A 231,380-nucleotide genomic window follows, 5' to 3' on the forward strand; every position below is an offset into this window, starting at 1 on the left:
TTATAAACCACTAAATAGTTTGGATTTGAACACTAGAAAAATTGACTGGGAGTGGGATGTGAACCAATGACCTCCGGATTACATACCAGCGCTCTACCAACTAAGCTATCCAGCCCTATAGATGTTGGTGGTCTCAGTAGTAGTAATGAAAATGAAAAACAACACTTTTTAGGACTCCAAATGTTGGCCTGGTGACCTTTCCATGAATTACTTTACAAATAACTGCAATTACTTGAGTAATTATCAGTAATTACTGTGTCTGCTCAAGATCAAGTTCGCCCATTAGGTTTCCCCCACCTCATCCTAACATACTAATTAAGATGCATTGGTTTGTTGTATGCCAAGTCTTAGATCAGCATTGCTCTATCTTGCAAACTCATCTTCTACAACATTAATATCAGAGAAGAAACTAACTGTGATCACATAGCGAAAATCTGTTTTAATGTTTTACAGCATTTACTGTGACATATTTCTTAGATCTTGGAAGTATGTTTGTAACATGTACTAAGTACACGAGTGCAATTTTGAGATCTGACCCATCCCCCTTGGTGAAGGGGGTGAGGGGGAGTCCCCCACCCTGCCACTTTTGGTTATTACAGGACACAGTAGATATTGTACCCAGGGCCTTAATACCAACTCAACAGAGGGGGGGGGGGGGGGGGGCTAGGTGAAGGGGCTGAGGGGGAGTCCCCCACCCTGCCACTTTTGGTTATTACAGGACACAGTAGATATTGTACCCAGGGCCTTAATACCAACTCAAGAGGGGGGGGGGGGCTAGGTGAAGGGGGTGAGGGGAGTCCCCCACCCTGCCACTTTTAGTTATTACAGGACACAGTAGATATTGTACCCAGGGCCTTAATACCAACTCAACAGAGGGGGGGGGGCTAGGTGAAGGGGCTGAGGGGGAGTCCCCCACCCTGCCACTTTTGGTTATTACAGGACACAGTAGATATTGTACCCAGGGCCTTAATACCAACTCAAGAGGGGGGGGGGCTAGGTGAAGGGGGTGAGGGGGAGTCCCCCACCCTGCCACTTTTGGTTATTACAGGACACAGTAGATATTGTACCCAGGGCCTTAATACCAACTCAAGAGGGGGGGGGGCTAGGTGAAGGGGGTGAGGGGAGTCCCCCACCCTGCCACCTTTGGGTGGGGGGGGGGGGCTAGGTGAAGGGGCTGAGGGGGAGTCCCCCACCCTGCCACCTCTGGTTAATACAGGACACAGTAGGTATTGTACTCCCAGCCTTAATACCATAATTCAATGAGCTGCATGAAGGGAAACTACTTCATTGGTTTCAGGAAGAGCTCATTAATTCCCCATCCTCTAGTTTAGATTTCACTATACACACCCAACAACCAAGCTATGAAAACTTCATTATATTCTTTGATCATTTTGAGAGCGTGGGGATGGGGTATGTTTTGTTACTTGGTATTGGACCTTATTTCAATCTGCAGCGATCAAATCAAACAGTGATTGGTGGGGTCTTTCATGCATTTGTTGGTACTAAAATACGCATACTTGAGGTCCACACTCAATACTCAAATGATAAGAATCTCAGTGTAGATGTAGACTAGTACTTAATGCTTGAATACTAGTACTTGTACTCCTAAGTACGAGTACTATTTTGTTGGTACTTGTGCTCGGCCAGCAAAATACTCATACATGAGGTCCATATATACTCTTACTAAAATGAAAATAATCCGTACACAAAGTATGTACTCGATTAAGAACAAATAAAACAATCACTTGGTACTCCGAACTCGTCAGTCAGAATACTCATTACTCAGAGAGAGCTAATTGTACATAACAGTCACAAGTACCCGTTCTCAAGTACTACTACAGTCACCCAGTCCCAAGTTCTTGATTCTGAACTAAACAGCTACACCACCTGAACACAAATAGTACTCTTGAGGATTGGTAGATTTATGATGTCAAGTCAATTCTCTTTCCCATCGAACCTAATAAATTTTACCTGATTAGTTAAATTGAAACTCTATTAATCTTGTCATGTGTGTGCAGAAGTTCACTCAATTAGCTCAAAATATAGGGTTACCAGACAAAATAATGTCATTCTAACCATAGAGTCAGGATTGTGGTAGTAATAATACTCAGTGCTTCTGTAATACTCAGTGGTGGTAGTGACTGGTTCCCTCCTTTCTTTTGCTTTATACAATAATTATGCCGAACAACAGTTGTTGATGTCCATGGCTTTGGTCTTAAGTTAATTTGTTATAAACCATTGTTTAAAATAATGTTAACTGTTAAAAGTATGACAATGCTTACTGACATTATGTGCAACAATTATACTCACATTTTACATCCTGGCTCATTGGAGGCCTTACGTGCGGTGCAGTGTCGAAAACCAAACGAGTCTGGCTCCAGGTCGACAAGGTTCGGCCGTGCCACGCCCTCGTGATTTCAGCATGGAGAAATGTCTCTCCAAGGTTGAACAACAGTAGTCATCCACTTTGTTGGCTTCGATAATTGTTATAACATCACTTTCATATACATATAATATATTTACACAGTTCCGTAATCTTTCATTCTGGCTTTGAAAGAGGTACGGTTGCATTTTCAGCATTTTGTTTTATTTGGAGGACGGACCGGATTCTTGTAATCACATTCTGGCACCGCATTTAATTTTCTGACTATTTGTGTGTCGTTCTCGACACAGGAAACAACTTGGGCACTGAAAAGTGGACGAGGTTGACCGTGACGTCACTGAACAGTATTGGGGCAGACATTTTTTGATTGATATCGTCGTAGTCAAGACGTGCTCAGGCCGTTTCGTATGACCAATGTTAAGTTGTAGGCCTTACTTTTTTTTCTGGTATAAATTCAGAGAAAAACACAGTAACCGACAGTTGCATTAATCTTTCTTTGCTGACATTTCGGAATGTTCTGTCATTTGCTTCAGTATAAACAGTGCCGAAACTTGGCATTCGAGAAGGGCACAATTATGACCAGAAAATTAACATGGGGGTGTGCCATTTTTTTCTAATTAAATCTTTACTTTTTTTCTGAAACGCCTATTTCAGCACTAGGCCAATAGCTGTTATGCCATTTTACTATTTTCATAAGATAATCTGACATGCAAGCAAAATAAAAGCATTGTCTCTATAGGCAAATATACCTTTACAGTGAAACTATCTAACTTGAAGGCTTTAAAATGTAACATTTTACTCTGGAATTTTTAAATCTCAAATGACGAGATGAGGGCGTTGCAACCATTTAATCAATTTAATCAATTAAAGCAAATTCCTTTTCCAATAAATTAATCTGAAAAATCGACGAAGGGATTAATTGGTTGTTTGTTGTTTGTTTATAAAGAAAGGAAATGTTACCAGGAGGCCCTCGATGCTGCTCATTTCAGTGTGGTCACGAAGCAAGTTCTAACTTCTACCCCCCCCCCCCCCCCCCCCCAATGTTAACCTGCCTGCGGGCCCGGTTCATCATGAGACGGAAGCTTATTTTGCTTAATTGGTACATTTATTACTAACTTGCCATTAAGTAGATTTTGGGCAGTTTTTTACTTAAAAAGATCGTTAGAGGACGACTTTTGTCAATTTCATTAATTTCCTGTTTTCTTGAGTATGAAATCCAGACAAAACGATTTCGCGTGATGTTGTCCAAACGCATCTTTCATGCCCGTGGTTTTGTTTCTTGGCAAAGTATGTTGAATAATTAAATTTTTATATGAAACACATTTTTTAACAAGGATTAACGTAATTGCTAAATGATCGAAAAAATTACATGCGAATACTGATGACATGTTAAATAGCACAACTGTCAGCTACCATTTGGGTATACATTTCATAAAGTCGCATTTACATACAAATGCCCTTTTCGTAATGGCGGGTTTTGAACTCATCGTAACCTCAAGAAGTGCGGACGTGGTTACGGGTATGATTTATGGACTAACTAAGATTTAAGAGTATAGCCCGTGTTTTCCAGAGACGTCGGACACAGTGCCTGGAGGCAAAAACAAGATGGCGCTGTACTCGTGTAGTGACGTCATGTGCTATCAAAATATTTCTCGTCAAAAACAAGGTAAGTCGTACACGACCTTTTCGGACTGAAAAGGTAACTGCAAATCGTAAAACTTTTGTAACGCAAAAAAAACATGAAGAACAACTTCAATAATTGTTTTTCTCTCTGATGTTTGAGTGTTCTATGTACTTAGATCTGTGAATATCTAATGAGCCAGAAATGATTTGGACACGATATTTCCATTAACACACATCTTTGATTAATCGGTAGCAGAGTTTTTAATATCTTTCATAAGCGATTTAATTTTCTAATAACAAACCCAGATTCTTGAGTTGAACTGTTGGATTCAATCATAATAAATACATCAATAATTAAGGTTGACATTTCTGATAAGATTATTGCGTGTTTTATATAATGCAACAGAACTTTCGTTTTCAATTCGGAGAAAAAAAATTATAGACAGGTGTTTTGATTTAACTGCTTTCATGCTCACATCACTTTCTGGGAGTGGCCAATCAAAGTGGTTTAATCCTCACACATCAGTCGCCCATGTGAGGATGTCTACATGGTCCACACTCTCATCTCAAGTAGCTTTTGATCGCGATTCATTACAATTGTCTTGGAACAAAAGACACAGACACGTCCGGTGTGTCATCAAAGATTTTATCTCCTCGAAGATCTCAGACAAAATGACCCCGAGGTGGCGTGAAACAAAAGCAATAGTAAGAGGGGATGACAAATCGAAAAGAAGTTGCCAGGTTCTTTTCCTCTTTCTTCCTTTTTGTTGTAGTGCGAGAGACAAGGGATCTGTGATCGGAGCACAAAGCCTGCTCTTCCGGTCCGTGACAAGTGAGCGCAACATGGGAATGACGTTAGCACAAAGCCACGGTCTTTCTCTACTATAAGGAAGGCGGCTGGGGCCCCATGGTCTATGTGGGTCTAGTCTGGTATACGGAACGAGTCATCGAGTGACTAGGGACGCGGACACACCCTGACCAAACCTCATCCCTTTAAGCTGCTAGGGTTTGACGATCTGTACTGACAGAAACAAAGCAGAGGCTTGGGCAAGATAGCGCCCAAAATAAATAACTGTAGGCCTAGGTCGGTCGATCTACTGTCGCAGGAGTTCTGCAGGTGTTCAAGTGTCTCGCACTTTTCAAGGGCGCGGTTCCAAAGGGGCTATGCAACTCATGTTCAATCAAAAACGCCCTCTATAGACGGCAAGAAACGATAACGTACCTTGCATGAACATCTCAGTGAATGTTGCTGAGCTGTTCTATCTGTACGTTGTAGCTTACCTTGATGGCGGAAATAGTTCACAGCCTGAACCAAACGGGTTGCCTTGGCTGAAAACATCAATTCCGATTTCGGATGTATCATCCAATGTGTTAAAAATATAGGTGTGAAACTGTTTTGACTGCCCATAATCAGAATCAGCTCCTGCCCCCTTCTAAGGGTTAAAGAGGGGGCAATGTGACCCAGTCGGATGAGGATTTCATTAATAAAGAAGGGTGTCGAGACGATCCGGGACCGATCCGGACCGGGAAACTTGAAGGAAAAAATGCCCTTCCAGACCAGCCATCTTTTTTTATGCTCTCGATTTTCAATACTACAAAACTCCTTGTAATAAGCAACAACATCAAAGCAGACTTGGGGTGGGGGTGGGGGAGAGCAGAACCCTAAACTTAACTGCTTTGCTGTAGTATCTTGTGAATAACCGTCTTTGGGATTATACTACAGACACCTCATTGGTCGTCGAAACTGATTCATAATGCTTTTATTGAAAGTCATAGCTAATTCGGTCAGGAAGTGATTTTTCTGGGAAATTGATGGACGCTCATAATTAAACGATACATAAATATTGCATACAAAGTCTGGGCTGTGAGGACCAGGATGATACGCTACCAGAGACAATGGGCCTATAGTGGCGTACTCAGAGGGGTATTAGGGGGTAGCAAGGAGCGGTGCCCCCCCCCCCTTCCCCGAGCCCTAGCCCCTAGCCCAACTTGAGATCCAAAAACTGCACGGATGATTTTATGTCTTTGACCCATAATGTCTTTCGAGATGTGCCAAATTGCAGGTGTTTACACAACCTTACGAGTAGGGTAGGCCTATACGGGTTCCTGCTATGTTCCTTTTTCTAAGGGACGTCCTTGTGGGTCCAAATTGAACAAAGCATACCTTGTGGGTAATTCTGCCCCATTAGGGGACAAGAGCTAGGGAAGGGCTGTTGGATTTGGGATTTAGGGAACTTGTATCTCTTAAGATTATAGGTGAATGAAAGGCGTCAACCGGCCAAGACAACGAATGGAGTGTCGCATGAAACGGACACGAAGCAGACAATAAATTCCTGTCGGTAAAACTCGACTATCACTCAAGACAATGATTCTCTAAATCAGTTGCTGATTGATAAACTAAATAATGGAGCTGACTCCAACCCTCCCCCCCTCCCCTTATAGGTCCCTATCTCTTCGATCAGCTGGTGCGCCAGCACTTTGTTTCTCTTCACACGCCCTTTCCAATTCACACCCTTCTGTCCCAACTTAAAGACACTGATGCACAGGGTCTTCACACTTAAAAAAGAAAAAGAGAAACAAAGGCTACTCACTAACATCTCCAGGTCAAAGTTGACCAGGATTCTAGGTCCCAGTGGTCCTGAACTATTTCTGGGTCAGGTTGACCCGGAGCTGGTTAAAAATCTGGCTTTTGTGTCAGTTTGGCACACTATTATTCCGGGTCAAAGGAAATTACCAAGATATGGGTACAGACCAAGACTCCTGTAAATTCTGATCAAGGAGTTTTTAGAGTAACCAAGTAAATGTTTCCATTTGGTTTAAATTCTTGAAAAACGCCCTACTTTGCTGTGATCTTTGATTGTTTACATATTTTCTTCTGAATGTTTGAACTGCAAATGTTCAGATCGGATGTTGTGTTTCTTGCATTGAAGGCAAGAGAACAGACTATAAACTCCGAAGATGATTCCTCGAGCGACATTTTCAATGAAATTTCTAAGATTTGGTTTTTAAACTAGGCCGATTCAAATGAATTTACTCAAGTTTACCAAAAATCGTTGTTATGCCAATCCATTTTTGAATATAACGAAACTGAGTTAGTAAAAAGTATAAAAATAAAATGAAGGAACTCGTTTCTTTAATTGACGAATTCCTCTTCATGAGTTGATTTTACAACTAATAATGAGCATCCTCCAATCAAACGATCAACCTAATTATGTTAAACCAATAACTTCTTCCCACGTGTGCTCCCAGGATACATTTATAATAACCATCAATATTCATTTAATAATAAATTCTCAGGTGGGTATTTAGGAAAACTGGGTCGCATCGAAATTAAGGAAACATTTTTTTAATGTAAAATCAAGTAAGACGGGTTTAATGTAAGAGCTTTGAACCTGCATCTGTAATTTATACGACCAATAAATGATAGGAGACTGTATGTTCAATATATGGGTAGGAATTAACCCGGATTCAGGGTCCCATGGGTGGCCCTATAAGTCGATTTCAGGGTCAGACTGACCCAGAAGTTGATAACGTAGGGGATTTTGACCCGGCATTGACCCACAAATGCTTCAGACACAAATTGGCCCCAGATTTGACCATGGATTTTTGGAGTGTACTGCACAAAATAGGAAATGTGGTAAAGTTCAGTTTATTCACATTTTAAAAACTCTCGGTAACTAGTGGTCATCTTACTTCTTAACTGAAGGTCAAGACAGAATTGTACCTCCATCTTATTCTTATACAAATAGAACAGTTTGTTTTCAACCCTGTTCTTTCGTTACACCCAACCCTCACCCTAAGCCCCACCCCAGCCTCAAATGGGGGAGAACATGTGGACAAAAACAAGGCTGTTGTCTTGGGCAGCGATCGAGCAGCTTTCTTGGGCAAAGTCTTAGCTGGTGACTGATGCGGGAAAAGCCAAGACTTTGAGATCAAAGCAAATTAAGCCAAGAAAACTTGAACCTAGTGGTGGAATGGGAAAGGGCGGGTAGTTACTAGCGGCCATTTGGCGGCATTATTCGAAACAGGTGTCGATCTAAAGTGACTGAAACTGAACAGGCGTTGTCTAGAAACTAAGGTGATTCTGCATAAAATAGGTCGAGTTTCTTGACAAGGAGCTCGGTATCTCGTGCAGTCACGGACAGTCTGAATCGAATGGATTATAATGCGGTTATCTTCTTTTGAGGTTTAGTAGTGTGCTCAGTAAATAATGGTCGTTAAGTTATTTTTGAATTTTCCTTCCAAGAAGGCGAAGATTTTCCGTGATTTTGCATAAAGTAAGAAGCTCGAGAATTCGTGTTATACTTTTTATTTCTTTTCTTTTGGGTTGTGGATGCCTCATGATCTTATAACAACCAAACACACCAGCGACTAGCTTTTAAATAATAGCCCTTGATTCTCTATGCGGATTTATAACAAAACATAAATATTATTGTAAGTTTTACACAACATGTCATAAGGAACTGAAGCAGTTCTGCATAAAATAATTATTTTCGGTGTTGTGCGGAACTGACTTTTTTACAGTAACAGACGCTTCACTGATTCCAATTCTTAAATAAACGTCGTGTGTCTATTTATAAGTTCCGGAATGGTTTTGATAACCTTTTCGTACGTAAGTTGTGACCTTTAAATCATTATTGTGCATCGAACGCTTCCTTTTAAAATACAGATCATTGTGGCTTTAAACAATAATAAACATATCAACTGGAAACCAATTGTCTTCAACTTCCACAACAATGCAGGCCTATTGTCACTTAAAGACAATTACCACTATTGGTAATTGTCGAAGACCAGTCTTCTCACTTGGTGCATCTCAACATATGCGTAAAATAACAAACATGTGAAAATTCGAGCTCAATTGGTCATCGAACTTGCGAGATGATAATGAAAGAAAAAACACCCTTGTCTAGAAATCAAATTCGTGGAAAATTACTTCTTTCTCGAATCTACGTTACTTCAAAGGGAGCAGGGAGCCGTTTCTCACAATGTTTTGTTCTATCAATAGCTCTCCATTGCTTGTTACCAAGTAAGGTTTTATGCTAACAAATATTTTGAGTAATAACCAATAGTGTCCACTAAAGGTGTATGGAGTCAGGATTCTAAACAAATACGCAAACACCTCGGGCGAATGGTGGCTCTTTGATTAGGGGGTGGGGTGGGGGGGGGGGTAAGTTGCCCAAAATGTTGCCCAAACTGTGGGTGGTCGGTATGGCGTGATGGTATCTTTTCTCACTTTCCACATCTAGGACCCTGGTTCGATTCACGCCAGAGGCACAATGTGGATTGGGTTTTCCCTGGAATTATTCTGCGTGGGTTTTGCCTGGAATAATTCTGTGGTTATTCCTCCCACATCGAAAACTGAAACTTCCTTCCTTAGTGTCTTGGTTCTTGGCTAGTACAGTCATTAAGTTCGATTTTCTGTGAGTCCTTGGCTTCACAGCCAGAACCCAATTTCTAATACCAGTTAGAAAATCTTGTTGCTTTCTCTCTCAAGTTGCTGTGCCTGAATCCACAACCGTTTCGCACGCTTTTGGAAGCAGTGCAGTTGCCCTCCCTGCACCCCTTGGTCTTTAGGGCCTAAACCTATGTTTTAGAAGCGCTTCGTAATTATTACAGCCACAAATAGAACCATGACATTGCCCGCTTTCGATGATCAGAACGTTTTTAATACAACTGTCATGCAATTTGTCTGGATCATCAATGTATGCCAAATCGCAACCATCACAGAAATCTCACTGCAGAAATTCATACACAAGGTACGAACTTTAATTACGGTTGTATTGTGCGTAAGCTCGTTTGAATGATGGTTTTTTTTTTCAATTGTTTGTTTGTTGTTTGTTGTTTATTGCTAAGTTGTTTGTATCTCCTATATAGCAACCAGTTGCCCCCATGTCCCCACCCTAGCCATCGAGGGGAAATCCAATTCTTAGGGAGTGACCCTCGGCCCCAAAACCTTATCATTGTTCCCCAACAAGTCTGGAGGCGACGCCCAAACATCTCCCTCCAAAAAAGGACTGTGTCGCTCAAGATAAAGCCCGTACATCTTACGGGTTAGTCCCAGGGGTGGGCCACCACGTTAACTCCTATTGCTGGAGTCGGCCGTCAATGATGCCAGCCTGTGGAGACCATCAACCAGTGTTCCCACGTACAACTCAAATTGAAATATCACTCTAATAGATTGTGACATCGGAGTGAGTTTCAGATCGAATCCTAGAGTGACTTGTCCAACATTTTGACAGGAGAGACATGAATAAGCTTCGGTCGAAAAACAGATGCGGTTGTTGGCAATGATTCAACGTTCTGGTCCTTTCTGCCGACCGGGGTATTATGTTATTGTAAGCTTGACAAAGGAAACTTGACAACGCTTAAAGCGCATAGAGTGTGGCATTATCAATGAAAAGTTTCTCTTGTGTGTATGAAATATTGCCAGGCAACTGAACACAATTTAACGAAGTCCTCACAAAATAAATTTAAAAAATCTGTGGACAAAACAAACCTGAAGCACTTTTACAAACAAGGATTCGAAGAGAATTGGCTCCAAATGGCCTACCTTGTTTGAAAGTTTCCTGTAAGTTACAGTGTGTTTAAGTTCACTTATGAGGCATCCTTGGTTTCAATTACCAGAAATAGGTGTATTTTATTTTTTTCCATGGTAAAAATAAACAGTGCTACACCATACCTTTAACTTTCTCCCTTGAATCAAAGCAATAATGTATAGCCCTCAACAAGCAGTATTGCCAACCCTAACAAATTGAAGACCATAACTTTAACAGCAAGCATCCTGAACAGGGCTAAATTCGTGCACAGGAAAGGCTGGAGCAGTTAACAGGTGTAATGAATTGCATATCAGATGAACAATGTTAGTGATGCAATTAAATTAAATGGCATCTCCTGTTCATATGAAATAATCAATAGGTGTGCACCATTTCTAAAAATGGCTGCGACTGAACATATGTTGCTTGTTAAACTCCATCTTTTGGGGTTGAACAAAGAAATATGACCAGAGTGGGAGTTGGACCTGGGACCTCCGGATTGACTGCCGGACCAACTGAGCTATCAAGCAGTATGTTAATTGTTTTTGTTCAGGGTGCCATTCAACCTGTAAGCAATATAAACCAAGTGCTTTCCCAAGATATAGAGGGTGGGATTCAAACCCCCTACACCCTGTATTCTAGAGCAGCCGTCCTTACCACTAGACCACCCTAGTCCGGTGATGAGAAGTGAGCATGTCCGTTGAAACCTGCAACTAGCAGAAGATTCAGCATAAATATAAATTGATGTGAATGTTTCCTTGTGTAATACTATCCATGGAGACAATGTACTCTAATATCTACACAGGAAATTATAATATGTCAAGGGGTTTCCCCTAGGATACAAAACTAAATAAATAATTCTGACTATACAATTTTTTTCTGTATTCCAACAGATTTCTTTTCTCTTTCTGCTTAAATCACATATTTACATTTCTACATAATGTACATTTTTCACTCTATTTGTACAAAAGAATTCAACGTTATTGATAAACTTGGTGTGTTATACAATTGTATCTCCTGTAAGAAAGTTATAAACAGTAGATATGAAGACTGTACATTTCTGTAACTCGGTGAATCATTAAGTTCACAACCTTAAAGAGGAGTAATATTTCTCCAAATTGAAAATTCCAAGTTGAAACCCGGTCAATGCAACACTACTATGGCAAATTATGCGCATCCCCCCCCCCCACCCAATGTTGAGTAATACCACTACATTAAAACTATTTTGGGAAAGGCATAATATGAAGACAATAAATTCATGATAACAATATCGAGTGAGGTAAGTAAACAATTAATTCTGAGCAACACAATTGAAAGTTGACACAATTTCAACTTTGACCCTGGCAAAAACTTTTATAGTAGCAAAGCACACAAAAAAGTTTTACAGAATAAGGTTACCAGCCAAAATACCATGTCACATGTACAATCTGTGACTGGTACCAGTTTATTTTTGCTGCAGAGAAAATCTTTGTTTTTTGCTGCAGAGAAAAAATTGTTGAAACAATATTTTCTGCTAAAGTAGCTCTATAAAGTTAGGCACTGGGCTGCTTAAGCAGAAAATACTGCTCAACGATAACCATAATCTGGTAAGCATAATATTGTTGTGCTTAGCTGCTTTCTTGTGCTGAAGCAGCTCAATGGAACCGAGCCCTGGTGCTTTCTGCTTGTAAGTTGTAGGAAGTGGCTGAAACATTTCCTGTAATCTAAATAACCCATTTCCACCAATTGGCTTCACTCGATAAGGATTTACTCTCAGTGTAAAGTGAACGGTTGAATGATGGATGTCACTCTGGGAGCAATATCTAATACAATGGGGCACCTGGGCCCAGTAGACCCCCTCAGACAGGCCACTCACTTGAGGTCTGTGTAAGACATTCTCATTTGCTGACAGTTCTTTGCAGGACTGGTTCCCTGTCATCTTGTGCTAGCCAAAAATATTCTTGATTCAATACTTTTTGGCCAAACAACGTCATGACAACCTGATTGACTCTGAGAGGTGAAGATGGTCGGGTTTAACCCGTCAAATGGGAAGGGGCACTCCTCCCAGCATTGGTGGATGCAAGAGAGGAGACAATTATGCAATTATTCACCCAAGACAGAAGCCAATGAAAGAAACACAAGACTTGGTCATGAACAATTAACCTCTAAATGTCCCTCGGAATTAACCATCAAGGCAAGTAAAACAGTGGGGTCTGGTTTGCTATCAAAAACAAAACAAAAACGAACAAAAGACCCTACGATGGTTTTCATTTATAGACATCTCAATCAGCTCTTGACATCCTCCAAGGAATTAAAGAACCGATTACTGAACATGTCCTAAACTTGGACCTGTCTTTCCTTCAGCAAATCCCCACGCTCAACGTGCCAGGTCTGATTAAAATCAGCAAAAGCCCAAAGTTTCATTTCCAGCCCTGATATGTTCGGGATTTCAAAAACAGGGAGACAAAAAATAAATCACAAAGAATCAATGACTAATACTAAATCTGCTATCAATGAATTCAATAAAAAAAAAAGGGGAATGGAGGAAACAAAGAAGTAGAAGAATACGAGCAACGCCTTGGCTAGAAGCTGTTATCTTAATCACTGTCAGATCCACCAATCGCTGATGACTTCTTCCTTTTCTTAGCTGGTTTTGGTTTGTTGCTCAACATGTCTTCATCCTGGAAGTAAATTAGAAAGGAACGAGGGGTTGGGATTGAGTTAAGAAACCCAAGAACTCTTCAAATTGATGGAATCTGACGTCTTTGCCTTTGCAGAAAGACTTAAAAGACCGAGTTCCTATTGTATGATGACAGCTTGTTTAGTTTCGATGCATGAAGGGTTTTTGATTTAGTTGTATTTGTAATAAATTTTGGGAGTCTAAAATGCAAAAATAGAAATTATCGTAAGCGTGTTGACGCCACATCGCTGTAATACTTATTGCTAGCTTCTTGATGCCAGATCACTGTAATAATTATTGTAAGCTCATTGATGCCACCGCGATGTAAACATTTTGGATATCACATCGCCTAAAATGCACATTCTGCTGTAAAACACACGAGGACACTAAAATTCTAAAATGGCGCCACTAAGATAAATACTAAGTATAATAATGATGCCAGATGAATTGGGCCATTTGTCCCAAATTTTGCTGCAGTTTAATTGACTGACTGTCTGGTTGCAATTGTCTAAAGTGAAACATTGATGGAATTAGGGCTTCCACATCCTTCTTAATTGCTGCTTTTTAATTGTGAAATTCGCTGAGAAGGGAGCAATAACTGTTCACAAACGGATGTGTGAAAGGAGCTTCATGTACAGTGAACCACAGCTACACAAACAGATGAAAGATTTTATTATTGTTGCATCTTATCCAGCTTTTGAAAATGTTTATCTGTTAGCAGATGAATTATATTACCAATAGTGTGCACGGCCTTTAATCCAATTAAAGAAAAAGATAAATCAAATCCATTAAATTTGCATTAATCAAATTTGTGTATATTGGTAAGGAAAGGCTTCATGGCAGCTACTATGATGACAGACAGCTGTTATGAATCTAGGACTCTGGATCTTAGATCTTGATCAGCAATTACAGCGGCTGGATCGGGAAGTCCTGCTCGGCCAGAGTCTGTAATAAGCAGCAGGCTATTGGCTAGAGGTGTGGGTGTTTACGGCCATTCAACCCCCCCCTAACCCCCCCCCCCAAACGACAGGATGTCGGGGAAAAGAAAGAGGGGAAAGGCTCAAGATGGGAGTTGGCGAGCAGTTCTGCAATTCATGCTTTGCAAGTATGTGACTCCTTTCCGTAGAGCCAGGCCTCAAAGTCTCGCTTGGAGGTAATTGAGCATTCAAAAACCTCAAGCCAGTTGTGTGGTTTGGAATTGTTCAGTTGACTCAATCATGAGAGGAGGTTTAAAAAAATATGGGTGCCTTTGGCGTTATTACAGACAAATGATAATGACCTATTCTACTCCCACTATCGCCCTCTGTGTTCTTTGGGCACTACAACAAACAACTGATATTGCCCTACTTATACCACTACTCTGGGTTTATACTCTGGGTTTCTTGGGCATTATCACAGACAACTTGAGCCTTATTCAACTTCTACTAATGCCCTCTTGGTGCCTTGGGTATTATTACAGAAAGTTGCTAATGCCCTACTTCACCCCTACTAAAGCCCCGCTACATAGTCCATACCTGATCAGACTCGGAGGATGACTCTACATCATTTTGGACTGTCTTCCTATTCTTAGGACTCGATGACCCTGGTGACCTTCTGGTGACCCGGCTACGAGTCGTTCTTGAAGACATATCATCAAGGTCCTCCGTCAGACCAAAGAGGTCACTGAATCTGTGTAAGGCCACAAAATAAATGGATATGTTTATTACACATCATTCTGGAATGCATTCAACTAGAAAAACTAGAAAAAGAAAAAAACATTCTGAGAAATGGGAGGCAGTCCTGGTCCTCTCTATCTTTAGGGTAAAAACCCACAAGGTCTCCTGAGCATTGATTTCAGAGGGCTCTACAGAAGCTACCCAAAGAACTACAAATATGGCAGATGGTCTGGATCTCCCTGAATTGCCAAATGATATTTGGCCCTGGAAAAAAGCTTGGCCTAGTTTATGGTATTGGCTTTTATTAACTTGTTTGGCTGATTAGTAACAATTTACTGCCAGTAGGACAAATATTATGCCTGATATGAGATTCTCCAGTAAGGTTTACGGAGACTCCGTGCAATAAATCTCTTTATAAGCTGTGGTGATTCTAAAGCAATGGTTCTTCTCAGAAGCCCCACAACTAATGAAAAGATTTATTACATGGCGTCTCCGCACACCTCAATGTTTCAAATACTACTGATTAAAGAATAATCTTAATCTTTAGACTAAAGTAACGTTAGTTTGTGTAGCAAGTAGCCATACTTTCCAAGATAATTAGTTTTGTGGGGTAATAGCGACACTATTACACACGGTTATGGGGTAAGCTTGGTGTTTTGTAGATAATCATTATGGTTATGGGGTCAAGTGGGCATGCTGTATGAAGTATCATTATGGTTTATAGGGTAGGATGGGTGTAGTGCAAATATTCTCATCGTGGTTAATGGGGGAGTCTGGGTATACTACTGATGTTATCAATATCAGCGTGGTTATAGGGTAAGCTGTGTGTACTGCAGATGTTTTCATTATACATGTAGTTTATGGAGTAGTCTGGGTTGTACTAGTGGTTATGGGGTAAGCTGTGTGTACTGCAGATGTTTTCATTATACATGTAGTTTATGGAGTAGTCTGGGTTGTACTAGTGGTTATAGGGTAAGCTGTGTGTACTGCAGATGTTTTCATTATACATGTAGTTTATGGAGTAGTCTGGGTTGTACTAGTGGTTATGGGGTAAGCTGTGTGTACTGCAGATGTTTTCATTATACATGTAGTTTATGGAGTAGTCTGGGTTGTACTAGTGGTTATGGGGTAAGCTGGGTGCATTGCCTTAGGGCACAGGGTGAACTGGGTTTACTGCCGATACAATATCCTCATGGCTATGGGATTAACTGGTCACACTGTCTACATTTATGGTTAATGGTAAACACTCAGTATGTTTGGTATTACTACCATGCATATGGGCTAAACTGGGCATACTGTTTATGATGCCATTATAGTTGCAGGATAAACTAGGTGCCATGTTTCTTTTCATTTCAATGAAACCCACATCCCATCAACACACCCAAACAACAGGGACTTACTTTCTTTTCTGGGAATCTGTACAGGCATTCTGCACCGTCTGTAAACCCTGAAGAACAGCCTCTTGACTGAAAACTAAAAACACACAACAGGGAAAAATAAAATCAACTCAAACAGAAATGGATTATCAAAGAAATATAAAGAGGAATGTGACACAAGGGCTGAACAACTTTGAGATTAAAGGGGACATAGGTAAAGAACAGTTCCAGCCTTTTAAAAAGTGTACAAGCAATATTGACAATCACAAAAACTAATTTATAGCACCATGTTCGGAAACAACCTTAATTTCTTCCATTTAAAGGGTCTAGTTCCTGACTTATGTGCCAAACTCATTGCACGATCTTAGTGATGTGCAACTTGACGCCATGTTCCGTTCTCTGTGTGCAAGTAGTGTGTACTGTTTAGAAATTAAATGCAGAGTCTAGGTTTGTACAGCACCGAGCCACCAAAAAAGAAGCAGAACAGGGAAACGTTTACATGCCTCCATGCAGGAATTGTATCAAGTTATTGACTTACACATTGTTTGTTTAATTGCGCAAGTTTGCCTGAGTGCCTCAAGATGGCCAAGGATCTGATCTGGAGACGGGATGTTGGAAGGTTTACTGGCTTGCCTGAAAATAATTGAAGATTATACAATGTGTAGTTAACATAATTGTTGCACAAAGATAAAGTACTAGTTGCACAAAGGTAAGGTACTAGTTGCACAAAGATAAAGTACTAGTTACACAAAGATAAAGTACTAGCTACATAAATATTAACGTTAAACCTAATGTTATTATTGATAATAATAATGAATTATAATATTATAAAGGCATACATGTATATATGACGCCTTGTGTAAAAGACCCCAAAGCACCTCACAATAAAAACTATACCACCTACGCAATAAAAAATACCTAAAAATTAAATAAACAAATTACTTTTAATGAACATATAACAGTTTATGCAATTAAATACAGAAGCAAACTGAACTTAAAGTAGGTTAACAATAATATATATATAATGCCAAAACACTAAAAGCATTGAACAAGATAAGTTTAAAAAAAAGTAGTTTTGCAAAACAAAATAATTCAATGATTATTCAAATATATAAAGTACAACAAAAACCAATGAAAGACACAAGCACAAAGTTTAAAAATACAATTTTATAAAAGAGGTTTTAAAACACTAGCATTCATAATGATGTTGAATCGGTAATGTATACAAAGATTTGAACCCACAAGAACACCCACACTCATGAGCAGACATCATGAAAATCACCGAGTGTGTTCAAATCCTGTGAGCTGTGGGTACTGCTAACAGTTTGAATTGATGCAATAATTGCACCGGAACAAAGAACCATTGTTATGATGGTACATTAGAGAAATTTTGCATCGGTCAAAATTGTTGGTTACATTTCTTTGAAATTTCTTCATCTATATGTAATTTAGCCAAAAGTGCATTCTAGCTACTTTTGAATGTAATTTGTGTATTGCTCAAGAGCGAGATTTGAACCCGAGACCTCTGGATTAACGTGATGGTGCTCTACCAACTGAGGTCTCCCTTTTTGTCAGTTTTGGGGCTAGATAGCTCAGTTGGTAGAGAACCAGAACGTTAATCTGTCCGGAGGTCGCAGGTTTAAATCCCACTTTTGTCATATTTTCTTTTTTTAACCCAAGTCTATTTCGGAATTTACCCAGTCAGTTTTCTTTGTGGTTTATTACTTGATAATTATTTGGGTTGCACTTTGCAAATTTCTCCCAAAACCTTCACGATGCCCAATTCAAGGTAATGTTTATTTAAAACCAAACCTCTGTGTAACCATATATAAACCCTAAACCAAAGTGTCTTTTTACCTTTGTCTTAACCTCTTGGCTGATGTTGTTGCTCTGACTAGTAAAGTCTTAATGAGGTCAGCAAGATGCTGCTCATCCTGTACAGCCCAGTAACTCAATATAGATGAGGTAAACCTGTCTCCGTATTTAAACGGCCGAGACATTAAAGGCTTCAACAACTCCAAGGATATTCTGAAATCAAAAAGGAAACACAAGAAGTTCTCACAATATAGAATTGACTGTCTTGAGGCTTGGCTCCCCACAGACAAAGACTGAATGTAATAAGACCATCGAGTAATCACATCGAGTACAAGTGCTAAACTCCTTTGACAGGTTTTAAACAAATCAAAGTAGTTTAAAAATAAGAGCAATATCATGTCTGCAAACGTTAATCTCACATTAAATTTAGGTTCACACATATCAAACTTCCTGTCCCCCACCCACCCTACCATAATATCAACCCTTACTTCAAGCCCTTCTCTTCCAGATTTACCCCCTGCTCTTACTCCTTTGTTTTACCACTTCCCACCCCCCCCCCCCCCCCCCCTAGATTACACTCGGTCAACGTCCGCAGCTACCACACACAGTATCTGGCAACACTGTGGGAAAACACCCAGCGCACAAGCCTAATAAATCACACATATAGGAAATCATCTAAATTGCTTGTCTACACTTTCAGCCTGTAGTGCGGTCACGGTCCTCGACTCTAATCAATTAACACTTAAAGGGGTGCTCCAGACAAATGGGTCCAGGGTCCCGGATTTCATTTAGCTGCTTATGATATTTCTGCTTATCAAAGCTTAACAGGGAACCAGTCAAATATGGTTTTTGTTATGGTCGTTTTGGTTGGCAAAAATGTTTTGTGCTTAGCTACTTTTTGTACTGTCAGTAAAAAAAACACCTGCTAGTTCCAGACAAATCCTACTTAGCAGAAATACCTTGCTAAACATGCTGATTACTTCTTTAAGTTGAGTGATTTGTTGTTCAGCTGAGCTCAACAACTCAATAAAAAGGGGTACATTATTTTGAAAACCTATTACTTAGCATCAGCATTGGGTTACCGGCTAAAACGACTGTAGAGTGTACACTGTCCGGGTTTGTCCTTAGCTGTTAATTTTTAGCTGGCTCATTGGTTTATTATAGTTTACCAACATTGTAAGCAGTTCCTACGTCACTTACTGCAGTTTCACTGAGAGTTAAGGTTGCTAAGCATCAGGTGATTTCACAACACAGCGCTCAATTTTTCTTTTTTCTTTTTTTTTTTTTTGGGGGGGGGGGAAATCAACAAGACCACAGTACTTGTATCTCAACTATTTCACTAGTGGACCAGCTTTGTTTTAAAAGACCAGAATTAAACCGAGAAATAGGTTGGTTTTTGTTAACACGCATTAAGGGAAAACGATAATTGCCTAATGGATAAGTGTACTTCAATACTCAACAGAATTGAAAGATATTTATCAGACTCGAACTCAATATTTGAACCTCTTCTGAAAAAAACTATTTTAACATATTACGTGACATTTAGGCATAACTATTTAATTGAAAAAATCACAAGACTGCCAGATTTGTCCAGTCATAAGTCGACATGTCCGACTTTGGTCTAGTGGTCAAGTGTAAATTTGGAGTCCTGCTACATAAATCACTATTTAACGATACTGACAAGTCATCTTAAGCAATGTCTGAATTAACAGAAGGTTCAGCTTTGGTTGCAGCTTGATTGTCACGTCACATTTGTTAAAGGGAAGTTTATGTTTGGTAAACACTCTTAAAATAAATGGCAATCGGAACTATTAGTTACAGCATATTTTGGTAGTATAAAGCATTTTGAGAAACATTTCACTTCAAAGTAATGTGGTTTTTATTACCCAAAATTTGAATCTGAGAAGCGTTACAAATAAACAAAAGACTGAGGATAAATAATCTGACCAAGAATTCTGAAAAACTGAAGAATATGTAGAATTAAAAGTACAAAAACAAACAGCAGCCTCTGGACTGCCTAAAAGCAAACTAAACCACTTTCTAAAAGAGCTTTAAAGTGGCATTCCTCTTTAAAGCAACAACCTGGTGGTTTATGGCTGCATCTGATTCCTATTGAATTAGTGCCTAAGGTGGCTAAACATTACACCTTAATGTCACGTCTCCAATACAGACCTCTAATAGGAATCTCATGGCCTGAAACCAATAGCGGACTTCCTGGGCGTACTAATGAAAGAAGTAGTTTAAGTGGAATTTATAGTTTTTTAGGCACAGTTTGACGTTGAATTGCCCTCCCTTCTGACAGACTTGACTTATAACCAGAAGAGGAGGGTCTGGAGTCTGTAATGAAATAACTTTAGTGCAGACGTTTGGAAGTTTAAGAGGGCTGTTGAAGTCATACACAAGGGGGGGGGGGGTTAAGGGTCTTGTTGCACAACTCATCAACTTAAGGATCACTCTTAATAAATCGTCTCTTAGACTGTACTGTTAGTATAAACTGCTTTTTATTTTGGAATGAGTGTGGTTTTTGTTCTTACCTTTCTATTTTTAACATGAGTAACAAACTAGCCATGGCCTCTGGGTGATCTGAGTAAAAAGGAACAACGAGAACGAGTAAAAATGGATGAGATTGGATTAATGTGAAACTCCTGATAAATGTCTTGTGGGTATAGGTTCCCTTTATTCTAACCAGGATCCTCACAGATGTTTCGATTCAGGAGGTTTACAGACGCTTTGCAAAGAACCATCTTATTTTCTAATTGTGTGATGCTACTTTCACTGCTTGTTGGTTGTTTACTAAAGACAAGCTTACAATTAATGTGTATTTGGATTGGTAGCCAATGAAGGTGGCGTAACAACATAGCGCTCAGATGGTCAACTATTACCTTTATAAGTGAGTTTAGGGACAACTGAGATGAACTGATCAACTTCAACATCATGTGCCAGAAGAAGCTGCCAGACACAATACTGCTCAAATGTCTCCCAATTCAACGTTGCTTCTAAAATGACAATAGATAAATTAGAAATAATTCAGTTTGTAAAATAAACCATAAGAAACCAAACTATAAAGGGTCCCAATCTTCAGGACATGCACAGTCTATTATTTTGAGAGTAGTGAGTATACAGTTTTAAACAGTGGTGTAACTCACATGCTTCATCACAAAGTAAACTGTTAATGGTTATCACAGGATGTTTTCAGGAAAATTTTGCTGCTTTCACTGAATTGTGACATGACCACTTCCATATAATGAGATTCTCACATGTCAGTTGTTAGGTCTGTTTATTTAATGTTCACTAGAGGATGACAATTCTCACATGTCAGTTGTTAGGTCTGTTTATTTAATGTTCACTAGAGGATGACAATTAAATTATTTTGATTTATTTATCTTTCTCTTTATCAGTTGATGATACTGCATGCCTATCAAATCATTTTTGTAGAGGGCAAGGATGTTTTTAAAGGAATGTTAAATTTGGGGGACACAGATTGTTATTTGGAATTACCCTTACTCTTGCTTGGTACCTTTTTCTAAAGACCTGCGTGAACGAATATGTCAAGTCATGAAATTTTCTGTTTCATTTAAAATGTTTTCAATTAACAAGGAAATTGAGTTATACAACTATAAATGGATTTTAATTGCCCAACACATCATTCTTGTAAAGGGCAAGGATGTTTTTAAGGGATGTTAAACAGTTACTTGAGCTGAATGTTTTTAATGGAAATGCTATTTTAACTTGTTTATAATACGTTTGTTCACCATTTAAATGTAATTTTGATATTGTGTACACTTCTGAATTTTGTGTAATTATCAACTAAAAAATCAGGCCCCAGCCTCAAAAACTAAAAACGCTTCTTCTGACAGCGCACGTCAAACTGTCAATGCTTTGAAGTCATGTCTGCGAGTTGCTTTGTTTAACCTCCACGCTGCAACAATCAATCAATCAATCAATCAATCAATCAATCAATGAATCAATCAATGAGTCAATCAAACAAAGCCGCTATACAAGTTGGAGCTCCCAACTATGACATAACATGAGTGATTACGTAACAAAGCTTTTCGCAAATCTTTCAGTAAAGTGCTGGATAAGGGTTTTTAAAATGATTGGTTTTTTTTACACAATTAAAATCTACTTATAGTCATATGACTCGATTTCCTTATTGATTGAGAACATATTAAATGGAATTCAGCAGAGCTCACAACTTGACATTTTGGTTCAAGCAGGTCTTTAAATTTATATCGGGATACAGATTATTATTTGGTTTTACCCTAAACCTTTAATTTTACCTTTTTCTTAAGCACTGTATACTCAGTGCTTTCTCCCGAGTCTTGTAAAAACAATCCACAGTAATATTAATCGGGTTGGATTTGAACCCACAACCTTTTGCAACTCTAGAGTCGATGTCTTACCAACTAAACCAACGAGATGCTACCTAGAGGCAGTTTAAATCCCATATTTTAACAGCTGATACCACAACAATTTAATAGAATAGATGCTTAATTGGCATCGGGGGTAAATTTCTGTCTAGGAACAGCAGGCATCCAGCTACATTCAGACAGTATGGTTTAGTTTAGTTATAACCTGGATTGATAGGGATAGAGTCAACTAACTTGGTTTACTTACCTAATACTTTTGCTATATTGTCTTTCTTGAACATGACTAGGTTTCCTTGCATGACATCACAGATTAAATCTTGTAGCTGTGAGAATGTCAGACAATATTGTATAAAAATCACTAAATGTTGCAGCCAAGAAAATATACAAAATGCATCAGTAATAAGATCTTTGCTTTTTGTACAGACATGGTAAAACACACCCTTCCTCTAGTTTTGCCCGAGTCAATGCATACCAAGCTTTGTAATACTGTAAGGGTTTTACTTGTCGTTTTTTGGCACAGCTGAGAAACCAAAAGAGGAAATCAACTGATTAACTGAAGAACAAAAATTATGTATCAATGAAATAAATGTGAAATACTAAAAAAAAATCAAACTAATTCCACGATGAGATACAAACAGGCATGATTGAAGACACATAGATAGTTTTCTTGAGAGGTAAACTTGCTGATAATAACAATCTCACCTGTGACGAGTCCACACAGGATACTATGGTCAGTAATAAATCATTACTTGCTAAAGCAGCATCGCAAAACTGTAAAGAAAAGAAAAGAAATATTAATAAAAATGGACACAGTTGTCGTAAGCCCTAGCAGTGTCATTGGACACTTACTATTATCATTGTTTTATATGTCTGGTAATGAAACCAAGGATGTGCATAAGTGACCTTCATTACAGGAAAATGAGACCTTCATTACAGCATATGAGCAAGGGAAAATGCCACATAGGGGGAAAAATACACTAAACCAGGTAGGAATTGAAAATATGGAGCAAAATAGAGAAACTAAACTCCATACTCGTTGGGACACAAAGTATGGGTCCAAGTGCATACAATCATTATTGTATACAACCAATGAAAACACCAAAAGACAATAACTGGAGATTTACTTCTAAACACACCAAAGTAACTGGAGATCTGATAGGTCTAGCTCCTAGACTTACCATTGTATAAACTGGTGCCACAAGATAACACATCAGCTTCACATCTTCTTCTGCACAACTCTACACAGAGACAATCAAATATAAAAAAACATCATTCAAGTAAACCGATTTAAAGGTAGGCTAACAGACATTTAAATAGTGAACTACCGTATCCAACTATCGTCAACTAGATAGAGTTCAAGCTAACGTAGTCAAACGATAGTCAGCCTCAGCCTTTGCAAATCCTGCAGTTGTAGCATGACCTTTTCAGCCAAAAGGTCATCGACCTATGGAACAGTTTAGCAGCTATTATGGTAAATGCCAACTCACTCAGCATATTCAAGTACAGATTGGACGCATACATGAATATGAGATAGACACTGAGGTTTCAGCTAAACCAATTATCCATAAAGGGAGACTGTCGTTATAATCATGGCAGCCTTGTGACTGTTCATAGAAGGATGGGAGACTGTCGTTATAATCATGGCAGCCTTGTGACTGTTCATAGAATGATGGGAGACTCGTTATGATCATGGCAGCCTTGTGACTGTTCATAGAATGATGAACTCTGACCCACGCACTGCACATACAGCGCTGTGTTGTGTACACTCTGTGGACATTCCTTTCATCTGTGCACTTTGTTTCTGAAAAAACATATTCTTAAACACTGTCAAAAAGATTGTGTGGACGTGTGTAAGTCCACATAGTGTTTCAAGCCCCTACGTTATGTGGCCCTCTTTCGTTCTCAGATTTACACTTTGTATGTAGTGCTTTCCCATGCGCTGGCCATCACATCACATTGTATGGTGCCCTTTGTGATGTGCTAGCATGCACTGCCAGCAGTAACTGGGTTAGAGTTCATATTTCCATGAAGAGCCACTAGCCTACTATGATCATGTCCCCCTTTAGGTAGTTAAAGACACTGAATACTATTGGTAATTGTCAAAGACCAGTCTTCTCATTTGCTGTATTTCAACATAATGCATAAAATAACAAACCTGTGAAAATTTGAGCTTGATTGGCCGTCGAAGTTGCGAGATAATAATGAAAGAAAAAACACCCCTGTCATGCGAAGTTGTGTGCGTTTAGATTTTGAGACCTCAAGTTCTAAATCTCAGGTCGCGAAATCAAATTCGTTGAAAATTACTTATCTCTCGAAAACTACATCACTTCAGAGGGAGCCGTTTCTCAGAATATTTTATACTATCAACCTCTCCCCATTACTCGTCACCAAGTGAGGTTTTATGCTAATAATTATTTTGAGTAATTACCAATAGTGTCCACTGCCTTTAAAAGTAGATTGCCACTATCAGGAATAAGCCTCTTATGAACAGAGCAGCCAACATTTTCATCTTGCAATCAAGGAGATATTTAGAACTATTGTTAACACAAGAAGGGAAAAGGTTTTCACAATCAGGCAGATATTCAAATCTGTTCATCGGAACATGGAAAGATTGCTTGATTTTCAGGGAACTTTCTGCAGAATCAAGGAGAGTTGCCAGTTCTGCAATATCCCTGACCGAATATTTACCTTGAAATCCCTGACTAGGCACGATGTCAGCTCTCCAATTTCAGTATTTTTACAGACCTCTTCGTACATGTGGAGTCTCCTCTCACCCTGCTTGCTGCTACTAAAAAACCACAAGAACAAGTCTCAAATTACCAAAAGATCCTTACACACAACGCTTGATAAACACATTTGCATCATGATCATTTGCCGAGGCTAGTAGAAAAGCAGTTCATAACATGTCATCATTGAAAACAAAAAGTATGGGTCATTACAACACATAGAGAACTTTTGTATGCAAGTTGAAAGGTCAAATCTAAACCCCCACTCTGCAAGCAATGAATGTTTAATGTGTGTGCACATTCATAATTATTTTAAAGCCTTCTTTTTTATGTTGAACTATTTGTGTATGCTCAAAACTTTCAGTCAATCCAGACCCTATCTCATTTGGCCCCTACCCACGTTTAATGCTGACTCTCATTGTACGGTCTGTGCTTAACAACAGCTGGGGTTAACAACATTGACAAGCGGAATGGGGGAGGGTATGTTTAGTTTCACATGGCCCAAGCAAATTGGCCTGGATTGTAGCTACTGGAAAATGAGCGCTTCACAAAAACTAAATATGACCCTAGAGCCCCTCTTTAAGATCAAAGTCAGGCCTAAATGGGATTACCCAAAGGAGAGCAGTACAAAGTCTTTTCAAGATTCTGCAATATCTATCCTTGAGTTTTTAACTGTCTGTGATGGATATGTTGAATGTGTATGAATGATGGACTAGTAACTAGTATCGGACTCTATGGACTGACCTTGCATGTAGGAAGTACAGAAGATTGTAACCAATCTGAGCTTGTTTCTCATACATCATACAGACTAGCGTGAGGAGCTGCAACGGACATGAATCTTGCTCTGCGTCTGCACTCAGATTCCTGCAAGAAAAAGGGATTCCAATTCTTTAGTTTTGTTGTTGCTCCTAATAGCTACATTATTTATTTATTTATTCTGGTTGTAATGCTTAGGATTCTCAGAGAAGTAAACTGTACTAGACAAGAACCCAAAGGAGGCAAGACAAAGAAAGAGGTTTCAGTTTTAGATGTTGGATGAAAGCCCCAGAGAATAATTCCAGGGAAAACCCACACAGTCAGGGACTGAAACCCGATCCATGAAATGCCCCCGGTGTGATTAGAACCAGAGTCCTAGAAGTGGATATCAATAAGTTTAGAACTCTGTGATAAACAGCCCTATCAATATTGAACCAGCCGATCAGCTAAATAGTGGATATCAATAAGTATAGAACTCTGCGGTAAGCAGCCCTATCAATATTGAACCAGCCGATCAGCTAAATAGTGGATATCAATAAGCATAGAACTCTGCGGTAAGCAGCCCTTTCAATATTGAACCAGCCGATCAGCTAAATAGTGGATATCAATAAGCATAGAACTCTGCGGTAAGCAGCCCTATCAATATTGAACCAGCCGATCAGCTAAATAGTGGATATCAATAAGCATAGAACTCTGCGGTAAGCAGCCCTTTCAATATTGAACCAGCCGATTAGCTAAATAGTGGATATCAATAAGTATAGAACTCTGCGGTAAGCAGCCCTATCAATATTGAACCAGCCGATCAGCTAAATAGTGGATATCAATAAGCATAGAACTCTGCGGTAGGCAGCCCTTTCAATATTGAACCAGCCGATCAGCTAAATAGTTGCATCCTGTCTGTCACTAAATGCATAGCTTGTAAAGAACTTTTGAAAAGAGAAAATAGGAGATGAACTACTCACCTGAATATAACAAATATAGGTTTTCCCAGAGAATCCTCCATGGTTCTGATAATTAGAAACAATAAATATTTAAAGCATTCAATTATTAAAGGGATTTTAACTACTTGTTTGGCAATGTTGAAACACTAAGTGGCAGCACACAAATATAACTGCGGGAATCTAGTTTCAGCAATTGAGTTCCCAAACACACACTGCCATGCTTCTGTCATTCAAACAAATGTATACAAAACTTGGTGGTATGAGAAATAATCTGGTTCCTTTTTGTACAATGAATATAGCCTTGATAACTGCTATTAGATACAAGGAACGTGACCAAGATGTTGGTAGCATGGTGCGACCATGTTGATTTTCCTACTGAAATAAATGTAACCAAACTGAGGCTCGAAGTGAAAAACACTTTGGGTCTTTTCTGTAGGATGAATATTATCATTCACTTCTGCTATTAGATACAAGGAACTTGACCAAGATAGTGGTAGCATGGTAATGGTTTAAAGACGTGGTCAGCAGTCGGTCCTACTTACTCATCTGTAATTTCATCTGGCAAGGATTCACCGGTGATGTCATTCTTATATAAGCTGCAGAGGAACATGGCTAGGGGACCAGCTACATCACTGTCAAAATCATCCTGGAAATAAACACAAGTTTTATCAACTTTGCGTCTTATAAAAGACGGACATTAATTCATACTTGATTTCAAAGTTTGTCTAACAACATTTTACATCATTTACTAGTTCTAAGAATGCTTGGCCAAAATTGTACCCTGACAAGACCTCAGCTACCATCTAGCTTCTTGAACCAGTATGACAGTAAGAAGCCGCAGCCAGCTGCAGTGGTTCAAGGGTTTGCAGCCAGCTGCAGTGGCTAAAGAGTTTGCAGCATTTGCTTTTGCTTATCCTCTTTTGGGGTTATGCCAGTTCGCCCCAAACAAGATTTAAAGCCACCTTTGTTAACAGGCTACAAGAGAAAAACATTCTCCCATAACAGCTGCCACGAGCTAGCCTCCAGTTAGAACAGCTGGCTACAGTGACTCTGATGGGCAAGTCAACAATGTGAATTCCTGCGAACTTCTGAGATGAAAGGAAAATGTTTCTTACCATTTCTAGAATGACACTACAAAGATTTTCCATCGTTTCACACTGCGTCTCTATGTCGGAATCTCTGTAAGGCAAGACACAAATTGATATTAATAAAAACGAAGATGCTCACCGGAACTATTGGTTCCCCTAGTTTACCAATGCATTGTGGGTTGTGGCTTGATTTGTGCAGTTTGTTTTGTCTTTTCTAAGTTGTTGTTTTGTTTAATTTATTCTCAGCCTTATAGCCAGAGCCAGTCACATCACAACGGTTCGTCATGGATGAGCAGTAAAGCACACCAAGCTTGACAACTGTGTCCTTAAGAAAGATATTAAACCATGATGCTTTGTCCTTCGGATGGAACTTAAAGCCATACGCCCCATGTGTTGTGTGATGAAAATAAAAGAGCCCAGTACAAAGAGAAACTGTTTTCTGGTATGGTTGGCAAGAGATTGCGCCACAGCACTCTCGTTAACCACTAGTTCTTTTCAAAAGAGATATTCACATGGTGTAACCGCAAACCTCTCTTAATTGTTACTATTACAGGATTATTATAAGATGTGTTACCTCTGACTGTGCAATATTGAGCACATCTCTTTAATCTCTCCATCTAGTTGATCCAAATACAACTCTAGGTCAACCTCCTCTTCCTGCTTAATGGGACGAAACATTGCAGTATCTTGAAGACGATGCCTCAAGGCTGAAGAAAGGAACAAAGAAGAGTAACAGGGAGATAGTCAAGCACAAACAACATCATTTCCTAATTGTTTTCCAGTTTTGTGGGATTTGAAGCCTAAGAAGACATTGGTGTAGATAATTAGATTAATAAATGTTCAATTTTAGACTTGAGAGGAAAAATCCCAAAATAATAGGAAAAACCAATGTGGTCAAAGGTGAGGCTCAGGTCCAAAGCAGGATTTGAACCAGGGGTGATTGGTTTGAATAACATGTACATTGTATTGACCTGATTCACCTAGTTTATCATCCATGATCAATCTTGCTTACTGCCGCACTAAGAGTCAGTATCTCTCTTACTGTGCAGAGCACATTTAAATTGACACGTGGGCAGCTAGACGCATACCGTATCTTGATATGAAATTTGACTTCTAGACGCATACCGTATCTTGATATGAAATTTGACTTCTAGACGCATACCGTATCTTGATATGAAATTTGACTTCTAGACGCATACCGTATCTTGATATGAAATTTGACTTCTAGACGCATACCATATCTTGATATGAAATTTGACTTCTAGACGCATACCGTATCTTGATATGAAATTTGACTCCTAAACAGGTACAGTTTTTGGTCATTGGAAAGAACTCACTTTTTGTAAAAACAAACATTTTCATTATAACTTACATCTATCTTCTTCTTCTTCATCACTGAATGTTGCGTCTTCAGACGGTAATCTCTGGAGTGGGGGTCCGTGATCGTTGTTAGAAGATTCTATCTCTCCTTTACCATCAACTACAAATATGGGATTGACAAAGCAAAACAAACATACAAATGTTTTATATGTTTTTACTATTGTTCTGACAAATCACATGCCTGTAATAAATTGTTTTGAAGTTAACACGTTATCGGAATGAGAGTTATTCTGTGAAGATTTCATGATGAAGCAAGGTACTTACCTTCTGGTGGTGTGGGTAACGTAGGCGTAGTTGGCGTGGTGGGTGTTGAAGGAGCACAGAACTCTGCGAAGGTATCCCTGATCATCGCTCTGAGCTCCCTGTCTAGCTTACCACTGTCAAACAGTGGCGCTAGAGATCTATAAATCATAAAAATCATTTGTTAATTTTTAAATCAAAAGATTCACGTATTGGTTGTAATAAAGCACTAAGTTACCGAAAGATACAGGGCGCTAAAAAGGACAGACAAGGAACAGCTACAGTTGCAGCTACAGTTTTATAGAAAACAGGTGGGTCTTGAGGGCCTTTTCTGATGGGTTTCATAGGCTGATCAATAACTGAGGAGTAACCATATAAAAAGCCTTGTCATCCACCTATTTGCATGACTTGTTACGACATCAAAGTATAAATCTATACTCTTTGTGCTTTAGTAGATTCTGAAAATTGGGCCACAGTCAAATAAATTCCTGAAACCATTTTCACTACTAGTTTACAGAACTTTCTAACTGTTTAATATTTCCTTGTACCTAACTGCCAAGTTGTGATACAAACTTGAATTACCTGATTCGCTATTTAATCATCTTAATAACTTACGGTAAGACTCTCTTCTCCAGGAGAAATCTTAGAGATGACATCACGCCTTGCCTTATTTGTTGCTCTAACGGAGGATGGAAGTTTGGAATTACCTGTAAGACAAGACAAATGAACACGCACTTGTTAGTAGAAATGCAGACGCACTGTGATCATCTTGTACTTTTTTCTACAAAGAATGACACAAATAAAAACTTAAAAGGTGGTAACTCAAAGTTAGTTAGCCTCAAGGTTTGTTTTAGGTTTTCCCAGAGTCAAACATAAATCATCGCTCAAACATGAATCATCGCTCAATTCTACATCTTCCGAGTGTCAAGATAGGGACAAGACAAGAGTTAGAGTCCGGTGAACTTGACTACTCGGCCATGGCGCACCGTAGTGATTTGTGTGATGCTTCAAATGCTACTCCCACAACTTTGATATCATTTCAAATGTAACTATTTCTTTTGAGGACTGGCACTGGTGTGGACCTTATGACCAGTGAGCTCTTAGGTTGAAACTAATCTAATTTGTTTTTGATATTTGCTAATCATAACAAAGTATTTGAAAGTGACTTACTCTGCAAAGGAAGTCTAGCAAGGTTGCCGTTATGGCAGGATGAGACCTCATGGAATGATGCATAACAAGAATTGCTGGCTCTGTCAACAAAGAATATAATCAAATTATTATTAAATATTTAGGCAGCACACAAACAACACATGTATACAACAAACTCAAAATATAAATAAGACTTGTGAAAACAAGCATGAGGATACCTAAAAAGCTAAAGTAATCACTAGCTGACTTTTGAATTTATGTGGAGTATCTTGCCTGCCAGAAAGGCCTTATAATGTACAAGGTAAACCATTATTTGATGGACTAAAGAGAGATTATTTTCTTTGATTATTTCAGAACTTACCTATGTCCATAATATTGCCCCTAGATGGGTTAAAGAGAAGCCAGTCGTAGAATAACGCCAACTTGGCACAGGAAGCTGCTGCATTAGACTGCAAAATAAAAAAAACATTCAGTCGATTAGAACTTATCAATAAATTTAGATGTCAGTCACATTGTACATTTGCCACTTTCTGTACTTTTTTAACTAATTATTTATTTATTTATTATTATTTTTTGGGGGGGCAAGCCAAACCAGTGAAATTTATTGGTTTTCAAGAGGCTTTGATTCAGTTTTTTGTAGGGCTCTGAGAAGAACTATTTGGTTTTTTGAAATCCAGAATCGGTATGAGGTACGAAGTGTCTTGTAAGAAGGTATGAAGTGTCCAGGGTCACTTCATACCTTCCAAAAGGTACCAAGTGTCCAGGGTACTGAGTGGTTAAGGTACGAAATGACCTGACACAAAAAAATTCCAGCAGACCTACAATTTTAAATAGCCAATCTATATGAGAATGCTTCTTTAGAACTTACAGTACACGTCGTTAGAAGCCAACCAATCACAGCCCAGCGTTGAATGATGTCAGAACACAGAACCTCATTTGAAGGATGGACCGTACAGCAGATGTAGCGAATCAGATCGCAACGTAATGACTGACTTTCTGGGGTTGAGAGGTACTGGGTAGAGAAAGGTGTCCAGTTATTACAAGTAGTACGTCTTGGAAAACATGAAATTGGGAGAGGCTGCCTTCCAGAAAAGTGTGGTTAGTTTTAATAACTTAAAGTACATTGGCCATAGACTTACTTGCTTCTGAAACCAATCTTGGTATCTTTTTTGCTGACCAAACCGGACCTGTCAAGAAAAAAAAGAAAATCATAACTTAAAAGAAATTACAAAAACATTTAAAGGTAGGTTCAAATATTGGTAAATACTATAAAAATTATAGATTATAAATTAATGATCATTGGACATGTACAAACACGCTCAATGTGTCTAATCCAGCCCATAGTAATGGACATCAATTCCTAAAACACATTGATTTTAGATAATTCACAATCCCATACAAACCTTCGATGTGAGAAATATGACTTTCTTCTCCATATCTGGTGTGAGTCTGCAAGCGAGATACTTTGGAGATGTTCTCTGACCCATCAGTTGAGAGACACCTGCAAAACAAAAAAGTTCCTTTAAAATTCTGTACTCAATATTTGTTATTCTGATTGTGAAGCTAAGGATTCTCTGAGTCAAACTTAACCACTAGCCAAGAATCCAATGGAGAGAAGACAAGGAAGTCACAGTTGTAGATGAGGAAGGAAAACCCCAGAGAGTTATTCCTGGGAAAACCTGAACAGTTTTACAAAAAGGCAAATAAAAGTTGATCGCTTGATTCTTTGGAATAGGAATTTTGGTTCTGCATGGAAAAAGGGACTGCAAAACCCCAAAGCGACGACAAAACAAGTATAATGCTTTGTTGTAGACTAGGCCAATCTTGAACAATTGTTTTAAGCATACCTGTAAATTGCGAGTTTAAAGACTGTGGCCTGTGAATGATGTCTTTCCAAAGATTCTCAAACTCTGGTATTCTTGCGACGGTTTGAAGAAGTCTCAGGAGATCTCTGCCTATTCTGATGCATTCCATGAACTGGGAAACAATAAGAAGATAATAGCACTTTAAAAACCATGCGATAACTTTTAGAGCGTCAGCAAAATAAAACTGTCATTTATGGTCCGAGGGTCCAATTTTGTAGAGCTGCTTCTCTTATTGGCTGGAAACAGTGCAAGTATAAAACTGGGGAAAAAATCTCAGTCTGAGTGCTAAAGGTAGAGTCATTGTTTGTTTTTTTTCATCATGATGTGATTTATAGCAACTATAAAGAAAACTGAATTAAAGTCACCTGTGAAAGTTTCAGCTAAAAAAATGCCAAGAAAACAGTAAAAAAAATATCACGCTATTTCCATCAAGGGCATTGAATCCACCCTTATAGATCGATTAAGCTTTTATCAAATAAAATTTACATAATTTCTTTTTTGGGTCATTACCAAAGTATGACTCTACCATTCACAATACATCTTGGGAATGACTAACTAACCTTTGACCTGAGAAGCCCGATACAGAAGTCCACTTCCTTCTGCCTGAGACTCGCTAACATCGGTGAGCTGTGATCCTCTATGATTCGTAGGTAAGTGTACAGCACCATTGCCATTAATACTGGATACTTGTCTAACCACGATCTAGAAAAGAATTATTAAGTAAAAGTAATTAAGTCAAGTAATAAACCATTTAAGGGAAAGGAAGTTCAGTTGGTGGAGTGCCAGCATGTTAATCTGGAGGTCATTGGACAGCAAAAAACAAGGGTCTGTACATTCCAAAGAGGAATTTCCGCGCGAGTCTTAAGCTCAAATTCAATGCAATTTCGATTGAATATCATCTGAGTTCAGGAATGAACTGAAAATGGTCTGTACAAAAATGAACAGACTATGTGTTCGATATGTGACATCGTTAAATAGTTTTGTATTTTGACGAAAATTACATTTGAGGGTATCAACCACTTTGGAAATTTACGCCTTTTTAGAGTGAGGTAAGAGACTTGTAGTTTTTTTTTATAAGGATTCTATTATTTGGAAAAAGAGTAGATCACAACACTGAACTTAAACTTAGAGCCACTTTTTAAAAGTTTAATTCACATAGTTGTTGCTAGATTTACACCAATGGAAAAACCAAAGTCTTATTTAAATTAACACTTACTTGTTTTCAGTGAATAAATCCAGCAGCGCTTCAGCGAGCCACACATTCTTTGGACTAATATCTCCACCTGGTATATAGTCATAAAGAGTATCAAATAAAACTTACAATCCTACAATCTAGACTAAAGGAATATAATTTCCTCCCTTTAGCTCCTCTTAGTTATTTCTCACATTTAATGTCTTTTTCTTCTTGCAGCCAAAGAGATCATTTTAGCTTTGTTTGGGGCAAACTTCATAAATAAATAAAACTTAAAAAAATCAGTGGTTTCAATGAATTTCACCTCTGTGAATTTTCCTCCCATATCTAAAACTGAACATTTCTTCTCATTTCCTTTTCATCCTGCCATTAGCAGCTGTTATGTGTAATCAATGAATAAATGGAATCTTTCTACCAGAAGGCCAAATATCTTAAGATGGAAACGAGAGCAATAGCTTCAAAGCACCTAGGCCCATTTTGACAGAGCTGCTTACGCACAAAAAGTAGCTAAGCACAGCAACATTATGAACTTCATAATTAGTGATTCTTCCTCAAAGACACTGAGGTTAAAATGAGCTACAAATAAAATTATAACATCAAGTATGATATTCCTACCTGCTATTTGTTTGATGAGAGATGAACAGACATTGACGATTCCGGTCACAGAGTTTTTCACCATCTCCTTTGTGACCCAAACAAGCTGTAACCAAAGCAACAGAAATGCATTAAAGTCTCTTACTTGTGAACAAATAGAAAAGAGCCACAAAGCAAGGACAAACAGGACAAACAAGGAAAAACAATTTGTAAATAAAGAAAACATCAAATGAACATTTAAAAAATCTGGTTCAGCCTTTATTAATAAATGAATTTTTAATTAATAAAATGTATAATAGATTTTTTTCTTCAAATGCAGATTCATGATCAAACTCACAAACTTCGTTGTAAAAACAATTCCCTGTCAATTTCCCTTGTGGCTTAATATTTGATATAAAATTTACACCAAAATTTGTTGTTGTTTTTATTTATTAAAAAAATTAAGTTTGCGCACTAGAGCATTTGAAACCAAACACAAACCATTAAGTCTGAGAACATGTAGGTCCTGAGTGCCTAAAAATAAATTTAAAAACTGCTATGGAGAACCCTGTCCTGCCCTCCAGTGATTTATAAGACGTTCTGTCTCACCTGCTTTCTTACACCTTCCTGCAGCTTGGTGTACTTGTCAACAACAATCTGGTTGAGTTTGGCCCAAGCAACGGCGAGACCATCTCTTGATATCAATGCAAGGTCTCTATACGTCTACACAGGGACAAGAAAAATCATTAGTTTCAATTCAATTCAATGTCCCCTGTTTTATAGCTTGATCAATTGACAAACGCTAATTAAAAATTAAAAATGTGTCTGTACCTTAGGCGCTGTGGCTGGATTTGTGAGAATGCTGTACAGAAGACCAAGTGTTATCTCCTCATGTTCCTTCATTCCTTTACACACCTGTTTACAAAAATAACAAGTCCAATTATTATTATAATCTGGTAATGAAACCAAGGATGTTTCATAAGTGAAGTTAATCACTGCAGCTTACAAGCCTGAGGAAAATGTCACTCCAGTGGGATTCAAACTAACAACTTTTACCATGCTATAGCAGTGCAGATGCTTTAGAACTAGACCAACGAGCTAGCCTGGTCTAGTGCTTTACCACTAGACCAACGAGCTAGCCTGGTCTAGTGCTTTACCACTAGACCAATGAGCTAGCCTGGTCTAGTGCTTTACCACTCGACCAACGAACTAGCCTGGTCTAGTGCTTTACCACTAGACCAACAAGCTAGCCTGGTCTAGTGCTTTACCACTAGACCAACAAGCTAGCCTGGTCTAGTGCTTTACCACTAGACCAACGAGCTAGCCTAGACCAACGAGCTAGCCTGGTCTAGTGCTTTACCACTAAGACCAACGAGCTAGCCTGGTCTAGTGCTTTACCACTAGACCAACAAGCTAGCCTGGTCTAGTGCTTTACCACTAGACCAACGAGCTAGCCTAGACCAACGAGCTAGCCTGGTCTAGTGCTTTACCACTAAGACCAACGAGCTAGCCTGGTCTAGTGCTTTACCACTAGACCAACAAGCTAGCCTGGTCTAGTGCTTTACCACTAGACCAACGAGCTAGCCTAGACCAACGAGCTAGCCTAGTCTAGTGCTTTACCACTAAGACCACCGAGCTAGGCCTGGGCGAATTATTCGAATATCCGGTTAATGGCGGATAGGTTTTCCTATCCGTAACCGCGAATGCCTTTTTTTCTTAACCGGATATCCGCATAGGGCGCGAATACCTATTTACAAACCGGTTAATTCTGTAATTACAACCAAGTAACCGGATATTCTTTAACTATCCGAATATTCACGGACGTCGGGCGACAACTGATATGAATGTTTTGTCTGAATCCTTATGAAACTTCTATTAAGACAGCATAAAACAGCATAAATTAAGTATTTAACTATGCTCACCTCCGTGAAGAGTTAAAACAATGACATTTCTGAAGTAATTTGTTCAAAGATTACAAAAGTTTTCCTTCACGTAGAGTCAATCACGATCAAAAGAAAAAGCAAATCGCCATCTTTAAATTAGATCCGGTCATTTTTATGAATGAACCGAGTGACACTATCTAAAACTAATATCAATCCGCCCATAAGATCTCATTCACAAACGAACAGCGCCCTCTAGTGGCAAAAAAAAAAAGCTAGCCTGGTCTAGTGCTTTAGCACTAGACCAACGAGCTAGCCTGGTCTAGTGCTTTACCACTAGACCACCGAGCTAGCCTGGTCTAGTGCTTTACCACTAGACCACCGAGCTAGCCTGGTCTAGTGCTTTACCACTAGACCAACGAGCTAGCCTGGTCTAGTGCTTTACCACTAAGAGCAACGAGCTAGCTTGGTCTAGTGCTTTACCACTAGACCACCGAGCTAGCCTGGTCTAGTGCTTCGTCTCGGTAAAATTATCAAGAACCAGGCCTCGTTGGGATTAAACCACTAGTTGAAAACCTCTTCACCACACATTAATTCCCTTATTTATCAGCTACATGTATTTGTCATACTTGATTGAGTTGCTCAGATCCAAGCCTAAAATACAAGTATTTTGACCATGAATTTGCCATAGGAGTTTAAGATTAAAGACACTTTATGGACCCTGAGCAAACTGTATCCAACTCACCACAGCAACCAGAGAGTCATGAGCTTCTCTCTCTGACGAACTTCCCATCACCTTCGTCAGAATCTCACAACCTTTCTCCATTTTCTGCGCAAAAGGAAAAAATAATCAGTGATTTTGTTAGTCAGAAAACTTATGAATAATTTAGAAACCGCTTTACTCTCAGTAATATCTAGTGAGTTGACCCTGGACACCACTCCACTGCAAAAGTTATGATAGCAGAAGTGTCCATGTAGCTGGAGCAGATAATTTGTTACAATACCAGAATCATTTCACATTTGAGCTGTTTTTGGAACAAGCTCAGTATAATAAAAATAATAATAACAATTCATTTATACTGCGCCAATTCCAGGCAAACCTGTTCAAAGGCGCATGACAATGAACGATAAATACATTAAACCATTAAACCATCTAGGAAGTAAACAATAAAATATAAAAATACACAGTGTTTAAAATGCAGTAAGACTAAGAGAGTATTTTATTTGATTTTTCTTATGGGTTATAATTATTTCAATATTTCAATACCTAAAGGAATTGAAAGAAGTTTGTATTTATCAGTTTAAATTAAAAATGCAGTGAGGTGTTATTTTTCAAAAGACATCAGCCGGACTTGTCCAGTCAATAGTTTTCTGGCCTATCGCTAAAATCATTTGGCCCAGGTCTGCATTCCAGTGTTAATTTTGAGCCCTGATGTACATGAACACCCATGTCAAACAGGTACCAGGTTTGACTCAAGTCAGACTTTCAACTCTCGTCTCAATCTTTGTTTCAGTGTTACGCAACTTATTTTCGGTATCACGCTGTTGTGCACCATCTTCATGTACCGGTACCATTCCAGGAGTTTACTGTTAAAATCTGTTTTTGAAAGGGTTGCAAAATTTACCCTTACATCCCAAATCCTTATGCCAAAGTGTATGATTCAGAAGGACTGGGGCCAGTAGGCCCAAATAACAAGTGCTTATCATGGGATGTAGTGACATACGATAGGAGGATATTGCAGGAATGGGGCCACACTCTACCTAAACAGTCTCGTCTGTAAGGGTTCACTTGAACCAAGTCACACCCCATCTCACAAATCGAGGGTAAGAAGCTAACGTAACAGCCTGCGCCTCAATGACTGGAATGACTGGACTGGTTAAATAGGATGATCATAACAATTGACAACCAACTTATCTTCCCCAAAATGTTCTTATCCGCATTTTTTCAGTCTAATTCATGTCTGTCTAAAAGTGTAAACTTATGTGCAACTGTCAGCTTGATTAGAAATTAATTAGGCCTATGCAAAAAACTGCAAAGTGTGTAGCTAATTGAGTCTATATTTTCATAACTTTATTAAATAAAGTGAACAAATTAGTATTATTATCTAAACTAGCCTACTATTACTAATCTATACTGGATGGATCAATAAAATGTTACTTTTTGCATTTGGATAAAAGTATATTATTAAATAATATTCAATTTCTTATTATCATTGTCTGTATGAAATTTGAAAAACAAAAGTGAAATCCTTTTTTACTTTTGTCATTTCAAAAAACAAAACAAAAAAAATACCACAATTGCAAGAAGAGATCCAAGATTAACTTGAAGTAAAAGTTTCTGTATGGCGCCACCACTTTTTCTTTCGATAGGCCAATAATTTACCTCAATGAGAATGAGATACCCCCTTTTTGTAAAAATGTGTGAGAAAGTGGTTGCGCCATACGGATAGTTATCTTGGAAAAGTTTCCGTATGCGCCACCACTTTTTCATTCGATATGAAATAAGTATCTAATTTACCTCAAATGAGATATCCCTTTTTGGAAAAATGTGTGAAAAAGTGGTGGCTCCATACGGAAAGTTATCCTCATTTTTAAGGAACATGCATGGTAAAAATAATGAATGCATTTGGTGCACCCTGGCCGGTCACGAAGCATGAGCAGCAAGGAGGCCGGCCAGACTGCAGTCAGTGCTAAAACTGTTGTGCTGGCTGTGCAAGAACCGTTCACTTTAGAAAGGGTAACAGCAGAAGAATCAACAGCCATAAGTTCACTGCACACAAAGTCATGGAGATTTGCTGCCAACATTTGCCATAACAAATATAAGGAATAACGACCCAAATATTACCTCTTCGAGATCATCCTTCAGCTCAAGTGGCGAAGATATGAAAAGCTTTGACTTCTTGTTTTCGTCCATGATGACAAGGTTGTTAAATTACCAATGATTTGTCCTTAAAAGTTGGCAAAATGTCGACAGCGAGAGACGTAGGGTTCATCTCGTGTTGGCGTCCATTTTCCCTAAAGCGCGCCCTCTCTTGAATGGTTGAACCAATTAAAATTAGTTGGTTTGTTGCCGTTCGTATTCCAGAGCCATTCAATAGGTAATTGCAAGTCTGATTATAAAAGCAGAAGAAATCGAAACTAATTTTTCTACTATTAAAATATATAGGTATACAACTAATATTATGTTTATAATAATAAACAGAGTAACTGTAAGAATGCACTCGAAATTGATTTTTTTCCCCCTGTACTTTTACCTTTTGTTGCCGCGAGCGATAACTCTTTTTAGCTTCAGAAAAAACGGCACAAGTAAAAGTAGTAAGATATTTACTTAAAATGGTGAAAAATCATTCACATTTCAAAAAATGTAAATAACGCATAGCTCAAATCAAATGAAGATGCAGTAGTGAGAATAAAGCATCAAATTGAGCTGGAAAATTCGGCCGCAAACTGGTTATTATTTTTTGTTATATTGCGGGATTGGTGTAAAAAACGGGCTAAAACTGATGACTTTTTATTGAAATTTACCCAGGTTTGGAAAAGAGATATAATTTTTGGGAAACATGACATTAATTTTGCAAGTCAAAAGAAACATAAATGCATCATTAAGGATGACTTATACGGCGAGTAAAGCTTACAATCAATCAATTTTTTTTATTTTTTATTTTATTTTTTTTTTTGGGGGGGGGAGTGGTAGCCCAAGTCCAGGATTTTAATCATTATTGTGGATTTTTTTTCAAAGTGAGATTTTAAACTTTAAAATGATGCAGTAGGCACTACTGATATTACTTTTAGTGACCCAGGATTCTTACCATATTGTGGGAAATATTATAAATACTTTTCTGTTGGGGGGGGGGGTAATATGTTGCCAAATTCCTAAATATTTTGAAAGATATGAAATGATGCAATGTCAAATCAAATGCAATCGCATCAGTTTAAAATAAAACTAGTTGAAAAAATATCTAACACGTAAGTCCAGTAATTTTATCAAATCTGGGCCAAGTATGGAAAAGCAGCTTTAGTGCTGAAAAGCAATGAGGTCTTTTTGTTGAACTTGACCAAATATAACTGCTGAATTTTGGGAAAAGGTTTTAAATGTAAGGCTTTGTGTTTAACCCATCTTAATCTTCACTATACACAAGACTTTCAACATCAGTTTTTGCACAAGACATTTGTTCTTAATTAAACTTATTTAAGTACATTGACAAGCAAACATTTTTTACGCTCAAAACACATTTAATTTGATCATTAAAGGCAGTCAATATTTACATATTATATCCAATTTGATCTATGAAAATTAACAAATATATACAATTTAAAAACTCTTTCAAGGTATGTATTTTATCGGGTTGTAGTATTAAAATAGTTACACTGGAAGTACCATTCAAGGGCATTAAATTTCTGGACTTTGGAAATAAAGCGGTATCATAAAATTTTTACAATAAAAGACAAAGGGAAATATACAGGGCACTTTTGCAGTTTGAGTTTTAAAAACATCTTGCAAAATACATTACAAAGAGTAAAATAGATACCCTGGTAACAGTGTATGTAATTGAGCAGGTTTCTTAATCAATTTTAACTCATCAATCGGATATATGCAGTGCCTTAAAGGCAGTGGACACTATTGGTAATTACTCAAAATAATTATTAGCATAAAACCTTTTCTTGGTGACGAGTAATGGGGAGAGGTTGATGGTATAAACTATTTTGAGATACGGCTCCCTCTGAAGTGACATAGTTTTTGAGAAAGAAGTAATTTTCCACGAATTTGATTTCGAGACCTCAGATTTAATTAAGAGTGTGAGGTCTCGAAATCAAGCATCTGAAAGCACACAACTTTGTGTGACAGGGGTGTTTTTCTTTCCTTATTATCTCGCAACTTTGATGACCGATTGAGCTCAAATTTTCACAGGTTTGTTATTTTGTGCATATGTTGAGATACACCAAGTGAGAAGACCGATCTTTGACAATTATCAATAGTGTGCAGTGTCATCACTTCAGAGGGAGCCGTTTCTCACAATGTTTTATACTATCAACCTCACCCCCTATTACTCGTTCCCCAGTAAGGTTTTATGCTAAAAATTTATTTGAGTAAATACCAAATAAGGGGCGAATTCAAAATTAAACAATCGGTAACTCGGGGTAAATCTTCATTTTCCCTCGGGGTTTTACAAGGCAAAAGGAAGTCGGACCATAATGAGCTCATTATCTACAGGTCAATGAACATTGCTCTTGGGGCCACAGAGAGCCAAGTTTACTTCATTGATATCGCCGCCGGTCGCCCCGCGGTTTGGCAGTGGCTCGGTTAATCCGTAATTGATACTGTTCAACAATAGACCAGCGGAGTTTGCGGTCTATTGGTTTCTTTAGAACCATTGAGTACCTGAATGGATCAGAAGAACATTTATTGGAGCAGCCAGGCATCTGTCACTAATCCGACAATCCCTTGCTGACGTAATCCCAAGCGCAAATCTTGCCTTTTGTTAAATTGCTCTTTGTATCCGTGGTCACCCAACCACGACCAAGTTGACCCAGCATGTGCAGACGGATATTCATGACTCTATTGTTCGTATGCAAGGCTGTAAATACCCTGTATTACCTCGGGGGATTCTGAAAAAGCCCCCGAGTTACCGCTTGTTTAATTTTGAATTCGTCCCTAATGTCCACTGCCTTTAAAAATGGGATAGACATGGCTCCTGCCCCCCCCCCCCCTTGATCAGAGGCAATGCCCCTCCTCACTCAAATTAACTTGGGTGTACACAAAAAGGCACGGAGATGCAATTTTGCACAGATCATCTTTGCGCAAGATGTGATGTTGTTGCATAATTGAGATGCACTGATGCATATTTATGTAGAGCCTTACATCTAAGTAAAACATAAAACACATCGTACATAAATAATGTAGAAACTTGAAACACATCAAGGCTTTCTGCTAATGATTTGTTCCAATCCACATCATAAATTAAGGCAAGAAAAAAAATACCACATCAACAAGACAACCACTGCAAGAAAGCTCAATTAAAAATGCCACAACTTAGAAAATGGAATTAGCTGTTGCAAACTGCTTACTAACCAAAAGGACCTAAGGTATAAAAGCAACAAAACAGTTAAAGGTCTGACGTTTCAACCCTAGCAGAATTTAACTTGAAGGCTAAATGACAACACAACACAACACAACACATCTAAACAGGTATACATGGGTGGATTTCACAAAGAGTTAAGACTGGTCTTATCTCGAGTTAACTCGTCCTAACTTAGGACTAGCCATACGTTTTTCATATCTCCTAGGAAGTCCTAAGTTAGGACTAGTCCTAACTCTTTGTGAAATCAACCCCTGGTGTCACAAAAGCAATCAAGTAGTGGTTAATGAAAAAGAGAGAGAAAGTGTTTTTCTGCTCCGAAATATCAGGCCATTAATTATTTGTGCAACTTAGCAATACAATAGATTCAGTAACTGAAAGTATAAATCATGACCCAATTTAATGACCCTGCTGAGTCAGGAATTGTGCAGTTGCATAAGAGAGTAAGCGCAAAACTTCTGCGCTAGCAACGAGTCAGTAGTAATGTGGTGTCCATGTGTACACAAACAAAAAATTACATTCAGCGTATACTCAATAGTTGCGAAATGTGGCATGCGTTTAGTAACTGCTCAAAGAAGCACATGATGGGCTTGAGTGGCAGAGAGTGTTTAAATTTGCAAAATTTGTTTACACAAAGAGTTAAACTGTTTCAAGATGCGAGTTAAAGAAACAAATTGTGGTTTTAACCCTGGCACCATCAAATGTATAGAATATCCCCCCCCCCTTGAGGTAAAAGGAGCAGCTTTGTTACAGGCCTGGAATTTCATCTTAGAGAGGGCAAGGTCATTTTCATTTTGCAAAGGGCACTTCTAATGCCAGGACAAGGGCAGCAGAGACCATGGTCTTTATGTAATTCTAGGTCTGTCTTTCAGGCACCTCAGGCAACAGAACACAGGCAGCAAGTTCTTAAACTGAGCTCATGGATTCTACAGGTAGACAGTGCAGGCTCTTAAAGATTGGTGTCACATGATCAGACATCTTAGCACAGACTGCCTGATGAGCTGCCGGTGTTGAACTCTTTGAAGCTTCAGTAGCTACTTATTGTGTAGACCAGGCAGACCACATAGACTATGGATTAATCAACGGTGATTATAATTCCTGGCTTTACTGGGTGACTTTCTCTGGGTGCTGGTAGCTAGTGGTGTGCTTGTAGGTATGTACATGCTGAAAATCATTGAGATCAAAAGGTTAGTTAACAATATGGATGCTGTGCAAAAAGCAAGCTAGGTTTGAAATGTCAGGCCATGTACTATTTGTTTGCAAGTAGTTTTCGTCACTAAATGTTTGCTGCCAGGTTCCTGGTCATAAGTGCCTCAAGTCACTTACCTTGTTTTCATTCTACTAGCGCCCTCTTGTGACATAATGCTGAAATCTGGTTCTTCCCTGGAAATAAATAAAGTAAAACAAATTTTTTGTTTTTAAGTCTGTTGAAAACAAACAATCTCCTGGTAAGCATAATTTTGTTTTGCTCAGGTACTTGTTGTGTTTAAGCAGCTCTTGGGCAGAAGTTGGGCCCTGGAGGCAGCTCTTGGGCAGAAGTTGGGTCCTGGAGGCAGCTCTTGGGCAGAAGTTGGGCCCTGGAGGCAGCTCTTGGGCAGAAGTTGGGCCCTGTGGAGGCTGCAATGCAAAAGCTTGCCCTAAACCATATAGCAACACTGAATTTTAGCTGAAGGAATTCAAATTGGGCTTTCACTTGTGACCAAACAAAGCATTCACATCTAACTCACAAATGATTGGTTTTATTTTGCTCACATAAAAACACACCAATAAAAAATAATGATCTCTTTTTCCGAAAGGATCAATGCTTCTATGAAATTCGAAATTTGACTCAGCTCTTATAAGTGTCATAGCTTCCCTCAAACTAATATCAACTGGACCTTGACTTTTATATCTACCTGAGAGGTACAAATTCCTCGTTGTAGCTCCTGCCTGTCTCATATAAAGGTTGCAGCCTCCCGAAGGTTCTCTCTGGCAATCGAGACGACTCAACAGGGGTTCTTATGAAGTTTGAATCTCTCTCTGCAATCTACAAAAAGAGAGATGAAAGACTGTCACTGTAAGGAATGTATGAATAGAGGATTGTCTGAAACTACAACCTGCTGAAGCGAGATGAAGGCAGAATGAACAGAGACATTCTACAATTAACTTTTATTTGGTCTAGAACATAGAAACAGAATGATGAGAATAGTGTTTGTGTGTAATTTGATGAATAGAAGCTGGCAGGGATCAAGCTGACTCAATGGTCTCTTCCATGCTTTCAACCTTTGTGAATTCCACCACGGATGGATGCCATGTATGTGGATTGGGTTTTCAGTCTCCCACTCATCCTGTGGTTTTTGGGTTTACCTCCCTTTCTAGCTCTGTTTGTTCCTCCTCCCCAACCCTGATTTGGGGTTTTCCTTCCACATCTAAATCAGAACATGCCTCCATAGTCTTTCACTTGAATGGTACTACTCATAACTTATTGGGGCATGCTCTGTTGGATGTGTAATAAGATCTTAAGAAACTACGCACCTCTTCATCTGGGTACTCCCTCCTGCAGGCTGCGGTGAGTTCCTCCTTCAAAGTGATGATGTGCTGTTTATGAGATGTAATTTCTGTTTCGAGGGCCGTAAGACGAGACAATGAAGTCTGCACTGCATCCACAAATGACGCAATGAGATTCTATTATTTAAAAAAGAAAAAATGGTAAATGGAAAATAAAAAAGGGAGGGGAGAATCCACAGTGTGTTAGTAACATCCAAACATAGTCGCACTGAATTTCAAATATCCCACTTCTTCCTACCCATGGTGTGGTCCAGAGCTGTATATTGAGAAAGTTGCCACAAGTTTTGTTTCAACAAAAATGCATTGGCAAATACAGAGTGCCAGAGTAGTCTGCCCACTGGGTTGTGCTACATTTGGACTCAAAATGGCATTCAGTAACCACGTGACAGAAGAAAACTGGTCCCTCTATGTCGTAACTCCTCCAATACACAGCTCTAATGTGGTCTTATAACGACGCAACTGACCTTGATTGCAATGACCTCTAAACCAATGCCTTCAACACCATGCCTCTCCGGTTGGATTAACACCTGCAACAACAAAAAACATTTTAAGATGTATCTACTTTTTTTTGCTTGTGCAAGTTTGCCCCAAACAAGGCCAAAGCCAGTCTTAGTATAAAGGGGTTACGGGAGATGATATTTCTCACCTGTCTGAGTGCTGCATCGATGGTTCTGTTGTCCGATCGACCAATCAGCTGTCTCTTAGTCTCTTCTACAGCCGCTTGAATGGATCGTAAATAAGCCGCTAGTTTGTCTTTCTCTCTGTTCATCAAAAATAAAGATGAAGATAAATGGTAGCTTCCATAATTTTCGCTTTTGGTTTTTATTGTTAGGCGCATTGAGGATGATGTGATTCATAATGCTTCTTATAAATGTATTATTGATTAAAATATACTGAATAGACTGAAACACAGCCATCCAAATTGGCGCACAGGTTGCTAATCACCCAATTTAACAATCTGTACCCTCGCAGGTAGCCATTTATTCCTAGGTGATGAATACATACAAGGACACAGGTGGTAACATACAATTTTGCTCACAAATTTTATGCTTACCAAAAATTAGCAGAATACCAGTCATAAATGGTGCATGTCATATGGTATTATGGCTGGTAATCTTCTGGTAATGATGATTTTGTTGAGCTTAAAGCTGCTCTAAATTTGTACACAAACCCTAAAGACTAAGCCGCCAAAATTTGGTTTCAATAACCAAGGACCACTTGGCCACATTACAATTACACCCGGGTGAATTGAACATCCATCCTCTACAAATGTGAACCTACTTGTGAGTGGAGCGCAAAAAATCTTGAACGTCTTGAACACCATCCTTGAGAGATCGTTTCTCTTCTTCAAGATGTGATAACTGTTTGCTGAGTTGACGGATGGATTGATCCTTACGTCGTAACTCCATCTTGGCTTCAGACAAACCCTAATAGTTGAAATAAATCATTTAGCAATATGAAAATCAATAAAAGGAAAGGTGAAAAACATACAAAACATTGTTACTTTTACAGGTAGTAATCATGACTGATAGCGACTGAAAAAACTTCAAAATATATTTTCAGTCTATTGTTTAAGGTTTTTGTAAAAGGTCTTCCCGTCAAGAACTCCCACAAACTCCCACAAGGAGATATATACACCAAGCTGGCAACAATCTCTCTCATACAAACATTGGTTGATTGTCTATGATTATGAATTGCACTAATCAATAAATGGTGATCCAGTAACTAGACGACAATGCTTATTCTAGTCATTGTAAAGTCAGTGGTTAACTTGGGGGACTTTAATCCAAAGCCATGTGATTGCAAGTTGTGCGGTTCAACCACTAGACCACAGTGACCAAATTGTGCATGTTAACACGCCTTCAAATCTAAAACAGTTGAACTTCTAGTTTGAAGTGCTTCCACCTAGGAGCAGGAGATAGTAAACAAGTTAGTGTTTGTGAAATCTTTACCTTGACTGCTTCTGTGATGGTTGCATCTTTCTCTATTTCTTCCGTAGTGTAAAGATTCAACCTCATTCCAAGCTCCTCAAGCTGACTGCTCTGCTCATTCAGTAACTCTTGAGCTTGCTGTTCCCGTGACAATGCTTTACTCAATTCTTGGCAGATACTGTCAAATTTCTCTTTCTTGATCATGTGTTGGCTCTGAAAGGAAGAAGAAAGGAACTGTGTACTTGGCTTCTATTTTTAGCATTAGTACTTAATGGTATAAGAAGAAAGTGTTTGTAGTTACTTATAGTGAATGAAACTCCTGTTGGTAGGTAGATATGGGTGAAGATGACCTATGATGGATTCGGATAATTAAAAGCAAACACTTGTGGATTCTTTGTTACTTTTGTACGACAAGAAGACTTACATTGTCTCTGAGTTGTATGATCTCACTCTCCATGCCCTGAGTTCGGTCAGTCTCCAGTCGTAGCTGGTTGTTTTCTTGTCTGAGCTTAGTTGCCTCCACCCTCAGGGACCTTCTCTCTATCTCAGCAGTTTGAAGACGCTGAGTAAAACAGATGATGTTGCGCTGTAAGCAGCCCATTATCTGCTGTAAATCGATAACAAAAGAGCATAAATTGGTGCCGAAATTCCTCTTTGGAATGTACAGACCCATTTTTTGTTGGTGCCAGATGACGCCCTGTTTCAAATTTAGCTCTGAAGGTGTGTCAAACAAAATGATATTTATTAAAGTGAGGTAGAGACTTTTTCCACACTTTCATGAGGACTGTACTTATTAGAAAATTAATTTGACAAAACTCAATTTGACCTTAGAGCCCCTCATTAAACATAATGTTTATACCTGTGATGACACCATGGTGTTCTTTCCATCTATGCTTGAGTGAGCGATTCCTTGACTTAAACCATATCCAAGGAGTCTAATTAGCATCCCTTTATCTCGGCTCCCGTAGGAACTTCTAGAAGGCTGAAGGGGAGATGTCTGGAAGATGGGAGTCAACTTGGAGATGAGTTTGACGAAGCAAGACCTGGCGGAGTTGGTGATGACGTGAGGTTGAGAGTGGACGGACGGATCTAGACAAAAAGAAAATTACAACAATTTAAACAGTTACTATTACAATTAGACTTTTTGAGATATGGTAGATAGTACAGGAGTGGTGACACTGTGTGGTAGTGTAACCCAAACCTAACAGTCTCATAGTAATACTGTCCAGCTATAATATCAAATGGCAAATGGAAAAAGAGATCTTGCCACAGTATAAGGCAATGTCGTTTTTCCTTTTTGTTTTATAAGTAGTTATTTTTTCATAATAAAATTAAAGGCAAACAGAGATCTATGAAAAAGCATTAAAAAAATGTTAACAATTCATTGCCCTCAAAATAGTTTAGAAATCTATTTTAAAACGCCCACAACAAAACAACAAACGCAAACCTGAGATGTCTTACCTAGTACCTCCTGCAGCTCTGCACAGGAATCTACAACGGCAGAGAGTAGCAACTTGCCAGAAAACCATTTTGATAAATTTCTCTCAGTGTAGCTTCTGTGGTTCTGATTGTCTTGAGTTGAGCTCAAACCTGTATAAGATAAATACGCACTCATGAATATTCATAAGTGTAAGGTCATCTCCTAGTCTTACTTGACACAATTTCTTACAATTAAGTTTGCAGAAAACACTTCAGCTCAAATAAATGCAGCTCAAACCTTCATTATCGCCATAAATGTTGTGATTATTTTTCAAGGTGTTTGTAAAATCTCCATCAATACACAAAAGACTGAAAGTTGTTATTATTTTCTTCTTACCGGCAAACTGTCTCTGAGATGGTTTGGGATCACCAAGACATACAGGAATAGCATGAATACCAGATGGGTTATCTACTGCAGTGAAGAGACGACAACTACAACGACCTAAATGACTCAATCTAAACCAAAGAATAAACAAGAACATAATTATGATGCTCAATACATGGGAGTGATGACTTATTTGTCAAAAATATAGCGTCAAGTTTTAATCTACCATCTTAATCATTGTAAAGATGGACAATTTGGCGAATGTTAACATTTGAAGGAGATTGTGTTTAATTGTTATTTGAGACAGGCCGTCGATTTCACAAAACTCTTCTTAACTTAAGACTTAGGACGAGTCCCAACCCTGCACTGTAGCATGCAGGCCTTAAGATTAATCCTAAGTTAGAAAGAGTTACTCGTCCTAACTCGAGATAAGACGAGTCCTAACTCTTTGTGAAATTGACGGCTGCCACTTTGAAAACCCTGGACATTGAAATTTTATTTAAGATTTAAATCTAATAGCATCTTTAAGTCATAATCATTTAAAATCTATTGAACTGGAGAGTTTGAAAACTCTGGGTCTCTTTTTGGCAGTGATATTTCAAGGGAAAGGGATTACTCAAGAAGCTCCAAAAGAAATAAACAATACCATAGGTGGGCACAGACAACTGTTCAGAATACTTAATAAATAAACAAAAATACTTACCTGTTAGCTGCCATTACTGCAATGGCTGCTTTTCTAAACAACATGACAGGGTTTCTGAGGTTTGTTTTACGATTCCCTGGTTCTTTCTTCAGGTCTTCCACCTCCATAGACAGTGTAGTAGCTAGCTCGGCTGCTTGCTGTCTGAAATATAAACCAAATAAAAGAGAAGATATATTAAACTCTTCATTTAAACCACACATAAACAAATTCTTTTGACAAAACCACTGGTGCTCACATTCATTTTCATTCATAAGCTCACTAATGAATTCCTCTAGGAAAAAGTTTATCAAAAAAGTTGAGTCACAGGAAAAACAGGAAGTTGAGGGGCAGGGATATATGAAAGGCATGATATTTATTTGGTCCTTGAAAAAAAGTAGGAATATTTTTTTATCAAGAACAAAGCCTGACCTACAGACACATGGTGTAAGCTTTAAGAATGTCATGCCTAATATGAAGAGCACCCTCTAGAGGTGTATTTATGCCAATCTCACCTCATTGCCTCCAGTTGATTAACTTGACCCTCTAACGAGCTCCTCTGAGCAGCGAGCTGGTTGACTCTTGAGAACATCGGTAGGAGAGAACCGGCAAGAAGTGAGCAGGCCAAGATGAGAGATGAGCGCTCATGCTGAGCCTTAGAGAGTTTGGCTTGAAGCTCGGCACATTCTGCTTCAAGACCTTGCTTCACTGTCCCAGTCAAACGAGCCTTCTCCCAGGCCTGGTCGGCAAGTGTTTGAGTTTTCTGAAACAGCGATGAGAATACATGATGTTTACATTCACTGAGAAATAAATTATAAACCATTTTAAAACTTTGTAATTGTCATGGCTTAGCTGTTTGAAGGACTCGAGCTCTGGTGTTTGTGATCAGCAAAGTGGGTTCAACTTGGGTCTTGATACTTGTGTCCTTGAGCAAGATAATTTACTATAATTGCTTTGTCCTATGTACTAGGATTGGTAATGCACGCAAAAGAACACAAAACACTTCAACAGTAGGGGTAAACTTAGTGTTTCTGGTTTACAGTTTTCTACAGCCTTGCAAGCTGCAGTAATTAAATTCCCTTATGAGGCATCCTTGGTTTCATTACCACAAAAAAAGTACATTCAAGAGACACCCTACCTGTGATTTGACTTGCAGATCTGCAAGTTGTTGACTAAACTGTTGCTCTAGCTCCGATCTCTGCCTCTGCCATTCCCTATCTCGTTCTCGTTGTGCATCTGCAAGTCTCTCCAAGCTCTCCTCATGGGAGTGTTGTACCTCTCTAAGAAGCTCATCCTTGTTATGTATCACTGTCTCAAAATGAGATACCTACAAGATGAGAATCACACTCAAAGGTAAAAACGAAATATAGAATCTTACTTAATACTTCATCACTGATGAACAGACTTGTTGATGTTTACTAAGAGGTTAACCCTGGTTAACCTTCCTTGAGGAGTATTTAGGAGTATCAAGTAAAGAGATAAAATTAACTCTGAAGAGGTCAACTTAAATTATGACAACTCAGATGCCTGTGGAACTCTTAAGAAAATATAGAGGATCATTAAATTCTGCAATAGACCCCTTGCCTAATCTGTTATAACTGAGAACAAACAATGGAGACCAACATGTGTGTACGCAACTCTCAGCTAATTAGACAAAATTCAGGAGCCCAGTAAACCAGCCAACTTATACTCTTTAATGCCCACTTCAGCCCAATCATTAAACAAACTTACCCTCTCATTAGCTCATTTGAGCCTAGTAATTAAGCCAACTTACCACTCTTATTCCCACTTCAGCCCAATACAAACTTACCCTTTCATTAGCCCAGTTGAGCCCAGTCATGAAACCAGCTTATCCCCCCTTACACCCACTTTAGCCTAATCAGCAAATAAACTTACCCTCTCATTAGCCCGGTTGAGCCCAGTCATCAAGCCAACTTCCCACTCTTATTCCCACTTCAGCCCAATACAAACTTACCCTTTCATTAGCCCGGTTGAGCCCACTCATCAAGCCAACCACCTGGTCCTGAACAGCAATGCTGAGTTCCTCCCATGTGAAGCTACTTATTATTGGTTCCTTTGGATCTAAGACAACGCGTCCAGCCATGATACGTTGATATAAACTATGGAGGTAAATCCGCCGTTTCTGTTGGTTAAAAAGAGTACTTCGATAATCAAATCTAAACCTCTTGGCATATAGTAGGTGGCAACGTGCCTCTGGTTGATTTGGGACGATAGCCCAAATCAGTCAAGTATAGCCCTCACCTTGAAGTGGCCGTTCAGCTATATTATGATGTAAGGCGATCTATCATGAGAAAAAAAACCTACTAAGATTCATCATAAGATGTCAATTATCACCATAGTGATTTGTATTGTGACATTCAGCTTTGTCAGGCATATTCAACCATTTTTAGGACCACTTTAGCCCCATGTACATTGCTTCAGTGTGTAAAGGAAACAAATTCATTAAGATGGATATACACTCTTAAGATCAATCTTAGCTCAAATACACTTTGCTTAGCAATTAAGATGGATATACACTCTTAAGATCAATCTTAGCTCAAATACACTTTGCTTAGCAATTAAGATGGATATACACTCTTAAGATCAATCTTAGCTCAAATACACTTTGCTTAGCAATTAAGATGGATATACACTCTTAAGATCAATCTTAGCTCAAATACACTTTGCTTAGCAGTTAAGATGGATATACACTCTTAAGATCAATCTTAGCTCAAATACACTTTGCTTAGCAATTAAGATGGATATGCACTCTTAAGATCAATCTTAGCTCAAATACACTTTGCTTAGCAATTAAGATGGATATACACTCTTATGATAAATCTTAGCTCAAATACACTTTGCTTAGCAATTAAGATGGATATACACTCTTAAGATCAATCTTAGCTCTTTGTTAATTCTCTAACCTCTTCTTCATCTTTGTTCTCCTTAACCCGTCTCCCAAACTCCTCCATCATCTCAGCCGTACGAGACTTCTCTGTCTCTTCCTCATGGGCTGCTCTCTGGACCTCCATCCTAAGAGTCGTTACTTGAGACTGACTCTCACTCAGCTGATGACGAAGCTGTTCTAACTCCTTACAGCTAGTAGTAAACTTCTTTTGAAGATCCTAAAAGGTATCATATAGAATCATATTGGCAATATCATATTGGTAGACTGGTAAATACTCCAACAGTGACACAAAGAAACTTGCTTAGTGAGAAGCACTGCAGCTGTTGATAGTTAAACTTTTGTGAGAAGAACCCCTTTCAAAGTATTATGGTTTGGATAAATTTACACCCAAAACATTTGAACTTGAGAAACCATTTAGTTTCAGCACCTTGAAAGGAGCACCTTGTAAACTTTTACAAAGTGTCTTGCTTAAAGACACAAGTGTCATGATCCGGACTGGAACCCACACTGCTTAAAGACACAAGTGTCATGATCCGGACTGGAACCCACACTGCTTAAAGACACAAGTGTCATGATCCTGACTGGAACCCACACTGCTTAAAGACACAAGTGCATGATCCGGACTGGAACCCACACTGCTTAAAGACACAAGTGTCATGATCCGGACTGGAACCCACACTGCTTAAAGACACAAGTGTCATGACCCGGACTGGAACCCACACTGTTTAAGAGAGAAACACCAGAGCCCCAGTCCAGTGCTCTTATCCGCTCTGCCACAACTGCCAACATAATGACCATTTAATCTTACTTGGTGAGACACACTGCAATCTAACAGTCCTTAATTATTCTAACCTACATACCTGGGCTGTCTTGCTTCTTGTCCACGTCACCTCTTTATACGTCTCACATTCACTCGTCATCTTCTCACATCTAGACTTCATTCTGGACAGCTGGTTGGAAAAAAACACAAACCAAAATCAATTTGGCCAGTAATGAAAAATAATATCCATAACCTTTCTGATTTATCTTAGCTTCAAATCCAGTTCTATATTTTTTGCTGAAATTTAAATTGAAGAGGGTATTTATTAAAAGAGAGTAGTTAAACAAATTAAAAAGTCTAATCAACTCAAACATTGCTTCAGTGTAGGCCTGCATGTCTATTCACAAGTTGAAAAACTTTGGGGTGGTTTCAGGTTTCAGGTACTTATAAACAAATTATAACTGTCGGATACTTGCTACTGTGATGGTAGAAAAGTGGTCCCATTTATTGTGCTTCTTGTCTTAGAACATTGGCCAAACTGTACCTCCTGTGAGGTACTATCCACTCTGTTCTGGTAATCTTTCAATGTGTGACGCAACGTCTCTAGTACGAGCATCGGTGACAACTTCTCATCCTTCTGAGTTGCTGTTTTCTTACTCCTCCCCTTCTTGGTCGTGTTGGTCTCTCCATTAATTTGGAAGTTATGAAGGAGTAATTCTAATTCTCTCATGCTGCCCCCGTATGTTTCCTCCATGTACAGTTGACGCTTCTTGGCCTGAAGTTAAGAATAATATGAAAAATGGAGAATTTTAACTACACCAGTTTTGTTGTTGTTGCTTGTTTTAACATGGATGTTGTTATTGGGAAAGCAGTCTCTTTGTCAAAACAGCCCCGTTCTTGAATAATAGATTAATGTATACAGTTTTAAAGGCAGTGTGTACTTTGGGTAAATAATTAATTCTAAAGTTAACGAGTATGTTCCCTGGCTACACAGCAGTTAACAGTTGATGGTTTCTGACTAGAACCCGAGAATATGGATATTGACAAAAAGGAAAACTGCCAACAAAGAGCTAGAAAGCTCAGTTGGTAGAGCGTTCGTTTAAATCAAGTCAATTTTCTCCCTTCAACAATTACAAAAAAAAATTAAATATGTACCCTGATCTGCTGCCACCAAGCCACTCACAGACCTACCCCCTTTAATCAAAGGGTGATATTTATTTACCTTGGCAAGTTCCTCTTTGAGTTCATCAAAGTTTTTCTGGTGAATCTCTAGCTGGGTGGAGAGGTTTGAGATAATCGTCCTCTTGCTGTCAATCTCAGCGCTCAATTGTTGCTTGATCAAATCATTCTCTCTGCTCAGACTGTAATTCATAAACTCAGACCGTTACAACTTGAACATTCTTGTGTTGAGGTCAGTGCAGTGCGAGCAACATGACTTTCATTTGTCTGAGCTAAATTTCACAAAGCACTAAGATTCAACTTGAAGCCTGTGGTTAACCTTGGTTGTTGCGAAGACCATTTGCACTTTTATGTGACCTAACAAAATAAGAAACCTTTGACAATTTAATTTCTATCAGTCATCGGAGTCACACAAAAATAGTTTGAGAAAGAGTCCGCTTGGCTTGAATTGTCAGGCCATTCACTATTTGTTTGCATTTATACCATGAGCCCTTTGGTTGGTAAACAAATTGCAACAGCTTATTTCATTATAATTTCTTATTAAACAAAATCACAAAATCCTGATAGCTTTTAGCAAAACTAAGACCAACCTGTTGACTTGCTGCTTGTAATTACTCGCAGATTTCGTTTCTTCCTCAAGTCCTGATTCAAGATCCCTAAAGAAAGAGAAACAAATAACAAATTTCCAGTGCAATCCTGACAAGTTGATGAATCTCAATCAGAAGCTAGGCACCTGCCACACTTACCTCAACTGCTTCGTCATAATCTCCACATTATGTTCTACTTCTGAGTGAGCTGATTGCTTTACCTCTAGAGCACCTTGCAGATCTCTTACTCTAAGCTGTAATAACATTTAAATCCTACTGTCAATTAAAGCTTTCCCAAGCAGAATTTTGTATAGAGCTAAAATTAACATAATAATTGACGTTTTTTATCTAGGATTAGATTTGATGAATGTGGAAATTCTTGACAAATAGCTTGTGGACCTAGGTCCCCCGTTTATTCTAGACCAAGAAACACAAAGAAAGAAACACAAAAAAAGAAATGTATCATACCTGGACAAGCTCTGAGTTGAATTTAGACTCTAGATGAGCAGCTCTCTCAGCCTCCACTGTTTCCTCAAGAGTCTTTATCCTACCAATGGCCACCTGTTAAGACATATCAGTGACAAGCATGAGAGATAAGATTAGACAACAATTTTAAAACTACAAAAGTTCAGAACAATTTTCAGTCAACAAGTGTATATCTGGTACCTCAACTTCTTTCTTGAGCCTGTCTTCCCTCTCTGCAACATTCTGAAGATCTCTAAGCTGCTGCCTGACTGTGTTTGTCTGTGTATCTCTCTCTGATTGTAACTCACTTAACTTCTCTCTTGTATCTGCATAAATGCTGTTAACAAAAACATCAATATACAAATTCCATAAAGCTGTTAAGCACAACAAGTTTTATTGGGAGAGAAGTATTGCTTAGCAGAAACAGGTTACCTGCCAAAGGCCTGGGTCCACAACAAACCATGCCACATGTACAATTTCAGACTGGTATTCTGCTTATATATTTTTTAAACAAAAACCTTGTCAGCAATTTTGTCTGCCAAATGAAATTGGGCCCTAGCAGACTTAGAAATTTATTTTTGAGAGGGCAAGGCCATTCTCATTTTGCAAAGGACACTTCCATTTCAAAATCTAAAAGTCCAAGGGGAAGTTTTATAAGGGCACTACAGCCAAGACGATTGCAACAGATGCCAATGCCTGTTTAATATTTCACTTGACACATTGTGAAATCTTCAATTATATTCTGGCTGACTTGAAACTCAAGACATTCCCTTTTTGGCCCCCTTTCATTGTGAAAACATCATTGGAAAAAGAATTAAACCTACTTCTCTTGTTCATTGAAGACTTGTTGGAGTTGATCTTTCTCTGCTTGGATGACATCTCGTCCAGCAATCACCATTTGCAGTTCTTTCTCCTTGGCTTCTAGTAGGCCCTGATGCCTAATCTCTGCTTGCTCACCAAATCGTCGCTGACTCTGCAGTCCAGACTGAAGGTCTTCAACCTTGGAGGTCAGCTCATTGATCTTGTCTGGTGGAAACAAAAGTTCAGTACTCTTTTCAGAACCAACACTACTCAAAGAAAATTTTCAAATGGTGTTACTGCAAACCTCTCTCAGTGGTTTTAATTTATCTACAAGTTTAGGTTTTACTTATTTATTTATTTCCCTTTATTGTTTATCCTTACCTCATCTGTTATTTTTACTTATTTATTTATTTTTAATTTAATTTATTTTTTATTCTTAATATATATTTATCATTTTCTATTGGTTTTTAATTTTCTGCTTTTATTATTGCTTTGTGTACTATATTATGTTAAATCTATATTAATTTTATTGTGTACCCCAGATGTGGGGCAACAGATCTACGGATCATAGTATGTATTTGCTTTTGTTGTCCCTTGCCCATCTCGGGGTATATTGTCAATGTATTTTGTTTTGTACTGTTATGGCGAATAAAATAATAATAATAATAATAATAATAATAATTAAGATTTTAATCTGAAGTATGACCTTTTCTATGTCTGCCTGAAAAACAAATATCCAAACTTATATTTTCTGTATATTTGTTTTGCGGTAACACCATGTGTATATCTACTTGCCAGGTAGAGTTTGTTCAGAACTGTCTTGCTATATATTCTACTATCGCGGAGTAGATTTATCGGATTGTTCGGAAGACTTCTCAGTTCTGAAAAGAACTGCATATATATTTTCAGCATACATACAAAATTCATGCTCTTTGATCCGACCAGAAATCAGGCTAAGGTAGGAAGAATATCATGCCAGCTCTTTTGAACTCACAGGAATGGTCTATAGGAAATTGTTGTTACTGAATTTGAGGATAAACAGGCCTTAAACTTTGCTTTTGAAAGGGTATAGCAATTTTCCATTTGGTTAAGGGCATTACTATGGGGAAAATGTAAAATTGTATTGGTTTCTTGCAAAGAGCCCAACAGCAAAAGCACAGGGCACCACAGCAATTGCTGCCAGTGTCATGGGTTATTTTGAGGCTTGTGAATAATGAATATAAATCACCTCTTTGTTTTTCAATAATTGCATTGAGGCTTTCTTCTCGTTCCGCTGCATTGTTCTTCTCTTGTGATATTCCTCTCTTAGCCACGACGACCTCATAGTCCAGCTGCTGCCTCAACGCTTCACTCTTCTCTAACTGAGCACGAAGTTTAGCCAACTGAGTCTGTTGCTGATTCAGCTGGATGGGAATACAAAGTACAATGAAAACAGGTTGATAGTTCCAGACCAACTCAACTTAAAATATTTGGTGTACGGATAAAACAAAATAATGTTCTATATCCAAAATGTAAATTCAAATTGAACATCTATTAAACTGCTGCTAATAGGATTCAAACTTCCTCAGGCTACTGGGCATTCTCAGTTGGTCTAGTGGTAAGATTTCCGCTCTACAATGGCAGAACTTGTTGGCTCTAGTCCTAACCACTTTTTCACAGTCTAACCCCTGACCACATTGACAGCAACTCTATAACATACACCCCTAGAATCAACACATTATTGGTTTGATTTGAAACGTAACACTGAGAGCCGTTAGAAACGTACCTCTGCATTTGAGTTTGCTGTGATATTCAGCTTCTCATTCTCGAGATTAGAAACTCGCTTTCTCAACTCATTATTTGAATCTGGAAAAAACAAAACACATCAAAGGTTTTAATTTTGAAAAATTCATTTGTTAATTAACGCTATCTTTAAAGAATTCTAAGCATTTTCAACACTGCGAATGCACCATTTTAAAGTTCAAGTAAACAAGCAAAGAAGCCTCAGAAAATGGCACGTTGTGAAGTTTAATTAAAATGAACGCTTTGGAGATATGAGCTCTCTAACTTCTCTTTTGCTGCTGATTGGGCAGTTGCACTGTACACTCAAGAGGGCGCTGTTTAGAACTTACCAGTTTCTGCCTGGTTCTCATTTTGCAAACGTCCAATCTTTAGTCTCAATTGGCGTAGCTCTTCTGTTGCTTCTAAGTCTTGAAGAAATGGAGATGATGTACGGTGGTTGTCAGCATCAGTGAACGATCGATTCGTTGCCATTTCTATTCCTTAAAAATTAAACGTTGAAAGGTCCTTTAAATAAATGTTTTTATAAAAAAAAATCAATTTAAGGCGCCTTGTCAAAGCCTCCCGTGCGTTCCTCTGCTGACAGTCTGGGGACTGGACAGCAAATACCGCCGTTGCTAAGGACCTCAGACAGTCCGCGGAAGAACGGCCATGTGCGTTGAAGCGCGGCGAAGTTAATGAGCTATCCTTGCCGGGCGCTGTTGTTAGTATAACAATAAGTCTCATGAATAAACAAGTTGTATTTTCAGGTCATGAATATCAGCGGCTTGGACGCGGACCGGCCGTGCTCTTCCAGAACAATACATTTTCTACTCACGAATACCATCTCCTGGAAGCGGACAGGCCGCACCGACAAGACAATTACACCATCCAGCCCATGTGATAATCAGGGAACGATTTCGCCTGTATCACGTCGCAATTTGTGATGCAATTTTGATGATTTGCTATGCAATTGTAAAAAGTGCATCGCAAATGTTGCGATCCAATTTGCGAAGCATAATGTGCAACATTTATGCTTGATACAAAAATATCGATTTTTAACTTGAAACCATTCACATTTAATCAATTTTCCCGCAAGAAAAACGATGCTTAATTGATAAGAAATCACCGCCGCCGCGACTACTAAACGTTTTCTTCCATGATGTTGAATACGATATATGCTGCTCTGGCAGTAGGGCAAAATCGACCAATGAAAACATTTGTTACGCTCTATATGGAAATTCAACAGCCAATAGAAACACCGGTCTCTGAAACTGTGGCTTCCTCGCCCTCAGACATTGGACAAACCAGACTATCTGGTTGTTTTGACATGGAGACACACTCGCACAGGTGTGTAGATTTGTTTATTGGTGACGGTGACTTGGGATTTTATAAAATAAGAAACTAATGTTTTCCGCTTGGAAAGTAAGAACGAACAGTTAAAATTGTCCCCTGGATACTCTGACCCTCTTGGAACGGAGTTTGCACGTAGCCTGGAACTTTTGTCAGTCGAAGCTGGGAATAAAGACAACCATTTTTAAAGTTCATGTTTTGGTTATGTAGGCCCAACCAAGTCTTAAAAATCACACATTGGAGGAAATGGATTTTAGTTACACATCCACCCTTACTTTGCTTTTTAATCTGCAAAGGTAAAACCATTGTTAACCACCTACGTTCCTCCGCGGTTCCGCCGGTCGAACGTAGGCTGGACCTTACAATGGCCGACCGGTCTCTCCGCGGAGCCCCCGGAATATTCATGTTTATTGACATGTAAATGAGCCGTCGTGGCCGTGGACATGCCCGGTTGCTACGGGTTCTTTTGTTACAAAAATCCGCGGACTCCCGCAGAATGCACGCGGAATGGAACAGCTTGGGCGTTTTGACAAGGCGCCTAATGCAGAAGTAATTACTAACCTCTTCAATTCCCCATACTCACACACATGCACACACAGTCCACACACTACTTCTAGAAACTATAATTATAATTTTTTTTATAAGGCTCCTCATGGGGAGCCTTAGAGTTTCTAAAAGTACACACACACATGCAAGTGTGTAAACACCTGCAACATGGACCCTCCTTTGTTCCAACTCTTTGTGATAGCAACCATTATTGTATTCCATTGTGACTGATACTAAAGTGATAGAAACCGTGGACCCATTCATTATCATTGTCCCTTCTGTTAATACATTGTAATAGGTGCCTGCCTGGTTTGAATGTGGATACAAACCCACAGGATACACAGACTTGGAATGGGATGGGATGGAGCGGATCATCATGCATGGACAGAGTCTGACAACAATTGAACAAAGTCAAAATTGAATGAATCTTGATTGAAAAATGAAACTGGTAAAACCCTTCTTTTTTTTTTTTCAGAACACACCAGCACCAGTGACGGCACCCAGTGACAATAATAATGACATAGAATTTGTACATGAGAAGAGTATGCAACATTAAAACATAACATCATATCAACAACAAACTGCTGACAAACACAACCAACCCCCATAATTGTTGTCACACTGCACTAGTTGTTTGTTATTAGCTGTTCCGACCTGTTGTTTGATTGAACTTCATTCATTCAACAATCAATTTGAAGATAAACAACTTTTTGTTAACCGCTTTTGGGAGGAGGATCAGTAAGACTCACCATGAAAAGGGTGCCAGGTATGCCCCGTGTCATTTGTACTAATCCATCACTTCATAAACATCACAACTTCATCAAATATGTCAAAATTCCAAGTAAAATTTTTGACTTTTCCGCCAAATAAACGGTTAGCGACTGCAGCCAGTGTGACTAGTCGGGTTCTCTCTGTAGTGTAGTTAGCAATTAGCTAACAATCAACAAGGAACTAGACTACACCAAAAAGTAGGGCGCCCTCTTTAGATCGTGTATGACCACTTACTTGCAGTTATATTATTTCAGTTATTGTTTGGGATCCTTTGTATCCTTTGTATCCCAATTGATATTCCTTATTTTGTATATGTTTCTTTTTACTTTATTACTCAATGAAAGCAAATAAATTTCCGGAAAAAGAGAGAGAGAACAAACAAAAAGTAATTTATAATGTATCCTCCCATACATTTATAAATTCCCCCTTATTCCGAAAATTTAATAGCTATAAGCCAAAATTTTTAGATGAATATCTACGGCGCTCTATGATTTTTGACGGAGAGAAAATCTGACTCTGAAAAGCCCAACCAAAACTATTTTATTTAAATCTTTAAGAAGATTTACACTAGCAAAGATTTGTTATACTTCTATGGAGTAATTGAAACAACAAATTGAGTACTTTAATTGGAAATGAGGCTGGCAGTTCATTAAAATTTTGTTCTTTTTGCGGCTTGAAAATAAAAAGTTCGTCAAGTTTGAGGTCACAACATAGACTGGTACCCGCTACCCAGTGAATAATAAAGATACACAGCAGAAGGCAACCAGTGTAATACCAAACGCATTACGTATGTAAATAGTTATTGCGGTCGACACGACCTTTGACATCAATGATAATGACATGGTGGAAAACTGACGGGCGGCAGGACACGCAACCCGGAAATTTTGATTTCTTCTGACTGATTTAGTGAGTAAATTTTAATGAAAGTGTTTGGAAGTTGACGAACTGATTGAGGAGCACAGTTTCAATAAAAAAAATGAGTGATGGTGGAAGTCTAATTGACGTAACCGACCCAAATTTCTACCGGAGTTTCAAGACTCCTGTTTTCAAAGCGGCACAAGAGGGCGACCTTCAAAGAATTCAGGAATGTCTCCGGTCGTTCAGCGAAGACGAGGTAAAATGGCTTGTTTCTCAAACTGTAGAAAAAACAACTCCACTGATTGTGGCAAGTCGAAATGGCCACCTGAATATCGTGAACTATTTTTTAGAGAAGTGTAAAGCGAGCGTTGAACAAGTCGGGTCGGTGACGTTCGACGGAGAGACGATAGATGGGGCTCCGCCCCTTTGGTGTGCGGCAGCCGCGGGCCACTTCTCAACGGTACAGAGTTTGATGAGACACGGTGCAAGAGTCAACCAGACGACATTTTCAAACTCTACGCCTCTACGAGCTGCTTGTTTTGACGGCCATTTTAACATCGTCAAGCACCTCATTCAACATGGAGCGGATATCGAGCTAGCAAACCGCCATGGCCACACTTGTCTGATGATTTCCTGCTATAAAGGACACTTTGACATCGCCCAGTTTTTGCTTTCCCTTAATGCAGATGTCAACCGCAAAAGCATCCGAGGAAACACCGCATTACATGATTGTGCCGAATCGGGCAGTCTTGACATCATGAAGCTGTTGCTGAAACACAACGCACTGATGGACGTCGATGCCTACAACATGACACCACTCAAAGCTGCTGCCGTTGCTGGCCATAATAACATTGTTGACTACTTAGTTACACGTTCAAATATACCAAAGGCTGAAAAGGTTGATGCCTTAGAATTGGCTGGTGCAACTGCAGTAGACAAGAAACGGGATATGCATCAAGCACTGAGGTACTGGCAGCGGGCCTTAGATGAAAGGAACTGTGACCCCGCAAATGTTATTAAAAAGCCGCCAACAAAAGCAATACCAGCATATGAATGCTCGATTGAGGTGAATTGTGCAAAAGATTTAGAAAACATGGTTGGAGATCCGGATGAAATGCGCATGCAAGCATTACTGATTCGGGAACGCATCCTGGGACCCACGCATCCTGACACTACTTATTATATAAGATACAGAGGAGCAGTGTACGCCGATTCAGGTAGCTTTGAACGCTGCATTCTACTTTGGATGTACGCCCTAGACATGCAGCAAAAAGCGCTTGAACCCTTGAACCCCATGACGCAAAGCAGCTTGCTGTCTTTTGCAGAACTCTTTGCGTACATGCTGTCAGATCGTAATGGGGAGCGAGTCTGTAACAATCTAGAGTATAACACAGTGTCTGTAGTTTACCTGAAAGGTATCTCTGAGATCAAACGAGGCATGGAGGCAGCAGTTATCGGTCCAATGGCAGAGAAAGAGGCAGTGAACTTCAACCGTGCCCTTCTCATTATGATGCATCTAATGTGCCTCATCGCTAAACTCCAAGGGTCAGAGGACGAAGAGGAAGAAGTCCGACAAGCAACTTACAGATTTCTCAAACTCAAACCAACGGGAAGTAAAGGCGCAACACCCTTACATTTCGCTGTTGAGGAAACCACCTCGTCAGTTGGACGTTATCCAGTATGCAAATTCCCTGACAAGAGAGTACTGCGGTTGCTGCTCAAGTGCGGTGCTGAAGTGAACGCCGTTGATGCGCATGGGAACGCATCCCTGCACGTCGCTGCAAGGAGCTCCCTGGACAGTCTTGTCAAGCATGATCGGGGAGAAATAATGAGGTTGCTTCTGAACCATGGGGCTCATATTGATTCTCGGAATCAAGATGGGAAAACTTTCCTTGATCTAATGGGAGATGATCTGTGTGATGTTTCACAAATCAACTATACAACGCTGCAATGTTTAGCTGCAAGAACAATTATGAAGCACAAGATACGATTTACGGGCATCATACCCCAACGATTGGAAGAATTTGTCAAAGTTCACTAACTTTTCTGTATTTTTTATAGAAAGAAATTGCAAAAGATTCACAACAATTACCCCAAACCTTAAATTTTCTCCAGATGTAATATACTGACTGTTGAATATATACTAACACCAACAATTTTTGAAAACAAAGTTATATTAAAACAAATTTTCATCCCAGAAAATGTTGCACAAATTGTTAATGACTGTAGAGTTAAGAGAAGACCCAGTTGTTTAGTCAAACAGTATGCTTGGTAAATCGTCAAGAGAAACCACATTGTGCACTTCATTTAATATGTGGTGTCACAGTTAACCATTATCAAAAACGACCTTAAAGGGTCTATGTAACTTTTGTAGGACAAAAAACACAATGTCCACAGATTTACACTAAACTTACACAGTTTGAAGATAATGATAGTAGAAAGCTTCCCCGAAAATACTACGTGCTGAGGTGCTGTAGTTTTGGGAAAATCAGTAGAACAATGTCATGAAAATAATTTTGGTTTTATGAGACGAAAATTATTTTAATCATATACAAACGTATTTTCATGACATTGTTTTACTTATTTCTCAAAAACTACAGCACCTCAGTACGTAAGATTTGAAGGAAAGCTTTCCACTGTCATTATCTTCAAACCCTGTAAGTTTAATGTAAATCTATGGACATTTTGGAAAAGTACCCAAATCCTTTAAGTAGTCTGTTATTATCCAAACAGATACAATCCCATATTGTATACATGTATAGCATATTCCGAAATGACTTGAGTTAATTCTAGGTTAACATTTAAAAGTCTTAATGGAACTCTGAAAACAGTTCTGACTGTGATGAAACTTCACTTTGACCCCCCCCCCCCCCCACCGGACATCCCTTCTTCCAAATTAGTATAATTGTTTCATTTGCACAGATGAAGATTTTCTTGTTAACGACTTCCTCATGTACCAAGCATGAGACTTCATGGGGGCAACAGTTGAAATTCAAAATTCATATATAGTGTTACCCTTCATTACTGTAGGAAAATTGCCTTACCCTTGTTCAGACTGAACATTTTATTTGGTTTGATGTGAAACGATACTTGAGTTTTCACATCTTACTCGTTCAATCTAGGGTCAGGCCGATATCAAGAATAGTCCTAATCGAGAATTGCATGCTGATGATAAATGCACATTTCAGCCAATATGAAAAAAAAATAAAAAATCACCAAAATCATCAAGATAACACCATTTAGAATTCTCCCATGTTGCATGGTAGGGCTTTTAAAATCAACATAAACACAAAGTAGAAAACATTTCAAAGGCCCTGTTTCAATTCAGTATTCTTTAGCCAAACTTCTGAAATTTTGTGAAGAGGGCAAACAAATTCAAGAATGCACCACAGTTTGGGAAAAATCCTGTGAAGAACCCTGACTTAATGTTTTGCCCTTAAATGTTTTTAGAAAGTTTTAGTGGTGCGTCGGGATAAAAACAGAGATAATTTGACACAGTTTTGTGTGACTGTTAACTTATTATTTAAATGGCTGGATTGCTGCAGTACATTATATATTTAAACTTTCTAAGACTAGATTTGTTGGTAATTATATTTTGTTGCAGTCCTCTATTTTATGATTGGATATATTCTTGATATATCTGTACAATAAATTGTCATTTATATTGTAGCCCTAAGTAGTTGAGTATTATCCACTGTGGTCTCCACATAATTCCAGGCCTGGCGTCTATATCACATATTGACCTCATTGGAAATGGGCTGCAGAAGCGCTATATTTGTCCGTATTCCAATTGGGAATAACTAAAACAGTTGTTCTTTTTAAACCATGCCTTAATGCTCTAGGCCAAATATAGATTTGAGCAGAAATTTTAGTTTCACAAAATTCTATGTGAGGAAAAAACATTAGCTGCAAACCAGTCATGTATTATAAATTGTATTTTGAAAGGTTAGCATTAATTGTTGGTCAACACTTGCTAAGCTAAACACAACTCCTTAAAGGAACATTACAGAATTGGTTTTTGCTAACAAAACAGTTGCTGGCAGTGTAAGCACTAATATGTAATCCACCATTACATAAACTGACAAACCTGTGTAAGTTTGAGATCGATCGGCCATCTGGGTCACGAGAGAATAGCGAAAAACCGATTACAAATTTTGCATTGCATCGATTATTTATTTCTCATCAAATATGATATTTCAGACAGGAAAGGGATGTTTTCTACTATCATCATTAGACCATGTAAGTTTTATGTAAATCTGTGATCTTCACGATTTTTGTTTCTTACCAATTCTGTAACGTTCCTTTCGAAGCAGTGTCATAATTGCATTAGTTATAAAGAATAATATTTTTGGTTTTTACCCTGACAACTATAATTTACAAGTAATTTGCTGCCCTTAGTAACTACTTGATTGAATAAGAGCTTGATTCAAAGACTACGGTCTTCACTTAAGTTTGAAATGGGTCAATAACTTACTGAAAGGATAGCGAATTTAAAGTAGTGTGCTTTCAGTGTCCGCACAATTTGACAATGGCAGAAACAATTTAGCAAAAGATTATTTCCTGTGTACATGTGATGCATGTAGATTTCTCGAATATCAAATCAATTGAACTGTATGAGATTTAAATGTGAATAATAGTGCATTGCCTTCTTCAGCATATTTTCAGATAGCTGTGTTTGTCGGTTAGATTTTGATAATCAGAGAATTCTTGTAAAATTTGTACCCAAATGTACATAATATTCAGACACATGTACTTTGTTTAATAACATTTATGAGTAAACTTCCCAAAAGTTAAAAAAAGTTCAACTTCCACTTGAGATTGCTACAATGGGACCCAATCCACAACTCCCTCATCGGGGGTGTCACCTCTGTACTATTGTCCCTTTGTGTGGCCTGTTTTTAACTGAGAGTAAATTACTCAAATCTAGAGAGAAGTTTAAAATTGTATTTGGGTGCATAGTTGAAAAGCAAGTTATGCTTACAATTACTGGAATGTTGCTTCAAATAAAAGCATTAAATATCTTATGAACATGACTCATTTTCCTCTTTACTCTTCACCCTAACCCTTCTTGGTTTTATGTTTTAACACAGACCTTCCCTCCTTGTTGGTTGAGTACATACATGTAGATCAAACCATCAAAGGTCACGCCATCAAAGATCACACTATAAAGATGAAATACTGCCCTCTCTTGATGATTCTACACACAGTTGAGAATGCTTTATGATGGAAAACTCTAGAGACTTGTCAACCATAATATTCAATTTGGTTCCAATAGTGAAAAAAATGGATGTGTCTTTGAATTGAAGTGCTAATTATTCAAAAGATATTAAGAGTCAGTTCAGGTAAATAGTTGACATACTTGCTCACGGTCAAAAAATGAATTTTTTTTATACTTTGTGGGTTGAAGGGCCTTGGGGTGCAAGTAAACAAAATTGCATTTTCAATTCTATATATAGCCCGTTGCCATGGTTACGGCTCATTTTGTTTTTTGGCCATTTTAGGCCGATTTTGGGGTCTGAAAAACTGGTTTTAGCTCATATTTACAACTCCACCCAACCAAAATGCAACATTATTTCAAAAAACCTTTAATATCACTACAAAGTATCATCCTTGGCCTTCCTTGAGAAAATGTTTTATTGCTTTAAATAACACCCTTGTGCTATTTTTGCATTATGCATTACAGTATGTTTTTAGAACTTGCAAAATCAACATTTTTACCCTATTTTTGGACCCCAAAATGTCAACTTACCAGGGGTCTCAGAAAGTTTCCCTTTCGGCTGTGATTAGGGCCAACAGTGGTCTTTCAATATCTGGTGTCAAAAACTTGGGCAATTGTATCCTGTTGTGACAGTACTGCCTCAAAACTAGACTTTTTTCCCAAAAACATGAAAAATGCCTTCTAAAGGGTCTTTTCACATAATATCGAAATACGTGTCCACGGTAAAAAAAAAAAAGAATATTTTTCATTTTTTTGTGGATGGTAGGATGGTAGGGACTTGGGGTCCAAATAAACAACATTTACATTTCAAATCATAATATAACACGTTGCCATGGTAACAGTTCATGTGTGTTTAGGCCACTTTGGGCCGATATTGGGGAATGAAAAACTGTTTTTTTAGTTAATATTTACAACTCCACCCCACCAAAAAACAAAATTATTTCATAAAACCTTTTACATCACTACAAAGTATCATCCTTAAAATGCATTTTGAATTGTTTTTTCTTCATATTGAATTTCTAACATTAAAAAGTTATAATTCTATCAATCTTGCAGCTTTTCCTTAGCACTAGTGGATTACCCAACATTGATCAGGAACTGTTGATGACCTTAATTTTACAATTTGCCCGGCCCAGCCCCAATCATATTTCTTGACATTGCATAAAACAATGTTTTGTGAATAGCGCCTCTTTTTGTGAAAGTGTTCCCTTTCGGTTGTTATTGGTGTTCAAGGAAGGCCAAGGATGATACTTTGTAGTGATATAAAAGTTTTTTTGAATTAATATTGCATTTTGGTGGGGTGGAGTTGTAAATATGAGCTAAAAACCAGTTTTTCAGACCCCAAAATCGACCTAAAATGGCAAAAAAATAAAATGAGCCGTAACCATGGCAACGGGCTATATATAGAATTGAAAATGTAATTTTGTTTACTTGCACCCCAAGGCCCTTCCACCCACAAAGTATAAAAAAAATTCATTTTTTGACCGTGAGCAACTATGTCAACTATTTACCTGAATTGACTCTTAATTTACTATGGACTAAGGTGAAGAGAAAATGAAGCCCAGAGACAAAAGGAATCTGTCTCCACAGGGAATTTTCAACAGGGGGGATCATGGGATGTTGCACAAAGAAATTTGTGTACAAAGTCTGTGGGGATGGTGTTTAGTTCAAGGACAAAGTTAACTTCACTGAAATGTCCAAATTTGTTTAGGTTGCTTTCTAAGGAAACATGGTAGTTTAAAATGCAAACAAACTAAGGTCGTTAGCTCAGTGCTACAAGGGCATTAGTGAAAAATGTGCACAAATTTGAAAGGTATCATCACTGAACTATCTAGCCGGATCACTTGGAGAGAATTTGGACTGGTCCCCAGTTGTTAAAACTATAAGCATTTGGCCAGCGTACCACTGTTATTGGAGAACACTGGTGTAGATCACACTAGGGGGCTATCGGGATCGGGATGTCGAAACAGAGCAGTCACCTATGCACACCTTGATCCATAATATTACAGTCAACTTCTTCATCAAGGTTTCACTTTATAGGCAATCTTTATCATAGACATTTAAATTGTGGGGAGGGGCAGGGCAGGGAATTTGATGTGGTGATAATTATCAAATTGATGGCTTTTCAGAAGTTGATTTCCCATAAACCAGGGAGAACAGAAATATCAGAGACAATCGGGGCAAAAAATTGAACACGCTAAAGTCCATCATTTAGCTTACATTTAGGCATTTTTAATGATTTCATCATTTTAATGCTACACACATTTGCTTTGATACAACTTAACAATGACAACTTGCCAAATTTTAAAACAAATCCGCCTAATTGTGCAACATGTATTGATCATACAAGCCCATAATATACAGTGTTGTGAGGGTGTCTGACAATATTCCATTCCGCTAAGCTGTAACCATCAGACAAGGCAAGATTAATAGCCATTCAGAGATTTTTGAACTGGGCACAATTTCAGACTTAAAGCTATTTAGCAAAATATACTGCTCAGCTAGTTTTTTTAGCCACGCAAAACATGAGTGGAGTACCAGTTGCAACATTGCAAACTTTGTGGCATTTTTGCTGGTAAAGTTTCTGTTAAGAATTATTTTTCTGCGCTTAGCAATTTTTTTGTGCTTACAGTCTTTACAAAATTTGGCCACTGGGCAGCTAAGCAGCTAAACGATTCTGCTTCTGCTTATCGCTGCATTTAGCTCTACTGGTATTTTGTAACTACTTTGCAACTGGGCCATTGCCGAATTTAACGCTCGATGTGGAAGTAGAGATTCTTGTAACACATCTATATAATAAAGGGTTGTGGGTTCGAATCCCACCCAAGTAAATATGGCCTTGATATGTTTTTCACAGGACTCGGGAAAGTACTGAGTATACAATGCTTACACACATCATTGTATGGGTAAAAACCAAAAATTAATATATGATATACAAAAACTAGTAACCTGTGAATAACTTCTGCTTAATATAAGCAACAATTCATCATTTTAGGATTGAAAAGAGTGGTGAAACTGGTGTTTGATTTTTATGATCTTTATTTCTTCATAATTTTATCAGAACACTTTCTTTATGCCAATTCCAACAAACAGGAATAAAAAATGTGGAAAAATAATTTGATCATAAATATTGGATGGTGCCCATTTTTACAAAGTGCTGTGGTGCAATCTTCAGCGAAACATGCCAGAAAACACCAGGACAAACTCCTACTCTTAATTATAAGAAGTGTACTAGACTTTGCATTATTTTTAACACACGGAACCAACAACTTGATGTCTCATCCCAAAGGACAAAGCACAATTGGTTAAGTGTCTTGCTCAAGGACACAAGTGTCAAGACGGGGACTTGAACCCACACTCTGCTAGGCCCAGACACACAATATGTTATGTTGAATTTACACTCCATATAGGTTGGATTTACAGTATTTTCAGTTCTACATTTAAAGACAGGGTATACTTTTTGAAGATCATTAAAAAATTGTGGTATAGAGCGCTGGAGAGCCGTTGATATTATAACACATTGTTAGAAACGACCCCCTTTGAGGTAATGAAGTTTAAGAAATTGTTCACCCCAAAATCTGAATGTGAGAAAGGCTTTCTCATTTTAGGAATCTGAAAACAATTCTATAGTGGTTTTTTCTTTCATTATTTTCTTGCAACTTCGATTACCAATTGAACCAAAATGTTCACAGGTTATTTAACGCATGATGGGATACACCAAATGAAGATAATTGTAAAAGAATACCTGCCTTTAAATTGGAAAATTATTTTGTTCTTCAACCTAAAACTGGAACACTTTTTGACAAGCCTCTTCATTTAAGTAAGACAACATTTTGTACTTTTTCTAATCAGACAATACTGCGTTTTGTCAAAGATTAAAGAAAAACAACATACAATAAGTTCACCAACTAAATAATTTTCATAAAAAAAATAAAACGTTGTTTGAAATTGTTTAAATTATGCACAAAATGTACACTTTTTGTTCCAATAAATACTAGTAATAAACTGAAAGCCCGTTAGAAGTTTTGTTTTGTTTAGTAAAGCTGGAGAGATGATATAAAATATTATTAAACATGGAAAACAAATTTACTTCCTCTTGAATCTGCACTTGAGAAAAAAAAACAAGTTTAGAAAGAAGTGCATAGAAAAACATCTTTATATTAAAAGAGAAAACTTGTTGATTTATGATGACTGAATAAAGGCACATAAAAAATACGTAAGTATTTACATAAGTAAAATTAAAACAATTGATAAAATTGTGTAAAATCTGCACCATTTAATACCGGTAAGCCTCGGTGAAAGCTTTAAAAAATTATTTTTGAAAAAAGGGAAACCAGTGCTGAATATTAAGCAACTTTTCATCTTAAATTTTATTAAATTTGGTTACGACATCTTGATTTTAAACTATTAATCACAAAGTGCGAAAAACTTGAACTTCATATTTTTATATATAAATTTTCTTTGACAGACATATTGCAATAAATTCTACAAAGACTTCAAACATTACAATAAATAAATGGGTTTCGTGAATAACAATGTGGTGGCTTTATAATTCGCTTTAAAAACAATATACTTTATTTAAAATAATTGTTCTCTGTTCTTCCCAAGAGGCCCTTCTGGCCACCTGGAACAAGCTTGTTTAAGTTTTGATTCAGCCGCGTCGAATAAGCATTCCCAACAAAACCAAAACCGTGATTTGGTTAGGCTAGGTTTCTGCAGATTTTACAAACTACCTAAGTGTCTACAGAATTCAATTGAAACTGTCAAATGTTGCAGCTTACCAATCCAACAAGTTTATAAAGTTTTAGTAACAGGAAATTATCAACTTGGAAGTAAATAAAGGCTGTATAGGTGGAGAAAATTGATTTTTCAAGATAACTATTTAGTTTAAAAAAATTTTGATTACCAATCCGTTTTGGCATAGCCCTCTGAAATTATTTCAGTCAGTGGATTTTTCTGTCAGAAAGATGTTTGTGGTCTGGGTTGCTAAAACAAAACCCTCTTATAAACCTAAGAAACAGCACACCTTTGTTTCTTGTTCTTATAAACCTAAGAAACAGCTCACCTTTGTTTCTTGTTCTGCTTTGCTTCAAGAGAAGCCAAAGACCCTAAATAACCATCCCAATTGACTTGAATTTCTTTTGAAATTATGGCTGGCCGTGCCTTTTTTAATGTTTGTTTGCTTTTACCCAGTATTTGTTTTTATAAGTCAAAGTGTCTTGTATACTTTTACTATTTGTGTTTTTTATAAATCCAAATATTATTCACAGCAAGTAGATTCCGTGAGTAGTTTTCAATGCTGTACCCTCTTCTTAATTGTTCTTGTTTATCTCCTTGGTGATCGTGAGCGTAGTGATTTTATGGAGTAGATTCAGTGATCGTGAAGGTAGCGACTTCATGAAGCCTTACTGCATAGTTCCTCAGCCATACCGGTCCTTTCAGTAGTCTCTGTTGGTCCAAGCTTTCTTTCCACAATCCCTGCGGTAGGTAAATGTCTCTTTCTAAAGCATGTTTCTTCAAGACTGGCGCCACGAGGAACGTATCACCAATAAGGAACTCTGAGTCGATGGAAAGAGCCGTCTCATCTGAAGGGGCGATCCACCAGAGGGGCCTGATGATGGGATAGCCTAAATGTAACGATAAGAAATATATTTTTAATCAATGATTTATTGTTCCTATTTGATGTGCACACTTACTTCTACCCTCCCCCTAAAAACAAATATATAATTCTGTTTACAATATCAACCCTAGTAATAGTAATATACAGGGCTCAGCGGCTACAAAATGTTACTACATCAGCATTTTCTAAACAAACCAGAATTAAAATGAGAAAATAATTTCTACACAATTTACAGAAATTTAGCAAGAAGATTGATCTCATTTGCCTTGTTTTTATAATCAACAGAATCAAAAACTACACTTTAACACTTGACAATATATGAACAGATGGTAGATGTGAAACCTGGTGTATATAAGTAAAATAGTATTTGGTCACGAAAACAAACATTATTTAGTTGAGAAACACACTGCTTAAAATTGTATTCTTAATATAAGAAAAAAATCTTATTTCGAAAAACCTTTCGTGTGACACTCCCAAAAACAATTTTCTAGGGTGTGCAGTTTTTTGCAGTGTGCCAGACCAGGTGCCAGACCAGGCCTGGCCTCAGGCCTGAGATCCCTGTAAATGCAGTTTTTTATTTTTATTTTATCATGATGGTATAAATGTTCTGCTTAGCAAAGGGTAAGCAGGATACACGTCACATTGCACTTGTGACATGCTATGTTGGCTTGTAACCTTAATCTTGTAAGCATAATTTTGTTGGTGCTTAGTTATATTGTAGCAGATAGCAGCTATGAAATTGGGTTGGGTATTGAGCCTTAAACGCTGGACAAGGGGCAACAGACGCTACGGCCTATATTCAGTCTTAGTCTGTTTAATACTGTAAGCAAAACTCACCTTTTGTTATTGCATCAGCCAACAGAGGGCGCACCAACTTGTTGTACACTTCCTCATGAATTCGCACCATTTCTCTTGAGATGTTGACAACTTCTTCATCATACTGCCAGGGCGCTATAGAAAACTGCATCGCAGGCAAGTAAGCAGTTAGCTCCATCCATCGGATGTACAGTTCTCTCTCAGGTTTGTTTATATTATGGAAGTCATTGTCTGTGAAGCCGCTATCACCGATCATGTAGGGTAGAATAAAGGGGTACCCTAAGACACCCATCAAGAGGGCTGTAGGGATCATTGTTAACAGCCCATTGTTATAATTCCATGTTGGATCCTTGTCCATCATTCGTACAAAAATGGGTTGATGTTGAGTTTGATGGGCACAGCGGACCTCAACCTGCCGATTGATCTTAGCAACAGTCTCAACGAACTTAGTACAGTACAAGTTTGGATCATGGAATGAAACAGACGCGTTGTAGCAGCGTGGGACGTAAGAGACTTCCCCTCCGTCAAACTTGAAGGAGTCAACGCCATATTCACGTTGCATCTCCCTCGAGCGGTTGATAAACCATTCAGTCGCTTGTTCATTGGAGACATCCAAAATGGCGGCAACACCATTCCACCATTTCATTAAGGCAGGAACACGCTCGCCAGGTCCGTTCATCCAATAGTTGTTTTTCACACCTTCGTGGAATGTCGGTGAGTCAATATTAGCAAAGGGATTGGACCACACCGTGACACGGAATCCCATGGTATGCAGCTCCCGGATCATCTGCGTGGCATTTGGGAATTTCGCTCGCGCAAAATCTGCCTCGCCGTGAAAAGACATGTACATATCACCAATTTCTATCTGGCTGTTCGGAAATCCGTATTTCTGAATCTCCTGAGCGTATTTTAGGACAGCCGACTGGTTAACGTTCTTTTTGTATCTCGCCCACGTTGACCATATTGGATATCTAAACATTCGTTCATCTGGCTCGTACGGTGGTTTCTTAAAATAATTCTGGAGAACGTAGTCATGTACTTTTTTAACATTCTGCCCAGTGCACACGGTGTAGTGTAGAGGAGCATATGCATACTTCCTATTGGGATGTCTATATGGTGAATTGGTATACTCTCCTTTTAAGCACACCTCGTTCTTCATCTGTTTTTGGTTGATGGACACATGTAGAGGAGTGTCTTTATCAACGACGACTGCTACACCGCGGGATGATAACCAGTACCGCTCCAGGACCGAACCAAAAGCATCCTTCTCCACACTGATGTCCCTTGAAACGTATGGCTGCATGGGAATGCGTAAATTCTCCAGCAACCAGTGTTGGTAGTAGACCTCGCTTCCCCCGTACCAGTGTGAATCATTCAGTATGAAACAATCCTGCGGACTGAAATCAAGTCTCAAAGCAGTCCATTCTACATTGACACACTTAATATCATTTGATTGGGACACATATTCGATGACCATCTCCACGACCGGCGTCTCATCATGCAGCGTTACGTTCATCCATTGTATACACACGGTATTCACATCTTTGTTTTCCCTCATGCAATCCACTGGCTTCACTCCTAATGGCAAGCCTATCCCTAACTTATCCTTGAAAATGATATTGTCTTCAGCATCTCTAAGCTGGAGCTTCGACCCGATCGGATCAAAGTACATCGGTCCGATAGACACCACAGACATGCGTCCATGTTGGGTGACATAGTACCAGGCGAGCAGTGCAAACGTCAGTACTGCCATGGAAAAAACCATGAACCCATGTCGTGTTTTCTTACTGAGGTAAAACGTCCGTTTGCTGGGTTCGTGTTGATAAGTGATAATATCCTTCCGACTGATTGGAGTTCTTGCACTGCTCATAGGAGGGGGGGAGTCATCGTATCTGTACTTACTATGCATTTATGCAAATTTATGCGTCCCACTCAAAAATTGAAAACTTCTTCTGATGGCTGAACTTGTTGATAACTTTCTTAATGGTGTGAAAAATTTGTCCCAGCTGCTATCGGATAATTAATGTTTCTGCTTGTCAAGATTGCTTTCGTTCCAACTCATTAACTTCTCCTTTCCTTAAATTACGGTTCACTTGGAAAGCCCATGATCTGTCACAAGCTAACAAAGATCTAACCAAGACCTTGTCTGGATGTACTCTTAATGTTTGTATCTTGTCTTCTTCTGCTGACTGGAATGTCCAATGAGACAACTTTGAATTCTAAGACAGACTTCGGGAAGCTGGGAATGTCTTTGCAATTGGAAGATGAGATTATTCTTCTTCAACCCAACCCCTCCCTCTGGTGGCCTCTCCTACTCCTTATTCTGAAAATGAGGATAGTTGCACATCGGTTGAGGAGTGACTAGATGACACGCAAGTCACCAAGTCAATAAACAATTCCTGTGGAAGAGACAAAAACAACACCACCATAGCAGATTAGGACTACATACCCTCATCTTGTTTATTTGAGTTTTCTATAAAATAAAAAAAAGAAACTGCTACTGTGTAGAGAATCAAATGTTGTAAAAGAAATTCAAGGTAAAACGTGCTCGGCTGTAATCGTTTGATCTGCCCCGCAATTCTCAGCTGTCCTTTTCAACATGTACTTTGCTGAGGAATCAATTCAATATTCACAGGGCAAGAATGAAAATGTTGTCGTTCTTAAAATCACAAAAGAGACTAAAAACAGGTCATGCTTGGAATTTGATTCTTGTAGAAGGGAAACCAACGTTCCTTTTAAAGGGACACTTCCTTAAGAAAATCACATGATTAAGGAAACAGGGGGTACCAAAAAGCCACAACCAAAGCAATATAATTAAATCATCACTGTGTCTGGGAGTCAGTGTCAGGGGTTGTCCTGGGGCCAACTTCTGCAGCAGTGACTGGGGGTAATTTAAAGGGCTATCCAGGGGTCAATTTTAGGGCTATCCAGGGGCCAATTGTAGGGCTATCCAGGGGCCAATTATAGGGCTATCCAGGGGTCAATTTTAGGGGCTGTCCAGTGGCAAATTTAAGGGCTATCCAGGGGCCAATTTTAGGGGCTATCCAGGGGCCAATTATAGGGCTATCCAGGGGTCAATTTTAGGGGCTGTCCAGTGGCAAATTTAAGGGCTATCCAGGGGCCAATTTTAGGGGCTATCCAGGGGCCAATTATAGGGCTATCCAGGGGTCAATTTTAGGGGCTGTCCAGTGGTAAATTTAAGGGCTATCCAGGGGCCAATTTTAGGGGCTATCCAGGGGCCAATTATAGGGCTATCCAGGGGTCAATTTTAGGGGCTGTCCAGGGGCAAATTTTAGGGGCTAAATTTCAGGTCTATCCGGGGGCCAATTTTAGGCGCTGTGGATTGTCCCTTTTAGTTATATTTCTCGGTTTTAATAACACTACAAAAACACATCTGCAGTGTATAAACACCAGCACTCAGAGACCCCCTATTGTCCCTCTTTTGTTTCTACAGAATGCTTCAACCCCGTAAACAGCCTGATGAAAATTTTCCCCCAGCCTGACAGGTTAGTTTTATAACTTCCTAGTCTGTGTAACCGGCTTCATTGAGATGCTTCTATTGATCTGAGATCCATCTTTCTTAGTTCGAGGTCAGAGAAGGTTAAATATATTCAGCCCCTATTGATTTCTTTGATGGCATGGTCGGTCAATATCTGCCTACTAGTGTTGCAGGTATACTGTACTTCACATTCAGAGTTAAGTTGAAATTCAAAAAGAGAGTTAAAGGGAAAGTTTTTGAGATCGTTGCGTTTATGTTTTTCTTTTGACTATTTCAATAACAGACATTTCCCTAAAATTGGTTTCAAGTTTTCAAGAAAACAAACAGAATCCACAATGGACTGGCAATAAGGTCACTATAGAGCCTGTCTATCCCCCTAATAGACTGTGAGTGACCACAAGAGGGACCTAGTCTTCTCTTTACCACTCTCAGCACAAGGCCAACATTAATACTCGTCAAACATGTCAAAGACCAGTTTCCACACTTGTTACTCCTGTGGACATAAAGCAGAGTCACAAGAACAATGATTAACAACTCCCATAGTTGTTTTCAAACATCATAGTCAGACTTGTGGATCAAAACTAATTGGTTTACTCTTTTCATCAAAACACAGCATTTCATTTATATAGAAATATTTCCAGCATGCCTGGTCACCCTACCCAGACTCCGAACCCATGGTCACTTGGTGGGGCACAGAGCTCCCCGGGGTCTCATAAAAGTCTCCCTTTTGAGTTCCCTCAAACTCTGTTTTAAAGAATCTATGTAACTTTTGTGGGACAAAAAACACAATGTCCACAGATTTACACTAAACTTACACAGTTTGAAGATAATGACAGCAGAAAGCTTCCCTGAAAATATTACGCGATGAGGTGCTGTAGTTTTTGGGAAATGAGTAAAACAGTGTCATGAAAATAGTTTTCGTCTCATGAGACGTAAATTATTTTAATCAATTACAAACGTATTTTCATGACAATCTTTTACTCATTTTTCAAAAACTACAGCACCTCAGTTAGTAATATTTGAAGGGAAGCTTTCCATTATCATTATCTTCAAACCCTGTAAGTTTAATGTAAATCTATGGACATTTTGAAAAAGTACCCAAATTTTCCAAGGAGGGCTATCCTCCAAGGCAAGGGTCCAACTTAAGGTATAAGTTGTGAACGCTTACTGATGTATCCACACACCCTTTAAAATCAAACGCGCTGATGCAGGACTAATTTTTCAGGTCTGATGCTGTCTTTTCCATCTTTTCCCCCTGCCCACATGGTCATCAGAACATTCTTAGAAAGAGTTAACGACGGCCTGTCTGACGTGTGTCTAATGATTGCCCAGGCTGGATTTATCGATCACCGTCTTGTGACTAGATTGTGATGAGTCTGTTTGTGCAGACGACCCAAAAACCATCCTACGCAGAGAGTCATTGGGATGAATGAATACTGTCTGTCTTGCAAACACACTTGATGAAGAGAAGGAAAATAAATATAGAAATCAACAAATGACAGAAAGTGCAGCTGCTCTTCCAGACATCTTGCTAGACAGATGTTCAGTCTTGGTTTAGCCATGTCGTTTTGATTGAAATAGTATCATACATGTTAAGAAGTTAAGAAGAAGTTTTGAAATGAACTAAAACTCTCAGCAAAACAAAAGGTACTGACTATGTATTTGACATGTAGCGTCATCAAAATTGTTTGTATTTGAAATGAAAATTGTACTTTTATGGTATCTAATACAGTGGCATTTTACACCATTTTAGCGCGAGGTTAGAGACTTGTAACTTTTTTCTACATTTTCATAGAGACTCTATCTATTGGAAATGAGTACATCCCAAACCCACACCCCGTTTTGTCCTTGGAGCCCCTCTTTAAGAAAGACTCACTAGCACCAAGTCTGAAGTTATATGAAGGCCCATCAGTGCCTCATGAAAAATGTCTCATCAGGATTTCAATTTCCCAACGGAAAAATCATTGAGTCTTATCCCTGTAAGAATGAGTTACCAAGACAACCATAAAGATGTGTCCCATCAAAGACCAAGAATTGTCTAATCTTCCTGTTTGACAATGTATGCTTTTTAGCATAATAAATGCACATGAAATAAACTGTCGCTATAGTTACTAAATCATACATTTTTGATGAACATTTGAAAACATGACGGATTACTGTGGTGTCTGTGGGACCCACTTTCACACCTGCTATATATATATATATATTAACAGGGTAAGGATTAGGAAAGCCTGTTTGACAACACCTATATGTCAGACAAACATTCAACCACTCCCTGGGGATCCCCGCATCGGCGCGCCAAACCGCAGTAGTACATTGTAAAGCCATTGTCAGTACACGCAAGTAAACATCAAACTTGGACATTACGCTTGTCTACCTCCATTGCCTGACATGTTGTACGAGTTACTGAGCTTCTACTTTTAGTATTTGTGCAAAGCGCTATACTTTGTGGCAGATAACACTAAAAATATAGCAGTGTTAGTCGGACAGCTAAAACAAGTAAGATAGTGATAGCGCTTAACGACTAATTAATAACATAAACAACTACTCCATCTGATGCAAGTGCTACCACTACCTTCCTTGTCATACTTAGTGGTAACACCATGTGACTTGCTGTCTAGAAGATTTTTGTAGAAACTTGTTTTACTGTATTCTACTAAGCGACCAATTAATTACATAAACAACTACTCCATCTGTTGCAAGTGCTACCCCTACCTTCCTTGTTTTATACTTTGTGGTAACACCATGTGACTTGCTGTCTAGAAGATTCTTGTAGAAACTTGTTTTACTATCAACTACCACGGAACAAGTTTTGGAATACGAGGGGATTCTTAATCTAAAAATAACTTTTTCGTTTGACTACTAGACTGATGAGCTTAGATGATCAGGAGATGGAAGTGGAAATAAAAGTCAAACCAGGGCTTAAGAGCAAGGTACTATACTATTTAAGGGTTTAACTTGGTATTAAAATCGTGTTAAAAGCCTGTGCGGCAACCTTTTCACTCTACAAAACAGAAGAAAAAAATCCATAAAAGGCTATAAAACTACCTGCTCATGGTTATGCAATGGCTTCACATAATACTTCTATTCAAAATTAAGTATTAAAATGTCATTAAAGATTTTATTTGAAGAAAAAAAATACTTAAGTAATAAAATAGGCCATCAAAAGTATTTCCAATTATGAGCACTAAGCCTTTTCGTTAAAATGCACTTTATTACTGCACTGACTTAGCCTGCTTCAGAGCATCGTACTGCTGGCGTCATGGTACCATATCTCTGAACCCTAAACCCTAACCATAAACCCTTATTAATAATAAACTAAGTGTATTTTACAATAACATCTCAATGCGCTTTACATTAATGCTCTGGTCATTGGGCCAACAACATTCCTTTAATCTTTCTCAGCTCCCTGAAAACTACATAGCCAGAGCTGCCGTGTGCTCAGAAAGCTATTCCAGACACATTATCAACCGCTACACTCGCAGGTACTTATTTAAAGGTTGGAGAGAATCATGTACATGTATTCAAGCAGTAAAGTATCTTGCTCAAGACCCACATGTCATGACGAGGTTTGAACCCACACTCCGATGACTTAACCACCAGAAATTGCATTTGATGCTCTTAACCTAGAAGCCAACTCTAAACCATATCTAGCATACATTTGTATTAGCAAGGGCTGTGGAAACATAGTGGTGTCACAACAGAGAACAGTCACAGACCCTGTACATGTACTGTGCATCAGGACTGTATGCGATATTAAAGAATGCCATGATTCACAAATTAAATTCACCATGTTTTAAACTGTATGAACGAGACATCCTTCGCATGCAGTGTAAGCAACTCCTACTCTAAATGTTGTAGTACGTATATTGAGATGACCATACTTCCCCTTGCAAAAAATTGCCCATTTAGAAAAAGGGAAACTTAATATTTGCTGGCCAAGTTTAATCCCCTGTGGTTTAAATTGATAGGTACTACTTATCTAGGATTCCGCCGTTAATCTGCAGGGATTTAGCTTGTTTATCGGGTGCAAAGAAATAACATTCTGATCAGCTCGTAAGTGCCTTGAGAGGATCTAAAGGTGTCATGCAAGAAGAAGGCTAGAGGAATCTTTAAGACTTTCTTAAGACTTCCTCTCAAACTGAGCCCTAAAGGCGCTGTCTGATTTGTGGGAGAAACATCACCTCTTCTTCCCCTTGAAGAGTTGTTTTGAGACTATTTTTGAGTGATATGACATCTTAGGGACGGCATGCGCATGATTGGACAATTTGAGCGCTTGAAACATAACTGGGAAGCATGGTTGTAGGTCTGAAAGGGAGGGGGTGGGGGCATGAGTCGACTATTGGTGTTATAAACATTTTCAAATCACTACTGATAGAAAAAAAGTAAAAAAGTTTGGCAAAATAAAGCTTAAAATTTCATGTTAATTGAATCTGTTATGAATAATTAGAGAAATTTGCCACTCGCACCAGAGAATTTGTACAGCCAAAATCAAAATAATAAATTAAATTAGTAACATTTTTAACAGTTTTTTTTTTCTTCTTCAAGAAATCAATTTGTTAAGCATGAAATGTCCTCCAAGTTGTTTCCGTTTTCAAGAAGGGAAGTTGAATGTGCTTTACAACCAAAATTCTGTGTTTTGAGAGAAAATCATGTTTGAAGTTGAACTATTTTTCAAACTGATTTCCATTTTCTTTTTGATAACAATTTAAATCAAATTGTCAATAGGTAATGTTTGGACTGTCTCTTTAAACTATTTAGTTTATATTGTAAACCATAACATGGTGCTTTGTAAAGGAATACACGTAGGTCGCAGACTTCAAAATGTAGTTCTGCAGTCCTTGCAGGATAAATACTGTAGCACTTAGAAACGTAGTACCATGGGTATTACTAATGTTAAGTACTATTATGGAATTACTTCATGCATAACACTTACAGCCTAATACTGTAGGACCAAAGTAATGTTAATTTACAGACGTTTATCAGTCATTGTCAATGTACAATAACCACACAACAGATCCATCAAGCTTCTGCATTTACACCAAAGACATGGTGGGGTAATTGATTTAAGTGTAGTACAAGACCATCTTGCCCTTTGGAAATGGCTGAGTCAATTGATTAGGCTTTGAGAGAGTCTTAATTAAACTGGTATCACATTATCAAATATATTGATTGCTTGTCCAATAAGGAAACCAACAAATGACATAAGATAAACAAGATGGGAACGAGTGGACCAATGATTAGGATGACGTTTGCAAGCCTTCATTCTAAACCATCTGGGTTTTTCAGTTATTGTTCCACGGAGTTACTCATAGCGTTCTCGATTGACGTATGTTGTGTTGCAAACAATATTTGTCATCCATTGTTCCAATAAAGCAAGCTGCAAACAACAAAGGACACAGATTGACAATTCTTCTTCTTATTATTGTTATTACCAACGAATAAACCACAAACGAAACTGACTGTGTAAATTTAAAATTAAACTTTGTGGTGAACACAGACAAAAAGACTTTGAATAATGGCTGGTGCTCTACCAACTGAACTAAGCTCCAATGTTGACAGTCTCCCCGTATTGTATATTTTCCTTGGTGGGAGGTGCCAGTCAACCTTAAACTGCTGTACAACGTGCCATTAATTTCACCAAACCCAGTCTAACTTAGGATTAATCTTAGGACTTAGGCCGAGTTAAGTTCCGTATTCCTAGATGTTGGATGCATTGAACCCATTCTAAAATAGGACATGTTACTCAAGATAGGATTAATCCTAGCTTGATGCTTGATGAATAACCACCTAGAAAGCTAACAGCTGTTTGGGAAATCGGCTGCCAGGGTCACAGGCCATTAACTATTTTTATACCAGCGGTCCTATTGGTTGGTAAATTGTTTGCAACAGGTAATTCTGTTTTCTCAAAAAAATTTGTCAGGATTAATGGTTTTTGTAAAACTACAATTGGGTAATAAAATAATAAAAAAAAACTGTGGGAAAAAAGAACAATTCACTGGCTCAGGACTATTAAGAGTCAGTTCAGGTAAATAGTTGACATACTTGCTCACGGTCAAAAAATGAATTTTTTTTTATACTTTGTAGGTGGAAGGGCCTTGGGGTGCAAGTAAACAAAATTGCATTTTCAATTCTATATATAGCCCGTTGCCATGGTTACGGCTCATTTTAATTTTTTGCCATTTTAGGTCGATTTTGGGGTCTGAAAAACTGCTTTTTAGCTCATATTTACAACTCCACCCCACCAAAATGCAATATTAATTCAAAAAACCTTTTATATCACTACAAAGTATCATCCTTGGCCTTCCTTGAGAAAACAAATTATTGCTTTAAATATCACCCTTGTGCTATTTTTGCATCATGCATTACAGTATGTTTTTAGAACTTGCAAAATCGACATTTTTACCCTATTTTTGGACCCCAAAATGTCAACTTGCCAGGGGTCTCAGAAAATTTCCCTTTCGTCTGTGATTAGGACCAACATTGGTCTTTCCATATCTGGTGTCAAAAACTTGGGCAATTGTATCCTGTTGGGCCAGTACTGCCTCAAAACTAGACTTTTTTCCCCAAAACATGAAAAATGCCTTTTTAAGGGTCTTTTCACATAATATCGACATACGTGTCCATGGTAAAAGAAAAGGAATATTTTTTTTTATACTTTGTGGATGGTAGGGACTTGGGGTGCAAATAAACAACATTAACATTTCAAATCATAATATAACACGTTGCCATGGTAACAGTTCATTTGTGTTTAGGCCACTTTGGGCCGATATTGGGGAATGAAAAACTGTTTTTTAAAGTTAATATTTACAACTCCACCCCACCAAAAAACAAAAATATTTCATAAAACCTTTTACATCACTACAAAGTATCATCCTTGGCTTTACTTGAGACAAAAAAATATTGCTATAAATTTCACCCTTGTGCTATTTTAAGAACGTGCATTACAGTATGTTTTTAGAGCTTGCAAAATCAACATTTTTACCATATTTTTTGCCCTCAAAATTCCATTTTTTCAGGGGTCTCAGAATATTTTCCTTTCGGTTTTGATCAGGGCCATAATTTGTCTTTTTATTTCTGGTAAGAAAAACTCGGGCAATTGTATCCTGATGTAACAGAACTGTCTCAAAAATAGACCCTTTTCCCCGAAAACATAGAGAAATGCATTTTGAAATATTTGCTTCATTTTGAATTTATAACATGAAGAAGTTAGCTATAATTCCATCAATCTGGCAGCTTTTTATAAGCACTTTGTAGGTTTAGTGCATTACCAAACATGGATCAGGACTTGTTGATGACCTAAATCTTATAATTTGCCCCACTCCGGCCCTGGCCCAATCATGTTTCTTGACATTGCATAAAATAAAATAACAGTTTTGTGAACAGCGCCTCTTTTTTGAAAGTCACATTTTTTAATTCCCTTTGCACATTAAGAAAGTTTGTACTGTCTTTAATGTTTTATTGGTTCTCAGAATATTTCCCTTTTTGTTTTGATTGGGCTATCAATCATTATGGTTTGCATGTCTACTGGGGAGAAACACTTTGGTTTATTGTATCCTGTTGTGACACTTCTGCCTCAAAAATGGTAATTTTTCCAAAAACAATAAAAATGCATTTTGAAGTTATCCCTTAGTTTGAATTGATAAAAAACAAAAATGAGCATGCTTGTTAAAAGAATATGGCACTGTTTCCATGCTCTTTAAGCCACTGAGTTCTTGTTTTGTCATAACTACTTTACCTAGTTGTACAGGTATGATTCACATTTCAAGAAGAGAAGTAGTGCGATGAGCATTCTTTACTGTTCTTGTCTTTACATGGCCTTATAACAGTCTTCTTGGTCCCCTGCCCGCTACCAAACTAAACATTTTCATCCCAATCAGAACAAAGAGGCTCTAAAAGTGAGCAAGTACTGTATCCAAAGTATCTAACCATTTAGCCGATGTACCGCCCAGCCGCATTATAGCGATACACTGTATGCGGTACGAGGAAACCTCGCTAGCTTGTGTTTGTAGAAAAAAAAAGGAACATCAAAAGAAAACTCGATAGTCATTAGTAGGTCTACGCATTTGTTAATATATCTAGTTGTTATAGATCGTTATTAATTCTCCCTTCACAGTTGACTTGTTGAAGCTAATGATGATGAAATAATTTAGCTCTTACGAAAAATAAAATGCTCATTAGGAAACTGTTCATCATTTATGATATTGTCAAAAATTAACGCCTTCGCATTTAATCAGTATGAGCATTGAGCCTTGAAAAGCTATTGTGTTCATTTTATCCGTGCACAAAAATATTCGCCATAAAAATTACCGTAGTCGTTTAATGAGAGGCATTTATTGTTCCCATGAGAACTTTTATACAAATATTACAGAAAGGGTAAAAAATTGTGCATACACATTAAGCCATGGCTATCTTTTAAAATTTGAACTATGATTCCAGTAATTTACTGCAAGCTCGGGCGGTGCAGGGACTAAAGGGCTAAATGGCCATTCACCTGCTTTGGCCTTCTGTAAGCAGTTCCCCCATCTATGGTGGGGTTCCTTTCAATTGTACTGTTGCAAACAATAAAAGAGTTGGTTTATTTAACGTGATAAACAATTCAATGTTTTTTGTTGATCATTCTCAGAGACATATATAATAATTATGAATTAGTAAGATAGTGAATGGAAAAAATATCAAACTAGCCTGAATAGACTTTTGTCACTGCAAATGCATCTTACTTATTTATGTTCAGCAGGTGCAAGTTTTTACAACTTCTTTCAATGTTGTTTCATTAAAGGAACACGTTGCCTTGGATCGGTCGAGTTGGTATTTGAAAAGCGTTTGTAAACGTTTATTAAAAAATGCATATGATTAGAAAGATATTTTAAAAGTAGAATATAATGATCCACACAAGTATCACTCAAAACATCTTTCTAACCATGCATTCTCAAACAAACCGTTACAAACGCATTTCAAAGACCAACTTAACCGATCCCAGGCAACGTGTTCCTTTTAAATAATCTCTTACGCTCATCTTGCAAATCGTTAGTATCATTGTTTTTAATAAGATCTTGGCAAACTTTTCCAACACTTTTAAGCGGGCTTTTTAATTTCCCACGTTTGTGTTGGACATGATTGGATGCTCCAAACCATCTGCCGCAAGCACAGAAACTACATTGTTTATGATCTCTATCTCTAAGAAAAGTTTTACATTTGGTAGCAGGCAGGGACCAAGGAGAGTAGGCCCTGTATTAAAGAGAACTTGTAAAGAATGCTCATCGCACTCTACTTGCAATGGGAATCATACCTGTACAATAGGTAAAGTAGCCAAATCAAGAACTCTCAGTGGCAAAGCATTGGTTATGGTTTGGTTGGATACTATTATGTTTAAATAAAAACTTTGTATTCATTACTCAAAGGGCATGGAAACAGTGCCAGATTTTTAACAAGCATGCATTGTTTTTGGAAAAATTACTATACTTAAGGCATGATCAGTCACAACAGGATACAATAAACACAGTGTTTCTACCCAGAAGACATGAAAACACCAATAACAACCGAAAGGGAACACTTTCACAAAAAGAGGCGCTATTCACAAAACATTGTTTTATGCAATGTCAAGAAATATGATTGGGGCTGGGCCGGGCAAATTGTAAAATTAAGGTCATCAACAGTTCCTGATCAATGTTGGGTAATCCACTAAGTGCTAAGGAAAAGCTGCAAGATTGATAGAATTATTACTTTTTAATGTTAGAAATTCAATATGAAGAAAAAACAATTCAAAATGCATTTTTCTGTTTAAGGAAAAAAGTCTATTTTTGAGACAGTACTGTAAACATCAGGATACACTTGCCAAGTTTTTCTTACCAGAAATAAAAAAGACAAATTTTGGCCCCGATTAAAACCGAAAGGAAAATATTCTAAGACCCCTGAAAAAAATGAAATTTTGGCAAAAAATAGGGTAAAAATGTTGATTTTGCAGGTTCTAAAAACATACTGTTATGCACGTTCTAAAAATAGCACAAGGGTGAAATTTATAGCAATATTTTGTTGTCTCAAGTAAAGCCAAGGATGTTACTTTGTAGTGATGTAAAAGGTTTTATGAAATAATTTTGTTTTTTGGTGGGGTGGAGTTGTAAATATTAACTTAAAAAAACAGTTTTTCATACCCCAAGATCAGCCTCAAGTGGCCTAAAAACACATGAACTGTTACCATGGCAACGTGTTATATTATGATTTGAAATGTAAATGTTGTTTATTTGGACCCCAAGTCCCTACCATCCTACCATCCACACAAAAATGAAAAATATTCTTTTTTTTTTTACCGTGGACACGTTTTTCGATATTATGTGAAAAGACCCTTAAGAAGGCATTTTTCATGTTTTGGGGAAAAAAGTCTAGTTTTGAGGCAGTACTGTCACAACAGGATACAATTGCCCAAGTTTTTGACACCAGATATTGAAAGACCACTGTTGGCCCTAATCACAGCCGAAAGGGAAATTTTCTGAGACCCCTGGCAAGTTGACATTTTGGGGTCCAAAAATAGGGTAAAAATGTCGATTTTGCAAGTTCTAAAAACATACTGTAATGCATAATGCAAAAATAGCACAAGGGTGTTATTTAAAGCAATAAATTTTTTCCTCAAGGAAGGCCAAGGATGATACTTTGTAGTGATATAAAAGGTTATTTGAAATAATGTTGCATTTTGGTTGGGTGTAGTTGTAAATATGAGCTAAAAACCAGTTTTTCAGACCCCAAAATCGGCCTAAAATGGCCAAAAAACAAAATGAGCCGTAACCATGGCAACGGGCTATATATAGAATTGAAAATGCAATTTTGTTTACTTGCACCCCAAGGCCCTTCCACAAACAAAGTATAAAAAAAAATCAAGTTTAATGGTTTTCATAAAACTGCTTTTGTATATTTCGGAGCTCCTCGTAAATAGATTATTGATCAAGAGTGGTCTCCAAAGTAATTGTTGGCAAAAAGAAACATTTTCTGTTGATTTTGATTATTTCATTTCTTTGATATTTTTAAAACCCATCTCAAAACAATTCTTTTTAAAAGGCATTATCTTTGACTTTTTACATTTTTTTTATTGCCTTTTCTGTGGTGTTATATTATTGATTCTCTCTTGAGATTTTTTTTAATGTAAGACGCTATATTAAAAATAAATTATTATTATTATTATTTTTTATTTAACAACCTTTTGATTATTATGAGTATGAAATTGCAAATATTGAATGAATGACCATATAGCATCGAGACAATGTATTACTGTGTACTGGTTTTATCCTATCAAATACTGCCTTCACTTCATGCAGACAAACAACAATAGCAACTGCACTATTTGTAATCCTACAGGGCCTGTTGAGATCAAGGAATAAATTCATCAAAGATTTAATATCAAAAAGTGCAGTCAATCTCAGCATAAATGGATAAGGGGATAATTTGATAAAAATTGTCACTGTTGTATTTGTCAGTGATTTGCTCTCCAGTTCGCACTTTGTCTACTCTTTTTTCTATTTATTATAATTATTTCATTGTAATATTTCAAATCACAAGACAGAGGAAAATACACTTTTGCACGCAGTCCTGGTATTTCACAGAGGCAACAGAGGCAATTGCCTCCATGCCCCTGGTCACTGCCTTGGGCACCCCTTGCAATGTTCTAGACCCAGTAAAAATGTAAATTTCCCGCATCATGGATTGTATACTATCTTGCCTTGAGCCAGTATCATGTCTTGATCACAAATTATCACCAAAAGACATCTTCTTCCACAAGGTTAAAACATGACAAAAACTTGAAACAAGTTCTCACAGCATCCCCAGGACAAAATTCCAGTTGAACCTAGTTAACTGGGGTCAACTGGTTCAACTGGATAGTGACCAAACTCGTCAATTTTCCATATTAACCAACTGGTTTGGATTAGGTTTAACTGCACTGTTATTCTGCTGTGTAAAAAAACGTTGTGTAAAATCTTTTTTAAACAACTTGTGTAATTTGTACACAACGTTGTGTACTCATTTCCAAGTTGTGTACAATGCAAGTTGTGTAATTATTATAAATCGATAAAACCTCCAAAACTGAATTTACACAACTATTGTGTAAACTTTGAAGCACGTGATCAAAAAGCAACCAATCACGAAGTACTTTTGCTTGGCAAACAAAACGAACAAAACAAAATGGCTGACGTACTTTGCCGCTACTGTCGACGTCAAAAGCAGCGAGGATTCGAAGATTTTGTTCATTGTGGCGGTAAGTAAATAACAATTCACTGGTTTGAACGAAGAGTACCGTAATAAGGACCATTTTGTGTGGGTATCTGTCAGTTGGCTTTCGGTAAATTAGCATAAAATTAAATTATAAGTTTTTACCTCGTCGATGACAACGGGTTACGCGGATCGTAAAGGCCATTGTTACAACGCTGCCACTGTGCAGCGAAAATTTAGAGTTTGCATGTAGGCCTAACTATAAGATTTTTAACCCTCCGTAGTCAGATCAATGGGCCCAAGAGAGACGTCAACCCATGAGAAGTTTGGTCATTCAATGCAGACACTTTTAAAAATAAGTTTGACAGTTTTAACGTTAGTTATTCAAGTCAGTGTTGCTGTATTTTCCGACTAGTTCTATCATTCAATCATGTCTATTTCGTCAACTCGACCTATCTCCAACTCAGAGTACATGTATAAAAATATTGATTTTTAGTCCCCTCGTGCACCACGCACACAGCCAAACCGCGTGTGTTTTGGGGTGCTCCATGGTCTCACATGCACAGCAGTGTGTGAAGGCTTGAACATTTTTCATTGACATTTGTATATCTTCTGACGATTAGGGCTTGAAATTTTTTATTCGGTATAATGGAATTATTTGGTATGATGCAAAGAAATTTTAACTGCAAAACATTGCTGGGAATTTTAGACTCGTACGTACATTGTGAAAAAAATGCAAAGCAACTGGAAGAAAAACAATTATGCCCATCAGCACTAACCTAAAGTCGTGCTGGTGGGACTAACTAGTGGCCCCTCATGTTTTTTTTGTAGGCCTACTCTCAGCTACTTGATTCTGTGTTTTAAGTATCTGTTCATTCAGACTATTTCAAAGTTGTCTTTCATTTTTAAACAGGGTGACACGTAACAGATATCCAACACTACATAATCAGCATTCCTGTATTGAAGCACCAGCCACTGCCATTCATCCTTCTCACTTGGTGGAACTTGCTACAGCACAAACTAGTTAAGGATGAGTACTAGTTGGATTCTGAACGTCAAGCTATGGAGATTATTATGTGCTGGATGTGGAACAATCATGAACTATCAGCCACACTGTTCAATACACGCCTGTACTGTTAGGAAATGCAAGAAGAATAGCAAAAACCAGCTCCCTGGAACTACCAACATGACTATCTGGATGGACCGAGTAGATGAACTTGTTTCATTGGAGAGTTTAAAATGTACAATTGACTGCAAAACAGTATTTACAAGGGGAAGCTGGATGTTTGAAAAGTGGACAGTTTGTTTGCCATGTTGCATTCCTTTTTGTGTCATTTTATAACTAAATTACAGTTTGTCTGAGTGACACGACACAGCGTGTTGCTCTTGAAATTCACAGTTTTTCTATAAAAAAAACATGTTTAACAAGCAATATTTAAAACCTGCTATTGCGCAAAGCATTTTGGCCTTGGCCAAGTTCTCTCTTGGACCATTTTGTCAACATGAGGTCGATATTGGCTGGTGACCAACACATTTTTATTGTCATTTGTGATGAATGAATGTATGATTGGTGCAGTTTTGACCAATAAAATTCATTTAAATATCGTTAAAAACAAGTTGCTGAATTATTTTCTCATTATGTGTCTACACTTTGCTTAAAAATGGGCGTTCCACAACTAATATTAATACATTGTGAACAACTATAATTGTGGAAACAAATTAACTGATTGTTATGTAAACAGTTTGCACAATAATAGCTAATTTGGTACTTTACACATGATTTTGTAGAATTTAATCTTACAAAATGATGTGTAATTAAGTATACCCAATTATTGTGTAAACTGTTTACACAGCTACTTGGTTAAAAATCTTTTACACATAATTGTGTACACTTATCACACAACTGTTGTTTAAAAACTACACAACTGGGGTTGTGTAAACCATTTACACAACAGTTGCTAGGTTCATATAGTAAACAGGGGTTGTGTAAAATTTTACACAAGTTGTGTAATATTTTTAACCAATTAATGTGTAAACCGTTTACACAACTAGTTGTGTAAAAAACTTTTACACATAATTGTGTACAATTATCACACAACTGTTGTTTAAAAACTACACAACTGGGGTTGTGTAAACCGTTTACACAACAGTTGCTAGGTTCATATAGTAAACAGGGGTTGTGTAAAATTTTACACAAGTTGTGTAAGATTTAACACAACCGAAATAACAGTGTGTGTTCAACTAGGTTGAAATTATATACCAGTTGGTCTCTGTCCATTTTCCATATTAAACCAACTGGTTTTAACTGTGTTTAACTAGTTTATCAACTGGTTTCAACTAGTTCCAGTTAAACCCAGTTTACCTAGGTTCAACTGGAATTTTGACCTGGGTCCTAAGCCATCCTTCTTACCCCCCCCCACCACCAACCTTCCAGGGTTTCAGTAAAAGGGGTGTCAATGTATGCTGGGAAGTTAATCCTTTACAGTACATTAACGTTGGTTATCTTTCCAGCTTGTCTGACGTTTAATGCGATAAATTTACAAAACAGATCATTTCACCGTACCTTTTTACAGGTTACTTTACACTGCGGTCGTGATTACACAATAAGACTAGTATTTGAAGAGTCCGTCTCTGCAGTTAAATGGAGACCCTTCAATTTGTTAAATGGATTTGATCTTTGCACAGGCCACTCCTAATGTAGGTGTGGACATGCACTTCTGCCTTGATCAATCAATGCAATACAATCTTGTCCAACTGAACTTTGGATGCCTTACATGATGATACTTGAAACATACGCGTACATTCGTATTGTACATAATGTACGTCCGCTTACTATGATAGAGAGCTTATGTTCAAAACAAGACAAGTATATTTGCAATAAGGGTGGGGCAGGGAGACTAAGAGGTCAAGTAGAACACAATGCCTATCTATCAGGAAGTATTTATTTTATATTCGTGTGAAACAAAGAGATAGATGAAACAGAAACCTGAAATCTCTCAAAAGATACAATTTAAGAGCTAGAGCACACTTATGTGCTCAGCAGCCCATGGCAGCAAGCTGTGATTGTAGTACTCAAAACATGATCTCAAAATAAGAAGGAACAAACCAAAAGCAGTGCACTTGTTTATTTTGTTTAAATCCAAATTTCTAAACCATCATTTTTGGCAATTAAGACACCCAAAGGCCAGAACAAAATGGATCCAATTGGTCAGTCAGTCAGTCTGCAAATTGCAAATGTTCTCTTAAAAGTAGACTTTTAAAACAACCTTTTGATTAATTTTAGATTGAACAAGTCAGTCAATTTTGCAACAAAAATTCTTTCAATATTATGTCACACCGGAAGATCTGTAAATAAAACAGATAGAACAAAACTTTGTGAAGAGATACATGTAGGTACAAACATTGACCATTAACCTTAATTTTTTTTTCTTCAAAACTTGTAAAAAAAACCAAAAAAAAACAGTCATTTGCAAGCATTGTTTACTTTCTAAAATCAAAGGTATTGTTTGGAAGGACTGAGATAAACAACAGATATGCAACATCAGCAAACTTTCAAATATTTTCAAAATTTACAAAAATGATAATAACTTACAGATGGTTATTGTTGAGATACAATGGATTCACATGAACTTCACAGCAGAATGTCTAAGTTGAGCCTTGAACAACAACAGCCCTGACGATGAACTGCTCTTACACAAACTGACTTCATTTACTAGTTGCTGGATTCAGAGTGGAACTGTGCAGCAACCTGACATTAGTGCTGCTCAATTTCCAGCGGGTAGAAAAGCCACCAAAGCACATGTAATTAATCTGCATGGCCACATCACCAGCTGGAATGGGAACGGCCACTACATCACCATCGGTGATTCCATTTTAATCTGTAGGTAGAAAGTGAAAAACACCCAGGAGAACTTTGTCAAAACCACTTAGTAAAAATATCGAAGAATTCGCATACAATTCTGTAAACACGCCATAAAAGGGTTTCAAATGGAATATGTAAAGTCAGCGCAATACAAAGATAGAGATCAAAATAGCTGGCTTTGTGAGCTCTGGATTATCATAAAAGCATCCAACATCTTCATGTAAAATAAACCTTGCCTCGTTCATTAGTAGGGGTATCTTCTTTGTTTTGTTGTGCATTAAAATTCAGAGATGAAAACCACTTATGAGAAGTTTTCTTTAAGCTCATACTATCTAAAAGCATCTAGCACCTTTGAGAGAGCGTTATCTTCTTTGTTTTTTTGTGCACAACTTGTTTCCACACAATGCAGTAAAAAACAGCCGCACTAAATTATCTAAATTTTTAAAAACACTGAAAATTTTAATAGCAGGAAGTACATGTATTCTCAAAGTCGGACTATTCGTGGGAGAATCCTTTCTTATGCTTCTTGTAAAGGAGTTGTTTTAGTTTATTTCATTATTTGTTTCAGACATCCACCTAACACTATGTTTGTAAGAAGGTGTCTTGAAGACAATGAATATGTGTCTCAGCGAGAAGTATTCTCAAAGGCTGGTTAGCTTGGTTTATTCTCTAGAGCATCTTGTCTCCTCAGTGAGTTTTTTCCACAATCTATTTTCCAAGAGACGCAGATAAACCCAGACAATGAAGCAATCTATTGAACACATTTACATGTAAGCTTGGCCCATCTCAAAGTACCCCATTCACAATGTTCCTCTTTAGTTTCATCGGCTTAATTTTGTTATTGACAATTTATATTTTGCATTTTTAGCATGATGTACTTTAAACGGCAGAAATGCACAGAGTAATGTTTTATTGAATTATATAATAATCAAGTATATAAATAGTTGGGAAATTTTCTAAAAATACACATTCTTAAAATGATTATGTTAGACCAAAGATGTGCATATTCATCCTAAGTCTGTAGGCTTGAAAGCTTTTATAAAATAAATTCTTGAAGTATTGTGTGAGTCTCATTGTCTGTTTGTACATTTGAGATGCAATTTAAGTAAAGTGCTCCAAAATACATATGTGGACACCAATTTTAACAGGTTTACTTAAAGCCATTGAACCCTTTCGATAAACAGTATTGTCGAAGGCATCACAATACATCGTGTATCACAACTTCTATATCAAATAACAAACTTGTGAAAATTTAGGCTCAATCGGTCATCGGAGTCAGGAGAAAATAACGGGGAAACCCACCCTTGTATCCGCGCGTTTCGCCGTGTCATGACCTTTGTGTAAAATAAATCCGTAATTCTCGCTATTGAGAATTAATATTGTTTTACTGTTTTTTCGAAAAGTAAAGCATTTCATGGAATAATATTTCAAGAGAAGTCTTTCACCACTACCTTCTGTTAACCCTGTAAGTTATTTGTAAATCTGTGAACTTGTTTTTTTTTTTCTGTACCGAAAGGGTCCAATGGCTTTAATTCTACAATCAGAACAAAACATGTTGTTGTTTTTGTTATTGTTGTTGTTGGGGAAGGTTATGTTATTTGTTCACTTGATTGAACACAAATTTTCCTACATGGATCAACCTATGAACAAGAAACATTGCAAAACACGCTGCTAGTCCAATGAGAAATCTCTCATTGTTCAGCAATCCATTGGTGTTAACATGATAGGCAATTCGCTTGAATTTTTACCTGTTAATTAAAAGGTTAGTTTGAAATAAATGAGTAAAAAAAGAATTGACAATTTGAAAAGCAAAGTTTCAATGCAAAATAGCTGTGCCTCAAGTCTGTAAAAACTGTGTAATTCACACAGGACTGATTCTGTGTAAAAATGCTGTATATTTCTCTGTCTGTGTGTTTCGCACAAGAATGCCTCTGTGTTAAAATGCTATATAATGTTGTCTTTAAATTACTACTTATTTATTTTTTGAAGTTTTTTTGAATCATACCTCATACTATATTGCTTGTTTTAATTTTGACATAAATGTACCACATTGTATTATTGTTTTGTATGACAATATTGAAATAAATGTACTGAGTATATATTTCTTTGTCTGTGTGTTTCGCACAAGAATGCCTCTGTGTTAAAATGCTATATATTTCTCTGTCTGTGTGAAAACAAAAAATTTCTGTTTTTCTTTTTATTTCAGTTTCATGAACTGACACAAACATTTCTTTATTGCTTAATAATTTAGGACTAAAAACATTAAGTACAGTACATTTTCCTAGTTCTAATCATCTAGTATCAACTCTAAGAAACTAGTTGAAAACACTCAGGAATTTTGATGAGTAGTGGTGTTTTAAAAGGTGCTCAACTTTATATATTGTTTTTTCCGTTTGCTATAATTTAGTATGGTGGATGTGTGTTAGTTCGTGGCATCAACAATATGGAGTCCATGTTGAAAATCATTAACTCCTTACGGTAATACGACATTTTACCAACGGCCAATTTGCATAGATTATTGATGCACATAATGAAGCATTTGTGGCTGGTTTCGTGCTAATTTCTTGCTATCCACAAACATTTAAGCAATGTTGTTCTGCTTTAAAGCTGCTCAATGAAATTCCACCCAGGACTGCATATTTTATTGATTCATGACAGTTATTATTTATTGAAAAATGTCTTTGTCAAACAGATTTCTTGTGTGGGAAGATACAAGGTTACATTTTAAAAGATTTAAATGTTTGAAACATTACAAATATTCCACTGGACAATTTTATTGACAAATTGAACATCTATCACTGGTTCAAGGGAGCCTACTTTTATATAATTTATTTATTTAGTTAGTTAGTTCTTGTTTACCCTGGGGAAACCTTTCAGGGGGAACATTGATTTTCAAAAGGTGCCCAGCATTAAAACATCCATTTATATTCCGCTTGTGGGGTTTTGCCGTAGTTTGTAGACTCTTTAAGTGTGCACTTTTTGTACACGATGTATTGTAATACCTACACTACATATCACTTAAATTAAAAAAAAAAGTGCACAATAACCATGTATATGTTCATGTACAAAACTTATCATTATTTCAAGGCCAAGGCACTTAGTGATTAAAATGAAACTAATGTGTAAATTAACTATAATAAACATTAAAATGAAAGAGTATGTTGTTTTTTGTTTTATGGCCTTACCACACCCTTTTTGTGCTAAATTGAGGCAATTTAATCTTACGGTACATTGGACATGTAAAAGTACCTACATTCTTAACATTGCAATTAGTGTATGCAATTATGATTAACTTAAATTGAGTAGATCGTGGGACCATATGATGTCATCATTGTTCATCGCAATAGCGAATGGGTTGAATTTCTAGTTAAAGCATTGGGTTACTTTTTCAAAATGTCCACAGTTTTACATTAAACTTACAGGGTTTGAAGATAATGATAGTAGAAAGTTTCCCTTCAAATATGACTTACTGAGGTGTTTTTGAAAAATGAGTATAACAAAGTCACAAAATTATTTTCGTCTCAGTGAGAAGAAAATTAATTAGCAAATACTGCAATACAGCTGCTAAAAGCAAAAATGTACAGTTTACAAAAACAGTCATTAAAGCCATTGGACACTTTCGGTAAACAGTATTGTCCAAAGGCCCACACTTCGTGTATCACAACTAACCCTAAAAATAACAAACCTGTGAAAATTTAGGCTCAATCGATCATCGGAGTTGGGAGAAAATAACGGGGAAAACCCATCCTTGTTGCCGCACAATTCGCCGTGTCATGACATGTGTTTAAAATAAATAATGTTTTCTCGAAAAGTAAAGCATTTCATGGAATAATATTTCAAGAGAAGTCTTTCAACATTACCTTCTGTAAACCCTGTAAGTGATTTGTAAATCTGTGAACATTTTTCTTCTTTCTGTGTCGAAAGTGTATAATGGCTTTAAAGGCAATGCACACTGACAAATGGTAATTACTCAAAATAATTATCAGCATAAAACCTCAATTGGTAACGAGTAATGGGGAGAGGTTGATAGTAAAAAACATTGTGAGAAACGGCTCCCTCTGAAGTGACATAATTTTCGAGAAAGAAGTAATTTTCCACGAATTTGACCTCAAGTTTAGAATTTGAGGTCTCAAAATCAAGCATCTAAAAGCACACAAATTTGTGTGACAAGGGTGTTTTTTCTTTCATAGTTATCTTGCAACTCCGACGACCAATGGAGCTCAAATTTTCACAGGTTTGTTATTTTATGCATATGTTGATATACATCAAGTGAGAAGACTGTTGTTTGACAATTACCAATACTGTCCACTGTCTTTAAAACTATTACATAAAAATAATAAAATATCAGATTGGACATACAATATGTCCATTGTCTGTAGATTGTTATTTCTGCATCACAGGGCAAGTCCAATCAGTGTTCGTTTGACAACCACTAGTCAATGTTCCATGGTTACATGCATGATACATGTACATCCTAGGTACCAGGCAAAATGGCTCTGAATGGTCCACAATAGTCAACTACAGTCCCTCGCTCAAATTTGTTCAAGGTTGAAGGTCAAATTGCATAATACTAACCCCAACCTAGCTGCCCCAACCTCGTTCCCAGGGGTAATCAATCGCACCATGCCATGTTTTTCCAGCATGTGCTGCTCCCTAATAACCCCCTGGCATTGGTTAATTGAAATGTGCCAGTATATGCACATTCTAATTAGGCCTGCGATCCACTCTACATGTGTGCTTAAGTATGGCAGCCAGCAAAAAAGGCATCAAGTCAAAGACTACTGGTCCCCTTTCACTCTTCTTTGATTTTGTGATGTCTAACATCATCCAATTTTAATAGAAAATAAAAAACATTCAAGTTTATTTACCGATCACAAAAACTGTATGCAGTTCAGGGTGACTGTATAAATGATTCATTCGAAATGGAATCGCATGACTTTTGATTCCTGTACATTTTGAACGCCGCATACAAAAACATCCTATTTAGGGCCATACAAGAGTTTTAAACAAGCATGGGCGAAAAGCAGTCTCTGTTTGGGTGCCACATCCCTGCCACGGATTAGTGATGAGAGGTATCGATACGACGCTGCCCATGGTAGCGAGGCTGTACTAACCCTAACAACTCTAATTCCCTAAAAACCCTAACAGTCACTTACAGCAGCTTGACAAAAATGCTAAACTTTACATGAGTTTCTAAAAAACAGGGACTTTTATCTGTGGTGCAGACACATCACTTCATGAAAATGGTCCAGAAACACGTAGGAAGGAAATTCCATTACAGAACTCGGAAAGCACTTGGAATAATAATGAACAGTGGTTCTTCATCAAACTCACAATTGTATTGACTTGAATAACAGGACTCTGAAGGCCAAGGCCAGTGATCTTAGCATCGAGCCAGTAAACTCAAGACTAGACAAGTCTAGTGTTTTCATTTTTATAGTACCTGGTAATACTTCACTGTGTGTAAATGAGCTTAAATACATGACCAAATTATGTTGAAATGTTGACTCCGAGTCTGATAAATGTTAATCTTAAAGTACACTTACAAAAGAGACAAAGTCTTCTCAGTGTGTGCATGTCCAAGTAAAAACATACTGGAGTGAAAGTTTGATCTTATTATGATTCTGGTCTTGTACACATATTTCTGGTTCAGTTAAAACTGAAGAGCAACCCCGCTCGTGATTTCCCATAACATTCAAGCCATGCTCAATCTCACTACAATCTTTACATCTCACATTTCATTTCCTGTCTGCATCACTTTCTCTTCCTGATAACACACAGAACAGCATTTTTTTCCTCATCTTTTTTTCTTCTTACATGTTTTTTTTAAAGGGTGGAGTGCATAAAGTGTACCAGAGGGTAATAGTTGTAAATGACAAGACGTTGTCAAGTTCCTTTAAGGATGCTTCCTCAGCCCATCTTACCTCTCCCCGGTAACCACTTGAACATCCCTTGAACATCCCTAATGTTCTTGCTCTTTAAATACACACGCACTGTATGCATTAGAGGTCTCCCTGGGGAGAAACTAGACTGATGGAATGTTGTCTTTAAGCGGGATTGTACACACAACGACGACGTAGGGGTAAAAACTGAGATTGTATTCTTTAAGACTGATGCGATTATCTGTTTGCCATATTGCTGCTAATTACAGTCAAACTGACCTCCTCAACACCAGGGCCCAACTTAATAGAGCCGCTTAAGGCAAACAATTTTGCTAATTGTTTTTTTTTGCTGCGCACAAATTAGCAGGATACCAGTCAAAGATGTGCAAGTGACATGGTGTTTTGACTGGTAACCTTATTCTGGTAAACAACATTTTGTTGTGCCTAGCTGCTTTTTGTGCACAATTCAATGGCTGAAAACTTAAAATCTTATATTTGGTTGAGATTGGACACCTTTAGTAACTGTCAAAGACCAGTCTTCTCACTTGGTGTATCTCAACACTATGCATATAATAACAAACTTGTGAAAATTTGATCTAATTGGTTGTCAAAGTTCGTCTTCATCATCATCAATCGTCATAGGCTGCTGCCCAGTGATGCAACAACCGCCCACCTCTCCTTGGTTGTGTGGCTGGTGCAGGAGTGATTTTACCTCGCTGTAGGACAGCCGCAGTTAGTTCAGCCATGCCAAGGCCACTAAAAGTTGCAAGATAATTAATCATTGAAGAAAAAACACCCTTGTCACACAAAGTTGTGTGCTTTCAGATGCTTGATTTCAGGACCTCAAAATCTAATTCTGGGAAATCTCAAAATCAAATTCAAATGTTTTAGTGGAAAATTACTTCTTTCTCCAAAACTATTACTTCATAGGGAGCCGTTTCTCACAATGTTTTATACTATCAACAGCTCTACATTGATCGTTACCAAGTAAGTTTTTATGCTAATAGTTATTTTGAGCAATTACAAGTGTCCAATGCTAATAGTTATTTTGAGCAATTACAAGTGTCCAATGCTAATAGTTATTTTGAGCAATTACAAGTGTCAAATGCTAATAGTTATTTGGAGCAATTACAAGTGTCCAATGCTAATAGTTATTTTGAGCAATTACAAGTGTCCAATGCTAATAGTTATTTTGAGCAATTACAAGTGTCCAATGCTAATAGTTATTTTGAGCAATTACAAGTGTCAAATGCTAATAGTTATTTGGAGCAATTACAAGTGTCAAATGCTAATAGTTATTTTGAGCAATTACAAGTGTCAAATGCTAATAGTTATTTGGAGCAATTACAAGTGTCCAATGCTAATAGTTATTTTGAGCTATTACAAGTGTCCAATGCTAATAGTTATTTTGAGCAATTACAAGTGTCAAATGCTAATAGTTATTTGGAGCAATTACAAGTGTCCAATGCTAATAGTTATTTTGAGCAATTACAAGTGTCCAATGCTAATAGTTATTTTGAGCAATTACAAGTGTCCAATGCTAATAGTTATTTTGAGCAATTACAAGTGTCAAATGCTAATAGTTATTTGGAGCAATTACAAGTGTCCAATGCTAATAGTTATTTGGAGCAATTACAAGTGTCAAATGCTAATAGTTATTTGGAGCAATTACAAGTGTCCAATGCTAATAGTTATTTTGAGCAATTACAAGTGTCCAATGCTAATAGTTATTTTGAGCAATTACAAGTGTCCAATGCTAATAGTTATTTTGAGCAATTACAAGTGTCCAATGCTAATAGTTATTTTGAGCTATTACAAGTGTCCAATGTCTTTAATAGCACTCTGCACTCATACTACAAATAGAAGCTTATTGCTAGGATTTCAGACAATGTCTTACTCTATTGATGAAAGATATCACTTGTTCATTCATGACCTTTTGAAGCAGAAACCTGGTCGACTTTGAGATTGACAGAGATTGAGATTTAAAACCAACGTGCTTCATTCAACATCCCAAAAAGATCACAGAAAGGTCAAAGATGTTATCAAGAAGATCTAAGAACTAAAATAAAGATGAGCAATTGAGCATCAAACTACAAAGTCAAGTAGGTGAGAGAATGACAGCCTGGGAATTTCATCTTTAAAAGGACAAGGCCTTTTTCATTTTGAAAAGGGCACTTCCATTAAAAAATCTTAAAGTCTTGGAACTTTTGAAGGGGCACCACGGCCAGGACCAGGGGCAACAGCTAGGCCTTTACATGCTGCTACACTCCGCCAATGGTCTGCCATTCTAGGAGTCAAATTGCATGTGAGACAACATGCGAGTCAAACAACATGCTCATTGCCACAAATTGCTAAACTAAATGATTTTTTTTCTTTTTTTCGGTGAGGTTCACGGAAGCACCATATGTGTAAAGCTTTTTTGAGTAATGTTGGTTCTCAGAAGAATTGATGGTTGACATCTCAATTATATTATCAGTATGCTCTGATTGTCTTCAGGAGAAATTGTACCCACAAATATTTGTATTTCCATTTGCAAGAATGTTTGTAAATTATTTTTAAAAAGATTTTTACAAGATTTGTTTTGATTTAAAAAAAAGCCTTCATTCTACTTGTTTTCTCATTTCATATTATGACTTGCACAATCTGATGTTTTGCCACAAGTACCTCCAGGCTTAAAATATCAAGGAGCAACCACGTCAATGACCTGGTGTGCTCCTTGAAATTATCCTGTAGAAATTTAAATTTCCTTTCTCAGGGGTGACAATCACAGATGAAAAACTGCCTCCCCCTTTCAAGACTGTGAAGTAGCACGCCACGTAGCTTACAATTCTATCAAACCGAAGAAAAAACAAGGGTTGCCTCTCCCAAAGGAAACGATCTTTCAAAGAAAAGAAAAGATAAGGAAAAGGTGGAAATTATAGATAAAAGAGGAAGCCTGAGACTAAGACCTGAGATTGGTCCAGATATACACCCTAGAGTAACAGATTTAAGCCCCACAAGGCTTCTCCAAGTTAATCACCGACCAAAACTTGACCCGAGCCTTTTTTGTATTGCGCGTTTTTACTTTATTTTTCTTCTTCTAGATATTCACCTGAGAGTGAAGGGTTTAAGCCCCGAAAGGATTCTTCAAGGAAGATTCTTTTCCAGTTCTTTTGAGATGGAGAGAATGAAGTTAATCACCGACTGAGACATGACCTGTGCTTTTTGTTTTGCGCATTTTTATTTAAAAAAAATTCTAGGCAGAAGTCAACCAAAAATGCTGAAATTGAGGAATAATGAGATTTACCGGAGGGCTACTGTCAGACACTTTACAGACTAAGGAGGAAGACCTCTTGGGATAATTATTTTCAAAAGATTTGATGAAGAAGACAAGAAAGTATTTCTCAAGAGATACAGTCAAGGAACAAACAAACTTTTGGTTCAGCTGAAAACAAAGATCTAACGATATTATTCTTCAAAACAGAACACACATTTTGTGACAGGGTGCACCAATGAGGGACAAACAGACATGGAAAATCTGAATGTAGGACTATTTTTAGTACTGTTTGTTGTTGACAGTTAAGGTTTCATTAGTTGTTTTTCCCTTCAATATTCTCTAAGGTAGTGCAGGGGAAGTGATTGTATGAAGAGTGAAGAGCCCTAGAGGATTTTTTAATAGTTTTTTAAAAAGGGAACTCAAAAATATAAAAATCAAATTATTTTTAATTTTGTATTTCCTGGAAATTTATTTTGATCAATGAAGTGGTTAAAAACAAAAGTCAGATTATTGATTTTGTAGAAATGAATCATATTACAGCTCCAAGGTCAATTCAGTTTTGCAATTCACTCATTTTCCATTAGACAGAAAATAACAATACATGTCTAGAACCACATGTTAAATATGGTGCAAAACAATATCTTTCAGAACAAAGTTTGAAACAAGATCATTGAATGTCAACAATAAGAAAGGGTATGTACATTCTACACAAGAATATTTCATTCAGCAAAACCTCAAATTCAACCCAGTATTTATAGCATCAAGATGTTTTCATGTGGTTTATATTGATAAAAAAAAATTCCCTGTACAAAATAGAATAGATTTTTAAACACCATTCTAACGCCGCCGAGTAGAAGCCTGTACTTATTTCCTTCTTCGATAAGGATTTTATATCTTTTGGAAAATAATTGCATCACACAACTTAATTTGACCATATAGGCAGAGCCCTCTTTAGTTTTCCTTCCTCCAAGATTCAAGTATGATATTTGGCCCTTGGGAAAACAGTAGGAATATTTTCATAATTACAAGGGCGTAGCTAGATGAACACGAAGTGTAAGCTTTAATAGACAAAGGTTATTAAGTCATAATTAATTTGATTTCAGAAGGGCAAATATTCAGACAAAGAAATCAGACTTAAGTATGAAGAACACCATGCCTCAGCATTTTCACTTGCTGTACAAAAACTCATCTGCAATATTGCTCCGTATACTTCTGCCAACATCCCCCGAACAAGGCCTCTAGAATACAAGCTGACCTTTGACCTTAAAATCAATGGAAATCATGACTCATCCCAAGGAGGACGCTTCAGACAGGAATAATCTAGTCCTAGATGTGTAGGAACAAAACAAGTATGGAATGTAAATCAACATAATAATAATAATTAACCATTCTTCTATAGCGCATAACACATAGAAATCAAACATGTCCCTAAGCGCTCTTGAGAAAAACACAAAGAATACAAAGACAACATGTACTGGGTAACAAACAAAATGGATGAATTAAATGTTAAATAAGTGCGTCTTTAAAGCAATCTTAAACTTAATAGTGGAGTCAATGTTTTTTATGTGTTCCGGGAGATTGTTCCATAAGGTTGAGGCAGTGTGAACGAAGCTGCGTTCACCATATTATTTGGTCATCAGTGGTGGAATAACAAACAACTTTTTCTTATTAGAACGAAGATTTCTAGAAGGTGTGTACAATGTTAACAGCTCGGTCAAATAAGGAGGCGCAAAATCATAAAAACATTCATATGCTAACAACAATATTTTGAATGAAATGCGAGAGTGAATAGGTAGCCAGTGTAAGTCTCTTAGAATAACAGACACAGATTCATGTTTCCTAACACGATAAATAAGACGAGCTGCAGAGGTCTGCACAACCTGCATCTTTTACACTTGACGAGCTGAAATCCCAGAAAGGAGGCTATTGCAAAAATCAAGATAACACACCACAAAAGCATGAATCAAGCGTTCTATAAGATTGCAAATTTTCCCAATTTTGTGAAGTGCAAAAGATGCTGATCTGCATTTCTGTTAAACAAAACTGTTCATAGTGAAATTATCATCAAATATTGCACCCAAATTACGACACTTCCTGACAAAATTAATCAACAGCTTTAATGAGTATTTACTCACGCTTAAAGTTTGGGTTTTTAACATGTGACCCTTAAAGACATGTAAACTAATAAATTGTTGATTTGCGGAGAAACGTTTATTTTAAGATTGTCAGCTGATAGGTTGTGAGTCAGGTAAAATTAAAAGTTTTTAATTTAAGTCAAAATTTTGAACACAGAAAAATTCAAAGAATTAACACATTTTTGAAACTGGACAATTACTTGATATCCAGATATAACAAAAAATCAAAATACATGTAGCTTGTCTGATCTCTCGCCTGTACAGCCCTAGAAACTCGTTACAGCTAACCTTACTCTGTCAAATCGTATTCTCAGTGAAGCAACAATTAACTCATCCAAATCGTATCCTTTGTCACTTTGTATCAAACACCTTTTACTGACAGGAACTAACTAATACCCTGTAGAGGCCCTTCCTCAAAACCTCAAGATCTTGAATTTCTTCATTTGAATCTGATGCAGACAAGGGGGGTATCGGATCCCATTGAGAGACGACTCGTTCATTGTCACATACTTATCACCTTCATGTAATCAATCCCAGAACCGGATGATTCCTTAAAGCAAAGACGAGGCACGGATGGCTCACAGATTTATTTCTCTTTAAATATTTCATTTTCTTTTACTATGGCAATTTTTTTCACCATTCAAGTGGAAAATTAGAAAAACAGTTTTTTAGAATTAAGTTGAAGATGTCATTATTTTAAAGATATGATTTCATTTCCATTTTGAATGAGAGATTCTAATACATTGTAAACAGTATTGGTCTATTTGATTTCATGAGAGTTTTACTAGCAATTATGATCATTCAGCAACAAAACAATTAGTTTTGTATTACTTTATTAAATTAATTTATAATACAACAAAAGTTAGATTTAAAATTTGTTTTAATGAACAGCAATTACAACAGTTTTTGTTTTCTCTGCTTCCTTTAAATGCATTTCAACAACTGTTTTTGAAACAATATTTTTACTTTAAGTCAACCAAAAAATTAAGAAAAAATGAGCTCTGGCTTAGCAGGAAAACACCTTTTAAGACCCTGGACACTATTGGTTATTGTCAAAGACCAGTCTTCTTATTGGTGTATCTCAACATATTTATCAAATAACAAACCTGTGACAATCTGAGCTAAATTGGTCATCGAAGTTGCAAAATAATAATGAAAGAAAAAAACACCCTTGTCACACGAAGTTGAGTGCTTTCTGATGCTTGATTTTGAGACCCAAAGTTCTAAATCTGATGCCTCGAAATCAAACTCGTGGAAAATTACTTCTTTCTTGAAAACTATGTTACTTCAGAGGGAGCCGTTTCTCACAGTGTTTTATACTATCAACATCTCCCCATTACTCGTTACCAAGCAAGTTTTTATGTTAAAAATTATTTTGAGTAATTACCAATAGGTAACTCAAAACAATTGTTGCTATAAAAACTTACTTGGTAACAAGCAATGGAGAGCTGTTGATAGTATAAAACATTTTGAGAAATGGCTCCCTCTGAAGTAACATAGTTTTTTAGAAAGAGGTAACTTCTCACTCATGCATCTAAAAGCACACAAATTGCAACATTGTAACAAGGGTGTTTTTTTCTTTCATTACTCTCTTACTTGAGCCCAGGGCCCAATTTCATAGAGCTGCTTAAGCAAAAAATTTGCTTAAGCATGAAAATAGCTTGCTTATTTTACACATGTTACTGGCAAAAATTTCATGTCATGTACATTGCTTGTGACTAATATTTAGCTGTTGTTTACTTAGCATATTATTTGAGTGGAGTCTTAGCCGGTAATCTGATTTTACAAAGCAACGACTTTTTTTGCTTAAGCATATGTTGGGATACACACACTAGTCATTAACAAATACCAAAGGTGTCCAATGCCTTTAGGCATAAAAATAGTATTAAGAGCCAAGTCTGTGTCTTGCTACTCAATACGTGTTTCTATTTTTAGTTTTTAAAATTAATTTCTAAATGCCTTTGTGTATTTATTTTTGTTATTATCGGTTTTACTTTGATTTGAGCCCAATCATTATCAGAACGTACTACATGGACATTGTGTACAGATTAATGGTAAACTATCCGACTGTGTTTTAAGACTTTTAATTTATGTAAGACGCTTTATTAAAAATAACTTACTATTATTTATAATTATTATCTAGCGTTACATGTTTATGTGCCTGTAGACAAAGGTCCTTTTAAAACTAATGGTGGGGGCTTTCCCAGCAATGCACAGGATAGTCATAATAAGTCTGCAGGAACTCTCCATATGTTTACAGCCATGTGTCCTGTGCAAGATGCCCTGTACGTTAAAATAATGTGGATTAAATTCCACACTAATCAAGCTGGACATACACATAAATTATTGTTCCCACAGGCTGGCAATATGATACTCTCTGATGATTGAGCCCTAATTTAATTGAACACGAGACAAACTTGATCAAGTCCGACAGGGGTGCTTAAAGATGAACTCATTATTGGTTTTGGGAAGTGTGGATTCAATTACAACCTAAAACCATTGTGGAATGACTTGTGACTCAAATTCCAGTCAAGATTTGTTATGGCTCGGACTCCGTCTCGAGTCATGGCTCGGACTCCGTCTCGAGTTATGGCTCGGACTCCTTCTCGAGTCATGGCTCGGACTCCGTCTCGAGTCATGGCTCGGACTCCGTCTCGAGTCATGGCTCGGACTCCGTCTCGAGTCATGGCTCGGACTCCGTCTCGAGTCATGGCTCGGACTCCGTCTCGAGTCATGGCTCGGACTCCGTCTCGAGTCATGGCTCGGACTCCGTCTCGAGTCATGGCTCGGACTCCGTCTCGAGTCATGGCTCGGACTCCGTCTCGAGTCATGGCTCGGACTCCGTCTCGAGTCATGGCTCGGACTCCGTCTCGAGTCATGGCTCGGACTCCGTCTCGAGTCATGGCTCGGACTCCGTCTCGAGTCATGGCTCGCACTCCGTCTCGAGTCATGGCTCGGACTCCGTCTCGAGTCATGGCTCGGACTCCGTCTCGAGTCATGGCTCGGACTCCGTCTCGAGTCATGGCTCGGACTCCGTCTCGAGTCATGGCTCGGACTCCGTCTCGAGTCATGGCTCGGACTCCGTCTCGAGTCATGGCTCGGACTCCGTCTCGAGTCATGGCTCGGACTCCGTCTCGAGTCATGGCTCGGACTCCGTCTCGAGTCATGGCTCGGACTCCGTCTCGAGTCATGGCTCGGACTCCGTCTCGAGTCATGGCTCGGACTCCGTCTCGAGTCATGAGGGTCGATGACTTGGAATTGAACTAACACTTGACAACCATTATACAATTTTTTTTTAAATAAAAGCTTTGTGTTTTGGTTACAACAGATGTTTTGTGGATATAGGATTAAAGATCAAGCATCACTGATCCACCACAGATACCAGTGACACCATTATCACATAGTTTAACCAATGGGTTAACCGCTAAACTTTTTCATTATTTGTTGTTAAATACTTACCGTAAAAGAATTTGTTCCAGGAAGTCTCTCGTCCCAGCAAATCCAATTCTAGTAAAAAGAAAAAGACAACAACAAATCGATGAATCATCAAGAGCACCTAGAGGTTGATTTTAAGAAGCTAGATACGGTGAGAAACTTCTCCAAGGAGGTTTGGGCTGCTTGATGGGACGTGACCAATCACTAGAGATCATTTTGCTTGGTTTGAGTAGTTGTTATGCAAATAAGTTCTGTTTCAGATGAAAGCAGTGTTCCCATGTCAATAACGATTCTGGTCTGAAAATAAACACACTATCTTAGAAGGAAAAAAAGCAATTTAAAGTATCCAGTTAGTTTAGGAAGGGGGTGTGAGCACTTTGTTTTTAAGTGCACATGACTTTATCACTTCTTATTAGCCTGGGCTGGCCATTCACACTAGCCTCTAGCATACATTGTCCAATAAAAACTGCACTACAGGCTAGTAAGCACCACTTCTCAACTTGCCCTGTGGGTTGCTTAAAACTGTGCCACTTACTTGTAAATAACAACTTTTTCTCAAGTGTTAAGTTATTTTATAGTGTGAAAATTTCATTTCACCGGGAAACTGGTTGTGATCACAACAATGATACTATATCCCTTCATGTCTACAAACTGGGCGACTAAAACTTCCTGGGGGCAAGTCAAATGTAGTTTAATTAGGCAGGTGGTTACTTCACAAAAGCTGAAGCGCAAGACCTGATAGCTTTGGTCAGGAATGCAACTTTGCAATTTAAAAAACAAACAAACAAACAAACAAACAAACAAACAAACAAACAAAATAGCAATGCTCAATCAACTTAATATACTCTTTTTCAGTTTTCTGTGACACTGACAAGAAAAAAAGGAGGGGACTCAGCTGAGCTGATTAGCTGAAAAGTTCCATAAATTGGTTGTATTTAACTCTGAACTGTAAAGACCAGGTAACCCTTACTTACAAAAAGAGTTACAAGATACCACACTAGCCAATAGTGAGCATCTTATTTTTCAAGAGTTATAAAGATGACAGACTGGGCAGGTTTTACTAAAGATTTTTTTTTACCCATACACGTGTGTTAGCACTGTATACTCAGTAATTTCCCGAGTCCTGTGAACAAATATCACAGGCATGTTACTCGGGTGGGATTCGAACCCACAACCCTTGCTATTTTAGAGCAGTGTCTTACCAACTACCGAGGTTGCCCGGTAGCTGGGCAGGTTTTGGTTATGTGCTATAAATTATGAGCCGGTGAGCCCCAACCCCCTTCATGAATATCAAAAATTAGAAAGAGACATCTCCTTCAAACATAATATGATTTGATGTTTTCTTCTATTGTGCAGTGTATACATTGTGCCTGAATGGCGTCTAGGCTCTGCAGCTCTTTTGTTGTGCCTGAATGGCGTCTAGGCTCTGCAGCTCTTTTGTTGTGCCTGAATGGCGTCTAGGCTCTGCAGCTCTTTTGTTGTGCCTGAATGGCGTCTAGGCTCTGCAGCTCTTTCGTAAACGTGTGATGTTGCACATAGCATAGTCCCATCATCATTTAGCAGTTACGCTGCTATATGTACTTAACTGGCAATTTAGAACCAGAAATGAAAAGAGCAGGATGTGAGTGATTCTGAGCTGAGGATCGTGATACTGTGTTTCCGGTTCAAATACACCCAATCACACTTTAACCAACAGGATAACATCTACAACAACAACAACTAGGTCTGATACTTGATGAAAATTGATATTGCCACCTTGCTACAACTAGATCAATTAACCTAGTTCTCAAGTGCCAGTTATTGATTACTAGCCTGAGCTTATTCAATAAGACAATATCAAAACAAATTATGTATACTTGAAGACAAATATGTTTCAAACCACCTTGTAAACCCATCGGTTTTACTACACTGCTTCAACATTTAACCCACTGAATACGCCATCCACTTCTAATAATAATTCAATTCCCCGCAAAACCTGGACAAAGTGGAGCCTTGAACGGCTCTGATTGCTCCAGAGACCATATCTAATCTCAAAGCTTCGAGGACCCCTCTCTGTTCTTCTCACCCTCGGCCCACGCAGTAAATTTTTCCAGCTCAATCCTAAAACACCCTGCATGATCGGACTTTTGCTCCTAGCCTGCCCACTGCCTCCTTGCAGTTTCAAGACTTCACAAACAGGAAACACGCGATTTGACGATTCAATTTCTTGAACCGACAACAGCTGGCACAGCTCGTGGCAACATTTCTGCCAATTTGACAAATCTCTGGCCTTGGGAGTCCCGCTCAGAAGGTGAATAAATTTGAATTATTTAAGCCACAAGTAGTGTGGATATCAACTCACTTCATGGTGTGTAGACAAACGTAAAAGCACTTCAGAGCACATCCCGGGAGATGTTCTTGGCGAGTGAATAAATGAACCTGTTTAGTATTTCTGGTTCCAATTGATATATAATGTACCATCCACAACTTCCATCGCATGTGTAACCGACATTCATGTATTAGAAACACAACATCCTCAAACTTCAGGTAAAATTCCTCAAGACTACGAGACCGCCCACAATTTATTTTTTAAGACAAGGATCTTAAAGGCAGGGTAAACCTGCAAAACTTAATTATCATTAAAAATTACTTTGGTAAGATAACATTTTGAGAAACAATTCCCTTCTCATGAATGTGGTTTAAGAGAAGGGAATCAAGGGATTAAGAGAAAGTTTGTCAAATTGTGTTTTCCAATTTTTGATTATTCTTCCTGCTTGGACATAACATAAACAATTGATAAAATAAGGAGACTGTAACATTAGCACTAGCAATCTGGAGGTCACAGGTTCAAATCACATTCTTGCAAGTTTTCTTTCTACGCAATATTGCTTTAAAAAATAAACCCAGTCAGTTCCCCTTGTGGTTTATTACTTGAAAATAAGTGAGTTAAAGGAACACGTTGCCTTGGATCGGACGAGTTGGTCAAAACAAAAGCGTTTGTAACCGTTTTGTATATAATGCATATGGTTGGACAGATGTTTTAAAAGTAGAATACAATGATCCACACAAGTTTGCCTCGAAATTGCGTGGTTTTCCTTCTACTGTGCGAACTAACACGGTCGGCCATTTATGGGAGTCAAAATTTTGACCCCCATAAATGGCCGACGTGTTAGTCGACGAGGTAAAAGGAAAACCACGCAATTTCGAGGCATGTTTGTGTGGATCATTGTATTCTACTTTTACAACATCTTTCTACCCATATGCATTTTATAAAAAAACGGTTACAAACGCTTTTCAAAGACCAACTCGACCGATCCAAGGCAACGTGTTCCTTTAAGACTCAAATGCACAGTACAGTTACAGGTATTTTAATTATCAAATATACAGGTTGAATTGGCTTCAAGCATGTTGTGTTGGTGCTGTGCGCAGGGGCACGGCAGAGATGTTTTATATGTTATACATGAACACGCTTCCCACGTAAATGCCAATGACAAACAGGCACTCCAACAAAATTATTTATCTCCATTAAACAAAAATTCAATAAATTCTCAAGTACAAATATATCTTAGGAAATATTGTGCATGCATGCATATGTTTATTCAAGTCGATCCGTCTGCAGAAAAGTAAACAAATTAACTTTCTGAACAGATCGTTATTCACATCATTGATTAGTCTATTTATTTTAAAATCAATTAATACAAAATTAATTGGGTTACCATTTGTTAAAAGGGTATGCACAACATTGGTAGGTTTGAAAATAGAAAAGTTAGCAGATTTGCACTAACTTATGGACAATATTTTTAAATTATAATGTAGTTTTTGAGAAATGAGTAAAACAATTAGTTTTGATCTGAAAGGTCCAAAACCCAATTTCTAAAAACAGGGAAAACAAATTAGTTCCTTTTCCCCCTAAGAACATTGTCCAAATGAGGTATAACTTGTACATGATTTATTTGATCACATCAAGCACAGATACTGGTCTTTGACCCAAACCAATAGTTGCCAAGTACTTTCAAGGGGGCCACTCACTCACATCGCAAATTGTAAAATCTGAATTGAAACATGAGCAATCAAAACAAATGAAATTTGAGGTGTTTGATTATCCAGGGATGAAGTCTTATCGATCTCATGTACCAAGAGGACGGCAGGTGTTGATCCTTAGGCTAAATAAAGTGAGAACAACAGTCAGCACTCCGTGATTTAATTAAAAGAACATGAAACACAATGCTATGATCTACAAGTTCTTCTTAAATCCGTTCTTATGTTGTGATGTTTCTTCAGGTGTCTCAAAGCGCTAAATTAATGCTTTTTCTGACAGGTATTCTAAAAAAAAAAATAATTATCTAACCCATTTTAAAATCACCTTAGAGGGTCACTACAAGGTGACTGTTGCACAATCTGCAGAAATCCACGCCAGAAACATCGGGGCAAACTCTTTCTCTTTATGATATTTGGTTCTTAAATTATGTACGTTACACAACAATTGGGACAACAGCTTTACGTCCCATCGTCAGGGACGAAGCAAAAACGGTTAAGTGTCCTTGCTTAAGGCACAAGTGTCAAGACTCGGACTCGAACCCACACTCTTAAACAAGGGAGCTTGAGTCTGATGCACTTGGCAACTTGGCCACGACATAGCCACTTTAAAACACTGTAAATTTTTACAGTCGGGCTTTAGACTAAATCCTCCAGGTGCCTCATTACATAGTTGATGAAATGTATTTGGCTAAAACAAAGACTAAGGGAATATGAATAAATGCATGTTGGCCCAACCACAGGCTACAGGGACCTTCCACCCACCTGTATACATTATCCACAATGTCTGGAACGTAGACAGTGTAAATAATTGAACAAATTACATGTAAGAGCCTATTTGAAGAAAGATTCCCAAAATAATGGGAAGAAGAACGTGTGGTGTTTACCAAGATTTGTTTTAACCTTTTAACTTTGCACAAATACATTGTAGCTTGCAGTAAATTGCATTAGATTTTTCAAAGATCTGGCTGTAAAATAAATGTTTACCAATACGTGCAGAGATTGAAATTAACACTGGACCACATGTCTGAGATGAGTGACTAATTAGTGTCCAGTCAGTAAACTCATGACCAAACAAGTCTGACAGTCTTGTGTTTTTCAATTGTCTTCAAACTATTTGGACATCCGCTCTAGGCTGGTATTTGGAGTAATTCACAAACCTCAAAGTGTGCCGTCAAATGTTCAGGCTACATGCATACGTGGGCTTAGGCCAATAAGCAGAGATAGCCCCTAAGGGACATATTGGCCATGTGGGGGTAGTTATTGTCAGTTGTCACAGTAGTCATCTAATTAATTTAATTCATTAACTAATTCTGGTTGTGAAGCAAAGGACTCTCAGATCTAATAATCACTATAACAGTCAAGAATCCAATCAGCCAATGGAGGGAAGACAAAGAAGGAAGTTTCAGATTTAGATGTGGGATGAAAACCCCAAAGAATTATTCCAGGGAAACCCACACAGTCAGGTAGGGACTAAAACCCAATCCACATAGTGCCCGGGCGGAATTCCAACTGGGGTCCCATGCTTTTTTAATTACTTGATTTATTATTATTATTAATATTGGTATTATTATTAAGGGAATCAATGTGTGGTGAAGAGGTTTTCAACTAGTGGTTTAATCCCAACAGGCCTGGTTCTTGATAATTTTACAGAGACAAAGTCGAGGTAAATTATAAAAAACCAGGTTTCGGCGGGTTTAAACCACTAGTTGAAAACCGATTCAACACACTTTGATTCCCATTCATACAATACCTTTTCGGTCAAAAACATCAAGTTTTGGTCAAAAAATAAAATAAATGCAAAAATTACAATTGTTAATATGATTTCTTTCAACACAACTACCCTCCAGCTATGAAATGGTAAAGCCCTCCGCCGCCATCGGGTAAACAACTCCTTAAAAGGGAATGCTGTGCGCGTCGCGCGTATCGCGTGATGTGGCACAACTGTTTCAGCCATTGCTCTCGACCAATAGGAATGAAGAAACTGTCTTATAAGAACAGGTGCAAGGTTGTGTGTCACGCCCATGAATTAACACTTTTTACCGGTCATAAACAAAGGTTTATACACACCCACGTGACACGCTCTCCACCAATAGGAATAGCGAAACTGTCTGAGGTATTTATGAATATTGTTTAATTATTATTCTCATCATTGTTGTCTTCATCATGTCTGTCTTTGTTCTAATTGTCTGTCCGTACGCTCTTGTCCCAGTTTATTGTCTGTCCCCAGGCATCCCTACATAAGCCTCGGCTTCCAGATGATGCCTCCATACTCTATTAATTTAATTTCTCTGCCTCATTAAAAAGCTTTGTTCCTTGGTTATTCCTTTAAACAAATTGTTTGTGCTGTTTTCATAAAGTATGGAAATAAAGTTTGAATGAATGAATGAGGTGGAACGCAAACCTGACATCCCATTGAGTAGGCCCCCTACAGTAGGCTGTAGGCCTACACTTAATAATAATAATAATAATAATAACAACAGTAACAGTAACAGTAACAGTAACAGTAACAGTAACAGTAACAGTAACAGTAACAGTAACAGTAACAGTAACAGTAACAGTAACAGTAACAGTAACAGTAACAGTAACAGTAACAGTAACAGTAACAGTAACAGTAACAGTAACAGTAACAGTAACAGTAACAGTAACAGTAACAGTAACAGTAACAGTAACAGTAACAGTAACAGTAACAGTAACAGTAACAGTAACAGTAACAGTAACAGTAACAGTAACAGTAACAGTAACAGTAACAGTAACAGTAACAGTAACAGTAACAGTAACAGTAACAGTAACAGTAACAGTAACAGTAACAGTAACAGTAACAGTAACAGTAACAGTAACAGTAACAGTAACTGTAACAGTAACAGTAACAGTAACAGTAACTGTAACTGTAACTGTAACAGTAACAGTAACAGTAACAGTAACAGTAACAGTAACAGTAATAGTAATAATAATAATAATAATAATAATAATAATAATAATAATAATAATAATAATAATAATAATAATAGTGGCTTCTTATATAGCGCACATGTCCGTCACTCAGTGACGCTCCTGTCCATTGGTGGAAAGGAAAGGAAGGATTGAGTCAACATCTGTCCCACTCTGTAAAACTCTGTTTTGGTCTTTATTGACAGTTTCTTCAGTTATTTTTTTCAAACTTTCTGATTACTCCAGGTTGAGTTCCACCATGACCACTCGTTGGTCGCACCACGAACTGGCATATGGAGGACCACAAATTGGTTTATTTGGAGAAAAATCAAACATTTTAAAGGCTGTAGACACTATTGGTAATTAGTCAAAGTAACTTTTAGCATAAAACCTTACTTGGTAATGAGTAATGGGAAGAGATTGATAGTATAAAACAGTGTGAGAAACGGCTCCCTCTGAAGTGACATAGTTTTTGAGAAAGAAGTAATTTTCCACAAATTTGACCTCAAGTTTAGAATTTGAGATCTCAAAATCAAGCATCTAAAAGCACACAACTTCGTGTGACAAGGGTGTTTTTTCTTTCATAGTTATCTCGCAACTCCGACGACAAATCAAGCTCAAATTTTCACAGGTTTGTTATCTTATGCATATGTTGATATACACCAAGTGAGAAGACTGGTATTTCGATTACCAAAGAGTCATAGCCTACAGAATCTGTATAGGATTTAAATATGATTTCTAAAGGATTCTTTATAGATTTGTTGTCACCTATTTGGTCTTGGATTCCTAATAAGATTCCTATATAAAATTCTTCTAAGTAATGAATCTATAAGGGTAGATGGCCTTAGCTTCTAAGTAATATATATATATTTTTTAACAAAGTTAAATAGCCGATGCATGCTGCTTCGTGAAACACTATTTCCAAAAAGGTTATTAACAGCTACTTCTAAAGTTCTAGGGGTCTTGAGTCTTGAGTAATTTAATCCCTATACAGCTCACTTAGGAAGCTAAACTGGGATGGTGCGTTGGTGACGTCATTGGTCGACGGTGCAAGGTGCGAAGAGAATAAATAAATAAAAAGGAAACGAAAAGGTTGTGCACTATTTACTACAAGGGATAACTTTCCGCATGTCGCCACCACTTTTTCACTCATTTTTACAAAAGGATATCTTGGCCGATATCTCATTGAGGTTAATTAGATACTATAAAGTATAATTATTATTTCATATCGAATGAAAAAGTGGTGTTGCCATAAACCGGAAACTTTTCCCCCAAAAAATGAGTTTCTAGAAGTATCAATCATGTCTATTACTGTGCCATCATTCATGCTATTTTTAAATTGTATGTACTACAAGTAGTCGTACTACTAGTACCACATTATCATACACTATACACAGTTTAACAAGTATACAACACATGTGACATGTGTTTGAAGATGGCCTGTTCTGTCACCGCCGGTCCGGGATTCACAATCACAGATCATGATAGATAAAACTGAAAGGTAGGGACAGCGGACAGAACCACATAAACATGGTAAATATTCATTAAAACATAATGTAACGGTAAGCTAGCTTAGTCGAAGAACGTGAATACAACTGGAAAGTTGCTTTATATTTACCTCAGACTCTGACTATCCAGGGCGCAGTCGGAACAATTTTTTCTTCGGCAGGTCTCGTCGACACGACAGAAATCTTCGCAGATTGTTGTTTACGAAAATTGTGCAGACAAACCCACCGTACACAAGACATGTGTATAGACAGCATGCAGCACTTTCATAATACTAAAAACATATGCCCGAAGTCAGGGTTCTGAACCCATTCATTACCAGTCTTGTCAACAGAGGGCGCCCTCTCAAAATAATAAATTTTGTATTTTCACAGAAAAGTATTTTCACAGAAAAGTGGAAACAAAATAGTGTGAAAATAATTGTGAGATTTGTTTTTTACAATAATTAAGCTAAACTGAGGACGACAATTATTTTTTTAATTACAACCAGCAAAAGGTTCAGTCTGCTGATAAGATTGTTTATAACAAACAGTTCAGACAAGCATTTTTTAAACATTTGCATTTTTCTGCTTCTGTACGCGGGTGTATCTGTTGCATGCTTACAGTCATCAGAGCAATTAATCGACCTAGACAGCGGTGTGACCAGAGATGTTCTTATCTTTGTTGGGGGAGCGGAGGGGAAGGGCAAATTCATTTGGGGGTTGAGGGAATACCATTTATTTACGAACTTTTCCCAATCTCATTTGTGGCGAGTTGAATACATGTACAGGGTTTTGCCAATAACAACCAACGTTGGTCCACAAGCTTTGAAGACATATTAATTTTGATTTCATATTTTATTCACCAAGCCAGAGAACACACATATTATTCTGACAATGTTTCTTACAACAAATAGTATTATTATTACACAAAACTTGCCCTAAAAACACATTTTAAAAATATGATCAAAGAAAACTGTACTTTACAGTGTAAACTGTGTTATCATACCACCAGCCTGTTCCCCAGTAACTTCACTTGAGTGTATTTGAAGCCTTTTCCAACTTTAGTTCGAGGTGACAGAGCACAGAGAATACTGGGCATAAATTGTCACCATTTATGACTGCATGACGGGGTGTAAGGACCAATTGAAATAATCCCCCACCCCCCCTCCCAGCTGTTACTACTACTGCAAGTTCGGCCATACAACCGCAAGCAATCAAAATAATTGCGATGCAAGGAAAATGCCATTCAACCTGATCCCATGCAGTCACAAATATCGCCCATTGTCATTTTCATTCTATGATAGCTGTGCACAGTATCAATACCCTTAGGCATGGCTGCATGGCAAAATTATCCTGATGGATTTGGTAAAAGGTTTGATATAATTTCTTTCTTAGCCCTCGGTTTACAGTCCATTAACTTTCAAAACAACAGATTGATTTTTAAATGTTGACAGACTATACACCGAAGAACAAAGTAGTCGCATGCCTAAACCACTAAAGCAGATATTATAGACCAATCTCTCTCAGCTCAGGGGTTTCAAATGGCTTCTCCTTGCTTCTAATAAACAACTCTGTGACTGAAACTGGAGAAGAAATCTTTGCCAACTTCCTATCAGACACAGAGGTAAGCTCTCATGCTATCAAAAAAGGTTGACCAAAGGAAAATAGACGGCAGAAATATGAGCTTTGCCTCAGGTGGGTGTTCATATTCAAAATCTCAATGAGTTAAATTTCTTTCGGATCCAAATAAAGAATTTTCAAACACTAGTACGCTCAAAGAAAATATTTTTGACCGAAGAACTTTTTTAATCAATAAAAAATAATAAACTTGTCACTATGCTTAATAACCTACAACTACAAAATACAAAACAAACTAATTGCCGACATTTTAAACACCTTTTCAAAATTAAGCATGGATCTAAAAACGGACATCTTATTATTATGGAAACTACACAATACAGTTATGAGTATAATACAACTGGTACCGCTGCATTCTCATTGTTTAATACTATGATACAAAGACATTTAAGCACACTATTCTGTGTTACCAGGGGAAAAGATTTTACAATCGGCAATCTTCAAAATCATTTTGTAAAACAGACTACATGTATCTGCCAATTAAAAGTACTTTTTTACCTCCCTTTTGGACGAAGGAAAAAACAATTTCAAAACTCTTCAGAAGAATAAACAATCAAGTGTGTTTTAATTCCACATTCAGCAATAATCTTGATACTGTTGACGTCGAGCATTTTACATATAACCTCAACTCTGTTACTTACAATATTGAAGCACATCTCTAAATAAGGTACATTTAAAGAGTTCTTTACTTATGAAGCTATTTATAGAGCAGTTTAAAGGTCAAATTCAAGTCAAAAGTCATACTGCAATGATAACTGTCTGAATGACCCAAAGATGATATTTCGGATATTAGTAAAAAGTAAAATATAATCTTGACTTTGTAGTCCAAAATGAAGACTGAATTCAATCTAAACAACCTATTCTGAAGAAGAAATCTAAATCAAGACAAATGTTTAGAAACTGTGCGAAAGTGTGAATGCCACTGTTATGTACTAAACAATAAATGAGATCTTCCATTACCAATGAAAGGATTTCCCCCACAGAAGTAAACAATAGAACTGAATCCATAAAATCATTTTAAATGAAACCAAGGCGTGGATTGCAGACCTTAAGATAAGTGACATGGAGACAGAAGATCACTAATAAATGAAGGACTTCCATCACTCCCTTGATAAAAAAGATTGTTATTCTAGGTCTAAAAATCGCTGCCTAGTTTTTGTTATTTACAACTTGCACTCAATAAGTCAATCATCGCAGTTTTCACAAAGTGACTTACTGCTCGAAATGTAGATTGTTACCACAAATTTGAGTAATGTTAATAATTAGAAGGTATTTACCGACACAAAATATCTTGATTGCTTAGTTATAATTATGTTGTAACATGCCACATTGTGAAAACTACGATGAACCAATCAGTCTTGCGTACCTTTCAATCTACAAATTCAGCTCAAAACACAAAGCGACATGACTGGAATTTTTAAAATAGCTCTTTCTGTGCTTGACAGAAATTCTGTCTACGCAAGAAGAAAAAGAAAAGAAAAACAGAGATATTCTCTTCTTACGCACGCAGACTCTGGGTTTCCATTAAACAGGGATACTTTACAAACACCACTACATTCCACTAGCCATACTACAAACATAACGATTTTGCAAAGATCAACAATTTGTTATCAATAAGGAAAGAGTTGGGTGAAGTCTCTTACAAATATTCTACTTTCAATGACGGTGCTTTTACTTGCTTGCCTCAGCTTTCGGGTCAGCCGCCTCCATCTTGACGTCAGATTCATCATCTTTCTTGTCCTTCTTCCCATCTCCTGTAACAAAAGGAAGTAAGGATGGGAGATAAGAATTATGGACAACCAATCTCAGATATCTTCTTATTTTGCGAACTCTGCATACAACAATCAAGGATGAACCCATTTCATCAGTTGATGAAGTCGCAACCTCAGATCAAAGGTCTGTATCTTGCACGTTTAACTAAAAATGCAACAAGGCGGTAACTCACTCCACTGGTTTCGTGCTGTTTGCATGAAGTTCAAAGTACTGAAAGGTTATAACCAATCACACTGCATTAATGTATACTGACCCCATCGCCTATGATTGGTTTGGAATGTTCAATCCAATTCTCTGGTCACTTACCATTTTCACCACCCTCGCTCTCGTTGTGGCGACGCTTACGACGGAAGCCATGACGGTTTGGTGTGCGTGCTTCAACAGGCAAGGCTTCCATGCCAAGCACCTTGTGGATCTGGCGAAACACGATCAGGCGAAGTGCATGCTGGAAAAAAATATGAACAATTAAAATTTGCTGGGAAAAAAGTACAACAAACCTAAAATAAAAGTACCAACTACTTCATTTAACTGCTAGACCATTCAAAGTTACTTCAACAATTCTCCAGATTGTGATTTTATACCTGGTTGTACCTGCATGTTTACTACTTATAGTCAACTTATCATCTACATCATGTAAAGCTTCAAACATCACTTTGTTTCTTCTCCCATTGATGACTGCTTTACTTCTTTTAAGAACCTTTGAAGACTCAATGAAACTTTGGGGAAATTCTAAAATCTGGAACAATACTGAGAAACCACACGCTTGGCATGACACTTAGTGTCTGCTTACCTGTGCACTTGCTGTGATATCTTCACATTGTTGCTTATCAAGGTGAGCCAATGCATCAGTTGGATCCTTCTCACACGGATCAAACAGTCCTGGTCCACCTGGAAAGGATATAATTATAACCACATTAATACAAAAAGGAGCTAAGCACATCAAAATGTTGATTACTAGAACAAGGTTACCAACCAATATCTCATTTCACAACTGCAACTTGTGACTGGTTTTCTGCTATTGTACTTATTTTCTGCTAAAGCAGCTGTACGAGATTGAACCCTGGTTGACAATGCAGGACCCAGTGAACCTGATCCCTCGAACACGTGTTCATAATTGCACACCTAAACCTCTCACCTAACCTCTCAACCAATGATAGGTCCTCCTTTGACCCAAATGAGGTTGTCGTTTGGGCTTGTAACCTAATGTGCATGGGTGTACATTCTTTAAACAATCTATTATGTATTCTTTGAATGTTTATTCTGGGCTATTCCTACAGTTTGAGAATGTATTCCTTACTTGGCAAGAGCAGTCCCCCAGCAATGGCTTCAAAGACACGACGTAGAGAATCTCCAGGCCTCAAAGGTTGACCACGGCTAGCGATGACTCGTTCACAGAGGAGCTCCATTGGCTAAAAAGGAATAGGAAAATAGATTCTTTTAATCCAATGATCTGATGATACCCAAGCCTACATCCATACGGACTGTAAAAGGGGCAACCCTGTTTCAGCCCTAGGAGTAGGTGGCAACTGCCTCTGGAAAAAATAATTGTAGCCCACACCTTGACTTCCATAAAATAAAATAAAATCATGGAGAGCTACCCACTTAAAAAAATAAAAATGTTCACATTGAAAAAACGACCAGTTACTAAAAGCTCACACTTTCCAAACCAAGTTTTGGCAACCGTGACCGAGTTTCTGATATAAAATTTACAGACATAAACAGTTTCCAAGATCTACACAAGCTGTACTCTAACCCAGCCATTCATTGAGAGGCGCCAACTTGGAATGTGGTCACAATTACCAAACTATTGAAAACTGCCCTGAAGTTATACATTTACACTTACCCAGCCATTGAGAGGTGCCCAAGTTGGAATACGTTCGCACAAGTCCCTCAGGATCCGGATGATCATGACGCAGGATTGCAGTCCAGTTGCCCTAGCCTATCCACAAAAACAAACAACAGACAAAACACGTACAAGAGAAGCCATTAGAATAGAATCACATGTTATGTTGGACCAGAGGCAGAAATACAGTAATCCTGTGCATGTTTGCAAGAATAGATAATCAAGGGAAGTTATTATTTGGAGCTAAACCCGGTTTATACTTCATGTGAAGCGAATTTTGGTGACTAACAATCGCTACGTGCTCCCCTTCTAATTGTGACACAACAAAATAAGCTTCGCATGATGCATTCGAAGGAAGTATGAACCGAGCTTTTTGTAAATGAAACATTAATAAAAGAGGACACTGCATGAACAGCTTTTTAAAACAGTGTATTTTAGAAAACTATTTAAAAACAAAATTATTACAAATAAAAATAATCACCAGAGAAGCAGAAGTTTCATTTCATTTTTTTTCCCCAAATCAATAAATTCCTGATGATTAGAATTGGTCAACATAAACAGGATTACTTGCGATTGGAGGGGAGGGAATCTAACAATATTTAAATATGAAAACATCATTAAAGTTAAACTAATGCAGGTTAATTATCAAGGAATAACATTAAAACAAAACCATTTGCCAAATCTTATTCCTTGTGTAATATCCTAAAGCACAATGCATACATATTCATTAGATGAATGTTTACATATGCATATAATTAGCATAATATTAGTGTTAATGTTTGACAACAAGTCAATCCTGGTTTGATGATCATTGGTGTTTTCTAAATGATTTATTCTTACCTTTATTATTTCCCAACCCCATTATAGCTACATGCTAGGTGGTTTGACAAGTTCGTTTGATTTTGTTTTCTTTTTCTACTTACCTCTGAATTTGTATCCGTTTTTTTCTTAAACCTAGCTATAGCTTTGATAGACATAAATATGTTCCATCTCTAAACAGGTCTGACAAGTTTACTTTAAAGATTGTCTCTTTGTTTTACGACATTGAATTTATTTTGAATATATGTTTTGAATACCCAAAACTTCCCCGAAAGTTGGGTATGGACCCCATGCCAAAAGTCCATACAAATCTCAAACATATGGTTACTCAAAAGTACGCCCAAATATTGGAATTCCGATTAAGATTGGTAAGCAAAAATCCATGCTAAACATGGTAGTTTTGGTAAAATCAAACTTCTCTCAGGAGGAAAACCCCCACAAAGGGATTCTGAAGAATCAACTTTAATTCCAATGTGAAGGACTTGTCAAACTGTTTAAGAGAGCACTTACAGAGTAGAGTCTTAGATAGAAACAGAAGGGATTCGAACCTGAAACCACTTAGCATGGCGTAATGCAGCCAAGGCTTCCAGGCATTTTTGCCTGTCCAAGACGTCTGGAGGATCTTTAGCAGTATCTATAGCATAAATCATGACACACACAGCCTGGTCAGGATGGGTGTTTGACCAACACGTTGCAGTCTCATATCGCAACCCCCTCACCGTATCCAGTCAATAATGACCACGGGATTGTTTGCTCGGGGGATAGGCAAGCCCTGGTTACACTCAGTGTTTTGGGGGTATATTGATAAAGGGGGAGCTTTCAGCAGTTTCACAACATTGCAGTTTGTACCAAACATTTCAAAATGTCATATTTAAAAAGTCTTCATCCAAAATGATACTGGTTCATTAATTGTAAAACGCAGGCATGACATTTGGTCCTTGGAAAATTGTTAGTAAAAAGTAAAAAGGCTGACCTACATGTTCATGTGGTGTAGGGTTAAATAGACTTTTTATGCCATTAAATCAGTTTTTTCAAGGGTTTTCTTAAGTGCAAAAAAGGTTGAGAATCGGACTTGAGTTAAAAGAATATCATGCCTGAAAATGACTTCAGTAATACATCTTTACTTTTAAATAATTTTAACCAAAGAAACCATATTTATGTTTTAGATGAATACATTTTTTTTGTACGTATGCTGAAAATGCTGTTATGCAGATTGATGCTATGATTTCGTTATTACTGGAATTGCTATAAATTGTCATCATTAATTGACTGCTTTTTGTGAATGCCTGGAAAATATTTTGCATGAGAACTTCACTGTTTGAAACCCTACTCTGCTGATTGTGAACCATAGAGGGCGCCAAATCCCCCTTATGAGTGCAACGGATGATCAAAAATCCTCCGCGCTGGCGACGAACTTGAAATGAAGAGCAGTGACTAAATGCAAAAGGGTAGATTAAAATACAAGAAACACAGAGAGGCATCTGGCGAAGTCAGGAGACCATACAAGATGGCCGCCTACCTGCGCCAGCCGGCCTCTCGTTGTTACAAGTCAATATGGAAAACATAAATCAGCAGTTTTAAAACTTAATGAAATTTAAGGGTAATTCATCGTTTAGGGGAATTTTTGGAGAATGCATTGATTATGACATTCTTTGTTTTGTTTGTTTTGATGAACAATCTGTAAACAGTCCGGGAAAAAATGTTGTTTTTTTTTTTGTTTTTTTTTTGTCCAATAAGTGCATGTACAAGGTCTAAATCTAAAATAAGTAATTCCCCATACCTCATTAAGATTTGGTACAATAAAAATTCCGCAAAATTAGCTAGTGAATAAAATACCCAGGTGATTCAATAACGGGGAAAGTACTGGCTAATTAATGCTCAAGGTTTGCCCGTAATCTTTCATCTTGCACTACCAAATTCATAATTAATAGACTAAGTGTGCATTCAACTGGGAGTTAACTTAAGATAAGGCTGTATCCAAATTAGGGGTTACGGCTACAGCTTTGACTGTTGCTATGGGTGTTGTTAAGGACAACCATGATAGACCTTATCGCAAATACCAATGCGCAAGCGCAGACTGTTGAATGAGGTGCATTGTGGGATAGATACGAATCAAATTTTGCTACCAGCTAGACCACAATGCACCTAATTCCAAGCTTTACGCGCGCGCCCCAGTATTTGCGAAAAGGTCTATGATGCAGCAATCCAGCCATAGCCATAGCCACAAACTCAGACACGGCCTAAGACAATTGGGATTCAAGGCAAACCAAGCATTTCCATCTCACAAACATCTCAATTCTCAACTCTTGTACATACATCATTGTTTTTCTAATACAACTGAATGATATTCATATTTTCCATATTTCATTAAACCCAGAAGCTACCACGGTGCAGCAATAACTATATCTGAACAAATCTGTGTAACCCTGGTGGAAGGGTTGACATCGTGGCCAATCATTTCGTTACAAAATGTCTGCAATATATCTGGAAATTTCAGGTTTGACAAGCACATTGATTAACACCACTTTTGGAATCGACTGTGCATGGTACAAACATTATTTCTGCACCGATTTTTAAAGATGGCATAACAAGGTGGCATAGTTGAGAGCCACCATGCATCACCATTTGAAATGAACCATTATCTACCCGCTTTGAAGTCAAACAATGTCACCAAGGAATTCTACCCAAATTAAGGGTGAACTTATCTCCTTAGACACAAGGTCTCAAAATGTTTCTTTATCCCTCCTACACAAAAAACAGGTGTATATTTCCTTGGAGGGAATGGAGGGGATATAATCCCCTTGGAGGGAATATAATTAACAACCCAAAGGAAGCAATAGTTGTCCTCTTTGGAGGAAACTTCCCCAAAAGAGGGTCAATCATCACTATACCTCCTTAGGGTGAACCCATCAAACAACCCCCTTTGAGTTAATTCTCAAAACAACTCCCTTTTCAGTGACCTCACTATACTCCCTCCTTTGAGTAATAATACTACCAGCCCCCTATGAAGGGAAACTGTTCTATACCCCGTTCGGGAGGAATCAAATGACTAACCTGCGGCATCAGCTGCTGTATCACGCATGACAGGAGACGTCAGGGTCACTTTCATCGTCATCTTGGGCTCAGTCAAGCTGCTCACAACGAAGCCAGCCTCCTCAACGCTCAACTTCATGTCATACTTATCCTCAGTCACTTCCTATGAATAATCAGAGAAAGAGGAGTCAGCACTGGTTGATGCAACAATTTGAACCGGCAGTAGAAATAAATAGTTTCTCCATCTTCTTCATAATGGCAACATGAATGTATTATTGTAGGTAAAGTGTTCATAGATAACTTTTTAGGGCAGCAACCTACTCATCTACAGCAAAATCTATTGTTCCCAATATTTCGGGCAACTACCAGCACTAAAGAAGTAGATCAAACATCATGATTTCCTATATCAGAAAAAATAAATGCATCTTTTTTTCTGCAAGGCAGACAGAAAAAGTTTAAAAGTTCTTCGCCCTGCAATACTGACTGTCTTCTAGATAAAGTAAGCAGCTGCCTAAATTGAACCCATTTTAAAGGAAATTTGACCTTTACCGTTAGCTGTTTGGGCAGAGCATCTACAACACGTTCCAGCAAGGTACGAGTAGGTTTCTCAGCACAGAGTACGACCAGTCCCATGTTCAGATCACCCTTGAGGAGTAATCCCTTGGCTAGTACGCCAACACGCATCACTCCCTTGAGAACACGCACTGTGGTATCAACCTTGGCTGCGGAGCTGAAATGTACACATCAAACAAATACAAAATAACAATACAAATTTTCTGAGAAGTTTACATTTTGTACAGTGTTTCAAACATCAAACAAAATGAAAAATGGAGCCTTAGGACTGTTGCTTAGCTAAGGAAAATGCTTCTAGTATGAAAATAGGCTTGACTTACCCTTCAGCCTCCATCTTCTCTTCGCCCTCTTTCTCTTTGGCTTCTGGCTTAGGCTCCTCCTTCACCTTAGCCTTGTCTCCCTCAGGTTCAGCTGGAGTATCGGCTTCAGCCAAGAAGTCTGAGACTAACTTGAGAGCCTTCTCACAATTGGAGACCATTGCTTGCACTGACTGGAGCTGTAATATGAGACACAACCATTGTTATCACTTTGGAAGAATCCAGTCTCATCAAAAAGAGTACAAGTTCAATTTTGTAGATTTTTGTCTTTTGTCTATTAAACCAGCATTAGCTTTATCATTGGAATCAAAATCTTGACAAAACACAGCAAGATCTAGCTTTTTAGTAATATTATCTTCATTTTTGAAAATGTCTCATAATCACTAGAGGAATTTCAGTTCTTATGAGTCAAGTTTGAAGATGGTTAAAAGAAAACTGTTCCTGTGACCTACCTCTTGCTCTGATGGGTACACAGCGGTATGTTTAGCCATAACATGACGATCAATCTCAGAGTCAGGTCTCTTCATGGCGTCCATCTGCCCTGGCATCTTAGGGGGTACAGGACGGGGATGCGGGATGCCACGACGACGCTGCCACTCAAAGAACTCCATCTCCTCCTCAAAGATGCGTCTCTCCTCCCAGTAACGTTCCTCCTCCATGCGACGCCAGTACATGTCTTCCTCATAACGTCTGGGATGGGGGAAGACACTAAACAACATTACTCAAACAACATGTGCTTATAACAAAACTCCATGGGAAGACTCTAACGCTTTATCCTTAATTGGCGGCTACAGCTACGGCTGGTTGTTGCTAAGGACATCCTATATACATCAACGCATGATGAAGCGGTGATCTAGCCATAGCCGTAACTGCCAATTCAGACACAACCTAAGGCCCTATTCAAAACCATGGCTTCAGCTTTCCCTCCAGCTTACGCTATGTCAGTCCTTTGAAAATAAGCACTTTGGGTTTCAAACCAGCCAACAGAGCAGAAGCAGGAGCTAAAACTGGAGCTGTGGTTTGGAAAAGAGCCATAGTTATTAACTAAAAAACAAAATATACTCAAAACATCCAGAGGTATCAGGGGTCAAAACAGGGATGCAGGCAAAAACAAAATGCCCCCTAAAACGGGAAGTGGTATCTTCTTTGTCTAGGTATAACACCTGCAACAACCACAAAGGGGGAAACAAGAGGTTTAGTCACAAGAGGACTATGTCTCTCTGCCTTTGGCGGTAAGTTCACACCTCATGTTTCAAGCACGCATATTTAGGTTTTGCAAAAAGTAGGACCAATACAAGAGCTTACAAACATGTACATATGGTACAAGCTATAGACAGGCTTTTTATTATTTGTTTTCATTTTACTGACTTTTCCCCGAGGATAATCAAACCGGATTCAATTTTAAGAAGGAAGAATATCATGCCTTGTTTCAAGACAAATGGAGATTAATTTCGAGAAGAAAATCCTGTAACATTTTGGTATTTATTCAAATAGGACCACTAGCATGAAAGTAATGGTTAAAGGGCAGTATTTTAGCACAATCAAAATCAAACAGCGAACACTCTATTGTTCACACTCTAATGAGGGCATCTGGTCCCATGCTAGGCAAGGCTAATCAGCATGCAGAATACTAAATCAATTAAAACTGGGGGGGGGGGTGGCACACAACATGGCTGAACTTGGGATAAAACTGGGATAAAACAAGTTAACTGAATACATGTACAAATACTGTACCCTGTCCTGGCATGATATTTAGCCCTTAGGAAAAAAGTTTGAAATATTGTTTTATTACAAGGGCTGATATACATGCACATTTATGGAGTAGGCTTTAATAGACAATTAAGAACAATTTTGCTGTTTTTTCTTGAGGACCCAAAAATCAGAGGTCAAACTTGAAGACTGTCTTTTAATTCAGTAATCTTAGTTTCTACTCTTACCTGATCTCATCTTGCCAGCGATTTTCTTCACATTGACGGAAGAATTCTTCCTTGGCAAACTGTCGTCGCATCTTCTCTTCCTGCACCTTGCGAGTGCGGTTTGATGGCTTCATATCCACAGAGTAACTTGGGTCCACTTTTTTCTACATGAATGATAGTAAAGGAAATGAGTTTTTTTCACCCTGGGGGCCATTCAAAGCAATTAATGTTTAAGAATTTCAAGCTTTGTTTTGTTTTGCTTGAGATGGGTTTTGTGAAATCGATCCTAGGACCAATCTTACGGACTCTTCCTAAATCCTAGGATTGATCCCAAGTTAGGAAGAGTTTTGTGATCAACCCCTGGTCTCATAATCGACCCCTGTGGCAATTTCACAAAGAACTAAGACTAGTCTAATCTCGAGTCCTAACTTTGTACTTGCCTTAATTTTTTAATAACTCCTAGGACTAGTCCTATTTAGGATTATCTTTGTGAAATCGACCCGGTCGTATAATGCCAGAAAGTAGCAAGCAAAATTCCCATATGGAGTCTCATGTTCGAGAGACACTTGCGGTTTAAAAACGGTTTATTTACGCTGTACTTACCTTGTAATGAAGACGATGGCGTCTTCCTTTCATGTGCATATCTTTGGCATTGGGGTCATTGAACTTGCACTCACACAGCTTACAGTTGAAGCTGATCAGCTTTCCCTCTTCGTTCTTAATCTCATCAATGTAATCCTCTCCAACGGGGATGATCTCCTTCTCAAACTCAGACAGATCCTCTTTGACTAATGGATAAACAAAATCAAATCAAAGGTGAAGTAGCTTTGAATTTGACAACCGTTTTTTACTAAATTATAATATTAAGCGGGAAACTGACGGAGTAAGTTTTAATTAACAAAGATATTGACAAAATTTGGAGACTGCTAACATTAGGGCTAGAAGGCTCAGTTTAAAGAGCGCTAGCAAACATTTGTCAACCAAGATTCAGTAATAAAATCCTACAGAAGTGATCAACTTCAAAGTACAAATGTTAGGTTTGATATGTCTTAGTTTGACTAGAAACCAGGCGGCCGTGCAACATTTTAACCCACTTCGAACACAATCGGTTCCACATCTGTGTATCTGAATTGCGTGTATTGGAAATAGTCTGTTGGGGTGTTATAAACCAAATATGACTGCTTTTATATGACTCCCTCGGTTTAACCCTAGCACTCGAAGCAGTCAATATTTGTATACTAGTGCGCTTGACCTACAGTTAGTATTAATCAACAAGGGCGAGTACAGTGCATACCTTCAGCAGTAGTGCCCTCAGCAGCGTTGGCTCCAACATCCATCTTCACATCAACCTTCTTATCTGCCTCACTTGTAGATGCCAACTTGGAACCTCCTGAAAATAACAATGACAATTTAGTTTCATCCAAAAGATCGCTTTGTAACATCTGAGTAAGAAATTGCAATGCAAGGTTTGAATGTTGAAGTCAAGAAGTGCCCCCCCCAATGGTACAGCATTGGGTAACTAGGTTCAACTGCAAGTTACTGCTTGTTTAATTTGGTATTCCTCCTAAAATAAATCACTTTCATAACGCCATATTTAAATAGCTTTTAAAACTAACCAATATCTGCCTAATGACAGGATTTCCAGTAAAGCACACAACTATTGTAATGAAGCAGGCCTTGTATTTCGTTCTTCAAGGGCCACAGCATTTTACTATTTATTGTAATGAAGCAGGCCATGTATTTCATTCTTCAAGGGCCACAGCATTTTACTATTTATTGTAATGAAGCAGGCCTTGTATTTCGTTCTTCAAGGGCCACACCATTTTACTATTTATTGTAATAAAGCAGGCCTTGTATTTCATTCTTCAAGGGCCACAGCATTTTACTATTTATTGTAATGAAGCAGGCCTTGTATTTCATTCTTCAAGGGCCACAGCATTTTACTATTTATTGTAATGAAGCAGGCCTTGTATTTCATTCTTCAAGGGCCACAGCATTTTACTATTTATTGTAATGAAGCAGGCCTTGTATTTCATTCTTCAAGGGCCACAGCATTTTACTATTTATTGTAATGAAGCAGGCCTTGTATTTCATTCTTCAAGGGCCACAGCATTTTACTATTTATTGTAATGAAGCAGGCCTTGTATTTCATTCTTCAAGGGCCACAGCATTTTACTATTTATTGTAATGAAGCAGGCCTTGTATTTCATTCTTCAAGGGCCACAGCATTTTACTATTTATTGTAATGAAGCAGGCCTTGTATTTCATTCTTCAAGGGCCACAGCATTTTACTATTTATTGTAATGAAGCAGGCCTTGTATTTCATTCTTCAAGGGCCACAGCATTTTACTATTTATTGTAATGAAGCAGGCCTTGTATTTCATTCTTCAAGGGCCACAGCATTTTACTATTTATTGTAATGAAGCAGGCCTTGTATTTCATTCTTCAAGGGCCACAGCATTTTACTATTTATTGTAATGAAGCAGGCCTTGTATTTCATTCTTCAAGGGCCACAGCATTTTACTATTTATTGTAATGAAGCAGGCCTTGTATTTCATTCTTCAAGGGCCACAGCATTTTACTGTTTATTGTAATGAAGCAGGCCTTGTATTTCATTCTTCAAGGGCCACAGCATTTTACTATTTATTGTAATGAAGCAGGCCTTGTATTTCATTCTTCAAGGGCCACAGCATTTTACTATTTATTGTAATGAAGCAGGCCTTGTATTTCATTCTTCAAGGGCCACAGCATTTTACTATTTATTGTAATGAAGCAGGCCTTGTATTTCATTCTTCAAGGGCCACAGCATTTTACTATTTATTGTAATGAAGCAGGCCATGTATTTCATTCTTCAAGGGCCACAGCATTTTACTATTTATTGTAATGAAGCAGGCCATGTATTTCATTCTTCAAGGGCCACAGCATCTTTCCTCTGGTAAGGGGGCACTTCAATGCAAAAGCAAAGGGCACCACGGCAAGAGTGCTGTAGGTTATTTTAAGGCCAGGGAAGCAATGAGTACCATATGGGCTGTTTATGACCTTTGACCATGTCAGGGGGTTATGGGTTTAAAATATGACACTCACCAACAAATGTGATTTTAGGAGTGACCACCTTCTTGATGAGTGGTTTAGGTTTAGCAGTAGTAGATGCAGCTGCAGCTGTCTTGTTTCCAGTGGTAGCGGTCGATGTGCTGGTGGTAGTGCTGACCTTGATGGGATCTGAGGACGGGATGGGTTTACCCAGCTTGGTGTGGAGCTTCAATACCTAATAATCACAAAGTACAATTATCAGGGTCTGTTGCTACACTATCATTTGACGCCGATTAAAACCCCCTTTTCAAAAAATCTCAACAGCTTTTTTTCTGATATGTTCTCTGAAAGTGGAATCATCAAAACCATTAGATCACCTGGGCATACAAAGAATCTGATACTTTTTATCATGAATATTCAATGGAGTCATACCAAGATACTCTGATTCTTTGGCAGCAATCGTCAAGAGTTTTTAAGAGGTTTTCAACAATTTCTGTCTATTAGGGACAATAATTATTGCCGACAAAGGGCCTGAAACTGGGATCTGCATTTCAGGAGGTATATTGAAATGATGGCATTTCAACCTTTTAAAATGGTTTATGTGGGCTTTTCTCTATTAAGGATTTTAATTCAACACTTTAACATTTCTCCTTTTTGCTGAATCCAAAGTTTCATAACGGAAGGTACAGTAACAATAACTGATGAGTTTTCTCCAGATTTATTTGCAAGCTTACCTTCTGATGTTTAGCCCCTTTAATGTGTGCATTGTAAGCATCCAGACCGGTGCAAGAGACATCACAAAGCTCACATCTCAACCCAATCTGACCTGGACGGCCGATGGGAGTGGCTTCCTTCTGACTCTGCTCCTTCTTCTTGTGCTTCTGTCCCTCAAGATGCTCACGGTAGGTCTGCAAGGAGGGAAATCACTTGGATTTGAAAATTTACACAAACCCTAAATAGGACAATGTGTTATAGTAGTTTGGTTGGTAACCTTGATCCAGTAAGTTGAAGTTTGTTGGGCTAAACTTTCTTGTGCTTCAACAGCTCTATGAGATTGGGCCCAGCAGCCGATTTCACAAAACTTTAAGCAATTGCCTAAGTCTACTTGCGCAACATTTATGGCGTAAGTTGCGCCATAATTGTTGCACAAGTGGACTTACGCAGTTGCATAAAGTTTTGTGAAATTGGCTGTCGGTCAACCCCTTATTGCAAACTATGAACATCTTGGATGTTACAACTCAAGTTAACCGACTCTGTGCATCACCACAATTACAAAACAACAGGTTTGGTCACAATGTGATTTCTTTTTTTCGCTACTTAGTAATTACTTCACTGAAAAATGCCTTTGGAAATATTGCATGCCTGGAATTTCATCTTTGGAAGGGCAAGGCCATTTTCATTTTGCAAAGGGCTCTTTCATTGGAAAATCTTAAAGTCAATTGGAAACTTTTGAAGGGGCACAAAGGCCAAGACCAGGGCAACAGAGGTCACATCCTCTGTGTAATTCCAGGCCTGAATTACCGATTGCAGAACTGTTGTCTTTTTCAATGCCTACCTGTGGCCCAGCACAGCTGATCTTACAGACTTCACAATAGTGTATCTGTGGCTGTTTAGGAGGCTGCCTATCTTTCTTAGGTGGGAACTTATTCTGGGTGTAGTTGGTCTTGTTACCACCACCACCACCACCACCACCGCCGCCGCTCTTAAAGCCCCACCCGGATCCCATCTTGCCGACTTGTTGCTGCTGTTGCTGGTAGTAAGATGTCGCTGCTGAGTATACCAGGGAGTCATAACTGGAGTAGGAGTTAGCTGCAGCTGCTGCTGCTGCGGCTGTTGCTGCATTAACAAGAAAAGTTATTTGGTTTAGAGATTGAAGACCAAATTCAAAAATAACCTTCACTTAATGTAACAAATTTTCTCTTGACTTTGGAAGTGCGTTAGGGTTATTTGGTTTAGAGATTGAAGATCAAATTCAAAAATAATCCTCAACTTCAGGTAAAAAATTTCTCTTGACTTTGGAAGTGCATTATGGTTGTTAATTGTGTGCTCTTTTTTAGTTAACTGTCATTAACAAGGTTATAGTTAAGAGGCTAAAAAGTGTTTAATTGACAAAATGGTTTGGTTTTTCAAAAACAACTTTCATAAAAGCCTCTTGTATATTATGCTACCAACATCTTTTGATGCATGTTTTTTTTTAAAGTTTTGTTGTTAACGCAAACATAGCCTGCTATACTGTCAAGCCATGGTTGAAAATCCTTTCATAATAGGCGCCATGTTGAATGTGCCATGGTCTTATTTTGCTTATTTTGAACAGTGGGCATTTACATGATTCATTATTTCAAGCGCACTTCTCACAAAGCGTGATAATCAAGTTACATGGTTTCAAAAAAACAACATACAGGGCAGATTTAACATGGTGCAAATTACCGTCAAAGGGTTTATTTCCACTATGCAATACTATTGACCTTTTATCCAAGAATGTGGAGAATGCCAACCTCCACTGAGCTTGGTGTCCTGCTGTGGTCTTAGCAAATGGATACTACTTGACACACATTTTGTAAATAGCAAATTGACGATGCAAACTGAGCATTTCACATTGAGCATCAAGCATTTTTATATTTTTCAATCCAAATGATGTAGCGCCTGTATGGCAAACTTGCACTACACAATATATGGTTTTGTAATATACAAGTAAAAGCACAGCGAAATGCAGCTACATGCGTCCACAAAATACTCTGTCGAGCAAGTCACAAAGCTAATTACCATGGTGCAGCCATCTTGTTCCTCTTCCATTCAAACCAATGTAAACCAAACAGAGGCTGAAAGGGCAAAATGGTCTGGTCCCATTAGTCTCATGAAACATGTATTCATAAATGCTATTGAACACAAGAAACATGACAAGACAGTTGGCAACACGATAAAGGTTTGCTTTCATAACAGTTGAATTTTAGCTTTAAAATGGTTTACAAGTCAATAAAAGACAAAAGCCCAATTTCAAAAAAAATTATATTCTTTATCCCCGATGCAAATTTAACATCTATTAAATCGTTTGCAGTACCCGCTGCTAAAACATATGATTCGAACTGCCTCTAGCTACCGGGCAATCTCGGTGGTCTAGTTGGTATGACACTGCTCTAGAATTGCAAAGGTCGTGGGTTCCAATCCCACCGAGTAAAATGCCTGTGATTTTTTTCACAGGACTTGGGAAAGTACTGAGTATACAGTGCTACACACATCGGTGTATATGGGTAAAAACCAAAAATTTATAGCCCACTTTCAGAAAAGCTGTTAATTAAGCAGAACGTTTATATTATCAAATCCTGCTAGTAATTTTTGTTTGCTCAACCCAAATTTAAGAAGTACCTTTAAAAGGGCAAAGCAGCACAAAAGGGTGCGAATTTAACACAATTATGTGCATATTCATAAACTGTTCTGCATTGCATGCAACAACAAAAAAGCTTTACATGACTTGCCAGTGGCTAATGCATAATGCACGACGTTTGGCTTTAGCTCATGCATAATTCAAAGCCATTGATGAATCATGTGCTGTATAATGCCTATGGCTGAAACTATGAATTACTCAAGAATCTACTGCTGTGGCTGATGCATAATGCATGATGTACATGTAAGGCTGTGGCTGATGCATAATGCATGATGTACATGTAAGGATGTGATGATGCATAATGCATGATGTAACGCTGTAGCTGATGCACAATGCAAATTATTTGGTGGCAGCTAATGCATAATTCAAAGACTCTGGCTACTACAAAGTGATGAAGTTGATAACAGATTAAGTATTTTTTTCTTTGAACACTTTGCCAAAGTTGATGCATTATTTGTGAATCTACATGTATGTAAGAAGCCTGAAGTTCAAGTTTTAGGAAAAGGCAATGACTTCACTTCATGTGTTATGTACAAATCTACGGCGAAAACTGAAAGGCTTGCGAATCTCATGCTATTACAAATGCATTATGAATTAGCAGAAATGTTTGATTTCTTTAACATTTGTATTAGCTTCTAAACTTTGTTGTACTTTATGTAAATGTTTCACTCATGAGTGACATGACAAATAATTAAGGGTTGCACCATGCAAAGCTTCAAGTTTTACTCAAACAAGAGAACACTTTCAGAGTTGTGCTACAAACTACAGACCTTTACCATTGTGCAGTCATCTTCAAAAAATAGTTCTTATTCACGATTGTTATGAACGAAACCAAATCATCTCTTTCTACTGCCTCCGTCAACTGGCTGAATTAGTTTGAAGGACATGAGCACACACTATGATAAAGGTATATTAGGCAACTTGTTGGACTTGCTCTCCAAGCACACTGGTCGTCCAACAGGGAGGTGCATACACACAGGCATGTCTTGGATGAGCCAAGACTTGTTAGTAGCCATTTACCTTGTTATCATTGTGTTAGAATCTTCCATAACAAAAAGTGGCGTTGCTACCAACTGAAAATGGTTTTACTTTGTGTGAATGATAAGTTGGAACGGGACATGTCCCTGACAATGTGCGGATTTCTTCAACAGAGGGCGCTGAAACATCACTCACCAAGAAAGCGCCTGCTCTCTACACTTTCAAATTCTCTGACTTGTATTTGGGCTCTTACTGATTTAAAACAAAAATTAATTTCCACAAATAAGGTAAAAACATCGCTTAATTTCCACAAATGAGGTAAAAGCATTGCTTAGTTTCACTCATTGTGGAAGCAAATGAAGCAAATACACAGCGTTAATAAATGTGCATATAGAGCACATGCCAAGTGATAAAGACCTCTGAATAGTTGTATAGGCTTCAATCTGTTAAGCACAATGACTAATCCGCCATTGGTAAATGAAATAATATGCGCAAGAGCCCATGTCAGAGAATCGTAATGCGAGTTAAGTGATGTATAGCGCCCTCTGTTGGTGGATGAATCCCAATGGTGATTTACCTGGTTCCTTAGCTGAATGTGGCAATTGAGATTGTGCATGTAGGGAGAGGAAGAAAACGACGGGTAAAAAGCAATCATTACACAAAAAATACATGTTAACATCATCCAAAAAGACAGTGTGCCTCAGTGCCCACTAATGATAAATCCAACAAACAATGGGATTCCCTATGTATGAGGTACCAGACATGTAGAAGCCCATGAACTAGACACGTAAGAGACTAGTATGTTTGTTATTATACTTTAATTTTCATCTGCAGATTAAACAATGGATCTGTTTTGTTAATATGGTGGACTTAAGCCTATGTCAAATAACTGGAGGCACTTGCATGATTAGTTCCAACGAGATTTGAGAAAAGTTAGAGTATAATGCGCTCTTTTCAGGTAAGTTTTAGAGGGGTGTTAAGTTTGATTTCCATACATATGTATCCTTCTGGGGTAAAAACGAAGCCAATTCTGGACGAGACCCTCACCTGAATAGGAAGTCGTAGCTGGGGTACTAGCATACGTCTGAGTTGTTGTCTGGGGTGCATAGGCGTACGTCACCACAGTCTTAGTCTGAGCAGGTTTCTGGACTGCTGCTTGTTGGTGGCTGGTGTAGGCTGAGGCTGACCCCGTATTGGAGTATGCAGTCTGCTTGGCAGCGGCTAAAGATGGACAAACAACATTTGTTATTTGACATGCCTTACACACTTTAATTTCCTTAATACAGAGAAACAACATTTTGATTTGAAATGCTATACAGAGTTTTAACTACCTCCCTGACTTTAACACACTAGTTAAATAAGACAGTTAGGCCTATGTGAATTATTATACAAACAGTGGATACATATGGGTGCAGTCACAGAATATAATCAAGAGGTAATCTGGACTAATCCTCTTCACGAGGTCAAGCCCAGTAAAATTGAGAAGCCACGTTTAGACAACTGATTATATTCTGCAACAAGCAGGTATGAAATGCATTCAATATATGTTTTACAATATGAATCATACATGGATCCCTGTCATTTGAAATTTCTGTCACGATAAACACAAAATAGACTAAGCATTAGGCCTAAGCATCAGTCCTGTATTGGTTAGCTGGTAACATTTGACGCATGCCACAGATTTCCAGCATTGTGAGAAGCCCAAATAAAATACATTGAACAAGGTTTTTTTCTCGGATTTTGTAAGAACAAATTGCAAAGACTTGCAAAGAGGCTTTGTCATAATTATCAATACTGTCACAAGAAATGTTGATGACAATGAAATGAGTTACGTATGGCAGCTCTGGAGTTTGAAGCCGTAAGTACTTCTTGTGTACAGTGAATGCACAATTTGTGTATTGACATACAAACACAGGATACTCAAAAGTAAAACATTGTAAAAAAGACAGAGTGACATTATAAATGTTGAGGTGCAGATGAATGAATTTCAATGGAAGCTCCCGACTGTGTGGTGTGTGTGCAGTTAATTCACAGTGACAATCTCAACTTCTGATTTGACCACCACATTGGAACTCGGGGGGTTGTGAGCCCCAATTCTACTCGAACAGTACCTCTAGGATCTAGTTTTTGGTATAAGCCTCATGTACTGCTGTCAAGTTTTGCTACTCAATGCCTATGATCTGCCATTTTGTGTCTAACCTCAATTTAATAAATGCCCAATGAACTGAGTCAATAGACTATGCATGTCTGGCGTGTATTTGAACATTTGCATCCATTAAAAAAATGGCCAGTTTGCTTCCTTCACGCGTTAACACTTGTAACGAAAGTGGGACCAAAGAAAAAAATGTTAAAATATTCGCGAGACTTGCAGCCTATAGAAAACCCAATTGCCACAGTGTGATTACATTGTACTTGATATGGAGATGAAGAATGGATGTACTTTACCTGTCTTACCATACTTGTTGGTTTGTTGATAGTAAGTATCAGTAGTATTATGCTGTGCCTGGGGTTGCTGGTAGTAAGACTGCTTGTCATAGGATGTCGCTACCGGAGTAGACTGGACATAGTTGTAAGACTCACGGTAGGTCTGGGCTGGTGCTGGGGTTGGGGCTTGGGTATCCTGTCTCTGCTGGGTGCTGTTAAGAAATTCAATGAAAGTGGTTTGCAATTAATGATTACAATCTGGTGTCATATTGTGAGAAGAAAACCAATGTTATTATTTTTTTGGAATGAACAAAAACGAAACCACAAGAAAGAGATTTGAACCAATGACCTCCGCATTAAGATGCCATTACTCTGTTCACTCAATTATATAGCACTAATGTTGACAATCTTTTTTATTTTTCATCTTAAACGTGAACTTTAACCAAGTTTCTCCTGTGCGGTGGCTTATCACCTTTTAATAGAATGATGTTGATAATGTAAATAATTCAACTCAGCGAGCTTTGGATTTATCAACAGGACTGGAAGTGACTTATTTACCTGTAACCATACTGTCCTGTTTGGTGTGTGGCTGCTGCTACTGTCGCATAGCCAGTCTCATACCCAGACATGCCAGAGGCTGCCTGGGTTTGCCTTGGTGTGACTGTAGATGCATACGTAGTCTGATGGGCTGCTACTGGTGTTGCTGTTTGGTAGACATGTCCTGCCTGGGGTTGAGCAGTGTGCTGGGCATACGTACTCTGCTGGGGCTGGCTGCTGCGGAAACAATTTTTCACAAACTAAAAATAACTTGGGGGAACAAACCAAAATGCAACCAAACCTTCCTCCCTGGGCGCAAAGCCAATTTCAGTATCCACTTCTTGTATGTTACTTCATGCCTACATTTGGGTAAGATTGGAATGCCTGACCCAATGACAACTTGCAAAGGTTCCACCACAAAAACACTTTGTCTTTGGTTGTTTTGTGGTACTTTTTCTTTTGTTGCTGGGTGAAATCATGGCAAAAAAACATATTCCATGGGTAACTTCAACAATTTTCTGGGGGCATAGTATGACCATGGAATTCTACCTCCATGGTATGACCGAAGATGACAAAAAAAAATTAAGGAGTAAAATGCCCAAGTAACTGCACTGGGAAAAAAAAATTGTATTTATAAATTGTTGGGGTATTTTGTTAAATTTATTTCAAACATTTATAAATAAATGAAATAGGTCAGTCCAACATTTGTATACATGGAATAATTTTTCCCATTCCTTTTCCCTCTTAATACAAGAAAGAGTTAGGGTCAGGTCTAAAATTTGACCTAAATCAATGGAGAAGATATACAGAGGCAGTTCAGTCAGAATCTTTGCCATAAATTAAATATCCACAGACCAAAAGAGGGCGCTTTGTTTCCTTATCCAGACATGAAAATAAGAAGGAAACTCACGTTAAAAATTTAGCAAATACTTGTTAATAAATCTGTGATTTAACAATACAAATTATGGCAGACATCTCTTTTAATTATATCTTTAACCCTTTTTCCCTAATTAAAATTTTAAGAGGGCAGGTAAATATAGGTTCAAAACCCACATTAGATCCTTCCTTCGCTCAGTTCTTGTTTATTGAGCATAGGTTTTGAGCAACGAGAAACATACATCATCAAGCGACGCGTTTCTCATGCACATTTTCCAAAAACGATGTTCACAAAACACCTAAAAATGCATCTTTCCCATCACTTGGTGACCCTAAACACAATCCTAAAGAATTTATGGAATTTAAGGTTTGCATTTATAAACATCAAATACTAGAAAAACCTTACCTGTACTGCGTACCGCCATGAGTAAGTCCGAAGTAATTTTGAGACGCCATTGCTCAAATTTATGGTCGACCAGTGAGAAGAAAAATGGCGCATGGCTTTTGCAAACCACGTGTCATTTGCATACGGAAATATCCGAATGTTACCGAAGCTCTACGAAAGTCATGCACTTGTTTTACCTGGTACCACGCACCACCTTTAGCAATAAGAAGTGGTAAAACTATCCGGGGTTTAGGGACCAGTTTCACCTACACCTGTGTAATGTTATGATTGATTGAAACGTAACATCCTGGAAAGAAAACAGAAGTTTAGATCGGTGTACGAGATGTAAAAGGAGGAAATCATCACAGATCGGTGTTGCGTTTGTGCAAAACCTAACTAGAGACAGGTGAGAATAATTTGATGGTGTGTAAGTATTTTGTTGTTGCCAGTGGTCATCACCGATCTAGGCATCAATTTGTCATAATTTGACGACCATCGATCGATTGCAAGTGTCAATCTGTCATTTATATTGTGGAAGGTATACAGCAAAGGAGAGGCGGGGCGCGGGGATGAGAGGGGGGCGGTGACCTAGGTAGTGTGCTAGACTTGGTAAACCCACCTTGTTGGTTTTTACTTATAACGCTTAAGTCATTATCCATATCCTGCTGTTCCATTCGGTATGATACTGATAGTATCTTCCTATTTATTCATTGAATTTTGTATGGATGTTTGTTATTTGTATCATGTATTATTCCTCTACTGCATGCACCATACCATGACTGCACTAACTATGCTGGTGATGTTGTCATCATGGAGGAAGGAATAGAGATTCCTTCGGAAAAGTTTCCGTACGGCGCCACCACTTTTTCATTCGATATGAAATAGTATAGTATATAATTTACCTCAATGAAATATCCCTTTTTGTAAAAATGAGTGAAAAGGTGGTGGCGCCATACGGAAAGTTATCCATTCCTTCCTCCATGTTGTCATGTTGTGCTATCCTATGCGATAGCGAAAAAGGCCTCATAGAGTTCTAATTCTAGGTGTGCCTGTGAGTGATGTACCCATAGCATACTTTATTTTTATAAGGCTCCCCCAGTGTGAGGGAGCCTTATTATAGTTTCTAAAAGTATCCACAACATGGCAGAGGTTACAAGAGGTATATTATATATTGCAGATTAATAATAATAATAATAATAATAATAATAATAATAATAATAATAATAATAATAATAATAATAATAATAATAATAATAATAATAATAATAATAATAATAATAATAATAATAATAATAATAATAACAATAATAATAATAATAATAATAATAATAATAATAATAATAATAATAATAATAATAATAATAATAATAATAATAATAATAATAATATCTAAGTCTTATATAGCACACGTATCTACCAAACAAGGTACTCAAGGCGCTGAGTATATACAAACTTTCAGAAAGATAGGTTATTGCAGTGATGAATTTTGAGACTCAATATTAGTTAGCACCTTATAATGCTTTACAAGGTGCTACGGCGCATACAGCAGCCACAGCCAGGAACACCGGGGTGAACCCTTTCTCTTTTCGATAAGTGCACTGGGTTCTTTTACATGCGTTACACAACACATGGGACCAACGGCTTTACGTCCCATCCGAAGGACAAAGCAATGGTTAATTGTCTTGCTTAAGGACACAAGTGTCACGGCTTGGGTTTCGAACCCACACTCTGCTGATCAGAAACACCAGAGTTTGAATTCGGTGATCTTAACCGCTCGGCCACGACACTTCCACAGAGATTATTCAAACTCTGGAGGGTCAAAATTTTAAAGTCACCTGGAAATAGAATTTCTTTTCTTTCAAACATAAGAGTATATGCTTGTAAAACGAACAATAAAACAATTGTTTTAGTAAATGTTTGTCACGATTTATATGTTTAAAAAATATATAAAGTTGTTTGGGGGGCTGACTTCGCCTACCCCTTTTGTGACGTCATTCAAGGCAGACTTTGCCTGCAATGCGTATAGTAAACACACGTGCAAAGTACATGTACGTCCAAGTCGTGAGTTGGTACATTTCAAAAAGTGTTTTTCTGCATTCAGCAGCAATACACCTGCTCACCCACCGGAAAAAAAAAAAAATTACATTACAGGCAAAGTCTGCCTCGATTGACGTCACGAAAAGCGCCCTCTCGGGTCGGTGTCTACTCTTAAATTTGTAAATAACATAAGAACTGATTTTTTAAAACCTTAGTTAACTGTTTATTCACATTCAACTCATCAAAACACATAAATTAGTGACAAAAGCTTTATTTTGAAAAAATACCACTTCCAGGTGACTTTAAAAATGAGTATTATAACAACTTCCCAGTTTCCTGTTCCATTGTCTTATTTATATTTTGGAAGGTCATTCATCCGTGGTTTTCCAAATAAATATTATTGCAAGCTGTAGCAGTAACTGTGTGGCGCTGTAAACCTTTTTTTAAATACAAATTTTGACATCTTCGTACTGCTGTATATGTGGCATCAATGGCTCATGTTGGACAGTGTTTTCTTACACAGTGAGTGTTAAACTCACTGTAAGATTAAAGTGTGGTTTGACAAAACCAGTACTCAGCACATACAAATTTGTGCTTAGATTGTTTGTTAAATTAAACAAATAAAAAAAACCGAAAGCAACCGAAATACAGTATTGATGATAGTCACATGCGCTTTAACTTAATAAGAACAATGTTGCGAAAGATGATTTATATTTATATTTTATTAACAGCTGTTCTTGATTTCTTTGCTCTTAAGCAGGTGCTAATATATCGCTGATTCTGAATGATGGACAGCATGGATGACCAGCTGATCAATCTAGATCAAGTATTCACAAATGGACATTCTGGTGAGGACCAAAGGACTAATGTTTATCAAAACACTAACAGATATAAAAAACAATAGATCCATTAGGCTGTACCCCTGTGGCAGGTGATTCTTACTAACCGTTTGTTTCACTAACTGCTGAAAATAATCAAGGTGATTTATTGGTGGAGGTAGAACTTGTAACCTAATCTTGTAAAGTTAACAGGGGACTTGGAACTTCCTATATCTTTGAGGAATTGTAATTTATCTTGAGGCATTCTTGACTTCATTCTGATCATTTGATTCATAATTCTTCAGCCATATTTTCACGCTTTTGATCATCCTTCTACATGTAACTTTTTAAATCATTGCGGAATGTACACACGACACATTTTGGAATCGTCATAGCTCTGCTAAGCCCTACCGCAGAGAATCGGTGCTTATGGCTCCATAATTGAAGCAGGGAATTGTGCATATTTACGTCAAAGAAGCGTATTTCACTGTTCAGCAATAATTTTTGCTGGTGCGAGTGCGTAATCCGCTTTCTTACACAGCTAGTGCAGAAAGCGGAGAATAAGGATTGCAATTGCAGAATTCGCTGGTAAGCAGAACCATGAAATTGGGCCCTGGTTGGGACAAATCATCTGAAGGAATTCTGCCTGACACTGTTACACTTCGTTCAAACAGGATATGAATGTGAACAAGATCTGAAATTGGTCATAGGCTATTTTGTTGTAGAGACAATCATACATGTACACATTGTGCGGTTGTTTGTGTACTATGTGCTTTGAATAAGGTCTGGTACAATTTATACCTCCATGGTCACAAGTTACAGCTTAAACTTGAAATCCTCAGACAGACTATATACATGTTAGAGACAGTTGCTATTTTACATGGTTCAGGGCAAGCTTTGCCTAGAAGAGACAATGACACCCCCTAGCCCTATACAATTCTGAATTAAGGTGTATGGCAGAATAGTACCAGGTTTTGCTCATCTGGAGGTAGCTGTACAACTGTTCCTGTGCAGTATGCATTCACCACATGATGTGTATAAATAATGCAGTCTGACATAGTCTATCAAAACAATCATTCAACATTTATCAATAACCACATCATCAAAATATCAATGCAACAATGATTCATATCTGAGTGTTATGCAAAACAAAAGTTGACTCACGAGAGTGAAGGTTAGAAATGTGTCGTTTCCTTTCCAACTCTCTTTTATGCTGAATTTCTATAATATTGGTGTTAAGTGTCATTACTAACTTGCTTTTATATCATGCATCCCTGCTCGTCAGTTTCATTTTATGCTTGACCGCTTCTTACAGATTGACATGCACAGTTCTGGGTTTACTCGATAGCCGACCCTGCCACTTGAAAAACATTTCAGTCAACTCTCATGCTTGTTAACACCAGCTGATCATTATTAACGGCTTCTCCAGACTCTTGCTTGATATCTAAGCTTCATTAACACGCACCCTTCCACCTGCAAGCATGATGAGAGTCAGAGAGAACTTTGAACCCTTAGCTAACGTTCACTCTTCCCTGTTGGTGACAGAGAGTGTGCAGCCTGCTCCACCCGCAGCTGCCTCGTCTCAAGTTGTCGTCGATGCTGAAGGGAACGGAACCATCACAGTAGAGGTACCTAACGTTGACCACTCAGAAGTTCAGAGAAAAATGGACTCAGACGATGGTCCGGCTAAAATCGACATCGCCAGGCCCATAAAACTTCTGAAGACGCCGCGAGAGTTGAAGCTTAAGATCTGCATCATTCTGCTCTTCTTTCTCATCATTGCCGCTACGACATGTATCCTAGTTCTGTACGTGGAGGAACCTTTGCACTATAAACGTGGCAGTGCTGCACTCTACACTGGGTCCAGAGAATTTGTTGTTCATGTGAGCGGTGCAAACATCACTAGAGGATTGATAGGACGGAACCTTCCCGATATGCTACCGTTCTCGTGCGATCCGTTCGATACTAAAAACTTGTGTCTTGAGTACATGGATATAGCTAGACTATTGATTCACTGGGAGGAGTATACTGAGATGGATTGCTATACCTTGTCGTGGGAAGCTTTCTCTCACGACCTCGTTCATCGTGACTGCTACACCTTAGAAAATATTCACTGGTACGGTGGTGGTGTAGCGGCCAATCAACAGTGGCCACTGGAAAAAATGAACCAATCACGTGAGCCTTTTATCTCGGGGGATGAAACGAGTAGCTTCGGACCTATCGTAGAGCGCTATTGGTTATCGTCGCATGGAGTCGGGATCAGAGTGAGTAATGAGTCACCATTGTTCATCAGTGTAAATGAGGAGTCGCAGCAGCTATGTTTTGAGAGTACTTACATCGACTCGCCCTTTCCAAACCCAGAGAAAAAACAGCCAAAGCTCGAGTACACACTCTGTGCAGCTCCAAACATGCGACTTGTCCATGAGAAAATGCTGGACAAATTTGGTAAGAAGGTGAAAACAGTTCCAACTGAAGTCCTGGAGCAAGGCCCTATGTGGTCAACCCCTAATTGTTTTACAGGAGACTCATTCAATGGTGCGACAATTGTGAAATTTGTAAACGATCTTCACAAGAGTCACCTAGCAGCAAGCTCTCTTGAGATTGAATGCGGGTACGCAAGGACTGACGGAGATTTAGAGTTTGATGAGGATAGATTCTCCAATATTAGTGATTCAATAGCAACCATTCAGGAGTTGGGGTATCAAGTCGCATTGAGGGTCAATCCATTCATGAATATTGACTCTAAGGCCTTCCATGAGGCACTTTTGAAAGGATTCTTAGTGGAAGATCCCAGAGCAGAAGTCCCTGGACTAATCCAATGGAAGAGAGGGGTTGCCGGTTTGCTCGATACAACCAATCATAATGCCACAAGCTGGTTCCTTCAGCGACTGCAGGGTCTTCAAGACACTACAGGGATAAATTTCTTTACGTTTAATAATGGAGAGGTGAGTTATCTTCCAGTCGAGTTCAAGACTGCGGAGGTTCTGACAAACCCTTGTACGTACACCCAACGCTATGTTGAACTAGCAAATCAAACTCAAGGCCCTTTCTTTATGCGTTCAGTGTTCCAATCGCAAGACATTCCAGTAATCGTATTCACAATTCCAAAAGCACCAATTTGGGGTTATGAAAACGGTTTAAAAACTCTTATTCCAACCGCGTTGACGCTTGGTATCCTTGGGTATCCATTTATAATGCCCGATCTAGCAGTCACTGGTCAGCATTACAACTCGGCTTGCACCGAAAGTTGCCTCCCAGACAAGGAGTTTTTAATTCGGTGGCTTGGCATGATGGCTTTCTTCCCTGCCATGAGGATCAATGTTCCTATCTGGGAGTACGATCCTGGCACTCAGCGCATTGCTCACAGTCTCATCCTATTTCACCAAAAGACGATCTCCCACTTGGTGGTCAGTGTTGCCATGGAAACTAAAAACACCGGAGCACCCATCATCAGACCTTTATGGTGGATCGCTCCGAGTGATGAAATAGCTCAGAGTATTGACTCTGAGTTTTTGATTGGGAATGATATGCTAGTGGCACCTGTATTAGACCAAGGGGAGACCAGACGACAGGTGTATTTACCAGAAGGTAAATGGAAAGACCAGCTTCATCCTGGTCCTTCCATTGAAGGTGGAGCGTGGGTAGAAGTTGAGGCTATGCTTGAGCAGGTTCCTTACTTTACAAAAGAAAAAGAATGAACCAAAAAAGCAGAGTCCACTAAAAAATGTTTTCAAGAGTGGCAGGAACAAACAGGACCATTAGTGTTGCTTGATCAGAACTATGCCTGAAATATTGAGTGCAAGATTAAAACTTTCTGGCCAATGATGTTGGTTTTGGTAACCTTGACATTGACAACAAATGGCTCAAACAAAAATTGTTTCGACATCATAAGTATACACAATGTAGAGAAATAAGACAAAACTGACGAATGTTCAGTTTTTAGTTAGGCCTGCCTGTCCATGTTGATGAGAATCCTAAAGAAATTTGATGGATTTAAGAAGAATTGCAGAAAATCCAAGGATAGAGTTGGGGTGAAATGCCCAGGCGAAGAAATGTAACTTGTTGTAGTTATCATTAATTTAAAAGACCAGGCTGGCATGTATTTGAACACAGGGGGGGGGGGCCGTAAACCCCTAACCCTCCCAAATTCTTCTATGTCCTCTTTGCTAAAAAGAAGACAGCCGGACCAAAACCTGTACAGGCTAAAATAACAATTGCTTATCACAAGGTCGGGCATTCCAGTATTATCCAAGTCAGTGACATGGTTTGAGGATAGTGATGGATTGAAGTTCCTTGTTAAGCAATACAAGCCTTACATGTACATGACGGGCGTGATTTTGTTTCAATGACACGTTAAGCTATGGGAAACAAAGGCACTCAAGTACGCAGTAAGACTAGAAGTTGCAAGGTCTTTTAGACACAAACCAATGATGTGTGCACATTCTCAATGTTATAATCAGAATCAGTGGATCAAAGTCTTTCAAATTTGTTTAAAAATAAATAAAAATTAACACAATATATATTTGTTGATGGATGCATTATATGTAATGTTTCTTGCAAGTGTAATATTTAATCCTGAATAGTAGGGGCCTACAAGTTTACTGCAGTAACAATAGACCGATCCATTAGGCTCCGCCCACGACACACGTGTGAGCAAGAACACGTGCGCCTCTCCAATGCCTTTCTGCACAACTCTGCTGCGCGTGCCAAGCATATGCTTATTTGTCGGACCTTTGTTACATTGTGATTGGTCAATACGCAATTGGGCGTAGCTTAATGGATCGGTCAATTGGCCATGATTGCAGGTTACTCATAGTACTGCAGAATAATAATGAACCATATTGGTTTGGTGTGGGGTTTGGTGCTGTCTGTGAGAGGGAGGGGCCAGTGGGAAGAGGGAGGGGTGGGGCAGCTGGCTGGATGGCGTTGTCAATCTTGTGATTGTTTTGGTGTGATTTGGAATTGGAATTCAATGTACTGTAAACTGTATGTGATTTTGAAACTAGTTTGTGATTGTATCTCTGATCTTTGTCAGAATTTTGCTCTCTGTATTCAGTGGCATAATCATAGGTTGGGACCCCCTGCACTGAACCCTTGCCCCCGCCCCTCTTTTACAGCCCCCTAAAAATGTTTGTCAATGCTTGCCCCTCCCCCCCCCCCCCCCAAAAAAAGGGAAGAGGTGGGTTGTCTGGTCATGCCACTGTCTGTAATAGTTATGTTATTGTTATATAAATAGTATTTTGCAGCAGCTGCTACTTATTGGTGTAGTTGACCAAATATATTCCAACAATTTATTTAAAGGTATAATCTGCAATGCAGATAAAAACAAATACAAATTTAAAGCCAATCTATATTCTTGGAAAAAGTTTTTTTTTAACGAACTATTTGACTTCTGCGAGATCAACATGATCCATAGAATTAAACTTCTATGGACCAAGTTGATGTCATCCTATTGCCATCCTGACGGCAAAATGATGATAAAACACTAGACCTTAAGCATATGACCTCATTTAAGTAGGGCCTAGAGGTCAGAAGACGTTTGCGCATTGGCCCATCCAGGCAGACAAATCTGTGCGTTTTGATTGTTTCATCACCATTACCTCTAAGATGGTGGCTGGATGATGTCAATGCAAGGTCCATGGAAATGCATAGCTTTGTAAGTTGTATGCTCGGCACACAGGGTGGGCCAATGAGCAGCTTGATTTTGATGTGTATGTCATCATTATTAAAGGCAGTGGACACTTGGTAATTACTCAAAATAATTATTAGCATAAAACCTTACTTGGTAATGAGTAATGGGGAGCTGTTGATAGTATATGTGAGAAACGGCTCCCTCTGAAGTGGAGTAGTTTTCGAGAAAGAAGTAGAAAGAAGTAGTATATTTCACAAATTTGATTTCGAGACCTCAGATTTAGAATTTGAGGTCTCGAAATCAAGCATCCGAAAGCACACAACTTCGTGTGACAAGGGTGTTTTTTCTTTCATTAATATCTTGCAACTTTGATGACCGATTGAGCTCAAATTTTCACAGGTTTGTTATTTTATGCATATGTTGAGATACAGTTAGTGAGAAGACTAGTCTTTGACCTTTAAATAAAAGTAAAATCATCAGTTTGAATAATGTCTAGTACAAAGACTCGTATAGTCACAACTTACCACTTTAACTGGAATACCTCAGACTACAGAGACAGTTGGGTTTATGTCACGTGACTTGGGGAAAGCTTTTATTTGGACTGATCATGTTTTGAAAACACTGAACTGTATGAGTATCTTGAGTCACAATAAGCTTTATATGGCATCTGATACATTTTGTGTGATATTCTTTGGGATGCTTTTTGAGAGAAATTGTTAATTTTTTCCACCGAGTGTGGGATTATGAGAATAGATGTATGTGATAGGATTCCACCTTTTAACAGTTGTCGACAAAATTAATTACGGATGTTTTATTTTTGTATCTACTTTTATCAAAAATCAGACTGTGTGATTTGTTGTTTAAAATAATAGCATTATGTACAATATATATCATATGAAACTATATATAAGTCATGTTTAATTTGTTTACCAAGAGTTTTGATTTATGCAATGAAATATTCTGTTTATTATGTTGTGTCACTTTAAACACTCTGTCCACATTATTTGTCAGAAAAATATTTTATTTATCTCAGTTGTTAAATTTACTTTGCTTAATATCATGATTTTATCATCTCACACTGGTTTAGTTTTTGAAAGAAGCATTTTACCTTGATCTCCCTTTATGATATTGCATCTGACGAAGTAGTTGTTACTACAAAAGCTAATAATGCTTGCTTATTTATTTATTACTAGTTAGTCGTTTAAAGGGACACTTTGCCTTGGATCGGGCGAGTTGGTCTATGAAGAGCGTTTGAAACCATTTGTTATAAAATGCACATGGTTAGAAAGACGTTTTAAAAGTAGAATAGAATGTTCTACACTAATGTGCCTTGAAATTGCATGGTTTTCCTCATGAACTAACACATCACTATTTTGTGGAGTCAAGTTTTTGACTCTGTAAAATGGCCGACTGTGTTAGTTTGCAAAGTAAAACGAAAACCAAGCAATTTTGAGGCATGTTTGTGTGGAACATTCTTTTCTACTTTTCTACTTTTGAAGATATCATTCTAACCATGCATTTTATAACAAACGGTGTCAAGCGCCTTTCCTTGACCAACTCGACTGTCTAAGGCAACATGTTCCTTTATAAGTGCTTTATGTATTTTCTCCTCTTTGTAGAGTATTGTAGTGTTTCTGTTTTAGAACTTTGATGAAGTTGATGTGTTTGTTTTACTCAAATGTTTTCATTTCTAGTTGCCCAATTTGCAGAACTTTTTTTGTTTATTAGAAATCTTGGGGTGAGGTGCTAACGTAGTGAATTGTGTCATTGCAATGGATGATTTGTGTGTGCATTTTCTTTAAACATATCAACAGAAAGATTGCTTTAGTTTCGACAAAGTTGCCAATTTCCAAAGCTTTTTTTTTAATTTGTATTATTTATGACATTATTTTTTAATTACATCCAGATATTTAACAACAGATAAGCTACATGTCAATATTTCAATGGAATATTAAAACATCTGATGAAAACAAGATATTGCTAGTGTTATCAAAGTACGTACTTATGCTTGACAAGTGGGGCACTGTTCTGTAAACTAACAATATAATGGATGTATCATGTGTATAGTCTGTTTCCTAAACTGCCCCAAACCTCTTGGTGCTTAGCCCAATAGATTAATGTATAACCTATATATGTGATTGATGTTTGACTAATAATAATCACCCAAAAGAGTATACAAGTGTAAAACAGTATGTGTATTAAAAAAGCCAGTTCGAATATGGAAATAATCAATGTTTTATCCTACATTTATGTCAACTGATTTTCAGGGGTTTACATTGTTGTTGGTCAAGTCTTGTCTGTCACTGACTCTTGTGGCACAATTTCATTTCATCAGCGCGCGTTCTGGGTGAACCTGCAGAGTTTAACTGTAAGCAGTTACATGAAGTTGAGCACTGCTGTTCTGAACAAATAGTGCCCTTTGCTTCAGCATTCTTTCGATTGGAAATGCGTTTCGGGGGGGGGGGGGAGGGGAAGGCTGTCTAATAACATTTTAATTGATTAGAGGTAAACCAACCACACCAAATTGGGCTGGGCCTGAAGTAATCCCGAAAAGCAGAAAACATTGATTATAGGCCTAACTATTTTCTGACAAGAAATCATTTATTTTTATTGTGCTTGGCCATGGAATATGTTTATTGATTAAGGCCCTGCAACGTTTGTTTTGGGGTGCACCACACTAAATAGGGCAACATCCAAGAGCCAAATGGATTATGAAATTTGTAGGTCCTCAATTATTTTGAATTAAAAAAGTTTTTGAAGTCATTCAACTATAGATTGTGTAATTATGACAACTGGGGGTTCTGTGCTTCAAATTTTGAGGCAGTTTGATAGATTTAGGCTTTAAAGATGGTCTTATTGGCTTGGGAAGTAGAGAAGCTCTTCATTGTAACTAATGGTGTTTTGTTCGGTGCAATAACCAAAATTCCAAACGGTTGACCTACCAAAAATTTAAGAAAAAAAATATGAGGTTTAGTTGTCTGAAAATACATTATATTGGTTTTAAGAAGCGGGGAGACTTTAAATCTTGTTCTTAGTATTTGTTTATTTAGCATCGGTTGCACCCATCTGAAAGAAGATGTATGCGAAACGCCCTCTGTTGTTGCTAGGTAGCAAAAGACAAACTTGGGGATATTAGGTGTTAGGACTTCGGGTAACTTTCGTACTGAGACGAATTCCAAGATAAAGTTTGGATCGGGTACATTGAATGATTGAATACAATACGTAGGAACCTAATTAATTTGTTTAGCTTGTTTAATATTAATCCCCCCTCCTCTACGATTTCAGAAGCGGATACAGTTTTTTTTCTAAAGTTAATGTTACACAAAATCACGAACCGGATCCTCATGAATTTTCTTGATTATTTGCGCTGTGGTGTAATTTGAGACAATCCCTGCTCATTTTCCAGAGCAAAACATTTAAGCGAATCCTGTACTCATTTTTAATGTGTACGTTTCTATTTCATTGCTATATTCTTTCCATTTGTTGCTTACGAATTAAACTTTCACACACAAAAAGTGTTGAACGGCCTCACATTTCAACCCGGGAGCAGAGAGGCAAAATGGTTCCCTCGGCCGAAAATCATCATGATGGAAATGGGGAAAAGAAGACAAAAGGAACCGAAAAATAAATCCAGGTTGGAAACCCAAAGAATATTGGAACGAACAACAGGAAGGAAAATGTATTTCCCTCATTGTACGATCATGGCCGTACTCTGCTTCATACGGACGGTTGCAAGGATTCCTTGTTTTGCACAAGAATATGGCAATTTTAGAGTAATCATAGCAGCAATGGTGTACACACAGATAGTATCAGGGATCTGTACGTCTTTACCAAATGTTTAATATTCAGCAAGGACTTTAGTGTTTGCTTATGTGGCTCACATTCTTGTTAAAATGTTACCATTGTTACCATGGAGGAATAAATTAGGTTTGTTACTAACAACTTTTTAGTTATCATTTTTGCGGTTATGGATTGTGATGTGCAAACATTATTTTGGCTGGTGTACAATCATGGAGGTATACGTTATTGTGCTACATTATTGTGCCCTATCTTGCAGGAACATGTGATTAAATTAACCTTTGGACATTCTGTTTGAAGCAATTAAACACATGGTAAAGATAAGTTGTGTGTCAGTCGATTCACTCCTCTCCGTGATTAGTGTTCGTACTTTGCTCTATGCTTATTATTACCACAGTGATGACTTGTATCATGGAGTTCTACCCAATGTTGTCTACTCTACTATGCAAACACTGTTACGCAACCCCTAAGTTGACTGAACAATGCAGAGGGCCGAACCAACAGTAATTGAATGGGCACTCTCTAGCCAGACGCAAGTCCATTGCGCTTATTGTAACTGCAACAAGAAAACAACACCTACCGTAATCTGTGCAACAGTCCACTTGCCCAAGGCTCAACTGGGGACTGGTAAGCCACTGGTTGGGGGCACGGTTGACATGCACCAAGGACTGGAGCTCATAACTTGTGTGTAAAACATTCGGCCTACTCTGGCTTCCCGTCTAGTCTGAAGGCAGTGTCGTTTCACTTGGCAATACGAAGAGTAGCAGTTACACGCCCCTCCTCCATGAACTAGGCAACCTCTCTGAACACCACGAAATGTGGGTGGAATGCAAGACTGTCAAAAGCATTGTCAACATTCCTCTAAACAAAAGTGACTGCATTCGTGAAAGAGCCATTGGAAAGGACTTTATTATTTCGGATTTGAAGTATAGCATTGCGGCATAGAGCTAACCTGACTGATTCTCCGCTCTTCAATCATGAGTTCGGGAGCTGTAAGTAAACGCAGGATCGCTCTAGCGGCTTGTTTGATTCTACTTGTAGGTTCCATAGCCATTGCAATTATCTCTGGCGTGCTGGTTTCTGTTAGAAATCAAGGTGTAAGTGAAACAATACCAGTCCAGTTGGATGACGAGTTTGAACAAACTCCCACACTGGAACTGGTTCAGCTGGATGCAACAAGCAGAGGCATTGCTGTCAAGAACCGTGACGGCATTGACGTTCTGCGTGGAACACTCGCTGTAAACACCCCTTCGGAAGTCAGAGGGGTTGATTGCTCCACTGGTGAGGGAGGAAATTCTCTCTGCTACCGGTGGAACAATGTTGCCGAACTGGATGTCAGAGTTGTAGCGGAAAATGGAAAATTTTCTTGTATCCACATGGCTTGGGAAACACTAGCTGCCGACACACCTCTTCGAGATTGCTATAGGTTGGATGGAGCTCATTGGTACGGCAGTGCTGGGATGTTTCGCCAACGTTGGCCAATAGAAAAATGGAACCAGACAACCCAAATGTATGCATCTGGTGATGTGTATGAGAATTGGCAGTACTATGGGTCGGTTCTGGATAGGTATTGGTTGTCCTCTAAGGGTGTGGCAATACGAGTCAGTCACGACAGTCCTTTACATGTCAGTTTGAACGACAATGACGATGGTATGGTGTGCTTTCAAAGCACTTATGACAACTCATTCTACCCAAATTTTGAGGGCAACCTGCATCGTTTGGATTACACGATATGCACTCATGACAACGTGCGTCTCGTCCATGATGGAATTTGGCGCGAAATTGGTCTTGGTGGCGGGAAACTTATTATCCCCTCTGGGATACCAGACAACAGAATGATCAGGTCACCAATCTGGTCCACGTGGGTAAGATTCAAAATCTCTATCAACGACAGTCTTGTCATGGCGTTTGCGGACGAGATCGTAGCCAACGGGTTTGGGAACAGCCAATTGGAAATCGATGATGGATACAACCTAAAGTATGGAGAACTTAATTTCGATCCGGAGAGGTTCCCCAACATGCAAGACACGGTGACGAAGCTGCACGCCAAAGGGTTCCGTGTGACCCTCTGGGTCCACCCTTTTGCCAACACTGACACTGATGTCTACCAAGATGGCAAGGAGAAGGGTTACTGGGTGACGAAAAGGGGGCAGGATGAGGGTGTTACGGAGTGGTGGAACGGCAAGGGTGGACTTCTGGATGTAACTAACCCAGCTGCCGTGGACTGGTTTATGGCGCGACTGGAAAAACTCCAGCGTGATACAGGAATTGACTCGTTTAAGTTTGACGCTGGAGAAACCAACTTCTTAGTGAAGGATTTCGAGACGTACATTCCCCTGGTAAATCCGTGTGAATATACAACCCTGTATGCTAAAATGGCTGCCCGACTTGGCTCCCAAGTTGAAGTCCGGGCAGCTTACGAAAATCAAGATTTACCTATTTTCGTGAGAATGATGGACAAGGATTCTCGTTGGGGATGGGATAACGGTCTCAAGACACTAATCACCTCAGCTCTGACGTTCGGGATTATTGGATATCCTTATGTTCTCCCAGACATGATTGGTGGGAACTCATACGAGTCTGGTTTCCATGGGAACACACTACCGGATCGGGAGCTCTTCATACGATGGCTGGAGATAACGGCCTTCATGCCAGCAATGCAGTTCTCCATCTCGCCCTGGCAGTACGACGAAGAGATTGTAACCATCTCCCGCAAGTGGGTTTCTTTCCATGAGAATTTCATCACGCCCATACTTCTCAAAACTGCACGAACGGAGACTACGGTGGCCCCAGGTCAGCCGTTGATAAGACCAGTGTGGTGGATTGCACCAACTGATGAAGAGTCCCTACAAATAGACACAGAATTCCTGGTCGGGAATGATCTCTTGGTGGCGCCCATCCTAGATAATGAAACCTACGTCAGAGATGTATATCTTCCTCCGGTCGATGGGGTCTGGACACGTATGCCCCAAGGGGATGCGGTGCAAGGGGGTCAATGGTTACGTAATGTGCCCGTTCCTCTTGACGAAGTACTGTACTTTATTTTAGATCCTGGAAATTCACAGTAGGCCTAATCCAAAATTCAACAATTAAAGCATTTGAATTTAAACTTTCAGAAATGTAATTGACAATCAATTATTTGTTGCAATTCGATCACTCCAGATTCAATGGCGAACGTAAAAAAGAAAAGAAATTTGCTGATTTTATTGTGCAGCCTCGATTTCAGAAGCTTCGTATGGGCACAAACACTTCCGATATGATCGAGTCGAAAAATACGATGAAATAATGATCACTTATTTTGGGCCACCGGGCCGGAGGATTTGGGGGGGGGGGGGATGCTATTCTGTTTAAAATCTTTGAAAAACTTTTGGATCGCTTACGAGTGTAGTGATAATGATTCTATCACGTAGGCCCTATGAAGAATGATCCAGTTATTAAAGTCTCATGACGACGGCAATAATTATTCTGTGTTTTAGTATATTCTTAGCCATGGATTTGTTTTCTTCGGATTTTGCAGATTTGCAGCTTTTTGCATGGTCGATATTCGTTTAAATCTATGCACACGTTATATTGTACAATGCCCGGGGGTATAATATTTGGGATTTAAATTCCTTCTAAACACAATTATCACTGGAATCAATTAAGATCAACTAATTTTACTAAGCTAGAAACGAAACATCTTCACCACAACAAAGGAATCAGTTTGCTAGATTTGTGTACGAGACAGTATTGTTTTATTGGTAATTAAGACAAAAGCAACGGCAATACAAGGTTTATTTTTGGCCACTTCTTGAGTCTTAAAAACTTCAAGTTTTGCAAGTTTTTTTGTTACAAATTATCTCATCCGTAACACCTAATTATTACAGATCTTGTGACCAATCTGGACAATGTTGTTTATACGTCCGTAATACATAATTGCCAACACGAACAGCACGTGAGTTTTCGATCCTCAAAAAAAGTTCAATTTTTTTTGGCGGCACACGATATCTACAGAAGTCGCCATGCATTTGACATTTTGGCGGGAAACAAGCGACATCACTGCGCCATTTTTTCAACTGTCTACGATTGGAGAGGATAAAGAATAGAGTCATGCAAGTCCCTCTAGTACTATTTTTTCTTCTTTCTGGACTGTTAGCCGCGTACTAATTTAGCACTACAATTTCCTTGGTGAAAAAACCGGCAGTCAAACTGAAACGAATTCTGTCATGCAACACTTAATATTTTGAAGAAAATTTTACAGTTTTCTTAAATTATGTTTAATAACTTGCGTGGACTGACTGGGCAGCCCTGTTGATTCTTTTAGTCGGACAGTTACGGCCGAACAAGATAAAATATCCCTAATTATGTTTTGATTACTGATGTTCTTAATTTCTAATGACGATAACTGTACACTATGAGATAAAACTACATCACTTTCCACTTAGCGTTATTATTTTCTTGCTTCTAATGCACAATCATACAGTAAATAATGAAAATTTCAATAAAAATAAATGAAAGTTAGATTACAATTATTACAATACTTTGGTAAAAGTGACGCATGGTTATTAGAGCTGGTTAAACGTCCAGTTGATTTGTTTTATATAATTGTTATGAATTAGTTTTAATAACAAGCCTGTAACATAAAGTCTACCAGAGCCAAATGAGCAATAAAAGCATTTAGTATAAAACAATAACCACCAGCCCCCATCACATGCCATAAAAGCACAACACACATTTAAACTGCAACAGCCATTTTATCAATACATGAAACAGCCGTCAAAGATCTCACAATTGTATGCAAGAAAAAACACCGGTTAAATTTGCAGGTGCCCAATTTGAACCAATCACAGTTGCTCTTACATAGTGCTACAGGGAGCCTTCAGAATACCGCATGATACAATTGGCTCTGGTAGACTTATCAATGTTGTGCTTAACCTATGCCGATAAATCGATAGGTTGCGAGTATTGATAAGCGGTCTACAATATATCGATAACCAGAAGCAATATACACTAACACTCTTCAAGATCGTCCTACATTACAAAAAACATTGAAGTAAATTACAAAGTAGGAACCGAAGAATGATGGAAATGGGTTTCAGTCAAATCTACTGTAAAAGCACAATTCGATGACCCTACGCCATTTGTAAAAATAAACCTAAAACAGGCAACTCCCAAAAAATGTACAAGGTCAGTGATTATAAGGATAGTTTTAGCAATATAAAGAAAAACTAATTTGCCGAAAAAAGTATTTATAAGAGCCTTTTTTGAGCAATGATCACGGTGATTTGTCTAAGGCTCACTGTAGCAGATTAAATCAGTAAGTTTTGACTGCTTTTTCCTTCCTCAAAATCCTCCCCCTCCTAAAAACAAAATATTATAATCCACACTAACTCAAAACTGAAAATCTACAAGAAATATTCACGCATTACTGTCTTGCATAACTGGTGTTAATAATTATTACAATTATATAAGTAATAACCAATTCAGATGTAGAAAAGAAATCTGATTAACCCATTACACGAGGAAACAGCTGAAATGGTTTCTAAAAAACACTTAGAAGACAGCAGAAACCACAAGCAAGAAGCTAACATGGTTTCTGATGTCTTGTAAGTATAGAAGGCAATTTAAAAATGTCTACATTTTACATTCATACAAACCTCAAATTTCATATTACATGATCAGTATTATTGATAGTATACATTTATTTTAGTAGCTTTTGTTTTTAAATACATCCAATGGGATAAAGTCCTGCCTGACAACTGCAGTGTGTGAAACTAAACAACCATCTCTTCTTTTTTCCCCAAAGATACTTTTCCTCAAACATTTCTGAAATGATCAACCTTCGTTTGCAACCAATTTATGAATTTCTCTGCTGGGATCTCTGAGGTACGATGTACATTTTGAGGAATCTCTTTCCGACTAAATTAAAACACTACCTACTTGTCTTACACATATGATACTGCCAGGAAAAACACACTTTGCAAGAAAAAAAGAAAAGAAATTATACATATTTTTTCCAATTCAAGAAATAAAATAATATTATTCATGGTTTAGGACTGCCTTCCCCGTTTTGTAAAATGTGCTCCAGCCATCCATTTGTATTGATCTTGCATGATACATGCAGGAAAAAACCTAGACACTTTTTTGTTTATATCATGTTTCAATCATGCAATATTTGCAAGGTTAACTAGAAATCATCTATTAATGCCAGCAGGGGGAGACAACAAGCCATTGACCTTTGATATTGTTATCTGAAAGGTCATGATGGTGCATTCCACACATGGTGAAGGCAGACCTTGGGATGAGGAGAAAGGGTGGGCGGGGCAGATGTTGATTAAAACTCCACCAATTCCTGCATGACTCGCTCAACCTCGTCCGTCATGCCCTTCAAGCGTTCCTTCTCCTGGACCAGCTCGTCTGTGGTGTGGACACAATGGGGGAGTGACAAACAATGGTTGCCATGGTAACGGGTCACAATGGGATGGTGAGACATCATACAAAGGGAAAGATGAAAGATTACAACAGGAACAACATCATAACCAGAGGAGAAAACAAAAGGAAATGATAACGAGAAACAAAGACGAACAGGAAACACACCCCAAAATCAGTGAAGACAAACGGGGTTGGGAGTTGGGGTATGGTGGGTAAGGAACACAAGGTTGGCGATTAACATCAGGAATGAAAAGAAGTGAAGAGAAAACAAAAAGCAAGAGAATGTCATAAGTTGCATAGACAAACAAACAAACAACTAATCGCAAAAGATAAAAACTATCCAAAAAAAGCCTAACCTATGCAACTTGGAATGAATTCAATATTTTAACGTACAAAATTAATATTTTTTTAAAAATTTGTTGAATATTTCTGAGGAAATCTACATACTACATTGATTAACTTCTAAGAAACGCGGATACATACTTTACAAAACAGATTTCCCCATTACTGTACTATTTCATCCACAGATACATGCAAAGTGCACTGTAATAATAATAATAATAATAAAATAATAAAAAACCACCACCACCACTTTCAAGACGCTTCACAGTTTATGCAATTAACCATTCAGTTGAGCAGTCACTGTCAACAGAGGGCAGTCTTCATTCGTAGACGATAGTCTGTAGACAGGGACTATAACTGGAAATGCCTCGACTGTTAGGACATTGACTTCAAACATTGGGAGATGTGGGATTATGTAAGATGGCTGTAATCACGACTTTAAGAGGCATATCATGTTGGGATGCAGCACAAATATTGTAAACGATACGTGTGTTTTCATGTGAAATATTTGAATGAAATGAATGTAAATCATTGGCAAATGTTCTGGATACTCTTGCAATAATTTACGAAACAATATTTTTTAAAGATATGAATTAAAAAATGATTTTCTCCGACATTTTTCCGAAGTAGGAAAGTGACAAAACATATGTCTACACCTGGTTTTCAAAGAAAGGCACATTCAGTCTGTTAAGTGAAGGTGACAATCCAACATCTTCCAAATGTTCAAAGCCATTAGTTGACCTACTTCGAGGCTTTTTGTTCACCTGTCATGAAATACAACTACCACTGTGACTACACTGTTAATAACAATTATTATGTGGTCACCAAACTGAAATGATGACGATTAAAAGGATAAATGGACAAGGCAATCTTGAGATCCGGAGTTGCCAAGATGCTAAGATAAAGGTTGCCGGGAGGGGGCATTTGAAGGTTGCTTGTGGAGACTTGCTGAGCTCCTCAGAAGTTGCCCATGTCGCAGAGAGCTTGATCGTACTCAGTTTGCATGCGGTAGAGTTTTTCCTTTGTAAAATTCAAGTCATCTGCAGATGAACGGTGTATGACGGAGGATGGTGGGTGACAGAAAGGGGAGGTTAGAGGGGGAGGAAAAAGTAGAGAGGACAAAGGGAGGAAAGTGGAAACGATAGGAATAGGAATATTTAGAAAAGAGAAGAAAAATATACATCAAAATTAGTATAATGAAATCACAGAGGAAAATAAATAGTTCATTAGACATAATTCATATTAAAAATAAACGCAAAACAAACAAACAAACAAACAAACAAACAAACAAACAAACAAACAAACAAACAAACAAACTGCTTCAGCAATAGTTTTTAGCAGTAATAAAAACAATTCAGTGATAGGAATGTCGTTTTTAGCAGATCTGGTTGCTTCCCTATGCTAGTTCACGTTCTAAGAAAAACTTGTCAACATTCTTTTTTTAGACCTAACGCAGCCACACAATAATAACCGCTTCATCTCACAACCAACATAGTCATTATTTGAAGCAAGAAAAGGAAAGTGAGTTTTAGCTGATAACTTTCTGGTTAGCACAAACAGTTGTATGAATTGGGCGCTGATTCTTTTTGGCTACATTTCTATGGCTGATTTTAGACACAGTCTTATACAATTAAAGACTTTTGGGTGAACTCAACAGAAGAAGAGTGTTAGATTAAAACACCCTAAGTTTTGGAAATAAAATGACAGGACCCCAAAACCATGTTAGTCGTGGCGCATAACCAGCATTGGGTACTATGGTGCGGGTTAATCAGCACTAAGCATGCATTCCTGTAGTGTGAGTCAGGTTCCTTTGTTGAGATACACATTCAGCTGGTAAATTGGGCATTGGAGGTCTTGGTACCAGGTACATGTAAACACAATTTAAATACATCCAAAACAAATTACGAAGGATGTGAAGTTTTAGAAAATGATGATCAGGTTTAGAGCAAGTCTGAGCGCTGACACGGTTTCCAAGCACCAATCTCTTCAAGATTCTTGCGACTAGTTTCCCAAGAACCAGATGCCTACTGTACCTTATGATATCTCAACCAAGGAAGCACTTTTAAGGAAAATGTTCTGTTAGTTGAAAACATGAGTAGTGTTAAAATAAAACTGTTCATCGAGGCACTTTGTGTTTTTATTCATGGAAGAATAAAAACATGAATAAGAGAATGAGTTGCTAGTGCAGTGACACAAATGAAACCAATCATCTTGACAACCTTGGTAACAGAATAAAGGAAGGGGTATCCTGCGTTACTTCACTGCACTTTAAACTTTATGCTACCTATAAATAATCTTGCTATTCATTATTTATTAAAAAACAAGAGTAAGTAAACAAATGTTCGCAACCGAAAAGAGAATCACACACTGAATGTTCAGTCTTGACTGAATTTGCAGATATTATGAATGTCAATATGAACCACAACACCATCTCGACACAGAACTAAGTGCAATAGTGTTTGACACACCACCAATGATAGAACCACTGGCGACCCAAAGACAAGACACACTGAACGGGAAGACCACCCAATGATGAACAACACAGCAAGGTTAATTTTGTTAATTAGCAAGTTAGTAGTATGTGGAAACAAAACTCAACACCTAAGCTCTCTCTCGTATTTGATGCAAAGCTCGTTTTATACACATGCACTATTAACTGTCGAAAAATTTTCACCAAAAGTTAAAACAATTCCACTGTGAATTTCTAAAATAACGGACTACAGGGCATTTTGCTCAAACACATTTTGGACAACGCATGTTTTCATTTAAATGGGTATCACAAGGCACCGACTACTAAAAATACAAATTTTGGGAGACAGGCTGAGGCGGGGGCAGGAAAACCAGGAGTGAAACAATAGAGGGCGCTAAACTCTAACACTCAATACGTGTCTTGTTTGTGTTGTACATTGCTTTAGTTGAAACTTCCCTTAATTGTGGTTACCTCCGCCCTCCCTAGTCCCTAACCCCACCCATCATCTTATGTTATGCCACAGCTACCGACTCTTGCAACATCCTATAAGAAATAATAAGTTATTCAAAGTGTATAACAACCTCTAAGAAGGTGGAGAGTTGTTCAAGGAAACTGTCATGGGTTTTTTTCAGTTAGAATAAACGCTGAAAAGTAACAAGTAAGCTTGTTAATGATCAAACAAAAAATGCTATCGTCAACAGAAATGCAAAAATAAACTATGTTTGTGTTTAGAATTGTGATAGGATTATGGAGTTTTGAATGGTTTCCATGGAGCCCAAATCGCCATGGAGATCACGCTTTGATGAAACTAAGGGTTTGAGTTTAATGTCCCTCCAAAACATGGTCATATTTTCAAAGTTTTTGAGTTGTTCTACTTCTTGCGGTTATGTGTGGTAACTTGAATGAAACTTCATGGTAAATAAAACGAAAATAAATCATGTATTTTTATGTTGTTTTTGTTTGTATGGATGTTGTGCCTGTTAAAAGTGATTCAACTGTTTACCACAGTCAATAGACTTGTTAGTAGTCCATTCACCACAGTAAATCAGCTTGTTTGAGTGATCATATTCTGTCAGTAGAGGGCCAATTTTAGTTTAGTGTCTTCAAATGAGCCTTGTTGGTTCACTGTGTTGGTTCAAGAGAAATATAACAAAACAAATTAAAACATGATTTTAATTTTAATGGTGTAAAAAGGTCACTAATCTGACAATTTTAAGGTTTTTAAAAAACAGTTTTGGTAGATATTTGTGAAATCTTTTGACTCCAAAGGTAGTATAGTTTTGTACCTATCTTTTGACCACAGGATCCGTGATTTTACGATCCACTTTCTTCTAATTTGAACAATTGGAAACTAAAAATTGGATTTATGCATTCTCTATCTGTGTACAGAATATGATTCTTTGCTGAATGAAGGAAGAAATGTTGATGACAAAGGGCTCTCCAAGAAGAATCATGCATTATGCAAATGTTACCACAATAAAGTCAAATCACGATAAAGTCACACGGGAAAACAACCAGATCTGCCGAACACACATCACCATGTGTGAAAATAGTGAGACTCATCAATACTTGTGAAAATAGTGAGTGCATTAACCGGTCACCAACTTAACATAAGTACTTTAGGTGTGTGGCATAAACCACTACAGTATTAAGAATGCTATTATACAAAATTTCACACAGCAAGTTTTTTTACATCGGCTTTTATGGAATATCATACCAGCAAAAATCATTTGTGCATAAAATGTCCGTTTCTGTTTTAAATGTTGTACTAAAACTGAGTACGCACATCTTTGTTAACTGCCCCCCCATTGCACATTAGGCCATTCGGCTCTTGATTGGTTAATTAGTTTCTGGGTTTTGAATGAAAAGATAATTGTGCCTTCTCTGAGAGGTAGTTAATCACAACACTTCCAACAGTGAGCTGATTGAGGGTCACTTATGCTGGTAGCAGGCAAAATGCCTTCATAAATATTTCTGAAAAGTTTGATCTTCATACATAAGTTTGATGCACAGAAGGAGCCATATTTGTTTTCAAATTCAAATTTAAGTTATGGGAGACAAACAAAAAAGTCTGTCTCACTATTTGCATATTTTAAGCAATGGCATTTGATATTTGAAATGCACACAGTGAATATTATCAAAGAATGACATTTCTTCTGCTTTTGCAGTTGTTATGAACAAATGTTTAAGTCACAGCGCCCTCAAGCAACTGCCTTTTGACAGGCACATATGAAAAGAAGATATTGCATTATAAAGCCTTATCACTGATGAAATGTAACACACAAAATGACCTTTAAGGTAATTTGCATACAACCTTTATGCTAATTAGGCAGGAGAAGTAATTTGTCTGTTGCGCATTAGTCATTTTAGCAAACCAGCTCCAAAGATATCACAATGGGAAACATTTCAATTCAATGATATAGCTTTGTTAAAGAGGGGCTCCAGGGTCAAACTCGGTTTTGTGATGCACTCATTTTCCAATAGATAGAGTTCTCATGAAAGTGGGGGGAAACTTACAAGTTTAAGGTCACACGTTAAAATGGTGTAAAGTATGAATTTACGTGATACTCTTTCAGAGAGAAATTTGAAAAATTACATCATCAGACAGCAAAACCAAACGGGTCTGTACATTCCAAACAGGCATTTCTGCGCAGGCCAAAAGCTCAAATTCAATGCCATTTTGATTGAATATCATCAGAATCTAGGAATGAACTGAAAATTCCTTGAAATTGAGTTCTTGAAGGATATCAAACACAGTGGCATTTTACACAATTTTAACGCAAGGTTACAGACTTGTAATTTTTCCTCCCATTTTGATAAAGACTCAACCTATTGGAAAATGAGTGGATCACACAACTGAGTTTAACCTTGGAGCCCCTCTTAAAGGCAACAACCCATGCATGTCCCAATGCTTTGCAGTTTGGATTCCCAAAAAGTGCCTTGACATACTTACCCTCATCAAATCTTGGGCAAAGTTCTCAAGAGCTTGAGAGCAGAAGAGTTTGAATTAAGTGTTGGTTTTTGTTGTTTGGTTATTAATGCTCTAATGCAGACACATAGCCACCATGCAACATGCAAGCGGCAGATGCTTCAATTTGAGAGTGTACTAAGCAGAACTTGTCTACTAAGCAGAACTTGTCTTTCTGCTGACAAGGTTCAAGGGAAACTAAACCGACACGACATCAAAACTATGGGACATGCTTTTGAAGTGAGTTGCTAGGTCTAAAGAGAGGGTTTTCAGAACAGCAGAATGAAGGAGAGATAGATGAGAGGGGTGATTCCAGACCAAGGTGGGAATTAAGGCACAAGAGAGTCTGTTGGAGGAGAAGTTGCAGTGGTGCTAATTCTTTGTTTGATCTCGGGACCAAACAAAAGACAAAAATAATATGGCAGGTTTATCTGTAATATTGGCAAATACATCCCAAGAATGCAAACAGGTGAAAATGCAATATCAGGAGATTTTTTGTGATTGCATTGACAAAATAGCTTCCATTTTTAATTGCGTTTGACCTGACAACTAGAGTCTGAAGTACACAAATTGGTAAAATTCACGCCACCGTTGTGAAAAAAACTCACCGCCGAGTGTCAAAAGTGCATTTTTTTCCTGAATTATTATTGTTGGCTGTACTTGAATAAAAAAAGTATTGCCAACTTCAAGACCATTTATGCGCCACTCTCCCAACCTTTATGGAATCACCTCTCTTCGGGGGTTTACAATTAATTTTAAAAACAAAACCAAAAATAGGAATAATGCCGACCACAGAGGGACTGGATAATAGAAGACGATTGATGCGTTGCTCATAGTAGGTTGAGTTCCGTAGTCACTTCGTCCAGCTCATTTTTAAGTTTGTTGGATTTCTCTCTCTCGGCAGCTAGTTGATCTGTAGGAAATGTTACATGCAGACTTAAGAAGATTAACAATAAAGGGGGTATGGCTCCAAATCAGTCAGAGATAGATTTAAGGGGGTGGGGTGGTTGAGATGGGGGATAGATCAGTAATGCTTCGTAGCATCTTCAATGGTTTCAACTTCACAAGAGTTCAAGGCGAACATCAAACTGTCTTCTGTCACAAACAATAGACCTTAGCACTGATGATGTCACACCACTTTGCAGAGAAGCATGAGAAACAATTTTGCCTCTACACAACTGTCGGAAATGCAGGACCAAGTTACAGCACTTTAGCAACGCTGTAACTTGGTCGACATCATCTGCAGGACCAAGTTACAGCACTTTAGCAACGCTGTAACTTGGTCAACATCATCTGTGCGGAAGTCCATTTTATAGCGCTTTCTTCTGTAAGTTGCTACAGTTTGCATTCAGATGAAGTCTTAACCAAGAGTAACTCGGTTCACAAGACAGTGATCTGAGGAAGACAGTGCAATCGCCTGCCACCAAGCATCTCTATCACCCATCTCCAATGCTTCCTCAAAACTGACCCATGAAACATTTTTCTCCAAAGGAAGGCTTTACACTTCCCATATGACATTTGGATGATTCAGCAAGGCTGAAGCTTTAGCAGCAGTTTGGAAATGATCGAGCTGTGACTGATTTTGAGCCAGTAAGCATAGCACAGGACTGGACAAACATCTCAGTGGTCTTAGATAATGGTATGTAGGAACAACAACGGAACCAAACAAGCTCCCTTTTAGATATGAGAGTAAGCATTACCAAGTCAATCAAAATGAAGACTTGAGGTGCACTTAATAAAAATGTTTTGAAAATTTGTTTTGGTCACCGCTGTCGGCACTGCTTTTGTCCAATCCTGTGCAACCACTGCAAGAGTACTCTACAAATCTCAATGAATCAATGGGAGGTGGCAGCGGAAAGTGTCCTTGCCTTGTGATTGGTCAAATTATTGGTCAAAATGCACAATTTTCAGTTGTTATACTAGATTAAGTTGAACAACTTTCTTTTCATGAACAAACAAATTAAGGCTGAAATTTTGTTACTGTTTAAAATTCAAGATCTGAAGAAAAGAAAACAAATTGTTTTAAAAAATTTAAAATTAATGACAGAAGGAAATTGTATTCCCACAGTGCTGTTGGGCACATTTGTTGCAGATTTAATTTTAGAGCAAACATTTCCCAAGAATGAATAAACATTCAGATGTGAATCAATGTTTGTTTTGAAAATGTTTTTTCCTCAGTCCACTATTGTTGCCGCAGTAACTATCAGTGTCATAGCGACACTAGTATGTTTGTTGACATTATCACTGATGCATTTCCTTTTTGATGTGAATTGACCAATCAGAACGTCCGGCAGTCGTAATGCCCATGAAATTATGACAGGAAATGTTTCCTGTTCACAACCACAAAAAGGAAATCCTTAGTTTTCATTTTGGTGCGTTTTTGTTTTATAAAGCATCATCTTACCGCAGGAAGAGTTTTATAATGGATTTTTAAAAAAAGTCTTCAACAATGTTGAATGTGTGCATGACCAATGTACTTTTATAAGATTGGACTCAAGGTTTCTTGTTAACCTTTTGAACACTTCTACAAACCACGAGATGTTAGCCAATTGAGTACAAAGAGATTGCCTAGTCTAGTAAAAGCACCTGATATTAAGTTAAAAAGTTTGATTTGTTTTTGATAATAAGAATGTTGATACACCACCAAGCCCAAGCAACAACCAGCTCAAGCCCAATATAGACGCTCTACAAAGTTTCTACATCTGCTGAGAGCCTAGGGCTCAATGGGGAGTGATCATACAGGTTAGGGTTCTCCCAAGCGGTTTGTCAACACTATGGGGTAATCTGGATCAAGTTTGGCCGAAGCACGCTCAATTAAAAATAATGTCCTCGGAATATGTTGTACAAAGTACTTGGTTTTTTTCATCTTTGGTTTCAAAAGTCACACTATGCAATCTAGAGCATTCTAGAATTTGAAACTTTGCATGGTGGATATGGAAAGGTTTGCGGTAACACCATGTAATGACTATCTCCAATGAGTTGGGGTGGTCTTCTCCAGATTACAGATCGAAACGTTGAGTTGAAACTAACGGTTCTAGAGACAGTCATTATATGGTGTTACCGCAAACCTTTCCACATAGAGCATTCTTCTTTTTGTGAACTTGATCTGAAGTCAATAAACAAAAAGTTAAAAAAGAAAGAGTTTCTTTGTTCTTTGTTTGCAGCCGCAATTCGGTGGATGGGTCTAATGGGCGAGGACCCTTTATGTATAACATTACAGCAATGATTATGTATACGGGATTTGAGGCATGTATACGTTAGATAAGCTGGGCAGGCATAGCTGAAACAAGGTATGAAGATGATAAGAGAAACCCAGAAACTGAAAGACGCATGTCCGACAACTAGATAGTTAGAATACTTCAACTGTGTAATATCTGTATGTAGTCTTTCACAAGAATCCTGTAAATAGATTAAAGCCACTTACATAGCGAGTCACTGAATGTACTGTTGAGATCTCGATAAACCAAAAACCAAGAGCCTCACACCAGGCCAATGTGACCATCAACAAAGTAAACACAACTTGAATTAATTCATACCTTTGTCCAGATTTTGAAGATTTAGGTTTTGTGAGAAGTGAAAATCAACCACATTTCCCCAAACAAATTTGTTAAGAACAAATACAAATGTTACAGAGAAATTGAAGAGACCTAAAGGCCGGAAAATGAAAACTTCCATTTCAAGAGTACAAGAATCACAACCATCATCAAGAAAAGACTGTGTCAAGTTGATTGCGGGAAGAAAAAAACGAAGACAAGTACCTCTTACTAAGGGAGCGACAGAGACCAAATCCCTGTCTTTTAACTTTTCACATGTTGCTGTGCATTTCAACCACAAGGCACCAGCCAGAATACTGCACTTATAAGAAGTAGAGATTCTAACTGTTACTCGTCTTGTCAATTAAACCAAACTTCTTACCGCTTCATCTAGCTTGTCACACATATATATTTGGATTGTTAAGATAGTCATATGGATTCAACTCATCCAATCCACTGGTCACCATGCTTTTAATTCTATAATCACTGAATAAAAAAATATATAAATAAAAAAAGTCAAACCACACAAAATGGTGAAATTCCTTCTTACCGAGGGGAACAAGTCCTTTTGATGGGACGTCATTCTTAGGACTGTGCCACTGCGTCATCTCGCCTTTAAACTCTGCGGTCTCATGACTGGTGTATTTTCTTTGGTTTTATTCCTTTTTTTGTTAATTATTAATCCAAACAAACTAAACGAAATTCCACACCCATGCTCTCAAGCTTTGGTAATGACAAATGCTGTACACCTATATATCGGATATAAGTTCCCTAAACTTACTAAGTGAAACTGGCGCAAGCTTAACAAAACAAACTAGGTAAATGAGCTAACCAGATCAAGATCTTTTCAATATAAAAAATCCCCCAGATATTGTTTGGTTAAAATATAAAAGCAATAATAATTTAAAACAACATTTTAGCTGGATTTAATTCCAAAATTCAGAAAGAATGAATTTTGTTTTGTATTTCCACCCAAGAAGTATTTGCTTCCCTTTAAATTCTAATATTTTGGACTATTTTTTTAGGCCCTCATTATGGGCTTGCAAGACCATTCAGTTTGTTGTCAGAGAGAATTTTGGGACAAATTTCACAATGATTCTTAAATGTGCTTATCATAAGTGACTCTTTTGAATGATCTAGAATCAAATTGAATAAGGCTGTTGGTGGACCATCCATTAATACCTCCATGCAAAAACTCAAACCACGATGTCAACTAGTGTTAAAGACGTTCAATGACCATTCAAATGAGCATTCACAATGGGCCTTATTAAATGAACATCACTCTATGGAACGTGCCTGGAGGGTGTGCACCACTGGTCAATCACTTAACAATTTTTTTTATGTTCAACAGCCAAGTTTTTTTTTGGGTATTTGTATTGAAATGTAGCCAAACTGTTTTTCATATAGAGAGTTTACCATAACATCTAGACTCGTTCAGGTTCCTTCACTAAACAATTTTTCGTACTCCACATTACCAAGTTTTTATTGGCATTTGTTTTGAAGTTCAATAAATTGCTAAGCAGTTACACAATTCAGATTATAATTTTTTAAGTTCTGCGTAAGAGATGATTTCCAGTGGGAGACTTCTGAGACAAAGGGGCGTTACCACTCATCGGTCCTTTTCCAATGTTCTCGCTGAGAACACAATAGAAAAGTACCAGTTAGTGGGGACAATCTCAATTGTCTTAAAACTAAAGTGTAGGCTTATCACTGATCTTGTTTATCCCCATGTCTTACTAAGAACTTGATGCAGATCTTTATTTACCAAATAAAGAAACGGATTCCTTGGGATGTCACCTAATGATGTGCAAACCCTTAAAGATTTTACAATGAACTCCCAATTAAGATATCCAATGTTCCAAGTTATGTTACACACAAAGTTTACTATATCCTTCCACATCAACCATGATGTTTCAGTGCGATTGAAAGTTGGTTTTGTATCTCGGACATGACTTTATTGAGAGTTGGTTTTTCCTACTAGAATTATCTACTCTTGCTTAGACTCGACAGGGGTATTCAAGACGCAGATGCATCGATAATTCGTTACTACTGTCTAGAGTTGTTACAACCCATACATGCAGTGAAGTTCAGCTGAACTTAATGTTAGTTCAAACATCATATCTTTTGGTTTCGATTAGCAAAAACTACCGTCCATGAAAAAACAAAACACAGAACTGACAACACGATGAAGTATGACATAACCAGTGGATAAGTACCACTTGTACCAATATTAAAAATACCAGTGTCTGCTGAAAGTTATACATCAACGCACGACCACAATAGTATTAAATATGTCGACTCACAGTTGACAAAAAAACATTCTCATTAAAAAAAAATGTCCACATATCTGAAACCAATATGAATCTAACTACTTTCAAATAATTAAAATAAATTTTATTTCTGTACCCGTTGTGTTTGACCCCCTTCCCCTTAATCTAACTACTGTTCCGATTTCCGTAATTGGTCCCGATCAGCACTGCCAAAAACCATGCACATCAGGCAGATATCTTGTTAAATCAATCACCACGTTCCTGTGGCTGGTTATGATTGAATAAAGACGCTAGCATTAAACCTATACTGTGATCAAACCACCATCCATGCCAAGAACAGAGCTAAGAGATAAATACAAAGTGGGCTGATATTATTAGTAGAAAGGTTAGGTATGGAAAATTAAAGTTTGCTGAGGATGAGAAATGTAATTTAAATTCAAAAGATTACCTATTATGAAATTCATACTAGAACCATTTTTTTTCTGTAAAATATTTCCCCCTGAACTGAAAACTGTTTCTGAAAAATGCATTAGTTGCAGATTTTGGTTGTTACAACAACCAATATTAAGAACAATGTGTTTACATGCTGAACATTGTGCATGGCTTTTCATTTATTGTCTCCTGACCCACACAATCAATTAAAGCCATTGGACCCTTTCGGTAAACAGTATTGTCCAAGGCCCACACTTTGTGTATCACAACTTCTATATCAAATAACAAACCTGTGAAAATTTGGGCTTAATCAGTCATCGGAGTCGGGAGAAAATAACGGGAAAACCCACCCTTGTATCCGCACGTTTCGCCGTGTCATGACATGTGTTTAAAATAAATCCGTAATTCTCGTTAACGAGAATTGATATCGTTTTACTGTTTTCTCAAAAAGTAAAGCATTTCATGGAATAATATTTCAAGAGAAGTATTTCACCACTACCTTCTGTAAACCCTGTAAGTTATTTGTAAATCTGTGACCTTTTTTTTTTTTTTCTGTACCGAAAGGGTCCAATGGCTTTAAGCCACAATTGTTACAAGTTTGTTATTTCATGTATAATATGGCTAATCACACAGAAACAGTCTGTGACTCTCATGTTGTTTTTTATTGGCGATGTTTATGAAGTCTTTTAGCTGATAATTCAAATAGTGAATGTGCTTTAATGAACCGTTGGTGGTGTGGGGGTGGGGGGGGGGGGGATTGAGGGCAGTATAACCAAGCATTAAGCAATGAGTAAGGCGGGTGTTAAAAAGAAAAAGGTTGCTTTTTCGAAGACCCTCAATAAGACATTGGAGTAAGGTCATGGAAAATCAAAGTTGTCAAAGAGAATTACAAAAAAACAGAAAGATAAAGACTGACAGGACAGTATGAAAAACAACACCTTAGAAGAAATTAACGACTTTTCATAATTGATTTTAAATAAATGACAAATCTTTTAAGCCGAGTACAATTTGTACTAGTAGGTTGTGAATTTATCTAACTTGACTGTAATATTACTATGGGAATTGAATATTTAGTCATTGTATTTTCTATATTCAGAAGTGTTTTGATTTGAGTGTGGTTTCAGTTGTGGAAGTAATTTTATCCTACACTTCTAAACTGTGATTTCCCCTGAATATGAATCTCCCATACCATATAAGGCAATGCATATTTGTGACATCACAGCCCTATCCCATAATAAGGTACAGACTCTTGCTAGCCTGGTGGGCATACACTCTGAGCTGTAACACAGTGCCTACTACTAGAGGCCATTGCCAGCATACCACTGTAAAATGTCTGGCATTCTAGCCACATGATTATCATATACATGCATGGAATGTAGGCTGTGATCTTTTTGACAAGAGTGAACTTAAAGGGGCCGAGTTGGCAGAGGGGAAAAATCTAATCTATTTGAGTGGGCAGATTTGAAGTACAAATTAGGTGTAGAGGTTGGTTTTACACACTGTACATGTGATTGCATTGGTCATAGTGATACCATGGAGGTAGAAATAGCCTCCATGGTAATACTTAGTATTAGTATTGAGTGGGGACACAAAAATGTCCTGAAGGAATTTCAAGCTCCTTTGAATATGCTTAGGTCCCTCACAACCAACATGATCCCCACCCCCCCCCCCCCCCCCCTGTTACTCTGGAAATTATATAATGAAGCCCACCTTAACAAACCGGTCCATAAAAAAAAGTCCATTAAAAACAATTTAGGCCCCAATTTCAGACAAGGTACTTGATCATTATAATGTTTGAGCAGCCATGAAATGTGTTTGTCTATTGTGCTAGGTTTACCTTGAGTGCGTGTTTCATATATTGTTCTGGGATGACAAAAAAAATGATCAGCTTTAGGAATGATGGTGAGCAGTAGAGTGTAACAAGTTCACAACTTCATGAAAAACACAAAAACAGGGACAATGAGGCAAGAACAAGATGAATGCGCATGAAAAGTTTGCTCTTTTTATAATTATTAAAAAGCCGATTAATGAACGAATGAATTAATGTTTTAGTGGTAAGCATGTCAAACATCAAGCCATGAAATTTTATTACAGCATCACTCACTCGCAATATGCTCAACAGAAATTGTAAAAAAAGGAAAATTCTACGAGCTAAGAAGAAGAGAACATTGATTATAAAAGCACGACGGGGGGTTATCGCTGAATGCTGAAACCAAGGTATTAAGGAAAAAGATTGATTTCAAATCATTGTATTCAGAAAGCAAAAGGAATATCTGTAAATAAATAATGGATAATACAGATACAAGGGTTGTCACATAGAGTGAACTGGAAACACCAGCAAAGCGACAGTGGAAATATAAACTTGTCTGGAGAAGACAATAAAATCTGGAGAAGACAATAATGAAGTGTTGCATTTCCTGCTGCCAATGAGTTTTTAAAATTGTTGTGTTATGATCTTCACAAATTTCAATCAACAGCAAGTTTTAATGCTGCAGTAGACTAGCCAAAGACAACACAAGTAGAGAAGGTTTGTATACAAACACTCCAGGAGCTACGCAGAATCGGTTCCTTAGAGGGTGCCCTAGCTCCTTGCAGAAAGGGCTTTGAAAAATGGCCAATGAATTCATCAAAACTTTTTAATAAATCGTTTTTAATTCCGGTCCTGAGGTTTTGGCCACAAGAGATGAACAACTTCATTATGCATTCCCATAAGAGGAGATATTGAAACATGGTTGGTGGTTGGTTTTTTATATTTAATTTGTCCCCAATGTGCACTCCTAAGCTTTTAAATTTAGGTTAAAAAAATATCTCTACACCAGACCTCTTATCTACTGCTCCTGATGTGTTCTAATATCTACATATGACATTTTAAAAACTAAGCATAGACCAACATTTTTATGTAACCACCGCATCTAACATCCGGTGGAACGGTAATAAACCACATCTACAATACAACACCAAATTCTTACCTCCGGCCCTGTACACGTATACAAACAAGAAAGCCTATAACTGTTTACCTGTGCATGATGGGTAATAATCCCATCATGCATTGTGATTAGCGGAGGACACTCACCTTCTGCACAATCCAGTTGTGACTGAAGGGTCTTAATAGACCGGTTGGCAAACTCGTCACGGTTCGACAGCTACAGTCACCAAGCAAAATAAGAAGGGATGAAAATAACAGAAAAGCGTTGATGATAACATTCAAACTTAAGTTTGGAGCTGACCTTAATATAAGCCGGGTTCATACTACTTGCGAAAGTGGATACGATACAAATGTTGTTGTCACAAATTCAAAACGAATAATTCGCATCAGTTGACCTGTGCTCAAGCCCTGCAAAATGTTTGCTGTGAACACAGCCCTTCGACCTCAAAATTCGCTATGCATTCGCAGGAAGTATGAATCGGGCTATACGACCGGTTTCTAAAGCAAAGCTAAGGTTCAACCCACCTGTATGAGGCCCGGCACCCAAGGCATATGTTTTCAAAATGGCGACAGAGTCAAAGCCGTGGTTTAGAAAGAGACTCTACTCAAATCTAAGAAAATTTTTACCGCTATCTATAACACATCAGTCTAGGGTAAAATTATATCATGTGGCGTTTTTCATCCTCATTGCAATGATCAATATAAATGGTCTCTTACTGTTAGACAAAATTCCTGTAAATTGCATTTTGTGTAAACATAACACTATTTTCCATAAGCTTTTCAAAGTGCATAATTCAAGCCAGCAGACTATGTTCAACATCTGTGAATCTATTGCACAATATGTCCAGTTTGAGGGTTGGGAACTGCTTCAAACATGGGCATCTGACGGTGACAACTCAACAAAAATGATTTGCTCAAATAAGTTTAACAATCTCAACTCTTTATTGTTGCAAGCCTGATCCTCTTCGTAGCAGAAAACTCAGCCACTATTCTACAATCCCAGCCGTATCTCATTGGGCCCCTGCACCAAGGCCCCCATGCCCCCTTCAATGTTGGCTCTCCTTGCGCGGTCTTCAGCGCTCCCATCAACATTGAACGGGGGATGAGGGACGAGGGAGAGAATGTTTATTCATTTTTGGCCTGGATTGTAGAAGGATCCAAGAGTCCATACTTACATCTTCCTTCTCTAGTTTGAGCTCCTGTACTCTTACAGCCAGCGTCTCCTCTTGCTCAGAAGCCTTCTCGTATCTGGCCTCAGCAGACTTGCAAGCTGCCTGCAAAGCGCTAACCTGTTCTGTAAGTTCATTGAGCTTGCTGCAGAGGGGAGAAAGAAACAACACAACATGGTCTCATCAACTTCAAACTATCTTAGGAATATTTACGGAACCTCAGGTTCTGGGGTTCGACTTGGTCTATTTGCAATCCCCTTGAAGTGCCGCATCAGTCCTGAACAAATCTTGTTTTTTCAACAATAGATTGTCTTGCCCTTCTCCCTTGTAAAGAAAAACAAGAAGAACGTGAACTAACCTTTCTAAATCCTTGCAGCGATCGTCTGAACGCTCCAACTCTTGCTCTGTAACAGTGAATTTTCTTTGAACCTTTGGAAGATAATGAGCATCAGTAAATGTGTTAGAATAGATCCATCCATCAAGATCAAAACAAACAACTGCCAACTGACGCTTGATTTTTAAAACAACATTTTTAAGGGGCCATCCATAATTTTCTCAGTCATACAAAGATTGGTCGGGTGTCACAAATTCAATTTTGAAAGAATTGTTTTTGATAATACTACTTATGGGGAAGGAAGGAAGATCCTCTTTGTACGACCAGAAAAATGTTGGACAGTCCCTAAGATGAGAGAAATAATTGCTGATATGACAATTTTCACCACCCATAGCATACAGAAGCGATCCCCTTGGCATACAACTGGTGTGGCTTGTGTTTTATTTGTGCATGTTGGCATTTCTGAAGAATCTGAACAATATAGCCTAGGTGCAGCCAAACCATCATTTCCCGCAGGAAAAAACAAAAAAACTTGTAAACAAAATAAAGGTAGCCACACAAGTTGTTCCCCATGAAAACCTGCAATGGATACCAAAATTGCACAATAATATGACAAGGCACACATGTAAGCTCCCACTCCCAAAATAAAATAACCACTGGACAAAAAACTTACTCCATTCCATATCACATACATGTACATACTGGGCTCAAACTTGAGAGTAAATACCACAAGACTGCCAGCACAAATTTTACACACAAAAATTGTTTTTCTTTACATAAATTCACGTTGAAACAATAGTACAAAAGATAACAGAAGTATGGATTGTCACGTCAGTGCAAAAATGCCCAGTTTCACTTTGCAAAAGTGTAGTCTCTAACACAAAAATGCTCCAGGCAAAAATGTAGTATCTTGCCACATTTTTATTTATTGCAAATGCTTTTTTTTGCACTGACACCACGAATTAACAGAATTCCATCACAAATATAAGCTGATAGTCCTACCAAATACCAGCACATGCACGACAGCTTTCCACTTAGAAAATTTTAATAATTTCTTTACCTCCTTGTACTGAAATTCAAACTGATCAGCTGCGTTCTTCCACTTTATCAGATCCTTCTCAAGTGTGTTGATCTTTTTAGTTTTTAAAGCAAAGTCCGCAAAAAGTAGGCGTAGAGAAGAATGAAAAAACAAAATGCCCCGTGATGGGGGACAAAGTTAGAATGGTTAGTAAAATATAAAATTCAAATTAGGGTACCTCATCATATTTACGATCTGACTCCTCTGAAGTCTCTTTGAATTGCCGCACTTGGGACTCAAGTTCATTGATCTGAAGAATGGGCGGGGCAGGGGCGTGTCCAGATGGGCGGGGTTCCACATCAGGAAAGGAAGGTGCCGAGAGACAGTCCATGAAGCATACATCCATTACAAGTAGGAAAGAAATACACATAAAGCAGGGAAGAGTTTAGCCAAGGGAAGAAAAATAACACAAGAAAAGGGTTACGAGGAATAGAGTTGATGATGAGAGATGGATTGAAAAACAAAAGACCGGGAGTGTATTTCACAAAAAGATATACAACACATTTAAAGATGAAAGGGAGGAAGGGATGCAGAATATGACGAACAGAAACAAACAGAGAATATTCAGCGAGAGGAAAAGAAAGAAAACAAAATTGATTTAATTTCACCTTTCAAAGCAGACGGTACTTTATCAAAGAAAAACACAAAGCAAATTCAGGGTTGCAAACAAACTGTGGATTGTGACAACAAATGTTTTTGGCCAGACTTCCAACAAAACATTTACGACAATACTTTGAAAAGATATTAATATCGTCATGCATGGTACTCATTCAACAACAAAGATTTCAAAACAGTGATAGAATTTAGAAATTTATACACAAATGGCAACCAGAGTACAGAAATACAACACCAGTATACAAAACTAAAATGCAGGTCATGATCTTTTTTCTGCGACTTCTTCAAGTTCAGGTGACAAAACTGGAAAATATTCACTAAAACCTGAATGCAAACAGTTGTGAATATGGAACTTTAGAATCAATAACCATTGTCCTGCACAAAGCGCTTTGTTTGCATTTTTAGGTGAACCCGTCATTGCCCAGACATACACACTAGTCGTGATTGATTATCACGAACAAGGACAACCCTCTCGTTTCAAAAATTATAATAGGACCAACAAATTTACGGTTGACTAGAGGAATATCTGGGGTTTACAAATGGTTTTATGTATTCCTTTATGTGCATTGGGGGTAAAATTATCCAGCTGTTACGCTAGACATGTGAACAAGATCATACAGTTCTGCAGACAAAAATCAATTTCTCGTGAAATGATGAACTAAATTTTATTGCAATGGATTGTCTTTCATTCCAAACAAGTCTGGTCACACTTAATAATAACTCTTTCTAATCTGAACTCGTCATTGATTGGATTTCAAACACTTTCCATAAAATTGCAATCTGTGTAATTTTTACAAATCCCAAGAGAAAAAGCAACAATTTGCTCTTTTTCATTTTAATCTCCGAGCATTCTGATCTTTTTAAAACATTATTTCCTCCAAACTTGCTGAGATTGAACCTTGTTTCTTTAGTAGAGAATTTATTTCAGAGCATTCTGATCACATTGATCAAGCTCAACTGAATCATCATCCATGGTTGCACCATATTGGTAGTCAGGTTCCCTGTTTCCTGTGCAGCGCCATTTTAAGTGACGCACTCTATGGGTTAGACACACACCACATCGTCACATGTAATACAACTCCCATAGTGGCAGACAATGGGCAGATGAAAGCCGTGTGTGATATTGATGCAATGGGGTCTGTACTTTGAATAAATTTGTTAATCAAATGAGGTTTGCAGTACAACTCTTTTGAGTAGTCTTGTTGGTTCTGAAAAGACTCAACGCTTCGATCAGTATTCTCTGATCGTTTTCGTTCAGTCTTCTTTTTTTGCCAGAAAAACTTATTTTATTCTTTTTTAATAAGATTTAGCCATCACCGAGGAAGCCTACCTTCTCATCATCAGACATGCTCCTAGTCTCAAGAGCCTTGGTTGCCCTGGGAACAGAAAAAAAATATAAAAGAAAGAAAGAGAAGATTAATAGGCTGTCTTTCTTCACACAAAAAAGGAAGAAATTACAGTTGGGACATTGTGTCTCAAAATTTGCTGTAACCAAAGAAAAAGAATTAAGGCGATAAACTCAGAATACAAAGAGCCATAAACAAATGAAGAGGAAGAGTGACATTCAGACAGGCATAATTTGTACTTGGCTCATTGGAGGAATATCAAATCTTGTCCGGCTTTTAATTTTACAATTCTTTTATACTACATGTAATTGGTTATTATGATGAAAAATGTACAATTTGCCTGTAATGAAATGCCCTGGATTGTACTAGGTCACTCTTTTTGTTAAACTAGATGACAACTGTTTTTATGGTGGTACCTTTACATGTAAAATGACAGAATTAAAGTAGGCTTTCCACATTCAAAACAGGATGCCCATAAAACTAAAAGCCAGCCAGACAACACATTGCATGTCTGCGGGGAAACAGGTACATTTTCCTGTGCTGAACACGGTAAAAATCATGTACATGTAAATAAGACAACACAAATCCAAGTTTGTTTTGTTCTATTTCCCAGTGGACTACATGTAAACTTGCACCTGCTAAAATAATAATACCAAATCAATTACCGGGTTTTCATGTTCACATAACAGGTGTCTAACACACAGTATACTATGTAGCATTATGGTTTTTACGGAGGATTGAATTAATTATCATAAGCATTCACAGGTTGTGTGTCTAGCTAGTGAAACTACAGAGCTCTCATCATGAAACACAGTCATCTTTCAATGACTAATACATAGTTCATTACCAATGCAGGTCTGCTAGACATAGCTTGCACACCACAGGGATGCTGACGTGCATATACCTAGCCCCTGCATGTAATAAAAATGAGCACTGTACACTGAAGTGCTATGCAACTTTAGAATGCAACTCACGAATCAGCGTTGTTGCGTTAATAATGTGCCAGTACAAATCCTGGCACCCACACTAATACCATCCCATGCTACAAAACAACCATTATAATTCTAAAGAGTATGGTAATGTACACATTATAAATGGACCGATACACATCAAAACTGATTGTGTCTTTAAAAAAATATAAATCTTTCCAACCCCAATAAGAGTTACGGATCCCCCAAGGAATGTGAGGGTACAGTATGCATGAGAATGAATAAATCAACATCAAATTTGACCTCTGTTAATAACTGATTTAATATCAACACTCTGAAGTTCCTGTTTGAATGGTAGAGCCGAAAATGATTAAACAGAAATGATCAACTTGATATGACCCAGTCGTCAGACAGCACTTGACCAATGACCGCAGCGCTTCAAACAAACAGGAACTAGACTTCAATACCGAATGATGGGAAGTGGGTACATGTAACCTGGGATCACCCATTTTTACAACCCATCTAAAACCAGAACATAACCTCTTCCTAGAATATCCACAGCTAAATTACTCAAGTATCAAACTACTAACAAGACCATGACAGGTCACAATTTCACCAACTGCAGGAACTCTACATGATGCATAAACATTGGTCAACGTTGCTTTAAATTGAAAGAACAATCACATGGTACCTAAATTTTTACTGACAAAACAGAGTGTCCTACACTGTCCCAAAGACAAGGAGAGCTAAAGTGAATTGTGAATTGGGTTTTCAATCCTTGCCAGATTGGTGGATTTTCTCTATTTAGGGTTTTCCAACTCGCATACTAAATCAGACATGAATTTGTCACCTAAAACTGACATTTTGCATTATCTGCAGGCCTACAGGTCACAGTTCTACTCATTTTTTAGGGTAACTTGATTTCATTAACAGAAATTTATAAACCACGTTATTAGTCGCCTGTTTTTTTTCTGTGCAACATCCATTTTCCAGATCACACCACTGGTCCCTGGGAATTGTTCGACTGTCAGCAAAACAGCTCAAGAAAATTTGTTCATTCATTGCCCTGTTTCTATCTTTCAGGCACCAATCTTTCCCCGGTCTGTCAGTCAGAATTTCAGGTGTGGTGGATGTCAGACCAGCTGTGTATTATTTTGACATACATTTACAGGAAATCCTCTGCCCATGGTCCAACTAGTTTCTGTATTCACAATCAGAGATTGTCTCCTTTTTCATGTATTAATGCTTGAGTGTCAAATTATTCAGCGCTTATTAAGGCTACAGATTTTTCACACCTTGGAAAATGAAGCCAGCTGGGGCCTAGAAAAGCAATGTGACACTGTGTCTGTGTTTTTATTAGGGTAGTACTTTCATTTCTGGTTGCTATTTGTACTTCAGAAACGGCAGATTGTTACTGATGCCTCACTCAACCAAGGGTCATGGTTTGGTTGTTGTGAGCATATGCTGATTCATAGATGCAGTTACGAAGCAAGATGCAACAAAAGTTTCAGCTGAATGCAGTATAATAGGCGGAGAAAACAACAAAAACCGTCACAGTATTTTCATAAGACTATGTAGGCAACTAGGCATCAATACTTTGTATATATTTGGTTTGCTGTAACACCATGTGTATCTACTTGCCAGGTAGAGTTGGTTCTTAGAGAACTGTCTTTCTTTATTCTACTACCACACAGTAGATTTACATGTATTGGATATTCAGGAGAATTCTCAACTAGGCACCATTATCAATTATGACGTGGTATTATGCATTTGATAATCAGAAATAATTTCTTGACTCCATTGGATTATTTACAAGTGTTTGGTCACAACTTGGATCTAAAGTAACCATCTCTAAAAATTGCACACTGTTGCTGGTTGGTGTATTGTCAGTTTATACTTTCATTTGCAAAGAAATAACATCCGACTTCATTATACATTGTACCTGACTATATAAATTCACATTCATTTTGTTCAGACGGTCCCTTTCAGTGGAATGAGCACGAATCCTATTCAACAGAACAAGACATTAAATTATGACAGGCTCTGATGGCAATAAAAACTACACTGCATTGAGAGATGCACACACGCTGGCTCTAAGCCTCCTGGCAAAGATATTTTCCATCTTTAGAACCACAGGAATGTACTTGGAATATCACAATCACATTATAAAACAGCTTTGAGGCAGGTCAACCAGCGCTTTACGATTCCCAGGAGTTTTAATTTAACCTCGTGCTTTACATGTAGGGCTAAATAAACCATGGGTTTATTTAATCTCAAATTACATTTTGTAATCTTAGACCAAGGTTAAACAGAATGAGAAGGGCAAAGTCTGCTCTCAAAAAGATCTTTACACGGTATTAACCAATTAACATTTTAAGATTCCCACTAGTCCCCCCCCCCCCTACATTTGATTACACTGCCCCTTGCTTTTTAAATGATTAACTAATGGTGTCAAATCCATGTGTGGTTGCACTGTGAACTTCAAACAATTATTTCAAGAGATTTCACCCGCAGGATAAAAGACTACAAGATCCGATCTCCTTTGGGTTTACATGTACCTTTGACATGGGCCCAATTTCATAAAACGAACTCCATCTTAAAAACATTAGCTGGAAGACTTTTGGACTTCAAGACAAAAGTAACGCATGAGCGTAAAAATCCATTATAACAAATTGAAATTAGTTGAAAATTTCAAGCCTTTTTCGATGCTCAAAAGAAAATCCTGTTGTGTTTATTTCGATACCAAAGTTGGACACCTCCTTTAAAGGCAAACGCCTGCTTTAAAGGGGGACACTTCCACAAAGGTACATACGTACATGTAGACACCCCCTTTTGAAGGTATACATAGACCTCCCTTCAATTTTAAAGGGTAGACACCTCCTTTTAATTTTGAAAAGTGGACACCTTCTATGAAAGGACCCTGAGAAATGTAACTCTTCTTGTTTGCAAAAGGTCACTCAATCTACACTTTGAACCCTGTAATGGCAGACATAGTGCAGCTCATTCAGATTTCTCTCTAGGTGCACACAGGAATGGGGTGGGGTGCTTGTACATTTTGTGTAAATGCTGCGGTGTGCAAACAAGGTGTGTATTGTCTGCTATGGCAAGGGCGAAGGCTACACCACTGTAGTTCCTCTCTATTCAACTAAATACAGGACATATCTACAACCAATGTACACTGTGCAAGGTATATGGGATGAACTGAACCATATGATGTAACTAAAGTAGTTTATGGGCCGACTTTTGCCTCACTGATTTTCTAATGAGACTGCTCAATGCTGTACGGACAAACAACATGCATTATAACATTCGATGTGCCTTTACATAGCCGACAGTACGCAAAATAAGGTTTCCTTGGGTTAGGCGCCAAAGGCCCAAAGGCTTGAGTCTGTTCCTTGATGAGAAAATAGAATTAGCTGTTGCAAACTGTATCCAGTGGTACTAATGCAAAAAATATTAAATTACCAGTTGACCCTAGCAAAGTCTTACTGGATTCATTGATGAGTAAATTGTTTTGCTTGTGCGTGTGTTCTTCCAAATTCTTAGTAAAACATTCCTGTTAAGTTTTGCATTACACAGACTACATGTACATGTATAACACCACCAGCCAAGTCAAAAACAAGGACCAGAAGCATTGAAACAGTACATGAAATACTTGTAGGCTACTGCACATGCTTAGTGCATGAACATTGAGTACATGTTGGTAAAAATATGTGGCTTTCTATCCTCCCTACTGTGAACCCTTTTCGGTGCGGTGCGATGGCTCACTGTTCCATGTCAGGTGAAATTACTACTCACTAACTCACTCCATGCATGAGGACAATTCAGTCGCCAGACGAGGCACACTTTAAGAGACTCATCAACATGAAAAGAACCTACCAAGGGTGAATACTGACTAGTGAAATAGTTCACTCCGCAATGGTGTGTTCATCACGATTGGTTTGTTGGGTTTCCTTTTCAGTTCAGTGAGTCAAAGGAATTCCTGGCCTCACATTCTAGTGGGATCTAGGAAGGATGAATTGGATTTGGAAGCCGACTGGGCGAGACTAATAATGCACCCTTGACATGACTTCATATTATTGGAATTTATATGGTTTAGGTAATTATAAAATCAACAAACGTCACAATCCAAAGTTGGTATTGTCAGGCATGATATTTGATCCTTTGAAAAAGGTAAGAAAAGTTTATTGAGTACAAGGGCCGACTTACTTGTACTACATTATGGTGTAGACTTTACTTTTCAGGGTATTTATTCACAATTTTCCTGAATTTTCCAAGGGCAAAAACATCATTAATCAGACTGAAGCAGGAAGAATAATATCATACCTGCATATTACTCGTGAAAATGTTAATGAGAACTTCACAAAAAAACCTTGGAAAGCTAAACTGGTTTAGCCTTAGGTGCGTTGCTTTTAAAGCTAATGACACAAGTGTCAAGACCATGACTCTGAACTAAAAGCCTACAGGAATGGTGCACATGTACATGTACAGGTATACATGCAGTCCCCCTTCTATTCCTAACTGCACTGATAATGATCCACTAATCAATCAATGTTTCCTAACCCAAAAAACACGAAGTTCCACTGGGCTTATTATTCCCTCCACCACAGATGGCCAACTGATGGCACCCATACCAGCACAACTCCAATAAACATTGCCTCTAGATGACCTTACAAGGTTAGAGGTCAACCGAGGTCACGGCAACATCATTATCACTCCTTAAGTGAGGTCAATTATATTTGTCTGGCAAGGATCCAACAGAACCATGTGTGACACCATGGTTTCACCATGGTGAAACACTGTGCTGTACAAGTGCTAGACAGTTCATGGTGCTTGGTTACTGTTATTAGGGAGATCGTGTCAGATTGTCTCCAAGTTTTGAATCAATAGCTCTGCTTTTAAAAGGTATACAGGATTGGTCGAGCTGACAAAAGTCTCAAACAGTGTTCATGAAATAACAACCCAATCTTTCTTGATCCTCCTTCATACTGCACTGACCTTAAACCCCCAAGTCCTTCTGAATACTTTACTTCTACAAGGACCCATTTTACTAAATGGTGCACACACATGATTATCCTGTCAGCCATTTTGGGAATCAAAATAGACACAAAGGAACTGACTCCCAAAAAGGCAGATATTGTATACAGCTCTAGGTGCGATCCGTGTCAAGCGCGGGTCAACAGAAGGACTTGGGGAAGTTAGACTTGCTCTAATAATGTCCAAAGAACAAACATGTCAGACACTTTGAACAGCTGACTGAGGTGCATTCAAAACTTTCATCTGTAAATTCCAACCATTGTAGATGAATTGGATAGTTTTCCAAAGCAGACCTTGTTTGATTGTAACTATGGTGAAGCATGGAAGTAGAAACATACCACACCTAACCTTGGAATGTTTTTTCAGGGTAAAGTGAGAACTCACAGTGTGAGGTTACCCATGACGATGTGTGTAGTCAGGACACATTGATTGCCATTGCCCTTTATAGACCCAACCTAATTATGCACTAACAAGTCACCAAGGCCTGCAGCTATGGTTACTAATCTGATGGAGTCACATTAAAATAATGTGCGAATCATCCAATGAAATCAGGCCAGATTGTAGGGAAAATCCTGAAAAATTGACAGCACTTTCCTTTGGGTGTGTAGATGAACGAAGCTGAAAGTGAAACACCCTTAATTTACATATGTACATAATGTTATCTGAAGTGATACAGACTTTCCAAGAACATTTCAGTTTAATATCTGAAGGGTTGGTGTGTCTCAGTCCAGTTCTGTTTAAAGGAACACGTTGCCTTGGATCGGTCGAGTTGGTCTTTGAAAAGCGTTTGTAACCGTTTTTTATAAAATGCATATGGGTAGAAAGATGTTGTAAAAGTAGAATACAATGATCCACACAAACATGCCTCGAAATTGCGTGGTTTTCCTTTAACCTTGTCGACTAACACGTCGGCCATTTATGGGGGTCAAAATTTTGACTCCCATAAATGGCCGACCATGTTAGTTCGCACAGTAGAAGGAAAACCACGCAATTTCGAGGCAAACTTGTGTGGATCATTGTATTCTACTTTTAAAACATCTTTCCAACCATATGCATTTTATAAAAAACGGTTACAAACGCTTTTGTTTTGACCAACTCGTCCGATCCAAGGCAACGTGTTCCTTTAAAGGCAGTGGACACTATTGGTATACTCAAAATAATTATTAGCATAAAACCTTACTTGGTAACGAGTAATGGGGAGAGGCTGATAGTATAAAACATTGTGAAAAACGGCTCCCTCTGAAGTAATGTAGTTTCCGAGAAAGAAGTAATTTTCCATGAATTTGATTTCGAGACCTCAGAATAAGATTTTGACTGAGGTCTCGAAATCAAGCGACTGAAAGCACACAACTTCTTGTGACAAGGGTGTTTTTTCTTTCATTATTATCTCGCAACTTCGACGCCCCATTGAGCTCAAATTTTCACAGGTTTGTCACATCACGCATATGTTGAGATACACCCAGTAAGACTGGTCTTTGACAATTACCAATAGTATCCAGTGTCTTTAAGTTGGCGCAGAAACCGGAAGAACAAGGCCAAGGGTTTCATCACTGTACAGCAGAGCAAAATACTACACAATGTATATCAAACTTTGCTACTAAAAAATCACAACTTGCTACTCAGTATTTGTGCATGCAGTGTGCACAAAATAAGTTCACACTAATTGTTTTGCTATACAAAATTGCTGGATGATATCTCTCCCTGTTCTTCCGAGAAAATCACAGGGCGATCCATGAAAAATCAGGAAACATCCCAGACAAATCGCAGGCTTGTTGAGATTTATTGGTACAACATTGGTGGTCTGCAATTTGAGCTGCCAATTGTCACAAAAATTGAATCCTTGCATCAGCCACAAGTCACTTCCTGAGACTAGAAGGTTAATAGTCCTTGAATTAATCATGTCAGCAATTTTTATTCAACTGTTCAGGGTTATTTGGCTCCTCAAACCAGGGCCCACCTGCAAGCCCAGAAAGCTCCCATGGAAATAATAATAAAAACCATACATTGTAATGTTTTCATCCCTGTGGAGACATCTTTTGTTCTTTACTGTGTCCCTGCACTTAATGTCATCATATTTACTTTACTGTACACAAGATTCCTTTTTGGAGCGCCCAAGTCTTTAGAATTTTTTTATTGCAAATAATTTCTTGAGTGGTATATCTAGCTATAGGCTCAATACTTTGCTCATGGCAAAGATTCCTATATATCAGATTCTTTTGAAAGTTTTTTTAAATTTTCAGTCCGATGCAGAAGTTTACACTGAGAAAACTTTCCCATGAATAATCTGGTTTCTAGTTTAAAAGATCACCAAAAAAATTTAATTTATATTAATAAAAAAAAACAGTTATCAATCTTTAGGGAATGCACGCATGACAGCTGCCAATCCCAACAGACTTGATTAACCAATCTGAATTAGTGATTGACCATCAAGTATCCTGCATTACTTCCAACAAGTGTAAAAACCTTTGGTTTAAAGTAAGCGTAAGCATCACTTTCATGCACATCATTGGCCCAGTCAATCCCCCATCCCCTAAAACTTTGGTGGGTTGTGCCAACCATGGTTGTAACATATCCAATCAAATGAATTGGCTTATTAAGAAAGTTCCAAGTTGGTTTAGAATTTAACAAGATTGTTAAATTTCAATTGTTCAACAGAGCGCTCTGAGCCATAAACATGTTCCTCGTCAATAGCTGAATAGAGGTTTGTAAGAGGAGGCACCAATTCAAAGTCATTTAGTCCTGTGATTCTACCTTTCTGTCAATGAAATAGTGCCTGAAACTATTCTTGCTTAGGTAGGCCATAGTTCCTTGGTTAGGACTTTTTGCTTGTGTAGTGCAAACTTTATGTTTACAAATCATTCTCAGCTTACTTACACAGGCAATAACCACGAGCACAGAAGTTTCCATGGTAAGCAAGAGCCATGGTAAGCAAGAGCCATGGTAAACAAGAGCCATGGTAAGCAAGAGCCATGGTAAGCAAGAGCCATGGTAAGCAAGAGCCATGGTGAGCAAGAGCCATGGTAAGCAAGAGCCATGGTAAGCAAGAGCCATGGTAAGCAAGAGCCATGGTAAGCAAGAGCCATGGTAAGCACGAGCCATGGTCAGCACGAGCCATGGTAAGCAAGAGCCATGGTAAGCAAGAGCCATGGTCAGCATGAGCCATGGGCACAGCAAACCACTGGCAGGAACACTTAGCTAGAGGGGTGTCTGGGTGTCTTTTGGACACACTGTTTTATTCGTCTGATGTATTGTTAAAACAAATTGGACACCCAGTTTTTGACACCCTTTTACCAAGTCTTGGCTGAAACCTTGAGGAACAAACATGTCTTAAGAATGGCTGCAGTTTGATGACTCACCTTATGTGTAGTTCAGCTTGCTCTTCTACTTCAGTGAGTTTTGATGAGAGTTCATCTTTCTGTGTTGTGAGTCTTGAGATATCATCGTCCATAAGCTGTGTCTTGCGGATCAAGTCTTCCTTCTCTGCCTCAGCCTAAGGAAAAGTAATCCAAAAAAATATTGAGAAATTAGAAAATATTGACCTGAATTGTACAGTCAACCAATTCAATCAACAGGTATACAAGTACTGAAAATAAAACAATTTATTTTCATCAGATTAAGAAAGCTGCTTGCCAGTATAACAGTGTTCTTGATAGGCAAACAATCACATTGGAATATGTGTGGGAGGAAAGAGCTGTATCATATGGCATCAAAACATAAGAACCCAGACGAGATGTGCAATGTAAAATACAGTGATGTGATTCGACGAATGTGATATGACTTGTGGGTCTGGGTACTCTCTTATTCTAGACCAAGAACCACCCAGATGTTAAAAAAATTCTGTATAGAAATACAAAACTACAGGTTTGAACACAATGTGGACTACAAACAGTTCTTTCACCCTTAGCTGATTGCTTTTCATCTTCCAAGAAAACTGAAAGGCTTCAAAAGGAGATTTTAAGAAAAATCTGGAAAGCAGGAAAAAATCCTAAGAAATCACCTGTCTGCTAATCCTGAATGATTTAATACTCAAATTGACCTTTATTTTAAGCGTAAGTAATTTACATCCATGGATTATTTATATTCATAGACTAGTTTACTGAATGTTGTTTGATATAACCCAAGGCTGTGATACAAAAACACATGGCATACTTGACTCTACATGTACCTTGGAATATATGCATAGCAATCATAAGCATTTAGAGGGAATATTATACAGTCAGTATGTTTGTACACCAATGCACCATGAGCTAAGTTACCATGAGCTTGGCATCCCCCATTCATGGTTTGCTACACTGAGCACACTACACATGTGTGATACATGTACATTCATGGTTACATTCATGGATACATTCATGTGTATTATGAAAATTCCGCTTCCAATATGGAACTTGCTCATTTAAGTCAACGCAGCATGTGCTCCTTTTTCCAATGTGAAATGACTATAATGAGCTCCATACCACAGCAGACCTCAAAATAACCCACTGGTGCCCTGTGCTTTTGCCGTAGTGCCCTCTGCAAGGTTCCAATACAAACTGACATTTCTCTCAAGTGCCCCTTACTAGAGCAAAATTGCTGCGCTCTTCAAGAGCAAAGTTCAAGGCCTACCATAAGAAATCATTTTAGATCAAGGCGTGGCAAAGAGCAGACCAAGAGCAGAAAGTACATGTAAGGTCTGGACAAGTACCCAGGGGTCATGCACAGCCCCAAGATAATGAAGGGTACAGAAAGAGATTCAACCCCAGGCCAAATTAACCCCCAAAAAATGAAATAAAAAGTCAAATTAAAAAAATAAGGAAAAAGCAGAGCACACAAACACTGTACGAGTACTTTCAATTTTAAAACAAATAAGGAAAAACAATATAAATAGATAGCTAACAAGTTTTGATATTGTTGTAATGTCTATAACAATGTTCCAAACTCATAGAATGTTAATCAATAGGCACTTAATTATAATTAAGCTAGATTTGTAATACTAATGACATGCATTAGGCTCGGCTTGACACATGTACACACAAGCTTTTCACAGGAAGTTTGTTATCAAAAAGCAAATCTTATTTTTTGAAGCATTTAATCCTTTGAACAATCTGCAATGCATCCTGGAAAAGGGTTCAATGCTGTATCCTGAATACAACAAGCTTATCAATTTAAGTATCTTGGCTTAATTAAACATTGTTAAACTAGTTATAGCCTCACTGCATGAAGTACAGAGCTGCCAACATTTGCAAATTGCAATCACGGAAATTTTGTTTTGACAATCCGATCGAGTCAATTTAGTAACTACAGAGTCCTGCTGTACATTAATTGGGATCGAACGACTACACAAATTGGTGCTATGCTCAAACCAGCGCTGCGACTGCACCCCCCAATTCGAATACATTTCTCCTTCTTTCCAACTTTATTTTTTGCCCCACATTCCGGTGGCGGGGTCAGCCAGCTACAAAAACTAAGTCCCCGCCCTGTGGGGTAGTTAGCGCAACATGGTAGGGAATATCATTGTATCACACAGGACCAATTTTACACTGTCCACGACCAAGTCTCCCGCTAGTCCTGGGTTCCCTCGTGCTAGTCTTACAACTGATATGTGTGCATTATACGTAGAGGTGTACTGACTAACACATTTCAGCATTCAATCGGCTCACATGATAATGTTGTGCTGAAAATCAAAGCGCTGTTGGGTTTAACACCATGTAGCGAGTAACACAGAATAGGACGAAGTGTGGTTTTCAGAACAGATGTTCTAGTCAAGTGTGGATTGGGTCCCATCATGCAGCCTGGTTAACATGATTCAAATATAGTCGAGATAATAATATAAATCAGGGAACGATTTCCTCATTGGATTTCATCCAACAATTTTGCATAGCTTTTTAAGGCTGAACTAATTTTATACACATTGAATGATGAATGCTATTGAGTAGCAAATCATAATTTTTGAGTAGCAACCGAGACATTCTGTGTAGCATTTTGCTCTGCTACTATACAATAACACAAGGGAAATCGTTTGATGAAATACATGTCGACCATAAAATGTAATGTTTGTTAATGTAAAGTTTGAAAATCGGCAATGAATGTGTACCTTATTCTTACTTATCATCTCCATGTCATAACATAACAATAAATAAGACATTGATTGACAAAAAATATTATATATTATGATATATGAGATTGAGACACTGGAACACAAGAAGTCCTAAAAAATAACAACTTGTTAGCTCTCTGGACATTGATCATTGCATTCCTTGCATGGTGAACCTTGGAGAAACTTTTTCTGTTCATTCACAGGGCGGGACCGGCTTCATGCAACGCGCAAGAAAAGTAAAGGTCATTTTCAGTAACACAATCTGCAAGCCGGCCAGACATGTCACTTTGGCTCAGGGTCAACCCGTCCAAGATTATTCTTATTTTCAATAAAACACACACTAACCTTCTGTTAAAAAACTAACTGATAACAATACTCTTGGCCCTACATGTCCTACTTCTGATGTAACACACAAAGACTAAAAAGTGACAGATTTGAGAAATAAATAAACCCCGTCTTACTGCTTCCATGCGATCTTTGTATTCCTTGGCAATCCTTCTTTGCCTGTCAGCTTCATCATGGCTTTCCTCAGCTTCATTCCTCAACTGAGCCAATTTCTTCTTCAGGGTTTCCATTTTTAGTGAAGTTACTTGATACAAATCCTAGCAAAATGACTATTCCACACGTCCTCGGTGTTAGTTCCTTGTTACTGGAGCAAATAGCAGTCTAAATTCACCGGTCTTTAGCACTAAACTGAAACTCAAGCTATGGTCACACAGTGTTCATACACAGCTAGCTCGCGATAATGCATGTATTTAGTGGCACTCCCACATAACTCGCTTGTTATGCTATGCCAGTGCACAAAATCACATTACACTATGCACTGCGCCGCCATGACCACATGTACATCAGATGCCCAGTAACGGGGGTGCCACTCCCTGTTTAGTTCAGGGAATATGCTGATTAGGTTCAGCTAAAAAACACGAGTTTTTAAAAAGTGAAATATAAACACTATTCAATCAGTTACATTTTGATTTCAATAAAACAAAAATCATTTGGAAAAAAAATATTTTATAGGTTTTTTTATATATTATAAAATGCGTGTTACGCTCGATGTGTGCTCAAGGTCACATTTTAATGATGGTGTTTAATTGAATTAGTTTATAGTGTGACAGTTTGAACTGAATACAAACCTAGTGATAACACTAAACAAGAGTTCCAATAGCTTGAAAATAAATTATTTATACACTTATTTGAGTTGATTTGTTTTTCCAAAGTCTAAGTATTCCCATGTTAGACTAGGAGTGTACCCCCCTACAACCTCCCTGAAAGGTGTTTCACGGCTGAGTCACTGACCCAGATAATATTACCACTACGCGAATAAACTAGATCCAAAGCTTTTCGCATAGTTTGTTAAAATCTAGCAGTTGAAAAACAAACTGTCGTTTTATATGATTTCTTTTGCAAAACCATCTTTAAATTTACGTAAAAGCACCACAAATGAGTTCATTCATTGATGAAATATCGATTTGCGGATGAATATTCTTAAACAGGTGTTTTTTAGTTGTGATTGGTACCCGCTATGTTTCCAAAATTACAACCTGTTATTAAATTAATCAATTTTAATAAGGCAACTATGTTATTCCCCTAATGAGTGTAAACATTGTCTTTAAAGTGTAATCTTAATTGTATTTCCAGAGTTTAAAATGCATAGTGAACTAGTCAGGGAAACCCTTTGATGACAAGCTGATACTATTAATTATTATGATTCATTATGAATATTATTATTATATATATTTATTATTATAATATTTTTTTATAGCAGGTCATTATGATAATATATAAAAAAAATTATAGCAGGTCATTATGATAATATATAATAACTTTGTTTATGTGGGAATAATGAAAACCCTAGATTACATTTATTTGTTACTTAATTAAGTACTGGACACCAACCAATTTCTACCTCCATGCTCCAACCAAATGAACCAGTAGAACTTTTCTCACGAGCGCCGGCCCATCCCCAAAAGCAAAACCAGGAGCTGTAAGTTTGTTCTAAGCTCCATATAGAATTCGACTGTCAATTTCTGAAATATATATATTTCAAGAAGATGCAAGGCGGTTTTTGTTAAAATTTTTGAAGTATCGAGGAATTGGTAGTTCAAACGACAAAATATTGAATTTTTATCGCGCGACTATCATCACCGGTACTCTGTCAAAAACCACCACAAATTTAGACCGGATGACAGTGGCTTCATTTTCACGACTTTCAACACTTCCTGACAATAGTTCCAAGTGCCTCTTCCTCTATCAATACATTTAGTCAACTAGACAGATTTAGGATATCCTCTGACATTACATAATGGAGATATAGTGGCAGTCTTTGAGGCGAGAGTAGACACCGCACTGCAACCACCAGTGAGTGCAACAGGTCCCGCCTCCGCGCGGAGATACCGGAACCGACAATTGGAAGCCAATGCCCGCAATGACACGGTCATGACGGTGGTGGTAATGGGTGGTACACCGGGGTGTGTAACCATTACAATGGCCAACGAGCCACGTCAAAACCTAAATTGCAAAATTAGCACAAACTGTCATGTCACTTGCATAAAGACACCAATATTAAAATACCTCAAAATGCACAAATAAACCCATATTCTTACAATTTCCAATCGTTCTTTGTAGTCCTTGGCTATTCTCTGCTGTGCTGCAGCATTATCTTCTGCGACCTCCACCTGCTCTCTCAACGAGGCCAACTTGATTTTAATAGATTGCATTTTCCTTTTATTTTGTGGTTATTCCTCAAAGACAAGAGTTAACAATTGACACAGTTTCTCTCAGAAGGCTGAACTGAAGTATAATTCCAAAGTCAGTATCCAAACCGGACGGGTTTCTTCTCTGCCAGACTTTTAAATTTCACATCCAGTTTTTGAGGACGCGTTCCAAATTGGTACTGCAGCAGAAAAGTTGTATTGAAAACGTATGGTACAAACTATGAGTGGTGAGTTTGGGTTCTCAGTTTCAGTTCATGCACACCGTATGTACATAATACAGTCAACCGTGAAATGGCTTTTATTATCAAGCGGGTACATGACCCGGGGGTGTCACTTACATGTAACAACGGAGAGTATAATCGGAGTCAAAATCTAGAAAACTTATATTCTGTTTGAAAAACAGCAGTTGGGTTACTTTTATTTGATCGGGGCAACGATGCCCAAGAATTTATTACAAACGTAAGTTTTTTTTAATGAAGGAAAACGCACGACAAGCTTTACTTTAGATTGAATGACATGACAGTTATGGGCCTAATTGTGTTTCAACAAAACACCCGTTCCTTGAATAATAAACAATTTAGTTAAATATAACATAATATAAATCATCAAATATAGAGAATGGTAATATCTTTACGAACGGGACGATTTAAAAAGATACAACCTACTTCTAAACTTTATCACCGGAAGTTGAAAGTCTGTACTTTCGAATCCTGAACTTCAATAAATAATAACGAAACATAGCTTCATGATAATATGTAAGTTGTTGTGTTAGAAAACAAATGTCATATCAATGATTTTTATAGCTAATTATAGCTTAATGGACAAGCACGAAAGTAACAAAGTGAGAGCAACCTCTTATTTACTTTTTTATACTTTAATATGATTATTATCCAAGAACGATTCGCTATAATCATGCTATAATCATCAACATAAAGTTTAAAAGTCACTCGTTTACAAAATAGGAGCGTCTCCCCTGGGGGTGTTGCCACTGACCATATAAAGTAAAGGCAGACCACAGAAGAACTACTGACAAAGGGGGGTTGTTTCTTTAAGTTACGTAACCACAGTGGACTATGGGGAGACTTTACTAATTTGATTGTGTGAAATACTACCACATAATAATGACCCATTGTACGACATGTTGATGCATCTATTCATAGAGACACATTGGGAATGTAGTGAATGAAAATAATTAATAGTCAGTGAGTGTGTGCCTAGTACGCCCTCTTGTGTTGATGCTAAGGCAGTATAATGTTGGAGAAGGTGGCCCAAAGACGTGAGTCTTCGACTCGAGGCTCGTAAATAATACGCTGGTCGCCAGAAAAGGGCCCAAGCTATGTTTCAGAAACGCCCATTTGTGTGCTTACCAGAAAAACAATTAATGCATTAATTGTTTAAATACACCATTTTTCATGAGAAATGGTGGTATGCTACTTCATACGATCGAGAAGTTTGTGTAGTATTAGCAAGGAATTTTTACTTTATTCGCTTACACCATGGAGGAATAAATTAATTTATCTGATTATCTCACTTTTTCCTCCATGCTTACACCTAGCGCAGAAATTCGATCGGTAAAAAAACATGTAAACTTTGTTACAAAAAGTAACCTTTTCACGCCAGGGCAATTCCTTGCAGGCAAGATTACACCGACCATGATGGGAAATGTTTACACTTTGTGTCGTAAATTCCCACAAAAAACAGCATTTATATGCTATATTTCTTTCTTCTTCAGAACGTGCCCCGCCTACTTTATTAAAGTTGATAAAAATAGACGCAGACTTGTAAGTGTTTTCATTCATTGAGCTTCCAGACTCTATGGCTCTCTTATAGACACGTGTTGTCACTGGTAACTTTACATGATCCATACGCTAACTAGCGGTTTGTATTTAAAATGACTGCATCTTGTAAAATGATATTAGAAAGCGATTCGTGATGGCCTCTTCACTGCATGCACTAGGCATGGCATTGTGGGTATCAGTGCGTGTGTGTATACACATGGTAAACATGCGTGTTATCTCCCACAAACCACCACGAGACTCGCATGGCTTGCATACCATCAGGCCGCGGGTACTCTCGCCATATAAGGAGGTATGACGTCACAAGGCCACTCTTTACGCAATTTTGACTTACTATTCACATTTTGTATAGCAGCTAGTTATTAATTTCATTTTTAATAATGAAAATGTTTCATTAAGCTGGGACAAAAATGACGACCTTCAAAATCTACCACCAGAGGGTCTAAAGACAAAATACATTATTATTGTCCTTCGTCTGTCTACATTTTATAATATACAGTTACTCAACCGGTAGACTGTATCCTTCATTTCCAAATCGGAGGTTTAAACTGTGAGTCACATTCAGTTGTTTTTCATAGGCACATTTTTAAAACAATATTTTACTCTAGTTCTTGTCATCTCAGCCTCTGTAACATGCGCGCTAAGGTCATTATGGTGGCCAGGCTGGCGTGTGGTACAATTTTCTTGCCTTCTACCTCTAGGATCCCAGTTACCCCATCACGCTGGGGGCATTATACTTGGATTGAGTTTTTAGTTCCTGAGTACCACGAGTTTCCCTTTAAATAAGTCCCTGGGTGTCTCCTCCTACATCTTAAAAAATTCCTTCAGTTTTCTATCCATGGGGTTTTTTACTAGTACACTGTTTGATTTTCTGAGAGTCCAGATTCAATGAAATGAAAGATACCGTGCATGACCTCACAAACCTAAACAGCGCCCTCACTGAGGTAAATGAAGACCTATCATTGGTTGAGAGTTGTTTTTGGCGCGTGCACTTTTCGCCAGTGCTTTACCTCATCTTGGCAATGGCGGCCAATTAATGCAAGGGGTCTATTATACTGCTTGCTGGATAGAGGTAGGGAATACCAGCTCATCACAGCCTGTTTGGTGATTTACATAAACCTCAAATAAAATCTCAACCCCTGAGATACTAACTGTGACGGACGCCATTTTCCTTTGAGCTTCCGTTTGCCATTCTCGCTCATCATCCAAGCACCCTGATCCTCCGAGATATGTCGTATCCAAATCGGTGACTACAGCTACTTTTCGGCATGGTTTTATGCTGCCCACAGTTTTGCTCAGCAGGACGTCCTACTTCAAGCATGATGATGCAGCCATAGCCGTAGCAGGGATAGCCATAGCCGTAGCAGGAATCCATAGCCGTAACAGGGATAGTTATAGCCTTAGCAGGGATAGCCATAGCCGTAGCTGTAGTTACCAATGCGGACACAGCCTTTCAAATTGGCTATGCTAAAAAACAGGTAACCAACAAAATCTTAATTGTTGGTTCCCTTATTATATTATTATGCTCAGCTAATGAATCAATTTAACATTCTTTCTACACACCGAGGGTCTGCAGCTATAAGGCCGCATGGAATAATAATGTATACTTACTGCTGCCTGTGCTTTCTCGGCCTCCTCGAGCTTGTGTTCGTTGGTCGTCAGCTTGTCCTGAACCTGGTCGAGTTCACTCTCGATGGTCTTCATCTTAGACTGAAGTTCCTTGATCTCATCTTGGGCCTGAAAAGAAAAGAAAGCAAACGATAAGAGGGTGAATAACAAGTCGAATTTCTGGGTCAATATGACCCGGAATCTGTCTCAAAGTGAACCCTTAATGAGTCAAAAAAACGGATAATCCGAGGAACAATCATACTTTCTGGTTATTATAATTGATATCATTGATGACCTTTGACCTTGCCAGCAGGCACACTCAATATCAATAATAACCCACACTTTAAAGGTATAGCTGATCTTAAACATGAACTTTATATTAAACAATAATGACCGACTAAACAGACAAACAAAACAAGCAACAGCGGTCTGTACAATTTTATTATTATGGTCTTGAACTCAATGCATTCTTATTGTCAGTTATTCTTAAAAATGACTTCCAGGCACACGTGGTATCTCGAATTACAGTGCACACTATTTCGTATGCAGGAAAACACAAAGGAAGACTGGTGTCAAATATATTAAAGGCAGGATATACTTTTGGTAACGTATCCTCACGTGGTGTACATAAGAGAACAAATCTTTAAAATATTTTGCCTCAATTGGCCATTGAATTTTTTTGCAAGAGAACTGTGGTTTCAGATGCCTGAGAAAGCCTTCATGCTAACACTAACCGCATATGTAACTGTACATAAAATGAAAAACTTTTGAAAAGGTGTGCTTTTTAAAACCATTTTGTGAGTCCGGGGAAACTAGTAAAAAATCATACATAAATTTCAGCTTGTTAACATAATATTGTCTTTAAATTTGGTTGCAACAACCAACATTAACTGTAAAAAAAAAAAAGTTTTAAGTAGATTTTATTTTTTTAATATTTCATTTCATTTCAGATGGAAATATTATTTCACAGAAACAATGATTATAGTTTGAACTACATAATCAAAGATGATTGTTTTACCCTAATACCAATCATGTAAAAAACCTTTAAGGAATCTGTCCAAACGGATACACAACTTTATTTTTGAAGTCTCTCGACGGGGTATCACTAATTTATACCCCAATATGGATAATAGAACCCCGAACAAGATATACTTTGATACTTTGTGTTTAGTAAAAAGACAGAAAAGAAGAACGAGATTATATACAAGGGGTGTCGTTGCATTGTTTCCCGATTCATACAGGGACCATTGAAGACCTAATTAGGACAAAGAGCGTTTCAAGTTAGGGGCAATACAAAAATAAATAAAACAAAACTGGAAACATTTTGACCAAGTTGAAATTAATTTTAATAATGTATAGTTAATTACTTTTCTCCTAATTTTTTTCTTATATGAGATGTCTCTTAAACAAATAAGGCATATCCTGATTCATGATTTATAAAGTACCACGACAAATTAATTGGCTAATTAGAAAACAGCAACCAGATTTGCATAATCAAAAGTCATGGTAAACCTTGAATGATAAGCAACAAACTTATTTACACATCGACTTATTATAATTGGAATTTGAACAATATTATCAAAGCATCCGACTTTGGGACATTGGGCAAAATGGTGAAAATCATTGATGGCTGCCAAATCGAAAAAAAAGTGCATTTTTTTTTACAATAATTTTTTTAAATTACTGGAATCAGTTTAAGCAACATAAAGTGTCTTGAATATGACGCTTTAGATGATCCATCGATTGTGAAATAGAAAGTATCGATTAAAATAATTGTTCATTAAATGGCCGTAGAGCTATATTTATTTGGGCATGGAATGTTGACTGGTATGCGTGGTATGTGCCCCGTTTGGGCACGTGCTGTACATCCTTCATTGGCGACACGCGACTGCACTGGCCGCTGTAGTACGACGACTGTTTTATGTCGACTAAAACAACCACACGATTAAACTTGGAGGGGGTGGGGTGCTGGGGTTGGAGTACATGTTTTCATTTCTAAATTTATATAATGGAGCTCTTTTATTTCTTGACGCAAGAAAAGTTAGAAATTATGTTTCGTTTTCACACGAAAATTCCTTGGCTCGTATGAACAAATTTCCGCTATTAAAGTTGTTTGTGCTTCATTTTTTAATTTTCACAATAAAAACACTTCCGTACTGTCACATTCATGGTATTATTTTTGTTTTCTTAATCACGTCTGGCCATCCAAGGACAGAAGTCACTTGGGTTTCGTGGCTGACTTAACAACCCTCTCAGTTCTTTCTTGAACAAAAGGTAAAGCTGCAGGTTTTTTTTATGACAGCTATAGACCACAACCTTGGTGGCAATGCTTGTTATGGTCTGGTTAAACATTCCCAAACTCCCATAGCAAACAATACACACAGAATGAGGCCCGTGAAAGGTCGGTGTTTTTTCGGTGTCACCAAATCACTTCTTCCGGCAATAACTCCAGGAAGGTTTTCTTGTGAGTCATAACATACTTTCTCCTGTACATGTAATACGTGCCAGGTCATTAAAATGGGGCCTCAGAAATCATTCATTCTTATGCAAAGTATTCAATGCATTTATGTAGAGAGAGAGAGTACACTTTAGTTTCTTTGCCAAGTTACAAACTGTCAGTGAAAGGATGGTGGATCTTCTTTACGAAGTTACAAACTTTCAGTGAACGATTGGTACTTGTGTGGAGGGGTACCTTTTTGACACAGTAATAACACACATGTATTGTCTACGAGAAGTTAAGTCTCTCTCTGAACTTGGTTATCTCATTTTGAAAGTGAAAACTCACCGCCTCTTCCCTCTCCTTAGCCGCTCTCATCTCATTCTCAGCGGTATCCTTCCCATCCAAGGCATTCTCCTTCTCCAGCTTCAAAGCTTGCATCTTTTTCTTGATGGCCTCCATTTTGGTAGTATGTGTTTCCGGGGACTCTCAACGACGACGAAAGAAAGGAAGAAGCGGCAGCAAGGCGAGTGGAGCTTGGAATGTACAGTCGGCTTACTCCGATCAAGAAACTGGTCAGGCTAGACGGACGAACCTTCGCGAGTGCGCGGAATGTCAGGGGTGTTCTTGCAGTAGACAAGATGTGAAGTTTTCGTCTCCGAGCTGATGACCTTATGCTTGGTGTACACTGCGATTGCGCAGTGCGTCACGTGCTACGCGCAGAGCCAATGGAATGCGAGAAGTAAGAAGCCTTCTCTGGCACTCGGTGAATGAAGGCATTTGTACTATGACGTGCGGTTGATGGTCCCATAACGTGTTGTCGGTACGGATATAACATTCTCTGGCCCGCCATATAAGGGAGTCCCTTAGCTTGCGGATATTAACACATACATACATACACACACATAAACCATGCATAGACCAAGTCCAATATTTGCGTAAAAGCCTGTGACAAAGGAGCCATAATTGATATAATCCTTAACGAATAAAGACCAAGTTATTTTACAAAGTCAAACTATGGTGATTTACTGAAGCATTGTCACAATTATTTTAAATTATATCCCAAAAGTCCATGTAGGAAGTGATGGTGTTACATGGAGGAAGGTGTTACTTTTGTTTCAATAATGATATCACTTTTAGAGGTACCGCGATGTATACAAAGCCATAAAAAAGAAAAAACGAAGAAAAAGACAACAATTCAGCCAAAGAGTTGCCCCAGAAACCCCTTTCCAATTCGTGATGGTTGTACAAAAAACCCATCAATTTCACAAAATCGCCAGCAAGTGATGAAAGTTGTCCAATTGAGGACCTCCATGTTCGGCCATAAATAATTTGTCACTATTTATGATCGCAGCTGATGTTGCGCAAGCAGTCATTTCCCCATCTCGTATTTATTTACAATTATTCTTTCTTTCCAAAGTTGTTCTATGTGGATTTTGATGTCAACACCTGCTAATTTTTCTGGGGTAAAAACACCCATGAGTTGCATTTTACACCGAATGGGAAATGATGCCGATTTGAGGGAAGTTATGTTTTCCAAGTCTCTATTGAAGTTTGAGGCAACACAGTCTTTTCTTTTAGGTTAGATCAGTAAAGCCCGTACACAAACCTTGTTTTGACCTGGCCTTCCGGTTGTGTGTAGGTTAAATATCTCAGGACATAATAGGAATTCAAATAATTCACAAATAAAAATATGAAATTCATAAATAGAAAGAAAAAGTATACAGACAAAAATCACATGTTTTCTCCTTTTTTTGCAAAACAGGGGAGCACCATTTTCGTACCTTGTGGTAATATTGTTCAAACTCCATTCATAAGAAGAAATTACAAGACTGTGATAAAAACAAACACAATAACACGCAAGAAATGAAAGCCTAGAGTTAAATAAAAAAATCTTCCACCATGGCATGAACCGCGAGCGATGACAAACGTTTCCACCACAATAATCTACGAAAGTTAAGATATATAATTGCCGAAGGACGGGATACCTTTTTGAAAAGAAATTACTTAACATTTGAAAGTTATAATGAAACATCGGATAACACATTGTGGCCATGCTTGAGTTATAATAAGGTGCAATTTAAAGTTAAGGTATTATTATTAAATAAGATATCAGTTAAAGTATCAGTTAAGAGAAATCTAATAATATAAGTTAAGGTGTGAGTTAAATTGGTTAAGATTAGTTTGAATTGTACTTGTAAGAAGTTAAGATTTAAGTTAATAAGTTAAGATAGTTGTTCGGGGTACCGACAAATCAGTCAATATATAAAGTTAAATTTCTCCAAGAAAAACAAATCTACGCTACAGTCCAACTTTAAAATCTAGTTAACCAATTAAAGTACAATGTTGAAACAACTGCAAACTAGATTGACATGATACGAGTCTTCAGCACGTTCTTGGTTCAAGTTGAGTATCACACTGAGGTGTGTCCCACTGAGAAGCGATCAAGCGGGGTGGTCTACTGCCTAGGCCTGCCTAGGCCTGCCTATGTCTGTTTGGTCGGCCGAGCTGGCAAAAGGCCATGATGTCGGGGAAAACTGCTTCACCGAGCTGGGGATCTGCTCGCGCCGTTTAACACTTCAGATACACCGTTTGGAAATGAGTTCATTACGAGCTCAAGTATCTCTTATCATGAAGCCACTTACAATTGCATCTAGTTAAAACCAACTAGCTGGGGCTGATGATGTTGGAGAGTCACCACGCTGTGGTCTGGACCTTTAACCTGATTTAAAGAGAGAGAGAGAGAAAAACCGCCGCTGCAAAGCTATACATTTATTTATAACACTGCAGCCCCCGCTCGTGAAGCAATATAAATATAGATCCACTGATGTGGTCATACATAAAATTATTAAGCATATAAATAACAACGTCGCCTCACAAACAACGGTCAATTGGATTTTAGATATATTTTGGCTGGGGCTGGTCCCACCCATAGATAGGATTCGTAAATAAATAGCACAAAATGTCAGGTCTCAAGTTAGGCCAGGCCTGAGCCTAACTGAATATTGGGGTTATGCTGAGCAGAGTTGTGCGGACATCCGGTCTTGTACACAGAAGAAGGACGTAGAGAAAAGTTGAACTATACAATCAATAATGTACAACATTGTGTTTCGTGAAAACTGTGCGCGAAAGTTTTATCAAGTTTTCTGCCATTCGTCATTACAGGAAGGTAAATTCTGCAAGAAAATGGAAAAAACATGGGGGGAAAGACCAGCCACAAAAATGTAACACTAATTCTTCTGGTCATGGGCTATATACTCGGTCAAAAAAAAGGTACTTTGTGTTTCTGGAAGAGGGCGTAGGCAACATAGCACTTGTACACCCTTCGGGCACTCGATGTACACCGCTGAATGTGATGGATTAATTTTAATTTAAACCAGAAGAAAAGACAAATTAATACCCTGACTTGTTTCTCTCCCTTTAAGAGCATGTGGTTTTATATATTGATGAATGAAGAGACCTTGGGACTGTAATACACAAAGAATCTTCATTCAGTCGGTGCCAAGGTAAATCAGCCACTTGGGCCAACTTGGCAGTAATTCTATATCAGTTGGGTAAGTAGTCGTTAAATCACTTTGTAGTAAAGTCACGCATGAATGTACGCTCTTAGTCTTAGAAAAAATCTTAGGCCTAAATTGTCAATTACAAGAATGACCAAAAGATGATGAAAATCTAGCTCGAACTGTACTTAAACATAGTAGTGTTCGTGAGTAATACATCGCAGCAATCAGTTGTTTTGTATATTGTTATAAATTCGTTAAAAATGTTAGTTTGTGCTAAATATTTTCGCTGCCGAACCCATATGGTTTTTGTGTATTTTGCATAATTAACTACGGGTGACGTCTGAGAGATAATAGACAGTGGCAAACTTGGAATCAAGAACAGCATGCTCACTTTCGCATATCTAATTATGTGCATATTTGGTGATGTAACTTCCTCCCAAAAGACACTGGGACAGACAAAGAAGACGAGGAAGGAATAAGAAGTAGAAAAAAGCTTGAAGACACACAAGAAGTAGAGAGTTATGTACATTTAACATTGTAATGATTATTCTTTGAATGGAAAACCAAATGGCGAGGATCAAGTTAAATGTCAGAGTGTGAAAGGGTGTCCATGGTCACGTCTACTAGATCTGGAGTAATGTAACAGCAAAACACTAAAGTCCTCTTCATCCAAACGAACATGAAAGTATTTCATAAATGCTTTCCCACCCTCCCCATCTATCACATTGAGATTTATATATCGACCTTAAAACATACTTAGATGAAATAGCAGTTGAGACATTCTTACATTGGTGACATGTTCGTGAAACCTAATTCTAATGGTGTCGATGTTTGCGAGTGAAATGTGCAAACAGTTTGGAAGTGTTCTCTGAGCTTTGGGAATATGTATGTATTATAAGTGAGTATCAAGATTTCATATTTGTTTGGAGGTGTAATTGTCATTGTGTCTTTGTATGTATAGACCAAATGCAAATGGGGGAAAACGGCATACAAATCAGTAAGGACTCGAACCAACACCAGCCTAATTTTGAGCAAATTCATTAATAAGGGACTTTTGGTGACGCGTGGCAGCGGACTTTACCTGAGAAGTTTTTAAAATCTCGGCTTAGGTTCGGGCTCTGTTTGATGTTATTGTTGGAAACACAGTGCAAAACGTAGCTGCTCCAAAATTGACGACGGAGCCCAACTGGACCTTGTAGCCCAATTGGGAAATTTGAAGACCCCAGATTAATTCAGTGTAACTGCGCATGGTCAGAACTATACTCTGCTGCCACCTAGTGTTCAGAAGTCCGACTCTAAAAACCTTGGACAAATTTAAGACAAGTTGTTTCAAACGTTGTTAAGATCCAAAACTGACCATGAGCGGGTTATTCTAACCCATATACGAAACTCGCCCGAATGGGAACCGGATTCTTGGCAGGACATTTTCGATTTGGGATGTTCTGACAAAGTAATTGTAAAACAGTGTGCATTACTTAAAGATGCACTGTCACAAAATTTACTAAAATCTTTATAAAAAAGAAAAGAAAAAGAATAAAAGCAAAATGACAAAGTAATTCATGTTTGAACTTGTGACTTTTGTGCCAAAGTGCAGCTTTAATTATACGGCGCAATATTGTCTAGGCTTCTGAGATAGAGGATGTCATTTTGCAATGCATTCCAACTGATCAGACGGATGTTTCATGCAGCGATAACTTAATGTTAACCAAACGCTGATAATCTATCACTGACTGGTGGATAGCACTGGAGTTGACTATTAATAGATGTGTAAATCTCTGGGATTCCAAAAGAAGGACACAGTACAGCAGCAATGGTTGAAGAACTAGAACTTTGCATCAACGATTTGTTTGTAAAATTCCTGATGCCGGTGATGAGGATGGACTACATCTGATTTTGTGTTGAACCATATTTCCTCATTTAATTACAGACCTTATTAATAGAAAGCTTAGAAAAGTCAGATTGTTAACGAGCAACAAACATTATGGACGATTTGGCGAGAAAATTCCTTGCGAAAAGACGACCGCCTTTTTAGTTCAACGGCTCGAGTGAAGCCTACGAGGTCAATCTCAGCTCAGGGTAATGTTGTAGGCCTATTACATTTTCAACATTCATGTTAAAAGCAGCTGCGCCCAAAAGCGCCCACTTAAAGGGCATTTTGGAACTTGAACTGGCTTACGATGAGATCAATGCCTCGGGAGGAACACACACGGCTTGAGTGAAGCCTATACAGCTTCAAATACAAAAACCAGGGTAGTATTCATTATATAGTTTTTTATTTTATTTTAACGTCAGATGTGCCTTCACACCTCAAAATCTTGAGAACACCTAATAAGTTGAGAACACTTCGAGAGGACGTAAAAATCTCGACAACACTTATAAAATAAAGGCGAAGAAATCTCTAGAACTCTTTGACCATAATATGAGAGAAAAACTAGACGAAAATCTAGACATTAATGTGAAACACTACGAGAGGATCAAAGACGCACATAACTAGAGAACAATAGGCATGATGAGCACTATATGAGAAATATAGACGCAAAACACTACAGAACACTCTTCGAGAATATTAAGAGCTGTTGGGCTTCTGAAAAGATGCTTCAGAAAGACTGTGAGAGGCTTGAGCGGAGCCTACGAGTAGAAGTTCATCTTAAATCAGTTTCTCATAGCATTTTCAACATTCACTTCTCATAGCAGCTGCGACCAGACGCAAATTAGACACAAAGTCCACAGGAGAAGGGAATTTCTTTCCCAGAGCATCTAATGGGACTTGAAGAGACGAGCGCGAAGTATCGACAGCTGACGCGTGGGGGGCAGCGGGCCCGTGCGACCCACGGCTGTAACCGATATGAGGGCCTGACACAGCATGGTCACGGTGACCTCTCGTGGCAGCAATTAAAGACGACCTACATCCCTCCGAAAAAAAAATCCAGCCGAATCAATCTAAAGTATGCAAGTGCCTAGGTGATTTTATCGTCGTAATTGTTTAAAACCCACATATACACGAGTGTGTTAATTAGGCCCAAGACAACTTATTAAATCAACCTTAATATTGATCAATTCCATGTTGGTCAAACCATGGAGGCATGCAGAAATACTTCTACCTAAAAAGCACCCAAAACAAGCTAAATGGGCACGTCAACCGACGCCGAAAACAACAAAATAAATGTTGTTTTTATCCCGAGGTTTACTAGTATAAACTTTTTAATACAACTTTTTTCTTGGGGGGGGGGGGGGCGGGGGAGGGGGCACCGGCAAATTTTTCCATTGGCTTTGGCTTGTCCAGCCAGTCCTATCTGACAACGGGCGCATTCGGTGCGGGGCTCAAATGAAAGGGACGGATGCTAAGCTGGAGCTTCAGATGTGATGTAGTATAATTTCTTTATGACCATGGACCCATTATTCTGAGTTTTTTTCTCAAGAATGTTAACACCCTTATAACTGATATCATGCCTTAATTTCCACGACACACGTTGTTTCATTTAGGCCCTATCAATTTAAAATTAGTGGCACTCAATTTCGTGTAAGTGGATACTTATCACCGTAACAGCTAGGCCTATTTCAAAGTGGGACTTGACAAACTTATCACTTAAAGTCATTAAATCATCGTAAAACTTTAAATATAATCCACACTACATAGCTATCCTGAAATACATCTCATAACTTCTGCAAAATCCGCAACATGGCTTTATAACCGTAGCATATATGGGATACGTGGGATACCAGAGTGCAAGTGCATTCCAATGGGTATAAATGCTATCTTCCATGCTAGTTACTTGGTATCTTCATATTATAATATAGACGGGTATCCATGATTTGACCCAACGGTCTGATGTGTAGTGGTGTAATCCACATACCTTAAGACGTGGAATGACACGCCCGCAGTTTATTAAGACGATGGGGTCCAGGGCTGGGGTTGCCGTTGGAGCTGGAAGATGCGCATGTTTGGAGAGACTACGTTAGTTGATCTTCACTTAGGAATCTTTAGCTCGACTCTTTGAAGCTCGTGGAGCGCAGAGAGACACGGCTGGTTGTGATTAACATTTCGGCTGGAGGAAAATAATTTGATAAATGGAATCACTCAGCTAACTAATTTAATGAGCTATTAGGCCTATTAGTATTTGTGTGCTTGAAATTTTGTTAAATCGTTTAATTACGGTAAACATTTTCGCCAGAAGAAAGAACATAAAACAAAACATTTCAACATATTTTTCTTTACATGAAATGACATATTTCTGCCTTGTTGTTGTTGTTGTTGTTGTTTTTTATTGTTAGGGGTGGGGGTGGTTGTGAATCAATAATGGAAACCAAAAAGGTGAAAATAAAGTGCTGTAGTATTGAAGCTGATACATGACGTAGTGCTTACGTGCATTCAAATATTTGTTTTCAAGGGTGCTACATGATTGGCAAGGGCAAAACACTGAAAGTTTAGGCATACTGGTTGTGAAGTTCATATTTTAATTGTTTTCCAGTGGAATATTTTCCTCTGAAATGAAGTCATATTCGACTCAAACCGCAACAGTTGATTCAGTGTTGCTTAATACAACCAAAATCAAAGACAATGTGTCTACATGCTGATAAATTGTGCATACTTGTAATCATTTTCTCCCGACTCAAATTTGTGTGGATCATTGTATTATACTTTTATAACATCTTTCTACCCATATGCATTTTATAACAAACGGTTACAAACGCTTTTTATAAACCAACTCGTCCGATCCAAGGCAACGTGTTCCTTTAAATGTGGTTGAAAATAAAAGCTCACAGAAACTCAAAAGACAGTTAGATTTTTCAGGCTTGTTATTGTTTTTATTTCAAATTGGACGGATTGTAAATAATCAATATAAGGCCTAGTGTGTACTTGCAATGAATTCAAATTGTACTAACAATACGTGATAAGAATCTGTTATCAAACGTTAAACCAATCACTTAAAAAAACCTCACTTGTGATGAATAAATTAACAAAGTCATGTGGACCGGTCATTGTCCGTCATGTGTTGTGCGCAATGCGCAATTTGTAAAAATGAAAATACGCCCCAAGCATTGCACATAATAATGTATCCGTAATGCGTAAAATGCGTTTTGCCTAAACATTTCCACGTGCAATTTATTTTTTAAGGATTACGCATTACGCACAAAGCATGACGGGCAAAAGTATTTTAAAAAGACACGTTGCCTTCGGATTGAGCGCCTTGGGCTACAAAGCGCTACAAAGTTAAATATTATGATTCACACACACAAATGTACCTCCAAAATGTGTATTTTTTCCTAATAAAGTCCGCCATTTTGTGCAGTCAAAAAAGTAGCTCTACTAAAATATGGCGGACCGTGTTGGTTCATGAATTATAAGGAAAACTAGGTAATCTCAAAGTATTTGTGTGGATCACTTTCCAAACATCTTTCCAACAATGATTCAAAAACCAATCATACTATGGCCCAAAGCGACCAAAACGAAGGCAACGTGTCCCTTTAAGCCCAACCTAATCCTTTATCAAAAACAATATCGAGAGTAGATATTTCGTTATTACACAAACAAATTATACAATCATCGTGAATGACTGAAAACAGCCATTACCAGTGCGTCACCGTGACGTCAACGCAGTCTTATTATGCAACACAACAAATCCAAAAAAGCAGTTTTACTGCACATGGGAACAAGTGGACAAGGTTCTGATAACTTCACCCAAAACAGCAAAAAGTTCAATTTCAACAAAATCATTGGCAGGTACAATTCATTGGAAGCTGGTGGTCATTTCTATTTCACTTAAGTTTGATTTTAAAGTCATGCAAACACAAATATAGATTCATCATTTCGTGAAAAAAAGACAAATCACGAAATTACATTCTATAAAAAAAATGATTTGGACAGTTTTATCTGAAAAGTATACGACACATTAAGAAAAAAATAAAGTACATGGCCTAATACAGGTATTCACAGTGAAATATATTAGTTTGTATTAACGTTAACACTAAAAAAATCACTGTATAAAATACCCTTGTAAGTGTGGGTGTTTACACTGGGTGTTTCGGTCTTGCTAAGGTGGACCATTTTTCTATGCTTTAACCCCCCCCCCCCCAATTACATTGTTGTATGGAATGGAGAAAGGCACGGTCCACCGTGTGATGTGATACTTGGTGCAAAAACCCAAGAAGCAGCAATGGGTTATGAAAACTGTACAGACTCATGGACGGATCAGTTTGGTTTATAAGGCAAAACTATAGAGGTTATAAGTTATAGATATAAAACAGAGTAAAGTTTAAACAAGAAATGTACACCATTCACATATTTACAATATAATACATAATATTAAACACAGGGCATCTTACAGGCAACCAGTTTCATGCAATACCCAAGAAGAAAAGGCATTCACATTTCGATTTGCTTGACTATTGTACGGCATTGTTAGAAAAATTACTCAAAGTGTTCCGATTGCATTCAGCACAGTTGACTGACTCTAAGCATGGAGTATACATGTGTGTTTAAAGTGCCCGAAAAAAGTCCCGTGTAGGGCCATTTCACAAGCAAACCAGTTCTAGAAAATCTTTGATGCGGAAGAAACGAACATTTACACTTCACATGTCTTTGGACCGATGAAATATCTCCGACACTCAAATTTCCTTTTGAAAGCAGAGTGTTGTAGTTTACATCCAAAGTGCCCGTGTACAAATTGCCCAACGTGATAAGGGTCCTTGTTCTAATACAAAGTACCCTCTTATTAATAATTAAACCTCACTAGCCCTTACTCATTTCCAGCACAGCTAAACTAAAATTAGCAGAATTTGTGAATTTCATGATAACATTTTGCCTTTCTATTTCATTCTGTAGTATGTCTCTGAAGGCAGAATGTTATCATTTCGCTGTGGAATGTTCACACATTCTGTACATACTTGAGGTTGATCTTGATGAAGCATAAAACCTTATCTTGGGCAGGAACCAATGTAGTGCACTGTAAGCATGCCACTATGCTGGCTGACAGCATGTTGTAGAGGATCTCAATGGAAACAGTTTCCTGTTAATTTGTCATGAGATTGCACAGCAATAATAGTGAAGAACCAAATCCAGTCAACTATTCAAAACCACAATTTATAGTATCCATTTGACATTTCCTTCATCCTATCAACTACAATATTTGAGAGGGTGTCAAGTAGAAAGTCTGCTTATACACTTGGCTTCAATGAGCCTTTTTAAGGTATGATGGACAACATACTATGACAGTATTAGGTTTGGGTAAATCTGTCTATATACACCCAAACCAAACGCTGTACTCCTAAAGTGTCCATTATACCTTAAAAGGGCTAATGAGTTTGCTTCAAAAGGTAACAAAATGAACTGTTATTCCCTGTTTTTGTTTAAAGAGTTTGTCATTTTCAAGGCACATATTGCTTTTAAGGGGGAGCGCATCAAGCCCGGTTCATACTTCCTGCGAATGCGAAGCGAATTTCGGTGACGGCACAATCTGTACACGCTCCCTTTCCCTTTGTGACGCAAGGAAATTCACTTCGCACGAGGCATTCACAGGAAGTATGAACCGCGCTGAACATTGATAAGACTGTAGAAAAACAAATGTCCACATGTTTCAGCAGTGAATGTACTTGCAATACTATAGAGTAACTTAATTCATTTCAAACTTAAATACAGCAATGATCCTGACACCAATACATAACCAACAAACATAAATAAGCACACATTGTTTTGGCTAGTGATATAATAATTAAAACAAGTAAACCATCAATCACTTAACACTTTATAAGTTATAGGGGGCACTATTGAGTGCCCACTATTATATAACTTAGATACTGTGAGTTCATAGTAAAGGTGCAACATTCTTATATTATTATAGTCAATTAACATAATCAAATGGTATTTTCAAATAACAGCTTGCTGTATTTACCTTAAGGCATTTTAGATGCGAGACTGGAACTATGAAGAAAAAATAATAACCCAAGCCTCAAAAGTTGCATCGACGGATTTTCATTGAACATTTTTTTTTTAAAGAGATTTTCCTCAGTATGAAGTTTGGCAGATTGTGCTATTTCAAATTGAAAAACAAACAAAATCTTTTGCATATGCCAAGGACAATGCACAAAATACATGTAACATGCAGAACTGTCATTTTTTATTTTGATTAACTTCCATCGTTGGTAGTTTTTTCTTTAAAAAATAGCTATTTATAATTTTGGGTCAAATTAGACGGAGCATCTTTAAATGTTTCATGTAAGAAGCTTACAAGTAAATGGTGCCTTAGTTGTACAGCAAGCATACAGTCATCTGAACATACCACAGGAAAGTATTATTCCTGGCAACAGGAATAAAGAAATAGAGGGAGCTATTTCCAGTTTGGTACCAACAAATGAAATGATTCTGTATTCAATCTTGTGCCTGGGGTGTGAACAAACAAAAATACAAGTAGCTGTATCAAACAAATAATTGTGAAGAACTTGTTTTGTCCTTATCAGGGAATAATGACCAAGCCCCTGAGGATAGATCAAATTAAAGCCCTCAATGAGTTGTGCGAGTGTCACTAAAGACTCTTATAGCCTCACTAACTAGTGCTGAACCGTTTTGAGGGGATAACATTTTCTGTGGTGATGTGAATTGAACCTCTAATACCTACTGTATCTTAATAGTGTGTGATGTGACCCCCTCCAAAAAGGCAAGCAGTGTGATGCATCAGCGTGGGGTTTAAAGTACGAAGGTGCCTGGGGGAGGCTGTGTAGGTGTAAGAGACAATCTTATAAAAAGCCCCCAAACTAATACTGGAAGGAAGTGAACGGAATTCTTAAATTGTCAATCTGCCACCTATGATGAACAGATGTTCCTATGAATACAGTTTGTATTAGCATGGAAGAAAGTGTATTTTCCTTCCTCCATGGTAATAATAACCATTACATGGTTCATGGCTTAGAGGACCATTGGAATGGGAGAGTGCTTTAGAAGTTTAGTGTTTTTGTATAAAAAGAAGGCACATCATAGTTATTGGTCTGCCGTTGTTGACCCTAGCGGAGTCTTTTCTGAAAGCTATTAAAAAAGGTACATCATTGTGGCATTTCAACATCATTGGACACCACGTGCAGACCAGTTGCCTGTAGCACACACACCATGAGCCATTAGTCTAGTCTGGTGCTGATAAGGTCACAGGGTGCTATCCTCCTCATGTGACCAAACTCTTTCACATCGACGACCGACAGTCTCTGCTTCCATCATGGGGAGTTGCATGCTCAACAACAACAGAGGGCGCCCTAACATGATGTGTGAGGCATGTTACTGGAAGACTCTCTCATCTTTGGATGATGTAATAATCTAAAAATACACCAAGCGTTCGGTGCATCATCGACGTCAACTCAGCACTACGGCATGGTTCTCACGCATTTCCAGTTGCTGTGAATAAGATGAACCAGTTAACAAAATAAATACTAATGCAATGCAAGACCTATCTTGATAAACTTTTGTACATGAACCTGGGAAAAATTTCATAAAGCTGTGCAGCAGTAAATACTGCTTAGCAAATGTTTTTGCCAGTACCAATCCGCCAGAATTTTGTTTCTATAAATTACTTCTTAAGTTATGAAATTAACATCTAAAGACCCCCAAATCATTGTTGCTTGTTATTGTAGCCACAAAACCCTCAACAACGCATTTTGCTGACATTTCTACAGGTTTGTTGGAGTATTTACTGAAAGAGGATAAGAGGATAAGAATGACCTCTTCCAAAAACAGGTACTTTCCCTTTAAAAATAAGAAATTGAAATGGAGAATCTTACCTTTAACCTCAGAGTATTGGAAGTTCCTCTTAGTCTTTGTGATTTGGTTGACCTAAAAACACAAAAACAATCATTACCATTAATGCCATGATTCACCAAAATGAAACCAATATTCATCTTGTTTCCTTCAAACACAAAAGCAGTAACCAGAATGAGGCTCAGGTTTTCTCTCTTTTGGTGTGACAAATTGTAATATTGTAACTGGGTAGCCAACTGGATTTGATGGAAATTGCTTGATAAGGTTCTTTTGCAGTCAACAAACCTATAGATGCAAGATATAAAATCCACTCAAATACATTCACAGCTTCAATACAGCATAATGTAATAAAATACTTTATCTAGCAAGCACTTGTCAGCTGCATATCGCACACACGAAAACACCAACACTGCTAAAAATGTGCACACCCACCTAAAACAACATCTAGTGAAACAACATGGTATGTCCAACAGAGGTCATGACTGCGATTGTATGTATTGCATATATAAAATGATGCCAGATGTTGTAATAGGCCCCTAATGTCTTGTTCCTGAGGAAGTGTGACTTTACAACCAACGAGAATGTCATTCCAGACTAGGGCATAGCTTTGTACCATCTACACAACTATTTGTATTTACCCAACCCAGAAGGTAATGTTTTTAATGTAAAAGAAAAACGGATTTGATAGCAGAGCTGCCAACATTTGCATCTTGCCACAGGGAGATAAAAATCAGGGGGCCAGTGATGAGAATTACAAATTCCTCATCACATGAACAAACACAGCTCATTCAGACCATTACAATGCAGTTTGGTCATTCTTGTAAAACTCTTAACACAGAGTCAAGCTATCTGAACTAATTTTCACAGCGAAGAACTAAGCCATTATTCCAGAGTTTTTGGGAAGAAAAAAAAAACCCACAAGACAAGACCAGCCGACATCCTGAAAATATATGGCAAGATTTTCCATAAATGTATGATCATAGAGAAACCTAGTGACCCAACGGCCAGATGGTAAAGTTGTGTTTACCCCATTCACCTGAAGAAGACTTCACTGGAAAGAATCTTTTCAACATTCCTGAAATGTGTTTGGCGAATTAAGTAAACAACTTTCTCACAGATGCGTCTCCTTAAAGGTAGAGTCTAATGTGGGGGAATTTAGCTTCGAAAGACTTTTCAAGAATTCTGTTAATTAAGTTAGTTTGGCTGGTGAAATGTTCACATAGATTCAGAGACGGAATGTGAACATTAATTTATTTTAACCAGCTTATTCATGCTTACGCTATCAATGCTATCAATGTATAATAGAAACAATCTTTATCATTTTTGAAGAGTTTATATACCATCAATTAATTTGCAATTAAAAGATTGGATTTATAAAAAAAAAGTTGATCAATCCAATACTTCCAGTGTTTGTCTTGCTAATGCCAAACCCAGAAAACTAAGTTTATTTACTCAGCGAATAATTTAATAAGACTATTTAACCAGTTTGCACCGGATGTCGTGTCAGCATGCCAATAATTTTCCTGCTACAATTCGGGTGATGTGCATAATTATATTTTTCTGTCACATCAGATAACACAAACAAAGGCTGTACTTTACGTTGTGATACTTGGTCAGAGCATGCCATAAAACGCTTCATTTTACACACAAAGACAATAGAAAGAGGGTAGAATTCTGCCTTCATAACGGAGTTATTGTGATCCTCAATTCCATGCCTTATCCCTTATATTGCAAGAAGAGGATTACATGGCACCCAGAGACTGTGTTTCATTGGATTTTGGCTCAAAGGAAGACCTCCGGGACTGGAAAACTTATTTTCATGAATTTTCAGTAAAATCTCATTCCTAAAAACTGCTGCAAGTTCTCTCACTGACAGAATGAAACACTATTAATATCGGCCGTGACATCAGGACTGTATCTTTAACAACTTCATTTGGGATTGGATGATTGACAATATGAAATCCTCCCTTGGGATAGATGGTGTCATGAACTGGCTATCTAAACAGACAATCTGCCAATAACAGATGACTCAAAATTAATATGGTAGGTATCAGAAGGAATAATTTACTTGGAGTACCATTTCCAGTATTAACTTGATTTGTATGTTTGCTCAGAAGACCATAATACACATTTTACATACATGTACAAATGATTGCAGGGTTTTCTCCAAAGGGCATTCTGAATCCAAGTCGAAAGACTCTGAATTGAAACAAGGTCCTCGGAATAGTTTTTACTTGGTGTTTATCTTTGTTTAAAAACAAACCTACTGGGCAATCTGGATGCTGGCCATATTTAAGAAAGAAGCAAAATTGAGCATGCATGAAAATTGTAAAGCCACTTCATAAACTGCAGTACCTGGTATCATAAACACAGCATTGGTTTTAGTCGCACATATACAAAGTATCTCAGTTTTGTTCAATATAAAAAAACTACTCATCCAAAATTATTCAGCAAGTCTAACAAAAACCAACATAGTTTACAAAGTAGGTCTTGTCAAAATGATTTCTATTCCAGTGAAAAGTGTTGAGCTACAAGACCTGATTTTCTTGGAATTCCACAACCCATGATGTAGCGATGATGATTCGAGTAAACCCAGAACCCCAAACCCACATCAAGAAAAAACAGCTTGTGAAAAGGAACTTAACAGTACGCATGTGATAAATTCCTGTCAGTGCTACCATATCCCTTTAGTCATAAGCAAGTTTTGAAGGCTCTGTGCATATGTTGCTATTCTGAGGCTAAACAATGGAAGCATGCATGTGTGTATGTGCCTTACACAACTATTCACCAATGATAGGTCTTGCTTTGACGCGAGGTTGCTACATGAGCTAGTGACATTAGACGCAAAGGGTCAATATTAAGCTATGTATTTAAGCACACACCATGCAGCTCAATGTTAACACCATGCATGCAACACAACTCTTGTGATTTGATTCAACCTACACTTGACGCTTGGTCGTACCACGCCTGTCATGGGCACACATAAGGAGGTATAGTTTGGTCGATGGGATAGTTTGAGAGCCACGATGGGTGGTCCTTGGGGTTTGCTGCGGGGTGGTCAGGTGTTAACATGGAAAGAATGGGGAGGAATTGTCTTATCAGAGTTAGTACTAGGCAATTAATACATTCTGTTATGATCTTGTTATAAACTTTGCAAATGAGATACATAATGACATGATAAATATTATGAAATGGGGAAGTTTAAAACCTTCTGCATATTATTTAAGGGCATCAAACATCTATTAGGCACTAAGGCACTGGATGATAGTTTGTTTGGTTAGAGAGAAATGTAAAATTAGACAAATGGTATTATTGACGTTGAAGCTTTTTTTAAACCATGTTGAGTTTTGAGTTAAAGTTAAAGGCAGTGGACACTATTGGTAATTGTCAAAGACCAGTCTTCTCACTTGGTGTTTCTCAACAAATGCATAAAATAACAAACCTGTGAAAATTTGAGCTCAATTGGTCGTCGAAGTTGCGAGATATTAATGAAAGAAAAACCACCCTTGTCACACGAAGTTGTGTGCTTTCGGATGCTTGATTTCGAGATCTGAAATTCTAAATATGAGGTCTCGAAATCAAATTCGTGGAAAATTACTTCTTTCTCGAAAACTACGTCACTTCAGAGGGAGCCGTTTCTCACAATGTTTTATACTACCAACCTCTTCCCATTACTCGTTACCAAGTTAGGTTTTATGCTAATAAATATTTTGAGTAATTACCAATAGTGTCCACTGCCTTTACAGTTAAGTTAAATACCATGAAAACTTACTTGGTAAAGAGCATCATAAAGCTGTTCTTATTATAAAACTTGTTGGAAACAACACCCTTTGAAAGTTGAATCTGACAAAGGCTTCAGGCATCTGAAAGCACACAACTCTAGGCAACAAGGGTGTGTCCTTTCATCTTTCTCAATTTCTCTTGCAACTACGATGACCAATTGAGCCCAAATGTTCACAGGTTTGTTATTTTATGCATGTTGGGATGCACCAAGTAAGGATTCAGGCCAAAAGTATACCCAGCCTTTAAAGTGCAGACAGAAGAAAAGTAAAACCCCACTATACCTTAAATATCCCTCACTGACGCCTGCACTCCCCAGTCTCTCCACTCTACCAGCCGAATGCTTTATACTGCCAGCCGATCCCATCTCAGGTCTGTGCATGACTGGAGCTGGACCCGACACCACCGATAGATTGAGCGTAGCTGCACCACCACCAGATGTAGGGCTCTGAGTGACACGGATGAGGTTAGGGAAGTTGTGGTTGCTGCTAGCACCTCCGATGTAGATGTTGGGCGGTGTCGCACACATGGTGACTGTTGTTAAGTTGGTATTGCTGCCTGTAGCGCCTCGCTGGTTATGCCTCGCATGATTCGTTGCTGGTGATGTTGGGGAAACACAATATATATTTAAAAATGCGCAATATTTCCAGTTTCAATAATTGTACAAAATGTACAGGGTTCTCCCTGTCACAACTGTGGGGCATTCTGGAACCCAAGTTTTGGAAAGCTGAATTAAAACAACAAGGTCCACTGCATACTTTTATGTGGTGTTTATCTTTGGTTTTAAAAGCCCTACTTTGCTATCAGGGCATTTCAAATAGTGTTATCTTTATTTTTGCACATTTCGATCTCAAATTCCAGCCCCCCCCCAAAAAAAATAAAAAAATAAAATAAATATAATAAAAATAAATAGGGAGAAAATCATGCCTGTACTTTCATGGCAAGTTTAGTTCCTAAAAAAACTGTAAAAAAAGGAGAATCTATTAAAAAAATTACAAAATCTGGAAGAATCCTGTGTTAGTTACATCACATGTCCATGTATACTCACAAGTTTCTCTTCTTTGTTGTGCATTAGCACTAAGTATCCTTCTCTCCTGTGGATGATGATGATGATGATTGATTCCATTGATACAATCTCCACACCTCCAATCATTCTGACCCTGAGTGGTAGCCGTTATCAACCTGTTACCTCCTTGAGGTGCCGTCTTGTCTGGATCAAACAGGTGCGCAAGGTGTTTCCACTCTACCTCTGGGATAACGGTGTTTGAGAGGCGTGCGTCACGCCCGGTTGCGTACCCCTTCCGAGGGGCAAAGCGGTACCGCTGCTGGAGGGTGGTGGGGTTGGGATTTTGGGAGACGGCATAAGCTGACTGCTGGTGGTTCGTGATTGGGGCGCGGTGGTTTTTAGCGAGCATGGTTTGCCACTGACCGCTGGATATGTGGGTTGGGGGATGGGGCTGGACACGGACGGCGGAGGAAGTTGGGCCGGTTATCTATATAGGGAGGAATTAATAACCAAAGCAAAGTTACAAGTCAAAATACAAAATACAATTTACACAATGAATTATTCATACATAAGTCAGTATTCGTAATATAAAAACATGAACAATTCTTTACTAGATAAGAATCAGAAAAACAATAGAGAAAATTACAATAGAAAAGACAATGTTTTTTAGGAATGTTTTCTACAATTAGTATTGGATTTGAGTATTAGTTTACCTTCTCCTGTCAGTGGTTTTTAAAGTGCTAGAAGAAACTTTAACATTAAGGAAAAATAGTACATCAGAAGTGACAGTTAGGTTTTCCAGAGTTCTTATCCAATTAAGGGCAAAATGATTATTCTAGATTTCTTGTATAACAAGATAAAAAAAGGTTGTCCAATATTTTCCTTAACAAATACATGCAACAACATTCTAAATGTGCTCACAGCACTAAGCTTTAACGACAGAAGCCATACACAACACACATGCCCTATCTTCAGAATGAATCAGCTTTAAATAGACAATTCGCTTTTGAAACAACAATTGAAAATTATGTAAGAATTCATGCACTGTCATGCAGTGATCCAGGCTCCAGATGCTCCAATTGCCAGGCTGCTTCTAGGGTACAAGTAAGTAATTATAAATTATTCACTAAAAATGATCACCATATGGCCAAAATTTAATGATAATGATCATAAGTATTGTTAGATAGTGATCATGATACAAATTTGTTTTTTGCTTCAGAATTTGTGAGCCCATTCATTTTCAACTCAATCTGTACATAATTTGATACTTTTATTATTTTTTTCTCTCTCAGGCTTTAAAAAAGCCTTAAATACGATACTGTTGTCAGTCGATCATTGTTTATTTTAAAACCAGAGTCCCTTTCAAGGTCCCTACCCTTAAACTTGCCATTGGGGACTTTATAGTGACATGGGTAGGCAAGATGTTTTACTGAAATTATATCACAAAGCCTTGAACACTTGTTTCCACAACCGTTCCCCTCATTAAGTGTGTGGCCCTTGGCCATTGAAGCATCGGGGGCCTTAAATGCATAATTTCTGATAGATTCACCTGATGTGTGAAGGATGAAGGCGGGTTTTGGGATGCATATGGAAGATTATTGGGACGTAGAGCATTGACATCTGGGGGCATAGTGACCGCCATGTGGTCACTGAACGTCAAACGACTACTCTTGCCGGACAGGTCCTGGAGATCACGCTGCAGGTACAGAGAGGAGGCTCAATGAAGGGACAAATTGGCACAAGGAGAGGGGGTACAAACTAGAGTCATAATGGTGCCACAAACTAACAGCAATACCACTGCAAACGTGCAAAGCTTATCTAAATTCAAACTACAAAAAGCTATTCTTATAGGAGCCAGATGTTCTCAGAATTGAGGGAAGAATTTGAATGAAGGGGCTGCATGCAACAACGGTACACTTGCAATAAACAAAGTGCGCATGACTTTGAGATGTAAGATGAAAGGTACAGTATCTATGCAATCTTAGATGGCATCAATACTGTTACTACAATTGCTTTGTAGAAAAAACAGTGAACCCCTTTCTGAAAATAATCAACTAAATAACTTCAAGTATAGTTATAGATACTGTGATAAAACACATTCCATAATGGAAAGAGTCTGAGCACCACTGGTTCGCTCAAAATGCTATTAGTGAATTGTCAAGAATTGTCAAAGCTTACTGCAACTACACTATGTTGAACAAATACCTCACTAATTGATTGAAGTGTTTCCACACTATCCTTTCCTTTCAATCTATTCCTATCAGCATCTTCATCAGTAGCTACCAAGGATGCATCCGATCCTTCAGGAGGGTGGGGTATCTCCCTGATATGCTTCTTAGCTCTATGTCTAACATGAAGGAAGCGTTTACTCCTGGCTATACTGTGTATAGTCAACGGTGCTTGACAGCCAGCCGGCCAGCACACCACTTTATAGTTTGACCCACTCTGGTATCCTACACCCTCTTTAATGGCTGGGTTAGCATGACCAGAGCCGGCTGAGTTATTCTGAGACGGACTGGCCTGAGCGGCTACGGCTGATGGATCTTTGATTAACCCATCCTGGAGGTCTGCTTCATTGGGAGCTAAATTGATACTATAAGTATACACCTCTGACCAGTGAGTGCTGGGTTTGCCAGCTTTCTTAGAGTCCGGTTGGGGGAGGGTGGGAAGGCGTTTGGGATTAGTGGAGGATCTTTGGCTGGGAGGGGCTTCTAGATGAAGGAATGTATTCATCTGACTGACTATTCTACTACTGCAAAGGCGGCGAGAGCAGGGGTGAGAGGGTTTACTATGATCTACAAGTGCCTTGAAGGTGCAAAGAAACGGAAGAGAAGAAACTACAATGTAAAGCATTAGATTGATTAGTAGAGTAGTCAAAGGTCAAACAGGGCCGGTTATCAGAGATTAATAGAGTGCGGGAAATCAGAAAATATTATGAGAATTGCACAGAGTTACTTCAACCAATGAATGTTTTTATACAAAAGGTCTTGTATGCATGAAGAGTATCCATGTAAATGTGCAGCAGTGTGAACCGCAATCATGAATGGTCTTCCACCAAATAGATAATGAAATAATATAAATTGAGGAGAAAAACATGAGAAGGGTTAACCCCTTGATGCAATCTCAAACTGAGAAAAGCATAGTTAGTGTAGTCATCTATTTCTTACGCATGGTACACACTTTGTAGAATCAAACATAGAAGGAGAAACTAATCCAGAGCTCATGGGTGTCAAATTTACCTTGGAAGAGCTGTGTATGGGAAGAGTTGCGGTATAGAGGGACCAGTTTGGTCAGATGGTTACTGGATGCCATTATCGGTCCAAATGTAGCGCCAGTGCCGTTTAGTCTGGCACATTGTGTGTGCACATGCGTCAGAAAATGGCTTCTAATCCCAAGTTGTTGCAACTCTCTCAAAACACAGCTCTGACACACCACATCTTCATTGCAACATTGAAAACCCTATTCGGATTCTCTGGGACAAACGCTTGGTGGTAAACAGTATTTTCAATCATGTACATGTAGCTTATTGACAACTGCACTAATGATGCTCTATAAACAATACAGCCATTCAATCGATACTAAAGTCTACATCACACAGCTCAAACAGACACATTAAGCAGCCAAATCAAACCAATACAAAGCCGTCAGTACTCACAACCGCACAGCATGTCAGAATACTTACATTAGCCTGTCTCTCAGCATTCTTCATCACACCAACTGTTCCCGGTGTACAGTGTAGTAATCTATACACATGTTCAACAACGCCTAATCCCCTGACTAGATTATCTCGTTGGAGTAAGGAGCTTATCCGTTCAAGCTCTTCCTCCTCTAGGATGTCTCTGGGCTCTTTGGTATTGATGAATTCCTGCTCTAGGGGCTTGATCTAGAAAATTGACAGAGTTACGTCAAAGTTAACTTTTTGGCTTTACTGATAAAAGCTATGATGCATTGTAAGATACTCGCTTGATTGGTCAAACATGACAAACACTAGGTAGGGAACCATACACATGACCTATGAAGCATCAAAATCTACAACAGTGACTTGACCAGTCAGGTCAGATTTTATCAAGCAGTTAAGCACACAACTTGCTAAGCAGAGGAAAGGTGTGATACATGTAGCAGAAACAGGCGACCAAGCAACATCCGATGTCATGGTGCCCAAAATATTGTTTGTTAAGCATTAGTTTTTTTTAAACAGCTTCCATTAGATTGGACTTTGACCAATAAGCTTGAGCAGGAAATGATGAGAGAGACTGGTTGAATTTATTGTGCAGTTTATATTACTGATGTAATTCTTTCACTCCAGAAATATTGTCCAATGCGACAGCGGCTTATGACTTACAAACTGGAAATATTGACATACAGACTAGATGTGAGTTCTTACCATTGTCTGTGAGTTGGTCTGACTGAGACGTTTCCCAAGTGCTACCCTGGGTACATTGACTCTACTCCGCCGTTTGGATTTCTCCCTTCCTGGACTTTCAGGTCGTACCCCTTCTGGGTCTCGTCGTTCTGAGGGTTTCTTCTTTAACATCATCTCCAGTTTCTCCTGCTTTAATCGCAGCTCTTCTCGCTGTTGTCTGTAGGTAAAAGAAAAATATTTTATTTTAAACATGATGAAAAAAGGGAAAAAAAGAAATAAACAAGAAAAAGAAACAAGTATGAGTAGATTGCAAAACGATTGATGGATAACCTACGTACACCTGCATTATGATATCATGTAGTAAATGCATCTACAACAGTACACCTCAAAATGTATGACCACATCTAGTGTGGTTTTAAATGGTGGATAAACTATGCCAGCTACAACTACGATATCATGTGTGGTGATTACATCTACACAGTACACAGTCAGCCCTCCTACTGTCTGACCATTCAACACCATTTACTGTGGTTTTACATGGTGGTTAAACTACGCCAGCAACAACTACGATATCATGTTTGGTGACTACATCTGCACTATGATATAGTTTGGTAAATGTTGATTATCTACACAAAGATGCACAGTTGCTCTAGAATACAAAACCTTTGCAGTTAAATAGTTTCTAAATTTACTTGTAAATGCTACTCAGAGTTAAGAACATACTTGTATTAGATATTTTGATGACATAAGACTTCTTACCTGGCGCACTCTCCTCTGGCTTTTGAAGCTGCCGTTTCTTGGAACAGCGAGCCACTATGCTGAAAGTACTTATCGTATTTATCACATCCCTCACGTGGGTAGATCCTGGTGAAGCCACCAAGATGCTCATCTTCAAACTTAATCAGGGCATCTTGAATCGACGCCAGAGATTCTATTGTTTCTTCTTTCCTGAAGAGAAAATAATATTAATAAAATAAAATTATTTTGCCATGTTTCTATTGCCGTGACGTTGGACAGCATAACCATTGTTTATGGAAAAACAGATAGGCAGGTATATTTTCAAATGACAAAGATCTATATATGTGAGTTATTTAAAACAAATTGATAGCATGTGAGTGTTTTGTGGCAAAATATACTCACTCCGTAAAATCTGGCTTTATCATTTAACAGTTCAGATTTCACTTTGCGATAATGTTCTGTGACAATACACTCATACGCCCTGTATTTGTATAATAGATACCCTAGCTACACTTACTTGACATCCTTCTTGCCTCGATGAAGTAGTCTATCCTTGACTCTTCTCCTCTCCTCCTCCACACATTTCTTCCGATCGAATGGTACTAGATTAATAAGATTCATGGTGTCAAGAAGAAGACCTTCCTTCACCTCTTTGTCTAGCTTGTGGTCGGTGTGGAAACTTGGAGACAGGTTGACCTGTGGCAAGAGAAGAAGTTCATTAAAACAGTTCCATGGAGAAAGTGAATGCAAACTTTGCAGGAACTACAGGAACGATCCTTCACAAAGTAATATGTGCGCTAGTGTTTTGAAAGTACCAATGGAAAGTTTTGATAGTTAAATGAAATGAACCATGTATGGCCACTGGAATACTTAACCAATCCAAACGTTTCTCTTGTTCAGATTTTTGAAAAGCCTCCTAAAAGAGCCACAAAATTTTGAAAAAAAAAAGTCTCAACATGGCAAGTCTTACCTCCAGTATCCAAGCCCTGAGTTTCCGGTCTAGCATGACGTCAAAGCCCAGCACTTCAAAGCAGCTACTGCCTTTCACGTTTGTCTGATTGCTGAAGCAAGTGCGGTAATTATGTCTGAGAATCGGATGGGCCGAGATGAGTGTCTTAATGATGGTGTCGTAAATCTCATCCCAAATAGCGTTGGAGTCGTACCCATTGTCATCAAACCATTTACGCACAGTAGTCAGCCGCCTACACAAAAATTACACAATTTTACTCAACAAGAAAAGTACTTAAAATACAGTAGCCAGGTTTGCGCTAGCACCATGTGTAAATTTCTTTTGAGAAGAACCAGTGGTTGACAACACGGTGGTTTCACTTAGTATGCTTTGATTATCTTCAGGGGGATGTTGGACTCTGAAGTACCAGCTTGGAAATTAACTGGTAGTGGGGCTTGGCTCAAAAATACAGTACAATACAGTGAAATACAACATAATACAAAACTCAATTTTACCACAAATTGTCAGATATGAATTCAATTAGTTGAATACATTTTGTTGACATACCTTTTACTTCCCTTCTCCTCATCCCTCACAAAGTCTGAGCTGTGTTTGTTGATTGCATAATTGGTTAAATGCATAAAGACATCATCCTGTCAACAAAACAAAACACAATACACAAAAGATTAAACGATAGTCAATACATCAACAAATCGAACATAGTTCTACATGCCTAGTAGAAAAAAGAATGAGAGATGACTCAGAATGTGATAAAGCGCTGAACTGCGTATTAAGTGTTTCGCCAGAAAAAAAACTCCTGACTTACCACATTGCTGTTTGTTGGCTCTGTATACTTGACAGTAGCAAACCTTGCTAAGCCATCCTTGTAAACAAACACTCTAAGTGGGTCGCATGAAGTGACTACAACATACACTCTCAGATCCATCTTAAACCCATCTATCAGAAACGGCTGCAAACGAAACACATGGATAACAATAATAGTCAGACAAGGGATCACATGAGTAACAATTGGGAGGTCCCTGGGCATGTACATCATTTGAGAAAGACTCCCCTAGGATTGAAACATGAGGCCATTAATTTACCAGTTTTGCTGAAGTTCACACAACATACATTACTTAATTTGGGCAGACCATGTATTAATATTTTTTGTGAAGAGGTGGGGACTCCTCGTGTGTCTACACCTGGGCATGTTTCACTGAAGATGCATTGCACTTTACAATATGAAGCCTGTGTTGGGTACACGGTTATAACCGTCTGGTTCTCCGGTTACACATTTATAATTTTACAGTTTGAATTATCGTAAAAACAAATCACTTGAATGCGCCACGAAAGGCAGACCACATTACAATTACGATGTACACAACGCACAATTTGTATGTTAATCAAGCAGTCACATAATTTCTAATTTATTGTCAGGTACTTTACATGACAATCTCCTTGATAGCACCAATTTTACCTTTGTGAGGTATTGTTGACACACCATATGTTCTCCAGGCTTGATGTCTTTCATGGGATTCTTGGTGATTGCAATGCCTTTACCTTGACAGCCACTCTCCGGTTTAGTAATATACGTCTTGTTCTTCTTGGTTCGACAGAATGCTTGGAAGTCTCCATAACTATGGTATAAACAGTGTACTTACTAATTATAATGGGTTAATCAAACAGGAACAGAGATTAGATTTTTTTAAGTTGTTGATATCTGGCACGAGAGAAGATGCAGACACATCATTCATAAGTTGACACTGCACAGGTTGTGAATATCACGGCTTTTTGAGACATGATGTTGCTCTCAAGACTCAACAAGGTAGCTAAGGAAGTGTCTTAAAAGCCGGCAGGTTCCTGGCATGAATGGACATTCCTGATCATGTTGAAAATGAACAACGACAAATACAAATTGATATTAGATTCTATGGGATACTGCAACCAGCAATGACCCCTAAAACATTTATAATAGAGCCATGGATAAATAAGTTGAATTAATACGTACTCTGCAGGAAGCACCCATGTCCTTGGGAATATTGCGTACTCCTTGGGGAATAACTTCAGCATCCGCGTCAAGTTCCTACCAAGCAAGTCCTTCCGACAGATTTCACCCATGCCTGGGAAATGGTTCACTTTCTGTGGGACAGAAACAGAGAAATCAAATACTGATTATTTTTACATTGAGAAAATTTCCCTCAAAATTAGCCACACAAATGTTTCCGAGTCAACTAAACTAAAAAGGAAAGTTCAAAACCAAAAAGCAGTCATCTGGTTACTGGAAGCTACTTTTTTGAAAATACTTCTTAATTATTACTTGAAACGCCTACAGTCTCTCAACTTTCGTTGAAAGCTTAGTTCAGACCCTAACCACCCAAAAATCCCTTTAATTATAAATGGGTACTGACTTGATTTTGTTTGCGTAAATTGGGAATACAAAAATTATTGTTAACAATTGTATCAGCCAAAATGTACGTGTATTGGCCTGCTACACTAGCTTGTGTATGGGGTGAACCCTGCTCCTAATAGTATTACTGACTTGATATTTCTTCATCTCCATGACTCTATCCAGCGAGACTGAACAGTCAGTCCATAATAACGTCCAGTCTTCATCTTCATTCATCTCCTTCATGCCAAACCTTTTGGACATTCTCTTCACTGGAACCAAAAAAGAAGACAACTACAGTTAGTTTCTTCAAGAGAACAGGTACATGTGCTGTATAAAGATTCCGAATCTCGATAGAAAAAAAATTTGCCATATGATATACAACAAAATTCAAAGATTTGCAGTACAGATTGCAATTATTTATCTTGGAGAGTAGCGAGAAGTACTCATACTCAATAAATGGTTTGTTTAAAAATAAAGGTAACTTACCCGAGTCATACTTGCAGCTGGATAAATTGATTCCAATGATTCTGAGGAAAGAAAAGAAATAATTGCTTTAAACACAATATTTGAAAAGATGGCACAACCAGACAACAGTTTCAGGTTCTTATGCTTAGTGTTTTTGATCCCAGAAGTGTCATCCCAAAACTAAGAAAGACGACCAAAGATTAACCTTTTTATAAAAACATTTCAGAAGAAATCTACATTTTCAATTTGTTTTTCTGGAGATGGGCGATGCTGTTATAAACCTCACTTGAAATACTACATGTAATTGTTCTTTTCTAGTCTAAATTCAGGTCAAAGCATGAAAATGATGTTCTTCTCTGGGTCATGCCGAGGTTGCGTTTTTGCGGCTGTAACCAACAATTGTTTCAGTCACTGGTCAGTGAGGTTGCGTTTTTGCGGCTGTAACCAATAATTGTTTCAGTCACTGGTCAGTGAGGTTGCGTTTTTGCGGCTGTAACCAATAACTGTTTCAGTCACTGGTCAGTGAGGTTGCGTTTTTGCGGCTGTAACCAATAACTGTTTCAGTCACTGGTCAGTGAGGTTGCGTTTTTGCGGCTGTAACCAATAACTGTTTCAGTTACTGGTCAGTGAGGTTGCGTTTTTGCGGCTGTAACCAATAACTGTTTCAGTCACTGGTCAGTGAGGTTGCGTTTTTGCGGCTGTAACCAATAACTGTTTCAGTCACTGGTCAGTGAGGTTGCGTTTTTGCGGCTGTAACCAATAACTGTTTCAGTCACTGGTCAGTGAGGTTGCGTTTTTGCGGCTGTAACCAATAACTGTTTCAGTCACTGGTCAGTGAGGTTGCGTTTTTGCGGCTGTAACCAATAACTGTTTCAGTCACTGGTCAGTGAGGTTGCGTTTTTGCGGCTGTAACCAATAACTGTTTCAGTCACTGGTCAGTGAGGTTACGTTTTTGCGGCTGTAACCAATAACTGTTTCAGTCACTGGTCAGTGATGCACTAATGCCAAGTTTAAAAGAAACAATTATCATTAGTTACGACACTAGGCCTAGTTGCCACCGGGAAATACCCCTGGTTACCAAACACTTACTTCTTCTTCCTTTTCTTCCTCTTCTTTGTAGTGGAAGACTGTACTCTTTCCTTGACTTCTATCTTCTCTTCAGGTACGTCTTCATCTTCACCTCCACTATCCCCTCCCTCCCCTTCTAAATCCTCATCTTCATCTTCATCTATTTCATCTTCTTCTTCCTCTTTCTCCACTTCATCGTCTGGATATTCTGGCTCATCGTCTAATAGTTCATCATAGTCTTCAATACCTTTGTTATACTTTGTATTGTAGATTGGGGGTTGTGGGGATCCCAGTGAGGTTTGCTGGGCACCAGGGATGGTAATCTGGGCTTCTGGGTTATCCTCATGTTTCTCCACCATACTGATGAAACCTTTACTGGTTACAAAAGATGGTACCTACATGAAATAAAAAGAAAAAATTCAATGGATGCTGCGGATGACAAAAATAAGTTTGCAGAACATTTTTGCTTCCAAAACATAATCAAATAGACAGCAAAGAGATTTTATTCTTTTTTTTGTATTATAATAATATTTTTAATTACTATTTTTGTAAACTGTACATTTTGGGTTTTAGCCGACTGCATTGCAGTGTTTTAATAAACAAACCATAAATAATATCATTATCTGTTTTACATGTCAGAGATGCAATTGGTTGAATTTAAACCTTTTTGTAAATGGCTCTCGTGCCAGAGTCCCCCTTTTTCTAAACCCAGAACTTCCCAAGAAGGCAAATACAGAGTCTGTGCATCATCAGAATAACAAAAATACGGGCTTGGACCGATGTGGAATACATGTATATAAAAAGCCTCATTCACTTCTTACAAGAAAATTTAACTGCTTGATATTATTTTATTTTTTCTTTATACAAATTTTAAACAGATCCATGTAAGCTCTCCAAACATATAGTTCCACTCGACGGTCGGGCTGGTATAAACAATTTTTTTTTCTTTACAAGCAGCATGTTATTGTTAGCTTTTTCATAAGGGGACTGTTTAGCAATAGTTTTTGCTAAGATTTTTGAAAGTTTAATACTTAAAAACCACTTCTGATAGAACGAACTTAGCCAACCCAGCTACTCAACAAAGAGTTTTGCATCACCCCCTGTTTTTTACTTGGATTTTGGTGACCGGGCGACCAGTAAGAACTAACCCTAACGTAAATCCGTTCTGACTCATTCAAAAGCTAAACAAACCTTTGCCGTAATGTAAACATATCTCACTGTTCTTTCTAATTGTGTGACTCTATACTGCCTTTAAGTAGAAATCCGGTGTAATTCAATCATGTCAGACACAGGTTAATTTCTGGATGTTTACTAAAGGATAAAGGATGCTGGATAGCGTTTCTTTACTTAGCAGGCTGGCCATTGTTGTGTCTATATCATGCCATGTGTACATAGTGGTCATCCGAAGGAAAAGCAAATAATAACCATTTAACTCAAAATAATTCACACTTCTCATTCGGTGTAAAAAACATCAATTTACAAACAAATTAAACCCCCTCCAAAAAATAGTTTCACAAATCTATGTCCAATTCTCAGCCTTAAAAACTCAACACTGGTACAACTACAAACAATTCATAATGGAGAACAATCGGATGACTTGAGTCGAATTTGCTAACAAAAGAATCTAAACTCAAACACAGTGCATAGGTTGTTTTTATGGGCGCGTCCATTTCACAAGTATTTAAAAGAGCTGTAGCTGCCCTATCGTTTGTTGCTATTACTTTGGCACAGAAAGGTTAATAGTCTCAAAGAATGCAATGCTCTATAAATACTGCATAATTAAAGAGTCCACCAAACAATAAGAATGGTTGCCACTCAAAAGAGTACAGAATGTAAAAGAAAAGCTGGAAGCTAAATGTTCTCATTGATGGTTTTATTGCAGCAATACCTGCAGATTGGCCATTTTAGGGCAACATTATCAAGACAATAAAAGTGATCTGTGAAAGTTTTAGCTGAACGGGGTACAGTGTCTATTTGTTGAGCAAACAGTAACAAAACCTCTCACAACTTTCTCATCAAGAATGTTGAATTTATCCAAATTTAGTGAGGTGACAACGGGTAGCAACTGCATCTGTCACTGCAGCATTCTCAATGATTTGACACTTTTTTTTGTTTTAGGTGTTAAATATAAAAATACTCACTGTGCAAAAAAACAAAAAACTAAAAAAAATTTTCTCTCAAAATAAACTCAGTAGGCCTCTAGGCCTTAATGAAATAGGAAAGTTGTTTTTACATTACAAATCCAATTTGTTATTTTTACTTCAGCATCCTCCTCTGTGACAAGCTTGTCACATGCAAAATGTTTATTCTTAACAACAATAGAGCTACACACTTTTTGTACACAATTTGGTAGGTACAATTGGTGTACATGCGACTTGTTGTGTGTGATTTGGTTCCAGTTCGACGAGAGTGTGCATACCAATTGAACAGTTTCCATACAGAACCTAAGTTAGCGTTAAAACTAATCAACAGTATTTTTCAGGCAAATGTCAGTTAAAATTAACGTTTAAGAAGTCAGCAGTGCAACTTAAGAAATACAAAAGTTATGTATACAACTTTTTAGGCCTATCTAATTAAAAAACATGTGAAAACAGAATATCATGTTTTTTGTCAACCGGAATTTGCACTTTCCTCATTGGGAAACTCATTGGCCCTACGCATGTCAGGTTGGACTCCTTGTTGCATACAAAGGGCTCCCGCCATTGCGATTTTCTTTTCAACAAATTTAATATTTTCATATTTATACTTAATGGAAGAAGTCATAGCTTCATTCAGATATTCCTTCATTTCTTCAGCTTACCCATAAAAAATTAACTTTATAGGCGCAATCTTTTTCCAAAAGACCAAGGCCAAAGTGAATGACGAAGCTTATTTTAAAAACCACCAACCCAATGGTCAGAAATGCCCTTTCAATTTATATATGTTGGTAAGCTGAAGAAAAAAAGGGTCCTGACGTACCGTGTGGCCAATGATTCAGACTTGGCCACAAAAGTGGGGCTACTCCGAGTCGTTCCTAAGGTCAACTGAACCATGGAGGAAGTCTTATTCCTCCATGACTGAACTCAACCCCTAAAATCAGTACGATTTTAACCAGAGTCAACTTGTCTTACTCAGACCAGGTTCATTGGAACCCGAGTCAACTCGTAGCCAAGTCAACTTGTCCTACTGAGAAATAATTTTTTTTGAAAACAAATTTGCTGATGGTAGGTGGGACGGATCGGGAGTGTTATCAAGACATGGGGTGCATTCCACTTGCGCAAACGTTGCCAACAATTTCAAGTGGTGGGCAGTGCTAGTTTTAGGAACAATAGCAACCCTAGGCGAACGTACTTCTAAGTTCTAAGGTGTGTTGGTGAATGGTTTGTGAATGGTTTATAAATGGCAGATAAAGAAGATGATGCTTACAAACAAAGTGTATTTTTGGTGGTTGGTCGACACAGGGACAGTCAAGTGGAGTTGAAATAATAACTTAATTAATTGATGTCAATGTCATGATGTACAAAAGAGGATTAATAAAAAAAAAAAACATACCTTCATCATTATACGGCGAAAACCAATTAGAAAATTATGTTGTCAGTCATGTGTCAGAATGGTCAGTGTGACCATAGAGTAAGGACAGCCAGAGACGGTGTGACAGTACAGTGTGTTCATGAGTCTCCGGAGACATCACGAAGTGCGCAACTAAACTTCCCTGATAAAAAATGTTTGCGTTTAGTGGAACCCCAGACAGACATGACAGACAAATGAGACGTGAGACAGACAGACACAGCACAGCTAATGAGTCACAGGCAGGAAACAGGCCCCAATTTTTTTTCTTTTTTCTTAAATTCCTACAATACAAACACAACACACAACAGGATAAATAGTAAAACATTAATTTTAATGATTTTGTAGTTGCGATAACGTAACTTTGCCGACGGCGTAGCCGGAGGGTTACGAAGCAAACGCAATGTGTGCAGGGCGAAATGGTTAAAAACGTACAATTTCGACAGCTAGTCAGCAGATTTGCTCCATTTATACCACTTTTGAAAATCATGACACAAATTCTAGAAACACGAACTTGATCCTCAATGTCTAATGAATCCTACAATATCACTCAAAACACCATTGAGGAAATAATTTGAAGAAAAGGCACAAAAACTTACCAGATTTTCGAGCGAAAGACCCAGGTTGAAAATTTGAACCTGAGGGGGGCGGAGCTTCGGCTGTTTGTGCATGTCACGGACTCAGTGCTGCGTGTGGGGTGCATTCTGTATCCCTGCAACTGTGCAGCCGTAGTCTTGTACACGCGCTGAGATGCGGAAATCAGAGAAACAGAGCGCCCGCTAACGTTCGATTATAACAAGCGTGTACAGTTTTTGCCGTGCATAGATCGGAACGTTGGTTGTGTGTGACCGTGCAACATCAATGGTCTTGGATCAAGACTACGGCTACACAGTTACCGGGATACACAATGCACCACACGCAGCGCTGAGTCGTTGACCCCGGTGACGTGCACACACGGCCGAAGCTCCGCCCCCCTCAGGTTCAAATTTTCAACCTGGGTCTTTCGCTCGGGAATCTGGTAAGTTTTTGTGCCTTTTCTTCAAATTATTTCCTCAAGCCTCAAGGGTGTTTTGAGTGATATTGTAGGATTCATTACTGTAGACATTGATTGAAGATCAAGTTCGTGTTTCTAGAAATTGTACGTTTTTAACCATTTCGCCCTGCACACATTGCGTTTGCTTCGTAACCCTCCGGCTACGCCATCGGCAGGAGGGTTACGCCTTACGGGGACGTTAGTCGTTATCGCAACTAATCATTTTGACACTTTTTGTAATAAAATACTAATAGTTTTGAATATGTATCTTTATGATTTATCTTATTAAATTATTACCCGAGTCTAGCTTAGCTACTCAGCCTGTACTACCATAACTAGACCATGTAATGCCTTAGACTAGGGAATTTACCAACTCGACCTACGACACTTCACTGGTTTTGTGTTGTGCAGTTGTCTTGCATTTTTTTAAAGGGCTAGCTGAACGTTTGTCCATTTTATGAACCTTTTTAGAATACCTAAGCATTTAAAATAAATAATATGAGACACAAGGTCTTACCTAAGTTGCCGGCAGTTGCATGACGAGACTCATTGGACACACAGTAACAACTTCTTTATAATCCTTAATCAACGGACAAAACATTCACTAAATTGATGAACATCTGACATCTTGTTGTTAATCGATTATCGCTAGCCGTACCCCACAAAATGGCGCCCGAAGGTCAAATTGAAAGTTACAAATTACTTCGCAAAAGTCAAAACTATTTTCTAAAAATAAAATGCCAAAATTAATCAAAAACAATCACCAATCCCAAGTGGCTCTGTAGAATAAGTTATCATACAAATTGGTTACTGACATTTTACTGTGAATTTAGACCAGTTCTATTAATTTTTTGGCACTATGTTTTTGTGCACACGCACTAAGGTTGACCCCTACGGTGATACGGTCACAACAAACTCGCAACGAG

General features: G+C 38.1%; 9 protein-coding genes across 26 annotated transcripts; 3 read left to right on the top strand and 6 right to left on the bottom strand.

Moving 5' to 3' along the window:
• Positions 1 to 10,771: 10,771 nt before the first annotated feature.
• Positions 10,772 to 39,208, bottom strand: LOC139941460 (integrator complex subunit 3-like). Its single transcript, XM_071937975.1, has 32 exons — positions 39,050 to 39,208; positions 36,950 to 37,033; positions 35,156 to 35,239; positions 34,934 to 35,047; positions 34,367 to 34,451; positions 33,776 to 33,842; positions 33,120 to 33,261; positions 32,542 to 32,671; positions 32,098 to 32,195; positions 31,834 to 31,881; positions 31,563 to 31,706; positions 31,056 to 31,143; positions 30,716 to 30,795; positions 30,161 to 30,252; positions 29,570 to 29,706; positions 29,298 to 29,405; positions 28,500 to 28,632; positions 27,953 to 28,016; positions 27,380 to 27,483; positions 26,859 to 26,903; positions 25,885 to 26,004; positions 25,103 to 25,202; positions 23,593 to 23,652; positions 23,117 to 23,185; positions 22,662 to 22,737; positions 20,927 to 21,040; positions 20,579 to 20,627; positions 18,087 to 18,257; positions 16,768 to 16,862; positions 16,254 to 16,326; positions 14,713 to 14,866; positions 10,772 to 13,199 (listed from the first exon to the last, which is right to left on the bottom strand). Exons 1-32 carry the CDS (start codon positions 39,116 to 39,118, stop codon positions 13,116 to 13,118), a joined length of 3,081 nt encoding a protein of 1,026 aa, XP_071794076.1. The 5' UTR covers positions 39,119 to 39,208; the 3' UTR covers positions 10,772 to 13,115.
• A 2,651-nt stretch (positions 39,209 to 41,859) lies between these two features.
• On the bottom strand, positions 41,860 to 60,498 carry LOC139942012 (coiled-coil domain-containing protein 171-like). Of its 2 annotated transcripts, none has more exons than XM_071938677.1 (29): positions 60,349 to 60,498; positions 58,054 to 58,203; positions 57,708 to 57,787; positions 57,171 to 57,345; positions 55,966 to 56,167; positions 55,343 to 55,478; positions 55,145 to 55,237; positions 54,836 to 54,930; positions 54,680 to 54,745; positions 54,133 to 54,271; positions 53,455 to 53,685; positions 53,011 to 53,100; positions 52,167 to 52,367; positions 51,218 to 51,385; positions 50,381 to 50,569; positions 49,758 to 50,005; positions 49,267 to 49,407; positions 48,576 to 48,694; positions 48,221 to 48,349; positions 47,619 to 47,848; positions 47,184 to 47,363; positions 46,781 to 46,972; positions 46,110 to 46,255; positions 45,475 to 45,589; positions 45,293 to 45,355; positions 44,796 to 44,945; positions 44,177 to 44,307; positions 43,608 to 43,664; positions 41,860 to 43,445 (listed from the first exon to the last, which is right to left on the bottom strand). In XM_071938677.1, the coding sequence occupies exons 2-29, from the start codon at positions 58,193 to 58,195 to the stop codon at positions 43,361 to 43,363; spliced, it is 3,993 nt and encodes a 1,330-aa protein (XP_071794778.1). In that variant the 5' UTR covers positions 58,196 to 58,203; positions 60,349 to 60,498; the 3' UTR covers positions 41,860 to 43,360. The 2 variants fall into 2 exon arrangements, with proteins under 2 accessions (XP_071794778.1, XP_071794777.1); XM_071938676.1 differs by having other exon boundaries at positions 47,184 to 47,366.
• A 723-nt stretch (positions 60,499 to 61,221) lies between these two features.
• On the top strand, positions 61,222 to 66,227 carry LOC139942100 (protein fem-1 homolog C-like). Its single transcript, XM_071938793.1, has one exon. It carries the CDS (start codon positions 61,347 to 61,349, stop codon positions 63,267 to 63,269), a length of 1,923 nt encoding a protein of 640 aa, XP_071794894.1. The 5' UTR covers positions 61,222 to 61,346; the 3' UTR covers positions 63,270 to 66,227.
• A 2,440-nt stretch (positions 66,228 to 68,667) lies between these two features.
• LOC139942107 (myogenesis-regulating glycosidase-like) lies at positions 68,668 to 115,815 on the bottom strand. The gene is made up of 5 exons (XM_071938807.1): positions 115,710 to 115,815; positions 107,171 to 107,218; positions 92,169 to 92,454; positions 72,904 to 75,281; positions 68,668 to 72,073 (listed from the first exon to the last, which is right to left on the bottom strand). Exons 4-5 carry the CDS (start codon positions 74,789 to 74,791, stop codon positions 71,805 to 71,807), a joined length of 2,157 nt encoding a protein of 718 aa, XP_071794908.1. The 5' UTR covers positions 74,792 to 75,281; positions 92,169 to 92,454; positions 107,171 to 107,218; positions 115,710 to 115,815; the 3' UTR covers positions 68,668 to 71,804.
• A 599-nt stretch (positions 115,816 to 116,414) lies between these two features.
• On the bottom strand, positions 116,415 to 139,292 carry LOC139942112 (zinc finger RNA-binding protein-like). Of its 8 annotated transcripts, none has more exons than XM_071938814.1 (21): positions 139,124 to 139,285; positions 137,863 to 138,078; positions 137,335 to 137,516; positions 135,928 to 136,101; positions 135,458 to 135,469; positions 132,076 to 132,356; positions 131,255 to 131,428; positions 130,575 to 130,755; positions 128,785 to 128,880; positions 128,094 to 128,278; positions 127,512 to 127,654; positions 126,027 to 126,282; positions 125,578 to 125,753; positions 125,234 to 125,414; positions 124,706 to 124,847; positions 122,200 to 122,285; positions 120,833 to 120,928; positions 120,287 to 120,398; positions 119,780 to 119,877; positions 119,296 to 119,434; positions 116,415 to 118,970 (listed from the first exon to the last, which is right to left on the bottom strand). In XM_071938814.1, the coding sequence occupies exons 1-21, from the start codon at positions 139,171 to 139,173 to the stop codon at positions 118,888 to 118,890; spliced, it is 3,063 nt and encodes a 1,020-aa protein (XP_071794915.1). In that variant the 5' UTR covers positions 139,174 to 139,285; the 3' UTR covers positions 116,415 to 118,887. The 8 variants fall into 8 exon arrangements, 7 of the variants coding, with proteins under 7 accessions (XP_071794915.1, XP_071794914.1, XP_071794920.1 ...); XM_071938813.1 differs by having other exon boundaries at positions 137,326 to 137,516; positions 137,863 to 138,075; positions 139,124 to 139,284; XM_071938819.1 differs by having other exon boundaries at positions 126,027 to 126,264; positions 137,326 to 137,516; positions 139,124 to 139,283.
• A 45-nt stretch (positions 139,293 to 139,337) lies between these two features.
• Positions 139,338 to 149,817, top strand: LOC139942113 (myogenesis-regulating glycosidase-like). Of its 4 annotated transcripts, none has more exons than XM_071938823.1 (3): positions 139,338 to 139,508; positions 141,897 to 141,987; positions 143,273 to 149,817. In XM_071938823.1, the coding sequence occupies exon 3, from the start codon at positions 143,439 to 143,441 to the stop codon at positions 145,653 to 145,655; it is 2,217 nt and encodes a 738-aa protein (XP_071794924.1). In that variant the 5' UTR covers positions 139,338 to 139,508; positions 141,897 to 141,987; positions 143,273 to 143,438; the 3' UTR covers positions 145,656 to 149,817. The 4 variants fall into 4 exon arrangements, with proteins under 4 accessions (XP_071794924.1, XP_071794925.1, XP_071794922.1 ...); XM_071938824.1 differs by having other exon boundaries at positions 143,503 to 149,817; XM_071938821.1 differs by having other exon boundaries at positions 141,900 to 141,987.
• Positions 149,818 to 151,756: 1,939 nt separating this feature from the next.
• Positions 151,757 to 156,011, top strand: LOC139942138 (myogenesis-regulating glycosidase-like). Its single transcript, XM_071938862.1, has one exon. The coding sequence runs from the start codon at positions 152,365 to 152,367 to the stop codon at positions 154,453 to 154,455; it is 2,091 nt and encodes a 696-aa protein (XP_071794963.1). The 5' UTR covers positions 151,757 to 152,364; the 3' UTR covers positions 154,456 to 156,011.
• Positions 155,099 to 198,509, bottom strand: LOC139942139 (uncharacterized). Of its 5 annotated transcripts, XM_071938863.1 has the most exons (10): positions 198,227 to 198,509; positions 195,445 to 195,570; positions 186,604 to 186,737; positions 177,266 to 177,311; positions 175,499 to 175,570; positions 174,267 to 174,337; positions 173,915 to 174,053; positions 172,887 to 172,956; positions 164,369 to 164,491; positions 158,753 to 159,180 (listed from the first exon to the last, which is right to left on the bottom strand). In XM_071938863.1, exons 1-9 carry the CDS (start codon positions 198,338 to 198,340, stop codon positions 164,409 to 164,411), a joined length of 855 nt encoding a protein of 284 aa, XP_071794964.1. In that variant the 5' UTR covers positions 198,341 to 198,509; the 3' UTR covers positions 158,753 to 159,180; positions 164,369 to 164,408. The 5 variants fall into 5 exon arrangements, with proteins under 5 accessions (XP_071794965.1, XP_071794964.1, XP_071794966.1 ...); XM_071938864.1 differs by lacking the exons at positions 158,753 to 159,180; positions 164,369 to 164,491 and adding an exon at positions 155,099 to 157,783; XM_071938865.1 differs by lacking the exon at positions 164,369 to 164,491.
• Positions 198,510 to 206,152: 7,643 nt separating this feature from the next.
• LOC139941443 (tubulin polyglutamylase ttll6-like) lies at positions 206,153 to 231,109 on the bottom strand. 3 transcript variants are annotated; one of them, XM_071937937.1, is made up of 19 exons: positions 230,972 to 231,109; positions 225,897 to 226,270; positions 224,829 to 224,869; positions 224,493 to 224,611; positions 223,962 to 224,092; positions 223,431 to 223,590; positions 222,780 to 222,923; positions 222,521 to 222,606; positions 221,975 to 222,206; positions 221,522 to 221,700; positions 221,026 to 221,214; positions 220,288 to 220,483; positions 219,586 to 219,786; positions 217,453 to 217,599; positions 215,946 to 216,390; positions 215,182 to 215,494; positions 214,061 to 214,164; positions 211,141 to 211,192; positions 206,153 to 210,757 (listed from the first exon to the last, which is right to left on the bottom strand). In XM_071937937.1, exons 2-18 carry the CDS (start codon positions 226,232 to 226,234, stop codon positions 211,170 to 211,172), a joined length of 3,048 nt encoding a protein of 1,015 aa, XP_071794038.1. In that variant the 5' UTR covers positions 226,235 to 226,270; positions 230,972 to 231,109; the 3' UTR covers positions 206,153 to 210,757; positions 211,141 to 211,169. The 3 variants fall into 3 exon arrangements, with proteins under 3 accessions (XP_071794038.1, XP_071794037.1, XP_071794039.1); XM_071937936.1 differs by lacking the exon at positions 214,061 to 214,164 and adding an exon at positions 218,109 to 218,708; XM_071937938.1 differs by lacking the exon at positions 217,453 to 217,599.
• Between the last annotated feature and the right edge of the window lie 271 nt (positions 231,110 to 231,380).

This window comes from Asterias amurensis, chromosome 9 (assembly GCF_032118995.1).
Source record: "Asterias amurensis chromosome 9, ASM3211899v1".
Classification (NCBI taxonomy): Eukaryota; Metazoa; Echinodermata; class Asteroidea; order Forcipulatida; family Asteriidae; genus Asterias; species Asterias amurensis.

Coding starts and splice junctions, on each gene's coding strand:
- LOC139941460 (XM_071937975.1), bottom strand. CDS start 39,118: ATGGACGAAAACAAGAAGTCAAAGCTTTTCATATCTTCGCCACTTGAG. Junction 29,406..29,569: donor GTTACCCACACCACCAGAAG/GTAAGTACCTTG, acceptor CCATATTTGTAG/TTGATGGTAAAGGAGAGATA. Junction 16,327..16,767: donor CGCAATTAAACAAACAATGT/GTAAGTCAATAA, acceptor GTGTGTTTTTAG/TTTTCAGTCAAGAGGCTGTT.
- LOC139942012 (XM_071938676.1), bottom strand. CDS start 58,195: ATGGCAACGAATCGATCGTTCACTGATGCTGACAACCACCGTACATCA. Junction 47,849..48,220: donor AGAGCTGCAGGAGGTACTAG/GTAAGACATCTC, acceptor CTTTTTGTCTAG/ATCCGTCCGTCCACTCTCAA. Junction 44,308..44,795: donor GGGAGTACCCAGATGAAGAG/GTGCGTAGTTTC, acceptor CTCTTTTTGTAG/ATTGCAGAGAGAGATTCAAA.
- LOC139942100 (XM_071938793.1), top strand. CDS start 61,347: ATGAGTGATGGTGGAAGTCTAATTGACGTAACCGACCCAAATTTCTAC.
- LOC139942107 (XM_071938807.1), bottom strand. CDS start 74,791: ATGCATAGTAAGTACAGATACGATGACTCCCCCCCTCCTATGAGCAGT. Junction 72,074..72,903: donor GGCTGATGCAATAACAAAAG/GTGAGTTTTGCT, acceptor CGTTACATTTAG/GCTATCCCATCATCAGGCCC.
- LOC139942112 (XM_071938812.1), bottom strand. CDS start 139,173: ATGGCGTCTCAAAATTACTTCGGACTTACTCATGGCGGTACGCAGTAC. Junction 120,399..120,832: donor GGGCACCTCTCAATGGCTGG/GTAAGTGTAAAT, acceptor ATTCCTTTTTAG/CCAATGGAGCTCCTCTGTGA. Junction 118,971..119,295: donor GAGCGAGGGTGGTGAAAATG/GTAAGTGACCAG, acceptor CTTTTGTTACAG/GAGATGGGAAGAAGGACAAG.
- LOC139942113 (XM_071938823.1), top strand. CDS start 143,439: ATGATGAGAGTCAGAGAGAACTTTGAACCCTTAGCTAACGTTCACTCT.
- LOC139942138 (XM_071938862.1), top strand. CDS start 152,365: ATGAGTTCGGGAGCTGTAAGTAAACGCAGGATCGCTCTAGCGGCTTGT.
- LOC139942139 (XM_071938864.1), bottom strand. CDS start 198,340: ATGGAGGCCATCAAGAAAAAGATGCAAGCTTTGAAGCTGGAGAAGGAG. Junction 174,054..174,266: donor CGCTGCAAGGATTTAGAAAG/GTTAGTTCACGT, acceptor TCCCCTCTGCAG/CAAGCTCAATGAACTTACAG. Junction 172,957..173,914: donor TCAAACTAGAGAAGGAAGAT/GTAAGTATGGAC, acceptor TGGTGACTGTAG/CTGTCGAACCGTGACGAGTT.
- LOC139941443 (XM_071937936.1), bottom strand. CDS start 226,234: ATGGTGGAGAAACATGAGGATAACCCAGAAGCCCAGATTACCATCCCT. Junction 222,924..223,430: donor GTCAACAATACCTCACAAAG/GTAAAATTGGTG, acceptor TTTCGTTTGCAG/CCGTTTCTGATAGATGGGTT. Junction 215,495..215,945: donor ACAACAAAGAAGAGAAACTT/GTGAGTATACAT, acceptor CAACATCACCAG/CAACGAATCATGCGAGGCAT.